General features: G+C 33.3%; 5 protein-coding genes across 9 annotated transcripts; 2 read left to right on the top strand and 3 right to left on the bottom strand.

The window, feature by feature from the left end:
- Positions 1-370: 370 nt before the first annotated feature.
- Positions 371-40,859, bottom strand: LOC106710332 (gamma-aminobutyric acid type B receptor subunit 1). 2 transcript variants are annotated; one of them, XM_045686381.1, is made up of 16 exons: positions 40,825-40,859; positions 12,220-12,852; positions 11,361-11,495; positions 10,666-10,836; positions 8,381-8,597; positions 7,058-7,226; positions 6,824-6,939; positions 6,623-6,750; positions 6,405-6,546; positions 6,109-6,259; positions 5,728-5,968; positions 4,783-4,990; positions 4,287-4,543; positions 3,810-3,947; positions 3,531-3,600; positions 371-422 (listed from the first exon to the last, which is right to left on the bottom strand). In XM_045686381.1, the coding sequence occupies exons 2-16, from the start codon at positions 12,835-12,837 to the stop codon at positions 400-402; spliced, it is 2,784 nt and encodes a 927-aa protein (XP_045542337.1). In that variant the 5' UTR covers positions 12,838-12,852; positions 40,825-40,859; the 3' UTR covers positions 371-399. The 2 variants fall into 2 exon arrangements, with proteins under 2 accessions (XP_045542337.1, XP_045542336.1); XM_045686380.1 differs by lacking the exon at positions 371-422 and having other exon boundaries at positions 3,331-3,600.
- On the bottom strand, positions 14,014-14,931 carry LOC106710316. Its single transcript, XM_014502333.2, has 2 exons — positions 14,688-14,931; positions 14,014-14,342 (listed from the first exon to the last, which is right to left on the bottom strand). Exons 1-2 carry the CDS (start codon positions 14,905-14,907, stop codon positions 14,014-14,016), a joined length of 549 nt encoding a protein of 182 aa, XP_014357819.2. The 5' UTR covers positions 14,908-14,931.
- A 25,814-nt stretch (positions 40,860-66,673) lies between the features above and the next one.
- On the top strand, positions 66,674-68,227 carry LOC106710342 (dentin sialophosphoprotein). Its single transcript, XM_014502363.2, has one exon. The coding sequence runs from the start codon at positions 66,825-66,827 to the stop codon at positions 68,187-68,189; it is 1,365 nt and encodes a 454-aa protein (XP_014357849.2). The 5' UTR covers positions 66,674-66,824; the 3' UTR covers positions 68,190-68,227.
- Positions 68,228-71,696: 3,469 nt separating this feature from the next.
- Positions 71,697-201,461, bottom strand: LOC106710314 (protein sickie). 4 transcript variants are annotated; one of them, XM_045686044.1, is made up of 34 exons: positions 201,351-201,461; positions 190,860-191,016; positions 185,403-185,585; positions 159,546-159,859; positions 137,308-137,414; positions 130,333-130,429; positions 128,426-130,186; positions 116,734-116,899; positions 116,362-116,496; positions 114,832-114,882; positions 114,093-114,261; positions 113,862-113,954; positions 113,510-113,654; positions 112,359-112,472; positions 111,739-111,927; positions 110,482-110,588; positions 109,424-109,552; positions 108,844-108,926; positions 108,639-108,713; positions 81,983-82,066; positions 81,005-81,133; positions 79,867-80,028; positions 78,934-79,168; positions 78,604-78,746; positions 78,210-78,347; positions 77,732-78,038; positions 75,167-75,818; positions 74,938-75,087; positions 74,530-74,723; positions 74,248-74,356; positions 73,802-73,994; positions 73,349-73,507; positions 72,957-73,040; positions 71,697-72,811 (listed from the first exon to the last, which is right to left on the bottom strand). In XM_045686044.1, exons 2-34 carry the CDS (start codon positions 190,953-190,955, stop codon positions 72,689-72,691), a joined length of 6,876 nt encoding a protein of 2,291 aa, XP_045542000.1. In that variant the 5' UTR covers positions 190,956-191,016; positions 201,351-201,461; the 3' UTR covers positions 71,697-72,688. The 4 variants fall into 4 exon arrangements, with proteins under 4 accessions (XP_045542000.1, XP_045542003.1, XP_045542007.1 ...); XM_045686047.1 differs by lacking the exon at positions 111,739-111,927 and having other exon boundaries at positions 201,351-201,460; XM_045686051.1 differs by lacking the exons at positions 159,546-159,859; positions 185,403-185,585; positions 190,860-191,016; positions 201,351-201,461 and adding exons at positions 139,934-140,179; positions 150,494-150,611.
- On the top strand, positions 195,168-195,560 carry LOC123723448. The gene has a single exon (XM_045686075.1). It carries the CDS (start codon positions 195,210-195,212, stop codon positions 195,534-195,536), a length of 327 nt encoding a protein of 108 aa, XP_045542031.1. The 5' UTR covers positions 195,168-195,209; the 3' UTR covers positions 195,537-195,560.
- Positions 201,462-240,397: the final 38,936 nt, after the last annotated feature.

Raw genomic sequence — 240,397 nt, 5'->3', positions numbered from 1 at the left:
GACATATATGTTTATTAATTTTCCTATTTAATTTTAATTATCGGTAAATCATTGAAATTGTAACACCACAAAACAAAATGTTTATGCATGCATTTTTTTATAAAACATCATTAATATATTATTGAACAAACGACGTAACATTAAAATAACGATTTTTAAAAATCAAAGTTACATAAATTCTAATTTCACTTAATCCCTAACTTCAATGTTTACATTTTCTGACATTCGTTGACAAATTAAAACATACTTTCATTTCATTAATTCGTTATTAAGGATTATCTAATTTTATAAGAACACTTCACACTTAATCTTAAAAAAGTTTTAGTAAATAAATCTACGTAAAATAACTATTAAGAAAAAAAATTAAAATCGTCAGTTATCGATGAGCCACGCAAGCGACTAGACGTGTTCGTCCTGTACATCTGTCGAGAGAGAAAAAGAACATTTTAGTTATACTTCAAAAAGTTTTAATAACATTAACGCTAAAACGTCTATGCTTCAAATACGGTTAAGTACAAAATAAAAAAGCATAACCTAAAATAATTTCGAATTTAAAAGAAAAATAAACTTTGATAAGCACGCAAATAAAAAATCTATGAAATATTAAAGTTACGTTTTAATTAATTTACATATTCTTGAACAAACATAAAATAAAATTAAAAAGCATTAATTTTATCATTAAATCGCGTGAATTTATGGAATTAATATCATTTTTCTAGTAAACCAAAAAAATATTGTAAATTAATCCAGTTTTATTATAATCAAGACATTTAAGTTGTATCTAAAAATATGCACAACTTTAATAACAATTGCATTTCATTCATGCAAGAAAATCTCGTTACCCAGCATATTGTAGAATTGTTAAAGTACTTTAATTGAATTTTAATGAATTAAAAAAAATTAGAAAATATAAACGATTGTAAAGGTAAAATTTTCAATGAAAATATTTGTATTGCAATTATGGCCATACGTAATTCTCTTAATGTCGGACTGACAACCCTGGCAACTTGTAAGATTGTAAGACAGACAAACATGTGTAGAAAAGTTCTACCTCCTTGTGAATGTATTTTGGCTATCATATTCTTTGAAATATAAAATTGATAACGCGCATATATTTAAGATTATTTTAATACTACGAGTTTCACATCTCACAGTAAGTCATTTAAAAAAAAGTTCCAGATAAAAGTGATACTACATAGCTGACAGTGACCGAGTGCAGTGGGGGGGGGGGGGAGGGAGACCATGCAATGCATCGGAGAGAGCACAACATTGTAAGTAAAGGGACTACAGACAATCGGAAAATATCTTCGAAATCACTACTTACGTCACAATCGTCAAACGTACCTATAAATTTAGCGATAGAAAAACACTATCGTAGCTCAATGATCTTTTTCTCTTCTCGAAAAAAAAAACAATTTAGTAAAACAAATTTTAAGCCAATTAATGAATAAAACAATTTTTATAATGTTTTTATTGAATAGATTACAATTATCTATCTTAAATACAAAACAATTGTAAACATAGTTTCAAGTATGTGTTAACGAGATTTGACTGCATGAATTAACATCACAAAAATAAAAGTGTTTATAAAATAGCATAAAATAATGCTTTCATGAAATATTAAAATTATTATGCTACGTGAACGAGCAAAAACCTTGTACAAGGAATTATCCGGCAATGATTTAATCTAAACTCTATCTAATGATTTATAAATTGTGCTAATAAATTATGAACGTGATAAATTTGAAGACATTTTGCAACAATTTTTTATTTTATTAAATATTAAAAAGCATAAATTTAAATCGTTGTAGCGCATCTTAATAATAACAGTTGTTTATAAGATTCAGATTTTATCAATAACAGGCTAAAGTACGAAAACTTGACAAGAAAATAGCTACAAATTCAGTAATCATGTGATGTTTACAATAGTTTAGCATGTTTTATGAATAGAACACATATTACTAGAAGTATCTCTAAGTCAGTCTAGTGGGAATTTATAGGTTAAAGATATTTACAGATGTCAGGCTGATCTTGTGCAATCATTACGAGTGAGGTAGAATGAAGACATTAGGTGTGGAACATCCAAATTCGATAGGGAGAGAAGAAATTTCACTTCGAGCTTAATAATTAAATATACACTATTTCTATTGAATAGATAACAATTAAATTCAATGAGACTAATGATTTATTTAGTATTAAGCAAATTTTCTGATAAATTTATTGTGGTACTGATTGCTTAAAGTTCAATTAATAATTGTGTTTAACTAATTTACCCTTACATTCAAACTCGTTCTGTATTCACCAATTTTAAAGGAACTATTGTTTTTTATTAAGGAGAATATATTATGTCATATTCATTTAATAATCGAATTACTTTTTTTGTAGAATACAAAATATTTTTACTGCTTTTTAGAGACAGTTATTATGATCACTTATTTGTATTTTCCGAAATCCTATTGGATTTTAACCACCTTTATTTAACAGTAAAATTATTTTTAAATTAATTTTCTTAATAGATTTTTTGTTTTCTTTTACTTACACAAAAACTTCACTTTAGTCATTTCAACATTATTTTTTTTTCATCAAATCATTTAACTTAAAGATAATTGTTTAAATAAGTTGTATAATGTAAAATATGTGACATTGAAGGTTAATTTTAATAGGAGATTGAATTGAAAGCTGCTATTCGCAGTGTATGGAAGTGAACATGGGCTGAGTTATCACATTAGACTTTAGAAAAACACAAAGTGCATTTACTTTTACGATAACGTGGAGTCTAATTCGGAAAGTATTCAATTGATTTATATATTCCTTAAATTTAATTTAATTTAATCACTGAATTTACATTTAATATAACGACAACGTTTATAAATATTTTAATTATTGCATAAAATTTAAAATCGTACAACCAATTTTACAATTTATAACAGGTTTAAAGAAGAATAGAGTAATGGGATGCGCGATTGCTCGAATGGTTCAGGATTAGGATTTAAAAAAAAAAAACAAATCCAAGATGAAAAATCATTCAAAAGACGAGATAAGATATAATTAAATATCATCATGGATTAAATCATGCCCGTTACTTTCGACTATTTAGCAGTAAGGACTAATTATTAAATTATTCAGGCCCTGGAAATTTTTTAAAGAATTGCAATGAGGATAATTTTGCTTGCGAAGTATTTTGATTCTATTTGTAGGCACAAGGTTGGAAGTATTAATAATTTGCTAAAATTTTAATTAAAAAAAATAACTGCTACTGAATTGCTTTGACGAGCATGACTTTATCCAACAAAAGAAAAACCAAAAAGGAAGATTAGTTAGTAGTGTGGACCATGGTTTTCGTAACTCCAAAATTTGGTCGTAATTTGCGAAAAAAGGAAGAAAAGGAGTTTATAGATAGCTCTCTGAGAAATCGAGATCGGAGACGGAAGCGCGCGAGGATCGCGTGTAGTTGGTGGAGGTGCCGTAGTCGGAGGTAGCGGTAGCGAGGTCGGCCAACACGCCTCCGCCTCCGCCTCCGCCGCCCGTACCTTGCGTCACGTCCGCTGCAGCCTCCCGCTCCGCCAGCTTCTGCTTCAGGACGCGAATACGCTCTTCCTTCTGCGAATTTTGAACACTTAATAATTCCAAGTCTCTCTCAACTGTGATATTTCAAAGGTAAATAATTATAATTACTATGATTTAAGATGTAATTTTTTTTTAATTATTTTTTCTTGGGTTTTGTTGTTAAAAATAACACAAATCAAAATTTACGATTTCGTACAAAGAAGCAATTTTGAGCTGTGCTAAAACACTAAGTACCACAGTACCTGTGCAATAAGCTTTTGCAGCTCTTCGTTTTCTTTGACAAGTTCCCGATACCGCTCCTCATCAGCAGGAGTGGAACCGGAACCCGATCCGCGTCCACTCTCGGCGCGCTCAGTTGGATGTCGTATGACTTCTATAACCTTTTTTACAAATAAATATTTAATTTTAACATGTGCATTCACACATTTTGCCATTTGGTCTACGAAACATCCCTGTCACATTTAAGAAATTTATCGCCCTCTACCAAAGTTGAATTTAAAAAGTAATAGGTTATATTCGATTTTTATTAGCCGATGATAGTATAGATGATCAGTGTTAGTGATATACGCGATGGAATATCAAAAATATTCTATTATTCAAGAAAAAATGTTTTTGGGCTACAAATAATAATTATTCCAATTATTAAATCGAATAACTTACGTGCTTAATTTGCACCTATCATTGTACGGATAGTACAGTGGAATACGCGGAATACGCACCTTTGGAATGAATATTAGAGCCATGCTAAGGAAACAACAAAAGACGATTGCGAGGGACACAAAAGCGAAGGCGGCATCCTGCTGACTCGCAATCACTAGTGTAACGGGAGCCGTGATGAGGCACAATACGACAACATTGTAAATGCTCATCCCGACGTATCTCGAATCATTTATTTGGCGGATCTTAACCGATCTCGTCTCGTAAGCTAGGAATAGACCGAATACCAAAACAAGGCCCTTGTAGCCGTACATCACACCTAAAACAAAAGGAATATTGTAGGATTTCTATTTGAACTAACGTGTGAAAACTACTTAGTGTTAAAAATTTAGTAAATACATGGAAAGTATTCTTTTACGATTCGGTATGTTAATTAATATTAAAAATCATTCTCTAATTTTGATAAAAATTATTTTAAAAATTACATTACAGAATGACTTTATAAAGAAACTAAGACCATAGCTTTTAACACTTCTTAATCGACTTTATTTGTCTCACCTAGCCATATAGTATTATGTTCACTCTCGCAGTGTTCAAGCTCAGGTCTGATGTGTACATCGTCATCATGATGTCTCGGGGCCTCCAATGGAAAAGTCTCTACGCGCCTCTGCAATGGGTCTCGCAGCTGCCATGCCGTAAGCAACACAAAGTCCACCACTAGCAAACCACCGACCATTGTGTATAACTTCCAGCCATGTACGCGTTTCTATATGAACAAAAGAACATTGGTCAAAACCTACTTTTAAATTAAGACAATATCAACCTATAGATAAATATAATTTTTCTTGACATGTATATCATAGTCCCTTAGGAATCAAAGTATAGAAAAGCAAATTTCGTTTGGTATTAAAAGAATTGTACTAGATAATGTAACACATAAAAGACTGTGTAAATCTGATTTTAAAGCACCAATTTTTTTTATTCAATGGTTTCTTGCACAGACTTTATTTGATTCTATTAAAGAAATATTTTTTTTCTCAAATAATAAAATCTATCTTATTCCCAATAAAGTAAGAAACCTTCAAACCAATATTGTGTATAAATCCGTTGGAAACTTATGAACTTAAGAACCTCCCGGGATATCGAATTTATTATTCCCCTTAAACTTTATCAAAGTAACTGAATTGCCGCTTGAGATTTTACACCACAAGGAAAAGATCAAAGCGCATTCGGATATATTATTTTAGTTAGTCTTACAATTTTACTAGTATCCAACGATTTTCAAGGGAAGTCTTATTTAAAGCGTTAATTGCAGAGATTGTACTCAAAGGCTAGTTAATTATTTTACCAAAGTCATTTAATGATAATGACTTAAATAGCCTCTTAATGCAGATTTCTAAATCCACACTAAGGAATTCCCTTATTAACCATTTAACGGCTCTTAAGTAGGGCAGTCGCATTGAATGTAATTGAATTAAATGAAATGAAATATTTGCTTAATACCTTGGTTTCTGTTTTGGGCTTTGTCGTATGTCTATGCACACGCCACACTTTTGTGAACATAGCTCCGTAAGCCATGGAGAAGCCAATGGCAAGGAGCCAAGCTCGAGCCGCACAGAGTCCCGTGTAGTGCTGCGGAGTCACCCAGCGGCCGTCTATGCCAAGCGCGATCGCGGCGCCCAAACACACGCAGCAACCGCACAACATCACAGTGTTACAAGCTGGATGAGACCACTGAATGACCCTGTAGTTGATAACATCGATATAATAAAAACAACCAAAACTTAAGCTTAAGCTTTTAATATTAGAGATTTTATGTCTGACTTATGATTCATTGAGGAATAAATTTTGATATAGATTTAAATATAATTATGATTGCGCTACCTTCTATGCATGTGCATCGTATTAAATACGATCAATCCGATAGCTGCCAAAATCCCAGCTATACAAAGCGCTGTCATACAAGCGAATAGTGGTAGAGAAACAGTACGCAGTTCATTTACCACTACTGTCCGATCTGGAGGTACTTTACCACCTAACAAAGCACAGAAAAAACTAATTAACATGATATATAACATTTATTAAGTAAAATCGAATAGAACTTTTATAAAGTCAAAAACTTTTTTTAAAATTGAGTGTATGCAAATTGATTCGGATATTTGTTAAATAAAAGTACTTACCAACCCACTGTTCTTTATCTAACCAAGTAAGGTTATCAGCTTGCGTATCGTAATATCCAAGCTTCACGTAATGATTGTTAGAAAGTTGTTCTATTTGAGTGAGTGCTATTCGGTCTCCTTGCGATGAAAAAGCAACCAATCCCTATTAAAAAATATGTCATCATAACTACTTCATGCTACCAATCGTTACCACAACAACAAACTTTCTAAAGACTTACAGAAACGCCCAAAAACGATGTTGAATTAATTGCTTCGTAGATATCATCAGCAATTTTTTTATTGGTGTAAGTAAAGTTTTTCAAGCTTAAACCGTTCTTCTCCAATTTCTCCATAGTCTTATTGAAAGCTAGAAGAATAAATTTTGATTATAGAATCCAGAATAATTTTATCATTAGTTAATGATATCGGCAGAATGTTACCGAGTGCGACAGCCCAAACAGCGTCGTATGCTAAAGGTGCTTCTTGATAGCCTTCTGGAAATCTTTCACCATCGATGTCGTAACCAGCTTCTCTAAGAGCTTCATTTAAACGAGACCTGGTTACAAAATTATTTGATATTGAAAATACTTTGTTTAAAGAAACAAAATTACCAAAGGAACTATTCCATATTTTACATATGTGAACGAAACTGCACAATAAACTGATTTGTTTACCTAAAATCTTCAGATGTCATTCCAGATATAGTAGTCTGATTAGCATTTTGGTTCCACATAAGAGCTTCTGTAGTCAAATGGCCCTCGGCCGCTTCCCGCATCTGTTCCACAGTACAGTCTATGCCTTCGCGTTCTAAATTTGTCTCGAACCAATTATCCTCATACCAACCTATGGTATTAAATAAAGTTATAAATTAATGGAACATCATTTCATATTCAATTAAAGCAACCACGAATATTTATGCCTTAATAATTTAGATACAGAGTTTATTTATATTTTGATAGTTCAGTTTTATCGTGCATTCAATAAATAAAGTTCAACACCACAAAGTGAACTAAATCACTATGAACTAGGTAGTTTGGGAGTGAGCCAGAGTGTATTAAGATATGAAAATTGGATCCCCGCTTTGTTTAAAGTGAGTTAACACAGAGTTAGTTCATTAATATGGATATGAACTTGATATATCAATTATTTCGTTTCACTGAATATAATATCTAAGAAAAATATTAAAAAAAATATCAGACATTGCAGGATCTTTCAGTACGAAACCTAAAATTAATTAAAACTTTTTCGACTAAAAAGAAATAAGAAATGTGGCTCAATTTAATTCTAGATTTGTCATATCTTATGCTGAAATTATTTCGTCTTGTTTGTTTAAAACTGTGAAACTAGACATGGATATGAGCGTAATGAAGTAACTTGTTAGGCTAACATCAGTTAGGTGTCTCATTGTAGCGAAATAGCGGCATAATTTAATTAAATCTCGCAAGGTGTGGCGCAGCGGTATTACCCACAGTTAAACATGAAGTTATATAAAACCGACGGTACGCAATTTATAAAGTAAAACAGCAATAAATAGATAGAATATTATACAGATTGGAATAATTTTAATATTGATTATTTATTTCATAGCAAGGATTCTGAAAGGTCTTATCAATTTTGATTACCATTTTCTTTTGTTAACTGTGACTTTAATTTGATTCTGAATTATATGTCAACTAGCTGTCACTGCGACTCCATCCGCGCCGAAAAAAAAAGAAACTTAATTAGTAGCCTTTGTGTTCTTCTAGACGATATTCTATATCCATGCCAAATTTCAGCCAGATCCGTTGAGTCGTTCTGAATTCCTTCAAACAACCGCCCATTCATCCATCCATCGATCTAAACATTCGCATTTATTATCTTGACAAGATTAAATTGACAAGATTTTTGTTTATTGGCAAGGCTTCTAGAAACTAGCGTATAGCATTATTTCTTTCAATGTTTCTTATTAATTATTTACCTTTGACACTATGGATGTTCTCGTTTTGATATTTACTTACCAATAAAAAACCAAACGTAAGATTTTCCGTAGAGACGGTGTTTATATACTTCGCATAGGACACGTCGCGCGGCCACCACATAGAACAATCCCACGATCACTCGAGCGTCCTGTCTTCGTAGATTGCGTACTGCATCGCTCGGGTCCGAAAGGAAAGACTGTCTGGTCACAATCTCTATACCCGACTTCTTACAATGTGCCTCTAAATCATCAACAGTCTAAAACAAAATTAAAAAATCTAAATCACCTTTTTATTCCTTCTACACTGTGTACACACTACATGTTTTTCCTTATTTTAAGTTACACAGAGAAGTGGCAAGAGCATCATATCATAACAATCAACACATATTTAGCGAGCCGTTTATCTATTTATATTTTCACGATAAGGCTAAGGTTTCACCTCAGCTGGGTAATGAACCCAAGACTAGCTAGTAATTTAAACTGCAATGCTAAGGGTCTTCTAAAATCTTAATAAATGTTTTGAGCTTTAATAAGATAAAGTTATTTAATTAATTGAAAATTTTGAACTTCGTTAAAAGTTTAAAATGTGTTAATGGGATTTGCAAAAAGAAAATTAATTCTTATCTTAATTGGTTCGTTAAAATTAATAATATTACATAAATTCTTTGAATTTATTCACTTATTAAACTTAGGTTCCCTGAAAAAATGTAAAGACTATTACGATACATACATTTGCGCGAAAAATATCAGCCTCCTGAGTTAGTCGGGTAACAGTAAGACCAATAAATATGTATGCAGTATAATATAAAATTCTTATATACCTATATTCTGAAAAAGGCTCATTTCCACCAACACATTAGTTGAAGGTATCACTGAGTCGTTAAATAAAGTATACGACAATGTAAAGTATAATAATAAGAAAACGGGATATAAAATAGATGTGTTTGTTACATTGTGCACTAGGGTGGCCCAAAAAAATAAAATTTTTGTTTTTTTCGATTCTCGTGTGAAAATATGTGAGTTTACTATGTTTTAAGAACCTCCACCAAAGGACAGGTTAAAAAAAAATCTTAAAAGGTCGCTCAGAATTTTTGAAAAATTCCAAAATTGCCGAAAATCAGATTTTTTTTGTTTTAATTTTTTTTTTCTCGTCATGTCATCTTTTTAAGTGTAAAATAATATAAAGATTCTGAAAATTTGACGTCAAAATTTTATTTTCTAAAGGTCGCTCCGAATTTTTATAAATTTCTCTTTTAAAAAGATATAAAGTATTTACCTTGGAAATTTATAAAAATTCGGAGCGACCTTTAGAAAATAAAATTTTGACGTAAAATTTTCAGAATCCTTATATTATTTTACACTTAAAAAGATGACATGACGAGAAAAAAAATTAAAACAAAAAAAAATCTGATTTTCGGCAATTTTGGAATTTTTCAAAAATTCTGAGCGACCTTTTAAGATTTTTTTTTAACCTGTCCTTTGGTGGAGGTTCTTAAAACATAGTAAACTCACATATTTTCACACGAGAATCGAAAAAAACAAAAATTTTATTTTTTTGGGCCACCCTATTGTGCACAAAGTACCCTCATTGTTGTGTCGCGTGCAAAGACATTTAAAAAATATAAAGACCGGACTTGAACAACACTAATCTTTTGCGCTGGTTCTATCTCTGCTGTCAAGTTTGACAGACATCATAGACATTTGCCAAAATTGTAAAGGGCCCCCTCTGTTAAATAGTGTTATAAAATACATATATCCATCCTTCGTGTTCTTTACAAACTAATAGAGATAACATAAACATAATAAAATATGTTTAAAAGTGTTTTGGTAGTGGAATATCACGGTTAGAAAGTTTTACGTTCAAAATGCGCAATTTACTTTAAGAAAATACTCCTAATGATAATACTGTTATTATTACAAAGTCGTCTTCAATAACAAAATAATAGGTTTTTTGATATGTATTGCAATGTTCGGTATATTGAGTTGGAGCAAATTATTTTCAGGCCTTCGGGATAATGAAACTTCTTACTTGGAACACATTTCTTAGAATTATATGTGGTTATCCAATATACTTCTATGTGTTTCTTATAACATTTAATTAGATCTTAAACATAACTGATAGAGATATATATAATTTGAAAATCTTAACTCAAAAATTCAATATTTTCAATTCAACAGTAATTAATGCTTAAATGTAACAGTTTCTGTGTGTATATCAACCAAGTTACAAAGCTCAAACCGAACAGCATAGCAGAACAGAATTCTATGTAATTAGTAATGGGTTGAGGTTGATTTTTTTTTTAAGAATACCTATAACTAACTCACCGATATAAAAACTTCTTCAGCCTGTTGTAGTATAGCTATTCGGGACCAGCCGAATTTTTGCATTAGTTTAATTCTAGTAGGGTTGTGCACCGTCGCTGACGGATGGGTTCGGAACAATGTCGGGAAACGTGCGCGGTCCGATAGCGCCGGTGATGATGCACCATAACAAAGCTAGATAGAAGAAAAAAGTATGACAAACTTATCTTTGCGGTGGAGAAAATTCGAAAACTGTATTGTAATTCTAGTTATTACTATAGTATTTGTCAATCGCAGGCTGTCAATGCTATGGAATTGCACTGTCGGAGCATGTGTACGCACCCTTTTATTTCACTTGGAAAAAAACATAGATAATGATAACTTTTGGATACATATTTCGCAGTTTCGGTAGCAAAAATTCACACTGTTAGTGGTTGTGTAGCACAAAAAATCGATGTAAAACTATGTCTATTCATAATATTAAAAATGTATGCCTTGGTGGTTTGATTATTTTAAAAGAGAATGTTTCATTTATAATTAACTATTTATACATTAATTTTTATTGTAGTTTCCTTTATTAATGTTACTAAAATAGTTTTTATTTTATTCAACAAAAAATTTCAAAACCATATAAATTACACTTAAGTCGAAAGCTTAAGTAGTTAATGTCTCTTTTGGCGAGAAAATTGTTACTATTATGTAATGTAAGTAATACGTACGACCATTAGGTTCCACATCTTTGCGGCTTCGGCGACCGTGGTGCAAACTGTAGAACAACCGGCCAACAGCAACAACTTTTGCGGTGGATTGTATAACAAGTTGTACATTACACTTGCACCAAGCCCTGGTTCACACTGACAACGGAAACATTTATGTAAGATCACATTTTATAATATTAGTAAGGTTTCAACTACTACAATTGTTACTATATTTGTCTTCTATTTCAATCCAAATTCGAAATATTTTCATGATAGACAAAGTTTACATTTTTTCCTCAAACTTGAAAATTCTGAAATATTTCCGGAAAGACATTTTTTCTCACTAAATTCATATTGTAAGCTAGCCTTATTATATATACCACTTAAACAAAATATAGAAAATGTAAAATAGAATAATGGTCGCCACGTTTGAAATTTATCGTTCGTTTGTTTATTTGTTTTCTATAACTTCTTAAAGTTACTTTAATGAATTTTATGTTATGTTATATTGTTCTGTACTTAACAATGTGGAACGTAACTTGAAACGTCACTCCAATGACGTCATAGCGACGTGTTCATATAGTGAGTAAAATAATTTATGTCGTGTAATAATCTGATAAGACAAATGAGCACATTATAGCGTCACCGTTTGTTGTACCTACGTAAGAAGATGTTACGTACTTAAGTGCATGGAGGCGTACCTTCTACTACCAGTATTGTTATTAAAAAGCATTTGAATTCTTAATATCTTACTTATTATTTATTGTTAATATGAAATCTCATTGTTTCATTTTCTCATCTACCTTTACCGCAAGGACGCCCTTAGCGATCTCTTAACGACTTTTATAATGGCCGCAAGTAATATTTCTTTTCAGCTTACCTTACTGTCATTGCTGTGTAGTAGTAATTTAAATCCGGACAATAAATCAGATCTTGCGTTGACGTCAGCCAGTGCCAGTTCAGCGGCCGGCATGCAAGCCTGGCCGCCCTGCCAGCCTCCTTCGCCTTCCATAGGAAATATTCCGCCGATATGTAAATCATTATCAAGCCGACCCTCACTATATCGGTTGAACCCGCCCATATACAAAAGCAGTAACATTCGAGATTTCTTCACCCCGCTCCCTCTCCTTGCACAAATCCATTTTCCTATCTTATAAATAAAACACTTGGCAACAACGAATAATTGCACTAAAGCATTAACTAACGATTTAAGATCGTAATGCAATTTACTAGTTCGTAAACTAAGGTATTTATTCACAGTTGTTTTTAATTTGACTAAAGGACGCTTTGTATAGTGAAAGTTTACGCGCACTCTGGTGGATGCGATTATTTTAGTGTACATGAGCGCGATCGCCCATACGAATGGTACAAATAGCCTAAGGAACGGTAAATTTCGTATGTAATGTGGCATCGAGTGAGTGGAGGGCGCGTGGCCCGAGCCGGGCCGGGTCATCGTTCGCGGCGAGGATATGCTGTCATTGTTGTACACCTCTCTCATTTTCCATTCTCCGTCCTGAAACAAGCAACAGGCTCCTATTATTGTCAGAAAATCTAGCCTGCTATAAATAAAAATATTGATCTTTAGCTGCCAATTTATGGTCTTATGATTACCATAAATATTCCACTTATTTAAAGGGGAATATTAACATTATGGATGGCTTTAATATGCTGTATTCTAGTATTTCTCAATAGTGAATAATTTTTTGGCACAATTTCATTAAAAATCCTTTTTTTTATCAAAAACGTTCGAAATAATTCTTCTAATTTTTATTCATAGAACTAAATTCGTAGACTAAAAAGTCTTAATTAGGTTCCTAAAACAAAAGAACTTTATCATCAAAATTCCCACTACAATTTTAACTCTGTACGTTGCTCATGGCAACATAGGTTGGTAGTATCTTTAGTTTCACGCAACAGACGCTAGTTACCAGACAGGCTGTAATGAGCAGTAGCTGCATCCTCCGTATACATGACAACCTCGCATTGTTCCCGACATGAATATCAAATGCTGTTTGCAGAGCCATCTGCCGTGTAACGTCTACATCACCTATCATACAACTTTGATTCCACAGGGTTATCCGACTTGCTTCGTTAAATATTCAAATGTCGAACGAATTCGAGATCAAAGGATGTATATTGCATTGCTTATCAGCAGAACGATCACAGAACATTGTATTTAGCATACATCAACCAGGTGTATTTTTTAGTTTTATTAACAGAAAATGTGCATATGATAAAGAAATATAGTCATAATGTGATAAATTTAGTAGTTATTGACCCGGCGACTGTAAAAGCCAGTTCTGTGTTGGTCACGTAATTTTGAAGTAAAATTAAATCACTAGTTAATCCGATTGGCGCGACTCCAACTTGATATCTTTAGATGAAGATCTGTGTATTCAAGCGTAATTGCAATATTTACTGGTTGCGAATTACTTTGTTTAACCAAAATATTTTAATCGTAATTTAATTATAATAAAATGCGTAATTCAACTTTCCGTTCTTCCGTTGCGTTGTCAAAATTTTTACATTATTGAACATTATGCATAAACTTTTATGTTTTTCAAAAACGTATATGTCTGCAGCCGTTATCAACTAGTTCTTTTCCAAGACTAACGCGAAATGAAAATAATAAAACAAGATAATCATATTGAAATGCTTTAAAAACTATTTATAATCATGGTTTCAAAATAACCGCTACAACTTTCGATCGTAACGTATTTTCTGTTTTAACTTTTTTCTTTTTCTTTAATTTCTTTTGCGTTTCTTCTTCCTTCACACTTATACCCTTTCCACCGAATTCACGATGCAAACTCCACGGCATAGCTAACGCTCCGATTCCGTGTCCTCGCATATCTCTTACGTTGAAACGATTCCAAGCGAAGCAACAGACCCTTATCTTATCTTTACAGCCGGGTACTTCGGTGAGGAAGCGAAATCCAGTGCAAAGTTTACTATCAATACAAATCCCTCCGAGGTTCCAACACGGTGTCGTCATCATCGACCCTGAAGAAAATCAATTGAGAATTTATAGAAGACATATATCTTGTTATATATCTGTTCTTTAGCGTATACTTGTATTAAAATGATCTACTTTTAACTCGACTGACAAAAGAGAGTAAAGCCCGCTACACACACACACACACACACGTGTGTTTTTCATATGTAAGTTTGTTGCTTTTTACTCGTATTTATGTCAGTTCTTTTGCAACTTGTTACCTGAACTGATTTTGACGAGTGAGACGTTACTCTCATATTTATATCTCCTGATTACTATATTAGTTTTAAATTAATAAACAATATTATTGATGAATTAAATTATTAACTACCAAAGAGTAAGAAAAGACGTACTTCGCGAGGAAGCAAGAGATGCCAGGGCGGTGTGGTACGCCAGTAATTCGGCTCGCAAATCCTCGTATTCCTCGTCCGCTGATAAATCCAAATTAGCATCTTCTCTTAAACCAGTTACCAGCTTCGTTCCAAACTCTTCACTACTTCTAACATCTTTAACATTTGGTGTTTGTTCTAATGAATTGTCGAACATCAACAGAACTAGAATAACTTCGAGCATTTCTGAAATTGTAACATTCTAACAAAAAATACAATCCAATATTAAAAATACTCAGTATGTGATTTTATTGACGCCGTATACATAAATTTCTCGATAACTTTTCTTATTTGGCTGCGAATAATTTTGATATAAACTCATGTTCATTGAAATATTGTATTTTAGATATTAACATAATGTTACATTTTATTTCTTTCTCCCGAAATCTAGTTCTAAATTCTGAAAGTGTTTTTGCAATTATATCGATTCAAATATAAGTTCAGAAATTTAACCTGAATTGTTTAAAAAAATCGTCCCTCTAGTTATTAACTAGCTATTTGAAAAAAATACCAATATATTTTTTCAAATGTTTCGGCAGTGAAAACTCATGTTATGATAAGATTATAACGGTATGGGTCGACATAATTTGAGAGATAAATCGTTCAGCAACGTTTAAACACTTTAATTATGTTGAATTGATCGCAAATGACACATATTTCACCGAAATGTAAATAATCAAAGTATCAGGTAATACGCATTGCACGTTTTAGTTAAGATTTTAATTAAATTCAATATAATTGTAGTGAAAATACCGTATTGGAAATTGAATCTGGTGATAATTGGAATAAGTTACATATCGTGAGACGTAAAACGTAATGTTTTTATGCAACGTAAAATAAATGAGATAAAGGCTCAAAGACATAGAGTATAATAGTTAAAGCGAATTATAATGTTATAAAATATTGTGTTTCATGTGAGGAAGAAGCAAGAAATAAAGGTATTCAAATAATAATACATGTCTAGCAAAAGTAATGAGATTGAATGTAGCTGGCTATATAGGTAGAGGAAGACCAAAGAAACTATGGATGGATTGTGTGAAAGAGGATATGCGTAAGAAGGGGGTAAATTCAGATATGACGGCTGATAGAGATGTATGGAGTAGTAGTACATACTGTGCCGACCCTCCATAGGGATAAGGGCAGGTTGATGATGAATACATGTCTAGCAAATAAAGTATTTACTTCAGGATTAATTTTCGTGGGACACATTACATTACACGTAAAAAATTCGCCTCATAATTTTTTTGTTGCACATTAATCACGGAGTTTCAGATAGACAGATAGTTCCAACATATTTACAGATGAAAAACAAATGAGGTTGTTTACAAAGGGAACTGGAAGTGTTTACATAAACTCCCGCCTGCCGGAGAAACTCGGTCGGAGTAAACAAGTAAAGTTTATACGTGGCCCAATCGATAAGAGATGCTACACCACTAAAGAATACCAATTCGTTACTAATTATATTCAAATTAAAATTAACATTAATTATTATACATTAAATATAATAGTACACTTTGTATTCAGTGACGTGTCCAAAATATTGTTACACATGTCATTAACGGCACGTGTTCAATTGCTTCGCCATCCCTGGTTAAGTGCTAAAATCTTCAGATAATTTAGTTACATCTATAAGAAAAATCTTTTTCTCTCCCTAAAAACTCAAAGGAGATGTCTGGAACCTGCGTTTTCTGACGTCATAAGAGTTATAGCGATGTATAAAAAAATAGTGAAAATGTATAAAACCTTTATAAAACCTATAATAACCGATAATGATGTATTGTTTTCAAAGACAATTTTATTTTGGAAGTTTGTTTAGGCAAATTATGTGTTTCTGATTTTCCTTAAAAAGGAAATTTCTTTAGAAAGAGGTACAAACTTTTTGCTTCATGTATTAATGTGATGTATACAACATTTTTGTTTAAAGCAATTTAAAACAAAACGGCAAAAAGATTAAAAACAAATACAACTCTTCGTATCCAATTTAAATAAACATTTTTATCCAACTAACGCGGAAAAATGTGTTTAATATAAAAATTTGGCGAGCACAGCCGGCCACCGCATTTTGAGAAAATTGTTTACTTAATACATATAGCCCATAGAGGGCGCTGGTTTAAAATAAGGGTGGAGGCACACGACACAGCTGGCACGCCGGCATTTGTTCACTTTGAAATAGGGCCAATAACTGTAAAAGTTTTCTCCCTCGCTGTATCATTTATTCAGTGGCCTCGTATTTTATTAGCTGCTATAATTGGCATATAAAACCGCTAATATTCTTTGAGAATAAATGACTTTATTCATTAAAGGCACGACTATTTGAATAGCTCGCTGAATTTGTTCCAATTCATACTTTGGAATAAAAATGCGATCTTTTTTTATTGCTTTTAGTTACTTGAAATTGAAAACGTTATTCGTTGGTTTCAGTGGAGATCTATTTTTTAAATGTTTAAACCATTAGTTCATTAAATTGTTTAAACTTTCGTGAGACATTATAATAAATTAATTAAGAACGGCTTAACTCATTTATGATCTTCCGGTGACGGCACCGACTATTTCGGACCCGTCGAGAGCCCATCTTCAGGACGAGTGTTTATTTTGAGATCTTCGCGAAATTTGATCTTGCATAAAGGTTGGAAGCTGCTATTTTTTCATTAAAGAAGATCGAGCAACTATGTATTTTCAATTTTAATTTGTCATTAAATCAATTACTTATCTCACATCACACATTTTTAACAAGGACAAAGTAAACTTCGATGGAAGATATCGATATTGTAAATATTAGCTTTCAATTAAAAAGAAATTGGCCTACCCGTTTCAGTGGCGTGTTTGTGCAGACCCAACGGTAAACAAACCAAAGGCTTCAAACTATTATTACTTTTCGTTCGGGAAAGAAGAAAGCAAAATAAAGTTCTAAACATAGAAATTGAATCGTACAATATTCTTTTTAAAAATAAATAGAACTAAAACAAGCACATACTTTTAAGGTTTTCATTGAAACAAGAAAAATTTTCTATATAATTTCTTCTTGAAATACAAGTTTGATCAAAACCATCTCATGTCACATTAAAGTTTTAACAAAATAAAATCTTCATTAGAAAATTTGGAGCTATGTACATTGTACACATACAAGGTATCATCACGATCAGCCATTACCTGCTTACTGCTGGGCAAAGGCCTTACCCAATGGATTCAATTACTATTTAATAAATATAGAGTTAAACAAATTGAGTAACTACTTATTCATAAATGTTTTCACAATCGTCTGAAACGTTGTGGAGCAAAAAGTTTGCACACTCTTCAATTTTATTGAAGGTCAAAGATGGCAGACTTCGCATCAAGTATCGACAGGCGCGACACAAATCGATGTAACACAAGTATGGCTTGTTCTTGGCCCAATTTCCATGCAATCACGTCAATGTTTTTTATGAGCGGTATAAAGTATGGCGCGGCAAGCGAGTCATTTTCTAAATAGCTTACCCTACCAAGGCCAATGCTGTTAGAAGTCTGAACTTGTGGTTGCTGTACAGACAAACAACTCGTTTTGAGCTAACGGTATTTGCTGGATAATGGCGATATTATTTATTAACACGTTAACTGCGGATTGAGGCAGAACAGGCCCAAAGCGTGACTTCTCGCTGGTGCGGCAGTCAAAATCGGGTTGTTTCGCTCTGTGCGGGAGGCTACTAGATCAGTATTTCTATGAGTACGACAGAGTCAAATATATAGAAATGTTTCTCTTGCGATATCTAGCCCAATGGCGTAATTAGATAAAAATGAGGTCCTACAGGCCCCAAACGCACTGAAAAGAAATTAATTACGCCTAGTGCGGATTGAGGTCAAATCTATCTCAAAATTTGTAGGCCTCATGGCCGCACTGCACGAAGCGCGGGCGGCGCGGGCGCTGCTCATCCTAGCTTAGTGTTGTGGAAAGTTTCGATAACGTTTCGAGTTTCGAGGACGTTTTGGCAGGATTTATTAAAAATTGAGCGTAGAACTTTATTTTAAAATCCTTAACGTTTTAAACCAATAATACCAAATAAGTCAGATGAAGTACTCATCTGACTTATTTGAAAATGTTTATTGGAGTTATGAGAAACTATGTTGACCTCGGTAAAAATTTTACTTATACCATACAAAACCTAAATTACTGCAACTTTGAATTTTAAGGGGGTGGCCTTTGTCTATGATGAACCAAAAGTGCATAAATCGGACACAGAATGTATTTACAAGCCAGAAACACAACACTAAAAGCCAAGCTACTATTAACTAATTCTACTTAAATAGCACGATTAGTACGTCTTATACTTAATATAATATTCGCACGCACGCACATTCACCACTAACAATACTCAATTATCATCATTATTTTGTTTTGCAAATGGGTGTTGCCTTAAAATGTGTGCTCAGTTGTGGATTATTCTTCACTGTTATTTTAAGCAAGTCACAGTTCCATTCGAAGTTTAGTCCATAGTGGCAATTTTTACCATTGTGTGCTGATCATCGTTTATGTACAGAGAACGTTGAATGTTTTTGCTGATGATCTAAAATATATATTTTATTCCAAGATTTCCTATCGGCAGATGTGCTGATCATTTGTTCCAAAGAGATGGTCAAAGAAAGCGCTGCGTAGGTTGCTACGAAAAATTAAGATTGACATTTAATGGCACGCAAGCTGCTAAGAAAACTAAAAAATTTGTGACTTTTTGTGTCCAGTGTGACAAATCTTTTTGTTTACCATGTTTTAATGAAAAACATTTTCTGTGATTAATACTCAATAAACATTTATCGTAACTACAACTCTCTTTTAATCCCATCACTAGTCGAGGCATTAATTGACCTTCCTTTCAGTGCGATTTGAGGCAGAACCGATGACAAATTTTTAATTTTACTTTATTCATTAACGAAACGTCCTAACTCCAGGCGAAGCTAGATTCATATTATGCACATATTTAAGTTCATAAGAGTGAAGTTTCAAGCAAATATCGTCTAATTTGGATTTTTTAAAAATGTTTTTCGAAAACATAATTTTGTGAGGCAGGAGAGGCCTCAATAGCACTGGAAAAAAGTTCAACTTTGCCACGAACAGGCCTCAAACGCACTGGCTGAAAGTTCCGCCAAAATGGCCTCGCAGTTAACGTGTTAAATAAAAAAAAAACTACTATTTCTGTGATTCAACAAAAGTTAGTATTGATAACATTAATGTATTTTTTCTTCAAGTTTCTTATTGGTCTTTTGTTTTTTTACGTAAATTATATGATACGACGATTTATACATGTATCGATGTTATTACTTATGCCATTGTTTTTCTTTCCATATTCATATAACATAAGAAAAATAATGATATCATTTCATAACATTAGAATTGTCAGAATATGATCTATGAATCTTGGGTCGCAATTCTATACAAGCGAATTACATTACTTTTCGATAGAAAATGTATTCAGGTCAAAATCGAAAGGCTTTTACCACGCAAATATCTGCGAGTATGACTCCCGCGATAAAAGCTGATGTAATACAATTATGACTTATTCTTGACCCAATTTCCTTGTCACGACAGTTTTTACGAGTTACAGTCGTGCTGACGAAAGTAAAAGTAAAACTACATTTTCCAAGTAACGATCACGAAGGTCAGTTACATTAAGCTTCAAGTTTTTCACATCACAGGTCAAATTAAGGCCGTTTTTTACTCAATAGAAAGTTAATGAGGTTACGTAGATCATTTTCTTTGTCATTACGTCGAATTTAACTGAATGTTTTGTTTATCATTTTAGTTACTATTACTACAGTATATAAAATATTAAAACAAAATTGCTAATTTGGTTTTATTACTCTTAGGAAAAGAACTGTTTAAGCAAATTGGTTCCTTGAACAAAAACACTGGCCAGTTTCCTCAATAACTGGCCAGCGAGAATTATGCTCCATTTTTGCTTTCTTTTTATTACATTTATTTTTTCATTATTACTCCGACGCCACAAAGGGCCAGCGTACAGATTTACGTTTTTATATGAACTAGAGTTCTTTGTAAATTACAACATTACACATTTTTTACTATTACAAACAGAATTGATTTACCAATCATATACCTGTTTATAAAAGAGTATCTAATAAAAATACTTCCACTACAATTTGTGAACTAAATCAATCATCAAATGTTCATTGCTCAAAATTGAGGAGATTTTTTTTCACACACTTTTTAACACTCTCCGGTACAAAAATGTAATTTGCCTTACATTAGTGAGTCGTTCTATTTAATCACTTTGAGTATTTATAGTTTTTATTGGCATTGGTCCAAGTTGAAACAAACAGTATCGAGATAGAAGATTGTCTAACAAACAGATCGATCATGTTGTGCAAACTTTTTCGTTCGCTACTTCGACACTCATGGGATTTCAAGGTGAAGTTTAATACCATAATTAGCGCGATATCAAGTAAATAATTTTACTATCATATCACTTAAAAATAACTTAAAAATTTGTTTATTTTAAATGCTGTTAGAAGGTATGTATAAATAATAATTAGATTTGTATAATTTATAAATATAACGTCTTGGTCTAATTCAACCATTCTATTTCATTCAACATTTAAAACAGTAATTAATAGATACAGTATTAAAAAGGACTAATATATTTTTTCATTGTACCTTAACAAGAACTGTCGTGATGTTAGCCTTTTTCCGATTTCACATTTAAGGCATGTTTCATTGAATTTATTTGTGTAAACGTGTGAAACGCCACTGGAATAGTCAATTGATCACTTATACTCCTATCTAAGAGTCGAGGCACTGAAAATAAATAAAGTAAAACTAGTTATCGCTCCCAGCTCTGTCCGCGCGGTTTTTAAAAAAAACCTAATTAGTAGCCTACGTGTTCTTCTATGTTCTACATCTATATCTAATTTCAGAGAGATCTATGCCACCGTTCTGGAGGTGCCTTCTAACAAACATCCGTCCATCCGTACATAAAAAATTCATGGAACAAATGCCTATAATTTACCACATATGGTCGAAAAGTATCTTATTATTTTCTTTCATTCGTTTTAAAATATTAAAAATATATACATATATGTTTTAAAATTTTAGAATACAGCGTACTTAATTTCTCAAACGTAACAAAGCATTCCTTCACTGTGGTGAACGTCAACGAGATTTAAATTTAATATTTTATAAGGTATTTTATTAACAAGATTTCTTCTCTTTGAGCATCGTTGGCTGCCGTAACAACCTTAGTTAACGGTTAACGAACCAAAATACGGAACTAGTCTTCCAAATGGCCTGAAATTTAATTAAAACTGAACCAGCATAATCTATTAGTAAATATTCTGGAGTATACAAGAAAGTAATTATCTCAGTGAATTTAAAAACAACATTTTTCGGTTAAATTTTTTCAATCAATTGACAATACAAACTGTATAAAAAAATAAAAACTACTTTATGAATGTATTATTAGTTATTCTGTCGTTGTTGTTTTTGAAAAATTATAAACAAAAGATGTAAAGTTAATTACATAAAATATTAACTGAATAATTATACCAAAAAGCCAGAACAATTTGTCTCCCATTTAAAATATCTATAAATATCTATAAGTATATATATTATTAATTTTGGTAAGATGTTTGGGATCAACTAATATCGATAACAATAAAGAAGGTAAACTTGATAACACAATTATTTATTCTCTTCCGTAATTCAATTGTCAAAGCCCGTATTTTTCAACTCAATAAAAAAAACCCTTTACCTCGCAAGAACATTATTTTATAATTATTTCTAAATTAAGTTGTGTTATTTCTATGGCATTGTATACTGTAAAATGTCCATAAGTGCAGTGTTATTAAAATAATATCACGCAGCGTGAAGTTTGTCTTGACCTAAATTTATGTTTTATAAAAAATTTAATTTTTTTCTCCATCCAAGAAGCACAAATAAAAGTAATTTATAAATGTTTTTTTAATATTTGGTCTATCGGTTTAACTTAATGTAAAAAACACATAAAAACAGATGGGCATCAAAGATCATTATCTCCTAGTCCTTTTCCACCTAATATGGGTGCACTAGTTTTTTATGCAGATCTACCATTCGAAATTGTAGTCTTCATTCATTTCTTAATCCTTCTAAAATCCATCCATTTCTTCCTAGGCCTAGCCCTATCGAAGATATCCATTCTATTTTACTTCATACAATTCATCTGAAAGCAGTGTAACTATCAAGTCTATCTTTGTTTTTCAGGCCTAAGGTATTTTAGCCCGTTAGCTGGTTTTAGCGTGTTCTATTTATATTGATTCTCTGTTGACCTACTTGTTCACACAATCCCTAAAACAGACTCCGAAAATACATGCGCCTATTTAGACTGAAACATATATGTAATCCAAGAGATATTAACAATATGAGTACCAAGCTCTGTACAAATGTTTACATGTAGTGCAATTAAACCTTAAATTTACTATTTTACTCTATATTTTAAAACCTTACTAAAAAAAAAAACATTGTGCGCAATGAACGATACAATTATTATGAATTGATTGCAATGAATCAATATTAATATTGTAAATGATGCTAAAGCTAGGATGGATGCTTGTTCACAGGTACCAAACTTCACGACGGCTAAATCGTCCAAAATTTTACGAATCATAGATTTCTGTCTGTGATGAAGTAAAGCCAAAGAAGTAAGGCTTCTTTTTATCTTTTGTGATATATGGCGTTGTGGATTTACGATATTTTTAATAAAACTTATTTAGTAACCTATGTATGTGTTCTTTTAGACTATGTTCTACAACTATGCAAAATTTTTTATGAGATCCGTTTAGCAGATCTGGAGATACCTTGTAACAAACATCCAGCTATCCATCCGAATATCTAAACATTTACATTTATAATATTAGTAAGATAAAATAGTACATTTACGAGAACAACAATTATCTTTCATTGTCATTTATGGCTTTAAATCTTCACAACATCTCCTATTATTACTCCACGTGGATAAAGTTACATTAAACTATCGTATTTACTTTCCCTTGTCTTATATAAAGCGCTCTGAAAGCTTTAGACAAGGGTTCGAATAAGCGACAGAGACATTTAACGATTAAATTAGATTCAAAACTTTTTGTCATTGACAAATATTTACGGATTAATATAATTAAAGTATGTTTATAATATTTAGAAATAAGATAGTAAAATACAAGTATATATTATGGAATTACAGCCATGATTAGACTAGACTTAAGATTACATTTTAGGACCTTTTTTGAAATATTTGTAGGAAACCTAATAAATTATATGAAGGAAGCAATTGCCTGTAAAATTTCTATTTACGAATTTCATCTTCACTATGATACAAATTTTACTATTGTCTTTTTGTGTTGCAATAATTTAGATCTAAACCAAGAAAAAGACAAAACCCTAAAAATATATGTAACTTTGTTCAAATTCGATATTTGAAATTTTCAGTCACTATTCTTGCATATTTGTAACTATCTGTTTTATCGTTCAGTCCTATTTTCCCATTCAATTAAAGCCGGCATATTTGTCTGCGTAAGTTAATCTGTATGGTCAACGGACATAATCCGGGAACGTTCACAACTCACGTTAATATTACACGAAGTCACTCCAACAGACAGTTATAATTTATATAAACATTTCAATAATTAAATTATGTATTGGCTACAAGGTATTTCTCGCCGGAGGTTTAAAATATCAATACATTTGAAGTTTTAAAATACAATACACAACAGAAATTTTTAAGCTTAAAGTGTTGTGATTGCCAGAGATTATTACAGAGATTTACTTAATTATGCTTAATAATATTAAACCAATGTGGTATACATGCATTTGTAAAGTAAAAAAAAAAACAAAATGTAATCTAAAGTAAAAAAATAAATTACATTAATTCTCGGTTCTTTAGAAACTAAAATTAAGTTTAGAACATCCAGTAAAGTTAATACATATTAATAACGTGCATGGCAATGCCTTGAAACTCGTAAATGTTCAATTTGACCGGACAAGGGTTTTACAGTTTCAGTGAAAGCGTCCATGTCGTTCAGCGTTGACCTTTAAGTTATTCACTGAGCTTAATTAAAGGCTTTAACTTGACAAAGCTTAATTCCATTGTAATTATTTAAGTCTATGCAATAGTACATAAGTTCGGGATAATGTATTAATGTAGAGTTGTGTTTTGTTGAGATAAAATTACTAAAGTTGTATTTTTAAGTTTCTATAGGTACTTCATAGGTAAGGCTTAACTTCCTATAAGGAAATAACCATTTAAACTTAAGTTTAATATTAGTTAATTAATCTCAAACTGTTATCAACTTTGTTGCTACTAAACGCAAACTGAATTATTGTATACGCTGTATTAAAATATTAAGTAAGTAGTTGATGCTCGAACATTTAGGATAGGCATTATGAATGTTTCATTATGACCAATTTACGATATGAAATGTTGCATATAATATATCCAGACATTTTGGTAACTTAACCCAAAAGGGATCAGTCATATATATAAAACAACTGAATATACAATAATACTGTATTCTTTTTAAGGCAAAGGTAAAGTAAAAATCGATCCTCTCTACCTCTTATCACTGGTCGATTGGCAATCAGCGTTCTTTTGTCAAAGTTCAAATAACCGACTGTGGATTGCTCTTGACCTAATTCTCATGCAATACAATGTATTTATTTGAATGTTGAAAGAACCAGCTACGCTTAAAAAAGGTGTATAAATCACTGTCATAACGAAGCCTTAAACATATTTGTATTGCATATATTAATTTTGTATGTCTTTTAGTATGCAATTGGATTGCTGTTTTCATTTGAGTTTATAAAGTTCACTTTCGTAGAGTCAAATGTAAATGAGTATGGTTTAAACTTGACACAATTTCACATGCCTACGGCTCTATTCTTGCATGCAATCTAAAAATCGAAAGTTATTTACTCAAAGGGAGGAACCACTGTAAAGTAACCGTGTTCACTGCTGTAATACTTATATCTTACTAATATTATAAATGCAAATGTTTGGATGGATGGATGTTTGTTAGAAGGTATCTGCAGAACGGCTTAACGGATCTCGATGAACTTTTACTTAAGTTGTTTTTAATGCCGCGCGGACAGTGTCGCAGGCGACAGCTAGTTCATTAATTTGCTACATCTTTAAAAAAAAGACGGAGAGGAATGACAGTATGTTTTATACAAGTTTCTTTCACAGTGGAAATTCGCAGTTAGACTATGCTACTTGAACTTGCATTACTATTGATACTAGTATTTATTTAGTGTCATTAGGTTGTAAAAGAAATTGTAATAAATAGTCATGAACGTAATATCACAAAAGACCTGCATTGGTTTAATCAACTGTTTTTTCCAGTGGTTAACCATTATAACGAGGCTACTTTTCATCGCACTCAGTGTAAAAGCGGCACTGAGACTGTTTGTAACAGGCTTTACTAACCGCTAACGAACCAGAAAATCTATCTTGAAAATTAATTAAATCTCTTTGTGATTTAATAAGTTACAGCAAAATTTTTAAAATTAACCTCATTTACTGCAATATAATTTTAATAATTTAAAATACATTTCTGAAGTGAAAAACAGGGCAGAAAATTATTTAGCACCGCACCGTGGAGTGGTACAACGCTTACAATAGTCACTGATAATATCTGATATAAAATAAATACACTGTCATTTGTCTGATTATCTTTGAAATTTTTCAAAATAATATTTTGAATTTAAAGAAAACATAACCGTGTTTAACTGCCGTATTGCACTGTAACGCTAGCAAAGATAATCGGAAATGAGAACCGATCGATATCATTCTTAGATTACATTGCCACTCAACATCTGTTAGGCTGTTGCAGTCAAATTTTTTAAGATTTTTCGATGTTTCACTCTAATATCATAGTTGTTTAGAAAGAAAAGCGTGGTGTTAAAACACTTTATTATGTAATACATTCAATTTGAATGAGTAAATGAAAATTAAGCACAAGTAAGCGTGGCAATGAGTTATTTAAACGACGCGATTGAAACAAGCGCTTGTTGATTTTGAGTCGAGATTGAATGGTGTCGCGAACGCACGCGAATTAGTTCGGTAAAAAACTAAGTATTTGAACTAGCAACATTTTGCTCCTGTCAACTGCAGAATATTTTAATTATGGAGGGTAATGTTTTACTCACTTTAGCTGAATAATATAAAAGGGCACACAGAGATTGAGATTCAGTTTTGATTCAGAGTTACAGTTGGTAAGCGATGAATTAGAGAACCAGTTGGTAAGCGATTAAACAATTACCATTAATATCAGACGTACTGTTTATATGCGATGTTATTGTGTCGTATCACTATCACTGCGGTGAGTTGTTTGTTCATATTTAACAGAGAAATTCAGACCGTGTGGACAGGGATGGCTGTAAGGGGTGGTGGAGGCCATTGGGGGGTTGTAAAACCCTTGCTCTAAGATGTTTATCTTAGATAGACATGTGCGGGGTTTAAAACCCTTGCTTTAGGATGTTCATTTTAGACAGAGATTGTCGGGTTGCAAAACCCTTGCTTGAGAATGTTCATCTTACATAGAGATCGACGAGATGCGTAGGTATCTCGATGAAGTGACGGGTGCAGCCCGATTTAGAGTTATTATCGACGGGATACGTAGGTATCTCGATTCAGTGATGGATGTATTCCGATTTAGTTATTATCGACGCGATACGTAGGTATCTCGATTAAGTGACGGGTGCAGCCCGATTTAGAGTAAATATCGACGTGGTACGTAGGTACCTCGATTCAGATACGTGTGCACATGCGTGTGTAGGTACGTATAATTATAGTAGACAATTCGTGACTACAGCATACAGAGAAGTAGTTCACGACATGGTGGAGGTGCGCCGGATATCTTTCAGATGGAACCCAGGAACAGATGTCAATTAAATCAGTTTGATATAATCATTTACAGAGTTAGCTATCTATTATATTGTTTTAATTTACAGATATCAATTCAATCAGTTTGAAATAATCATTAACAGAGTTGGTTATCCTTGATATTGTTTTAATTTAATGTCACAACAGCAACGTAAGTGTGCCGTTGTATAGACAGTTATCAGCCATGTAGATGTGCTGTTGGTCAGACAGTTAACAGCAATGTAGGTGTGCTGTTGTATAGACAGTTATCAGCCATGTAAGTGTACTGTTGGACGGACAGTTATCAGCCATGTAGATGTGTTGTTAGACAGACAGTTAACAGCCATGTAGATGTGCTACTAGGTAACAATTTTAGAATTAATTTAATAAGCCATGAAGATGTACTTTTGTGTAAAATTTTGTGAAGTTGTTAAAGATGTTCCGCTGTCAGATTGTATTTTTTGAATACTTCTGGAATTTCATTGTAAATCAGAAATGGGGAGGACCTTGTGGGTTCTATCTCAATCTAATATAGTTGTTTCCTTAAGATTGACATTGTTGTAATATTCAACTCAGTTGTACAGGTTTTAGTTACCCCTAAACATGAGAGACATGTTTAAAGATGTTGAGTGACTCCAAGGAAATACCTTTGGTTGAAGAATTGTGAGTAAATAGCAACTGAACTTGAAACGATGCTCCTGTCATGTAAGTCTCCTTAATAAGCAGGAAACCAGAAATCATGTTGATGACTATCAGACGATGACTATAACATAGGAAACATGGTGAGCTCAATCCATTTTTATACCTATAACTACTTATTAGGAAATCATAGCCTTAAAGTACAAATGAATATCTTTAACCAATTTGTAAAGATACAGGTCACAGTTTAATGTACATGTGTAATGAGTATAGTCACCTAATGGTGATGTTTTAGTTTGTGTTTAAAAGAAATATCTTTTGCTGGTATTTATTCCAGATTACACATTGATACCTCTGGCACTTTTTCATTCCACCAAAACTGTTGTATAATAGATATTATAGCTTTTACTTGTATGACATGTAATTTATATATTAACAATAAAATTGTAATTGTAATGTTTTCTAGTTTTTTCAGGATTACAAATAGCAAAATTTGACACTAAACTTCATTTTACTTGATGAGTTATTAGAGACAGTGTCTCCCACCACATATCCAAGAGTGTATTTTGTAAGACAGGGCCATTATACAATTTAATATTACCATTCAAAAGTATGGTAAAATATACATCAGCTCCTATAAGTGATGAAAGCTTTTCAGGTACATTGAAATTATCATCAGACAAAAATACATTCTTTGGTAATTTGTACTGTTTTATATCAATCTGTTGTTAAGTCAACTGTGTGGTTATAGAATGTAGTTTATATTACATTTAATGTGCATTTGCACACCTTGCACTGGAGAATAAATATCAAGATTTACATAATTATTTATGTTGTTACACTTGTTGCCAGTACCCTTAATATTGGTTGCTTGATAAAAGGGTTTCAGGGATAACCTTGCCATTATTATGACTATAGAGATGATTTCAAGAAGTATGTTTATTTCTAGAATTTTGTTTCTTTATCATTTGCTACTTTATGTTGATATTGAAAAGCATGTTTACCAGGCCAGTAGATTTAGCACATATGTAAAATCTAGTAAATCCATTAAGATGTCAGAACAATAATGTTGAATATTTGTATGTTCAAAAATGTTAGACAAGAATTCAAAGTTCAAAGGTCAAATCTTGACAAGTGTTGGTTAATTCAAGACATAGTGTGCTGTTGTATGGACATTTTTAGTGGAATTAATTTCACAACAGCCATGAGGGTGAGCTGTTGTGTAAGCATTTTAATAGAATTGGTTCTTGATGAACAAAGTTAGTAGTCAAATTAGAAAGTCAGTAAGAAACTCCTGTGATTGTAAACATTGTTTTATTACGCTTTAACATTAATTCATGTTGTTGTCCCTTGCCTAGGGGCGGGAGTGTCGCGAACGCACGCGAATTAGTTCGGTAAAAAACTAAGTATTTGAACTAGCAACATTTTGCTCCTGTCAACTGCAGAATATTTTAATTATGGAGGGTAATGTTTTACTCACTTTAGCTGAATAATATAAAAGGGCACACAGAGATTGAGATTCAGTTTTGATTCAGAGTTACAGTTGGTAAGCGATGAATTAGAGAACCAGTTGGTAAGCGATTAAACAATTACCATTAATATCAGACGTACTGTTTATATGCGATGTTATTGTGTCGTATCACTATCACTGCGGTGAGTTGTTTGTTCATATTTAACAGAGAAATTCAGACCGTGTGGACAGGGATGGCTGTAAGGGGTGGTGGAGGCCATTGGGGGGTTGTAAAACCCTTGCTCTAAGATGTTTATCTTAGATAGACATGTGCGGGGTTTAAAACCCTTGCTTTAGGATGTTCATTTTAGACAGAGATTGTCGGGTTGCAAAACCCTTGCTTGAGAATGTTCATCTTACATAGAGATCGACGAGATGCGTAGGTATCTCGATGAAGTGACGGGTGCAGCCCGATTTAGAGTTATTATCGACGGGATACGTAGGTATCTCGATTCAGTGATGGATGTATTCCGATTTAGTTATTATCGACGCGATACGTAGGTATCTCGATTAAGTGACGGGTGCAGCCCGATTTAGAGTAAATATCGACGTGGTACGTAGGTACCTCGATTCAGATACGTGTGCACATGCGTGTGTAGGTACGTATAATTATAGTAGACAATTCGTGACTACAGCATACAGAGAAGTAGTTCACGACAAATGGTAGGTAAATATGAAACAAGTAGGCAAGTCTGAATATTCATTTATCGAGACGAGTAGAGTCGGTTACTCGAGGCTATGCTAATATTGCTCTTTACATGTTAATGCACCAAGCACTATATGTTCTTAATTAAATGTACTCGAAGAAAATTAAAACGCTGATAGGTTTATTATTTCGGCAGTGCAGAAATTTATGAGATCAATATTGTTTTTAAGATTAACTCTTATGTTCTTGTATACTGGTAGAAGTAAGTTTTTATTGACTATAATGTATGGAAAATTAAAAACCAAGTTTTTTTAACTATTCATTAAGTTATCACTACGGGAGCCCAGTATTCAGTACGAGATATCAACGCTAAACTGCTTTTAAGGAATCATTTAACGAATATTGCTGTAGAAAATGTGATTTGTTTCACTTCAGCATCTCATCATCGTTAGTACAAAAATAATTCAGAATATTGAGTTATAAACATTGGATGTTGCTATTCCTAATTGATTATTAATAACAGTAATTAGATTGAGTCTGCAGAGTTTAAGTAACAACTCAGAGAAGTTAAAGTTTGTTGACTTTCACTTTAATATTGTTGCAATAAGGCTAATGGATGTTATTAATATCAGATCCGGCAACTTGAGCTGTCGTCGTAAATAGTTCCGCTATGAATTCCAGCTCCTCGTCTTCCCCCTTCACTTTGTTTCAAATAAACACCCAACTTCCATTATAATCTTCTTCAATTAAGTATACAAATAGCTTAAAAGCTTTCAAATGAGCACTGCATACTAAGCATTTAAGGAATATTTTATTTTATGGAAATTGTACATTTGAGAAATATATAATTTTTAAAAAGCATTTTAGTAACATCTTACTAATATGCGAATTTTAAGATGGATGGATGGATGGATGTTTGTTTGAAGTTATCTCCAGAACAGCTCAACGGATCTTGATGAAATTTGGCACGGTTGTAGAACATAGTCGGGAAGAACACATAAGCTATTTATAAAGTTTTTATTCAATGCCACGCGGACAGAGTCGCGGGCGACACCTAGTTTATAAATAAATGTAAGGCATTTGTATCTATTATACTCGTTCGGTGAGATTGCAATGATCTTTAAGAAATTACTGTTATATTTTGAATGTTCTAAATGATGTAGGTTTGATTTGATTCACTTATTTTCGTATAAGTAATAAATATTTATGAGTCGTAAAATTGTCAGTCAGATACTTTTAATTTTAAACACAAATTAACTAGTACGTGACAGGAGGAATGAGTATGAAATCTTGTATTTAGACCTAAATAAGATTGTAATGTGTAAAGTTTTTCGCGTGTTTCTTTTATAAAAGGTATCCTTTGTTATTCGCTTTTGTTGATACCACTGCCGTTAGGGGCTATTGTCACATCACTTCCGTCGCGTCGCCCGATGCGGAAAATTCTTTCGTGTGCCCGCCTTACCTTGCATTCATATGCGATACCAGAAATTCTTTAATATATCTTTATGTACTTATCACATTGTTCAGATTTAGGTTATATAGCATTGCATTAGAAAATTAAAATCGATTGATATAGCGTAAACAAGATAAACAAAACATGAGTGGATATAAAATTTTGACGCGTTCCACATTGAAGAGAGAAACGAGCGGCTCATAAGCACGCTGTGGGTAATCATAACTCACGTAGAGAAAAAGCGGAAGGGATTTATTTAATACCGCGTAAACTTTTGCTGGGACAAAAGATCCATTTGTTAGCAAGCGGATTTCCCTTCGCTAGCAATGTTTGTGAAGTCAAATAATAATAACGCGGAGAATTTTATTGTTGCGTTATATAAGACTTATTTATAGTGCAAGTTAAAATACAGGTGCGGATTTATACGATCACATTTTAATCAAATAAAAGTTACCATATTCGGAATAAAAGAAATCGAAATGTAATTACATTTTTAAAGGTTATATTTTTATATTACGTTTATTTTAAATAATTCTATTTATATAAATTTGCCAGCTCTTTATGGCGATGTTTAACTTGAGACGTAAATCCTTTTATCTTATACCAACCGAAACTTATTGATTATAAATTTTGCAAACATGATATACTAGTATATCAGCAGAGTTATAGTTTGTGATCCTTATACAATAATTCACGTGACTCCAATAACGAGAACCAATGGAGTCATAAAAGCAACCTTTGTGGCAGCTACGACCGAAATAGCTGGAAAGATATGGTTACACAATGGTTACTTGTCATTAATTTTATAGACATACGTTATTTGTTTACATGAATTCTCGTTGCATGTATTTACGTACATTTTTAATTAACTTTTAAATCTTATCTCATGACCATTATTCGAGCAAATACGAATTTCCGAGATCTATCTTTTAAGAACTCTATCTTAAAATAGTATATTGTTCCAAAAAATGATTGCAAAATTAATGAGATGGTTCCTCCTCAAAATTTAACTTAACTGATATTTAATTTAAACTTTAACGACTATCCGTAGAACAATTAGAAGACTCCGATATCATTTATGAATAAATAACGATAAAGACAACTTTAAGAATTCTAATCTATTATTGTTACTACATAAGATATGTTAGTTCGTAACATTGCGGAAACAGGTAGATTGTAACAGTCCCTATCAGCTTTATCTTATCGTGATTGCCTCGGGAACACGTACAGGGGAGAGACAACCTGATTACGTCATCAGTCTACACTCGGACTGAGTCGTGGGGGTTAACGGCGTCATAAGTTACCTTCTCCACATACTTGTGACGGGAAAAGGACGACATCTATGTTGTACTGATATGTTAGAAGGTTTATGTTGTTCATTGCTTGTATTGTTATTTAAACTTAGAACAATTAAATTGTCTTTGAGTCATTGGCTTTTTGGTTCAATAATTTTCCTAACATAAAATATGCATAATATTAAATTTTATATTAATATCGAGATATAATACGGTAATCAATATTTTGGTATGCGAATTATTTTACGAAATTATTTTGATTTAATAGAATCGGTTGGTTTATTGAAATGTTCTAGCTATTTAAACAAGCTGTCTTCCGCAACTCCACGACAGGCGCCTATTTTACATAAATGATACTAATTTGTAAATGTAATTTATAATAATGAATTATTATTAATAACGTTACGATGAATAGCGATACTTTCCCGCAGCGTCTTTTTATCGGTGTAAATCTTCATAAGCGGAACTGTCATTTGACATTTCTATTTTCGAAGCTTTTAGGTCAGCATTTTTAAACTTTCAACTTTACCGTATCTTATTGGTAGTCCATAGCAAGGTTAGTTGGTTAAGTGGCACGTCCGGTGTTATGACGTTAATGTGCTTTGTGTATTATTTAAAAAATTATAATTTATTATTTATTCTGAACCTTTTAATTGCGTTTAGTTTAATGATAATTTTCGTGTAAATAAGAAACTTAAGGCATTAGAATAGGCGACTACTTTTAGTTATGCAAAATTTTTAGATTTGTTTTGTAATATTTGTAATATAATTCATAAACCCGGTTATTTTTTAATTACCGGAAAAAGGAAACAGATAAAGTAGCATACATATACGATCTTGAATGTGTCGTCATTATTTTTTCCAACAATGATAAAGTTTTCAACAAAGTAAATTTAAAAAATAAATCTGTAACATTGACTCAATACTTTTGGTTTTATCAATTAAAATGTTTTTTTTTTTTATAAGAGAAGGGGGCAAACGAGCAGCGGGAACACCAAGGTGTTCATCGACGCCCAAATTGCATCTTTTTATGAGTAGAATGTGCGGAAACTACTACAACACGTAGTAACAGCTCGAGCCCTCGAGTCTAGTTACTTTTAATCGACGTTTAGGCTAAGCGCCATCTGCACCCGATCACCTCAAGCACGGTGAAGCTGTAAATGCCTTTTCAAAGCTATTCAGTCACAAAAAACTATTATTACAAGTGTTGTTTTTGTGTGTGCGCGCACGCACACTGCTATATTTATTGCAATTGACTAATTAGTTTTTTATGATAGTTGTTCCATATTGATTTGTGATTTTTTTTTATTTCTTAAATACAATCAGTATCGCCAACAGAGAACGCTATATTTTTATCTGGTAATTAAAAATAATCATGTAGATTTTTATTTGAATGCGCTTTTCTTCTAAATAGTTAATTATGAATAATGTGATTAATTAATTACTAATTAATTATATTTTTGTATGCAGAACAACATTTATCATTCCAATTAGACATAATTAATATTTTCAGTATATTCTTGCTAGAGCGAATCTTAAAATTGTGAATCCAAGTTTAATGATTATGTAATTTAACCACGACCTTTAGATTACGTGTAATAATCGGTTATCGATAATTATACATACCTCTCCATACAGGGAAACCGATAATAACTTCCATCTCCATGTTACGTGACCTGAATGATAAATAATGTCTTCATACTCTCTTCCGGGATATTACATTCGATAACGCTTTTACGTGAACGCAAGAAATGAGACATATTTGACAAGATAACTTAAAAAAAGCATGTAAAACAAAGTAAAATGCAGTATTGAAATATTATAGTTAATTACTTATTTACGCTTGTGTACGTAAACTTCACGTAAATATCTTTACAAAATGTATTAAACGCTGTCCGGCTTATCCAGGCTTATCAACATAGGCTTAGGCATATCATAGGCTTATCAACTTTAAGAAAAGTAAGTTGCCACCATAAAGGTATACTAAAACGTTACAAAAATACTTTTTTTATAATCTGTCCCTCAAATTAATTTTGTGAGCGAACAAAGTCATACAAAATCAGGGATTTGATTAATGATCACTATCACTCACTGCCGTTGTGATGACACAATATTTTTATTGTATTTTCATGACATTGTGAACGTTGCCATCGAATTCGACTTCTGGTGTGGCAATTGTATATTGTTGTCTCTTTTTTGTCAAAGTAAATGAAAGGGATGATAATATATCCATCGGTAACTAAAATTTGAATACATACTATTTATATGCAAATAATTATTTGTACAGAATAAAGGTTAACGCGCATTAAACTTCCCATCAACCTGGCATCGCCCCGCCTCGACCTCTTCGATTGAGAGGTTCAAAAAAATGGTTTAAAAAATTAAAATTAAATGAAAATAAAACAGTTATGTAAAAAATTCTACTAGTCTTCTAGTTATTTAAAAAAAAAAACAAAAAAAAATGGAACCCATCTGCAAGCACTTCCTTTCGATTAAAATAATTTTTATCAAAATCGGAGCACCAGGGGCGGAGCATTGCGGTAACATACATAAAAAATACAGTCAAATTGATAGCCTCCTTCTTTTTGATGTCGGCAAAAAAATAGGAATTTTCCTAGTATTTATTCTGCTTACAATAGTTTCTCATGAAATTAATATGGGTATAGTCATAATTCAAATTAAGAAAAGCGAAGAGGATTCGTATAACGCTTGTCAGAAAAGATGTTTCGTAATTTGTTACCGGATTTTTGTTAACATGTCTGGATTAACAAATCTTTTGATAAAATATACTACAATTTGTTACTACTACAGAGCCTCAGAAATTTTATAGGAATAATAAACAACACACTTTCAAATAAATCGTAGTTATTTGGAACGGTAAATCTGATATTTTATTCATGAAAATAGCTCAAAGCCAATAATTAAGAAATATAATAGACAATTTCATCTAGAGATGATAACATACAGAAATAAATAGACAATTTTGTCTAGTCAAGAAAAGCTATGATCGAAAAATATCTTTTAATATACAACATCTTATATTTATCCATTTTCTTGTCTCGTATCAGTACAATGTTTCCATTTAATGTTCAACATTTTCGTATCTTATTTTCTGTTATCTTTTACGTTTTTCCTCTTTTCAAGAATAATAAGCAGTTATTCACTGTTATCTACTACTGACATGAAATTTGTGCATATTATATAAAATTAAAAGCCATTAAAAGTTATTTATAATAAAAAAATACATATTACATTAAAATGATTTGAATAAGTTGTCGCCCGCGATTCCGTCCGCGCGGATTTGAAAAAAACGTATTATGTAGCCAATGTGTTTTTCCAGACTATGTCATACGCCTGTACCGAATTTCATCAAGATTCGTTGAGCCGTTCTGGAGATACCTTCAATCAAACACCCATCCATCCATCTAAACATTCGCATTTATAATATTAGTAAGACTATAAAAATCATTTGGATTTTTTTCGCAACATTCTCTGACTCATGGTAAATAATTGATGACTAGCACATCCTGTGTACAAGATAAAACGAACCCTTACAAGGAAGATGAGAATAACCGTAATTCACGCTAAGAGCGGAAAGGATCCGTGTTACTTTGGTCTGGAGGGTTTGTGTGTTTTCTACCGGGTTTTTGATTAAAAATACTTTTTTTCTTGTGAAAATTAAAACATCAATTTTCGTTACAAACAAAATATTTTTGAAAGTTTAATTATTTTTGATGGTTTTTTGGTGAAATTGAACTTTAACTTTATATTAAAAAATTTATTAATATAATAATAAACACAATTTGGATTCGACTACTTTCATAAGTCATAAGATTGCAATAAACAGTTTGAAGGATTACAAGTAGGTTGTTTAATTTTTTTAAACAAAATATTATCACAACTAGAATGTACGTAAATTTTCATTCCAATACTAAACGAGTACGAAATTTAATAGACATAGAAAAACCTTTCAATATTTCACTTCAAGGATCAAAAGACATTTAAATATCTCGACCTTACTGTGACTGAAATTTTGCTTATAGGTTTATGAAAGATAAAAGATAAATAATTTAACATTTATCTTTTATTAACTTCAACAGGGACAAGCTTACGGGGACTTGTTCGTATTTATGTTCGAGGTAATTCCAAAGTTCGCATTGAATTCAAATGAAGCGCCTCCAGCCATCTCAAATAACCTTTTACATGATTCTTCTATACACAGTAAAGCCTTTTATCTCCCCTTGGGTTAGTACATCTTTTAAAATCCAGTTTAATATGTTTATTGAATATTATTTCTAATATAATTTCGATGATTTAAATTCATTGAAATTAGAACATATTAACTTTTTTAATATTGCTCTTATTTGACTCCTAGAGTGCTATTTATAAAATGACTACCGCCCGCGCCTCCGTCCTCACGAAATTAAAAAAATAATAATAAGTTAGTCTATGTGTTTAATATACTTGCCAAACTTTTACGTGCCAAATTCCATCAAGATTCGGTGAGCCGTTACGGAGATAACTTCTAACAAACATCCATCCATCTAAACTTTCTCATTTATAATATTAGTAAGATATTATGTAATCTATATCTTCTATATATATAAAAGAAAGTTGTGTTAGTTACACCATTTATAACTCAAGAACGGCTGAATCGATTTGACTGAAAATTGATGGGCAGGTAGCTTAGAACCAGGAAACGGACATAGGATAATTTTTACCCCGTTTTCTATTTCTTATTCCGCGCGGACGGAGTCGCGGGTAAAAGCTAGTAACAAGATAAGATAAGAAAATCTGCCTATGTTTCAACTCAAAAATTTAATCCAGCGAACAACTACATCTTTGTACTTTAGAATAAGTGCTAATCCTATTCAATTTAGAAAAAAAACGTTATAAGGAAGCAACAGGTTAGCTAGTTCAATTAAAATGTCTAATCACAAGATCTGTTCCGCACTGGAACTCGAAGAGGAAATAGCTTCGACGTCCTGTCTAAACAGGAAGTCATGTCCAGTAGACTACGTATTTAATTGCTCAATAGCGTATATTAGCTCTGAAATATTTAAAAGTGACAATTCTAAAATTAAATTAACTCCGGGACTTGTTACAGAAATTATAACTGTTGTTTTGTTTGTCTGTTATTGGAATCAAGTTAAAAATTTACATAAGATCTTTAGTAATTTTCGGAATTATTATGGTTATAAAAACATCAATATATCATTAGGATCAAAATAGTTTAAATTAATACATTGTCTGTTTATATAGATTAACCATGGAAAAAAAATCTTGTTACAATATATCGGTTATGTGCATGAAAAACCACGATAACGTACTATAAAATCGCATATAAATATCCTAAACGGTTACCATTTTCCATATCAATGATTATTTATTGAAATGAAAATGTTCTATCAATTTTTTTCTTGATTTCTCCTCGTCGATTTTACTATATAATCATTTACATAAATTTACAGAAACATTTTCTTGGAGCGTATCCCCAATTCACTCAACTGAGTCAGCATAACCTTTCAAATATCTTAGTGTAAATAAAATATAAGTACACAATCCAAGAAATGGTATATTGGGGACTATGAAATATCCACTTTTACTATTATAAATAACAATTAAATAATAAAAACACAAAATTTATCACTAAATATATTAAGAATATACTAATCTTTTACATTCCATAAACTTAAAATCAATACATGTACTCATATAAAATCGGGCAAAATAAATGTATATCAAATCACGTGTGTATGGCAAATTTAATGCAACATCGCAAATTTTGCTACGTAAAAAAGCTGTATAGACCGCTAGGAACGTCGTGTAAAACAAGCACCCTCCCACACTTTGGCTTGCCTCTTGATGTTATTTTAACAACCTCTCCATTAATTAAAAGTTTTTCGCACGTCGTGTCAACCCAAAGTTTGTTTCAATTCTCTTACTTAAAAATTCATAACATAAATTTAACCTTAATTGAGTTTCAAGTTAGTTTTTTGTTTGCAAAAATTTAATGGAATAATTTGTGTATTAGCCAGATAACGATAAAAGAATACCAACATATTAATTACACTGAAGATTTCAAATAAACTGAATACATTTCGATCAAATGTTTATACATTAAACATTAAACATGTTATGTTTGCAATACCCAGTGAATGGAAAATCAAACTAGAACTGTTTTCATTTATACCTAAGCAAATTTGCATTAAAACTTTTTAAGTAATTTTTCATTTGATTCCATATTTCATATTCAGCTATTTTTAAATATCATCAATCGAATTAGACTGCACAAGACATTTACTCTTAATCGAGGTTTAAATATTAAAGTGATAAATATCAAAACCCTCAAATTTCGATCCAAAAAATCACAAAATTTGTTAAGGTTAGAAATCGAATCATGCACCTGAGACTACTTAGCTACGTTTCCCTTCGTACGTACGTACGTAGGGGAAATTCTATTGCTTGTTTATACAGATAATAAATTTCAGTGAATTAAAAACCATATAAATTTGAACAGCAGTTAACTTGTGAAAATTTAATGAAGCTTTAAGCTTCATTACGGTCAAAGTGAATTACGGCATTAAATGTGCGCCATTTCCAAGCTACGTAATTAGGTATATAAAATATTAAAGATTACAGAAAGTTAATCTTATTTATTTAATTTTTTATTAAATTAACATTATAATGATAACGCAATGCGTTTGAGAGTAAATTGATTAAGCTAATAATAATCGCAAATAATTTTTATGTATTTATTTAGAAAATTAAATGTGAAAAGAAAATTTTAAAATCAAACAAAAAACCTAGTGTTTCAATTACATTTTAGCTTAAACATAACACCCTTTTATCCCATGCTGATAGTACCGCCGTTAGGTCTAACGCCGGGCGCAATTTTTAACAAATTAGGATTATCCAAACATCATCAAAGCAGTATTAGTAATACATATTGAAGGGTAAAACCTACTCTTTTACTCGTATGGCCCAGTTGACGTCCATAATATCAATGAGTGGCGGTCAAAGGGTTACTATACGTGTTTAACTAAAATGTATCTAACTGTATTTTTAAGTAACACAGTTTTTAAAGAGTTAGTTCATGTGACACAATGGAATATTACACAACATATAGACTGACCGCTGACTTAAACGAAATCAATCGAAGCGTATAATTCAACACCCTGTGTGCACACGCTTGAGAGGATTTTGACAATGCCATCACATTTCATAATCTGTTATTGAACACTCAATTACTTCAATTTAATAGTTATCACTTAAATAAGAGAGCGTCGGTGGCTGAGGGCGTCGGTGGCTCAGGGGTTAAGCACTTCACTTGCAATCTGCAGGTCCAGGGTTCGAATCCCGCCATGCACCATTGGGATTTTCGATTTACATATGTACATTTAGCCGACGTTCTAACGGTGAAGGAAACATCGTGATGTAATCTGCAGATATCTAAAAAGAAATTCAGTGATATGTGTGAAGTCAACCAACCCACACTAGGCCAGCATGGTTGTAGTCCACCTGAGTGAGAGTGGGTGAAACCTAGAAAAACCTAACTTAGGGTAAGCTCAAAGTTCCTCAATGGAGACGCATAGTGAGCTGATGATTACTTAATAAATAAGATGAAACTACAATATTTACATACTAAAAAAGAATAATGTTTATAGTTATAAATAAATAAAATAAGCTTACATAAGTTTATTTGTGCATCCATCCACGATCGAACTGTAACAAAGTAAACATTAATTTTGATAAAACAAAGGGAAACTCCCAAAGTTTACGAACATAAAACGGAATTCTATGTGTATGCTTTCCTTAAATTGTTTCCTCTTTCTCTCAGGGTCTTCGTACACAAGGCAACGTAAATGTTCGAAACCTGGCGATATTAGTCGCTAAGTGTCTTCCAATACAATGTCAACTGATTGTCAAAAGTTGTGTGTACGAAGTGTATGCAACACGATACTCGTGACGTAAGGAAACGATAAGTAAACTAATAAGTTTCGAAGATTTACGTTGCCTTGTGTACGAAGTGATTAAAGCTTTATAAGAGTTTTACAGATGAAGTAAGTATATCATCATCAGCTCACTATACGTCCCCACTGAGGGACTCGGAGCCTACCCCAAGTTTGGGATGGCTAGGCCATAGTCAACAGTAAATCGAGAGTCGAAAAACACATTGGTCAACGAATCCCGCCATGTGGGATTCGAACCCAGGACCTGCAGATTACAAGTCAAGTGCTTAACCCCTGAGCCACCGACGCGCAAGTAAGTATATAACTTTTGGAAAATATTCAATACTATTATGAATATTTTCCACTACTTATTGTTTGGTTAGCTTTTATGTGGGATTGTTACAGTAGTCACTACCTTCTTAATCAGTTAGTAATGTAGGTTTTAATAGATAAAAAAGTATTTTCAAACCTGATTCTAAATATATTGTTCTGCCAAATATGAATTATGTCACATGACAAAATCAAACCTATAAATTGTAAGGTACAATAGTAGCTGTAATTTTCAAAGACATTAACAAATAAAATACTAGCATTAGGTAACAGTAAAAAACAAAACCACATAACGTTCATGCCATAGCACAATACATGGGAGGTTTGCATGCAACTCTCAAGGACATCAAATCGCATTACAATACAAATGACGTCATAATAAATTAGACCACATTGCATACGCCCAGTCTGTTTCTAATAAAACTACGCTCACCTTGTCACTGCTTTAAATATGCATACATGCCCGTATCGATTGTCTCTAACAATAACGCTCCGTTCCACGTAAGACCCTGGATACGAAAACCGCACACATTCAATTTTATACAAACGTTGAGTTTTATAGAAAATTTCATATCGACGGATACCATTTTAGAATAGAATAGATACGATTTTTGTGATTCCCGTGCTTTCTATTGATATATACATCAAATATGTCTCAAAAATTAAACAAGTTATGCCAGGACCGAGCAAGATATATCTTCAGACTATTCCACCAAGTGAAAGGCATACCCGTACATTTAGCTTTTAATTAATTGAATATTACTGATTTAAATCTAAGCAGTATTAGTAATTCTTCCGAGAGAAGTACGGACGTCGAGAGGTTTTATCGTAATTTAGGTAAATTGAATTCCGAGCTCGGAATAGCGTTGTGTCTGATCTAATTCACTGGAATTAAGACTGACTACAACAACAACAATACGTTTGATGGGATTAAACAAAAATTTATTTTAATTTAATTATCTTACTGATTTAGTAATTAAATAAAAACAGATTACAATATCTTTTTTTTAGATTTCGTATCATATTAGATTTTATTTCATCGACAAATTACAAGCATTTACTTTAACAAAAGCAATGAAACCTCATAGTCTTTTTTACTATTTTAACATAAAAATGAATAAATTTAAGAAAATAACAGAAGCAGCTGGCTGGACATGATTCAGCGATTGAAAATAAAATATATAGTAAGTTTCAACAACAATCAAGAATGAGAAAAAAGTATACGAAGAAAATACTTTAAAAAATTGATAATTTAATAACACATTTTCGGTAATAAAATGAGGATTTAATTGGTACATTTTAAGACATATAATTGTACACTTAAATACATAAAACTAGACCAAATATCATGTATAAATCAATAGTCGATAGTGAAGGGGAAGTTTTGCGATCTCGTTGATATTAGTATTCAATACTCCAAAGGAAAATAAGCCGGAAACATTTTTCAGTGGATACGTGACTTGAATTTGTGTATCTTCAGTTCGTACTTCAGAGACGTACCGAGTCGACGTTTCGTGACTTGGAACTAATAAGAGAGAGCAAGCCGACATTTTTATTCGACCGAGATGAGTCGACAGTATTCTGAGTTGTTTAAACATTTGATTTGCAAATGCCTACCGCCGCAGAATATGCGCAAAGAGTTTATGCAAAATTTTAGTGCCAAAAGTTTATGTTACTTGTACATATATATAAATGTTTGATTCCAACATTCCAACAAATTACGCCACTTTAAATATTCTTTGGATTCATACGTAAACAAAGGCTTACATAATTTGACATGTGACCTTTACAATACTTTTACCTAAGTTTAACCTCCATTATACTTGACATAAATTCAATTCTCAATCGTAATATGATAATAGTGGTTTCTATAAAGAATAGAATGAAACTCCACTTTTCCGTCTTTAACTTCAACCATTTTAAATTTTAAACAGTTCAAAACCGATTTAACACAAGAAACTAGGTCAAACATTTTAAGATGATGTGAAATGGTATATTTTTAAAGTAATTTCACCTGTAAAATATACTCCTTTAAACAATTATTTTATTATTTTATTCTCTTAATTAATTACGAATTAAAAAATAATACTTAAAGAATGTTCCTAACGTAACTTTCTCAATCCCCTTTACAATTTTACAAAATATACTTTTCGCTTAGTGTGCAGTTCCTAACAATGTCATTCTGGAACGACCGCGTTTCAGAAAAGGTTTTATTTGTAGAAGATTTGAAAGGTTTTAATACTTAGTCACAATCTAGTAGTTTTGTAACTATGCCAGAGCGAATCGTAAAGGTATACTTTATTATTTTATATTGTCTTATTGCCGTACTCACAGTTAGAGCACTTAGCAGTCATTTAGTGCTGATTTCTAATACAGAGTGGCAGTTAGTAACTATTAATAAAATGTACATATCTCGAACATTAAAACAAGAGTGCTTATAGAATTAACTTAGTTCTTGGTTATCTACAAATTGTTATCCAATTTCCTTAATTCTATGAAGCGTTCATAACAGTGGTTTTATTATTAATATGCATACATTATGTATCGATTGTATCCGATAATAACGTAACCACCGTACGAAGTGAAACACGAGGACAGTGACGTCACCGCAACAATGATATAATTTTGCCACAACAGTAGTTTATTTTGTAATTTCTTGAAGCCCGACAAAATAATTGAAATTAAACTAATATACCCTCAAAGTTCTTGTTATATTTTAGGCTTTTGAAAACAAAATCTTTTCTCTCAGGGTTTTGATATTAAAAGGAATCAATACTCTCAAAGGCTTGCGTGTGATTTTTTGTTTCGTAACATTGTTAAAATTAATTGAAATTTGTTAAGTTGATGTATTAAATGATGTTAACTATTTAATAGTTTTACGTTCAATTCATGCCAGAAACTTTACATCAAAACAAAGTACTATTATGGACTTTTCTTTTCTTTTGCTTCCTAATCATGATTCCTAATTATTATCCTAATTATTATTATTATATTACCTTAAAACATAAAATAGGTTTATTTCAAAGCTCTAAGTATAATAGTTTAAAAAGTATTGCAATTTTAAAACTGTACTACTTTGTTTTCATAAGTACAGGTTCCTCAGTGGTTTTTAGTACGCCGATAACGTAGTGTTCAATAAATTCTATATTAAAACTATTCCGCTGTGCTAAGAACTTGGTGCCCTAGTATCAATGTATCTTTTTAATAAAGAAAACGTCAGAGTTGCAAAACGCTAGATTCAATAACGACCCAAGTGTTCTTTACGAACTGCGATATTGGTTTCAAGTCTTTTGTGACAAGTTTATTGATTATTATAGATAGTATAAATATAAAGGAATATTACATTTTCATTCCATGAAGCATATATTTGAAATACCGCGAGATAGTATGAACTCAATTGTCGAACACAAATAAAAAAATGACGATCATTTTCTTTTATTCTTTTCAGCTTTATCGAATTTACAAACAATGGCCCCTACGTAAAAAAATAAGTCGCATAATAGCATTTTGTAATCAACCTTATAATTGTATTGACAATTCACTAGCAAAACAAAAATTTAAAATCATCAGAAAGTTTAAAAATAAACAACTTGAAAACAATTAAAAGTAAATTTCAACCTAAACAGTTTTCATTTTCATCCGACCGCATCATTATCCAACGAAAGTCTGTTCCCCAAAATTGCAAGCACGGCTCGTGTAATTTAATACACTTCGAGCCACTAGCTAACACTATTAAAATACAGTTTTCGGGGCGATTATTATGTTTTACATTACAATTATGTATAAAAATATCTATTCCATTATATATACATTGTTGGTTTTTAAAAAAGAAATAATCTGATAGATCCTGAAGGGGTGTAACAGGATCTTTCTTTTGTTATATTCTGTGGCCTGAACGGTTTTTGAGAGTATGAGGTCACATTATTATTCTTTAGAGTCGGTTGACTTTTTTTTTAATAACTACTAATACGTTTTCACGTATGCGGATTGATTGAATGTTCCCTGTAGGTACTTCTATTATTATTTTTTCAAACTCTTTACAACCATGAACTAGAGTCAGTTTTAGTAGAGTTTACTTGTATATAAAATCTTACTAATATTATAAATACGAATGTTTAGATAGATGGATTTTTGTTTGAAGGTATCTTCGGAACGGCTTAACGGATCTTGATGAAATTTGGCACAGATGTAGAACATAGTTTGGAAGAACACATAGGCTACTTCTTAAGTTTTATTCCGTGCGGATGAAGTCGCGGGCGACAGCTAGTAACTTATAATTCTAAAATCCAAGTTTCTGTAGAGCGGAAAATGCTGATTTACCCGCTGTTCAATTTGTCATCCCTCATCCTCGATTGTTTTAAATTGTAAGCCGGTATTTAAATAATTGTTACGCCTCTCAATGGGCTTTGTGAATAAATTACATTTCTCGTGTACTTCAATTATGTTAAGGTCGTAATCTTAAAAGTATAAAACATCAGGCTTTATGTTTACATTTAACATTTTTTTCTTTCTTCATTCTTTGAACACTATATATATTTATGTACCTTGTAACTTTTTTATTATCTTTTTTTTTATTTTTTAACTATGGAATGTAAAATTTGTAAGTTTATAATATATTATTTAGCACAGATTATAGGTAAAGGGTTAGGTAAAAAAAATACAACTTTGAAAATTAAAAAGTAAAAATGGGAAATTGTTACTTTGACCCATATTCATAGAATCCTACCTACTATGTTAATATCAACTTTCTTCGCATAAGAATTACTTTATAAAGCGTTATTTAATATCCTTTAGATGCGAGAAACCACCCGAATTTTCTAAGATGTTTCAATGAAATATCAAAATATAAATCCTTTACTGTAACACCCAGTAATATGTTTTGATATAGAAGCAGGAAAATCAGTCATTTTTGCGACCTCGCGTTTAATATAATTTAGTTAGAGGGAAAAGAAAATATCGAGGGTGAGCGTCTCAAGTGTTATTCTTAGCGCAAGGCCTCGCTCGCGAATCGCTTATTATTAACATCCATTACTGTTACCGATACGACAGCTTTCCTAAGCTTTTATAAATATTTTTGATCACATTTGAAATTTTCATTAGAGTAAATTGAGCGAGTCGTCGAATTGCGTTCCTGTTTATTAATTACTAGCTGTCGCCCGCAACTCCGTCTAATCAAATTACTTCTCTTACTAATATTATAATTGCGATTGTTTGGATACATGGATGTTTATTACTAGGCATCTCCAGAAAGGCTTAACAGATCTCGATTTAATTTGGTATCGATGTAGAACCCAGTCTTGTTGTCACGACACTTTTTGCTATAGTAACCATGGCAACGACGTGACAATATATAACGAAAATTCATAGAAATATTGTGAAGACTTAAGTTTTTTATTCATAGAATAAACATTCCATCCGGGTGTCCCTTGACACCTCTCAAGTTTTTTTTTTAATTTTGCGCAGATGAAGTAGCGGTCAAAACCTACCGTGAAATGTGTGCTAATGTATAAAAAAATCATATCTGTAAAAATGTAGACATAAAGCCACTCCAATTTTATTCAATAACGTGAGACGACACTTTTTGAGTTGGGTAAACATTATCTTTGCGCATTTCGTACAAAGTGGCGCAAGTTGTATGAGTCTAAAGCAGCGATACGTTATTGCTTTAGACGAAAAATATTTGTTGGAAATAATGCTAAAAACATAAACATTAATTTTGTGCAACAAATCCACAAAATTATTGGAAAAAAATATATAAATGGATTATTGATCTAACTCACCATTCTAATCAAACTTAAAATATATAATAGTTTTTTTCAGGCTAAATAAAATATCACCGTTAAAAACATTATACTCTCTTCTCATTCGGGTAAAAGAATAAATGGCAAGTTTTTGTAAAAGCTAAAAAAAAATAACAAACATTGAATAGCCTTGAAAGTTATAAAGTACACACGATTGCTTCACAACGCAAATATGACGTACATTAAGATTTCCAACAGTTTCAACATGTATGTTGAAAATTTAATGAAGCTTTCATTAGACTAAAAATAAATTTGAATATTAAATTTCAACGCTCAGAACTCCGACGTCGGCGTATAATTTCATAGAATACATCGTGTGCAGAACACTGTAAATGAGGTTTCAATTTATTAAACCATAAAGTGGAATTAGTGGTAACATAGTTAAATTATTAATATTCAAAATGAAATATAATAGATATTGGTGAATGAATAAATACATCGTGATGCATCCAGTACTTAGATTTTTGACAGTGGACATTGAGATCTGAATCTGAATGTGGAAAAAGTGCTTAGCAATATTTATTAGTTATATGATTAAATGAAATTTTATATGATTAAATGAAATTTTATATGATTAAATGAAATTTTATATGATTAAATGAAATTTTTAATTTTGTGGTCACACTTGTAATAGCATTTATTCTGGACAAGAATTTTGCAAGGTTTTTGTAAATGTATATTTTGCAGTATTGTAAATCCTAAATCGCCTAATAAGAGTTTTTAGTCCATAAATCAGCAATCTAAATAAAAAAGTACGGTTGATGTTATTCTTACCCTACCTACGTAGGGACAGCGCATCAGATTTTGCGTCCTCCAGGTCGATCTATCTTCCGTTACTTTCGTCGTCAAGGCCTAGCCCTACCAAGTTACCGCTCCCCATTCATATTTCCGGTGAAAGATTCAGTATACAAATTCAATTTTCTCTATATTTATTAGATGATTTGTCAGTGTAAATGCAGTAACGTACTTCATAGATGGTTTGCCAAGAGGAACCATTGTACTATGATATCTTTACCCGAGGGAATAATATTACAGTGGCGGATGTGCACCAACAGACAAATAACAATCTATTCAACCCCTTTATACCTTGTTATAGATAAAATCACATACGCAGTAACAAATGCTATGCAAATAAAATTGTATGTTCTTCGGTCAATTGTTTTATATTATATTTAAATATATGAGAACTTTTTGATAACATTTTTTAAAAAAAAACACCTGTTTTAACGCATTTTACCTTCATGATACAAATGTATATTTCATTTACATTAAAAAAGGGTGAAAGTCGTTTTCAAATTCGATATTTTTGTTTTTAAAATATGAAAAATTACAAATTAAAAGTATAAATTCACAGATAAAGTAACATATATAGGTTTTTTAAATTTTATTATGTTCATATTTTAGCTTAAAAGTTTGTAAGCAATCCGCTCTCTATCAATGACAAGATTTAGTAACTCGTAGTGGAGTTTTAAATCTTCTTTTAATCCCCATTCATATCTTTTATATAACTTATCCCTCAGTTCGATACTCATGCTCTGTTTGTTAACTTTAAATTTTGTTTTTGATAAAAAGTTGATTAAGATTCATACACAAGGTAATATAAAAACAATGATTGAGAACGTAATAATATTAGACTTCCTCTGAACGTTATAGGAATACAATTATTTGAGTTTTTTTTTTGGTTTTTCATACACCAAAGTTATCATAAATGAAATGTTGAATGAAGCTCAATCTTTATTCACAGTACATTTTTAACGAATTTCTTAGAAATCCATTCACTTAATAACTTCATACATATGTGTACAAAAGAATGATAGGAAGCCGCGTACATTTTTTTTTCTTATTATGAAAGGAACGTTCCTTTGAAAATAGAAATGTCAAAGACGGGATGCCTACACGTCACTTACTCTTTATAATGGACAGTACAACATGAACTCTTATTTCTCTTGGGATTAGATGCTAAAGATTAATAGTTTTTTCAATACATCTGGATCATGATTTTATGTCGCTAAAGAACACACACTTTCATTCTTACAAGAAAAATAAAATATTTTATAAGCTAGCTAGGATAGTTTAAATAATGTATGGACATCCTTATTTAAAATAGTGTACGGCCTACGCTTTTCTAAATAACGTGAACACAAATTTAACATTGGCGAGAAAACTTTTAAATTAATTTATTCGTACCACATACACGAATTTATACCCCGCTTTGATCCGGTAGTTACAAGGAATCTTAGATCCGCCTTTCCGCGGAGACTATTTCTAGTACTTCATTAAAGTTAGTTTTCACTAGCGAAACAGTTAAAGTGAAAGAGAGAGGTGGCAATATAGCCAAAGAGAGAAAATATATAGCCAAAGTTCATCTGCACTTGAAGGCAATATATTATACTAGCTTTTATCCGCGACTCCGTCCGCGCGGAATAAAAAATAGAAAACGGGGTAAAAATTATCCTATGTCCGTTTCCTGGATCTAAGATACCTGCCCACCAATTTTCAGTCAAATCGATTCAGCCGTTCTTGAGTTATAAATAGTGTAACTAACACGACTTTCTTTTATATATATAGATTACTGGTTTTTATTTCACTGAAAACACACGGTTAAGGTGTTCTCTTTAAATTAATTTTGATTTATACAATATTTACTAAAGAATTATATATACTAGTAATTCGAGTATATATCATACAATTTAAATAGTTAATTATTTTAAAGTAAAAGCAATAAAATATATAATAAATTTTTAAATTCTTACATGGATAATCATTTTCTATAGACAAATCTTGTTATTAGTAGCATATTATATTAAGGTCTTTATAGAAGTTATCACAAAAGAAAAAGAGTATGTTATCAAGTTGGCATTACCTTGGAAGTCGCAAAACTTACTTTAGTGAAGTGTTCCTTTTATTGAAAAACCCAATGTGCTAAACTGTACAAAAAAATGAAAATATCTTATGGTACTTATTGCTCAATCAAATTAACAAGTTTTCCAAATGTTTATCTTTATAATAACTTCTATATTTAATGTTGACTTTCCTCTTTCAATTTGTCGGCAACTGTCAGCATTAACATAATTTGACAGCGCTACGCAATATTCGGAAATGTCAGTTTAATTTTATTAAGATCAAAATTGTAACCAAATTGGAGTTTCATTTATTTACAAAATGTCAAAATTTGAACGGCAGGAGATTTTCTAGAAGTTACCTTTATCTTATTAAAGCATGTCTCTGTTTGGAATTTGATAATTAGTGTTTCTGGCATTGCATAAACGACCAAGCGGCCACCTGATTTCGCCAAAAAAGCGAAACGACCACTGCTCATAGACATATGCAATTTAAGATGCGTGGCTTACCTTTAATCAACAGATGAGGGGACGCACAGAAAGAGAATATTTCCCCTTCCTAAGCGACTCCTCCTCGATCAAAACCCCTTCCCCTTCCCATCATTTACTTATAAGAAAAGGGTAGGATGGAAAAGAGATTAGGCCTCCAACACACTCATCAGACGAAATGCGAAATTGCACCTATTTTCACGCCCGTCTTCTGTGTGATCGTGATTTTTCACCGGGAGAGCTGGCCAATTCGTGCAACAGATGTTGTTGCTGGCGTCCATCACTGTTGTGTAGATATATTTAAAATTGAAATTATTCCATTACATTACAGTTTTAGATAAATTAAAAAATAAAACACACAAATAGTATTTGACAGGTTAATCCTATTGCCCTTTTCTTTGTTTATGAGAATTATATTTAATTTAAAAAAAAAATCAGAAAAATATACTGCAAAAGTAACGAGCTTAAAATTTAAAGAAACAATTTAGAGACTCGAGAATTGTAGTGAAGTTGATGTCATTTCTTTACATCAAAGGTGTTATAAGAAATGTCCTGGTAAAGCGCTGAAAAGAAGACATTTTCGTGTTGGTTAAAAACTTTTTAAACACGTTTTTAAGTGTGGACGATATCTTTAGAATGTTTAACATCAAACAAATTACAGTTATAAATGCTTTTTTTAGATTTGTTTTAATTTACTTTCTTAAGATAACTAGTGTTTGTTTCAAACTTTGGTCACTGTATCACTTAAATTAACTAAACCCAAATAAAAAAAACGTCTGCTGAATAAATAAAGTAATTTTGTTTCGCTTCTTGTTTGCCAGGATTAACCTTTATTATACTTTCTTGGCCACTGTTAGAAAGATTTTAATAAAAAAGATGTTCAAGATAAACATGTTAGGTCGGAAAATGCCTACTCACTGCTCTTTTGATAATACCCAAATTGTATTTGCTTGGCAAGACTGATCCTGTCAAAATTTTCTATAGAAAGTATAATATTAAATTCTTGCTTCCCTTTAATATTAAATAGCAACAATATAAGATAGGAAAATTCTATTAAACCATCAACAAATAAACACAAACAAAAAGCACAAGAATTATATAATATTAAAAAATATATATTTTGTTCTAAATTCAAATTGAATGTAAAATTAGTTAAATTGTTTTTTAAAATACGCCTTTCGACTGCAAAATCGCGCATTCAACGTACGCTCCATAAAATCCAAACTGTAATTCGACTTTCAAGAAGTAAATTGTATACTTTTGTCGCTGAAATATTTGGAAACAAAAGTATTTACAGTGACGAAAGATAAAATCAAGACAGTTGGTTTCGGAGGAACTACTCGACTGCAGCCAGAATCTTTTATGTGAGCGATTTAATACAGTTTAAATTATAGCAGACACTATTTTAGATTCAAATAAAAGTAAACATTTTAACTTAAATGTTGTACATAAACTTATAAAAAAAAATTCAGTTCTATAGTATAGATATTTTAAATGACTTTTTGTGTTTACTATTGAAATTTACAAAGTTTTGTGATTATTTAATTTGGAGAAAAAAAAAATGTTACAGTATATAGTCATACCTTCGTAAGTCTTGCGCAAAATTCTCCTTTTTTCATATTTAACAGTAAAATACGTTACGTTGGTAAATATTTATCAGCCGAAGCTATTTGAGCGTTAATGTCGGCTTTTTTACACTCGACTTGATGGCAGCTGCGATCATTAGCATAATTTTGTGATGGTGCGTAAAACCGAGCCGTTTTCGTAGTTTAATTATTCTGCAATCTAACGATCGTCTTAATTGCTACGTCATTGGAACTAATGACACAAATTCTACGTCGTTTATACACAGACAATTAGTAACGACCTATTTCGTCACAGACGATTACACTCACCTATTGCTACCGTGTATACTACAGTTAGTAGTTTATTCTATGTTAAACTGGCAGTGGCCTGAGACTTCCTCCGCGCGGTATTAAAAAATAATAATAAATATAGCTTAATATATCACTTCAAAAGCTATATTTATATAGCTTGTGTAGCTTCATAAGCTATATTTATATAGCTTATGTAGCTTCATAACAGTGAAGGATTTTTTCAAATCGGTTCCGTAGTTTCGGAGCCTGTTCAACAAACAAACAATAAAATCTTTTCTCTTTATAATTTTAGCATACTTTACATAGTCAAATAATTTTAGTAAATAAGATAACTTTGCAGTAAGTAAAAGAGCAAATACAATTCATAGTAAGCATGTTAAAAAAATCTAGTGCCTAATATCATAAATCAAAGCAATTAATCTAAAAATAAAACGTACACGCCGCTTAGTAAGAATTTTATCAAGTTACAAATAATATTTTAATATTTTATGTTTATAAATAGTTTATTTGAAATATATATTGCATGAGAAACAGTCACAAACTCTACCTTTACTCGTATTATACACGAGTAAATTAAATTAAAAATAGTAACATAAGTTATAGTTAATTTTAAATCAGATAACATTTTATTAAAATTGATATCCTGCATAGCAATCTTTATTTTACTTAGTATGCTTAAAAATAACCTCAACGCTTGATTATGGTTATTTTCCCTTCATGTAAAGATCTAAAACTCAGAGAATGTGTATCCATTCTCTACTTCTATTCTCTTCTTGGTAATAAATACTTGTTTATAAAATGTAAACAGATAGAATGAAATACTCTTGCAATGAAACTTTTTTCGAATCACGAGAACTATTTCTTCATTATGTTAAACAGTGCAATCTGTAAGAAAGCTTCTAAAGTTTTATAAATTTGCTTTCGCTGTGCATTTTAATGCACACTATTTGAATTCTAGAGTAGTGCTTTTCTTGAGAAAAATGCTTAACAATTTCGAACATTTGTAAACAGATGTATTACTTTTTTCCTATTCAAGCTGAACCGGACATGCCTGTCAAAAGTTTCGGTAAACCAGATATATGTATACATTTTTTTTAATTCAAGTACTTATCTTGTGTCACCTCATTAAAATAATCTAATCAAATATTTACAATCTGCAAATTTTGGAACGAATGCAATGGAACGAATATGTAGGGACAAATATTAATTTTTATTCAAATAGATTTGACACCCATTGTATAATATAAATTCTTCGGCTTGCCTTAAATAAAAACACGTAAGTTTAAAAATAAAATTAGGTCACAATCGTATAAAATATTTACGAGTTAAATTTTAGATATTCAGAGAGCTTGTTGTAAAAATAAACGCTCGTTTCAACAGCGGACCTTAAATTTTTATTATCAAAGGTCACATCAACACTTCATGAGTTGTTAAACTTTCTTTAAACTTCCTTACGATGGTGGTGGACTACACGCACTGTGGTTAAGGAATTTATGACTGAAATTCAATTGAAACATAGAACATTTTTTCATTGAATTTTAGAAATAACTAACGCCAGTTTAGGAAGAAGTTTTAGTACTGTCTAGATTTTATCTGTCGTCTTTTGTTTTGTACATACCATGAAAAAAGTCTGTAACGCAGTAATTAGCAGCTATGACCCACATCTATTCAACTAATCGCAGCTAACACACATTTAACTGCCGACACTTTATTAAACCAGACTCATCTAAAAGCTCGAGCTTCAAATAGCTTTTAATAGCGTGCATATAGCGTTCCGTCATAAAGGAGCCAATTAATTGCCATGATATCAGTATATAAGCTTTAATCGGCACACTTGCCAACTGCGAGAGAGCTGAGAGCAGTAAAAAAGCACTCAGAATAATTTAACGTTATCCTTCCTGCTATTCTCCACGAGTTACGACAGCTTAATTGTGTAACATGAACTTTTAAACAGATGCTATTGTCTTTATTAATTTCAACCATCTTGTTACTTACTGTGTACATTAAATATGAAAATCTAATTACTTCTCCTCAGACAGAAACATCCATGGGGAGGACTTTGAAGATAGGTTTTTTTAGTCAATCTTGTTATTATACAAAAAGCAACTATGTTAGCTGATTCGAGTTGTAACTAAAGCAACCGCCAGCAACATCATCTGTTGCACGAATGGACCGGCTCGGCCAGCATACCACAACCATAAAGAAGCCAGGCGTGAAGTGGAAGCAATTCCGCGTACAGTTTGATGAATCTATGCGTGCTAGAGGTTTAATTTTGTCCCCTTTCCCATCCTTTTGTTAAACGGTAAGGATAGGAAGGTGAAATTGGATTTGACGGCGCCCCCTTCTCGGTCGATTGAATATGGTCAACGGTCGCTTCGCTATTTCGGCGAATTCAGGTGGCCGCTTGCTCGTTTGCCACCTAATGATATAAAAATTAACCGACGAACTCGTAAAACTTAAATTAAAAATACTAATAATATTAGATTAAATAAATAATATTAACAGACATTACATAGCATTGTTAAAACTTTAAAATTTGTAAAATGAACGGTATGCGGAGCATAAGAAAAATGCTGGAGTTTCATTTTAAATTATGTATGTATAGTTAGGCAAGGACTTTCAGTATTCAACCGAACCTTCGCTCTGACGCAAATCCCTAGAGAGTACTTGGAATTGTTTAAATTGTGACTGTGTTGTTTAAAAACTTTCAACTCCGGCATGGGAGGAATAATTTCGCTCTTTCAGAGCTAAAAATTTTTCATTTTATATACGATGATGTGAAAACATTATTTATGTTAAAAATATTGTTTCACCAAACTTTTCTACAAGAAAATTAAGTTAAGCTAAGGTTTTTGATATAGATATTAGCAAATATGACAACCTAAGGATTTAGATGTTTATGAAATCATACGTTCACATAGAAAGATTTTTAACAAATCTTACTAACATTTAAACTCGGTATGCAACTGGCTATCTGTGTTGTCATCACCATCTTGGGTTAAAATGTAGATGATGAAAAAGCTGTCAAAGTTACGTCAAAAGTAGTGGAAAATGCAACCTAAAATAAGAATTTTATTTATTCAATAACTAAATATTTGCCTGGTTCCGCAACATTTAACTTTGGCTAGTAAGTGCTTAGATATAAGTCTATTGACCATAAAAGTTGCAATCGCCAACTCGACGTTACGTAATATACATTTTAGCCCCATCTTGTCCTTGTTAGCTATCTTACTCCGTAAACTTTAATAGTTATTAAATGAAGATTGATAAATCTCATAGTTAATTATTTTAAAAAAGTAACATTTAATAGAACAATTTTGAATGTAATTGTTTCAAAGAACGCAAGACAATATAAACGCTATTTAACACACTATATTCGTTTCTTTCACTTAAATGCTTTACTTGTGTCGTTCCAGCGATGATTCTTGAAATCCGTCGTATATCGTCAAATAAAAACAGCTTTCAAATCGAAACAGATTGTTTAAGGTATAACGACTTTCTGATGGAAATGCGCGCCGTTGGCCACGTCTGTTTTCACAGGATTGAATTTGCAGAGTAGATTAATACGACCAAAAAAAAATGGAAAAAGATTTGTAATAAGAGAAAACACTGTGACAATGAAAATAAAAAAAATATGACGTCGTTCTCATGGAAGAGTACAACATAATGAACTGTTTTAAACTGTCATAAAATAGCGTATAATAATTATTATAGTATTAGTTAGTAACCTACTTCCATTAAATATTATGAAACTAATCTATCTGTACATACATCTTTTATTACAAATAATTATTGCAAGCGTAGTCTAACTACACAAATTCTTCGCTGATGAATTCGCGGGCGACCACTAGTCTTAAAATAAAAAAATACCCAATTACTCAGGAGAGAGTTTCACTTTTATAACAAAATATAAACACATGTACATATTTTCACAAAGTTTTACGAACCCTAAAAATATATGTAGAACAAAGCATTTGGTTACTTTCACTTTTGTTGATGACTGTACCGCAAGTCGTCAGTCGGCGCTTTTGTATCCATGAACATTCATCGCCAGCTGTCAAATGAAAAAGTTCTGAGAAAAAAGAAAAGCCTCTTTTTAAAGCGTACTTAAATAGTTCGTGTGTATACACACCACGCAGCTCAAACATGGAGCGATAAATAAATGTTCAAATAAAATATTTCATTGTTTTTGTTACGTATCAGAAGTTTCGTTATATATTAGCCGTAATCCTTCTTTATAAAACAAAGTGTACAAGGCAGAATTAACCGCACATCTAACCGAATCTTTGATCCCAACTGTTTATGACGTAAAGAAACTTTGTTATGAGATCGTTTACAAACCAACGGCGCGCATCTTATCTCCGGGTATAATTTGCTACCATAGGGTTGATGGAATTACGCCCGTTAAAGGGCATTGTTAAATATCTCACGATAAATCTTTAACAAACATAATGTGATACAGGAGTATACAAAGCGAATTTTCAAGTAAATGAACTTAGTACTACTCGTATATTTATTACATTTCGTAGCACATAACGTCTACGGCGTAGCAATGGTTTTCATATTCTACGCAAACGAAAACAACACAGCGATTACAAAAGATAAAAAATTTGATTATGTGGCCCACTTTACACCACACAATCAAACTAGCTCATTAAAACGTATTTGTAATTGTATTTAATTTTGTTACAAAAATAAAAGTTACATTAAATTCTAAGTAATAAGATTTATAATATGTAACGTATTTGTCATAAGTCTACATTACAAGAATAGCTTAACCTAGTTTTGAAATGTTTATTTTAAAACAATGACGTAATACTGCACTCTGACATTAGAGTCACTTCCACTCCAACTATTGCTAATTTATTCATTTTCACGTAACTTTAAGCTTATCAATTTTTAGCCGACTTCAAAAAGAAGGAGGTTATCAATTCGACTGTATTTTTTTTTTTTTATGTGTGTTACCGCGAAACTCCGCCCCTGGTGGTCCGATTTTGATGAAAAATATTTTAATCGAAAGGAAGTGCTTGCAGGTGGGTCCCATTTTTTTGTTTTTTTTTTTTAAATAACTAGAAGACTAGTAGATTTTGAATATAGCTTCAAAATTTGTTGCGAAAATTAGGGACATTTTTGCTTTCAGCGCTTACGTAGGCTAAACTATAGGACCTACATAAAAATGATGTATGGCGAATTGTAGCTCTTTAAATGTGCTAAATAAAAGTCAGCGATAGCATATATCTATCTTTTATAGTTTTCTCACAATAACCATTTTTTTCTTCAGAAACATCAATTAAATTCATGCCCTATTTCCGACGCTATTATTCGAGTTCAGTATTAACCCTTATGTAAATAAACATGTTCATTATCAAGATAATTTAATGTAGATTATATTTGCAATTGAAACTATATCATTCTGTCTAATAGTTTAGGAGATATCGTAAGAATAAAATTACGCGGAAACGAAAAATGCTACACGAAAAGCACAATTTTGCTTTCTGGGCTTACGTAGGTCAAACTATATGACTTACATAAAAATGATGTATGGAGTAATTATAGATCCTTAAATTTGCTAAATAACAGTCTTCGGTGGCATATATCTATCATCTATGGATGTCTCACAAAAACCATGTTATTGTGAACAAACTTCGATTAAAATGCACACGAAAAACAGCGTCGTAAGCTTACGGCGCTATTATATTATATTCGATATGAATCCTTATCCAAATAAATATGTTTGATGGCTAGAGTATTAAATGCAGATTACATTAGCCTTTAAACTATGTAATTCTGATCAATAGTTTGGGAGATATTAAATAATTAAAAACTACGCGCATTCGAAAAATGCTAGTGCGGCGCGCGGCTGGACAAAATTAAAGGCACGCTACGATGTATTAGTTCGTTAATTTTCAATTTGTATACCGATTTTGATAATTATTTCATTGTTTAAAGGATAAGTGGTTATTTGCTGCATTCTAAATTAGTTTTTGAATTGAAGTACACACATATCAAATAGGAAAGTCCATTTCTTTATTTGTCTTATTTATGTATTAAGGAAATTTGTAATTGAACTTCAAATTCACTAAAAATTGTGAAATAAAACAAAAATTTTAAGAAAAAAAAATAGCCGACTTCAAAAAAAAAAAACAATTTCAAACAAAATGCACTCAAAAGTAACCTAAAAAAACCAATTTCAAACAAAATGCACTCAAAAGTAACATAAAAAAACAATTTTAAACAAAATGCATTCAAAAGTACCATAAAAAACAATTTGAAACAAAATGCACTAAAAAGAAACAAAATAATGACATGAAAACTTCTTTCTTTCTTTCTTCTCTCTTTCAAAAACCCTCTAAACTCTAAAGAAAGTTCTCTTCTTTCTTGTAACATGTCTATATTGTATATTTATTGTTATTTTGGAGTCGGTATCGGCCTAAGTAGGGACATAAACGTAAGTATGTCTCATACATCTCAAATATAAAATGTATAATATTATATTTACTTCGGCCGACACCGACTGCGAAATAACAATAATTATACAATATAGACATGTTACAAGAAAGAAGAGAACTTTCTTTAGAGTTTAGAGGGTTTTTGAAAGAGAGAAGAAAGAAAGAAAGAAGTTTTCATGTCATTATTTTGTTTCTTTTTAGTGCATTTTGTTTGAGATTGTTTTTTATGGTACTTTTGAATGCATTTTGTTTAAAATTGTTTTTTTATGTTACTTTTGAGTGCATTTTGTTTGAAATTGGTTTTTTTAGGTTACTTTTGAGTGCATTTTGTTTGAAATTGTTTTTATATTTAACATTTGTAACATATAAAAACAAAATCAGAAGCTTGAAACATTTTATTGGAATCAACGTTAAGTGTTTTTTTAAACGTATTTCCTACTATTTTTGTGGTCTATATTTATTTTAATAAATAACGGTTTACATACTTTTAACTAATATAATAAGCTCCTACTTAGATGCCAATTACCTCAATACTGTTGAGACTTGCTAAAAAGGATAGCTTCATAAATGGTAGATTTATTTTTTTATAATGTTGATATACGTGATTAATCCATAAAGCAGATAAAAACAATTTAAAAAAGGAAATTTCTCTATTGAATCGTTCGTTGAGCGATGTTACTTTTGTGTCCGTTGATCAGTTCCCTGTCATCACTCAGCGCTATTGTGTCCCAGAGTAACCATTGCGTCGCGTCGCCGCACAAAAAAGTTCCGGTACAACTAAAGCATGTTCAGACGAGTATTTTCTAAAGAAAAGAATGACCCGATTTTTTGCAACCCTAAAAGCTATCAGACCTATCTCCGCTGGCTTACACGATTCAAGTACTTTAACGAGTCTTTATCTCACACTCGTTTTGGAGTGCCATTTACTATAGACCTCCGATGGGGACCGATTATTGATTTATATTTTTTGACGATACAAAGACGCCGTCTCTAAAAAGAACATTCGAATTCTTTATAAATATTATACACTTATGATTCATACATGTTTAATTGATTATTATGTTTTATATTAGCTTTAGCAAACTATAAAATTAAAATGAGATTAAAAATTTTGAAGTAACTCTACAGAAATAGATAATTCACTACATCGAATTTGTTACAACACAGTAAGCTGTACAAAAACTACAAAATGTGATAAAACCAGCTAAGGCAATATAAATTTATAAAACGTTCACGTCCACTCCAGACATTCTGCCTGGAGTCAATTTCGCGAGGGCACTTTCAAAAAACTCTACATCCACCTGACGTGCATCGTGGACAAGTACTAACATGAAGGCAATAAATAAAATATTGATTGAAATCATTTTAGTGTTCGTTTATTTTATTCGTTATATGTTTAGTCATATACATTTTGATTAGATTGACTTTGACAACCATAGACAACAGATCAGTATATTATAAGAAAGCAAGTAGCGACAAAAACCGATTACCTTCCCTTAAAAGCAGGATTAATTCCCGAACATGACTTTAAGTACTTGGATTTATAGGGGCTAAGCGAAAGTCCGTCCCATTTTTAAGCGTGTGACATACACAACTTATCTAGGATTAAAAAGAATTGTAAGTGACCTCAAAAAAAGTATCAAAAAGGTATAAAAACAACGGAAAATAAATCAGTAGAGCTATTTTTTTATTCTGTCCCATGTTTCCATTTCTAAATCAAATATATGAAAACAACCAAAATATGTTAAAGCCAGGAATTTTCTACCTCTTGAATAAGCTAGAAATTAACATGATTTAATACGACGAGGTTCCCTATCTCGTTGTAGTTTTCAGCCGTTCTGTTTGATATTAGAATGGTGGTCTTAAAATAGTTTGGTTATTGAATAGAATATAATAATAAATAACATTTAATAGTCCTACTATATAAAACCAATCTGTATTATATCTCATAAATATAGTACATAAGGAAAACAGACGGATTCTGTCGACTATCCACTATGTGAAAACCGATGGTTGAATCTGATTATAGGGTTTACTATTGTTTAACGACAGATTAATGTTCGTAGAACCCTTTTTTTTTTTTATAGTGGGGAAATGCGTTACGCATACCACCGCGCCCTAGAGGGGAAAGGCGCGGTGGTTATGTCGGACTCTCTCCCTAGACGGAAGCCTACCGACTAAAACCCACTGTTTCCCTCAGCTCACCGAGCACCAGGGCGCGGGCACACTGCGCGTATTCATCGCACGCCCCGATGGTGACTGGCCACAACGCCTCCTCAACATGTTTGCGTCCTCTCGTTGCACGGGAAACCTGTGCGTCCTCACTACTTTGTCTGAGTGACGGACTTCCCCCTAGTCCGCCACTCTAGTTCGGTTAAGGAGGGATAAGTCGGGCGAAAGCCCTTCTTCTCCCCCCTCTGCGGCGGCTTCGGATGGGGTCCTGGCTGGACGCCTCCCTCAGCCTCTCCGCTTCCTCTTTCTGCGAAATGACTACCTCGCAAAAGGTTTGGACGGCCCTCCAGGCTCTGTCCGACTCCGTCATCCTCTGTACTACAGCCGGCAGGGAAAGATCTGGGCCCACTACCGCCACGAGATCCTGCCTTTGCAGCGCCCAGGCAGGGCATTCCGCCAGCGTGTGCTCTGCCGTGTCCGCAGGACAATCGGCACAGTGATGGCATTGCGCGGACGGCTCCCTCCCAATCCGGCACAGATAGCTGCCGAAGCAACCATGCCCCGTCAGCACCTGCGCCAGACGGAAGGTTACCGCACCGTGCTCCCTCCTCAACCAAGCCACCAGAACTGGGCCGATTGCCCCGACCGTTCTGGCGCCAGCCCGCGGCTCGCGGAGGCGGCATTGCCAGCTGGCCACTGCCGCTTCGCGTCTGCTCTGGCGAAACCTTTCGACCTCGGCTCTAGGGGGCAGAGAACCGTCAATACGGGTTCGATTTTCACGCCAAGCGTGAACCGCCGCCAACACTTCTGCCTCCAGCACCCACGGCAGAGAACCGGCCAGGGCGCAGGCCGCCTCATAAGATATGGTGCGGTACCCTCTCACCACCCTTATCGCCATCGTCCTCTGCGGTCGATGTAGGATGTCGACCGTTCGCCTGTTTAGGGCGCCGCTCCAGACTGGTGCGCCGTATAGCGCCATTGAGCTAACGACACCCATAAACAGGCGACGGCTCGCCGCCTTGGGGCCACCGACGTTGGGCAGCAAGCTGCCGAGTGCAGCGGCTGTCCGGAGGAGTTTGGGACCCAGCTGACGGAAGTGGCCCTCAAAGGTCCACCGACCGTCCAGCAAGAGGCCCAAATACCTCATGTGAGGTTCGATTTTAATATCGACGCCGCCGACCGTAATGTGCAACCCTGGAGGAGGTCTCCTCCGAGGACCGTGAAAGAAGAGGGCCTCTGATTTCTGGAGGGCGACCTCCAGACCTAGGGCCCGAATCCTCCCCACGACCTGGGCTACTCCCGCCGTCGCGAGGATCGCGCACTCCCGGTGTGTGGCGCCACGCGCCGTCACTAACGTGTCGTCGGCGTAGCAAGTCACGTCAACACCACGTATGAGAGAGCCTCGCAGGACCCAATCATAACCCACGTTCCAAAGAAGGGGGCCAAGGACTGAGCCCTGCGGAACCCCACAAGTAACCTCGTGACTACACCACCCGTTACGACCCCTATACGACACCGTTCTCTCAGATAAATAGTCGGCCACGATGCGGATCAGGTATTCCGGTACTCGATGATAGCGGAGGGCCTCGACAATGCAACTCCAGGGCAAGGTGTTAAATGCGTTCGCGATGTCCAAGGACACCGCGAGAACGACATTGCCCTGGGCAACTGCTTGTTCCGCTATCATTTTAACCCTCGCGATCGCGTGGACCGTGGACCTGCCTGGTCTGAAACCAAATTGTTTGTCGTCCAGGTCCGGGCCGACTGTCGTCATGTGATGGACGAGGCGGTTAGCGATTATCCGCTCCAGCACCTTCGCCGCTTCGTCTAATAAAACAATGGGCCGGTATGCCGCAGGAGAGTCCATTGGTCGACCCTCTTTTTTAATTAGGACCAAGGCACCATTTTTCCACGTGTTTGGGAATCGCCCTTGAGCGAGACAGTCGCTAAAGAGTTCGACGATCCTCTCTTCAAAAATATCCGCCGCCAGTACCCAGGCACGACCCGGTATGCCATCAGGCCCCGGGGCCGTCCTTTTGGCGCGCAGCCTTTGGATCGCCGCCCCGAACTCAGCAGGGGAAACAGGAGTTATGACCTCTCCCGTTTCGGGGCTTTCGTCCCTCGGAACCCTGTATGGCGGCGAGTGTGCCTCTTTGCGGGGAAAAAGGGAGGTCACAACTTCCCGCACGAGTTGGGGCGGCAGGCTCTGCGTCAATGGTGCCGCTTGCGCCCGGAGTTTACCGCGTACCATGAGATAGGGGCGGCCCCACGGATTCAGGTTTATGGAATCAATTAACTCTTCGCGCGCCCTATCTTTCGCATCTCGAATAGCCCGGCTTAGGTCATGTCTGGCAGCTTTGTACGCGTTAAGAAGGCTAGTCTCAACGACTTCGTCCCTCCGCCTCTTCCGACGTTGCCGCTGGTATTGGCGTCTGGCAGCTACACACACTGTGCGCAGTGCTGCTATTTCTGGAGACCACCAATACACATGCCTCTTTTGCGGTATTGGGCCTTGCCGAGGCATCGACGCGTCGCAGACACGGGACATCGACTCACGGAGCGCGGCAACCCTCCCGTCAATATCAAGCGAGCTGTCCGCAGGCGACCAAGTTTCCACATGGGCAGCTTCGACAAGAATATCCTGATTGAGTCGCTTCACCACCCACCGAGGGGTGTCCCTGTGAAGCGACTGGGGCCCCTGGTGTACTGGGACCGTGGACGTCTCCGACAAGACGAAACGGATGTAGCGGTGGTCGGATAGGGTTTCCGCATCTTCCACCACTTCCCAACCGCACACCCGTCTCGCAGTAGCAGGGCAGGCAAACGACAAGTCGACAACGGACGTGCCCTGCGGCCGGACACAAGTGGGTGTCGACCCCCGATTCAGGATACAGAGTCCCGTGGTCAGGGCCCACTCCTCCAACAATGTTCGTAGAACCCTATGTTTAGACAATTTGACTTATAAACTACGACTAAAGCAATGAAATAACAATGGAGTAGTAATATTTTTTATTGTTGATTAATTTGTGCCAGAGTATTACTTCGAAAATTAAAAGTTTGTTAAAGCGGAAAAACACGTGATCTTTTTTTTTGGTAAAAATAACTTTATACGTAAAAGAAGCAACAAAAACTTATAAAATGTACTCGTACATCTGTAATTTCTGAGTCCCCGGGGTCGAGGCCGTACGTGGTTTTATAACATTGAAAAATCAATAAGAGAATACTGAGTTAACTTTATTGCACTTCGTAAAATTAGACGTCAGCGCTGATTGAATTACCTAATCATCACTACAAGAGCTAAGAGACCTTTTCGACAGTAAATAAATCAGTTCTATATATTCTCGTATACAAGTGACTAAAAAAACTGTTATGTTCACTTTTAATCAAAGTATTTTGTGTAAACAATTTCTTAGTTTATATTGAGATTTTGTTTCATAAGATAGATTTTATAACTTTTACTTTTATGACCTGTAAATTATATGTATATTACCAATAAAATTGTAATTGTATATATTGTACGAATTCGTCTTTTTCTTAATCCTACCTCAACAAACCGTATATATGTCGATACAAAACAAGTTTTTTCTTTTCGTTTTAATAATGGTTATTGAAATAAAATAAAAGCATAATGTTTATATAAAATTCGAGATTTCGGCAAAGTTAAAAGATGTGCACGACGCGACGTGTGTGGGCTTTCTAAGTGGTTTACGCTAAAGGTGAACCACTTGCCTACGCACCCTTAATTAATAAAAGGGCTTTTGAACTTTAAATTCACACCCAATTAAGGTTGAGGTAATGTAGGAAAAATTTAATTAATGTACAAAGTTATTTTAATTATTAGACATGTTTGTAAATCAAATATCGTTGAATTTTTTTAGCAGATTTTATAATACAAAATTAGTGCCAAAAATTAATATTTTAATTTTAAGACCTGAAAAGTAGTTTTGTTTAGTAATGGTTTTTTGAAAATACACAGAGTATTGCCATTGTATTCCTACAGTTTTATTTATTGATACTACTACGATTCTTCGAAAAATATTGTTAGTAATTTTTTTTCTTTTTGTTGAAAACGGTAAGACAATATCTCTAAACAAACATAACAATTCATAAAACCTCAAAAGAATTTTCTTTGCCGAAAAAACAGTTGAATTTCCAGGAAGGTTTTCTTTGAACGTGATAATGAGTGAAACTGTCCTTTTTTCCGATTCTTTTCAATACGACCGGAGTGAATCTATAGGTCAGTATTACGAATTCACCGTTTACCTGCCAAATACCAACCCTCATTAAAAACCTTTATGCAGCTCATGCTCACCGAATATTTTCGTTATTTTAATTAACAAGAAAATTACAATATATATTTAAAAAAAAATATTAATATAAATTTTATTTTTCCATAATACTAAACTAAACTATAATTTACTTCAAAAAAAAATAAAGATAAATAGCTTCAGTAGTAAAATAAAGTTCGATCTTCGTTTAAGCATCAAGTTTGTATGCTCAAGTGACGTAAATGTTGACGCTTGACGGCTGGTAGTATATAACTTTAGATAGCTATAGCTAGATATATCTAGACGAATATTAGATTATTAACACCTGGCGTACCTTAATTAAGTCTGAGACCTCATGGTGACTGCTCTACAGCGGTCCAAAAATATCGATTCACGACGAATCCAGCATGTCGGCCGCCCTCTAGGGCAGACGGCTCCTCTCGCTCTATGTACACATAGGACACAACACGTCAAGCGAGATATCAAAACGGTTTCCCGCCACTAGTATTTTAACACTCGTACTGGCACTTACTAAATATTATCCTCAGAACTATTGTAGGACTAATAAACACTGTTTTATTATGAAACTTTAACAAATATGTCTCAAGATATGGATGAAAAACAGACTAAAAGTTTCATTATAATATTAAATTTGCGCAGCGGATTACACATCCATCTCTCCCGCTTGCTCGACCCGACTGCCCGATTTTCCTACGTTTTCCCGGCGCAAGCCTTCACCCCTTGTAAACGAGCACGTTCGCAATGATATAATGTTAAATGTATATGTTGCTTTATCCCTGGGTCGCAAATGAAATTATTGAATATTTAATATTACGGAAAACCTCAAACAGAAGAAAAAATACTTTTTTATATTATTAGACATATACGTGAGTCCTGTATATTCGTGTAAATTAATTGTAAAATTGATTTTATCACTTTTATTGCCCAGGAAGGAAATTAATTTAATATTATAGTGATAGAGGTCGGAGCTCTCTTCAACGATATTTTTGTAAGCGGGTAAAGTCCCGAAAAGTAGAATCCCATATAAATATCCCACAAATCCCATAAAATTGAAGTCTGTGAGTTTTATGAATTTTATGATAGAGAGACTGATTGGTTAAGTGTAATACAGTTGGGCTCTGTACTCATTTATTTTATAAAATAATTTCGTAACTTAAATTATTCGGTTAAGATAACTTATTAGAATGTCTCATATTTGCTTAATAAACATTAAAATTCACTTTAAAATTACCAGAAATTCACCCTAAATAATGTTATTTTGAACGCATCTTTTATTGGCCATAGAGTTAACCACCACGCTTTGCCAACCATAGACAAAATTGGCACATTTGTTTGTGTTTATTGACATTGTGTACATATATGATTACAATTGTGTTAAAGTGTTGTATTATTGTTATTTTTGATTGTCAAATGTAAAGACGCTCTACAAACTATGTTTGAGGAAGCATTTAATTAAATTCAATAAAAAGTGTCATGAAATAACTGTATTAACTATGGCTCAATCTGAAGACACAGAACTACGTGACTTAGTGGTCGAAGCATTAGAGAAGAACGGATCACTTGCCAAAATTCGCGCTTTACTGAGAGCAAACATCTTCTTAGTTTTTGAAGATGAATGTGAAAACATTAAACAGAACGTTAGTTTAGACAGTATATTGAAATTACCCGAAGGTATCTTCTGTCTTTCCTTAATTCATGAATTTCTTGAGTATTGTAATCTCAAAAACACGTTGTTTGTTTATATGTCAGAATCACGTCAAGGAAAAGAGTATACTTACGAGGGAACTAAATTGTTGCTCGAAAAACTGAAGCTAAAACGTAACAATAATAAAGAACCAGTTTTAGTTACTCTCATAAAAAATGTTTTCCAACAGCAGACAAAAACTTTTGCACATAATGAGAGACATGTTAAAAGAAGCGAAAACACTTTAAAAGATGAGCAAAATAACACATATATTGTTCATGAAGATTCCACTACAAGTTTGAGCAATTCCAACTCAGATAATTCTTCCGATGAAAAAAATAAGCTGCATTTACGATTACAGCTCGATAATTCCGATACTGACACTTCGAGTGACTCCACGCGAGGAAAAACAAGTTCAGAATATATTCCAAGTGAGCATATACTAACAAATCAAAGTTCTCACAATGTTACATATTCAAATGTACATGATAATGGCTCTAATTTAAAAAATCCTACCATAAGTTTACAAGTTCCTGAAGCAAATAAAAATCTAAGCAATAGTGAATCAACATCATATGCGGAAATTAAACCTCCAAGTCCCTTAGACAAAATTGTTTTTAACGCAACCGGAGTACCTTGTGCTGAAGAGAAAACTGATGTGGAGACCACAAAACATTCTACACAACAACTCGATATCCAAACACCTTCGTCGAAAATTACGAATCTAAGCAGTTATAACAACAACAAAAATGAAACAACAAAATCAGAGAGTTCAAGCAAAGATTTAACCGAGTATAGCTTAGACTTCACATCACCAGCTTCTGTAAAAAAGGAATCCGTAAGTAATGATAATAAATCCTCTGAGTCAATACCTGATCAATCACTTGACTACAGTCCAAAGATACAAGAGAACTTTGATCAAAAGTCCATAACTACACCAGATTCTATTTCCACATCTGATGTGGCTGATATCTTTAGTGACAAAAGTAATTCTTCTCAGCACAAAAACATTGATAAAAATTCAACTTACAGTAATAAATCTAAATCAATATCAAATTATTCAAAGAAAAGTTATCATGATAGTATTAAATTCCTTGATGATGATTTTGGTGAATTTTCCGAGTCCCCAATTCCATCACTGTCTAATCTTAGTCTGGACATTCATAGTGATTAGCCAGAAAATAATATTTATGAGATTTTTTTTTTTTGGTATTTTGGTTTTATTTTGTATTACTTGATGTAATTTGTAATATTAGAATTTTTATTTGGCCATGAATCGTAAATTAAAAAAAAGTGGTTGCCTGTAAGAATAGCAGGGATTATAAAAGTGTTTTTTTCCAGTGTGAGTATGTGAGTTAAAAAAATAAATAAATGTACACTCATGTCTGTAATCCAGAGAGTGGGGTGTGATGATATAGGCCGGGTAGTAATTCCTAACCAGGTAGTATTTACTACCTAGGTAGTGATAATTTTAAAGTCTAAAACTTTTTTCCGGTCTTGTTTACAAAATATAGGCTAAAGCATTGCATTTAAAGCAAATTAAAAAAACTAAGATAAATTAGTGGGGTAGAGCTATGCATATACAACTGTCTTCTCAATATATGATTGAGAAAAAAAAAATACCCTACTATGAAAAGAAAAACATGTTTTAAAAATCCTTATAATTTTATATCAATTTCCAAAAAGGAGGAGGTTCTCAATTTACCTGTATTTTTTCACCTTATTCAACTCTTAGATATTTTTCTTATAAAATCCATCTAAACTCCATACTAATGCTTGTTTATTTATACAATTTAATTTGTTTAATTATGTATTCAGTCTTATTAGGTAAATAATTCAATGGATTTCTATCTTAAATTGATTAAAATATATTCATCTATAAAATGGTGTAGTATAATTAGTTAAAAAATTATAAATTAATCTAGAATATCTAGCTTTTATGAATTAGACTTGGGTAAAGAATTGATTGTATTACAGATAGGTGAAAATAATTGCATAGGACTAAAGCAATAACAATGGGTTTTTGGACGTGATTCATTATTAAATATTATAAGCAACAAAAAGAATAGGATATTGCAATAACATTATTTTTGTCTGTTAAAAGATTTACATACAAAAAGGCTTTTGTTTGAGTGATTAAATAAAAAACTCACTTTTTTTTAAATGTGTAAGCATTGTATTATATTGTAGGCACAAAAAAGGCCAAGAAAAAGTTTGACATTGATATTTACAAAACTATAATTTACTTCTTTTTCTAAGTGACATCTAAGAACTATTGAAACTCGTTAGACAGGTTTCTTACTTGTTTTAGTAACAGTCAGTGATATGTTTTTTTTTATTAACTGCCACATTTAGAGTCATTGTTTACTAAAGGTCACAATTTTCCTTTACACAACTCTTTGTGGCAGTAAGTGTAATAATTTAAGCAAGTAGTTTATAATAAAAAAAAAGTGTCTTTTTTAATTAATTTAAAAAAAGATCTTATTCATTTTCTTCCTATAAAAAATTTTAAAGATTTAAAATGCATGTCATATATAGGTTTTCAAATTAGGTTGTCATGATATTAAAAGTTCTGTTTTGAGGCCAATGTCTAGTCTTTTGCTAACCTTTTCGTAAAAGGAAATATAATGGGTAGGGGACGATTTGGCAGAGGGGAGATGTATAGTAAGGTAAAAATCTCAGCGTGTCCCCTCCGCTGTCAATTAAAGGTAGGCAGGCAAATCATCTACAAATGCGGATGGCTATGCACAGGAGTCACTTCGCTGTTTTGTCGTACTCAAATGACTGCTTACTATAAAAAACATATGAAAGCTCCTAAATTACTCTGTAACTATCCAACATAGATAGTACATATTTGTAATTGTTAAAATTATGTAATTGTGTGGGAATAAAGCATGAATGACTTTGTTATTAGTATGTAATAAAGAGCATTTACTATGTACTGTATATAGGGCATTTATGTATGTATATTTGCTAGCTGAGGTTTTTGTTTATGTCTATACAAGACATAATATTAAATTGTGGATGTGTATACTAGGACTATAATCAGATTTTTCTTAATAAGAGAAAGATAGAGATAGATATTGCTGTCTCTGTGTAGTCCGATAATTATGTTACGAATGTGCATGCTTTTATTGTGTTTTAATGGAAGGATAAATATTTAACTATAAACTAGAATGTACCTATAAATTGTAGTAAAATCAAAATATGCTGTCCAAATCAGTTTTGACATTTCCTATATTACTGCTACCTATAAAGGAGTTTCCTTTAAAAAAATTATATACATTATATTTATGTAAAAAAATATGTAACCAGTTTTATAATTTTTGCATGAATTTTATTATTGGCATTGTTAAATGATTAGAATTCATATATAGATAAGCCTTTTATGGTTCAGTTCCTTTAACTATTGTGATGTTTGGAATGAGTAAAAGGTTAACTAGTAATGATAACTATCTCCACAGATTGTGGTTAGTATATTTGCTTACGCAATATGGAATAATATACACTGCCTGATATTAGTCTCCATTTCCACATAGCAGTTAATCGCGCGACTCCGGACGCACGCAGCTTTCATTTTATTTAGCAGTCGCGATAGCGCCAGTGAAAATAAAAACAAATAACTACAAATTGAAAATATGCGCGACTAGCCTTTAAGTGGAAATTGAGTCTTACTGATTTTTATTTACGCAAATCAGTATGCAAATAACTGTTAGTCTGTAGTTTTATTTATAACTTTGTATTTATAAGCAATATGTTCCAAATTTTTAATAACAAAATATGGTTGTGCCTTATTTAGCAGATGCGTGACAGAATCAGATGTTCCTTTTAGAAATTTCAGTCAATATTGATTCTAGTCCTTTATAACAAATGACTTGTGCCGTCCAAATTTTTTCAATGTCATATGTAATTCTGATGTAAGTTTTAAATACTGATTAAGCAATAAATAAATGAATTCAACTAAAATGTGTGTTTTTTATTTCAATCTACAAGTGTCCGTAAATTATGACGTCAGACATCGAAACAGCATAAACTTTTTGGAACAGAGTACGCTTTGCCGTCATCTTTTATTCGTTCGATCTTTCGAATCGTAGTTCCGTTGACTAATTGAAAAGATTCTTAAAATTCGTGGAAACTAGTTTTATAGCAAGCGAACAAAAATGCGGCCATTTTGTTTACTTTTACTTCTGTATGTAACTAAAATATTATGTCAGACGGCTGATTGAAAAAACTGAGACAAAGGATGTTTCCAGTTGGGCCGATTTTTCTTCACTGGTCCGATTGATTCTATGGGACCTTATGTATCTCTTTGGGCCTATCGTCTTACCAATCAATCAGTCCAATGGGAAACACCTGAAGTAACGATATCGCTTTGTATGTTTAGACAGAGGAAACCCACAACAAGGAGACCTAATAAAAGACAGGTTAGTCGTAATCAATGTTTATTTTGACAATATTTGTAAAGCACAGATTGTAGATATCACGTTTCAGTTATGCACACAAGTCAATCCGTATCGAACACTGTTACAAGTCTATACAAAGTAACATTCTGTATATGCCATTAGCGGTTAGTGTAATCACATAGAAAAGAAATTAAATTAAACATTTTCTATTTACATCTTAATATTTTTTTATTAGGTACATGAGTTTTATATGAAAATTGTATAAAAATTACACTTTCATAATAATATTTTACATACATTGTCTTAGTAATACAAACGCGGTTTATTCTAATATTGAAAAAATATAACAATAGTAAAAGCGATGATCCATAAATATTAATAGCCATAAACTGTCGGCATTATAAAAATGGAAAATATCGCTCGAGGCACTGCAGTAGTGATTTCTATAATAACGCTCGTATTTATTTAATCGAATTAAAAAAATCACATCAAGATAAAGAAAGGTCTAACTCATGCTCTTAATATTTGCTTAAGAACACAAATATGCAGAGAAAAATCCTTTCGAGTGTTGTGCTGTAAAAAAGCATTAGTAAAGTAATACTTAGATAGACATTTACAAAATCTGTGTCCTATTTAGACATTTGTGCGCGACGCGAGGCTAAGATCTTTATTTGACGTCTTTATTTTCTCAAACTGACAGATTTTGAAGCCTTTAATAGTCACTAAGGGAAGTCTTTAGTGTAGCTTTAGTTTGATAATCCAACACTAAGGAGCTGACAGTCGCAGTAATATTACTAGGACCAGTAATGTTGATAAGTGCCCATCTATGCATTAACGGAGTGTGGCATATATAAAACACTATTAACTTAGATAATTCTTAAAGAAAATAAATATAAATATCGTACATATGGCAAATATTTGGCTTTATATAGTTTTTAGTGATAATACATTTATACAAAGTACCTTATTTAAATAATTTGAAAAAAAGGGGTTAATTTTTTTTTTTTAGGTGGCAATACTAAAACAGTTTACATTATCACTACGGACTTATTAGCAGTCATACATGTGTATAGTGCGACAAACTTTTCTGGCCCGGTGGGAAAAATAAAACTAGAGTAGCCCTAGTAGTAAAAAAGTCTCGTCTTGCTTCGCCTAAAGTGTATTCTTCTCTAATCGTGATATCAACGTCACTCACCGGGCCAAATAAATTTGTGGGTCTATGAATACAATAGAGTCATTTACCATTTGTTATGGTTCTATACAATAATAATTAAAGCTCGTTGCCCATAGAGCTGTCGTGTGTGAGATTCGAGTCCATGCTCGCGTTGTCTGAATCTTGGCTTTGGTTACCGCTATAGTTGGCTGCTTCTTGCAGTCGCATTAACATATTCAACTGGAAAAAAAACAATATTTTAGTAAAAAATCATGTGCCATCTGACTTTTTAATTGTTCAGAAATTGCGATTTTTATCTACACGCTTGAGGTATTTCAAAATTGAGTTGGTTAAAGTAATATTTCGATTTTACAATGAAACTTACTAATGGATCTTGATTATTATTTCTATTCGCCTCTTGATTTGCTTCTTCGATACTCATCTCCTCAACTGTAATAGCTCTCAGTGTCTGCAACAAAGAAAACTGTGTTAAGTATCATCAATACAAGTTTAGAAAAAAAGAGATATCTACAAAGAAAAAGAATCATCAAAATTCAGACGAATAGTTACTAATTAAAACACAGAAAAAATATGAGGATAAATCATCTATAACCTAATCCTACCTTCTCCGTCTAGAAGACATTTTAAAAGGAGTGGGGGGGAACCGAAAATTTAAAGAGACAAACTTTGAAAGTATCTCTACCACACTTCTACAAATCGGAAAGGAAAGGCCTGTTCCTGGTAATGTCTTACTGTGATAATCAGTTGTGTACTAACATGTGAGTGGTTGGGCTCCCGCCATGGGTATGTAGACTTGACGTGGTGCAGCGGGTCCACGGCGGCGTGTCGGCGGCGGCCGTACAGCGCCACGCCCTCGCGCGCCGCCTCCGACGCGTACGGCACGATACTGTAGTTCCACACGTCAGCGAACCACGCCTACATACAACAGTACAATTTAAATGTTATCACAGACATAGAGACAGACTAACATTGGTATCATTCATAAAGTTTCTTTTATTGGAAGGTAATAATAACTTATCTAAAATTCATGGGTCGATACTTGTTTTGTTTTTTAATGATTTTATAACAATATTAAATATAGTCTATATTACTTAGGGATAATGCATAGCATTCTAATGTCGCAAGTACTTTTGTAATCGGTCTGGTAGTATTTTAGCGTTCCAATATAATCTTAGTGTTTTACATCTACGAACTCATCGTTAAACTCACCTGACTGGCCTCCAAGTCCATGGGACAGGCGAGGAAGAGCCGCGGGCCTACTGTGACGTCACTGGAGGAGTGTGCCTCTAGGAAAGCGTTGAGCGCCGCCCACACGCCCGGCAACCACTCCAGCACGGCCGCCAGCGCGGGCTCGCGCCGTCCCAGGCGGAGCTCCAGAGAGAACAGTTTGCGACGGAGATACCTGGACCAAGATGCACTTGTTACGAACAATACTTAACAAATAGCAGATGTCTCAACTCAAAGACGCTTAATTGTTCTTAAAGCAGACCCCCAGAGTAGAATTAATATGAGAAATTAACACTTAGAGACTACTTAAATGTCAGTTGACGGAGGTGACGTTAGTAGTATTGAAACATTTATACTTCATTCGGACCATAGTTTAAGCTTCCTTATTCTATCCTTTCAAGAACACAATTTTTATATTTAAAAAGTACCGTGCTAGGAATCCTTTGACAGGCTCCATGTGGTTGGCGGTGAGCAGCCAGCGGAAGTTGTGATGTAGCTGCAGGTTGGTGGTGTTGCACGTCGCCTGCGACATTGTGCCTGTACACGATAATGATGTTAACATTATATGATTTTCTAACTGGAGATATCACAAGACCATATCACACCATTTCTGTCCTAACCGTTGTACAATATATTAGCCAGCTTGACTACGCTTAGGGACCTTTTCTAATCTTGCTTAGGATTTCATAGAGTTTTGTGTGCAGACGTACCTATGATGACAGGCATATTGCGATTATCCGGCGGCAGAAGGCCGGCGAAGGCGTCGCCTAACGCGGAGGCGTGCTGCAAGTTGTCGAGCAACACTACAGAGGGCAGCGCAGCTTCCTCCGCGCCCGCCGCGCTGCACTGCTCCGCGATGTTCGCCAGATACGCGCGCAACTCGTTGCACGACTTGCGGTCAACACTGTACACACATCATTTGATGATCTTTATACTGTCTTCCATTAGTTAATTAATTACCCTTCTCTATGAATAATCAAATGCTATTGTACCCACAATAGTTTAATAGTGTATTTAGATTGGATGAGGAACAAACTGTGAGATCTACGCGAATATTTATTATGGCTTTATGTTTTTTTACCACTGTATTTTGTGTCTATGATACTAAATGTACTTACTTAAATGTAGCCACAGCTTCGGCGGGATTCCCTCGTCTCTGTGTGCGCTGTACATAGAACTCTGCAAGCTTCGTCGCCAAGTATGACTTGCCAGTACCGCTTGGTCCGCAAAGTATCACTCTCCGATGCTCGGATAATAGAGAAACATATCTGTAAATAAATTTTAAAGAAGTTACAATACCGGCTACAACTTGTTATACTTTTAAATATAATAAACATAAGTACCTACCTATATACAATATTTTTTGGTATAAGACTATCGAAAGCCAAGCTTCCTACTCCTTGTAAGCAAATATATAAAGTATTAACAGTGCCAACAATATAACCGCACGGTAGTAATTCAGGGAATCCAATTTCTGGACCCCTAGTCGCCTCTCCTAGATGATAGGATGTGATAGAATCCGTATTCAGTCCAAGATTTGTACCAGGATCTATCCTGGACAAGTAATCCTTGAATGTCTTTCTAACTATATAATCTAAGTTCTGCCACGTCGTTTTTCCTGATATATAAGTGTAAGCAATCGTGAATTCGTTGCAGTTTACTGTTGAGTCGCTATTATATAGATTTTTGTAGGAATTACTGTGCGTGGATTTATTACTCTTGAGGCTGTTCGTATTGGATTTATTAATAGTTTGTGGATAGTCCTGGGTCTCTGTTTCCGGGCTGTGAGTTTGCGACATTCGAGGCGAGTCGTAACTCGATTGTTTCTCGAAATGATTGAACGCGGCCGCCGACTGTTTCGCGTAGAATCTGCATTCGGATTCTGTCAATGTGTCTTGGACCTCCTCGAAGTATCTTTGGAATGTCTCTGGCTGTCCCAAGTACACAGCTATTGCGATCTTCTTGCCGTCTGTGGTGTCACCTTGACTGTCAGCTACACCTGGAAATATGTTTTGATGTAATCCTTACTTGCATTACCTATATTTGTATATTTGTAACTCTTTTACGGATATTTGTGAATTAAATCTTTAATTTTTCTTTTTTATTATATTTGACTTAATAATATATTGTATAACAAAAGAAGTATGGACATAACGTTTTTCTTACAATTTCTTATATTTAGAGCCAAAATAAAACACCAATAAGTTAGTGCGTGCATTACGAAATAAAAACTTTTTGTCACGAAACTTTGTTGTCGAGGGGTGCTTTTTTATTGTTTGCTATTTATTAAAGGTCCCTTGGTTGAATTCCTGACAAACAATAGTTAATAATTTATCATAGGAATATATCACAAATTATATTTTTATGAAACAAAAACAGACTTTTTTCCCAAACCTTTTATTTAAAATTACAAAAGAGATTCTATTTATTTATTGGTCCCTAATCGCGTGACTAGAAATAATCAATCCTAATTTTTGTGTGTCGTACACAAATCAACATATGAAAATTAAAAATAAACTAAAAAAAAAACAGTTAAATAGCTTGTCTGTTTGTCGGCATTTAATATTAGATCCTTACATATGAAATTGGCGTTTTGTATGGGAGGAACAAAAAGTCGAATATTTTTTAATATAATATATTTAATTAATCAAAGTATGAACCATTATTTTCTATGCACTTTTGCCATCTCATAGGTAGTTCATTGATCCCTTTACTAAAAAAACCAGTCGGACGGGAATCAATAAAGTCTTTGAAGGCGATTTGGACTGCCCCATCGGAGTTGAATTTTTTCCCTTGCAAGAAGTTATCCAAATTTCGAAAAAAAATGGTAATCTGTTGGAGCAAGGTCCGGGGAGTACGGGGGATGTCTTAGACTTTCCAATTGAAGCTCTTCTAATTTAGTAGCCGTCTGTTGCGCAGTGTGTGGTCTAGCGTTGTCGTGAAGCAGCAGTGGCGTGGAGCGATTGACCAGCCTAGGTTGTTTAGCCGCTAGCTTTTCCATCATGGTTTGCAATTGCTGACAATAGACATCAGCTGTAATAGTCTGGCCAGATTTGAGAAAACTGTAATTAACAATACCGGCACTAGTCCACCAAACGCTTACAAGTAACTTTTTTGGGGTTAATTTTCGCTTGGGGCAGGATTTGGCTGGCTGGCCAGGATCCAACCATTGCGCTGAGCGTTTCCGATTATCGTAAAGAACCCATTTTTCATCACAGGTAATGATTCGGTTTAAAATACCTTCATTATTGTGCCGGTTTAGTAATGTAACGCAACAGTCGACGCGCGTTTGCCGGTTTGCTTCAGTCAATTCGTGAGGTACCCACCTTTCAAGCTTTTTAATCTTCCCAATTTGCTTCAAGTGAATTAAAACAGTTTTATCACTAACATCGCAGCCTGCAGCTAACTCGGACGTGGTTTGCGATGGATCCGCTTCCACAATAGCCTTCAACTCTTCATTATCAACTTGAGTCTCAGGCCGTCCACGGGGCTTGTTCTGCAGATCGAAATTTCCAGAACGAAAACGTTGGAACCAAAAACAAACTGTGTTTTCTTTTGCAACACGACCGCCATACACATCATTCACCCTTCGAGTCGTTTCCGCAGCACTAGTGCCACGGCGGAACTCGTACTCGTAAATAATGCGATATTTTAAGTTTTCCATTTTGTAAAATGAGTGACGCAAACAGAAAAAAACAGAAGAAAAAAAACAAATGAATGACGGTCATCGAACCACAAATACATGAGTCTATAGCTGTACAAATTTGAATTTGGAATTCCTTACCAAAGAGGAGAAATTCGTGATTAAAGTGGCCAGTACGAAAAACGCCAATTTCATATGTAAGGACCTAATATAAATACGAATTCTCTGATGCGTATAAATAAAATATACTTATTACTCGTATAACTCACCGATATCAGAATAGCTTTCTCCAATCGCCAATTCCCTCGTCTTCGGTGGCGGTAACACCGTATTTATATCGTAATCGCCACTCAACCTATCGCCGGCGCTCAACCCGTTCGTAAATATATCGCCGGAACCGTTCAAAGCACCTAAGATGGCTTCGCTGTTCTCGTTCAATTCGCACACGGCTTTGTTACCGTATATCGGTTCCACCATACCCGACTTCGGCGAGCCTTTCTTCGAGAAATCCATGGTAGGGGTCGAGGTGAGTGTAAAATCTAAATCTAGCGGTTGTGAGTGCATGTCCATTGATGTCTGTGTGAATAAATAAAAATTATTATTTCACTATTTAAAAAAAAAAACATTTTTTTAAAATTTAAAACCCAATAAAATAAAAATCGAAGGGCACGTTCGATCGTAATAAAAATTGTCACCTTAATTTAATTCTTATTTCATATGCATAAGAGTTGAAATTGAAATGTTTACCTGATGAGGCTGGTCTGCGAGGCTGAAGCGTCGCGGGTCATCAGCAGCGGGCAGCGAACTCTGACTGCCGGCCAGTGAGCGTGACGTCACCAGCCGCTGCAGGCGCTCGTTGTTCTGCTTCAAGTTCAGCATCTCATTCTGTCGCAAAGTAATCTTATTATAGTGGACATCATTTAGGTGTCTTCAAGGATTTTATCTTTTAAATTTCTTCCAAGGACTTTATTGAATCATTCGAATAAACATAGAAACACTTCTCAATATTTGGTGTTTTTCTTTTTAGACCTAAAAGGAATTTAAATTGTAACAGCGTGGTTCTAAAATTTCAGTGTAAAAATTGCCCAAAACTAGTTAAGCATACGCTTTTATTTGCATAATATTATATTCAGACATTTACCCTCATTTTAATAACTGTATCCTTGAGACTTTCAAGTTGGTGAGCAGAACTCAGAGCTTCAAGTCTAATATCAGTTAGAACTAAATCCTTCTCTCTTAGTTGTCTCTTCAATTCATCGACTAATCCAGCATCATCTGGTTTATCTGAAAACAATAAAGAAAAATACTGCAAAAAATGTTTTAGAAAAATTGTTCTCTATGATATTGGGATCACCTATGTAATTTCAGATCTTGCTTTCAACCAACTGTGTGTATCGTAGCTAAGTCTTATATTTAATAGAAATGCATTTATTTAAATATGTTTAGAGTGTAACTTTTAAGTTATAAATACCTTTGGCTTGTTCATCAGTCTTAGCTGGGCATGGCTTATCTTTAGCTTCATCCAAAGCTTCGTGGGAATGTTCCAGACTGTTCTCGTTACTTCCTTCTCTAATAGTGTGAGGGTCATCGTAGTGATGGGAGCCGGAGGAACTATCCTGAGATGACAACTGGCCTAAGGAAGAATGCTTTGCAGTCTTCGATATCTTTGCATTCCTCGAAAATGCCTTCGTGAATGATGAGCGGAGCTGCAATGAAAGATCACAATTAAAACTATTAATTGACTTATAACTTTTACTAATGTTGTGTATTTTTAAAAATATTTTTAAAACAAATTTTTTATTAATTACGACCATTCCATTTCATTCCATATTTATTTTGGTCGTGTTTTAAATAATGAGGTCTTTCACAACAAATATTCTTTACGACAAACATTATATATTAAAAATTATATGGTCGTTTATTTTGTAAAATAAATGATTAAATATAATTTGAATAATATCCACGTACATGTAATTGTGACGCCTCATAATATCCATAAATAACGCACTTAAAATTAAAATTTCAAATGTATTATATCCACTTTGTTCTGACAGCGATAAAAATTTATCAAAGATATGCGATTATATTGCGATTCTTCGAATTAATATTTGAAAACTTTATTATTTAAATAAATAAGCATGGTCTTAACCTTGAAAAAAAAACTAAAAAGGACAAGTTTACAATTTTTTTTACACAATTATAGCATCATCCTTTTTCAAAATTTGTACATCGTCGGTTTAAATACTCACAAAATCTCTTTTAAAAAATAAATCTTTATTTATATTTCAATTTAGAATATACTAATTAAAATATACAGTCGACGGCACAGTTTGCAAATTGCAATGTTACAAGACGCTAATTAAGACATAAAAAAAACGATTAGTTTTTAATGAAGATTAATTACCCATCCTTTTTTCTTGTGCTTCTTGTCGTGAGGCATGGAAGAACCGCTACTCAGACTGTTTATACTGGACACGCTATCGGTCGACAGATGGCGTGTGATTGCTCCGTTACCGGTCTGCAGGCGCTGCGGCGACGACTGAGGCGCTTGTGTACTCGATGGCTCCTGTTTATAAAAATACGTTAGTTCATAGTAATTTTTGAGCTCCAAATCATCCTTATGGGCTAAGATAAGGTAGGAAAATAAGTGTTCTATGTCCAAAAAAGTCATGATTCGGATATTTTTATTGTCTCTGAGACGATTTATTTTGTTGGGGGCCTCAGTTCATTATATGGATATGTTTGACTATTTAAACAACGTTTTTTATGTATCCCTTAAATATATTAATGTATAGCTAAGAGCAAGCTCCCAGTGTCCAATAAAATATAAACAAAGAAGTCTATCATAAACAATGTAAATGTTAAGTCATTTTAATAAGGACGTCTTGAAGTAGGGTACGTTAATTTGACACAAATATAGTGAATTAATAACGTGATCAAATGTCACTAGCCTTTCGAATGTGGAACGAGAACAGATCTATTGATGGCCAATTTAATACAAACGCGACTCGTGTGTTATCTGTGCAGTGGAGCCAATAAACCCGCGAAAGTTATCGGACACATCATTAATAATAGTCTAGCACAGATTAAATATAATTTATGTGTGCATAATTGAAAATCTACTAACGTTTATGATAATATGCGATTCAAACTTATTATATCATGATTAGAAATCAAATTATTTATGAATACATCGCATTTATACTATGTAGTCCAGGAATGCGAGTATCCAAAAATAAATTAACAGGAAATTTTAGACAATAAAAGGACATAGGCCATTATTTGATAATCATAAATAACAAGTATTAACATCAACATACTTATCACCAATCACCACAACCCACAACCATAGTCGTTATAAAATGACAGGTTTGTTTTGACAGCTGTCAGTGCGTAATTATGGTCGGAAACCAGTAATCAGGAAACCAAATATCCAGTTTCTTAGACTGCAATTGTTCGCATTATTTGCAAAATTCCAATAGTAGAAATTAGAAGTAAATTATATTTGTAAGTAAATTTATTATTTATTACGTATAGGTTACCTGTCCCGTGACATTAACGCCATCTGCACGTATCCCCATAGACTGCATATGGGCAGTAGTTAGGCCAGCCTGGATGGACTGCTTGCGAAGCAACTCGATTGTCTGGCGCAACTCCGTTAGCTCCGAGTCCTAGGAAAACAGTTACAACTTGGAATCAACTGCATATTATCTAGTTTTATGGTGTCTTTGCATTTTGATAAGGTATTAATATGTTAATTCTATAAATAAGATGACATTGTTATATTAGATGAGATGAGAAGTGAGTAATTAAATATTCGTAGTTATTATTAGTTTAACTTCTAATCTACTCATATTGTAAAGAGGAAATATTTGACTGTTTGCATTGAATAGGCTTCGAAATTATTATACCGATTTGCAAAACAAAATCACTATTTTTGAGTTTTTTATTTTTATTTAGAGTACAGATTACTAAATATTAGGAGTATTCGTACTCTGCAAGTAAATTACATACCTTTTTATCAGTAAGTATAAATAGTTAAACTAGATTTAAGAAAGTTGCAACTTCCGTATAAAAAAGATAAAATAAAAAGTAAATAAATTGAATATACATCATGTGAAACTAAATGAATCCGGATTAGTTTCTCACCGGTCCCTACAAGAGCTTGAAACGAGCATTACGTTTCCAGTCAAGGTTTTAATCAAGGCTATAAAAAATAGATTTCGCTAGGAAATGAATTCAAGATTTTCTAAATCATGCCACTGGATCGATGGACTGATATCTAGTTATTTATTTATAGAACTGTAATGTTTTATAACATTTCTAATTCCTATTCCGATTGCTGGTTACTCTGTGAATTAGTGTCCGAGCATAATATTAAAAAAGAAAGCAATTTTTTTTGTTTTATCTGTACTTTTCAAAGCAATTATTGAAAAATCAAGGTCTTCGATCCTCACATTTATATTAGAAAATAAACGCATACGAATACGTATTATTCGTATTGTAAGCCGATAGTATACCTTTCTCTCGGCTGTGGCCGTGAGCTGCTGCAGTCGCTGTGTCATATTCGATAGACTTTGCTCGAAGGCAGACACCACGTGAGCCTGTAACAAGGAAAAACATGTTAAAACTCATGCATTATAAATGAGATATAATTATAAGAATTACGAACTATAATTGTTTTCGCAACAAAAGGAAAGAAAACTATCAAATTGACAATATTTGCGGGAAATATGACGCAGAAGTGCTCAGTTTATTAAGTGCTTTTTAACTTTTTTTTAATTAGTCACACACATATTACAAATATTCCATTGAGATAGCATAAACAAGACGTAAATGGTTCGTCTGATCCTGACGAATGAAATGTCATTCGTATCTTATTTTGCCCAGAAATGTAAAGATAAAATCCGTTGGGCTTATAAATGTTAACTACACTCTACCCAGTAGTTTTAACATTGTTAAATTGTTTATTTTTTAAATAGATTGTTGTTTTTGTTAATAACAAAGAAGAATTAATTTATTAGCATGTATATATTAAAGATAATATTGGATTAGAAAGTGGAGTTGTAAAAAGTTCTTTCTCTGTACTCCTCTTTTGTGTTGCGCTACGTGTAATGGCTACAAATTGACAACGTTTCTGCAAAAATAAAATACTTAAGATTCACACAAAGACACATTAAGTTTATAACTAACGCACTCAGTGACGTTTAATAGTAACATGGCCTTAGAATAAATAACTAAAATTGTAGTACGATTAATGTAGAAATCAATTTTAAACGATACCTTTTGTGATCACTTAAAGACTGAGTACGTCAGTAAGTCTTTCGTGTTCAATAAATTAAGGTCTATATAACTAACAAGTGATTTAATTTCTTTATATTAATTTTTAAGTACCTACTCTTTGATGTTCATCGTCCCAATATATTTAACATTTTTATGCATCGCATTACAATTTTAAACAAAGTATTTATATGGTTATAACTGAGTTACGACTAAATGATAACCTTTCGGAACTGCGAATAAAACCTTGGATAACGTCGTTATAACAATTTTGTTTATCAAACCGTTTGCTTTCAATTTCCTTACAGCGTCATTTAAAACTAACGCGTAATTAAATGAGACAGTTAAATCTTTATATCTCTTAATGTTTCTTTAAACCGTACCGGCCTTTGAGGCTTAATTAGATAAGTTTTACTTTCGAATTGCGTAAAACAATTAAGTTACGTTATAGTCTGTACATCATTGAAATAATTAAAAGACAAATAATTATATTAGTTAGAAAGCTAACTGAATTAAAATATTGGCAGATTACTAACAAGATAAAAGAGTAACATGGATTACACATACTAAAGGTTCAGGCTACTAAAATCTTTTAATCAGTCTAACGTTTTCTACATTTAGAAACTGGGAACATCTCTATTGCCGATACACCTGAACTTACACATATTACTATCGTTGTTTTTAGAAATAAAATGAGCCAGATGGCGATATGTTTTCAAAAGGTGCGTACTTATAGTAATGAAGTGCTGAATGAATAGATTCATTCGAATCTTTCAAATGTGTACTTCCTTTAATAGTTATAGTGCCGTTATTTTGTGCACAACTTCCGAAAGTCATCAATACACGCTGTCAGGGATTCAATCTGACATCACCATATTTGGAGTCGGTCCATCTCTCTTTCATGATAACATCGACGAAAATGTCAGATACATTGTATTGGGGACTGTGTCTGACAGACGGAAATACCTTTAGTTCTATGTATGGAATAGAATATTTTGATAAAGTCTCTATTGACAGAAACGAATGAGAAATAAATAATGCACACATATAAATAAAGGTAAAATCTAATCCATAGACAACGGATTGATACGCTTAGATGCATAAAAGAAACCAATACTAACTACGAAATTAATTAACATCTGGAAATATTTTCATAAAATTTTCTGCATCTAATTTAGGAATGTTTTACATTTATCCCTGGTTTTGTAAACGGAACTTGTATTACGCTTTATTTATTGTCTATTTTAATTTTTTTTTGGTTTGAAAGTTTTTAATAAAAACAATTGCTTGCAAAATTAATTATCTGTAGGACCTATTATTGAAAATGGATATGTTTAATCTTTGCCACTAGTCAAAATGTCTTCTGTATCATTGTTAGAAGTATTATCTTTTCTAAGAATGATCTCTGGCTTATAAATGTTTGGAGTGGCCGGAAGCTCTTATTATATGCATAACAAACATAAGGTATATTTGCAGCGTCGGCTATGATAATGTTTGAAGTGGCTTAATAAAAACTGTTTATGTTCTTGCTATCCCTGTGTAATGTTTGGCTTAGGATATTAAACAAAATGTCAAGCATTGGAACTAAGAAACACAAGAACATAGACAGCGTAGTAATTCCGAAACATATTTATGAGCTTTCGTAATAAAATTACCAAAACTCTTTATATATCACATTTTATTTTAATTAAAATATTTCATGAAATAGGCAAAAAATATCACTTTAGTTGTACAAATCATGGGTTATCAAACTAGGAAATAACTCGTGAATTACACGTTGTTCTGAAATATTGTCAAAATATAAATAAAGTAATAACAGATAACATGAATGTGTTTAAATTAATTGCGTAACTGTTATTTTTTTCAATATGTATTCGTTAGTATATCATTGGTATGAATTACTCAGGTGAAATAACGTTCCCACCATCTGGCGTGTTGGTTCAAATAGGGCCAGGTCTAGGGTCAATGTTTTATTTTTAACTATATTTTGTATAACATCAATGCGTTATGCCGATATAATCGAATTATTTTCGTTGTAAAATCCAAATATTTTGCGATTTTTTATACTAGCGTGCAAGTTTTTTAGACTCTGTACCCAATACAATAGTTAGTTTTATTTTTGTTTGTTTTTTTTTTATTATACATGATTCTACCAAAAATTTAGTAAAAACTTATAGTGGATAGATTTGAAATATGTTAGCTTTTAAATTTTGTTTACAATATTCATCATACCGATGACTTGGCCGGTATGTGATGTTAAGAAATTTACAAATAATAAAAGAGAAAATAAACAATTCAGGGAAGTATATGAACCGGTCATTAAACGTAACATATCAACTTGTTGTAATGCGAGATGACCGCAAGCCTTTGTCCGCTTACTTCGTGGCCCCATTCCAGCTCTACTTCACCTCGATAATGATTCGAATTGCTCTCCCGTGTACACGACAAACGGACCGGTTACTATGATGACAGAATAATTACTGACGTCAAATTGTATCGTAGCGTAAGTTATGCTGGACGTTAAGTGATGGCGAGATTTGCTTTTATACGCATGTTACAAGCCGACGACGACTGTGAGATGACTTAATAACGTTATTTGTATTATACTATGTTTTGTTAGCTGATTCCTTGATGATGTAACGATACAATGTAACTGGAACAGCACCTATCACCGGTAAGTTGTGTATATTATGTGAATGAATTCTTTACGATTTTTGTTTGGCGAGGCAAATAACAAACAGGCGGCATACACGATTTTCTTGTGACATATCCATGAACATAATCGTGACTGGTGTTTTAAAAGGAACCATGCTAATAGTTCATTTAAAAACGAATTTATTTAGAGACATACCATCAAAAGTTGACATTAAAACCACCGATTGAATATATCTAGTTGCCATCTCTACATTACGAGCGTGAGTTCAAATTCATAATAATAAAACTGACTAAAAGAACGTTAAAAATCATTCAGCAATCGCATCACACGCACTATTCAATTTCATTGTTTTTGTAATGCGATGAATAAATAAATATTTATTGAATGTTACGTGAGTCATCAGAATAAATTGATTGCGCGGTGTTATTGGCCGGCGCTGGACACGGGACCCTTTGTTTGCGACGTCCCAGAAACGCACTCAGCGAAATTAAAGAGGGTATCCTCTGTTACTATCGTATTTTTATTAAACTTCAAACGTACCGACTAGGCTTCGGCACATTCACTGGTGGACTAGACTTATTATTCTGTGAACGCGTCCTGCGGCTTAGTTAAAACTATTTTTAATAAAAATAGTTATTTGAAAAATTTACAGCTAAAGCTTATTTACAGCTAAAAATACTAAAATTAAGTACATAAAAACATGCATTTTGTTAAAATATTTAAAATTGAAGACATACATATAACCATTGCTAACATACATAAAAGACTCTAGAGCACTTTTTTATCTTCTTATAATATCAATAGTTAAAAAAAACAGAAATTATAAGAAGTCACTTTTGTACTTGTTCTGTTATTCATATCAATATGAGACAGGTGTTTAGATGGGATTCCAACGTTTATAGTTCACTTACAAAATGGATGTTTTCTTACAAACATATAAGAATTCAAACAATGGAAGAAAAAACTATCGTACTTTTTAGTACTATTTTAATAGACGATAAAGGGTTAAGTATCGAATGATCTTCGTAAAACAATCACCTGTTCACGACGCGTCTCTACCATTGTTTAACCAATTAAGGTAAATGCATGCGGTCATTGATAAATTACTACGAACATCCTGCACATAGGTAACAAGAATAAACAGTAAATAGTCTCATGTGCACATAGAATCAATGAGCATTTCCCCATTCAAGATGTCTAGTATATAAAATGTAAGTAAAAACTTGAATTTTGTGTAATAGCCGAGCAACTATACATAGAGTAGACAGGTGTAAGTTAATTATACTAAATTAATCAGCAGATGTAAGCAGCCTGTTCTTTTTAAATAGTCCTCTATTACTAATCCTGTTTTAGTATTTAATAAAAAAATAATTCCAAAACCGACAAAGTTATAGTTGGTCAAGACGCGGTAGAAACAAATATGAAAAAGACATTTTCATCTATACATTTAATTATGAATTGAATGCAGGTGATAGACGACCATGAGGTTCACCTTTAGAATCCAAAGCGTCAGAATCACCTTTGCCAACTTATTAATCTTACTAATATTATAAATGTTTAGATGGATGGATGGATAGATGTTTGTTTGAAGGTATCTCCAGAACGGCTCAACGGATCATGATGAAATTTGGCATAGATGTAGATCATAGTCTGAAAGAACACATAGGCTACTTATTATGTCTTTATTAATTCCTAGCGATAGCTAGTTTAGGATATAAGTAAAAGAATGAACAAAACAAAACATTTAAGTATCCTTCACTAATTTCATGTCTGTGGGTTTTTGAAATCGAATGCTTGAATTTTCATTTGAAAATGAAGATAAAATAATTAAGCATAATCATCCGCAAAAAGGTACTATAGTAACCAACCTTACATACTCTTTAAATTATTGTTTGAAAATAATCTTCTAGGATAGAAAGTAAACTGAATAGCAATGACAGTTGTATAGGTCATTACATTTATAATTTTTCCTTCATTTGCATATACGTTCGCGTGTCGGAGGTTAGTTTGTGTGAGTGATTGTAGTAAGCCGAACCGAAGGTACACATGTATCCGTAGTACGGGTACAATGCCCCCGCTAGTTATTATGGGGGGCACGCAATGTTGTACCTTAATAGATAGCATTTCAATTTTGTACTATGAACAGCGCCTTTAATGAATTAGGTAATCTCATTTGCTATGTACTTGCTATTAAATATTTATCGCTGTCTCCAGATTCGCAAAACTGATTCATATTGTAACATTATGTTGAATATTATATTTCGGCTTCAAGCTTGTTATATAGATGTTGTTTTGATGTTAAATACTATAGATTTTAATTAATGGGTTTCAAACATTCTCTTATTTCAGCTGTCAGATTATGTAATGGGATACGCTAAATAGAAGAAAATAGTTTATGAAACTATAATCATGCCGTATTAAATTTTTAAAAATACATGTCTAGAATTTCCAGTCAAAATGGTCACCCTAAGATCGTTAATTTATGTTTGCACTAATAAGTAACCTATCAAAGCGGAAAGCGAGAGCAAATAATTATAGTGCAATATAAATTGTAACAGTAGCTGTAAAGGTAATATGAAAAATGATAAGCGTGGAACTAGCCCTGCGAGAAGTAAAGCGGATGCTGGAAGGAAAGTGTGCCGATTCGAACGGCTCACCGGCCACCGGACAATATTAGATATGGCACTTTGCGGAGCTCTGGTCCGATTACGGCACATTCAGGTCTACTTAAGTCAATCGATGTGATTATCACTTTTATTTTAAACTAATCAAAAGCCTTTAGCATTATAAAATTATCAAAAAACAATAAGCAGCTCATATAATAAAATTGCAAGTCCTTATACCCCATCTTTTTATCGTGAAAAGCAAAATTAAATCACATAGTGATAATACTTATAGAACACACAAACACGTTTTTAAAATAACGTCAGGATTTATGAAAAGATTTACGGTTATTAATAAATTTACTTGAGTTTAACCTTTTCTCAAATGGTAACACTGCATATTGTTGTGAAACAAACACCTATTAGTAATAAGTTGTGTTCATTTTAATAAACATTTGAAATAATCCTTTGTGAATGTAAATAACAGAGGCATATTTGTACAAACAATGACAGAGAATGCTCGGGGCTGTTTGCGCAAGATCTGATGTCCCTTTTGGTATATGAATGTACGTTTTAAAGGTCTAGTCACCCACGCAAATGACAGTTTAACGCTTACGTCATCAATGGTCATAATATTTACTGTCAAAGTAAAGGAATTAATATTTGAGTTCTTCGGTAATTAAAAACTAAACTTCACAGTAGGGTGTCCACTTTGTTATACGTTTTTGACAACAAATTAGGCTATAACAAGATACTTATTACCTTCAACGTTCATAACTGTTAGTTAGATGTATGAACAAATATTATCGTTTGGGATGCACAAAATAGAGATATTTTAAAGCAGAAACAGATTAAGTGAAACGAAATTTATTAACGTAAAAAAATATTTCATCGTATCGTGGGAAATTAATATAAAAAATATGAGTGAAATCATTAAACGATCTCGAAACTCGATTAAGTTCACATCTGACCGATGATAATACAGGACCTTTTTCGGTAGTCAGGTAGGAGTTTTTATCACAAGGCGAGAAACCTTTTTTTTACGCTGTGAAATGAAAGAGATTTGAGTTACATAAGGCACCTGTTAGTGAATAAATGAGACACATACATATGAATTAGAAAGCAAAAGTAAGGGTGCGTTCTCAATGTCTCAAAACGGATAGTATCTACGAACTGATAGAAATAAGATAAATTACACAAAATAAAGAACTAAAGAAACTCAACCGAAATTTGTATTATTATTTTAAATAGAATAAATACACAAAATCTAGGATTTTTAAACTGTTAAGATATGAAACAACTTGCTATAGGTATACTATATGCCATTACAAAATCGAAAACTATAATCCCATAGCTATGTCATTGGTTTAATTTTGTTTAATATTATTAAATAAACTTAAATAGATTGATTAGTTTAATATCCCTAGTACGATTTGTCTACGCTAAAACGCACCTTTATACATTCTTATCATGTCATTTTCGATCAATCTGCTGGCCGCAGTGCATTTGCTTTGTTATTACTTTCTAATGATATTTGTGGCCCTCTCAAGTACCGTATGTATGTGATTGTGTAACTTTTTTATTATTCTTACGATTGTATCTACAATGGCTTAACTAATTTATAAAATTGTATCAAAGAATATACGACGTTAGAAGAACAAGAAATATGAAATATTTTTTTCATTGTTCATCGTCAAATTGTCCTTTTCCGTACACAGAGTAGGCACACTACTACTCTTACATACATTTCTTTCAGCCATCACATCTAAATTCTTACACTCCCTTCTTACACATATTTAACACAATCCATCCATACTTTCTTTTGTCTTCCTATACCTTTGTAGCTGTTTATGTTTGTAATATAGAGTTGATATTAACAGCAACTAAATTGAATTAAATGACGGCAACTATATATTATATAAAGTGGATGCTCATATAACTCGTAATAATTATTATTAATTGATGTTAACAAAATGAACTTGTTTATTTATTACGCACCTGTACATCAGGTGTACATTGTTTCTCCCCCAACTAGTATTTAATTTACGCCTATGTACGTATATATAACTTGTATAGTTTAATTGCGAAGTTCACCCTCACTGTAATTACAGGAAGGAACAAACCACACCTAAATAAATTGAAACGGAACTAACACCTTAGGGAACGTATTTTGTTTGCAATCGTATTTAAACGTTTTTAATGTATTAAGTGTAATCCAAAAAATAGTTAATATAACTTTGAGTAAATTGGATTTGCGTACACTATGATATATAAATGAATCTGGAAACAATATTATTTCGATATCATTTAGTATGAAAATTGGTACTAAAAAAATTATATCAATTCATTGAATAAATGACAAGATAGCGATTTAAATGGAAATTTCAAGTAAACTGTAGTTTTTGTTCTTTATTCACCTGACGTCATTGTGCCGAGATCCACGATTATGCTTTTTGCGGAAGTCTTTATTGAAACTTAATGATGACTACATACAATTTAATCGTACTTGCAAAAGAATTTATAAAAATGTACTATTTAAATAAATATAACAATAGTGATTGACTTTGTAAATGTTATACTAACACTCACCTCTTCTAGTATTGGGCAGCTTTTGTATCGAGACTTTTTGATTGCCAACTCCCACCAGGGTATCGGCGGTTTTGATCTGAGGATTGTTTGACAACCAACTTTAGGATCTTGTGTTTCATATAATGTACCTAACGTTCTCGTTGCTTGAGTTTCTTCTTCCTCCGCAGGTATTCCTGTGACACACTCGCAGCATTTATGAGGTTTCTTTACAACAGACGACTTATAGTCGGCGCTGAAGGAATGCCTATAGCTCAATCTTTTAGAAAAGCCATTGGTCTCACTAACTGACCTTCGGAATCCATTCCTATTATTTTGCAAAGGCATTCGTGGTATCTGTTGAACTTGATCTAATAGACTAGATTCGTCACTCAAGTCAACCCGATCCCCAGTCAGTGGTGTATTTGGTTCGGAATGGTAACCCATTTTATTCCTGTGGAGGCTTCCATAAAATTGGTTCTCTTTCGAACTGGGTTGTTTAAGGTCAATAAACTTCGGCCTTCGTAAGTTTAACGTTGCAAATTTCTGAGGAGATTTGTGGAATCTTGATTTATTAGGCAATTCTTTTAAAACGTCTTCCGTGTCCGTTGACGGTATGGTGGAATTGTCGCTATAACTGGATATAGGTCTATCGTTATCGGTGAAGCATGACGACGATTCTGAACAATTATCTCGATCGGTGTGTCTCTTTCTATAGTCGACGGACGAGCCTGTGGTGTCTGTACGCACGGAATGCTGCTCGGAGCTGTCCTGATTTGCGGAATAAACCTCGGACGGCGGTCGATCCCCGTTACTTATGATTGCAATTCCATTTTTTTCATCAATTTTCAGATCCGTTCCCGACGAGTATTCCAAACTTTTTAGCCGCCGTCTTGGCTTCGTGTCTATAGAATCGTAATGAACATCGAGTTTGCCATTACGCTTTACGGGGGAAGTGCATTTGGAATGCGGCGGAGTAACTTTGGCATAGATTGGTTCCGTAAAGCTAAGTCGCAAAGGCTTGTCCGCGTCATTGCTATTATTCACCGGCTCATTGTTCGCGTATTGCACCACCACGCTGCTGTCTAAGAAGTTATTCGTGGAATTCCTTTGCAGGGTAAAATACTCCGAATGCCGTTGAGGTAGATTGGCAGGATTATTTGGTTCGACGAGATTTCTTATTTTGATACGGCTCCTTGGCGCTCGGATTGTTGCAAATCCATCATGAATCGGTGATCCATGATAAGACGGTGAGGTCGTGACGGCCATTTTTATTATAACATTAACATTTTAAAATAGTACATGACGAACACTTGACATTTTTGTTAAGCCTTTAATTTCACTTTGCCGTAGCTATTGTCCTTTGTTGTGTCATCTGCATAGAGCGTTAAATTATGAAACACACATTTTGTTACACCTTGGGTTTTACGACATAGCGGCACTTACTAGTTACGCTTCTCACAACATTAAATAGAAAACGCAGCAGATGTTACAGCCGTCTTTGTTATTAATTTAAATGCATATTCATAACTTTTAGGCAATAAAATTCGGATGAAAATGATAAATATCTATGTAAATCAAACGGTTACATGATTGAGATTAGTCAATACTTCGAGCTATCTGTTTCATACTGCTCTGGTTTCATCTGCGTTTTAATTTTCTACCTCTACACTGCCTAAAGAATTTCGAGATTAAAGAAAATATGACTATTTATTACTAATAAATCATGTAAAATGTGTCAAATGTTTCGTAGATATTTTTATAAAAGAAGAAACTTTTTCATTTGCCGACTATTTTCTTTTCTGTGTTTAGACTGGCAATGTATTGAAAATCAAACCATGCGTTCGGAGTCGCATCGAGCACTTGACCCGTTTAAAATAGTAGAAGCCGGTAATATCTGTAGGCTTAGCAATTAAACCCGTATGACTCACATAGAATCCACTTGACGAACACGTTGCCGTATTAAATATAATTTTAGACACCGTATCTAAATACACGGCAGCTGCCGCTATTGCTGCATTTCTATCATTGATGTATCGGAAACATAACGGATGTTAAGGCGGTAACATATCAACTTTCTAATTTTAAACAAGACACGCAGAGTCTATAGACAATATAGACAAGTGTGCGAAATAAATGCAATTATCTTTGCATCTATGAATCACCTGTTACTGTGTAGTTTTAAAAAATGTGTTAAATCGCTTTGCATCTGTCTAACTAGTTTATGTACATTAGCGTAACGACGGTCAATTAGTTGGGATGATAGAAAATTAGTCAAACATCAACATCAAACGAAGACGATTGTCAGTATACGTTGATTCAGTGATATTACTTTTAATAATTACACAATTAATCTGTTATTTCAGTGTTTATAATTTAGACCCAATATCTAATTAGGGTACGATCTATCTAGAAACATTGTGTACAAACGACCCATCAACATGTGGAAAAGGCACGAATGAAAATAAGCACATATTTGTATCGATATTCACACAGAATGTGGCACAAATAAATAATATCCTGCAACTGAGCTGACCTCAGTGACACAGAAATCAGTGCACAACAACGACATTTTAGATTACAGTTATAAGAATGAGTAAGGAAAGTTCACAGATAACACTCGGACTTGGTCTGTGCGTGCTGCGTGCGCTTACTTCGTGTGACTCAGAGCAAACTCTCACGTTACTACACTTACGTTTATTAGCACCGAAGCTGTTTGAACATTTACAGTCGAGGAAGTTTATTTCCTACCCAGTACCTAGACAGAAATGTCCCTCACAATTCAATTAGGTCGAAAACATGTCAGCGTCACATATATGTGTGCTTAATTATAGCTCCTATCGTTAGTTTTATACGATATTCGATCCTAAGTGGGAAGTGAATTTAATTCTGTGAATGTAGAAATCGGTTCCACTACACTAGGTCTTCCCAAGGCTCGTAATTCAATGCAGAGAATGTGGTATTGCTAATGTGTCTTTTATTAGCGTTAATATACAGATTTTAATTATTACTAGTCCTATTTTACTGCTCTTTAGATTACATGTTACAAAAGTATGTTTGGTTCTTTGTTAGTATGCGTTTGCACTGCGGAAACACATGTATGAAACGTAATCATAATAGTATATTCTGTGTTTATTTTTTAAACCCGCGATAAAAAACTAAAATTAAAATAAGTTCCAGTAGATTGTACCTATATACGGTACATATACTAGTTAAACAGTGTATGTAGTTACATTGAGCTACTGTAATGTAATAACTTTTTCTTTGCTTCTGTAATTAATACTCGTGGAAGCTTTTCTAGTTCATTACCATCATTTGTTTCGTATTGATACTTAGGTGGGATAGTATGATTGTAAACTTACCTTATGATCTTTGTACTAAGACATTTATGGAGAAAGGAAATTTCTCTGACTTGCAAATAATTGTATTTTTTATGAATAAATCTATTCCTATCTATTATTTCAACTTTCGCAGTAGTGTACCTATTGATATGTTTTTTTTACATAAGTATAAATATGCTCTGTCCTCCTATAGTTTTCGTGACTGGTATGATAGCGGTAACCCATTGTATATGTATGCAGATATTAGTCTTTTTTACTTTATCCTTTCCACATAATCTTTTACTTTTTATTGACCCTACAATACTGACAGTTTAAAGTTATACTTAAATAAAGGCGTCAAAATGTCAATGTTAAAATACTATGCCCACAATAAAATATAATTTATGAGTATTACGATTTATGTCAAGTTTCAATTCAGAGAACAATTTCGTTGGAAATGGTATACGGTGTGGTGGTTAAACAAAAGTAAGCCATGTCATAATACTCACTGAGTCATAAATTAAATGTTCGTTGGCGAACAAACAAATGACGAAGGGGAGATCGGGAGCAGACCTTAGTCGACCGAACGCCACACCTTCTCAAACTATACCCAAATCTTTGACCTCATACGTCACAAATAAAAAAAAAACATCTATAAACCAAGAGCATAATCATGCATCGATATTTAACGCATCGTAAAAAAATAATCGCAACTATAATCGAGTATTTTTTTACTTTAAGATTTACAACCAACGACACAGTTTGGGAACGTTCGATTTCTTTAGAGTGAGACAAGTAGAATGTTTATATTGGTATCTTTTTTCCGCTAATGCATCGACCATGCGCTCGACGCCGTAGCAACGACCTGTGCGTAGCCTTATTTATTGAGGGCGTAATAACAGTGCCCAGTTCGATATTTCCATTTCACGGTCATTTCGTAATATGTATAACAAGTTACACCAACATCATTAAAGCTTGTGTAAATAGTTAAAAATACCCGCGAACACCATCGGATCTGATTTATGAATCAAAATACAAAACGAGATAAAAATGTTTTCAAGTGATGGCAAAAAGTGTTAAGTGGACGACGCACGAACTAACGGAACTTGATTTGGATCTTGTACCTTTGCATACATTTTCCTTTATTACTTAAAAAAAACTTAGATGTGATATGTAAGACATAACAAATACGTTTTCTGACATCATTAATTCAAATGCGATCATCGTTTGAATTTAATTATACCATATATTTACGCGATTTACACATTTAAATCAAATTCCTTCACGTAAATATTTAAATTCTTTATTTTGTATTCTTAGCGAAGTAATAATTGAGTCGGACACGATGTTCAATTGAATTAACACGCAAAATACATTGCGATGATCTCAAAGGCGGATAAATGTGGTTTTTTACGACCTTTACACGTGTTCTAAGAACATGATTGATTTTATTATGTAGCTTCCTACTAAGGAAAATAATCGTTACGTTTTTATTAGTATACTATTGATAAATATTACTTTTGTGGGTCTTGCAAAGAACATGTGTTACACAAGTTTATAAATTAGGTCTTATTTATTTTTCTTCAATAATGGACATTATTATATGGACAGTATAAATACAAATATTTTATTGTACAAAATATTTTAAGTATACGTCTTTACCTTGTATACTTATCTAAATAAAATTAGAATATTAAGCTACGATACTGCGCAATAGAACAATGTCATGGAATAAAAGGACAAAGTTAGTGATTCTACTCTTGTAGATTTACGTTCAACTTTCAATGCTACCGGTTAGCCTTAACACCTTAACATATAGACCTTTAAAGCCTTGACAGTCTTTTGTTAATTTGTATTGAAAATAATTACCTAGAAATTAAAAATTGATTTCATTACATGAATGGAAATTAAATTGTAGAGTAATAAATGACAAAATCACATTGAGTTATGTTGAAAATAATATTTCATAGTTTAGGAAGTATTTCCGACTAACAAATTTATATTCCAAATCATGAGAACTTTTTGCTACTAGCATATTAAATTTGTTAATCATATCTTACGTAAAGTCATATCCTATTCTCATTACAATTTAAAGTATACAAATTCATTTACTAATAAGATTTCTTTACGCAACCCCGACAACTATAAATTGACCTCTAATATTTCAATATAAATATTATTATGTTAGGCAGTTTAAAAATTTCATTATTAAGTCAACTGTAATTCTTTAGGCGTGTGTTGCAAAAGTAAAAAGAGTATAGTGAAATCATCTACGTAAAAGGCGAGACACATCTGTCGCGCACATGGTTCGAAATGCACTCTTTAGGAAATGCTGGGCTGAGAGGTGTTGGCTTCCTTTACCTACTGCCTCGTATGAAACTATAATTTTTAGTTATATTTATAGACGTTTTATGAACGGGTATAAGAATACCGTTAATCATATACGTAATACAAATAATTTCAAGAATATTTCTAACAAAATGTTGATCAATGACGTAATATAGTTTCTTTGTGCTGTAAGTAATTTCGTTACAACCTTAGTAGAAGACCAGAACCTGCTCCGACCCCACATAGAGTGGGCAAGGCAGGAAGACCATAATGATGATGATACATAATCGTAGAAATTAGATAATATTAATTTCAATTAGGTACGAAACTATCAACAATTTCAAAAATTTATTTTTCAAAATAAATCTGAAAAAAATATTTCTTATCTACTGTACAAGAAAAAAATTTAAAACCGGGAAATTAGAAGGTTAATGAATTCCGATAGTATGTTAGAGCCATGTGCCGGCATTTAAAATGTTTATTTTAACAAATTTAATCTATAACCATACCGACAGTCGTAAATCATTTGTGTTAATTGTACAAGCCTATCACACACCCAATTTATCGTACAAGAGTTTGCAATACCAAAAATAAATATGATCCGATTAGACGACATGACAAACAGAATCGTATTTCACATTACCATAAACATAGATTTTACGAGGCGCCAACCGAACTCTGGCCTGTAGACCGGAACGATTTCAATAAAATAAGCGATCGTACAAGCCTATTGCAAATTACCTCAGTAAATGTATGACATGAGGACAAATTTAGCCGGCGACATCGTAAAGTGACGAATGAGCCATGTGGGCTGGGCGCATTGTTTGCTTGTTAAATGAATATCGTGTAACTACTGAACTGTATATTGTTGATGGTATTTATAAGGGTATAGGAACGAAATTTAACCTATTATGTATAGTTATAAATTGTAATAATAAGTTTTAATTTAATTTAGTTAATACATTTTGATAGTCTTATAATAATAAATTATTTAATGCCATGAGCACGAATAAAATCTAGTTAAAACACAAGCTAACAAATATTCATCCTTCCATCTATCTAAACTTTCGCATTTTTATCTTACTAATATTATAAATGCGAATGTTTAGCTGAATCGATGGATGTTTGTTTGAAGGTATCTCCGGACCTGCTGAACAGATCTTGATGTAATTTGGCACAGATGTAAAACACAGTCTGGAAAAACACATAGCCTACTTAATAATTTTTTTTAATGCCGCGCGGACGGAGTCGCGAGCGATAGCTAGTAGTATAATAAGTAGCAAAACAATCAACTCTAGTAAAGATAAAGAACAATATATATGACTCAACAAATAAGCGATTCATTGAATTAAAAACATAGATGGATTAATCGATAAAAACTAGCAGTCATTCATTCATTATCGTTTCACAGTAAGAGACATGCTAGACCACCGTAGACTGTAACATAAGCGTAACTCAACGATAAATGCTTAGTACGACTTGTTTTTAATCCCCGCTTAGCGTTATTTAAGTGGAATTGCCACTGGCACTTCCTGACTAGATATGACGTGAACCCGCTTTGTAGAGCTTCCTTCCTTGCCGGCAGTGCGCGGGATAATGGATAAACCACTTAAGGATGTTGCTACCTACAAGCACAGTACCAAAACCAGTTAAGTGAGGGGAAGTATATGTACTCAGATACAATAGCTTTATACAAACGCTATTAGTAACCAAACGTTTACTTCCTTTAAAATTACCTAATACTGTTACATTCTGACACTTTTATTTTTTAATGCGTTGTAATCTTGTACGGTCACTAATAACAGACGTTATTGTGGCAATTAATTTATCTTATCTTTACATATATGTTAAAATAACGAGTTTTAAGTAAACCACGATTTTTTTTACTTCGCGACTTTTAAACCGGTTGGCGGTTACAGATAAAAAAGGGTAGAGATGTTTAATTCTTAAGAGTTTTGAGAACTCTTGTACTTAAACGACTTGAAATTTATTCGTATTTACAGTGATTTGTATTATTACGTGTTTTAAAGTACATTTTGTATTTTGAAAGGAGAAAGAAAGATCTTTTCATCTTACTCTCATAAAGTTTTATAAGCGATCTGTTGTGAATCTATTTTCATGAATAAATAAACAAATATCTGTAGTAAGGTCAAATTTGGGGAAAGATTGAAAACTAAAAACCTTAAAAAATATAACATAAAAACTAAAATATGTCATTAAAAGGTGTCCCATTAGGCAAGGTTCCGCAGATACCGAATTGGATACTTAATCAGACTGTTACTAAAACACACATAGATAACCATACATATATAGGTACCATATAACTTTTAAACTTAATCAAAAGGGTCGAGATCTGTAAACAAAATGTATACTACGTCTTACGTCTGAAGGTCAACGTAAGCTGGTGACGCAACATCTGTCGAGCTGGTTCTGTAGTATAATATATTCATTGATCGATTCGCCCGACCGTTTATATAGTTAAATTTATTTTAATTCCGTACTAAGCAGATCCTTATAAAGTTTTGCACGTTTGTACTATGATTTTCACGTATTAAAATACGCGGGCGAGTCGATGGTATATGTTAAACCATTATTTTGAAGTAGTCTGTGTGCATTTCAATTAAGTTCTTTAAATCGATATTAAAGTGATTTTATTACAACGATTCGTTCTTTTTATGAATCGTTGTATATTTAAACACAAAAGGATCAATGTAGTGATCGATATAAATCATTATGTCACTAGAAAGCGTCGATTTCTATTCCATTCATCCGTTAATTTCGCAAGGATGAATTAATTAAGTTTATTCAATATCCTTTCCTGATTCCTTCCCGTTTTGTTTTTCGCTACCGACGATTAATCGATTTAATTCGTATTAAATCGATTATTTTAAAATCATACTTCACAAGTTCGGTAAAGGTTAGTGTTCACGCCAGTGAAAATTTAATTATGGTTTCGTATATTTTTATAAGCGTTTTACGAGTTCATTGTCTCAGTTCTAAAAACAAATGCGCTCCTATTTTGAATGAACGTTGCGAGAAAAAGGACGAGAGTTAACTTTTGTGTTGACGTGTTGAGCTATAAAAGGGGTATTTTTGGTCTAGAGATCTTTAACCAGTTCACCCCTTGAACTCCGAAATGGGAACACAAAATGCTCGGACAATTTGTCTAGAATTGAACAAAGCACAAGGACAATAATAGTGGCTTAGGGTGTCTGGAAAATATAGGTTCCCTTCCAAGATTCTACCCCATTTTTAATACCTTTAGGACCATATTCTTATGATGTAGGTATTATTAAAATGAATAAAATGCTAAATGTTTGTCGGTTTTAAATAAATATCTTACTTACTCTTCCTTCTATATCTGTAGTTAACATTTTACTAAGGATCTTAGGGTGTTACTGGGCCTTATCATATAATATTTTATTGATATGTTCTTATCCATAACGAAAGTCTGTTGTGTTTAAATTGCAATATTTATTCATAAATACAGGCTAAATTTGCTAGACCATTTAGCTTATTGAACGTATAATGCAGGGGCGCTAGAGATCCGTGGCCCGTCTCCATACGAATTAACCTCAATTGAACGTGCCGAGGAGGCGCTTCGTCGATTGAAAACGACGTTGTCCAACCGCCAGTAAATGCACGACTCTCTTCCTGTGCTTTGAGAATTTTAATACTAAAGAATTGCTTTTGTTTCCTTAAATGTTGATTGTTTGACCTTGTGAGTTTTATGTAAGACATTATTTCCTTAACATTATAAATAAGAAAATGCATCATAAGTAATAAGACACTGAAGATTCTTTACAATATAACCTATGATATTTATTTGAAATTATTCCCATATAATTTCATTTCAGTAGCGAAGTTTTCAGCTTTACTATTAACCATACCATTTTCGTACTTAGAGGAGTGTTTTTAAAATGTTGATAAACGATAAAATGCTTAGTTCAATAGATTCCAAGGCTCTTTATCTACATTGATAACACATATCAAAGTTAAAACTAGAGTATGCATACTTCAGATACATGTTAAATGATGGTGATCAATTAAAAGTTAAAAATGTCCTACTTATGGTTAAAAATATAAAACAAACGACGATAAAGTCTTAACTATATTGAGAAGTTTCATCTGGAAAGTCTTTTAAAACCTGATAAGCGTGCTATCTCTAACAAAAATGACGTTTAAATAGGACAAGAATTACACGTGTTTGTTTATTATGTTTGACGAGGATTAGAAAGATTTCACTGAGATGCTATATTCAGAGTTGCGTATTTAGGACAGTGGAAACCTTGTTGTTCGTTTGGTGACGATTTCGTCACATGATGGGGCTATTAACGGAGTAATAATAGCACTAATGTATTACTTCTCCATGCTACGATGCTCGAAGCGTAATCTTATAAATGGTAACCTTGGATTGTAATGTCAAAGATTAAGTGGCCGGTCAAGTTTTTATTTGACGTAAAACGTTTCCCGCGTTTGAGAACGATATGAAATTATTACATTAAAAATGTCACGCCTTGTATACTAAGATAATAATCGATGTCAATAATCGATAATTATTTCTATAGATAGCGATGGTACATCTGAAATAAAGTATTACTGAATGCGACAGAAGATGACTCTATTTTCTAGCCCAGAACCTATAAAGATAAGAATACCTAAAGATAAATATTTTGATCATAAATAATTATAACTGCGATCTGATCTCAGATCTCATGGCGAAACATGAAAGTCACTCCAATTTTAAACAGGGTGTTGTATCTTTACTATAAATAAAGTTTAGCATCCTGTAATTTACGAAAAATCAGCATAACTATGTCACGTCACAACTATCCTAAAACACTATCAAGCGACGCTAAAAAGGAAACAGTTCCTTAAAGTAATAACATAAAACACATCAAACGAGATGGAGCATATCAAAAACATTTGACCCCAAATAAAACCAGATGCTCATAAACACCGTTCCACCGCTTTGATGTTTGTTTTAAGACAGATCGTCGCTACAATTTCTGTAAATTAGCAAGTTACTGTCGCTCTAATCATTCCTATAATATTTCTAAGCAACAGGTTGTTTATGCATTTTTGGACAAAAGCAGATCTAACAATAAAGTGTGACACACATAATCCGGGTCTAAAGAACGGAACCGTGGGTTCTTCCACCATTGAAAAAGGGAATGCGGCTACCTGCCATTGAATTGTTATAAATAGAGCTAATACTACCCTTACTCAAATCTTAGAATATCTTCAATGTGGTATTTTTTATTTTTAATACAAAAATATTATAGTTGTAAGATATAAATTTTATTAAGTGATTACTATAAAATAATATGACTGTTAAAAACAATCAAAGGGACTCAAAGTTGTATGTACTCTCTTGTATTATTTAGTCGAAAATCCAGGATGCACCCGGATGTCCTAGCAACAAAACAATATAATCAAACAAGTTTCGCTCACAAGGAGCTCGAAAAGCGTGAATAAAAGCCGTATAGTAAGTACCGCATGTCGTATAAACTTAATAGTTGCACTGTATCACTAAATATTACCGATCACAATCACTTAATTGGCACTAATAGTTCATTAGTTTGTTTTGAAAAATTAAACGCGCACGGTGTTAAGATCGGACGCGCACACGTCCATCCTCTATCAACGTTCAAGTTACACTAGTTTGTGTTTATTGTTTGTGAACGTTGTGTGCTTGGTACAGTCGTGGGCATAATTTATAAAGCAATTGGATTTTTATTCCAAAGTCGTAAGGTCTACATTTCCATGTGGACAACAGATGTGAATTTTGCGGTGCACTGTACCAGTTGAACTAAGTCATGGAACCTATGCAATGGTCGTAGGAAAGTAAAGCGTAACATTTACTCGATAGTTACTACTCACGGATGGGGTCGGCATTGTGAAGGGTGTGTGTTTGAATCACGCACCACCATCATAAAATGACTTTCATATGATCGTACTTAATACTCCTAAACTATTGTGCAGCTTCTAATGGAATTTAATATGTCACTCTAAAAATTCAAAGGAAAAGTAATTCAGTTTTTTAATATGTAGGAAATTAGTTTTCCTTTTTTGTGATCTTAGACACCATGTCAGGCTAAATCTATAAAATGTTGTATTTTAATCTAACCCTACATCATCTATCAGCCCTTCCTAGGCCCTGCGCAGTTCTGCTCTTCCATAAAAATAACAAACATTGACTTCTAACTCACATCCTTCACACAATCCATCTATACTTTCTACTATCACATTTTTTCATTGACCGTTGACATGTGAATGAATTTTCAATGTCATCGGACGTTTTATACACAGTTTTAAAGGAACCTTAGAAAAAGATTTAGAAATTATAACTGCGTCCTTTAGTCAATTTAGTTAGTATCTAGTTGCGAAAGTGTACACATTAGAAGATTTAAACACGCGGCGCGGTGTCACGTTACAAATGATAACGTCTCACGAGGCGCAAACACAAGTCCGCGTACCTTTTGTTTAGGCCAGACAAACAAATGCAAGCATTTGTTTGAACAACAACATAAACGTAATTGGGTCGCGAGATGTTTTGCGCGTGAACCAAAATGAACTGGTACACGTTTTAACAACAAAGTCGTCTTTCTTTTATTTCGTACCTATGTTATTATAGATGTCATATCGATAACAATGATTAGAAAATTAATTTCCACTCATAATGGAAATATAATATATAGTACATAAAATACCTCTTAACTAATAGCAAATTATCCTGCCCCTGTTTTTTGCAAGAATCCTTGGGGCATTCTGACCTTGAATTTCAGTTAAAACATCGTAAAACAATCACCACTTGTCCTTGTTAAAATTGGAACCAAGCCAACGGACCCGCGGTTAGTTGTTGGCAAACATTAAAAGTTGCATTATTAGTACAAATGTTAAAGTGCTAGTATTTTTTTCGTTCACTTAAATTTTCATACAATTTTCTTGTATTAAACAAATTTACAGTTTCATAATTTTTGATTTCATTAAATTAACCATAGTAATAATTTGAGTTAGTATTACATCTTTAACTACAACTACGTGTTTGTGAACAATTTGTTTTTTCTGATATTTTTAAGCAGTTACATAAATAAACTTTCTCCCGTCAATTATATTACGAAAGTTTGCAACTTATTGCGCCTGAGATGGTCAACGGAAGCAGCTTTCGACTATAAAATATAAATCTAGTGCTTATTTCTCTCAAAAATACGATATAGATCACAAAGCAGATGCGTCAGCTTAATAAAATCGGCAACACACCTTCAATTTAAACCGGTAAAGTTTGTTGCAAATATCAGTTAAACTGTACAGTTCCCAGTTTTTTCAACACATGTACATTTTAAGAGGCCGACTGTTCATTTAGAACTGAAGGTGTATAGCTGGCTTAAAATGGTATGTCTTAACCAACAATTGACTAAGTAATTGGACATCCGGTCCTTTTTTGTGCGCAAAACAATATTCAAGGGTTATTTAACGCTAGAATTATAAGAGCGTAAAGTGAACAACCCTAGTCTATTTACGTGACAGACTGCTAATTTTACGTTTGCAAACTAGACCATATGAGCTAAATATTGTTAAATTGTTCAAGAAGGTCTTATTACCTTCGCCTTGAAAAATCTCGAAGATCTTGTATTCTATACTCTCTCGTTTTGCCATTTAATAACATGTATTTATACATTTATGTATTTATATAATACTTCTTTTTTAAATGCCAGTATTATTCTTTTATTCTTGGTACGAAAACAATATAGAAATAAAAAAATACGTCCTTCATCGTTTCACCAATGCCTCACATAATTATAAAAAGAAAAACGAATTGATTTTGATACAAGCGAGTAAACAATATTATGTGTTCCTCATTCGTACAAAGCTCAAACGATATTCAATATCAATCAAAAATTGATGGCTCCCCTAATAAAAAGCACCGGCATGAGACGATGAGACAAGAACGGGCGACGCATTGAATTTAATAATCATTGAGACCAATTGATACGATACGAATGCTGTTTAAAATTGTAGAATCTACTATTATACTCGTTTGTTGTAAACCATTGTATTTAACAATAGCTATGAATGTCAATACTCGTAATACTGACATATGTTTTTTTTGCGTATGTAAACTATTTCATTGAAAAACCTTTCATGCTGTCATTGATGAGATAGGCATTTGTTTAAAAAAATGCGTGTAAATTTTGCTGACATCCTTATAGTTCACTAGCTGTCCCCGAGGCTCCGTCCACGCGGTATTAAAAAAAAATAAGTAGCCGTATGTGTTCTTCCAGACTATGATTACGATCCGTTGAGCGGTTCCGGAGATAAAAACAACATCCATACATCCATCCATCTATACTTTCGCATTTATAATACTCTTTTTTAAGTGTTAGGAGTAAGAAGACTCTATTGTGATTAAATTACGATTTTACAATAGTATGTTTCTAACTTTTACGACAATTTCTTTGTCAAGTCAGTCTTCCTATAATATTTTCATGAATGCTTTATATTGCGGCAGATATTACATAGTAGTATTAATAAGGGGAAAAAAATTAAGACCACACTTTGCCTCCTAAATGTGTGTGATTAATACCTAAATGTTTCATACAAGTAAAACAAATACAAGTTGAATTTCACAACTGCAAGCTTTATATTTACGTTATACGTCTATCTCATAATGTATAGAAGCTTGATATTGTGAGTAACAAAACCTCACCACACTGACCTATACAGTCAAACGAAACGACCGAAAAGACAATAGCGTCGCAAGAACGATGGATATCCATGGTGTTGAATTATTTATGGCGGTACTGTTTTACTGTGCAGTAAATTAGTACGGCGCTATTCAAACGTTTTGATTTCACTAATCAATATAAAATATTCGTAATACGCCAGAAGAAATCTTCAAAAAATCTTTGGAGGTGTAAATTTTGGCGATAGAAGCATGTATCATATGCATGCGGTTTATCGGTTATTTTATAATTTACTATCATACTATCCACTAATATTATAAATGTGAAAGTTTAGATGGTTGGATGGATAGATGTTTTTTAGATGGTATCTTCAAAACGGCTCAACGGACCTCGATAACATGGTATGTATGTAGAACATAGTCTGAAACAACACATTGGCTAATAATTTAGTTTTTATTTAATCTCGTGCGAACGGAGTCGCACGTGACAGCTAGTAATATTTTAAATGTGAAAGTTTGAATGTTTAGAGGGATGTTTGAGAAGGTCTCTTGAACGGCTCAACGGTTTTCGCTGAAATTTTGCATAGATGTAGAATATAGCCTGGAAGAATAGTCGTCATGTCGTTTATAGCGTCACAAACTTATAAAAAGTACCTGCTTCGCTTATAGCTGACCGTGTTAATATTAGCTAGCGTACTGAATTATTGACACTGGCCAAAGTTTGACTACACCTGATTTAGAAACAAAACCGCAATTCGACTGAATAATCGAAGATCCCGCTTTTTCTTCGTCTCGCATAATTGGACCCGACGAGAAGACGATTATGTCTTGTTAGCAACCGTTATTTTGTGAACGACCGTAGAGTTCATTAATAACTTAGTTTCTTTTGGTTCGTGAAATTAACAGTAGGAAGTTTTTAGTATTTGTTTCAAACAATAGACTTGTATTTCATTTTTATGGGCAATTTATAAAATCGATGACGTAGAGTAGGCTACTTGATTACCTTTATTATATAAAGTCTATGTACTTTAAGAACATAAGTATTTGGAACATAAAGTGTAATGATTTATCTCTTTTATTATATTAGTTAGGTAAGCAACAAAATAAAAAACTTTTCCGCTAGTTACATTGGTGAATCGGTCTTATATTTATTTACCATCTATTTACAATAGTATATAAATATATTTCGTATTCGATTTGCGTCACGAATGGAACACGGAAAAAATAATCTACCGTTGTAACTATTTATCATGTCCAAATATGGAAACATTCCAACGTATTCTATCGTCATTAAATATGTTAACGCAGGTCTCTTATAACCTGCAGACCGTTAACCTATTTATTATTTTCATTCCATTTTAGGTTTTACATGCGTTACTTTAAGCTTATTATGGTATACTGTATTAAATAGTTGTTTAAAATGATGTATTAATTACGTGTTATAAAACTTGTCCATTTAACACGAGCTTCACTTTTGTGTGCACCAAAATAAAAGTGGCAGTATTTGTTATATTTTATTTCTTTTTTATTTTCAACATGCAGTAGCCCGCGACTTCATCAATACGAAATTAAAATTAACACCAGCTACGTTCCAATAAAAGTCCGTCAAAATTGGTCTAGGCGTTTCAAAGAATAATGGAAACAAGTGCGGCTTGCGGATAGACAGTCAAACAGACAAATAGATAAAATTAACAAAAAATATTTTTCATTATCTCTCAATGGTCAAAATAGTGAGTTACATCATTTTACTTTCTGTTGAACTAAGTAAAGATGTATTTTAAACCAACTTATGTCTTCTAAGACATCCGTAACTTGACTTTATCAAGGACAGCAAAAAAGCAACAACCGCTACGCTTTACTGTTGTATAATGCGTTAGATAGTTTCTAGTACTTGGTTGTTGGCATACATTCCTAGTGCCCGATATGGGCGGGAAACGGGCAACCGTAAGTCTCTCGTGCGACAGGCTCGACCCTTGTTTATCTGATGTTTTACCGGCGACATTGTCTCGACTGTTTAGCATGCGATTTTAGCCACGTCAGTTTCTATTCTAGTGCTCACTGACGCATGTCTGTACGCTTGACATAGCTCTTCCTGCAGTTTACTTGTTTTCTAATGTATGTAAGAGTAGTGAGAGTGAGTATGTCATTAATGTTTTGTATTATGAACCTACTGACTCAGATGACAGGTAGTGAGTCACTGGTCCCGAATTCGGAATGATTACTAGGAACCTTTTTGGTGATATATAAGACATGTACGTAAACTGGTTCTTTCGAGATTTTTTGTTTTTTATTATGTATGTATATAGTTATTCAGAAGTAAACCTTGTTATGTTCTATCTTCTTTAAGAAGAGAAGTTCCTTTTGGTATAAAAGAAAAATACAGCTCCTTACATTTCTTTAATTGTACATCGTATACGAAAATTTTGAAAAGTTCCGTAATGTGGGCAATTTACTTTATCGGTAATCGGTAAACCATAGTATAGGTTATCTTACTACCCATCAAAATCAATTTATAGTTGAAAAAGTAAACTGCAACTAATTATTCGAGATATCGTAGTGCATCAATGACAGCTGAGGAATGAACCCGCGACCCCGAGCACGGCGGTTGTCAGGTCGTCAGGTTATCTCAACTGCATTAGTACGGTAAATAGAGAATTTGTACACGTTACTTTCTGTTAACGTAAACCAATAAATGTTAACTTCCTTACTGTTCAAATAAAATAGGTACTAATTAAGAAAAAAAAAGAATGGGTAAATCTAATATTAAATCAAATAGTTTTTTTTTTTTTTGCTAGAATATAGATCCAGTAACTTACAAACATAATGTTCTCCGTGATGTGGGTTAAATTAATTTTTAAGAAACTTAAATACCTACCAATTTTAGTGTATCACTACTAGCTGTCGCCTACCAACCCGTCCGCGCGGAATTAAAAAGAAACTTAATAAATAGCTTATGTGTTCTTCCATACTATGTTCTACATCTGTGCCAAATTTCATCAAGATCCGTTGAGCCGTTCGGAAGATACCTTCAAACAAACATCCTACCATCCAAACTTTCGCATTTATAATGCTAGTAAGATAGTAAGATATTAGTATTAGTTATCCATTATTTCTTTGTTATGTAATTTGTAAGCCCCACACGAACAGACATAGGGGTCGCCGATTTAATTATAATCTATGAAAATTGGAAAACATGACTTGACTTCGTAATCAATTAAAAAATGTTGTATTTTCAATTAAGTTTCGATTTCAAAAACATTAAATATAATAATTAAAAAATAACATTTGCTAGTTGCATTTCTACTTTCGGAATTTCATATTCGTGCAAAATAATTATGAATTGCTCGTAAAATCCAATGCAATTAATAATTAATTATAGACGACCCGGATTGGATACGACCCAATTAAACCTAATATTATCTTGATTAGAAAAAAAAAAACGATCTATCTCAACATACCAACACCTTAATTGATAGCAATTTTGCTTTCCCGGCTTCCATTTTAATTTCACTTTCAAAACCGATTATTAATTAGTGTGTGTATTGAATAGCTTGTTTGTTGGGCACCAAATAAAAGTACCAACAGTCACGACTCTTATTTAAATAGAATAATTAATATTTAGTTTTTTTTGTTTAATGTAAGAAATTGCATTTAAAACTTAGATTTCCATGTCTAAATTTTCTTAATTTTGTTTTTAAACTTAATCATCTAGTGATATTTTTTAAATCTAGTACTTACATTGGTTGTTAGCTGCGTAGTCAGAGTGTGAACCTTTTCTTTGGCGTCAGCCAGTTCTCTTCGTAACTTGCGGACCTAGGACAAAATTAAACGATTTGAATAAACTGTAAATTTAAAAAAGGGACCATTAATTTTAAGTTGAATTACGTCATAAAGCAAAAATAATTGATTATTTTTATTTATTCATAGAAGTGAAAAAACACACCTCATGAGCTTGTCTTTCTTCGGAACCAGCACCAGCTGCAAGGGAAGAAGCCGTCGATACCAGAGACGCAGTTGATCCGTGCACTGCATATAAAATAATTTTTGTAATAACATTTTTATGTTAATATTACAAAGGATAATTATTACAATAACGAATTTCTAGAAGTTTTTGTTTCTATTGCAGCATCTGTAAGATCGCTTGCCGAACTTCTTTCAGCTTGGTTCGAAAGGGAGATAGATGGAACAGACCATGACTAGGCCATAGTCAACCACGCTGGCCCAGTGCGGGTTGGTTGACTTCACACATATCATTGAATTTCTTATCAGATATGTGCAGGTTGCATCACGATGTTTTCCTTCACCGTAAGAACGTCGGATAAATGTACATATGTAAATCGAAAATCAAAAAACACATTGGTACATGGCGGGATTCGAACCCAGGACCTGCAGATTGCAAGTCAAGTGCTTAACCCCTGAGCCACATAAGTAGACAGATTTAGTATTTTCCCGGAAACTTTTTTACATTTAAAGTAGCGAATTGGTGTCTAAATATGGTGTTTCCTCTATTTTAAGAATATTACCTTCATCATTTTTCTTAGGATAGTGATGCGAGTGCCTGGGCGTGTGCATTACATTGGCCGGCTGGTGCGTGGGGCTCAACGCTGACCGCGGTGACGGCGACGGCGGCTCTGACACACCATAGTTTAGACCTATACCAAACGACATGTAAAAATAATTCAATTACAATGGCAAAGAAGAGCTACAGTCGAGAACATTTATTTATAAGTGTTAGTGAATATAATTTAATTCTTTGACAGTACATTAAACATCACTTATGTGTAGTTATGACTGTTATATCAACGAATTTAAGCATTTTTTTATTTTATTTAACAGTTAGATTTATCTGGTGATTAATGTTTCGTGTAAGGAAATGATTTTGTGTATGTACAATATACTTTCTAAGTGTAACATTATTAAAATAGAAAGTAGGCGAATGTTGAACTGCAATTGACTTCCTACATAATTTTGAATGTTGATATCGACACTTAATGTATTCCAGTCAGGCGATTTTTGATTGACTATAAGAACATGCACAAGATTAAGCACACGAATAAATTGTGATTTTTTTTTGTAATTGACTGATGAAACAATTCTGTGCAATATTCGGATTATTCGGGACAACATTTTTTACATGTATCAAACGACTTTTGCAATATGTTAAGAGTTGCAGATACGTTGCCTACCTTTAATGGAGAAGAGAGGATATTTCTGTTTACTTTGGGTGTTGATTTTTTTATTTATTTATATTGAGGTGAGAAGGGACGAAAATCAGAACTTGACCTCCAGTATATGCATCAGTTCATCACTACACGTCCTATTAAGGGGCTTGGAGCCTACCTTAAGTTAAGGGTGACTAGGCCATAGTCAACCACGCTGGCCCAACCAGTTCTTCCCAGATATGTGCAGGATGTCAGATAAATGAACATATGTATAAATTCGATAGAACACATTTGTGCATAGCGGGAATCGAACTCAAGACCTGATTACAAGTCAAGTGCTTAACCTCTGATCAACCGACGCACCTTAAATACCTCCAGTACTACACCTAATATAAAAACAGGTCGTAAGAGAAACAAACCTTGTCCTCCTGGTCCATACTGCACGGGCAAACAGTAATATGGTTCATAGTCGCTTTCCGAAGATCGCTGCAGCATTGATGGATACAATTTCTCCGACTTTGTAGATCTGCAATAACATAACTCTTTAATAAAAGAAACAAAATATAAAAGGGTTAAAAGCTGTAGCAAACTTTGTCATCAATTTTTTTTTTGAAGATCAACTGGTACAAGCTGCTTTTAAGAAATGTTGAAATAGGCATTTAATGTTACAGATTACAAAAGTATATAATGTGTGCAACGTAGGTTATACACGTAGTCAGAATAGCACTGGCCAATTTTTTTAACATAAAAAAAAGTTTGTGGTAAGAACTTTATAAGTTTTCGTTAATGCGTCGATTTAATTAAAAGCCGTGCCATGTTTTGAGTTATACATGCATAATTTAACCGTCAATTCGCACTGCTGCGAACCTACACAAAACATAAATGTTGTCTCTATTTCGCTATCTGACAAAAGAAACAGGACATCAATATGTTTTATGTGTCCGTTTTGACAGTACGAACTCTCGGAAATAGCTTCGTATTAAGCGTGCCCCATCTCGAAGCCAAAACATGAATAAGCTTCCAAACTTGTGTTTTCGTACCTTGGAAATGTCCTATCTCTGAGATAGCTAAAATGTAACCAATAATCCATACTTAGATATTAGAATATTTGAAGAGAAGATTTATAAAGTTTGAAGTATAAATTACGAATTAATGATGTTTGTGTTAGATATACCAAATGAGTAATACATATATGTATAATATAATAAATACATAAATTATATGATGATTTAAATTATATGTTATATTGAATATAGAAAGACCCTTTAAAAATATTTAAAAATAAACTAATTGAACCAGTTGTAATAAATGGAATTTTATTGTATTGTAAGTGCGCTTATAAATCTTAAGAAATTGAGTGAAAGGAGTTTGGTAGATTAATTAGTCTTATATAAGGGTCTATCTATATGTTGCAATATAGGTACAAATATAACAAAATTAGCAGAAAAGCGGTTTGAATGGATGAAAGAATGAATATTGTTACTTAAACATTTGGTACAAAAAATTCCACAGTCACACAATGAAATCGAACACTTGGGTAAACAATCACATAGTTCAATCCATGCGACGGAAATAGTTACATTTCTAAAATCAGAGAGAGATGGAACTATTTTCATTATATGGATCGAAATGTGGATTGCTCGTGATAATAGGAATGAGAGTAGTGTGTAACCCACCTAATGCTGTTGCTCCGGTTGAGCCGGGAGCCCTGAGCGTCGCGGTGCAGGATGAGCTTATTGTGTGTGAGTGAGCTGCGGTGGTGGGAGTTAGGGGATGAGGTGTGGTTGTGCTGCGCCGAGTGCAGCGAACTTAGGGACTCCATAGATTCGCCCTCGGATAGGCGGCCGCTTGCCGAGTATGTGTTGCTGAAAGGGGGAAAGATATGAGGGGTCACATGCTGGCCAGTTGTATTCCTAACTTTTTAACTTGTATTTAAAACTGGCCATCGTGCAGCGTTAATTTTTTTTTTATTTTTTTATAACTGGCCGCATGGCACAGTTGCTTTTTGATTTTTTACTTTACAACTGGCCACATCTAAGGGATCCGCAAAAGCATGTTGTAACGATACATATACAGTATGTTACATTTTGTGTTAATACAAAATTACGTCTTACACAAAATGCATACACACATATTTATCAAGCATATTATAGGATACAGTCAAGGTATGACAGATGATTTGATTCTATGAAAAAAATATATGTCTATATTTTTACATGATGTTATTTTTACACAGCACGCACATACAGGGGTATACATATGAAGATGTAACAATGTACGTAATATATGTGCTCACCTATGTCGAAGCCATGGTGCGTATGGTATTCCATAATCGGATTTTACTTCGGAGTACGTCTGTGTGTCGGAGAGGCTTCCATCGCTAATCTTCATGCCTCCTCTTGGAGTTATTCTGCAAAAATGAAAATAAAATGTTTACTCATTTACTCAATAGATGTCGCTGTTCTTGTAACATTTGACTATCAGATCACTAATAAAAAGTTATTAATAAAAAAGGCAACGAATAATTAATACGAATCTGTTGCTTACAAAACCAAGCTAAAATTAACAAAGCTTTTATTCACTAAAATTTTCACTTTCGTACTTTCTTAAAATTTTACAGATTTTTCACTTAATATTATTTAATTTTTTAATGTTTTTTATATAGTGGTGTAAAACGGTCAGCAAAACAAACCGCTCCTTGCCGAACTTAACGTATAACTGGATAAAATAATTCCCACGCCTTTAACGTAAGGACTTTATACAAATAAATCGATCACTGATAAAGATTATTTGCCTTCATGTCACAAATAAAATAAGGAGACATCAAAACCAATCATAGCGTGATAAATGATTCCGTTATAAAATAAGGTAAAAAAACAACATGGTAAAATAAGATTACGTTAAAACATGGATCGCAATGAAAATTTACTGATGAATTAGCATCCAAGATCTTCTTATTTGCAGTCCGTACTCCAAACTACTATGCTATTGGCTGGTTCAATTTGTGAGTAGAGTAATTCCAGTGGCCACAACATGTTTATTAGTTAATGGTACTGTTACGCAATAAACGGAAGGACATTAGAAGTAATGATGTCATTTAATGACTGACTAAATCAACTGGTATGTCGTAGCGTAGCTTGTTTTGTTTATTGAATTGCTAACACTTAACCTTGTTTCGTGAAGATTTAAGAATCACAAGACAGGCTATTATAAATTATTTTTATTTGACGGACAGTCCGACAGTTGAGTGAGACTGTCCAAGTACTAATAACTCCGATAATTATGACTGTTTATGGACCCATAAATATCTATGAAGTATAGAAGTGGAATCTACACTTTTATGTAAACATATTTTCATTCTAATCGTTCTTTATCAAAAGACAGAGAAAACAAAATATCGTATTAAAGTTTCAAGGCAGTGGAATTCCACGGCAGACAAAATATTACCTGTGGTGATGAAATAACGCGGCGAATTCGTGAGTACCCGGCTTGGGTAGAGACTGTGAGCCGAGAAGCCTCTCTCGCACCGACGCAGAGAGCTGCGCAGCCGCTGTGCCGCCCAATGAATATGACTTAGGTCCAATGCCGTTCTCTGTGAAAGAGTCAAATATTAATTAAATTGGGATGTGACTACAAAATACACCTTTATGCGATACTAGGCGTATCGCTGAAGGTCAATTTTTATACGAGTACTAGACCTCTGTAAAATATGCTATAGAATGTTTTGTACAGTTTGTTACAAAAAGGCGAGAGAGAAATTTAAGGGCAGTATCGTATATCTATTAAATGTTAAACTTACTATGTATTTGTAGATCTTGAGTACAAGTCTGAGTCCCACCGGATACTTTGACTTTTGTTCTCGGAACAGCAGATACTTGAGCAGTTCTCCCACCTAGAAATAAACACGATACATGTTATTGAGAGAAAAATAGTGTAGTAGGTGCCTAGGAATTAGTCGATTTTAATTGTTAACCTGACAATGTTACAACATTTATTCATTATACTGTTAATAAAGTAAACATAGTATTACCATGTCCATGCTGAGGAGGTCCATTGGCAGGCGGCGGTGGAGGCGGAGGCTGTCCGCCATTTTGCCGCTTTACGTAGCCAAAGCTCTGCGGCACCTTCGCCTTGCCGGAGCAGCTGCCGTTTCCGCTTGACACGCTCGATGGTCGCGACGCACCGCTCGGGGATTGTAACTGAAATATGTCATCATTATTATCAGCCTGTGTCAGTCAACTGTTAAAAGTAAGCAATTATGAAACATGTTTAATCTTACTTAAAAAGAAACTCCTCGAGTTAGCTCAGTAGGTAAATATTTGAATCAACAGTAATATAAAAAAAACTGTTCATCAATCGAGTCATGGAGGACAAAACCTACAAATAATCTGTAATAATTTATAATATTTTGCTTCTTTAATTGATAAATCGTATTCAACTTTAGCATCGGCAATGCCTCACAAATTTACGGCTAGCTGAGATCATCTTAACAATATTCCGCAATAATAATTTTCAATTAAAAGTTATTTCTATCAATTAAAAATTAATGTAGGTCGCACATTGTTCACGTGTTAGGTCATGTTCGTCGTTTGCTAAACTATTTTAAACACGAAAACTGGATTTGGCTCTATACTTTTTTTTTACTTATACATAGGATCTAAACTTTGAGTCTCGCTTTAAATCATCAACGATTTCTTTTTAAACGTTCAGTAAAAATTATCATTTAAATTTACTTTGAGTTGTTTAAAATAAAATAATTTATTAATTACCTGAGGTCCGCCTCTCGACGAATGTTGACTAGATGAATTCGATGCCGCATACTGCAAAATAAAGACTAGGTTAATTAAAGCTGCAATGCGAAAATAGTTCCGCATGCAAAATGCAGAGTGGCCGATGAGTATCATCTCGTTAGTGGACGTTGGCATTGCAGTGTTTCTCTCAGGTTGCCGACAACCGCCCGCACCAGGTCAGTAGGTTACGACTCTAACTTCAGTACAAGGAATTTTACCTCTTGTAATAGACAAACGTGTTAATTGTCTGACACTTTGACCTCTTTTACGAAAGAAAAACTATGCTTGACCCACCTTATAGAGGTGACTGTGATTATTCTGGAACCATATTTATATTGTTCCCGAATACGATGTCCTTTGGATTTCATAAGTCCAAATAAAGTAATAGGTACTCGGAGAAAAAATTGAAGTTAACCGTTTTTTATTTAAAAAATTGTTAGGTAAATACACAGTAAGTGCCATCTTTGTTCTATAGTCAAAATAAACTTTTATAACATCTGATGTGATGACTAGAAAACTTTATTAATCATTAGCTAAAGATCAAATAGTATATCAAAAACTGGAGAAGTTGGTTGACCTTCTAAGATGACGTCTATCTTCCAACATAATAACTGCTTATAAAGAACTTTAACAAGTAACAAACTACGTTAAGACGTTGTTATTTTGTGAAGAGCACTCATTCCTACTTGTTACAGGGGAAACGAAAGCCGTTGCATACATCTAAGTACTTGAACATAGGACTTAAGTAACTGAGTAAATGTACTTAATCCTTAAGATGTTTGTAACTTGGTGCTTGAAGCCGTAAAATTTACACTTGCTCCTACATCACGACTCAGTACTAGATTGTGATAGTTTCAATACAAACTGACAAGAATATTATGGAAAAATATATTTAGCGCCTGAAGAATAATTTTTGCAGTAAAGTAATATTTTATGGATATAATTTGGTTGTTGATGTTCAACAAAATCCTAAATATACACTCATTCGTACACGATGTAAAAATATAAATATGTAGACATAAAGACAAATGGCATAGTAGGCAGCAATAAATTAGTTGAGGAAATTGCACTGCAATTTTTCATCGTCAAGTGTCTCTAACGAAGCTCAGTAATTAAGCAAATTAACTCTGTGGAGTAATACAACATGCAAACATGACGCTTCTGAGTTTTTTTTTTATATATTTATTCTGTGTTCTGTAGTATTAAATCCCGCTGCTGTAGATTTTTATGGGCAATAGTCATCACCAAACTTTACATTACCTTTCTGCAGCTATTTAAGTGTTATTATCTTGAGCTGCACTTTGATTCTTCTTTAATATATATTTTCGGCTGTCCGATTAGAATTCCATTCCTAAGGATTTTGAAAAATTGGCAAGAGTAATATTTCCATCCGTCAATGCCTCCAAGTGGAGATTGAATTGGTATTCTAAATCTATTGCCAACTATTGCCTCCAACCACATTCCTCACTTAAAAATAGTTTTCTTATATCTAAGAAAACTGAAAGTTACCTGAGGATGAGGCGCGATGCCAAGCTGCTGTGCAGCAGTGAGTTTCTCTCGCTTGTGCTGCGGTGAGTGATGTCCCGCGCGCCGGTCGCTCTTCCGCCCATGCGATGGACTCGGCGGTGCTGGTGCTGGCTGGTTCTGAAATATAACATGAATTTAAAACAAACACGAAATATTACAATAAATGATTGAGAAAAAGTTCAAGATAATCTTTAACACCGAGCAACCAGGATAGGTGGCGTCTATTACTTGGTTTACTATCAATGTTGTTTGTATCTTGGTGGACAAATATTTCAGACAACAGACACCAATGTTGTTTGTAATTTGGTGGACAAATATTTCAGACTACAGGTACCAAAACTAAAAGTTAATTACCATAGGTGGTGTGCCGACTCCTGGCGAGTCGGTGTACTTCTTCCACGTGGTATCCTGTCTCGGCGGACGTTCGGTCTGCTGGCCGCAGTCGGCCTTACTACGTGCACGTCCCACCACCCGGTACACCACGCCACTGCCCTCCATGCCTCGGTTACGACCGTTGCGTCTAGAAACATGGAAGGTGAACTTTGAAATTTCTTAGTCTCGGTAAATGAACCAAAGGTAAATTAACCAACTTTAGATGTTTAGTTTTCAGTATACCGCATTTCCGCAACCTATAATTTTTTTCCTGAGAATTTTATGCCAGTCTTTGTAAAATTATTTTCTTCTCAGTAATAAAAATTATGGCCTTTTTGTGTATTAAGTACGATGTTTCAAAATATAGCAAGCAGCAGAAGCACGAATGTTCCTAGGGAACTTGTTGCGATTTCACATATTATGCTATGTGTTTTAGTTTAGTTAACGCTTACTGAACACCATTTGTGACGATTTTGATAGTTATCAATTATTCATGATAGAAAACGTTATCTCAATCGATCCTTAGAGAGAATTACTCTGCGCCTTTTCAACAATCGTGAATTATGCATCTCACTCGGAAGTGTCGACAAAGCTGATGAAGGCTATGCTGTATTAATTTATCTTGCGCTTTATCCGAAATTACCAACTGATGAATTACTGGACTGGTTAATATAGTATGCATCTATTCACTTCCATTCTATGCAAAAATAATACGAATAACATTTTAACTGTCAATATAAATTGGTCTGGCGGGCGAAAACCTGGTGCACTGACTCTTTGAGATTGGGACAAAGATGACGATAAGGAAAATGGTAATCAAAGTCATGTATATAAAGTGTTAAAAGCTTTGCTATAAGCAATTTTAAAGTGTAATATAAATCGACTTGAATGCTGTTAATACTTCAACTGTAAAAACGAAAAATAATAGATAATGTCTACGTTGCGTTCATATTGGTAACGTTAATTTTAAACATCGATTCTTTACTCATTTTATGCTATGAATCATGTATGAAAATATTTATTGTCTACCTATTGTGCTTTATATTACTATACAACTAGCCTATTTAGGTCCTGCAAATTGAATTGTTAAGTAAAAGAGTGTTAATCATAGACTTTGTGATGTATATACAAGATAATGAATTAAAAACCTATATAAAAATTACGATACTTTTTAAATCAATATTCTCTGACGTATTTAATGTCGATTCTTATAAATTATTTAACTGTTAACGATATAAATACAAACGATACCTAAAATTACTCGTTAAAAACATGGCGACAATGAAATCGTGAATTAAATGATTTATACATCAAACCCCTTATTCGAATACAAAACTTTATTTACGAACGTTGAAGTAGAAACGAGAGGAATAAAATTTATTGAAGTGAGTTTAGAAATATTTAAAGTATTCGTATAACCCCGGGAACTAAGAGGGGCCGGGACCCTACTGCATGACTCATTGTTTACTATTGTGGATTTAAGACTATAGTGCTTTGTGTGGTTTGCCGAGTGCAGTCTTTTCACTGAAGAATATAATAAGCTTATAACTTATCTCCCGTTTACACAGTTCATTTTAGTTTTTACTCTATTTTTTTTAAATGTGACAAAGATATAAAATAGCCGATTTCAAAACTAATGAAGATATTTTGAGAGTTTATGAATTGAGTTTTCAATCACCATTAAAATAAACACAAAATATTACAACGTTTAACGATGAACTAAAGTATTATATCGATCCGATCGGTATTTATAGACGCAATGTAGATGCTAGCGCAGTCAAGTGGTTAATCGACTTGAAAAAGAAGGAGGTTCTCAATTCGATTGCTATTTTTTTTACAAACTCAATGCATGTAAGATGTGAGAGTAAACTCAAAATAGCAAGAAACGTCTTGAGATGTTTTTCACATATTGTTATAATAATTCATTTTTTTATTTTGTAAAACTCTAAACACGTTCGTTGACTTCTAGAATAAAAACAAAAAAAAAAGCAGTAGACACAGTTCACATAGTCCCGAGTCACTTTTTCAGTCATGCACAGACGGACGAACTTCTTTCGCTTCTCCTTATATACCAGACAATACTAGACTCGGAGTACTGACTATATAGGACGTGTAAATAATGTCGCAAACATAAAAGATGTTAGTGCATTAGGAAGTGTAGTTTTTTTTCCTAACTTCTAAAGGCTGCTGTGGTTGTTCTCATAATCAAATTAAAAACATGCTGTAATTTTTTCTGTGTAGAATTTGTACGACGTGACGGTACGATAATAGAGCAAAATTTTAAATTATTTACAGTCGCTATTTATTTTGTAAAGTTTATTTTATTATTTTAAAGTTATAAAATCTAAATGTTGAGATATTATTTAGCATTATAACAATATTAAACTACATGTTATCATATGTAAAAATAACATCTAGTACATAGAGTGAAAGGGAATAATGGATGCATTGAGTTCTTTCATTAATCAATCCTCATCTCGTTTATTCAAGATCAATGGACTCTTTGTAAGGAATAATAGGTACTTTATTATTACTCTGGTAAAGAGGTTACTTTGGTTCGGAGGTATAAACACACTCTTATCTCAATTCCGCAATCATTTTGATTTGATTGATCGTTGAAATTTATAAACAATTATACAACTTTGTTTTTTAATATAATTAGACGTAGAGTCAAAGAATTAAATTCCCCACCCATTTAGGATTGAATTTCGTATAAACTGATACCATAGAATTTATAATTTAACAAATATGTTTCTATAACATGGACTCTATGACTCATACGATGTAGCGTAGAATGAGAACGATTAAAAAGTTTATTGTAAAAATAACAGAAACATTTTCATGATTTATTATATCTCATTCCCTTTTCTCGCCGGGGAAAGCGAGAAAAACAAGCGCTGAATGGCTGCCGTGCTGCCTATCTCTAACAACAAACAATATTAATTGTCACATTTATCACATTTTCAATTCTCAACGTTCTTTATTCTTGGCGTATCTATTTAAAATATTACATTTTGTAAAATGAAAGAAAGATATTAAATTTTTATAGTTTAAAAACTGTATTTTTTATTCATATTTATGGTCAATTTTTAACTTCGACACCCAGAATTAGTCTAAAAATGGATCGAGAATCAAACATTGTAATTATTTTTACGATTTAAATCTTATTTTCCACTTCAAGATAACTTCACTACCTCGATCGTTATTCTGTTCAACAATTCTCAAATAAAATATTTTCGGTATAACAAGCTGGAGTGGAAATGCAACAAAAAGATACGCAATCAGGAAAGTAGTTATTTACTGTTTGTAAAAGAGGTTAGGTAAAGCCAATGGAACCTTTGAAAACGTTAGCGCTCGTGCCCCACTTTTTTCAAAAGAAATGAACCAGCTGAATTCGGACTTTTTCATTCATAGATAAAATTGGCTCTATCTCGCATATGCACACGTACTTTACGTTTAAAATAATTTTGAAATTAAAATTCATTCGCCTTTCGCTCTTTACTATCATTATCAATGGAAAATTCTCTTGTAAAATGTTTTCTGACTCTATCTAGACCAGGGATCCCCAAACTATTTTGGACAAGTGACCCCCTTTTCAATTAACAATTATAATCAAATATAATCAACTATTGTTATTATTATTATTTTTCATTCTGACTTAGGTCAATAGAAGATGACAGTGTGAGAATTAGCAATGCTTTAAGTTCAATATCGACCCCTTTGGGAACCCTTGATCTAGACCAACAAATTTTTTTCTGTGTTAATCTGCTGTAAAAGGATGCATCGTCAGAGAGCGTCGATGTTATCAGAATAAAACTATGGTTAAGCCTGCGACATGATTTACTTATCAAACGAGACGCAAAAGTAACCGTAACCAATTCTGATACATTACTAATATTTTAAACTACTATAGGAAATGGCTGTAACACTCGCGTACATTATTCCAGGGTCGGTACCGACTAGTTTCGAGCCCATCGGGTCCATACTAGTCCCGAGTCTCGATGGGCTCGAAACCAGTCGGCGCCGACACCGGACAAATATACGTGAGTGTTTTAGCTGTTTCCTATATTAGTTATTGATAATGTCTCACGTAAGTTTGAATAATTGAATATTTTAAATGCGAATGTTTGGATGTATGTATGAATGGATGGGTGTTTGTTAGAAGGTATCTCCAGAAAGACTAAATGAATTTCGCTGAAATTTAGCATAGGTGTAGAACAGTCTAGAAGAACACTTTATTCTTGGCACTTAGGCTACTAATAATTTTTTTTAATCCCGCGATGACGGAGTAGCGGGCGACAGTTAGCACTACTATATATTATAAAATCCCCACGCGAAGTGGTTTATTCTACCATTAGTGAATTGAATGATCTCAGTTTTATTTCCAAATATAAAATGCTATAGAATTAAGTATCGTTCTTTACAAAGTTTCCATCATCTACAGATGGTAGACATTGTTTTAGTTTACTCGTAGTATAAATGTTTGCACGAACAGTCAATGTAATCAGCACATAAACAAGCACTACCATGTAATGAAGACATGACTATGTACGTGATAGTCATAAGGTGCGTGAATTACGAACATCTCGTCCTTACAAGACCACTTTGTCATTTGAAACATTGGCGTCTTAATGAAAACTGCGCGCCTGAAGCTGCGCGCTAATGATGACGGATGCTGTGAAAGGCTCCGACTGCGCCTCATTATCTGCGAACTGAGCAGCCATCTCATTATTCTCTTCCTACCTTTCCATTATTTTTGTCGAAACACTGAATGGCTGGGTGTGAGTAGGTGATATAAGTTCACATTATTCACGCTTGTATATTACTTTATACGTATTTTCAACGGTCTAATTTTCCTTCTAATACATGACTATAATATAAACAATTGAAAATCAATTTATTCTAAAATGACAGCAATTGTTTTACATTACATTCATTTGGCGGTAAAAAGAACAGTTTCTTTGAAAATACTTTTCAACAAAAAGGCCATTCTTACACAAGGCAACTTAAATCGTCGAAACTAGTATTGTATGGTTGCGTCGCTAGAATCGCGCGCCGTATAGAAAACGTTGAATTGTCGACGCGAGTCGTCCATTCGGTGAGTACAGGCAAAGCGACTACATGTCAACTGTATACATTTGCTCTACCATCTTGAAAATCGCAGCAACTTTTCTGACTACGATCATGACAAACAGGTTGCAAACTACCGTCTAGCGATGACAGATAAAAATGTCGGCAACGCGAGCTGTATCCGAACCTCGAATACATTGTATTGCTTAAGTCACTTTGTGACTAAAATCACCGAGTTTCGACTATTTACATTGTCTTGTTACGAAGGGCCTTAAACATCGATCAAAGAATATTGAATACACAATTTTCTTTCTTTTTTCTATTTTTATTATATATTTACCTATTGCAGATTGTTTCAAATAGTAAGTTAACCGAGATTTAATTAAATATCAGTTATCAAAGCATTGTTCAACAAATACATAGTAATAGATCAATCTCCGAACCATCGCTTTGTGGGAGCAGGCCTTTGTCCTCGTAGAGTAACTAGGCCGTGTAATATTAAAAATTCCACTGATATTACTACGAGCGTATTTTCATTTAGCAAGAATATTTCGCACGCATTATGTTGACAACGTATATCGTTATACAAACTTTTACTACATTCGAAATTAAAAAAATATTTCAGTTAAAAGTACTTTTATTGAGTGATGGCTTATGTTTTTGAAAGCGAAAATGCAATGGAACATCAAAATGAAAACATAAAAATGAAACAACTAAGATCAATTCAATAAATTTAGCATTGAAACGTATTTGATTTGTTCATTTTATTTGAAATTTATGTTACCCGTTAAAATATAAATTCCTTTGACGCTCAGACATACGAGTATATTGATGTGTCTGAGCTTTATCGCATATCGACAAGGATGTTGAAAGGAAGGGAAGCTGTCGCTTGTCTATATTATGTGGTATAAGGTGATTTATACATAGAAATATCGTATAACTGTGATGTGTACGAACTTTAAATAAATATACGTTTTGGATATATATGATGTACTAGCGGTCGCCCTCGATGTCGTCAGAGCAAAATTAATAAAATAACCTATATAATGCTTGCGTGCAACACTGCTTTCCCGTCAAAAGCCGTTCCGGAAATTACCCAGAACAAACGCGGCCTAGCTGACAGACAGACAGACAAAATGTAAAAATTAGATTTTTCGTTTTCAGTCTTGCAAATGCATCATGTGTACGAAATATAACATATATCTCCACATAACATCAAATGTCATTGTGGTCACACGGTAGTTTGTGCTTTGTAATAAATATTAAAGTGTTTATGTTATTTACTCTCGAGTTATAGATTTGTATACTTCATAGCATTCTATGGCAAAATCTAAAACATTTTTTCATTAGTGCTCTGATAATGAGATATTTTATTTAAAATAAATATTTGATTTTACTTTCTTATTACAAGTATTAGTTTATCTTATTCATTTATTCTCTTATTATTTTATTTTCTTATTACAAGTATTAGTTTTATTATTGTTAGAATTAATAGTGATTGGAGCAGACAAAAACGCTTAACGTCTAAAGCGTTAGCTAACGAGAAAGGGGAAATATATAAAAGTATTAAAATTCCTTTCCTCCCTCGGTCTACCTGAAACGTTCACATCACACAATCTGTATATATACTTGTATATATGATTTTCTACATCCACTCCAATAAGGTACGAGTCGAGTTGATAGTTCGACTTTAATCTTACTGGTAAAGAAACATTTTAATATATTTCTTAACCTTATAAAAGCTTTAAACATTTTTTTATAACTATTTCGTTTGAGTCATAGGTATGGCATGCGCAAACAAACATTGGGCAAAGCGCGATAATACTTTAGTTTCGTTAATGAATTTACATTTGACGCACCAAGAGAACAGTCGAGTGGAATTTTTTAATGAGATCCCTTACCACGTTTATTACTCGGTGGCTTTTAATTAAGTTTTTTATTATGTTCAAAAGACACATAGATTGCCCCCAGTTAGTGCCGTTTGAGTCTACATTTGCCTCGGAGTCCAATGGACTTCACGAGCCATTCAAAAATGTTGATTCGTTTAAATTAGTTCTGAAAATATAAACTACAACTGTGAGACTGGTATATCATTAAACTAGCCATAATGTGTAGCATAATGTGTAGCTGTAACATGTCCGTTTATGTGAGTTAATAATTTTCATGGTACATTAAAATGTTATAAATATTACTATTTTTGATGTTCACACTAAATTGCTAAAGTCAAATTGGGCCACTGTCAAAATGCATGTACAATAACAGTTTAGTGTACGGGTTTAATGGTAAGGGGATATAGTAAATTTTCTCTTTTCTTGGCTTCCAAAATGATTGTTACTTCGCTTGATTTTTTTTATTTCGAACATCTTCCCTTACCAGTCATGATAGAACTTTATCAGTATCCGTATTACGTACATGAATTTTTCAAAGCAAAGCTTTTAATGAGAAACAGTCTCGGCGTATTTCTTTTTACTTTTTTTAATGATTTCCACAATCGGATGTTTTTAAATGGCTTTAACAACGCTTGGTTCACCGAGTCCCTCGAGGACCGACGCCCTTTACCGACAGTTACCGCCGCGCCGGCTTGTGCAATGTAAATTTTAACTTTCAATGGAAATTAATTTTTATACGCGTCAAATTGTTATTTGCTTACTGGTTACAATTTTATTCCATACGAAATATAAAAACGAACGTGAAAAATATATGAATTCGGATATCTGTTTTTCAGGTTTGTTAAATTTAATTTAATGCAATTAATAAATAAACAAAACAGTCTTGTAAATGGCCCAGCGTTTTATTCTTTGTCCAAATTTTGATTTGTTTTTATTACGAAGTTTTAAGTTTAAAGAAAATAAGTGATTTATTTATGTAAATGTCAAACAAAATCTTTCAATAGTCTTAAACTACAACTGGAAGTTTGCATAAGAGTACATTTTAGAAAAACATCAAAACATTTACAATGTTTGGTATTTGCTACTTAAAATGAATGCATTTGTTACAGAAAAATATTTGAAAAGGTACTTTACTTTCTACTGCAAAAGGTACATTATCGTATGATAAGTTTTTCGAGGGGAATGAACTAACACGCTTCGAGGCAGCAGCTGTGCTGATCATGACTTAGAAGCGAAAACAAAACACAATACGTTATGAAATTTAATTTTAAATCAAATGTTAATATTTTCTTTTTAAATTTGGCTAAAGGTTTATCTCTTCGCCAGTTACCCGTGCTTAATACTTTGGCAAATGGATTGATACCTTTTTTCTATTTCTTTCCTTTCGAATTTCCTTTTTCAAACCCAAAAATGTAACCGAATCTTATTTTTTGTGATCTAGTTATAAAAAGAAATGTAGTCACTTATGTTTTTTTTTTTTTTTAAGGTGAAACAAAACAGTTATGAGTCATAGGTATTCCTGCGTATGGGCAAATTGCTAAAGCTCCCTCTTTGTTGTTTCAGTTGTAACCTCTCATTATATTACTAGAATAAACTATAAGTTTCATAATAAAAATAAATCATCGTTAACTTAATTTAAAATAATCTTTACGCACCAAAACAAAAGAAATCTTTTTATCTTAATGTTTTATTTAACATTTGATATTGACTTAACATTGACATTTCGATAAAATGACCAGAAAACAATGTCATTGTAAATATGTCAATTAATTTTGATATCAGTTATACTTTTGCTCAATAATGACCTCATTATCTTTAGTTATATTGATTACTTAATGGTATTTATACTAAACACTTGTCTCTGTAAACAGAGTAAATCGTAATTAAAGCATACCTAATAATATTTTTTCAATGGGAATAAATCTCAATATTACTGTGTACTATTTCGTTTATTTACCGCTACTAAGAGGTTAATTTAGGTCAAATAAATATTTGGTTAGCTTGTTATACATAAATTTCTTCATCCTTACTATAAATAACATTGTAGAGTCAATCACGAAAAGATTTCGTTGTTTAAATCGGAACGAATTGATTTAAGAACGTTTTTTGGGTTGTATTACTTAAATAATTTCAACAAAATATTAAGAAAGAATTTATATTAAGATAATATTATTCAATAGTTATTATTAGTTGAAAATTCAAGATTCAATACAACAGAATATATTAGAACAATTTAAAATCAGATTGTCTATTAATCTAATGGTTTGAACGAATGAATAATAAAACACCTTTTATACAATTGACTGAAGCAAAACATCGCTACATTTTCGTTCTAGATTACTCAGTATCATTAAAAATACATCGGGCATTGATTGTGAGTGCGAAAGGCGAGAGACATTTCGTACGTATGATTCACTTGGCCCGAACCCCCACAAGTTTACGACTAAAGCTCGTTGTGCTGGAATACCCGCTTTTGTTATAGGGCACTTAATACAGTTTTCGTTGAAATCGATTTCGAATTTTTCGTTTAAATTGATTTCTGTGCTTTATTAAAATATCATTGTAATTTTTTTTACAAATTTAATTATTCTTAGTGCGTTTAAGAAAATGTTTTATTCTCTTCAAGTCTTACATAAAAGTACAATTAAATTGCGATACTAAATTTAGAAACAAATGGTCCAAGTTCGATATTGGGAAAATCCGCCTTTATTAATAAAGTTTACTGAGTTCAATTGTTTTGTGTAATAATTTTTGTTTTTGTTTTATTTTTGTCGTTTTAAAATATCATATAATATGTGTGCTAAAGGATATAGCATTGTTTTGTTTTACTCATACAAATATGTTTAATATATTATTACAAACATTATTTAGATCATAAAAACTAGGTATGCGCTAATGTAGCAGGAGTGGCGACCACATGTCGCGAATGGTCCATACATTGGCTTTCGCAACATGCCAGATGTTCGCAACATTTATCACTCTTAACTAATTAAAATATAATTTATAAAATTTAATATAAAATGTATTTGTGAAAAGGAAACCAAATGCTTAACGAATTTCTTACCATAACCACAATCATCCTTGCAATAAAAAATAGCTTCATTTATAACTTCATGTATATAAAAATTCTACAAAGCACCGTTTCTTTATAAAGTCTACCGCGAAAAGCAAAGACACATAGCAAAGGCAACACTGATTACAATAACTCGGCACTACTATCGGAACTATTAAAATTTTAGCAAATAAAGTCCGTATAGACTCTTCCCGCTCACCCCTCAATCGGTATACAGAAGGCACAACGCATATGGTCCACTACATCGGTTAGGGTTCTAAGTAACACCAACAATGGATAGCCCATAGATCCGCCGGACCTTTGTTAGCCGGTGTCCAGACCGCGCCAGCTGTGAACGCGAGCGCGCGTCGACCGAACGAACTAACGATCGATGCCGGTAACGGATTTACATTTTCCGTTCAGGATATCGGTAAAGTTTGCGTACGTAAAAAACATCCGGGGCGGTAATACGGCGCGCCCGGCCGCCGGTAGTGCACGGCGCCGAATGCCGCCCGCCCGTCGCCGTAGCCTCCTGCTACGAACCGAGCGCCGTTCCGCGAGCCAGAGTACTCACCACACACTATCATTTACATAATCACTTAAAACATCCCGATTAAAATCGACATATGTAACCAATCTGTACATTCTCTAATTAATCTATTCTGTTCGTCGTCAATCAATTAAAATGTTTCGAGTAAGTGTTTTACAGAGGTTGACTTCGTCCTCATATCGAGATGGATTTTATTATAGAAATAAATTCTATATATCTATTGCCAAACATGGGAAAACATTATAGCGATAGCTGCAAATAACGTAGAGCGCACATTACTCGTCAGTTTTCAGAAGAGCGATTTTATTTCGTGATTGTTAAGGTCTCGATTGGGTCGAAGTTGTTAGGGGTGGTTAGGGTTAAGGCGTGGTGAGTGCGGGGCTCGCAGGCCCGCGGGGTCCGGGGCGAGGTGGGACGGAGGACGTATCGATTTTAAGTCACCCCGCCCTCTCCCCAAGCGATGCGACAGTGTGAGTGCGCCATACGAGTCCTCACTCGGAGAACGTCAGCAGCACACATTCGAGATCGAATGTTAACAAAGCCGTTATTTATAATAAGACAAATCCTATTTGGCATATGCAATTTATAGATTTTTAGCCCACACTAGATGTACTTTTTTATTTTACTTTTTAACCTATCATAGTGTAAGGAAGAATGGTCGTGAGGAACAATAACATTTATCGCATTGCGAATTTCTTTTCTTCTATACATATCCTCTAGGGAGAGCACAATATATTTCTTTATTTCCGTCGACTGCGTATTTCATCTACGTATGTTTGCTAATCCTATTTTAATATTAATAGTTAAAGTATCACCAAACTTATTCAATGTTTGATGTTGTTACATAGTTTAAAAAAAAATAGGTTTTAAGGTGTACAATATTAAATATTCTTTCAGTAAACAAAATGCGTGCACATGTTTAAAAGTATCAGGAGCGAGCGACCACTTGTGGAATGCAACACGGCGAATGCTATTGGAAAATGAACAACAGAATATCTTTTCGTGCAAGTGATGAATATGCATGTTGAATTCTATAAAATGACGAAAAAATTAATTTTAAAATTTCGATTTTAAAATTAGTAATAGGTGCTTTTAAAAAAAATGTGGTCTTACCTGTCATCAAGTTGTTGAAACTGCGGAGCTTGCTGATAATTGATTCTGCGACCGTACAGCGATGCGCCGCCTTCAGACATGTATCCATCCATAATGTCATTGTTCCTCCCACAATCCATTTCGTTCACGTTTATTCTTCTCAAACAATCGCCATCTGACATATACCCAGAGGCGATATCAAGATCACAATAATCAGGATTAGAAAATGCAGGACCGTAGTTCATACGTTCACGCAAGCCCATATTGTCTCGTCCAAAATTTGCTTTTACTGTATTCGCGTGATGGGGGTACCCAGGTATGTTCTTCTGTGCTAAACCAGAAGTACGCATTGGAAGCGTTAAGTGACTATTATATCCTCGGAGTAACGGCCTCATAGGCAATACGTTCATCAAAGGATTTTCGTCTTCGCCCAGTGAATTGTCACGGCAATGTGATGGAGTACTTGATCTACTGTCAGTCTCTTGTTTTTTGCTAAATTCAGTCAATGCTTTACTATGATCAAAAAATTGTTTGTGACCTGAATTATCATGACGTTTTTGTGCAGCTTCTTTTTCCGAGATCTCAGCTTCATTTATCACATTGTTAATGTAAGTAGCATTCATGTCCATTCTCTTATTAGGTGTTATATTATTTGTTCTCGACATTTCAGATCCAGATTCACTGGATGGACGATAGATTACACTGCCATCGCTTGAATTGGACTGTTGGCCAGTAGTGCTATGTGTAGAATTTGAATGTGAGCTTTCGGACATTTGTGACGAAGAATTTTGCGTTCCCACATTTACCACTGGCATCGGAGAAACGGCTAAAGTTTGCTTTTGCGTTATTTCCTTACTTAAATTAGATTGTTCTCTTGAAAATGGATGAATGCTAACATTATTAGTAGAATTTAAACTAGAATTACTCTGGATCGGACTTAACTGACTATTAGTGCTTTTATGAATGATATGTCTATCTTCTTTTGATATTTTAGTAGTTCCTTTAACAGCAGCCGTTGGTTTAGGAATACCTGTATGATTTGGGCCTGAAGGATTCTGACCAGTCGGTGAGTGAGACTGATTAGCCAAATTTTTAGATTGAACATTTATATTATCATGGGATTTACCTTCTGCAGTATTATCTGACCGTGATTCAGCAAGTTTCATTTGACTTCCTGACAGTTTAACCATTTTCGAATCTATTTTAGATTTGGGACTTCTGCTTTGATCCTCGATCACGTTTAATTTTGTATTACTGACAGATTTTGGTGCCGCTATTTTTGATTCTTTGTCTCGTGCTGGCAACTTCGGACTATTGCTAGTTTTGTCATTACTGCTACTTCTAACACTACTTTTATTTATACTAGAGGAAGCTTCTTTTGTGCTTTTAGAATTAACAAGTTTTGATTTCACATTCTTGCCTGATTTGTCTTTTGATAATGTATCGTTTTGTTGTCTTATAGTCTTAGGTCCTATTAAATTAGATGATTTGATATGTGTATTGGCAGTATTAGAAGACTCGTTGAGACTTAAACTAGAATCTGATCTTTCACTTTTAGCGGAAGAAAATCCGCTCGAGGAACTTGTGCGTTTTGACACTGCGGTACTTTTACTACTTTGTTTCTCACTCGCTACTTTATCTTTATTAAATAACTTTAATTTATCTAACATGGACTGTTTTGTTGGCGTTCCATTGTGAGCTGTCTGGGTATTATGTTGCGTCTGAGAAAATTGTGATGGAATTTTACTACCAGGAGCTAATAACGACGAATTAGGCCGTGATCTGGAAAGTAAAATGTTTTGCTATTTAAATCAATCTCTTCAACAAATTCATAACAGTTTAGTTTTTATAAATGAGAAATGAAGTACCTAGTCCTTCCTTAAGCTGATTACATTTTAGAAAAATACGTATTTGAATGAAATACATACCCCGATGATGAACCAGGCGCACGTGGTATAAAGCTGACAGCTCCTTGCCCAAGCGGGCTGGTGGAGCGACTGGAACTTGCTGATAGACCACTTTTACCTGAAAAAAAAAACTTATATTATTACAACAAACTAACAGGCTGATAAACACAAAATAATATCTTTCTTATCGTGATGTTTTATCAACAAAAAATGAGAAAGATAAAAGAAGGGTGTTTAATTCCTTTGTCCTTTTATTATACCATGAAGCGTCCCCGTGGGCTTACGAAGGAGTACGGGGCATAGACTGCTGCTCTACTTCGAGTTGATACACAAAAGAGCTTTTGAAAATTACACTGCACCTACGTAAGTTTCTACGCAATATTTTTCTCAATGGAGTACACGTGATATTACATAGTATATAGTAGTATATATACAAAGTTTTGAAAGAATAAATATTTATTTACACATATTTAATATTAAATAACAGTGTATTACTAATATAGAAACTTCTCTGACTTCTCAAATAAAAGATAAAATAACTCGATACAGAGACTAGAAATTTTACGTGGTCCATTTGTATGTAAGGGGCATTAAAAAAATAATTTTCAGTTATTCCACAGTACATGCAGTAAATTGGGGTGCGAACTGACTCATGGCTAAATAAATCAATGAAAAAAAAATGTACATAATGAAGCTAATATTAAAGAGTCTCCATTTAAATCCCGTGACAGCTAAGCAGAGCACGTCAACTTAAGTAAATATATTTACAAAGATAAAGTCCAAGTATTTTTATCGCAACACGACACGGGTGGCGAGTCCGCGACCTACTGCTCGGCTTATTGAACCCCAAGTTATATTTACATTAGTGTTTGTACAAAACTTACACTATAGTTACCAATTTTTATAAGACCCCTGTACCCCACATGACCCTTAAAACCTTGAAATAACGAGGGGAATGTCAGCTGATTGCAAAAGCTCAAACAATATTGGTTTGCTTTATCGATCCTTGTCGACCAAGTAATAATAATTGTGACGTCATACTATGGTCACAAATGTATGCATGTGCGTGAATCGACCCCTTATAGGGATAGTAAGTAGTGTATGTATCGATTTCTTTGTAAGTAACGAAATATATTTAAATTAGGTTAAGAGGAAAATTACATTCAGATATTATTTATAATAATATTTAGAATAAATTCTTCTGCCACTCATATAAAATTCTTTTTTGTATTTTTTATTGATATTATCACGTACATGATTTCATTAAAATCATAATAGTAGGAAAGAAAATCTTACACGTAGTTTTCCTTCTTATTTATGACAAAACAGTTGTATTTTAATGCAAGCCGAAAGTTTTATTTGGAAAAAAAATCTTAATTGAATAAATTATTATTATTCTACCTCTTTAACTTGACTAAGCAATTAGGGATGGAACATATTATGTATATCTTGTACGCATTAGATAAAATAAACAATAGTATCTCAAAGTTTACATAAGATTCTTTAAGTTTACATTGTTACATTTGAAAATATATGTAGTTCATTTAAATACTTTGTCTTAAGTATAAATATAAGTTTTATGATTATCAAAACGTAGACGTCATCCGGGGCGGAATTTAGCAGTCTCAATCGGCAATGGGCGGCATCCGTCCGTTATTCAGGTCAATCCATCACATTTGTTGAGTGGATGATTCTTACATCCTTGTACATCTAGTTTATATTATTTCGTCTATGGGTGTCATAGAAAGAAGAAGAGTTTCTTTTTTTTTATTGGGTAAAATATATATTTTTTAAATTTTATAATAGAAGGTCATTTGACAAGATCTAATAAAGTTTAATCATAAATTGATTATTCTATTTTATTTCGTAATATTTCTTTTTTTTTATTAATTAAATTTATATTTCATAGATATTTATAACATACATAACGTACATAATGCATTTTTGTCATAGTTTTATTTAAAAATGTTCCAAAAAAATGACATAATTATATCTAAATTAGGTTTACTTTACAATAGTTAAATATTTCGTATGTAAAGTAATTAAATTCCACTTACGTTCGTCTGAGGTTCACTAATAAATCACACAATAATCAAAGTGCACATTTTCTACGATATTGTTACAATTCACATTATTAAGACGTTATACTGTTTTTTAATCATAAATTGATTAAATAATAATATTTAATTGATTAAGTAAAGTTTAACACTCGTAAATAAAGTTTTATAACGCTAATATTGAAAAGAGCGCGCGCCCCGAGCATTGGTCTTCAACTGATGCATTTGAGTCAACGTCAATGCGTGCACACTATATAACAGACTGTAAATAAGTCTAATGATATCAAGACTCGAGACTTATGACTGTTGCGTTTGTGGGTACAAAGAGTTTCAATTGTTTATGTTGAGTTCAATTATTTTTTCTGTAGAGTATGTCAATATAGTTTTGCACAAGTTTTTACGTATACCTGACCTTATAATGTTGGCATACAAGTAAGTGCTCCTTCACATTAAAATTCAATTTTTCATGTCAGTATTGCGAATAAATCATAAGCAGATTTAACTGTCGATGCTTTTTTGATAATAGAAGCCAATGACATCGGTAAAAAAGTATTGAAGCTTAACTAATAGAACAAGTAATCAAGTATTCCTTTCTTCTTATGAGCATAAACATAAGCTCTCATATTACAACCATGTAAGACGTAGGCAAGTTGCTATTATGAAGCAGTCTACTTAAATATGTAAATCTAGGAAAAGTTAATGAATGCACGTGAGTGTAGGGCGGTTTAATAGGACTCGAGAGGAAGATTTTCAACACGTTGCTTAAAACTAGATGAGACTCAGGATCTTTTTATTATCTATATAAAAATTACGATATTGAAATGTATCATTTCTTCCCATCAGATACTTCTGTTTGTTTATTTATAAGAAGCAATTATGTAGCATCACAGCATAAATTAATGTAATATCTCAATTACTGTCATACACAAATATCGGTGGCTCCAACGTAAACTATCGTAAGTTCAAAATGCAAAACTTAACAGGAGTGCGCTTTAAACATTGTTATGTTATTAAGCGACGCTTAATTACTAACTGATACACTCAAAATAATTTAGTAGTCACTATTAATAATTATAAGTGCGGCAGTTAATGTACAATAGCCTTTTTTTATGTTCTACGACAAAATTGCATCGAAGTAGTAACGTACATAAGTCGATTCGTCTAGACAGTCGCCAGATGTTACCCAGAGAGCCTCGATATATCTCAATTCACTATTTATTAATAATTTTATAATACAAAATACTTTAATATGCTTTTTCCATTTAGATGTCAACCAGCGTAAATTGATACCGCATTTGAAACGCTTATTTCACTAACCGTTGGTTTCTGAGATCAAAATTTCTGTATTAAACATATTGTCATCCCTGTCATTATCTTTAACAAATCAGAGATAACAAACAATATGCTTTAAACTATCCCTATTTAAAGCTGGTCTCAAGAACCCACGATAATTCAATCACTTAATTTTTTATTATTAATAATTTCTGTAAGAATTACGCAAGTGCGGAGTTTCGTGGCCATCAAACAAACTGGACGTTCTCTCACTTATCAGGATAAGCGAGAAAGTGAATAAACCTTTAGGTATGTCGGTTTTATTTCGAGCCGAAGCAGACGTGATATTTTATCGCCCATTAATGGATTCCTTTATTATGTTAAGTCTCCAAACAAAGCACTAAAATAAACATTATTATATCATTGTCTTTTTTTAATATTATCTTCAAAATATTCGTATACCAAAGAACTGTTTAAATCAGTTGGTAACTTTTTTGTGAACATTATGAAAATTTCTAAGTATGCATTTTAGTGCTTAATTATTTTGTTCTTGTCTGTTTTAAATTGTAAATATAGACTTATACAAAAGACATAAAATGGCAATTTTTTTACAGGCAATTGTTCTGTTGATTTATGATGTACAAAGTTTTTTACATCACACCAGCTGCTCTTGACCGCTAATTCTTTTGGCCAGTTAGGTTTTATTAAACGTAATTGAAGACGTCTAGTATAATGTAATGAATAGTCAAAATAAAAAACAAAATGAACACATTCTTAAATAAATTTTAATTGAAATTTATTGGAAATCTAACGAATCTAATTAAAGTCTAAGTAATAAAGTTAGAAAAATCAATTTACTGAAGCCAAAAAATGTTTGTCGAACTTTTACTTTACAAAAGACCGTTTAGTTTATTGTTATACTTCAATTTACTGTGGAACTAAGCTTCCAGAAGTTTCGAAATGAGATTTGTTTTTTCGTACCGATAACTTCTTCGTAACAAAGATTTACATTAGAAATTCAATTAGAAAAACATTTATACTTTCGACTTTGACTTTCTTCAACTTCTCAACAAATATAAAAGAGACTAATTGATTGACATATCAACACTTTCTATTATCACGTAGAATTTCTATTTTTATTTTTATTCCATTTATTTACTGTCATATTCCCCATATAATATATTTTATTGAAAAAAGAAACAATCCTTACTAATATTATAAATGCGAAAGTAACTCTGTCTGTTTGTCTGTCTCGCTTTTACGCCAAAACTACTTAACCGATTTAATGAAATTTGATACACAGATAGTCTAGAGCCTCTAAATATATTAAAAACAATACCTAGAGCTGAAACCTACTTCTTACTAATATTATAAACTAGCTGTCGCCAGCGACTCCGTCCGCACGATATAAAAAAAACTTAATTAGTAGCCTATGTGTTCGTCTAGACTATGTTCTATATCCATGCCAAATTTCATTCAGATCTGTTGATCCGTTCTGGAGATACCTTCAAATAAACATCCTTCAATCCCTGGAACCAAACATTGCGTTTATAATATAAGTAAGAAGTAAGATATGGATGGGTGAATGGATGGATGGATGGTCGGAAGGACGGACGGAAGTACGGACAGACGGACGGATGGATGGATGGAATTTTGTAAAAATTTTGCCCTCAAGTGTGCTAAATAACAATAGGAGATGAAATCAAGTGTGGGAATATTTTAGACATTGGTTAATGTTTTGTTTAATATATTTTGCTGTTACCCTTACTGATATTTAGTTTAGAGCCTGAGAAAGGCAAAGACTACTTTTCAACGCGAAAAAAAGGTTGTAAGGGGTTGAAAGTGGGGGTGGTAATTTGTATGGAAGTATCGTCTTTTTTACAGTTAGAAGCTTATAACTTATTTTTTAGGATGCTAATTTGATATTAATAAATAGGACATTTAAAGTTCGTAAAAGTTTTACCCTCAATGTTGCAATATAACAAAAGGGAATAGGGGATGAAAATGTGTAAAGGAGTATATGATGTTTATGTGAATATTTTGTAAGTTTAATATGTTTTGTTGTAATTTTTTATAATTTTAAGTAAAATACCTCGACAACAACAACTAAATTCACGAGGGGGGGAGAGATTACGAGAGGGGTAGGCAGAGACCAAGCACCTACATTTGGCGAGGTCCTGGCACATCTCTCTCTATGTCTACATCCATACATCAACACATAGGACGTCGGTGAAGTAAAATAATAAGCCTTAAAAAATGCTATCCGAAAACAGTATTCCACGAGGACGAAGTCGCGGGCACAGCTAGTAAAATAAATAAAACATAGTATATAAAAAGTGAACCAACGGCTGCAGAACCCCACGAATCAAGCAACCAGTGGTTAGATATGTAGAGAAAGAAATCTCCTCACAATGCGCAGTTTCTAAAATAACTGCTTTTTGTATCAGGCCCTTAATTCGATTGTTTAGCAAGAGTTTCTATTATTTGAGAGAGTTATTATTATTATCACATAGGAAAACACTTTTGAGTATTTGTTAAATTAACGTTTGAAATATTTTAACTACATGTAGACAAAGTCGTGGGTAATAACTCAACTAAAGCATTATTCAATAGAACACGAAAGAACGTATAAATTGTTATTGAGTGTTGCACTCGGGACGTCTCGAGTGCAGGCGAATGTATCCTGTTTGACTTCAGACCGGCCATTGTCTAAGACCTAATTGCATATGCAATTATTAATAAGTGAACGATGTGTATCGTAATTGCATTTTGATTAAATTTAAAAGTCCATTGGAATCAAGCGTTGCTCTCTACTATTCGTTCTATCCTTATAAAACTCAACATGCATTCAAAAGCTCGCAATTTTTTTTTAAATCAGTCAATATTTGCTGTGGTAAAATACAATACTTTGGTTTTATATTCATGATAGCCTTAAATTTACGATAGTACCATCTTTAAATATTAATTAATAGTACGATATCTTTATTACAACAAAGTAAAGCCTTATGTACAATATTTTATAACAACTGTTTAACTTCTTCGTACAAAGAAACAAAATATTATGATTTAGCAAAGTCGTAACGGATGCAGGTGGCTGAGACTATTCATGTCGCTGTTGGAAATACTTGTAATCAGCTATAAGTACATTATCATTTAAGAACATATTAACACATGTATTAGTATAAGAAAGCAACCTACCTATAGTTAGGTAAATTCTATTCTATTATGTTATTATTTGCTAGGAGATTTTAATGGGAGCGATGCACTACTTTTTCATCTTTTTACATTACTCTAAATGAAGGTAATTACGAAACTTTTCTCAGTTTGAACTCGACTGTACCACTTTGATGAGTTTTAAATCTTTACGAAGTATCATGCGTTTTCAATTGTTTTTACTATTTTTGCGGGAAACGTGCTAAGAAATAGTAAACAAAAGTATTTGAATATCAAATGAAAGACGATTTTGGTAGTTAAAGTATGTAGTTACTCAAATCCTTAATGTTAAGAATCGCATTAAGGTAACTAATGAAACATAAATACATACAGTTATGTAACATACGTCAGGGTTTGTCTGTAGATAAGGACAGGTCAAAAGTGTCATGCAAAATCTAACGAGTATGGTCGCTATAAGACGGGTCTATTTAACCACTTTATTAAAATGACTTACCCGCATATCCCGGTGTGGCCGGCAGAGGCCGCTTGTCTGGCGGAGCACGGCGCGCAGCCGCTGCAGACGCGGGCAGCGGGATCGACGTCTGTAGCACCGACACCTGCCTGTTAACATAATTCACGTCAGTTATTTGGTCAAAATAGAAGTAGGGGCCTGGGAGAAAATAAGAGGTGTGTACCCTTTAGGAGTGAATACGGGTACACTACAACTAACACCTTCTATAGCACGTACAGAAGTTACTAATTTTACAAAATCTTATGCTATACAAAAAACTACAATCTTTTTTTACATAACTACCAACTAATAAGTTGAAAATAAGAGCTAACTTGTAAAATCCTCCAATACTGCACTTGCAATGCAGTGGTAGTCAATTGTTTGCTGCTGAAAAATTGCTATTTACCAAACGTCGTGTTGACTAAAACTCAGGAAGGACCACATTTTTATGCAGCCAGTATCCGGGCATTGTGGAAAGTGAGTGGAATTTTATACATCCAATACGCAGGTAAGTATTATTTATTATATTCCGACATATTGTCTATAAAAATCAGATCATTAAAAAAATATTGTTATATATGAAAAAGCCCAAGGTTCGATATATTCTTTGAAAATTTATAGGTAGTTTAAATTTTGAATTCTCACTAATTAGTAAAACTAAATGTTACGATTAATTTTAATGTTACAATGATGGAAAAAAACTAACATTAAAAAGCTCTATCGGAGATTGTTTGAGCTTTTGTCGTTTCAAAGTATTGGATAGGTTTAAAGGTTACGCTATTTGCCACAAGATGGCGTTATTTTACGTTAAGTCTTCAGTCAAGGTAGAGTACAATAATAGAATACTGGTTTTCCGATATTAATAGAACTTGCCTTGTATCTTGAAGTTATAGTTGCATACCCATAAGAATATTACCAGGACTTTTAAATTTTGCCTATTTCTACAAATAATAGTGGTGTTCTGAACTTATTAAGTATAAAAATACATTATGTCGTCTTGAACTTAAATATATTTTTACAATAAACGGCTTTGTATAAATATTTATGTAAACGTATATATTATGTAAAGCTTCGATAATTTAATAAAATAGGTCATAGTTGAAATTCACAATAATGCCATATGCAATTAAACAAAAAATCTTAAACCCGTGTTAACTTCTCTCGCGTCACAGTTCAACATTCGGTAACAGTTCGTTCGCTTCCGAAGCTTCGGAAATGGAAGCTGTCGATCCTGACGCGTGACTTCACGACACATAACATATTCCACGAACGACCGCCGCAATTGAAAATAGATTGAAATCTGCGATCATGTTATGTTTATAAAAATAACATGGACGTTTTACAATTGATATTCCAACATAGAAATGCTTATTAACTTACGCCTATGACTGGAATATGAAATTCTGAGGATAGAAGCAAGTGGTCTAAGAATTGTGTAACCAATGACTTTCAACATTTGTTACGTTCAAAGCAGCAAAAGAATTAAAAGCATCCCTTTTTATTTTATTAACACATAAAAAATATCTGTCTAGTAACAAAAAAATGAGCAAGTAATGAGATTGAATGTGTTTGGCGACAAAGGTTGAGGAAGGTCGAAAAAATATGGATTGTGTGTAAGAGGATATGCGTAAGAAAGGATTGAATTCAGATATGACAGCTGATAGAGATGCATGGAAGAGTTGTACATACTGTGTCGACCATCAGGCGACAGGCAGATTGATGTAGGTTCCACAAAACTACTGTAAAGGCAGATTAAAGACTATAGATTAAGTCGTATGGCTTCGTTCCCACAATTACTAAATCAAATCACTCACATGTACCATGTTCTAAAGTCAGCCGTAGAAGGCGATACTAATATTATTTATGGACTTGCACGATGTAAAGAGATCAAAGATTGCATGAGCATTATACTCGCTTTTACGATAACAATCGATATAAAACTTTACTAAGGCAGTTTATAGCCCGTGTAAGTGGAGTTGTATGTACGTACCAGATACTATTAACATGTACAAAGAACGCTCTTGTTACCGTCAAATTAAGTGTGAAATTTGTACAGAAGAAAATAGGTCTTGTTACAAAGTACCATCTAGCTTCTTAAGTACCATATTCGGTATTGCAACACGACTAGAAATGTTTGCCATTTAAGATTTTTTAATAGAATCACACACGCATCTTTTCCAGAAGGCGCTTACTAAAGCTATTTTAGGATATACAAAAGTCCATCATGGAAAAGCATTTCGCCAAGTTTGGAAATTAAAAAGTGGTGGAGTATTGAAAAAGAACAAGACATTTGTCTACCCCAAAGGTAAGCAGTTTGATTGTAGAAATATTTTTAAGAAACACATAATAATTATGCTCAAACAAAAAATTGGTAGATTACTCCTACACGAAACGTGTATTTAAAATTAATGCCAAGTACATACATCCTTCGTGTCTCTAAGTGGGAGTAAACGACAAATGTCACCGAGGTGATCACCGACGCCCATGGACATCCGCAACACCAGAGTCACTGCAAATGCGTTACCGGCCTTGACGGCAGAGATAGGCTCTTGAAGGAACCTCTGTAGTAGTCTGCCCTCGGCGGGATTTTTTTTAAAGTCTCAGAACAAAAGCGATTATAATAGTTTACCTTCCGTACCTTCTAACTTCAGGCGAGGTAGGCAGGCTCCTTGATTTCCTGCTCTTCCCATGGCGGGAGTGCCCTTGCCCTGAGTTTGCGTTGCCCATGCCTGAATGCTCTTAACTGCTCGTATCACAACAATGGAGTCTTAACGTAAACATTTCTCTTTTGTATCACAACACTTTTATTGTTCGGCTTGTAGTATTTTTCGCACATTTCGCTATAAAATATTTTGATATAGGTACACTATACTGACTAGGCACAAAGAAAATAGTAAAATTATTTTATTGAATTGTGAGATGAAAGGGTTTTTACTTTAATTGAGGTACAATCAGGAAATTAAATTCGCTTCCCATGTAGGATGGAATATCGTTCAGCAAACTTTCACTGTATGATATAATTTTGCCATTTTGTATATGTTGTCTATGACATGTTTTCAACTAAATTGCATGTTGTGCGTCAAATTATGACATTTCATCATTTATGAAATCGAACATGGTGATAAATAAAATAAAAGTATATGAAGTAGTAATCAAGTTATCTAGCTAGCTATATGTATAACGTGGGTAGGATTAGATTCCGCCGATTGTGTCCATACTCGGCATTAAAGGACTGAACCCGCAAATGCCAACGCTGGCTGCATCGCTCGAATATCAAGGGGTCGCACGATTGTATCCATTGCATAGCTCTAACGAGTTGCCTTTACATTGGATTTATTATTTATTGTAAACTGCAAAGTTTATTACATTATTATTTTAAAGTCGCCTAAGTAATTATATTAGACATCGCATGTTCGTGACGTCATTTTCGTTATTCCATAGTAGATAGCGCCCTGTCTCTATTATCAATTTGATTGTTCAAATGTTACCAACAATTGAATGTAATAGCTCAACTTAGAAAGAGGGGGGACTCGAACGATTAGTTATTATTGTATCGTCATTCAACAAAGGACAATGGAGAGAAAAAAACGTAATTACCGACACACACACGACGTAGAGGTCATTAACCTTTGTTCACGTATTGTTTTATCAATTGACAAAATAAAACCAGTTGCACTAACACATACAAAAGTTTGTAGAAAGGATAAGTAATAGTGTTATCGGATGAATCCAGTGTACATACGGCTTTATTGGTCGTGCTCGCATCGAGCAAACTGCGGTTTAAATTCATTATCTGAATTATCACATTGTTGCAGTCCCGCCCTGTTTAACAGAGAGTCGACTGTTTGTGTGTACATATTATATTATGTATAATGACGAAATAGTCTAATGATTACTTATTCGGCATATATAAAAAGAGTACAACAAGTGCAATTAAAAGAATTGTGCAAAATAACTAAAATTGAATAATAATTGTAATTCCTAGTCAGATGTTTTGCTAAAATATATTATAGTCAAATAAATCGCTTTTCGGACTAGGAATATAACAAAAATGTGAGTCTACTTTGAAAATTCATTAAAAATTCTGAGTAATAATTATTTCAGGTCGTTTTAAGAACAGATTTTCTTTGTAACAATTATAACAGTACCTTAATGACGTACTAAACAAGTATTACTCCATTCGGATGCTCGTATATTTATTGTTTTAACTTTCAACACGTTGAATAATAACCGATAAATTAAAGACACATCATTCGTAGACTATAAATAATAATCCTAAGTGAAGTTACACGCAGCTTTATTGGAACTTATAAATAGTATTAAATAAAAACGCGTTTATATATATATGTATTTATATTTCAGTGTTCGACTAAAATTGAAACGTCAACAAGAATCTTGATTTGGTTCCTCGTTGAAAGTTAAAAAAACCCTTTGGTAACAAAATCATATGACTTTCTGTTTTGGAAGTATTTGGAGACTGTCAATTAAATTCGTATTAACATCCTTATTTCAAAAATAATAGTTAAGCAATGGACATTAAATTATATTTATACTAGCTGTCGCCCGCGACTCCGTCCGCGCGCAGTTAAAAAAAAAAAAAAGAATGGGGGGGGGTTATGAAAAATAGATGTTGGCCGATTCTCAGACCTACTGAATATGCTCACAAAATTTCATGAGAATCGGTCAAGCCGTTTCGGAGGAGTACGGTGACGAAAACTGTGACACGAGAATTTTATATATTAGATAAATCTGGAAATCACGAAATATAAATTACTATAGAACCTACAAGTAAAATCAATAATAGTAATAATTGAAATTCAGGCAATTATACCTATAAAATACATTTCAATGATTACTAATTAAAGTTTTCGCACTAAAGGTACGTGTAATTTTATTTTAAAAATAACAAAACACTGGAAAGGCATCGTTAAAATAAAAATAAAAATTTACAAGTCGCTTCGGCCGGGTAACAACACTCCGAGGTACTGCGTGATAACTAAAGGCATAAATGCATCTAAATAATTCATGAGAGCTTCACCTAAGGACCGACACCTACGCAAGTATCTACAACATGACAATGGATAAATCGTTTAAAACGATCTAAGACCACTCGTGAGATGTCAAATGTCACGGCGTGAGGGTTAAATCTAGATTCCTTTGTGATTCATTGCGTTTCTACCGGATTTAAATTTCGAACAGTTTGCGGTTTTGTTTTGGTGCTGCTATGACGTCACTGAACGGTAAAAAATTAGCTAATGATTATACCGGAAAGCAAAGAATTCCTTATTTTTTGTCAGACGCTACCTTTTGTTAAAATGAATGCAATGAAAATGTACTTCATAATTTAATGTATTATTTTTGAAAAACAAATCAACCGAATAACCATTTACACTTATGCGTACACAACTATTACTTCACTATATAATTTGAAATAATTCGATAGTGTAAAAAAAATGAACTTACGTTCCCTCAAACGTTTGTTAAAATCTATAAATTCCTTTTACCCATAAAGTTAAATGTATAGATAACGATCAACGCTTTAAACAAAGAGTGATGTTCCGTTGAAAATTGGCTTTATACAGGGCTCTCTTCGAAACAAAATGGACGTAAGCTCCTTTGAACAGCGTATAGTCAAACAGAAACACCAGTTTCGTGGAATCCGTCGATGTCAGCACGCGGCCATGTTTATGTTAATTCATTCACGTAGCTGTCGATTGTTGTTTGATATTTTTGTACGCATCATTTACATTGCAACACACCATGTTTACAGATACTGCTATTATTTTATTTAAGATAGAGTAGTGACTAACATTTGTCACTAGTTCTAAAGATGTCATAATAGAATTTGACATCAAGCTACATCTTTTATCTTTATATCACTAAGAAGTTACAGTTATACGCCTATCGAAAATAAAATATTCTTAGAAAGCGCTAAAAACTGAAATTAATACATTTGAAAAAGAGTGTATTATAATTTATTAGACAAAAACCCGTATGTAATAAAGTGAAGCGGAAAAAGGGACAGTTAAATTATGTTAAATAGATAAATTATAGAATTGAGAAAAATTACCAGTCGTATATAATCAGTGAACATTAAACGACAACTTGTTTATAATGACCAATAAGCTTTGGAAATGACGCTCGTTGTGCTTTGTAGGAAGTCTGAGAATTTCTAGCAATAAACAAGTCAAGTCCAAGGTAACCGCAGCGCGTTCAGCGACAGATTTATGTCTCGTTTTCAATGCCTCCCGTTAAGACTCGAGATATTAACATAAGGAACGTTTTGATCCATTTAATGAACGATTGATATGAACAAAGAAACATTGTTTAGTTACTCTGTATATTGTAGAGTTAAACGTTGTAGTATTATTCATTTCTGTAGACGATTGCACTAAATCAGTAATTCTCAAAATGGTCCAGGTGGTCTCCCAGGGCTCCGGTGTTGAAGACGGGGAATTAAAGTTGAGGGTTTACAAGTTGAATAAAAAATTTAGCAGAAGAAGATTCATTGGAATCAATAAAACTTTTAAAGAGGCTTTTGAGTAAAAGATGTGTATCTTTACTAAACTGTTAAAATGACGTAAGCAGCCAAGCGAGTTGCATGATAACGTGTACATCTTCAGGAGATGATAAAATGCCTCGTATTATATTTCGATAACCTCTTAGCATAATTAATTATTCAGTTACCGTAACCTTTTTTTAATACGTTACATGGTAAGATCGGAACGCGATAGGAAAGCAATGACAGCGACATGGATTATACATTTTTAAAAGAAGATCCTTAACTGGTTTGTTCACGTTCCTTCATCACTGAGTCACGATGAAAACGATGCATCAGATATAATATACATAGTTTTTTTTTTTGGTATTTACGTGTATGCTCTTGACTATATAATCTCCACTGATAAGAATGCAAACAATGAGTAACACTAAGCGTTGGTTTCTGAGACCAAAATCTATATATAAAACGAAAGAAGCATTACAATATGTTTTAAACGGGGATTTTGGTCGAACAAAACCCACCCACATGTCATTCGTTGAAAGAAGAAACACCCCTTATATTTTAAAATTTTAACACAACCCCTTATGTTTTACTTATCGTCGCAACTTTCAGTGTACATTTTGGTTTATTTGTTACTTTTAGATGAACTGTAGATTTTATTTTTTTTAATCCATAAAAACAAAATTAAAAAAAAAACGCAACAAACACACTTTTTAAAATTATTTTCCTCACATATCAACTAAATTGCAAAGCTTGCTCACATAAAAGCAAATTAATTAAGCCCATACAATAGTAGGATATAAATGGGGTGTTTGTGTAACAGCGAGGCGCGAGGAGAATGGACGCTGGGAATTATCGGCACAAGTTAGAGGAAATTAGCGGCTATTGAGAGATGTTTATGATGTTTGTACAAGTTTATTGCGATAACATGAACACCACAACACAGTCCTGTTGTAAAATTCAAACAAATGTAGCGCATATTAACGCTTTTAATTTATTACAAGAGAGTACAGAAAGCTAAGATCACTAGCGGCTTATGTAATTTTTTATGGTGTAAAAACAAACAATTGATATTGAGTCACTACATACTATCTATATACAAAAAAATAATATAACAATCAAAGGAATTGAAAGTATATTTAGAAAATTACATGCGGTCCACGATTTTTCTAAAAAATTGGTTACGACTAACCAACGCTTGGCGAAGAGGAAAAAAACGTTTTCTATAAATTCGCGTTGTTTTTCTTTTATTTTTAATTTAGAATTCCACAGTTAAAAAAGAATTTAAATTCCGCTTTAAATTCCGCTTCTTACTTGCGCCAGAGATTACGCAGCGCATTGTCCCTGTCCCGTAAATAACAATAATAAAAGCTTTTGTATGAAAGTTCACCTGCGAAAAATCTTAGAGCTTCCTTGAAAAATGAAATCCTGATACAATTCATTTAGTAAAAATAAACTAGTATGTTTTTGTTTTTTTTTCTCATTAATTAATAGCTTAATATTATGAATAGTTCGCGTAAAAACAAATTTCAATTTCAAGCGTTTGCTCAAAATGTAATACATACATATAATAAATGCACGCAAATATCAGTGAAATTATTAGAAATAATCTAAATAATAATATTTAAGTAAAAAATAAGTTAGTTTTATACATAGTTCTGGAAACGATATATTAACTGAAACACCTCTAATGTCCGTGTAATCCCACAAAGCTCAAATGTTTTAGAATGTGCAGAAAAAGCTCTGTAACTGTCGATATATTTTCATTAGCGTCAGCATACGATACCTGCGGCTAGGAAAGTGCGGACTCATGACGTTAAGTCAGATTTATCACTAACTCCCCCTTTCGTGCCCTTTGCACATCATTCAAGACAAACTCTGCAAAGTCTTAAAATATTATCTGTCAAAAGTGAGGGATTCTACTGCAGTTTTCTGAATGCGGGGGTAAGACTCGAATATTATGGTGTCTACGAATTTATTGAGTACTTTTTTTATTAGAACAAAACAAATGAATAATTATTTATTTAATACAGCGAGTGCGTTTATTAAAGATACATAAATAAGATTTTTTACGACATTAAATAAGTACAGGTATAATTATATTTGAACGAAGATAGTGTGTATGTGTCAAGTGAACACTCAACAGCAAGCTCTCTTAAGACAAGAGTAGAAAATAACTCTGGGATTAATTACGCGTGAATGGTGTCTCTCACCGTCATATCTCAGATCTAATGAAACGCATCAATAAGGATTCTAATTTAAAATAGTTTTTTTTGGAAGCGTAATCCTTTCCAAGAGCTCGTAACCGAATAATTAAATTATTTAACTGCCGTAGTTAAAAGTCGCTGTTTTGTTCATTTACAGACGAAAGAAATGTATGTTTTTTTATTTTTTATTTTGATGATTTGATTAATATAAATTAATAATACTACTACTCGATATATCAGGAAAGAGAAATTATAGGTTAATTATATATTAGTTTTGTTCATATAACTATTAATCATTTTATCCAATAACATGCTAATAAACCTGGTACTTATTTCAAATTTTTTATATAAAATTACCAAATATAACATATCAATAAGACATCATTTGCAGTGTTAAAACGGCTCGTAACAAAAGAAATCAATTACATAAATTCAATATTATCAATTCTTATCAATAAAGTCAGTTTATTCTTGTCCAAAACATTGACGCAATGCAATCGTACTTGAGCAATAGCAATGTATTCAGTAATAATTACGTCACTATTTGAAGCCACTATTCCAATGAACTTAAATTTAACACTGTGGTTAATTGATCACATAGGGAGATGTTATTTTAGTGTACATTCACAGGTTTTAAAGATAAATTAAATATATCAATTGCGTGCAATCATTTCATTAAGACAAAAGGGCTCGGATACACGAACACCAAAAAATAAAAGGGCTCGGAACAATTCAAAATATACTAAACGGCTCTCGATCTTTCACTGTTATGGGAGATATCGATTATTTCTGTGAACTATTGTTGTGCACAACAAACGGGGGTGCACAATCTTTTGGGGTAACCACCCCAAACCTCCCCCTTAACGTCCACAAACAATACTGACGAATTAAAGCGACGTTACGACTGGGTAACTTTTTTGTTATGTTTTAAATGTTACAAAATTGTTACTCTAATTGTTACAATAAGACAAACTTATCTGACTCGGGGAGTAAGGCGTTGTTTTTTTTTCAAAAAAGATGTAAAACACACTTAGGCATAGAAAAAAACAGCCAAGACATAACCAAACAGCTACAGTCAGACAGGAGACACCTCTCCTTTTATGACTCTCTCTCTCCATCTCCGCAGAGGAGACCTCTTATGACACTTTTTTTGAAATTAACAGGAGGGCGCTAGTCATTTATCGTAATTTATTTTGACTTATGCACATCGGGTCAGATAACTTTGTCAGTCTACACTTCGATGCCGAAAGGTTGGCTCAGTAAGACTTGTTTACGTATCACTAAAGTGGCACGCGAGTCGAATTAAACCCGCTACACACGTTAAGTTTTACTTCAAATCGTAAGGCCTCGTTTAACCATAACGACCAACAGCAGCCGAGCGTTGTTTGTACTATTCCGAAATTTGTCTAAATGAACCTTACGTGTGTAGGCAAAATTGAAACAGTCAGTTAAAATGAACAATTCTCAATTTTTCATACACATATAAGTTTTAACTGTACAGAGAAAACTGTGCAGTTAAAACAAAATGTGTGTTGCTGGCTTTAAAATATTCCGAATGTGTACCGTTCGCGTTTAATGATTCGTTTACCAAAAGTCCTGTTACTTTTAGAATTTTATAACTGAAGCTTGTACTTATTTTACCTGATTGTGCGTATTTATGGATATGTTTATTTTTAAATTAACAATCTTTACAGCAGATTTTATCATTATATTACTGGCATGCTAAAAGCAGTAGCATACATCAGTAAATAAGAGAAAGAAATTTTATAGCATGTTATTGAGCTTTAATTAAACTAAGAATACTTTTTATAACACATTTCACGTAAATGAATTTAAAACTTTTACAGTATAATTTTGGTTTCTTTACTGGAGAAGTCTTTATAATTGAATTCCGATGAAGCTTCTAGATTTTTTATTAAGCGTACAGCTTAAAGTTAAGTCGTGAAAAAAAACAAAAAAAAACAATACCTGGTTGCGATAAAAGCGTCGATATACTTTGTAAGTTACATCGACGCTTTTATAACATTTAAATAACCTTACATTCCTTTTTAACAGTTATTGAAATGAAAATAATAAAAATACACATTGAAAGAAAAGGTACAATCGGGGACGTTTATTTTCTACCCATCAGCAAAATGTATTTACACTCAAAAGCAATTTGGTTGAAAACTTGTAACATAACTTGGAACAAAGTACAACGTGCCATTATGATGCTCTTATGATGACAGTTTACTGGATATTCGAACCTGAGTGGAAAGGGAATTTAATTCTTTGACTATATTGTTTCGCGAGTCTTATTTGAGATTTTACAGTGGGTCTGCGTTGCGGGGAACTACAATGTACACCCACATGCACGTTGGTCTCTGCAAACTGGTTTACTTAAGATAAATGTATATATACTCTTCACATACTAACAAAGTCTTGAAATCGCAAATTCCAATCTTATTTGTTAGCTTTTTTTTAATAACACATGAAAGTTTTTTCTATACTAGTTAAAAAGTCTCCAAAACTACTGAACCGATTTGAAAAATTCATTCATTGTTGGGAAGCTACACTATTCACGGATTACATAGGCTACATTTATTACTAGATTTTTTTTGTATCAAGTCATCGGAATCAAATTGTGAACAAGGCTTTTAAAACTTTACATATTCTTCTTAATTTAGTACATATAATTTAATGTAAATAGATTTAATGAAGATTAATTTTGGAGATTGTGATATTAGAGAATTAATCTTATTTATTTTCGCTTATAAAATTTGTAGCTTTAAGTCAACGTTTAAGAACATGATTAGCATATTACTAAAACAGTTTATGCAAAGAGAGCAATGAATTAAGTTGTTTATCAGTTATTATAATATTGTAATTTCGATATTATTGCTTCACGAACATTGGTGTAGCGTTGAATTAGAATTATTCATATAAAATACTTGCTTTCGCTCCCGACTCCGTCCGCGCGGAATTAAAAATTTTAATAAGTAGCCTATGTGTTCTACCAGACAATGTTCTACGTCTGTGCCAAATTTCACCAAGATCCATTGAGTCATTCCGAAGAGATACATTCAAACAAACATTCATCCATCCATCCATCAAAACATTCGCATTTATAATATTAGTATGATGAATAGTACAAGTTTCATTTTTGTTTTCAAGTTTCGTTTGTTTCAAGATTTTTTTTCTTCTTAAACTTGCTCCCAAGTAATACTTCTGATAGTGTCAAAAGTAATAATATCTTTTACACCTGCATTAAATCAATTCAATTATAATAATAAAAGATAAAAGAAACAATATAAATATATCGTCCTTAGTATGGCATCGTTCCAAATTTTTACATCCCAGCGATAAATAATCACTAAAACAAGAGAAAAAAGAAACGGTTATCTTTCAAACACATGGTCATTGTTGTTGTTGACTGTGAATGTAGCTAAAATTGTTATTAATTTAAGTTACAAAAAGTTTATGAGCTGTATTTAGTTAGCTCAGCTAAAAATAGCTTATGTTTGTTAGCGCCACGGACAAAATAACGTAAGGATACCAAATAGGCATTTTCTATTGAATATATATAAATAAATTAAATAAAACAAAATTCGTAATAAAAAAGAATAAAAGCAAAAGAAAATGCTTCAATGAAAAAAATAAGCCATTTCAAAAACTTAGAACTTTATTACCGCAATCTATACTCCACAATCAAGCTTGTATATTAAATGTGTTTTTCTATTAAACCATTTAATTATAATTGAAAACGATTTATCCCTGTTGCAAGACTAGTCTAGGTGTAACGTGGGCAGGACGAGAGAGTCAAGTCCAGTCGACGCCAATAAGTAAAACGAAACGCTTGTCGTAAGTCACTTTGCTTTAGGTACGGCGATTGCGAATGGACAGGAGAGCAAAACAATTGCCTCACCGACTCACCGGCTTCGGCACAAGCGCAACTAGTCAGGAGTACTGAACTTTTGGTACAACTCTTACTTGAATTTCTAAAGAGCATTATGCATAGTTGGTGTTGGAAAATTTAATACCATAAATAACAATAGTCTTTATGAACTTCTATCATGAATTTATATTAAAATTTGTAGTATGTTTGAGATTAAACGTATTAAGAATCTTCTATATCTTTAAGTATAAAACCATAAATTATATTCGCCTGTATCTGAAAAGGCCAACCTTCAGAATTGCAGAGGAACTAGAAAAAGAATCGGTAAAGTTAGAAAGTATATAAATAGTAAAATTAAAAGGAACTGGAAGATCACAGGTACATTCTAAGAAGTAATTAAAGTATAAACTCTTAGGTTTATATTACGAGTGAGAGTAAACCGAACGTGAATCACACGAACAAACGCGTAAACAAAACGAATAGAGACTCGGAATTAACTCCAAACACGGCATTAAAATAAACATCAAAAACGGTTCTTTCGTTGCGTCCACTTAGACAACTGATAGAGCACGATCCGCGGCTATAAATACATAGAGCTTTGCACACCATAAACAATAATCCTTAGCACGATTTGTCACAGAGCGCGCAACTTTCAGAGACGATGTGTTCGTGCACGACGCGAGGCGCACAGAGCACGTGCGCGCGCGAGCATCGCGGCCGCACGATAGACAGCGCAGTCGACGAAAGAGGGCCTTCGCCCCTTCCGAAACCGTGATCGCGCCGGGATGCAGCGAATGTTAATGCTATAGTGGGTGAGTATGAAAAACTTGCGGCACGGGTGCCATCTGCGACGGGGAGGAGCCCTTGCATTAGCGGGATGACATTATGCACTCACAGAAGGGTTCGCGGCTTATCTCGTTAAATCACCTCGACCCTCGACCCGTCTGTGGCAAAAAAATTCACACAGAGCATCGCAAACTTTCCACAGGTATCTACTCATTCGGATTTTTCACAAGTATCATTTTACAGCCGTGTTTGGGTTGAGGGAAAAGGTTATCAGAATTTAGGTGGTTATAATTATTATTGAAAGAAAATGTCACACTAAAAGCAAAGTGCTTAAAGCTCTCGTTACATTTAAGATCGATGCGACTCTTGAACTATCAATTTAAATTACATCTGTGTGAATCATTCATGTTTCAAGACTTTAAAGTTAAATGAAAATCTTATAACTGAATTAGTACACAATTCTGTGAAGGATTTATCAGAATTCAGATCCATTTATGCAAAGCTAACAATAAAACAAAAAAAATATGTTTTATAAATAAATATAAATATTACACAAAATAATAAAGTAACTAATAGGTTAGAGGTTGATTGTTACATGTTGCATAGTAATATTAACGCAGTATAATGTGAGGGTGCGCGTGGGTCGCAGTCCTTGCCTCACTATGAATTCATAGTTATCGATAATGACAGCAACATCTATCGTGAACGAACAACTGTTTATTATCCGAATAACAATCGATATTTCAAGGAAATTATAGTCGAGTAAAATAGTTTAAGCCCAATTTAATATCCATAGTTAACAATCATTTAGAGCAAATGTTGATTTGAAATCGTGAGTTGTTATTTCGAAACAATTGTAGGTAAATATATCATACTAATATTATAAATGCGAATATTTAGATGGATGGATGTGGAAATTTGACACAGATGTAAAACATAGTCAGGAAGAACACATAGTCTACTTATTACGTTTTATTTTTAATTTCGCGCGAACGGAATCGGGGGCGACAGCTAGTTTTAAAAAAAAAACAGAGTATTTATTTACGAGCATTTGGCGTCCAATAGGTAAAATTTGGTTTCAGTATTCGATCCAACTTTTTTTCTCAACTCACATTTATTGATATCCCTAAAAAACAAGATATGCATCGTTGTATTTAGGACCACATTTCGTACTTAATAGTTGTTTTATTTTAATTCTCTACCAACAAAAAGATACCAACGTAGGCGTACTTAAAAGACTAAAGCTCTTTACGCTGAACGTACCTAAGCAAGGCTGAAAATTTTAAAAACTTGTGTGTTTAAAAAAGTGTTTTAAAGCTTCACTGTAATCGTTTACGTATTGTAAAACTTTCTTATATATGATCAAATTATTCGAAAAGTTTATAATAGTTATGTAATAACATAACATAGGGAGGATTCGTTGTCACAGTGTAAGCGCTTGACCGGACAGGACCGAAAGCTACACGTCCAGGTTCGATCCCCATCTGACATTCTTACGGTGGAGTAGAAAACATCTTGATGCAACCAGCACATATCAGGGAAGTAATTCAAAGATATGTGTGAAGCAAATTAACCCGCATTGGGCTAGCGTGGTTTACTATAGCCTAGTCATTCCTAATTTGGGTAGGCTCTGAGCCCCTCGGTGAGGACATAAATGAGCTGACAACTAACGAACATACTATCGTTAACTAAGGTAGTAACTTAATTTCGTTTGAGGCATTTGGTTATTCGCTACTATTTAATAGATCTTATCTATTAAAAGAACAAAAAAGCTTGTAATATGTTAATTTCTAATTCAACCGAAAATTCGAATGTAGACAATGCGGAAATACGTTATCAAAACGAACTAATTTCCCTACAGCTTAAAACTAACTATTCGGAGAACGTCTAAAAGTATCCGGAGATTTATTACCGCACATTCGAATATAAGTTCTATACATAAAGGTGTGTAAATGTGTTCGAACGAAGCACTTTACATAAATAATAGGTACGTACACGGTAAATAATGTAATAAGTACTTTAGCATAAATAACTACGAAGCTTTCGTACTAAGCTGTCATACAATATAAGCGACGCATCAATTTGCAAAGCACTTCTAATCTACTATACGCTTTTGATACATTGTGGTTGAAATTTACGACACTTAAAATATACATCATGTTTACATACATATCTTAGTAAATAAATAAAGAGCCTCGATCGATGACTTATCAAAACTTAATAAGAAATATCAGTAATCTTTTCTTATTTTGGAAAATCTCGTTTTTCAAATTACTGGTTATCCGACTTTGTTTGAAGCTTTTATCCGTTTTATTTAAAAAAAAAAAACATTTATCGTAGACTGAAGTGCTATTTAGTATATACCATTCTTATTGGTGTTTTGTTTTTGTGAATAATTTCCTGTTCTTTTAGTACATACTAAAAGCTTATTAAGTGTCATAAGTTTATCCAGGATATTGTTGACAGTCTTATGTTTAAATTGTGTAATAATAATTTAGTTATAGTTACAACTTTTCAGTAAGCGCCCAGGATTAAACGAAGCATTGGACTCATAATATGTAATTTACGAGGACATAAAGAGGTGCAGTTTAATAAGTGGAATTTGAACGGGGGCCCGTCATCCGCTGTATGCCCACAGACAGACGATCGTAAAACGTTCGTGTTATACTGAAATTTCCTTTACAAAAAGTCGAGTACTAGTAAAGTACCGTGCATGGAATTTTGATCTTTATTGTATTGTTGTAAGGTCTAACAAATTAGTGGTACAAATATAATTTTTAATAATGGTTGAAATGCTTATTAAAACTTCATATTTTACCTTACGATTCTAGATGTTTCTATATTCTGTAGTTTAACATTTTCCCAAGTTACTTCCGAAAGTTGTTAACCCATTTTCCTTATGGACGTTTTGTTTAGGAAATTAATATTCCAGGTTAGGTCTTGGAATTGGGTCGAGGTAATAGATTTAAACGATAAGCCGATAATACTACTTTTTAGTACGTAATTATTTTTTATTTCTTAATTCTCTGAGCTTTACTGCGGTTTGGGGTGAATTTTAATGTTTTACAATTTACATACATAGCTCGAGTAAAGTAAGTTTTTTTTTAATTTCTGATTTATAAAGCAAAGTGCACCTGCTCAAGCCTTATTATTAAAATTAAAAAAAAAGTCTTGATAGGTCATTTAAAAAAATACATAAAAAAACAATTCTTGTATCTGGTACAGCTGTGTGTGTGGTCGTAAAGTGGCACAATCATGTTGTTTCCTTCCGCGTCGGCCATTTCATTCATCCATTCACTTTGACCGCCCGTCGTTTTAGTTGTACACAAAACATGCCTTCATATTTTTGAAGTGACCAAATAACATACGATAATATCACTGAATACGTTTATCGAATTTTAACAATTACCCTAGGCAAATTACAAACAAACGGGAGGCACGATCGGTCGATTATATATAAGTTATTTATATGCTATGTTTACAAATATGTCTCCAAACTACGTTTCATATAAGTGTTCAATTCCCTGATTCCTTTGTTTAAAATTATCATAACTGTTTTATCTTCAAGTGGTCGTAAAGTGATCTATACTAAATTCGATATTTATTACAAGTTATTATTAGAGTAGACTCGCAAACATATTGTTGATGAAACATAATAGATAGATTATAGCGTGCGGGACCCAAAGCAAACAATTGACACGCTACACCCGCCGCACTGCCGCCGCCGCCGGCTGAGTTTGCTCTTTGCTCTTAAAACAAAATTGTTGCATTCGGTTTCCGACAACGATATTAATATATCATAATTTCTGAAATTAAACCTGTTACACACCTTCAATTTTAACTGACAGTTACAACGCGTGTAACGATCAGTTGAACTGTTCAGGTAAAATATTGCCTACACACTCAGGTTTTACATGAATGCGTTAACACGATTTGTTAAATGATTAAGAACAAAAACCACAAAACGCTTATTATACGCCTACATATTTTTCATTAATTAGACTGGTCACGAATAAACTAAGTGAAAGATTTATAATCTATTCTTTTTTCATCTGCACCATCATATTTTCACTCATTTTTTATTGATTTTAATTAAATTTCGTGTTTTTTATCTGTGAAGTGATAAAGGATACCTTTGATCTATTAAATATTTTACTAGAGTTAAGGGACAAGAATAAACTATATTTAGTCCAATGAAATCAATAATCTTAAGATCAAAATGGTGACCTAAATGCTGTAGTTAGCATTGTGTTCCGTGCCGAGATTCAAAAGATTATTGATTTGGTTGCTAGCCCATTGCGACCCTTAATTGGAAATTAGGTTAATTATATTCTAAGTGCTCACATATAATGGCAAACTACAGTGAACTATTTTTGTAGTAGTAAAAGTACAAGCACTTTTGAAGGATTAAAAGTCGTTATAATATTACACATGAAATAACTAGTTCGTGTATATGAAAAATTGCATAATTTAATTGAGCTGTGAAAGCCTAATAAACTGGATTTCTTGTAAAGTTATAATATGCTTTGATAACAATACTATCCCCTAATATTTTTAATTGACTCCCCTAAGAACTTGAGAGTTATCTAGCTTGTTTATCGGTTACGGAGACGACAGGCGGAAACGAGCTATACAAGGGTACGAGGCTGTCAACAAAGATATGTTATTATTTACAACTAGAGACCCGACTCGAGTTCGCAGACACTTGATCCGATCACTATAACTACACAAAATTGTCACTCTCAGTTATTCAATGGTTACTCTAACCATAACATAACTTATTTATGAATTTTATATGTATTTTTATATTAGGCTGTTTAGTATAATTAAGGTTAATTGAACATAATAATGCATAATAGGTTAAAAAAAACAAACTAAGATCATTCGCATGTTATAAGGAAAACTCTGGTTCATTACACTTTATAATTGACGTCGATATTCGTAGAGATCGTACGCACCTAAACACCTTGAGTCAAACTTTCTAGCAGTCACTAATTATCACAGTTAATTGTAGAAACACTTCCTGTGTTAGTTCCTGTTTTAGTACGTATCAATGTACTGCAAACAATTATTAACTTTTAATTTGATACGTTAATTTTTATTATTCGATAACTGAATTTTCAAATGTTTTGTTATATAATCTTACTAATACTACATAATTATAAATGAGAATGTTCGGATGGATGGATGGATGTTTGAAGGTATCTCCAGAACAGCTCAACAGATCTCGATGAAATTTGGCATAGATGTAGATCATAGAATGGAAGAACACATAGGCTACTTAGTATGTTTTTTTTTTAATTCCGCGCGGACGGAGTCTCGAGTGACAGCTAGTAGTGTTATACAGCTCTTTATTATTATATGTATGTGTATGTATATTTAGTTACTTAATTCAATTCGACTTTACTTCGAAGTACTTCATCCTTACAGAATTGTCTATCATTTGGGCACAGGATAAAAAAAATTGAGAACTAAAGAATTGATCGTTTTTTGTCAACGTAGTGACGTAAGAGCATATTGTTCCCTTACATGCCATTGCCATACGGTGATGTACCGAATACATAATAATGTGATACAGTTCGTTATCATTACGGTCATCGTCGTGTTATAACGACGTTTAAATTAATGATAATTTATCAAGCTCAATGTACCGGCAGGGCCGCGGCGCGTCGGCCACACAAGGCTTGCCCCGCAAAGGAAAGTAGACCCATTGTGTGAACGTGCTTCACCGGTTGCGAGTAAGAAAAACTCTCGGAATTTTAAAACCTACGACGATTTCGAGGGACCTTGACATTGCTCGAATTGTCCTTGAAGGGCTACAGCCGCGTGTCACCTTGATTTCAAATCATTTATTATTATTAAACTATGTATCATTAAACACAACATAACTATAAATTATCAATAGAAGTTAAACTAATTATATCAATTCAATTAGGTTATTAACTTCCGATATATAAGTAATTAAAAATGAATTATTGTATTTTTTAGTTAAACGCGGAAGTTTTTAACAACACGCTCATTTTGATAAAGGTAGAAACAGACGCACCACTATCATATTCAACGTGGCGTGACAACAAATGACAGACAATAGCTTGTTAGCCTTTTGTCGTGAGTTTGGGAGTCCTGTCTCGGCGTGACATCCTCGTATTGTATGAGTAATCAGGGAAGCATTGACCGTCAGCCAAGGGTTGGGAGCCTCATACACTGTACACCACTTCTACATTTATACATGAGTGTGAATTACACTTATATAAAGGCCATAATGAGCTAAATTAGAAATAAGAAAGAAATTCAATATATGATTATAGCTTTCCCAGCGTTAAGTTTGCTGTTTAGAATCACGTAACTTAATTATCAGAAAACTAATTGCCTTGACTATTTATGTTTAACATGATTACAAAGCTCTTTCATTGGAATTTTTGTTCAGTTAACGACACTCTTGGGACTTGAATGAGCATAAACCGGCTGTTGATGTTATATTAACGTTATGTCCAAACAGAATCTTTAGGAGATTTTATTTCAGAGTTTGTAAAGCTCAAAAAGTATTTCTGTTCAAAAAATTAGTTACGACCTTATACTTGTAGGATCCGTCGCCATTGTTATCAGTATTTAGGTCATAAAAAATGTAAACTGATAATGTGAAACAGGCTTGTATTGTAAGTTGTTTTTAATTTAAGCGCAGTCATAAAAAGGAACAACGCTTTCATTAAGCTTCAAAGGACACAACGTTTACGTAAATTTGAATATCATCCATGGTAATAATACAGGATCTAAATATAAATTTATATAGTAAAATAAAAAAAACACGTCTTTTTGGTTGTAAAGGTGCCGAGAAGACCTATTGACTGTTAACGGTCCACTTAACATAATATTTAATTTAAAATATTTGTAGTTTTAAATTATGCTTTGTTTATGTTACGAATTAATTTGTGTAATCAATAAAGTCATCGTTTTGAAACCCAAAAATGTCATAATATTAAACACAAAGTACAGCATTTCAGAGAAGCTTTTAACAGATGTTTTTCTTGTTCGCGTTCAGATTATAAGAGAAATATGATTTGGCACTGATCGCATAATATATTATCTCCGTCCCCTGTAATATTAAGTTGCACATGAAATTGCATCTTTCTCGGAACTTGTGCTCTTTGTTTACTAACATAGATCGTGAGTAAACCCATAATGATGAGCATCATCTCGGCAGCTCGCCAATAGAGGGCGCTAACATAAATAGAATGTCGCCGGGCAACAGTCGAAGTGCAGTAACTGCAGTAAACGAGAATTATGGCCATCGCGGTGGGCATTTCCGATCTTCCGTTTCGATTTCACTCGCCGCGTTTACGATTGCACTACAATTTGTTAGACAGTGTTCAGTCGATTTTGTAGATTTAATTTAGTCGGGGTATAAATCCCTACGAGAGAGGAATAAACTCGGAACGCCTGGCTATTTATAGATAAGTTACTTCAGGGCTTTTACTTTTAGCTTGTTTGAAACAGCAAAAAATATTAAATAGGGTCGAGCCATCGGAACATTGCAATTTTTTAATGATTCTATATTTTTGAATATCTGTACTTATTAATTGGTCATTTAATGCTCGCGAAGAGCATAGATACTTCTTTAAAGCCTTTTTAATTTTATATTTCGTCCAGCTCGAATGTGTCAATTCTATAAGACGATAAAAAGCGTTGAAATAATAAATATTAAATAATTATCTCTGTTGCTTATTCCTGATTACTGAAGTGTCAGCCCTTCGTATGACTAATTTGTGTGTTCGCGAATGCGCACGCGCAGCTTCTCTCGTTACGATTCGTTGAGAAATCACGGCAGAGAGAAGAACTTATTCGCTTATTATTAATGCGCTAATATTAGTTTAGTTGCGCTTCAAAGTAACTCTCTAACTTGTCAAGATTCCTTTGAGTCGTTTTGGTCGCGACTTCGATTTATCTGAGGTGTTCAGAATTTACGCTATTTGTTTGCAGCTAAGATTGTAGTTTTAAGTGCAAAGTTATGAGATGAGGCAGTTATGGTATTTGTTCATTAAGCATGACAAATTTATTTAAATTTAGACATTTATTAAAGCAAAGATAATTGGGTTCTATTTATATTGAGATGAAGGCCATAGACTTATGGAAGTGTAACTTGTTAATTCGGGCAAGAAAGGATATTGTAAATTTATGGATGTCCTTTATTCACCGTGACATAGCGTAGTGTAACACCTATAAAATTGTTTTCATTTAACATATTATACCTATCAATTTTTTTTAATTTGTCTTTGTAAATTAGAATTCGAAGACAAAAAATTTTGCAATATTAGTAAGGCCATTAATTAGAAGAAAGTAAAAGAACTTTTACGCGGTTAAAAATAAACTGTTCCAATTTACCCGCAGACTAAACAGATCACGTCGAAAAGCAAACAATGGTTTGTTGTTCCTGCAACCCTAGTGAACAAGTCTGCCGACCTTATTAGCGTGCCGAAAGAATGATTAAATAAACATCGTTTCAACTAAAATAAGCATAAACTTTAGAAATCGTTAAAATGATTCAATTTTTATGATAAAGTAAACGAGTACACGTAATTATGCGAGTGCTATATTTCGGAACCAATAGTCGAAACAAAATTCAACTTTAATTATGTTTCAATTTTGTTTCTATATGCGGCAATTAATTTTTAAACTTTTGGATTGCTTTTAAAAAAGGCGACATCTAGCAATATGTATGTGAACTATTTAAAATATTTGTCTTTGTTAGTGTCAATGACAACTAATAGATGGCGCTTTACTATGCAAAGACAAAAAATTATGTTGTTTTGTAAATCAAGATCTTTGAAGCAATAAATCGTTAAAAATAAGAATATAAAATTACTGGAAATCTTACCTGTTAGCTGTTAATGTCGTCATCTCGACGTTATTTCCGCAGGCGGTTAAAATTTCATCGCAGCTGCTGCCACCTGTTATCCTCTGTACAGAACTTATCGGAACATCGTCGCCTGTATTCTTTCCAATCGCCGTTGCATTGCCACTAGATGGCGTTATTCGTTGTTTCGATGCTTGTTTGTGGCGGCTCAATGCAAAAAATAGGGCAAGTACAGCTTTTAATTTCGCGTCCCGAATATCAACAGCTGTTACTTGTTCTAACCCCTGGACTTTTTGCGCGTGGAGGAAATCCAAACAGCACTGCACGTTTTCCAACTGAAAGGATAAACAAAGTATGTTTATTATTATTTCAATGATATACCAACTATACATGTTATGTTTGAATATTCAAATTATTTTAGAAAAATAACAAATAAATGATCCTTTCAATAACATTTTTAGGACATTCGCAAAATGTAAACAAATACTGTGGCAAACAACGATTCCAACTTTGCTAAACAATTTTTTTTTCTAGAATCCTAAGGTTTGTTACTAGGATTGTGATTTGCAACCTTAAAATAAATCAATTTATGATTAAAATTTAATTTTTAGTGAGATATAAATTCATATCCAATTAATTTCAGTAGTACAAGTCATCAGATTAAATCAGTGTCAAGGACGAATGAGAAATCTCTTAAAAAAATCCTTTGCTCAGCGAATTTCAGTCATATCTTAACCCCCGCTCCATAGAGCATTGGACATGTAAAATAATTTGCGAAACGATAAAACGGAAAGTGATTTGAAGCTACTAATGTTTGTTGTGCGAAACGCATCGCGATTATCACTAGCCGCGGGTTGGCGCGCTATTGTTATTCGACTGCATTTCTGACAACACGCGGCCCGCTTTGCTAATGATATAAACTTCAAATGCTTTGCAAAATTGCAATTGCAATGCTTGACCAAATCGTTAAAAAGCCAACAAAATGTAAAAGTACCTTGAAATCGGCACTTTTAACTCAATAATTTTATATTTATCATACAATTGTCAATCAAACGGTTTTTATGATCTGAAAATAGTTTAATCTTTCTCAATTAAATTATTGAAATTAAGTAAAGGACGTCTGTAATATTGTTAATTTGTTGATTGTATAAACTAAGCGACCAGTGAGTACACTTAAACCCTGTGGGTTTTTGTACTGCTGACTATTATAAATTGTATTGTTTCTAAATTGTTTTTATACAATAAATTAAAAAAAAAAAAAAAAAAAACTTCGGGGACAATAAAATATTATTCAGATCTGTGATACGCAATCTAATAATAACAGTATCAATTCAAACATAAGCAGGAAAAGGTGATATAATCACAACGTCAATTAATATACATAATTTGTAATATTTGATAAGTTTTTCTTAAATTATGAATTAGATTAGGTTAATAACAAGCTAAGATGCAATTTAAATAAAAATAATGAGATAATTCGCAATATTAATGTAACTGAATTAAGACGGCTCTGCTTTCATTAAATCCTAGGAATTATGTAAATAGGTTGTACAGTTTGAGAATGACTGGCGCAGACATTCTGTACAATGTATCGTTTCACGCGTCTCAGATCTTAGTTACGCAAGAACTCAACCATGTGACAGATTTAGGTGACAATACGTCCCTTGTTACTATTGTTTTATACTTTGTTGCGGACAATTGATTGGAATGTAAATAAATTTTCGATTGTACATGCGTAATAAAAACTTTTTATAGGGTAAGATACAGGAAAGTACGTAATTATATCTTCAAAGTCTAACTTAGATATTTTCACCATTTTTTTTATACTAGCTCTCGCACGCGACGCCGTCCGCGTGGATTAAAGAAAACTTAATAAGTAGCCTACATGTTCTTCCAGACTATGTTCTACATCTGTGCCAAATTTCATCAAGATACGTTGAGTTGTTCTAGAAATACCTTATAAATAAGTAGATACTTTATAATATTACTATTAAGTAATAGTAAAATTGCTAAAAGGGAATGTTTTTCCTTAAATCTAATATATAAAATTCTCGTGTCACAGTTTTCGTCACTGTACTCCTCCGAAACGGCTTGACCGATTCTCATGAAATTTTGTGAGCATATTTAGTAGGTCTGAGAATCGGCCAACATCTATTTTTCATACCCCCCCCCCCTTTTTTAACTGCGCGCGGGCGGAGTCGCGGGCGACAGCTAGTAAAATATAAGATTGTAAAAGAAAGTCGTGTTAGTTACACTATTTATAACTCAAGATCGGTCGAACTGATTTAGCTGAAAATTGATGGGGAGGTAGCTTAGAACTAGGAGACGGACATAGGATAATTTTTACCCCGTTTTCTATTTTTTATTCCGCGCGGACGGAGTCGCGGGTAAAAGCTAGTTTTAAATAAAATACTACACTTCAAAGCTAAAGTCTTCCGAACAGTTTAATGATTATAGTACCATAATAACCTAATTTCGATCCTCAGTGTAAAACTGTTGATTGGAGTGTTTATTTATTTATTTATTTTTATTTATTTATTTTTATCTACATACACAACAGCTTAAAATTATCTTAAAATAGTAATAACAGCGGAAAGAATACATACAAGTGATAACTTAGCTAATAGTGTGTATAACGACATTATAAGTAGCCAAAATGATAGTGTAAGAACAGACATTATACATTACTTTATACCTGTGACTTATGTTATATTAATATTACAAATAATTTTGTTTTTAAAGTTCTTTTTTGATAAGTGAAAAATATCTATATTATTAAAGTTTTCATTATAAAGGTGAGGTAATCTGGTTAATATAGAATTTTTTCCATAGTTTGTTCGGTGATATGTTGTATAAAATAATACGGTATTTCTAGTACGTTTTTTAGGAGTGCAAAATGTTATACGGCTTAGTAATGTTGGATGATCTAATTTATGTAAGATGTCGTAAAGTAAACCCATATCTAATAGGAGCCTTCTATCAGATAACGGTAGTAATTTAAAGTGCTTGCAATCCTCCCGGTAAGTGGAACGTTGCCTATGACATTTAAAGTTGAGATTTTTCACAAATTTCTTTTGAACATGTTCAATGGTATCAATATAGATTATATACTGCGGAGACCAAACTGAACAACAATATTCGAGGAGGCTTCGGACGTAGGCGTAGTAGACGACTTTAAGGGCAAAGGGGTCACTGAAAGGTTTGCAAGTACGAACGATAAAACCGAGGTTACGATAAGCATTATTTCGGATATATTCTACGTGCTTTTGCATTACCATTTTAGAATCGAATATAACACCAAGATCGCGAATTTCGTCAACTCGTTCTACAGCCACGTTTTCGAATTTGTAAGGGTATACAATAGGGTCCTTCTTCTTCGTAAAGCTTATACAGTGACACTTCTTAATATTGACGGATATTCTGTTTTTTATATAATAATCGTATAGTGAATCTAAGTCCATTTGTAGCAATTTGCAATCGTTAAGATTACTTATTGTCATGTATATCTTAGTGTCGTCAGCATACATCAAGTGTTTCGCATTCTGTAAACATTTGTCTATATCATATAAGTAAGCACAATAAAATAAAGGTCCAAGATGTGAACCCTGGGGCACACCGGAAGGGATTTCGATGTAGTTGGATCGATGACCGCCAATGGTAACAGCCTGGGAACGATTTTTCAGGTAAGACTGTATCCACCTGAGAAGATCTCCATGGATTCCTAGCTTGTTAAGCTTGTATAGTAGGATGGCGTGATCTACACGATCAAATGCCTTTTCAAAGTCTGTGTAGATCACGTCGACCTGACCAGAGTGCTCCATACCGTTAAAAACATCATCAGAAAATATAGCAAGATTAGAAGTAGTAGAACGTGATTTCAAGAAACCATGCTGGTTTTCTGAAATACCTTGTTTTATAATGGGATAAATCCTTCTGTAAACAAGTAGTTCCATTAGTTTACTTAGTGTTTTAAGGATGGAAATAGGACGATAGTTGATAATTAAATTTTTAAGGCCCTTTTTATAAACTGGTACAATATTAGCCTGTTTCCAGATATTTGGGAAAGTACACTCCTGTAACGACTTATTAAATAGGATACAAATGGGGTATGATACACTTTTAGCACAGTTAGATAAAAATATAGCCGGCACGCCATCACCACCCGCTCCTTTAGTTTTGTCCAACTCTTTAAGCACAGTGAAGACTTCCCTTTCTTGAAAGTGAACCTTGCTCAAAGTGTTGTTAAACATGCAATCATCAACATTATTATCTTCAGAACCAGAACTATGCGAAGATATAAAAACACTATGAAAGAATGAACTAAATGCAGCACAAATACTTTCGCTGTCCGTTAAGGTTTGGTTGTTATAAATGAAACTGCTAGGGTATTGACTGCCACCGCGCTTAGATTTTATATATGACCAGAACGCTTTCGGATTACGTTTAATATTCTCTTGGGTATATAATATATATTTTTTATAACATTTCTTTTGTATTTGTCTTTGTCTAGTCCGAAGTAAAGAAAATTCATAATAATCACGCGGGTTTCTATACTTTTTCCACCTTTTATGTAATTTTCTTTTTTCTTTAATTACTTTTATCAGCCCCGCACTGAACCAAACTGGGAAGTTATTATTCCTCTTCTTAGACGTGGGAACAAAGAGATCAAAACTTTCATATATGACGTCATAAAAATATTGAAGACTAGTATTAATATCGTGATTCAGTATTAAATCCCAGTCAAAGCTTAGAAAATGTTTATTTATTGTGTCGTAGTCACATTTATGAAAATTACGTTTAATCCTAGCTTTTTCTTTCATGGATTTGAAACGCATTTTTGAGTGTTAATTGGTTACTTACCATATGGTCGGCGGTCAAATGAAACAGTTTAAGACTACGTAATAGATAAATAAGTCAACGCACTGTCCTTCAATACGGTGTGATAAAAATAATTACACGTTTCAAACCAATTAGCGTATAAAAAGATTTTTCGCATACGAGATTGCTAATTACGTCTCAAATATGACTTGTATATGACAGTTGCGATACTTTATCACTTCACTAACAGTTTTTTAAATGCTATGTAAATGCAGATTTTTTTAATGAATCCTTCATTCTTTACTTTTGGGTACAGGACTTTCTGTGGGATAATTATATGTTTTTGTCCAGGTGTTACAACAATTGAAGCTCATGGTAAATTTTCACCTTCTATAGTACTTCCTATAATATGAGACCTTTATCTAATCATAGATCGTATTAATAGTGGTGGAGGAACAAAATATGGTTATAGTATTTCCTATTGTCGGAAAGCGGCAGCCGATAGTTAGGACGTCATGTGGCGAACTTCGCATAAAGTAGAATAGTCGTTATGTGCTTTTTCATAAAGTGCATTTTACTTAAACATGCTATTTTAGCTTTTATTCGCTAGAGATAATGGCAGTTTTTAAGTAGAGCTGCAAATCAACGCCGCGGGCTACCACTGAAAACGTACAGCGATATTTAGTCAGGCTTTTCTCTTTTTGGTTTTCCGATGCGGTTTATAAAATAAATGCTTTAAAACGTATTTCAGATTATGCATTTTATTATAATTTACAAATTATACTTTCCATTTCATATAATTACTTCGTGATATTCGCACGATAGGAATAAAGTACATTAATATAAAGTGACTTATTTTATTTATAGTTTAAGTGCAACTGACTCCACCTATATGTTCATTTTTATACGTAAAAATCGTTGTGGCAGTGAACATGTTAACTTACCTAAATGAATTTTACCTAAAAGCAAAATTGAAAATAATGATTGATACCTATAGAAAATTTTATAAAACTGCAACAAGCTTTCATGGCGAAAAAGTAACAGATAATTTAAAACAACGATGAACAATTTTTGCTGTAAGACTACTTGCGTTGGAATTAATTTAACCATGTAACAAACAGAATTGTATTTTGAAATTATGCATTATTTGCATAATAGAACGCAATCTATTTAATTCAGTGGTTTAAAGCTTGTTATAATAACTCATGAAGGTGCATTCGATTGTACTTTTATGTTACACGAAGAGTATCGGCGTCGTTGCAGTAAATAATCGTGCGTACAACGTGTCAAACCGGTTACACACGAAATTTTTTAACGTAAAATTATTGATTAAATGTCGTTCTTGAAAGGTGACTTAAGGCACATTGCATTTAAAAAATAAGGAATTCTCAAGTTGGTATTATCTTACAAATATATAATAATATTATAAATGCGAATGTTTGAAAGGATGGATGGATGGATGTTTGTCTGAAGGTATCAACGGATCCGCCTCAACGGATCTCGATAAAATTTGATGTAGATCATAGTTTGGAAGAACACGTAGACTACTTATTATTATTTTTATTAATTTAGCGTGGACGGCGTCGCGGGCGACAGGTAGTATTTTCATACAATCAGGTCAAATGTAAACATAAATTGTTATTTATTTTCACATATTTATAACGACTATTTGTGTGTTTATTTTAATAAGAGAAACAGTACGCTTTCTTTCATTACCTAAATAAGGAAAATGGAGAATAAAATTATATCAGTTCCAGATCCACTCTCTTTGAAATGGTAATTAGTTTACGCACGTTAACCCTAACACTGCGGCCTAGTATCGGCATTGGCAGTGCATACAGCTTGCGACACGGCAGACACGGCGCCGGTCCTTAAATGGTTCGTCTCCTGAGCTCATAGGTCACGCAGCGAGCTCCCGAGATGCCTTTTGAAACCCCGGCGACGAGAATTACGGGTTTTGTGTACGCTCGTGTTGTATCACTCTTACGACAGACAATTTATTTGTTTATTTCTTTTTAATATTTATACGGTGACCTGATGTTGCACTGGCACAAAATAATAACACTGGATTTATTAAATTTTTAACTTTTTTTTTATTTATTCAATGCTCCGAATTCTTTTGTTTATCTTTTAAATTAATGTTTCTTTTAAATTAATGTTTCTTTGTTATTATGTTTTTAAACTATATTTCAAATCATTGATTAGATTGTGATTTAAATTAGTGAATGTGTCTTTGCACAAAATGAATTCTTACTCAGAGAGTTATATCGCACGGAGGCGCATATAAAGGTAATGGCACGGATGAATTCAATTGGGCCATCCGCTTGGAAGTGGCTCTTACGCCTCTATGTCCTACGATGTGTTAACATTCTTAGGTAACGTCGTAATCTTTAATAACATCCTCTATTGATTGCAATTTTATGCATCTTACTAATATTTAAATTGCAAATTTTTAAATGGATGGATGGATGGATGTTTGTTTGGAGGTATCTCCAGACGGGCTCAACGGATCTCGATGAAATTTGGCATAAATATAGAACATAGACTAGAAGAACACAGAGGCTACTTAATATATTTTTTTTGATTCCGCGCGAACGGAGTCACGCGCGACAGCTAGTAGAGATATAAATAGAAGTAAGTTCAAGAAATGTCAAAATCAAACCACGTCACAAATTGAATGGTTCGAAATATGTTTTAAACGTTTTTCAAAATACTGCGCCTTTTATCGTGTCCACTTATGTACACTTCTTGTTATCTTTCAATCGAGACAAAAAACCGTAATAGCTATATTTTGATATAAATCACATTTAATATTATACCTTATACTATTATAATGATTGTTAATGATTATTTAACCGTACCGTGTTTTTTTTTATTCTGAATTTCTAAAACACGGTGTAAGAATGTTTTCATTCCATTTATAATTTTCAATATAATTTGCTTAACAATAAACGATCACAGCTTGTTTGTAATAACTTCACTAACCAACTGTATTACAAATTACAACAATCATAATGCATTAATAATCTTGACATAAATAACATTATGAGGCGTTACTCATTTGTTTTGATTCATCTCCGAGAATTAAAAGCTTCAAGGAAAACAAAATTTGAATAACAAACAGAAAACATTATGGTTTGTTAATTATTAACATAACTAGCTGTTGCCTCTGTCCGCGTGGGTTAAAAAAACCAATTAGTAGCTTATGTGTTCTTCCAGACTATTCCTACATCTGTACTAAATTTCATCAAGATCCGTTGAGCCGTTCTGGAGATACCTTCAAACAAACATCCATCCGTCCATCCATCCAAACATTCGCATTTATAATATTAGTAAGATTAAACTATTTTAGATTATCCACGACTATCAACTCTTATGTATATATCAATAAAAATAATATTTTTAATTAAGCAATAATATTAACCTGTATTACTTTAAACATTAGCTAGAACTTTACAGTGCTAAACACGTCAATCCCTCTGGAAGACGGTGGACACTTCTTGATCCTCATTCCAATACTTTCCCCACTCTTGCATATCGTTAAACGCGACAAGACAATTTTTATACAAAACAAAAATTGTGATAATTAAACATATTTTCAAAAGTTATTCAATAAAGTAATTAAAAATACTAAAAGGTAAACTAGAAACCCATAACAAACTATAGAAACCATAGATAATACAAATTCATCTTATTAAAAACTACGCAATAGATCACGTTTAAAGTTAAACAAATTAACTTTCTCAAGCGCTGACAAATTGCCCATTAAAACTCTGTACCGTACAGTATCTAATTCACTCCGGTGAGTAGTAGTCTATGATAAAGTATCCGATTGACCTCATAAAAAATTTCTGTAATAAATTGTAGCACAAAGAGCAGCGTAACCAGAGTGCATTGTATGAGGAAAGCATTGAAATACGGCGTATCGCTTGTCGGGCACGCGCGCTGCAAGGTGAAACTTTTCGCCCATTACGTCTTCGCTTCACCTTAATGTATCAGGAATATTAATTTTACCTGTTTATCAAATACAAATTGTTTCCTTAATTTAAATAACTGACCACTATAACTTTCAAACGAAGATAACAATGATAAATAGAATAGTGGAAAGACTTGCAAGTATTTAAAGGAATGCATTCTTTTCTTGATGGATTATTCATACGAGACCTTTTAATCTTTAAAATTGTTCTTTAAATGTTGATAATTCAACATATAAATCCAGCACCTATCGAACCTACACCTTTACGAATTACAGACTTTTACGTGAATCAGAAAGTGACTCCAGCTTTTGGTTCATGGTTCGTATAAGACGTGATATGTTAAAGCTTGTAATAAATTTTGCAGAAGCTATGCTAAATATTCTTGGTCTAGTGGAATTGTCGTAATATATAAGAATGTATGGAAGGTTGTGGTAAAAATAGGACTAACATTTATTTCCTCATAAGTAGTATAGCAGTTAAAAGGCTTTGTTAGAAAACGTTAAAGTAAATTAAATTATTTTATTGTAAACAAATTATAAAGATAGCAGACAACTATAAATCAATTAATTATTATGCAACAATATTACCTATATATTTTCTCTCAAATTACAACTGAAGTACAACATGTTATTCCCTCGAATAAGCCGTAAATCTTGAGACATGGAAAGTTACTTTTTAATTTTAACTTTACATCACACTTGAATTCAAGGTGAAAAATAATTGACCAAAGGTGGTATAAAATTTGTCTTGGACTTCAGCAGTATATATTTATACAATCTTTATAACCTTTTGAGACTTAATAAAGTAATCATTATGTTTTCGTTGGCGTAGCGAATGCGCGGCAAAATTTCAAGTGCATCCCGTTATTCAGGCTTAGGTCAGGGCACACAAGGTGGCCAAGTGTGCCGAGGTCTGGTCTCAGCTTAACTGGAACAAGCTATATATCTGTTTATGAGCAATATTTCACATGTACGAAAACAAGTTCGTAATAAACAAAAGCACAAATCGCGTGATTTAAAAATATCTGTGTAAATTGGTGCATTGGATTTATTTTCTGACATTTTCGGGTCTACTGCGTGGGTAATATGTTGACGGAATATCGATATGGATAGTAACAAATGTTTAATTTGACCTAATAAATTGGTAGTGATAGAAAAAAACCGGGTCGATGTTCGCGAATATTCTAGAATTCACTAAAAACATTTTTAATAGAAAAAAAATAAAGCTAATGTAACTATTATGTTCTAGGTTACCTATATAATAACTAACTGCTTAAGTTACCCTCTCGTTTAGGTAAGTATAAATTATAAACAATACTACATTCTACACAATAAGAGACCATTTCCCCTTTCCATGCGTCCCCTCCTCCACCAATCCTACTATCCCCTCCCATTATTTTCTTATAAGAAAAGAGTGAAGGGAACGTGGACTAAAATTAGGCCGCCGACACGCACACTCATCAGATGCAACGCGAAATAGCTTCCACTTCACGTATACCTTCTGTGTGGTCGTGGTATGTCAATGGGCGAGTCGGCCCATTCGTGTACCAAACAAGTATTGTTGCGGGATGTACTACTGTTGAAACTGGATTCAAAACATCAGCAAGAAAATTTAATTTACCGCATCCGAAAATAATTATTCATATCAATCTGTTCAGTCATAAAAATACATTTGGCGATCGATACAGGAAACATAAATTGTTTAGTCGATTAATACAAAAATATCAAATTTCTTGTATCCTTTGCTCGGGTATCTTAAATCTGTTTCTTTTTACTTTGTCAAGATATGATATTGTTCATCTTAATTTAGAATCCAGTTCTTAAAAATGTACGTTACCAATCATGACATAAAAACTAAGAAATATGTTAATACGAATAGAACAATCTATGGGGTTTGAGTATAGCTACCAAAATTTTATCACAAAGCGTTTATTGGAAAATATTATTAAATACCTGAACCTGAACGAACCTGGTTAAGCGAGAGTTACTGTCCGGTCCTGACGGAAGTCCTTCATAAGCGCGAAACTCGGGTAACAGAGAAACCTTTTAAGTGAGAAAAATATGTTGGTCACTTAGAATCTCTCTTATCCAGGTTCGATTGTAGGTTATTATTAATATTTCATCAGATATTTTATTTAGTCATTGTTCATTTCATACACCATCAAATACAAACGGCTTGTATTGGCTATTACTAAGAGGTCCTAAGAGGTTCCAATTGACCATGTTGTAATTAACTGACTAGTAAATAAGTTAAAGTACGTAACATCGCATGTAACACTGATTGATGAGAGCTAACGCCTACAACGGCCGCATTAGGAACTTTTTGTGACAATATAAAGTGGTTACGTCAAGCTGCTAATGATTAAAGAGAATGCTCAACTGGCAATTAAAACGGTAGCCTGAGTACCCAACATTAGAAGAAACGATCGAATTTCTACTTTAACAGCTATGAAAATAAGAGTTACATTCGATTGCATTACAGACAAGTCATGTAAATAAGCAGGTGTACTTCAATAACCCAGTGACACTGACACCGAGCAGTTAATATTCATAAAAGTTCAAGTTACGACATATTTCATTATCGGCGATGTAAACTCTCGACTATTAGCGGCTTTCCCTGCGGTGTATTCTTACTTTCGATGTGTATACATCTACGGGGTCATAAATCTGTCGTATGTAACAAATTAGCCCACTTACTACGAATGGGCGAGGTGTGACGTGCACGGAACAAATCTTGCTGTGTTTTGTTTTGTTTTGTGTATGCCCAGTGCCCACTCGACAATGTATGCTTCGATTGAAGTGCCCGTGAGAAATGTGAACATATTTTTCGTTCGAGAAGGTACATAATTCATTTACAATTGAAAGTTACTAAGTATACAAAACCTTAGGTCAAAGGGCTATTTTGTATACTTGATAAGTTGAAGCGGAAATTTAAATCAAGTCGTTATGACATGTATAACATTTTAAACGTCGTTTCCTAAGTTATCCTTTAGCAAAATTTTATGTTCATATTAAAGGACAAATGTTCTTTCAAACTACGAAAATGTTAGTTTCAGGTAACTTTAATAACTGGAATGGCAATTAAAAATTATGTTGTGCAACAGTTATAGTATAAGAGCGAAGTTAGAACAAAAGAAAGTTTCTGCGTCTACTGACTACGGAACCACGACACACTGTGCGGCATGCTTTTGATCGCGGTGTAGGATTTCACTGCCATATTTGTCAACGCATGCAACGTACCTATTTGTCAAAGTAGCGCTATCACAGTTCTTTAATTTGTTGGAAGTCACAGTAACCATGAATTGGTACTTTTCTTACCCTACATAGGGATAGCTCATCAGGTTTTAGTTCATTTCAGTCGTCACTTAAATTAGTTAAGCAATTATCAGTTGTAAGCTTGTATCATAATTATTTTGCTATGACGAAATGTGAACCGTTAATGTCCGTTATGTTTCAAACGTATAGAGAGTGAATACGAAGACTCGCTACTCGCTACTATGATACGTACGCCGACCTTTGTATTGACAAGTTCATGGGCACGCACAACACTATAGCAATACGAACGAATTGAATCAAAGATATTTGATGGGTGCGTGAATTTTATTGATCAAATAAAATATCTTTAATTGGCCGAACAATGGCTTCTGGATGTAACGTTTCTGCTTTATAATGTTGCTTTATAACGCTGTAGATTCGAAATATTGTTTAAAAAGCTGCTAAAAAACGTTCATTTCATACATTATTTTTCTTGTGTAAGGCCTTAAGGTATTGATGTTAAAATTATTTTAAAGTTTCTTCTAAATATGCGGCAAAAATAACAAATTGCGAAATATAACATTATAAATTGATAAGTGTTGCATTATCAGATATACTTAAAAAAAAATTATAAACTAAATTGCACATTCCTGATAAATCACATTGATAATATTAATCAATATCTGTAGATAAATATAACACGAACGCACCTAATTAGATAACATTTGATGTAAATATGGCACGTATGTAGGTCAGCTGTTATACAAATATGCTTTTAGTCTTCATAAGTGATTACGTGACTTTTACATGCTAATATAATATTTATGGTGGCCTACATAAAAATGTAATATGTAGGAGTAGATAGCATTATAAGGAATCAAGTAAAATTATGATACTAAAGTTGTGATAAATATTATTTTGCACACATTTATGTCTATACATTTAATAAAATTGAATTGACTAGAAGTCATCAGCATCATCAGCTCACTATATGTCCAAATCGAGGTGCTAATCTGGCCCAGTGCGGATTGGTTGACTTCACACATATCTTTGAAATTCTTCTCAGATATGTGCAGGTTGCATCACGATGTTTTTCTTCACCGCAGGAACGGCGGACAAATGTACATATGTAAATAGAAAATCGAAAAACATATTGATACATGACAGGATTCGAACCCAGGACCTGCAGATTGCAAGTCGAGTGCTTAACCCCTAAGCCACCGACGCTCTGACTGTATGTAATATAAAAAAAATGTCGTGAGTCTGTCCGCAAATCCGCGATTGTCTCTTTTATTATTAATTCCGCGCTGACGAAGTCGCGAGCAACCATTAGTATGAATTTTGTAAGGATTTGATTGGATTTGTAAGTATTAATCATCATAGATTCAGATACAACATCAATAATATTGAAAGGTATAATAAAATTGATTAGAGTTTTGTAAAGTTATTAAAAAGTTAATAACTTGAACTGACATTTTCAAAGAAATGAAATAAATATTAATTACAATAACGAAGTATCGTATATCAAACGTATTAGATTTATCTTTTATTAGAGTTATCTTTTTAAAATGTTCATTGACTTTTGCTATTATAATCCACAAAAGGAGGTAAATCGTGTTCTATATACGCTATGATTGGTGTGGGCGGGATAAGATTTCTCCCAGACGTGACAATTGTGCCGGCGACGTGACACCGACGAATTGTGATCTCACCATTACTACAATCATAACGGCCGACTGGCTCATCTTATGATGGCCATGACCGACTTAATATGAAATTAACAGACTTTTATTAAATTTATATTATGTATATGAATTGTGATATTAAGCTTTATTATAAATTGCATGTCGTTTTATTCATCAATATTGTGCCACTCCCATTAAATACAATATAGGAACTTTAGACTACACTTCAGAGAACACGTTTACATTTTCTCACAGTTCATTTTCTTCATGAAAGCATATCGTCTAATTTAGCCTACGGAACATCCCTAGCTGGACGTAGTTCTGTCATTAATCCACAAAATAAGCAACCTATATATATTTAACTGAATAATTACTTGTGTCATTCATTACTTTATTATTTTACAGAATTTCTTCTATCAATCTAAGTCATAAACAGATTTATGATGTTCCAATCAGGCGGTACACTAAATAGATACAAAATAAACGTGTGAAACAAGCTTCATAACTGTATCATTATAATATATCATTCTTAACCTAGTTCACTCATACAATTTATCGTGTGGTCATCTCTTAATTTACCTAGCCCCGACTCTAATAGATAAAGTTGTGCCACACACTACGCGCACGCTATATTAGCGAATCGGTACAGCTCGTTTTGCTGTTCTATAAATTACTAGACACAATTTTGTTCAATAGCGTATCTACACTATTGCTGGTTACGCTCCTTTTCGTGGAATCGTTTCTCATAGGGGACCTCTAATTGTGTTCTGTACAAACATGTTATTGACAATGAGATCGCTATGAGCAATCCATTGAGTAAGATCAGCATTTTAAGGCCTGAGTCACGTTTAATGTAATTGCTAGTGCCCATGCCTGGACGAAGATTTAAGGAAAATTATTTAAACGCCCCAATTACGTGGTCTAAGTACTGAGAATTACGACAATTATGTCTTAAAATAATTAAACTAACATATTAAATGATGTTAACATTTTACAGCTTTGAATTATATGTAATTTTATAGCAACATTAATATTAATAACTAAGCTCGTAACATCTGAGATCTAACCCATTTAGGTCTTAGGATCCTCGACCTAAAATTTAGGAATTTCTGATATTTTACTTCTTTTAACTTTGAAAATGATTTCTGATAACTTGGAAAATGTAAAGATGTATACCTACTATAACTTCAAAAACAATTGATAATTAACTGTATTTAAACCAATATATTTTTTTAATATTTTAACGAACTTGTCAATGATATAAACTTTTTACGGCAAGGATAATTAAATAATTATTAGTTGCTATAAATTACAAAAAATATATACAATAATAAACAATAAATCTGCCAGCTGTATAATCAAGGCAGAAAAGGCACATATGTATTCTCTAATTTACATAATTAATGACAGCTGGTTGTCAACAGAACATAATGACCCAACAACAAGCGACTAGACTTAAAAAAAATCTATCGTAAAACTTTGAGTTGTATCTTCACATCACATGCCTTTACCAATTGTAATAAAAAAAAAATGGTCAGGTGTTTAAATCGAGGGAAATTTAGATACCAATATTTATTTAAGCACTTGTAATTTATGTTTAAAAGTGCCGCATAATATGATTATGATAACCTATTGTTGTTAGCACAGATAACGGCTCGAATCTTCGATGACGAAGTTCACTCGATTTGACTCAATGAAATTAAATTCCATATAATTATAGTACATTAGTCCATTAATTTTCCCTAAATAATTTTACCATTTTGGTTCTTTTGAATTTCTTCAAGATCAGTTTTTTGAACGCCATTACAATTATCCTGTCATAAATGTTCTTATAACAACAACAAAAAATCAAGTGAAATTCTAGAAGTATAATATACTGTATTGTAAGATATTTGATGCAAAAGTATTTTAAAAGAATTAAACTAACAGCGAAATAATGAATTTAACTCTACTTCATAATAATCCTCGCTGTAGTATAAACTCAAACCGAACGTAAATAAACAAAAATGTCAGACGTTCCGCAATGACGGATGGAAAGAGACTGTCTCGAGCAGCAGTGCACGCTTCTTTATAAAACCTTTTTTTTTGTGAGACTACCCTCAACAGTCCTAACACGGCCTCTCCTGACTGGAGGACGTCCTCGTCCTCCTGTACTTCTTTGCAACTTTGCGAACCATAGGCACGACGTTTGCATAGTTCGTTTACAACAACATAGTGAACCATAGGCACGACGTTTGCATAGTTCGTTTACAACAACATAGTGAACCATAGGCACGACGTTTGCATAGTTCGTTTACAACAACATACTGAACCATAGGCACGACGTTTGCATAGTTCGTTTACAACAACATAGTGAACCGTAGGCACGACGTTTGCATAGTTCGTTTACAACAACATACTGAACCATAGGCACGACGTTTGCATAGTTCATCTACACAAATGATTTCAGCACATGACATAGGCACGACGTTCGCATATCATGTGTCATCTACATGTGCATAACATAGGCACGACGTTCGCTTATTACACACATGTCAGATACATAACTACTCGTATAACATAGGCACGACGTTCGCTTATTATACGCAAGTAGTATCACACAATCGTTCGTATAACATAGGCACGACGTTTGCGTGTCATACGAACATAAGATGTCTCACCGTTAAAAAAAAGCAGAGCATGTCTCGGGAGTCCACTCCCCTCACCGTGGCACCATGTAGGGCAAGCGTCCCGCAGTCCGTCCTCTACATGATATTAATGGCAACCCGCAGTTTGTCAGTCCTGAAAATACCCTAGAAGCATCTCCTGATACAGAACGTTTTACATTCCGTTCACAATCTCACTTCTGCAGTTGGGTATCCCGCAGTCTACGCAACGCTGAGCATCTCGACAATACATGGACAAAACAAACTGAACTAATAAAGGGCATCAATGACTATTACGACATAATGACATACGCCTGACTCAGGTAATGGCTTAACACACTCAGCGCAACCGACTAGCCTTACAAGTTTACTTTAAAATGAAAAAATCATATTGGCATGTAACGTGTTAAATCTTGCCACGACTCGGCCTTACCTGACCCTCACTAATAAACTGATCGAGGTATTCAATTTCAGTCTTTAGTAAAGAACACATGTTTAAATTAAATGAAAAGTCTGATGTTGACTTATTTGGCATCAAAACTTGAAATATAAAAATATTGGTTCAATCTTACCGCAATACAAATTGAATAGATCGCGTCCACAATCCTTTCTGCTGTGAAATACACAGACAGCGCGTGAGCCTCACTACTCACATACTCCCATGCAGAATACACGGCTTGGTCCACGCTACCCATGTTTCGCGAACACTGGTACGACTTTGATATCGACTCAACTTACTGCGACTACAACGATTATCACGGTAACGATCTGACATTTTTCTCTTTGCATTTATTTTCACGAAAATGCAAACACAAACACAGAGTGAGCAAAGTGGATAGAATCACGCGGATCCTATCCCACTTCTGATGTAAGATATTTGATGCAAAAGTATTTTAAAAGAATTAAACTAACAGCGAAATAATGAATTTAACTCTACTTCATAATAATCCTCGCTGTAGTATAAACTCAAACCGAACGTAAATAAACAAAAATGTCAGACGTTCCGCAATGACGGATGGAAAGAGACTGTCTCGAGCAGCAGTGCACGCTTCTTTATAAAACCTTTTTTTTTGTGAGACTACCCTCAACAGTCCTAACAGTATATATAAAATTCTCGTGTCACAATGTTCGTTCCCGTTCACCTCCGAAACGGCTTGTCCGATTCTCATGAAATTTTGTGAGCATATTGAGTAGGTCTGAGAATCGGCCAACGTCTATTTTTCATACCCCTATTTAGTTTTTTTTAACTGCGCGCGGACGAGTCGCGGGCGACAGCTAGTATACTGTTAATATAGTACCAACAAATTGTTAACTAAATATTGAACAAAAAAAAAAAAAACAATTGCTAGACATCATAATGAGTATGTCCCAATTGTTCGTCTGGTTTTGGTAATTATGAATATGTACGCTTGATAGAATTAAATCTGTTACTCCTTACCGTGACATTCGACTGACGTGACACTTGTATTAATATTGTTGTCACTTCTTTTTCAAAGAGAATATACGGAATGACTATATGTTTTTATACAAGTGCGTCGACAGTGAAAATCCACCCTTAAACACTGGTTGACAGTTCAAGGAGACGCCTGGCGCCTGCTCACTAACAACCGAGTGGGACATGACTTTTATCGTATCATTTTTACAGCTGCACTTAGTCTTCAAGATTTATCACTGATGTATGCCAACTTGTTAGTATTAATTTCTTTTTTATATTTTGTACAAGTATGTACATGTACTGGCTACTTAGTGTCGCGACACTACTTTTCTTTGCCACTGTTTAGAAATCGAGATTTCTTTTAATAATGGAATTGCATGTTAAATAACTTTGCTTACCAAACGATCTGCTTGTTTTTAAAGTAGTTGTCGCCCGCGACAACGTACGCGCAAAATTAAAAAATAATTACTTCTGGAGAAACCTTCAAACAAACATTCACACATCCATCTAAACATTCGCATTTATAATTTTAGCAAGATGAAAAGTTTTGAGAACTGAGAAAAGTTTCCTAAATGAAAATTTTTAATCTCTACCATCTCTCTACTCATGTTACACAGTGGACACTATTAAAGCTTATAAATTTGTGGTTTGAATTTTTTATTGATCGTCTTGAGTATGATTTAACTTTCATTTTAATGCGTTTATTTCAGTAATGTTATAAAATTCACTACACTTGAAATCATTAACAAAATCATGCATAGTGTTATTTACTACAATATCATCACACATCGATCGGTATATAACACATTGATCGGTATAATAAAATCTAAATTAAGTTTTAAATTTAATAAATCACATACACGCGCTAAGTGTTAAATTAACGGTATCGAAATTTCCGATGACAGCCAATAAAGCGCTATCCAAATAAAACCCGGTAAAAGCTACTCTCTTCAAAAATAAACAATTAGACTGACCTGTTTTTAACTGTTTAAATTTATAAAACCACTCAACACAACACAAAAAAACCATTTAAAATACACAAATCCAATATTTAAAGTACAATAAACAACTTCGGTCACAAGCACAACTCGTCGATCGATTTAAAAGATCGATATGATCGATCGAGTATCGATACGCGGATTCGATTCAAGTCAGTCGACGCAACCTTCTTGCTGCGAGGCAAGCGCGCGAATGAACTAGCAAGTGTAACCAGTGCTTTATCCGTGCTGTGCCGACATCGATTAACGAATGAAATCTTAAAATCCCCTGAAAGCTAAAATCATATCGATAAATAATTATTTTAAAGTCAATCGTAACTTTAATTAAAGATTATAAATTATTTTAATTCTTTTTTGCAATGAAATATCGATATCACTCCATTTATAACATTTTAATGGACTGTAATCTCATCGAATAGAAATAAAAATCGATATAAAATTTATCTATTCAAAAGTTAAGACGCGTAAAACAAAATCGATAACATTGATAGACGTAACATTTACTTGTTGTCGTGTCAATTTATATAACTAGTCTTCTTATAGTTAGACAAAGTACATAAAACCTAATATCTGAGTCACTTCGTCTGCTGGTGAAAAGCGTATGAAAATCGATTTAGTATTTTTTGTGTCATAAAAATTCAGACAGGTGGACGGACGAAGGAGACTTTTTTGCATGAAGATAGCTTTTTAAATTTAATCTTGCTATTATTAAAATAAGTCTCAAGAGTTTTTTTATATCTACTACTTTAATACAAAGCTAACGTACTTTAAAGATACGATATTATTACTGCTGTCAAGTAGTAATTGATACAAAAAATAAATATCGCATTTGTCTGGTGTTACGCTAAATTATGAAGTTAAATATAATTTTCAGTAACAGAAGATTTACTTCGCTAAAAGATACAGACATAATAAATGTAAATCGAAAATGAATATTTAGTTATCATTTATTCAATCAAGAATAAATAAACACTACATCTCTAGTATACTACCGGTATTTATGACAAATCATAGTTTTTTTTTTGTTTTTTGTGAAAAACGCTTACCTGAATTTAAACTGAAAAAAATGTTTTTTACATTAAACACCCCAATTATTAAGGAACGTTTTAGATAAGAGATGTTGAAACTTTACATATCAATTCTCCATTTTTCTAAAATAAATGTTGAATGAGGTTATAGACTTGCCAGCAAAATGTTTTTACGTCGATATTTGGAACATTCCGTAGCGTAGGGATCACTTGCATTCGTTCGAAATAAAATACCTACATCACACTTCATTTCGTAGTGCATGTACTCGTATAGTTCATTTATTTTGTTATCAGTGACGTGCCCAAAATATTGTGTCGCCATCCCTGTTTGGACTATTTAACAACATCCTCGTACAGAAGGCAAGTGACACTGTTAGTATTTTAATTACGTCACTTGTGATATCTGTATTAAACACAATACTTTTCTGTGGCCTTGATTCATTGCGTTCGGTGTCAAGTTTTCTTGTAAAGCTATTTATAATGGAAATATTAAGACCGTCTAGCTTGTCGCGACAAGGCTACTGAGATTTCTGACTGACAGATGAATCGATTTTCAGCTGTCAAGTTTAAACGAAAGAATAATAAATGACAAGTGTAGCTCATGAAATATTTACTCCTACTTTTTGTGCATTTTTTGTTTATACTCATACTAGATTTGAAAGGAGCAGGATCTTCTTTGAATTACTACTGTTTTACAATGATTTTCCAGTAAGGAAAAACCTGTCTAAAAAGATAATGTTAGCTCTATTTCCCCACACGGAATGAGTGAAATAGAATAGTGAATTCTGAAATTGTATAATTTTGTTTCAGCAGCGAAAAGAAAACAGTTTGTCGCCTGTCATTTGTTACCCAAATTAATTAGAATATTAAACTCTCTAGTTTATGTCGGCATTCTTCAATAGCTATAATGTTTTTTTTTGTACATATGTTGTATATTATTAACGGGTACGTGAACAACGATACAAAGACAGTCTTACAGTTTCCCCTTGCAAATCTGATGAGATGATTATCTTAAAACTATGTCCGGTCGACTCATGCATTGTGAACGGTCATAGATTTATTATTTAGAACAGTATAGTAGTATACACTCGAACATTATTTTAATGGAACGTTGCTTTCACTCAATAATTATAGGTGTACTGATTTCTAATATTTGTTTAAATGAAATCGATTTCATGTTTCATTTGTGGACCATAAGTTGTCACTTTACATACACTATTTTGTTATTTTTTACCCGTGACAGTAATTTTTTTCAGGAACCATACTCTTGCCTGTGCCTTCTCGTCCATTTTTCCTTCTATTGCATATCAGACTTGACTGATTTTGATAAGTAAAATGTCATTCGGATCATCAACCGTAGTGGTAACTAGGTGGATACAATGGCAGAGGTACACTGTAGTAATTGCCTTATTTGATAATTTCAATGTGGCAACATTGGTCTATGTATTTATTTTTCCTTTTTCCTTATCCATCATCGTTAAATTTCAGGTTATATATAATCATAATTATGAAATATATAAGTATAATATAATAATTTAAAGAAATAATTTCCTCCTAAAAGAGGATTATGTTAAATCCTTGAAAACTTGTTCGTTGCCTCGACCTTAATAAGTTAAATAACAACTTGGTATTAATATTTAAATTGTTTAAGTTTAAATTAACTACTAAATTAGCTTTTACTTTCATAGACTAAACTAAATAGGACAATATGAATTTAAAATATTTATAATTCTTATAGTTGATGTATAATTTGATAACGTTCTAAAACTATTTTACTACAAAACTACAATATTATTTAAACTAGTATTTTTTATTAACTTTTAGTTTTTATTCACTAAAATAACTACAATTGATAGTTTACACATTTAATTATTAATCTATTATAAATATCGTTTAATTCAATTAAATTAAAAAAGTAATATATTTTTTCATTATAAAATTTTATTATTGAAAAACTTGAATTATTTTGTGTCGATATCGATATTAAATCACCTTCTAAAGCATCTTAAAAAAATATGTTCATAATAAATTACATTAACTTACATAATACAAACACAATTCATTTGTTTGTCAGTTACAAGTCATCTTAACCGTCAATCAATCACGAAAGCATCGCAAAAAAACCTTTTCCGAACGAAGTATTTTTAACCGCAACGGTTTAGCGACGAAATGTCTTTAGAGATATTCTTTGAGTCATTAACTTCTGAACGGGTTTTTTAATTAATGAACTTAATAACCCAGTTAAATGTTAAGTTTTTTAATCTCTTTTTAAATGCTATAATATTGTATAGAATTCCAATCCTCTACTTACTACAGACTTGGCATTAAATCATTAAGAAATACAATAGTGTGGGATAGATGGAATGGAAGCGTGAGATTCAATAATATTTAAATTCGAATCTATTAACTCTATCTTTAGAAAAATGGATAAAAACATTTCTACGTCATCTTTTAGTTTACATATCATCCAAAGATTATTATAATCTACAGGGTGTTATGACGGAAACTATTGTTCTCAAGTATTGGAATTCAAACATAACTAGACTAAAGGAGTGAGAAAATTAAAATTATATAAGACCTTGATTGTTTTTTGGCTGGTTAATATCTCTCCATTTCATATGGGATTTTTACAATGTTCTCAAATGCTAGTTGCAGTATTTAGTAAAAGGACAACTAATGTAATAATTAAATCATACTGTTGTTTCTTCTTTCATTTGTATTACCAGTCATCTAGTACTATCACACAGATATGCAGTACGGTAGCTAAAACACATAAATAAACGCAATTGATAGTTAGTAACGTTTAAATCTAATAGTCGGTTTCGGATTGGGACAACGCCAGCGAAACAAGATTTATACATCGCAACATATCCATGCTGGATAATTGCCAAGGCCGGCTAAGCCTGAATGTTGGTTTTGTTCCATCTAAGCTCCATTTTCAAATGAGGCTTACTACTTACGCTTCATTAGGAAGCTACATTGCTTATTAGTATCACTTAACCTATAAATTAATTAAATATTGAGGAAATAACATGTCATTGATTTGTTTCTAACATATTTCCTTTGAATATGCAACATAACATGAGACTATCGAGGAATGCTCTTAGCTCACTCACCTCATACCTTCATGCGTGCATGTTAATATACACAAAGCGACGAATCTATTAAATAGCTCTAATACTTCTCACTATGACTTCGGAACCAAATATAAGTTTAAGATTGAAATAGTCTAGCCAATGAAGTAGGAAGTTTTCAAGAACAATAAATAGTTAAATTGAATGAGTATAACGAACTCAAAAACTTATAGATTTACAAACTTCGTGTGGACCATTTCCCTCAACACTCGCTCAAACAATGCTTCCGATAAATGCGAGAACGGCCGGGAATATGGTAACTACTCATAAATTAATATGTACTGCGATTATTGTACACTGGTTGCATTTAAATTGGGTGTTGACTGGTTAAATCGTTGTTTAACCTAACGTGTTATTCCAGGAAATGTAAACGGAACCATGTGCATGTGGCGTTTTAATTCTCCCTTTCTTATAGTCACAGGAGGAAACATTTGCTACAGAAATATTGATTTAAACTAATAATTCTCTTTTTAATAATTTGAGATTTTCATCTGACTAATGGTTGACTATAAGGTAGAATAGGTTTAGTAGTTTTTGAGTTTATTTGGAACGAAAAACAATTAAATGATTGCTCGCTTTAGTAACATTGGCAATGTACAAACATAAGTTGTGTACGAAATGGAGTCGTCAAGATTAAACGACACACATTCAAAGCAGCCATCGCTTCGCTTTGTGTGGCTCCGGAGCGATGTTATGGTCCTAACTGCCGTCATTCTATGCTGTCGTAATCCAAATCAAACGTCGTAATTTCCCAATGTTAGAACTGTCACGTAAAAGCGCTCTTACACAATACAGCCATTTAGAGCATAAATAGATTTTCCCACAATTTTTCTAATGTGATGGATGGTGGGTGCATGCATGGAACAGAAAGAGATTAAAGTCTGATGTAGTGCATAGTCTAGTAAGTTAGTTTTTTTTAAATACCACGAAGTCACGTGGCCGCTACTTATCTACGATTTACTGAATGTATGAAGCGAAAAAATTATTAAGCAAGTGTGATAGTCAAATCTTTATGTAGCAACCTACCAGGGAAAATAAAATTGTTTAATAATTTAATATTGCCAATTGAATTGTAGACACATTTCCATTGATTCGATTTTTAAAGGATAAGCATTTTCGGAAAAAATGTGTGTACTTACCAAAATGCAATTGGTGACACGTTTCTTTTGCTTTTACCACGAAAAAAAATTAAGACACAACGGTAACTTATTGTGTAAAAGCAATTCTCCAGATTTAATTTAAAGATTTTGCGACATAATACCGAGACAGAGTTAAAAAGGCTACCTTAATAAATCATCGCTGCAACGAACAAGACTGTTAAAGAAGAAACAACTTTTGACGCAACATTTGAAAGTTTTTTTTTTTCTTATTAAAGGCATGCATCGCCACATTGTAAACATTAAAAATAATTTCCACGATTTTTTTTTGGACAAAAAAGTTTGCATTAAAACCAATGGAAGGGAAGGAAAACGCGGCGTCGTTTAAAAAATACAATTTAAACCTTTTAAATGCATTTAAAAACTAGTAGACCAGTGATAATGTACTAGATAATAAAGCTTCCCTGCATATTGCGTATCCCTAAAGCCGGATGTGGTTTATACGTGCGCTTGGCCTCTCCACCGCAATACTATCATTTTACAAAATGTTAGTTAGCTACAAATTCTTTGCTGAACTTTATTTAACTAATCCTACTGAATTAGAAGTAGTTATTTGCGGCAAACTAAGCATATTACTTTGAAATTATTAAAAATTTTTTTAAAGATCAAGAAGTAATACTAATGTTATTTTATGTTGAACAACAGCTTAGCATTTCTACAAATCGGAACAGTCAGTTAAAGATGGTTTACCCAATAGCATGTTTCGAATTGAAAATGATATTTACTTACAATAATGTCTTAATGTTACAAATAAGCTAGCTAAGCTAAACAAGATAACGGCGTCAGCGTCAGATAAGTAATAAATATATTAAGGCGGTATTTTTTTCGCTATTTATATAGGCGACATTGCAGGTGGTCGTAAAGTTTTTTTTATAGCGATTACTCGATTTTAAGCGAAACGGAAGCGAAACCGCCGGCGAAAGTTATCGCTACAAAAATGATTGTTTACGTGCTGCGATAGGTGCGGATTAATCAAGTTAAGGCATCGCAATATGATATTAAACCGCCGGAAACAGACCGCAGTGTGCAACATAGGATCCGGGTTTGTGGGCTACCTATCCCATAAACGTCTCTACGACATAGATCGCGAACATGTTGCCATTATGTACACTGCAATTTAAACTTTGTAGTCATATTTCATAAAGACGATAGTTACTTGTATTTTTTGAAAGGGGTATAAATAACTTTCCTGGCTAACCGTACAGCCGAATACGGTGCAGCCACCACGTATGCTTCATATGTACCTGGCCGAATGATTTGTGATTCGATAGTCTATTTTGAGCTAAAGAAATATTCCCGAGCCGCTTTCATTTTTGGCCGGGTTTAATAATAAACAATACGCTCCGGATATTTAGGGGCGAAATGTTTTGACGCATAGAAGATTGATTTTATTGCTTTAGGTAATTCAATGAGGATTAATGTAATGTAATGCGCGATACTTGGATATTTAATGAGTAATATCCTTTTATCTTTACCTGTTTTATGGACTACACCAACAAATTTCAGTTTTTAAACTTCAGCCATAAAAACCATGTCAGCTTAATGTAAGCGAGCCGAAAAATTTAAATTTTATAATGCGTAAACAAACTATATATCGATCTTTGATGTGATATAAAGTGATGGTTATTGTAATAATGAAATTGGACCTACCTAATTACTATTTTTGATATTGATTAACCTTTACTTGTCTTACGCAATCTTCTATTAAAAATGCCCTCACAATACCTATATAAAGTTGTTAACCTACCATTTGCTGTGGGTTGCGCGGCTTGCGATGCGCGCGCGGCACTTTCTGTCCGGTGACGCCTTCCAGCACGTCTGCCAGTAACAGACCGTCAGCACAGTCCCGCGCCAGCCCACCACCAGAGGTCCCCGCGCGACGCCGCGAACGTGCTCGCTCCAAGTAATGGTTCGCCCAGTCGGTGTAGATCTGTTGGATGAAATGGATATTGAGTACATGATAATTTAAATGTAATGTTATGACTGTTGAGGGTAGCCACACAAAAGGTTTTATAAGGAAGCGTGCGCTGCTGCTCGAGGCAGTCTCTTTCCATCTGTCATTGCGGAACGTCTGACATTTTTATTTATTTACGCTCGGTTTGAGTTTATACTACAGCGAGGATTATTATGAAGTAGAGTTAAATTCATTATTTCGCTGTTAGTTTAATTCTTTTAAAAATACTTTTGCATCAAATATCTTATAGTAAGTATATAACATCTCTGTCTTGATTAGACAGCATACGTCTATTACCAAAACCCTGACTTGTGAAATGTTCACTTAATCTGTCTTTTTCCGTTCTCATACAGTATACTCCTTTGATTAAGAGACAATTTCATTTCATTTTCTCAGCGAAAATTTGGCGTACTTAACTATCCAGTTGGTATAGTCGTAGTCTACGGCTATACCAACGACGACTCGTCTACAACTCGTAGATAGATAGAAAACTAAAATGGTTGATGTTTCATTAATAAATATTCAAATATAGTTTACATTATTTAACATATTATATTTAGCTTCTTGTATGTTTATCAAGGAAGGCAAGTTATAAAACTGTAGGGGATATGTAATGACAAGCTCGTACATCACGCAATAAAAATTTAATAGCATGATTTTACTAGTCATATATTTTGTACCATTTAAGCTTACATTATAATACTTTGAGAGGATCTTTCAAAAATAAATTTAATAAAATTGTAATAGGGTGAAAATAAATAATTCCTTTATTTAGAGAACAATCTCATTGTATAACTTCAAAATTTCGTGGTTTTTACTAATATACTGTTCGTAAGAAACGGGATTCTTACCACGATTAATATCGGGAGCTCGAACAGCCTAATCGTGGTAAGAATCCCGTTTCTTACGAACAGTATAACAATCTCATTGGTCTAATATATACAAGAATTTAGATGAAGATCGTTATCCTGCTTATAAGAGTGAGAAATTATGTTACTCATCAAATTTATCTTGTCACATTTAGAGTAAAATAAACCTTAAATAAAGAGATTGCTATATCTATACGTAATTAGATTAAATGACGCGACAATATAATGAAAACGAAGAGGTCAAGATGTAATTACGACGAAGGTTTTATTACGTGTTATAGACATCAAAGTTCGCGAATCAGTTGTGAGAAAATCGTTCGTCGCTTGTTGACTCACAAAGAGATGTAGATAAGGTTTTGATGGAGCTGTGAGATGCGAAACGACCACTAAAATTTTTACGACAAGAAGCATGTTTATATTGAAACGGTAAAGCATGTGAATTGTTTTATGCTGACGTTATCACCTATTAAATTATTGTTACGGTAAGTTCGAAAAAGTATATTCAATTAAATGCTATCAGCTGTGGTTCATCTACTGAATTTTAAACATACTTCTAAAACTGGCCTTCAAGACTCAGAATTCTTAATTGGTCACTATTGAAGACCCTGAGTGATCTTGATGTATACTGAGCAATATATTTTACATGAATGCATGTGCATGGTGTAGGACCATGGACTTCAAAACAGGATCAATCGGATACGCTAACATGTAAAGCATATTTGTCAGATGACTGTACCCCATCCTGTTCTTTGGTAATTCTGAATCACTGAAAAACGAAAGAAGATTTAATACTACAGGCATTGTTATCGCTACTAAAGCACCGGCGGGATTATTCATGGCACATTTTAAGTTATCGTCGGTGTTCCTGCTAACAATGAGGTCATCATAAAGTCCATAATCGTTCGAGCGAGGCTACTCCTGCCTAATGGAAGATAACTGACAAACTTACGTGTAATGATACGCGGAAATGGTCACTATGGTTTTCAGACCGCTTCCTATAGATTATTCATGCCATTTCTGGTATACATTTTATTGCACTTAGTACGCGATAATAATATATTATAAAATGATTTTGTATCAAAATACAAGAGATGCGATGAAGTGGTGTACATCATACTTATATTTTTCGGTTTGCGGTTAATTTCTGAGCTGGTAGAAGATATTTTCTACTTAAATATTTACGAAGAAACATAGTAGGTATAAAATTCGAAATTTCAAAATTTCCAAATTTGAAATTATGATCAAACTAGCTGTCGCCCGCGACCCCGTCCGCGTGGAATAGAAAAATAACTTAATAGAGTAGTCTACGTTTCTTCCAGACTATATTCTACATCTGTGCCAATTTTAATCTGAAAGGTTGTGGAGTTTCGGTGATACCTTCTAACAAACATCCATCCATCCATGTAAACTTTCACAGTTATTATATTAGTAAGATTAGTTTAATTTTATAATACTTTGAATATTCAATATTTTTTTAACTAATAAATTCGTTAAATGAAAGATTTAATAAAAGAATTAAGCCATGTTTGAACTAATTCTCCGAAGAATGGGGACAAGTGTTTGTCGCGCGACATTCCGTCGCCTGAGGCACTCAGACTATAGGCACCAGCCTCCTTATTCGCAAATGGATTTTTAATCCTACATCTCCTGCTAATTGGAGAACCTAAAGGGAATCTAATCGTGATTCGAGCACTGCGTAAAGCAACGAACGCTGTGTGCTAATGGAATTTTTAATTTAGTTCCATTACGAAAGATTAATGGAGGGATTTTGATACTAGATTAGAATAATTTACATATTAGGTATTTACCTGAAATAGAAATGGTTATTGATTTACTAAGGCTTACAAGGAAATAGAATACAGACTGGATAGTTTTTGGATTTACAACATTAGTTTACATTTTCGTCTCTACATTCCTTAATCTTTGCCGCATCTGTGATTAAATCGTGTATATCATTGTAGCCGTAGATAGACAAATTATACATCGTAAAAGGTTTATTATCATAATACATGTAGATGTTATCTAGTGATCGAACACGTTAATAGAATAATCGAAACATGCATTGAATGGGACTTTGGTTCGAGTCATCTCAATCCCAACCTTTATCTGTTACTATCGTGCTGTTTATTCAAATCAACTTCGAATGGGTTTCGTTTGTTATAAATCTTTTGGAACCGGACATTTTTATCGCTCTAGACTACATTCGACTACGACAGGAATATAGATCCCTTCCTGTGAAAAAAATCAGTGAAGTTTTTTTAATTTTTTTTTGTCTTTGATTATAATCTGTATTTATGACATTACATTTTAAATACTTTTTTGAATACCTCACTTTTGTAAAAAGGGAAATTTTGTAAAATTGTTGCATATGTTTGTTTTATAGTGCTTGATATCAATGAATATATTTTGTTATAATTTTGGTAAAATTATTTTGTCCCAGTAAGAAAAAAACTATTTTCTAACATTTTTATTAAATGATTTCCGTTATTCTAATAAAATTATAAAGATTAAAAAAATTTAAAAATTGAGATCCCAGTTTGTAAACTTTACAAAAATATGATTAAAATCTTAAATATTTCTATAAAATAATCTCAGTAGAGAACTGGACACTGGGCGCTTGTGACCTTAATCTTTATCAGTACCGATCTGAAACGTCTCTAGGCTGGAACGTCGGTATGCTTTAATGACCATGACAATGGCTTTAGAATAAGAGCACTTGCGTGTAATATTCAGAACGGCATTACAACCATAAGCTCGCCTTGATAAAGAGCCCCGAGCGCTGCATTTGAGTGTAATTTATTGTTTTTCAAAGATCAGAGCTATAAAACTGGCCAGAAATATACGGTTATTTGTATATTAATATAATATTGCGAATTTGTAAATTAAATTAATTAAGTCTGTAGAATAGATACTTAAAGTTGACGATTAACAATGCAATACATAGAGATTAAATAGAAATCCTTTTTTTAGAAGTAAGAGTTAAAATTATCTGTAAAAGAGACGCAAATAAAAATTCTAATTAGACATGTCTTTATCTAAATCGTAACGTAATTACAAAGATAACTATTTGGTGTAGAAGCAATTGTCCCAATCTAGACTAATAGCGTTCGCGATGACGGGCAATGGAGTCATTTGCATGTCTTTGACCCCGGGTCGAACTTGGGTGAGATTCATTTGCGACTCACTCGTGTATGGCAAATGTTGATTAAACGGTACAATAAATCTGAATGTCCGAGAGGTAATTATTGGAATAAATACAAAATGCTTCTGACTAATTTTGTTAATTGACTAAATTAATATTTATTTTTACTGTGAACTGCGCTAAATTACAAATTTTAAGTGTAATAGTCTTTTTTTAAGCATTAACAAAAATAAAATCACATATAAAAGCTGAAAAAATATACGAAGGAAATATGATTATCCTTAGAAGTGTCTCCACTGTTTTTAGAAATCCATAGATAAATTCTGTCGCTTCAACATCCGGTCGTGTGTCTTTCAACATTCTCTGGTCCTCCTGTTACATTCCTATGTTTGCCACGGAACATATTCTCTCTTAATTACTTTGAAATGTCGTTGGATGTCTTTAGTAAATTAACAACTATTACCTTTGTCCCCTAACTTTCATCTGGTTTAATATTTATTGTTGCATATGTCTTATTAGTAAAGTTAGGAAAATGTTTGGTTTGTAGGATACAAACTTTAACTTCAATCGCACTTTATCTAGATAACATATATTGTCAACTTTGATAAATAAACATTGTAACGTAGAAAGCATTTTAAGAAACTTCTGGTTTTAAGCACATCAAATCCATAGACCAGTTTTATGTCGTATATGCTGGTAAAATACAGCATAGAGAAAATTCTCCTAACAAAAAAGATTTACTGTGTGCAACGTGTGATAATCCACGTATTGAAAGAAACATGACGTGAATAAATACAAATAATTAGTAACAAATGATATTTTCTTTTGTTTGTTTACATTACGCAGCAGTTCCAGTATAGGTGGAAGTTTAAAGCACAGCGCGGATGCTAATTGAGGTCGAGCTTTTAATAGAGACGAGCGGGCGGACGGCGGTAACGTCTTTGCTACCAGGCTTGACCCCATTGACTCAGTGGTTGTAAGATAGAAAATAGAACAAAGTTCGTTGATATAATGACAACAATAAATTATAGTGGTAAACTAAAAATTTAAAACTTTAAGTAAAACTTTTTTTAGAACATATAAATGATTTTTTAATGTCATTTACACTAATTATTAATAAACAGCACCATTTAAATCTATTTATGAATTATTTTACTATATTATATTACCTTAATTTATTAACAGATTGCGTCAAGTTATATTAAAATTATAAAATAAGATGTAATAAAAACTAAATACCTGCACAATAGACCTGGTCTGACGCGTGACATCATCGGTAGAGCCCTGGATGGACCTCGGGGCTCTTATACAGGTTGGTATCATGGCGTCACTCATACAAACACATAAAATTAGTCATTGTCAATTTCTCTAACAATAACATTTTTTATAATTCCATCTAAAAGTTATAAAAGATAAAAGATCTCTGAGCAACTATTAAAGTCGGTACTTCAAACACATCGCAAATAAAGAGTCCATGCTGTTGTTTACAACTATCACGGAGCCCTCTTAATATTCCCTCCGTGGTTAGAAAACGCTGACACAAAGCATGATGAGAACCAGCCTATCTTGACCTACGGCGAACTTATCTTTGTAAGAGAACATAATAAAAACAGGTAGACTACGGTCGTGCGTCAAGGGTCGCGTGTGAATGGGCGTGTGTAGACATCTGGGAATATTTACTGGTGCGCTTGGCGCCACTGCCCACGCTTGCATCTCGACGCGACGCACTGGGTCACAGGCGAATACGTCACAAAACAATATCAAAGGATTGCCGACCAAGTTATTCAGTAAGACATACCCCCGATATAGCAGTAAAGATGTTGCATTACCCTGCCATTGTTTACGTATTAATGATCCGAATTAATGAAAAACTTAGTATACTTTTCCCAGTTGAGGAAGTAAGAGGATAAATTTAGTATACTAATGACTACTCAATCACTAGCAAAAGGAACATCCGCAACCATAAATCATATACGAAATTTAACAACAGATTTTCTTAGCTACTAACATAACGTAAAAAAGCTACTCCTTTAATTTTATTATTAAGAAATTAGTTTATTATTCCAAATTAAATTATCTTATCAAAATGCAATGTACAAATATCGAATTAAACCCACTTATACTGACTAAATAATTACAGAATCAATACTGATAGAGTTTATTTTATCAGTGTAATTGCAGTGTGGTGTAGGTGCCGACGAAACGAATACATTAAAATGGAACAGTAATACGTAGGCACTGTTTGAACTTAGACAATGACTGGCAAACGATAAGTGGGACGTCATTCATATTTATGAAGATTCTAACTGTAAAAGTGTAGGATTGTCAACCATAGGGATAAATGCATTTCCCAATAATTTTAAACGCAAAGGAATTTTATCTAGCTTAATTTAAAATGCTGATAGACATAAAATAGAACCTATATTTTTTACTACAAATGTTTTGAAATACTTGGCCTTAGGCTCGGGCAGAATACGAGTCCATTAACCCGGCTTCAGGGGGATTAGAGACATCTTCTGCTATTCTCCACTGAAGTAATTCCTGTCTGTCGCGTCCTCGTCGCGGGGGTGGGCACCATCCATTCTAGTAGGCCGGAATGGGCTGGTGGCGAAGTATAGATAGGGACCCAGTGCCACGGGGTATAGCGTGGAACCCTTGCCCAGGGTTACGGGTGAAGTCCTCAACGGCTGCGAAGGCGGGGATGGCATCCATCGGTACGGCGGAGCAGGCGGAAGAGGCATACCTAACACTGAGCCAACCTCACATTTTTGGGGTGTCGGGTCGTGTTGGAGTTACACTGTTAGGTACGACGGTGTAATACGAGCCGGTGGCGGAAGAGGTCCCAGTGACCCAACGGCAGCGCTCATAGTCCTAGTGAGATGGACAAGTATCTTGGCGTCAGGTGGCAACCGGCCGTAAAACAACATAGCCGCTAAATTTTTCCCCGTTTTTGAAATCATGAAAGCACAACACAAGAGAATGAGCACAAATGCTAGGGCGTACCCCTCAAGCGACGGTCGTGGCAAGTCAAATACTAGGGCGTACCCCGTAAGCGACGGTCAAAACAACACAAGCACATCATTGCGATTGGCAACCTGGAATATTGGATCCATGACGGGCCGTAGTGCCGAACTTGGTGACGTCCTTAAAAGAAGAAAAATAGATGTTTGCTGTGTTCAAGAGACCAGGTGGAAGGGTGCGAAATCAAGACAGATAGGCAATGGGTTCAAGCTTATTTACAACGGAACGACCGCCAACAAAAATGGCGTTGGAATTATACTATCGCAAAATTTAACACAGAGACTTATAAAAACAGAACGTGTAAGTGACAGACTTATTTTAGTAAAACTAGCCTTCGAGAAACAACCGTGTTTCAATATTATATCAGCGTATGCACCACAAGCGGGTACATCGACTTATGAAAAAGAAAACTTCTGGGAGGATCTACAAAATCTTCTGCAAAGCATCCCGATAGAAGAAACAATTCACCTAGGTGGAGATTTGAATGGTCACATTGGAAAGAACAACCCAAATGAGATAAGATGGCATGGTGGATTCAGCTATGGCGGACGAAATAGCGAAGGAGAAACCATTATGGACTTTGCTTCTACGTTTGACCTAGCCATCATAAATACCTTCTTTAAAAAGAGGGACACCCACCTCATCACCTACAAAAGCGGAGGAAATGCAACTCAGATTGATTTTATCCTAGCAAGACGAAAACATTTGGGACTCTACAGAGACTGTAAGGTTATACCTGGGGAATCACTCACTACTCAACACAGGATTTTGATCGCTGTATATAAACTTCCGAAACCCATTAGAACTAATCGAAATTTAGTACCAAAAATTAAATGGACATCATTAAAAGAACAAATAGGGATACAGTTCACGAAGGAACTAGCTGAAAACCTAAGTTCCATGGACACTACAAACATGACGACAAATGAAATGTGGCTAAACTTTGAAAAAATCTGCATAGGCAAAGCCGAAAAACTCTTTGGACGAACAAGAAGCAAACGGGGATCCAGCAAAGAAACAGAGTGGTGGAACCAAACTGTAAAAACGGCTGTTACCGCAAAAAAAGAGGCATTTAAAGTGTGGCAGTCGAGTGGTGATGCGGGTGATCTCGACAAGTACAAAACCGCTAAAAAGCACACGAAGAAACTTGTTGCAGTGGCAATGGCCGAAACAAATTCTGACTTTTACAGCAGATTAGAGTCGGCCAAAACAGAGTCAGAAATACATAAAATAGCTAAAACACGCCACAACAGTACAAAAGACATAACAAGCGTAAAATACATAAATGACACACATAGTAAATTATTGACGGATGACGAAGCCATAAAAAACAGGTGGACAGAATATTACAAACATCTTCTTAATGTCTCCCATCCTCGAAACACCGAGTACTGCAGGCCAAAACCGGTGTTAGGGCCACCTTCGAATGTCACCCCAGAAGAGATCAAAAGAGCTGTACATCAAATGAAAAACAATAAAGCACCAGGGCCAGATGAAATACCAGCAGAAGTCTGGAAGTCCTTGGGAAATCAGGGAGTAGTTTGGTTGTACATCTTGTTTAATAAAATAATACAAGGAGAGCCTATACCAGATTCCTGGCGTAACAGTTACCTCATACCGTTTTATAAGGGGAAGGGCGATGTTAGAGAATGCGGAAATTATAGGGCCATAAAACTAATGTCACATACACTAAAAATCTGGGAACGAATCCTAAACAACAGGTTGAAACAAATCATATCACTAACTCCAAATCAATGCGGATTCGTAGCGAAAAAGTGCACTTCAGATGCGATACAGACGGTTCGGATCTTGCTAGAAAAAGCTAAAACCAACAAGAGTAACTTACACATGGTTTTCATAGACCTAGAAAAAGCATTCGATCATGTCCCTCGTAACTTAGTCTGGGAAGCACTCAGACATCAATTGGTTCCGGAGCACTACATAAATCTCATACAGGACATGTACAAAGCGGTCACAACACAAGTCGTAAGCCCGGCAGGTAGAGGCGGACTGTTTGAAATTGGAGTAGGCGTACACCAAGGCTCCACACTCAGTCCGCTACTATTCAATACGACAATGGATCACCTGACTAAATCATGCCAAAAGCCACTGCCTTGGAACATCCTGTATGCAGATGACGTTGTTTTGATCTCGGACAGCGAACATGAAGTCCAGAGAGATTTTAACAACTGGATAGAGGCGCTAGAGACTAATGGGCTCAGAATCAGTAGAAACAAGACAGAACATATGTCCTGCATTTTCGACAATGTCACAGACCCAGATAATATTAAGATCTCAATAGGAAGTGCACATATACCTAAAGTGACACAATTCAAATACCTCGGCTCAATAATTAGCAATGACGGTAAAATCGAAAAAGATGTTACTCATAGAACAACAACGGGATGGATGAAGTGGAGACAGCTCACAGGCGTAATGTGCGATAGAAAAATGCCTCTCAAGGTTAAAGGACATCTGTATAAAACAGCAATTAGACCCGCTATTATGTATGGATCAGAATGTTGGGCTACAAATAAACATCATCTAAATAAGCTGCACTCCACAGAAATGCGCATGCTACGCTGGTCAGCGGATGTCACACTGCTAGACAAAATCCGAAATGAGTACATAAGAGGAAGTTTTAAAGTGGCGCCCATAACTGAAAAATTGAAAGAAAAACGTCTGCGGTGGTTCGGCCACATCCAACGCCGCCCAGACGATCATATGATTAAGCTTGCCCTAAATATGCCTACGACGAAACGTACACGTGGACGACCACCCGCCACATGGTTGACGACGGTTCAAAAAGACCTGAAAAGTGCTCTTTTATCACCAGACGAAGCGCAAGATCGTGCTAATTGGAGAACGAAAACGAGGAAGGCCGACCCCAAGTAAATGGGATAAGGTCAAGGACTGAAGAAGAAGTTTTGAAATACTTGCTCTTATTTAATTACATTTTCACTAGACAGATACCTATTATATTACCAATTTAAGATAATCGATTTACATTTGACATAGATATGAAATTAAAACAATCTGATATTATAACCTAAATAATATATTTTAGATGCTAAGATCGAAAAGAACATTGAATGAAATTTACTATATCTACTATGTAATCTTTCCATAACACAATGGTCACAATTGTCGTCAAATACGGAGCATATTTTTATAGCGTCTGTTGTTGTTACGGTCATGTTTCATTTAAACAATAGCAGCCTTACAATGAACTAAAAGCACGCCCATCGATTGCTAGCTAAGGTGAAAATGGAAACAGCCTACACAAAATTAAATCACCAATATACTTTCCTCCTTACGAATATTTTTCTTTCACACATTCCATCTTTATTTTCTACAGCCTTCCTCTTACTTTGTTTTGCTAATTTAAATATTGATAAAATATTTGAGCACACAAGTAGCGAACTTGTGTGTGTTAAGTTCGCTTAAATACTTGTGCATACGAGGGTACATTTAGGACAGACTAAAGGGAAGAGGAAAATAGAACACATCCTGTTCCTAGCGCCTCTTTGAACTCCATCGTTTGAAATATAATAAAACAAACATCGTTGTGACAGAAACAGATACGTATGATAATTGAGTTATGACTAAATATGAAAAGGAACAACTCCCGATAGTTTTGGATTACAAAAGAAAGACTAATATATGACCATCAAATAATATTAGTAGGATCGACACTGATTAGGAAACATATATTTTTTTATATAATAAAATGGCAAACGAGCAAGCGTCCACCTGATTCGCCGAAATAGCGAAGCGACCGCTGCACATAGACATCCGTAATTGCAGATGCGTTGCCTACTTTTAATCGACGGCGGAGGGGACGCTCAGCAAGAGAATATTTCCCTTTCCTATGCGTCCCATCCTCCGTCAAATCTACTGCCCCTTCCTATCCTTTCCTTATAAGAAAATGGTGGGAAGGGAAAGAGGTCTAAAATTTGGCATCAGGTATCACACTCATAAGACGAAATGTGGAATTGCTTCCACTTCACGCCTGTCTTCTGTATGGTCGTGGTTTTTAACCGGTCGACCCGGCCCGCTCGTGCACCCAACATTGTTGTTGCGAGATCTACGACTATTAATATTTAAAACATATTACTATTACTAACAACTAAGATTAGATAAATATTACGTAGAACGTACGATGAAGTAGTGATAATAGTGGTAGTTGTGTTAATGGTAAGGGTAAAATGTATAAGATGCTTGTGTACAATGATAAATCTGAAATAGAAGGTGAGCTTAATTTCTATCCCAGGCTAGAACTAATAATACTCGTCCACTGTAACACTAGAGCGGTAAACTATTACGAGCTGTGGAGTCCGCATCCGATCTGCACTGTTTATTTACCCGCCTGTCAAAAGTTCGACACACTGTGTGTATTTATAACATAGGAAGGTGCGCCGGTCAATGACCTTATGTGACACAATCATAAAGCAGAACATTAACAACATGGAACAAAGCGCCTCTTAAAACATTTGTAGATTAACGTATAGATAATGTTAACCGCCGTAAAAGGTTTTATGTGGTAGCTATTACCTCCATGGCGGATGTAGAGAAATACTTTTTAATCACGACTCAAACATCGATATGAGTGGCCGCTTTCTGCTTTTTTACTTACTGCCGCCATAAATTTATAACGGACCTATTACACTTGTTCTCACCAGAACTTTGTAACACCGAATTGAATTGTCTGGGTACGTATTTGCCAATACTAACAGTCAAACCACAAGAGCGGTAATTAAATTATAAGAATTGGCTACTTAAAAATTCTTCCAGATAATCAGTAAACTTTTTAATGAAACTAGCCTCAATTTTTCAATAGTCAGTTACGATTCCGGTCAACAATTATAAATTTATATGGTTTTTTGTTATCTACATCTGAACCTAAAGGCCTGAGGCCTTTGTTTGGTTCGATAGTCTAAACATGGTGTCAGTCATCACCGAACTGGGATCGTTTATTATCGGTGCTTGATAAAAGGATGCATCGGCCTTGGGTGTAAGTGGGGCGCAGATGTTCGCTGCATTGTTACGTGGGCGCGGACTCGGTAGCTTACCTACATCTTGCCAGCTAACTGTCGTACACACTAACAGCAACACTCAATGACATTTAATAATTAATCAATCGGTCCCTAAGGGTAGATTTTTGATACTAAGTGATCCCTGTTATAACAATTATACAATTCTGAGATTTTCAATTTGAGATGAATATTGTAGAATAATAAAATGGCAACAATTATAAAGCTATGAGATCAAGAATTGAGCTAAGATTTTTCTTCTCCTCTCGTATAAGCGAAATTATTATAGAAATAAACAAGAGTAAATTAATATGCAAACTTGTTGCAATATCCTTAATAAGTCTCATTGAAGTTTTGTTTTAATTTTCGAAATCCACACAAAATATTATCTGTTATTAAATTTGTATTTACACAACACTAGAAATACAGAGTACAGTGTATTTCCGTTGTTATTTGCAACGTTACAGTAACAACGATGGATGGTTGACAAATAATGTCGCTCGAATGCCTCCCGTGTTGGCGTCGAGCCTTTGAAATATTACCGAGCGCCACGTTATTTGACGGTTTGCTATTCTCTCGTAAAACAAGGACTGCTTAATTAGCAAACAGTGGCATTTAAATATTTATTTGACGATGTTTTTGATTACAACATGACACAAACTCTAGATTATCTGCGAAGAAATTTAAAGGTGTGGGAAGGCATCCAATCCACACTGGGCTGGACATGGTGGACTAAGGCCTAGTCATCCTTGAGGGTAGGTTTGAGCTATTCTGTTGCGGAGCTGACGGGAATGTTTTCGAAATGCCTGCTGTTCAAAATAAAAATCTCAAATACGTCTAATGACAAATTCTAGTATTAAAACAGCTGTAAACTCAGTTCGAATTAATATAAAAATATTTCTTAACTGTTTTATTTATTTTAAATAAAGGTGCAACTTTGTCCGTCGGATACTATGTTATGTTTAACATTTTGCTTTGATTACGTAAGTCAAGCCATAAAAGCTATTCCTGCGTCCAGTTACATCGTAAGGAACTTCGTCCCAAGTCACGTGCTGGAGTCGTATGATTCTATTAATAAATCGATAACGTTATACCTGATTTTGTATCTTTTGTTACAAAATATCAGTAAATTTTATATTATTATTAAATTACAACATCTTCAAATAACTGAAATCGTCTCATTATAACCATTTTTTTAAAATTACGTTAAATAAAAGTGAAATAACATTAATAGTTAAGAGTCCTTTCTTTCAAGGTTTGTTCTTTTCTTTAAAATAATCTCATAAAAGGCAAAAATATTGTAAATAGTAGGAAATATAAATTAGTTCATTGCTAAATTTTAACATAATATCTACGAATTCCAAAATATTTTTATCAATATTATGATAAAATATCATCCGTTGTACTCCCAGGGTTCCTTTCAATGTAAACAAGATTATGTTACACCGCAAATAGCCGCAACACCATTGAGCAAAGTAATTAAGATAAGTTTGTTCGCTCGTATACAATCTGCAACGACAATTTACAAGTCGGTTTTACGCTGTTTGCTTGCTGTATCTTCTTTGCAATGTATATAAATTTTCAATTAGCATTTTTATTGTAAGCATAACTAATAGACTAGATTACAGATTGCTTATTAAATACTGGTATTAGAAATATCATAATTGGTCCGGAATGTGCGAGTCTATTTTGAAACTAAGGTTATTTAAATTTTTGTACACATTTTTTTAAATTGATTAGATGCCTTAAGCTATTCAATACCACAACATTTCTCCATATGTTGTGCAACTTCAGAATGTCAATCTTTTAGAACTTCTACAATATAAGTTTTACATTGATTTCTCTAAAAGCGTGGATTATTATAGATCCGGGTCGTATTCCTAAGCATCACATTGTACTTGTACAACTCACATATAAAGCAGCATGTCTTACTTCCGAAATAAAATCATTTATTTAAGTCCAATATTTTAGCAACAAGTCTGTCGATCACATTGAGTATACGTTTCGGAGAATTTTATAAATAGTATTTGATGTAGATAAATGAATGAATCGTGCTTCTGCACTCACTGACACATTTCCTCACTTCATGTATGATGATTGTTCATACGCTAGCTGTCGCCCGCGACTCCGTCCGCGCGGAATTAAAGTAAATAATTTGCAGCCTATGTGTTCTTCCAGGCTATGTTCTACATCTATGTCAAATTTCATCTAGTTCTGTTAAGCAGTTATAGAGATACCTTCTAACTAACATCCATACATCTATCGTCCATCTAAACATTTAAACATTCGCATTTATAATATTAGTAAGATTGTACTTTCACTTAAATCTCAAGTTCGTATCTTCACTCTATATCTATAGTGTAAACGTGAGTAATTACACCATCTTCCACATAATACTATTGAAAAAGACGACTGAGTAAGAACCCCTAAGCACTATAAATGGAAACAAAGAGAATTTTTATAAAAAACATACATACAAAGATTCTTTCGCATTCAAATCTCAGTCCAGATTACAAACTCTTTAAGCGGAATGCATTATAATGTCTTATCTTTAAAACGTAAAGCTTGCACGACTTCAAACAAACGGGAGTTCTATAAATATTAAGTGCAGTAAAGATGTCCAAAGTTTAATATATCATTTTTATGATAGACGGACTCTAATTCATCAAATCATATCAAAATAAAGCAGATGGAATAACAGTTTATTTAAGTGAAACATTACTAGCTATCGCCTGCGATGTCGTCCGCGTAGTATAAAAGAAACTAAGTCTAGTCTTTATCTATTTTTGTTTCGAATTTCATCCAAATCCACTTGGCCGTTCTAGAGAGAAGAATCATGTTATTATATTAAATTATAATTTAAAGAGTTGTAAATATTTACATACTAGCTGTCGCTCGCGATTCCGTCCGCGCAGAATTAAAAAAAACGTAATAAGTAACCTATGTGTTTTCCCAGAGTATGTTCTACATTTATGCCAAATTTCGTCAAGTGCCGTTGGGCCGTTCTGGAGATACCTTGAAACAAACATTCATCCAAACATTCGCAATTAACTATATTAGTAAGATTTGACAAACATACAGAAACGCAAACAATGTGGTTATCAATCTATCCTGGTATGTTTACACGGTTACAGCCGTAATTGAGACTTGATACATTGTAGTCACTCGTAATGCAATATATTATGTACATATAATGAAATAATCGATCACTGCTTGTGCAATAATTTATACAAAGTAACTTACGATAAGAATAGACTATTTTCATGGTTATTTTATTTTAATGTTAAACGAAAATAACCTAAAGTTGAAACAACATTTCTGACTTCGTCTGGGAATTGAATCTAATTTTTTTTTATTAAAAAATTTAAACCTGTATAAACGTATAAAAGGCGGGAATGCAGTATGTAATTGTAAAGTAATATTATTAAATAAAACGGGTTCGTATAAAAAAAAACTGCGACTGAATCCAAAACAAATTATCGAATCAGTATTACGGTGTTACCAATAAATCGTTTCGAAATGCTCTTACGACTGCATTAAATTTATTCACGAAGACGTTCGAGACATCCGTGGAAAAACGATAATTGCCTTTCCTTTTTAGTTTATTTAATTATATAACACTGTTATAAAACTCTTAAATGCGATTATTATGCATCATTTAATTTGGTTTACCGACTGTTAAACAGTTGCTCAGAAAACTTAGTGACATGTCGGATGAAACTGAAATCACTGTAACCATTTCGCAAGATGTATCCGACCGAATTAGACGACGCGACGCGGCGGCAAAACGCACGTTTGTCGGGACGCCCTAATGACACGCGTGGACCGTGCGCCCGCGCTCCTCTTACTAACCGACGTCCCAGCTTAGCCCAAAGCGGTGCCATTTACTAAAGCTCTCTCCCGTTAGAGAAGGACGGCGGACTGACATTAAAAAGGAACATGTCGCAAATTGGGAAATTCAAAATATTGCCTTAACTTAATATTTCCTGCGACTTCCATCAGTAGATAATGCGATTATTGCATAGAAAAACATTTCAACCTTCTAGGTTCTGATCTAACTTTTTTTTAAGTTAACTACAGTTTAAATATACATTTTAAAAAGGTTAACATCAATTTGTTAAGGACAAATACTTTTTCTATTTCCTATTTTATCGCTAAATTTTATTATAGACTAGAATTTTAACGGACTGAATTTAAATTCGAAATGTGTAGCCGTGTGGACGTGTCCGCACTAAACTTCTAGCAGAAATCCACTTACAGCGCTGTCTAGAATTAAATTCCGATCGGTTCGATCCAGTAAGCAATGTTCCACGACAGTTGAAATGAAAATAAAATTTCTAACAACGTTGTTTTTTTAAAGCTTACGAACAGTATCGCGTACAGACATCGTCCCACCCCATGCACCTCTCAACCTGTCATGAAACTTTCCATACCTATAAAAATCTTAGTCTTTTGTTACCGGGATAGTTGGTCCCCACGTCCGGGAAACCGACACTTGACCTGGCGATGTATCTAGTTCTTTTGTGTACGGGATAAAGAGAAGCGTGACATAACGAATTTGGTCACACTTAAAAAAAACTGAATAGGTTCTTTTTTGATTATAAATTTTGTTTCATTGTATCTTGTATTCATTTCGAGATGTTGTCACATGTTTTTATAAACACACCACTTATAAGAGATTTTATCAATGGGCCAGGAATAAGATTAACGGACAAATAAATTTAAATATCTTAACTAAATATTGTTGTTAGTTTATAAAACATTTTTCTACTTTTAGGTCATCCTTAGCTTATTTTTTATACCTTAGACTCTTATTATTAATTTTAAATATGAGTTTTGCAAACATGTGCCAAAAGAATGAATCATAACAAATTGAAGCGACAGCTACTAAAATCTAAATTGATTCACTTTTTGCTACTGTCTTTTCTTAGGAAATGTTATGTAAATACAATTTTTCCTTATAGTTTTTTATGTACGTAAAATATCGTCATTACCAATTATTACTTTTTAAATGATAAATAAATCTTTATGATTTTATATTTTTCGGCCAGTATCGTATTTTACATCAGTATGGATGTCCGTGTCAATAATTTAGTGCTTAACCGTATTGAACGTCTTTTTTTACAACTTCAAGTATAAATGACGATTGGATTTTGAAAATAACAAAATGTTTTGCAAAACATTTCTTTGTCAATTATAAGTGAGATTAAATAAAATTGTACGTCGAGTAAATTTAAATTTCGTATTTTATGGTTCTTTGATTTTCAAAATTTAAATAAATATAAATTGTCGTTTATATTTTTTTGTTAATAACTCTTCCTGGTTTATAAAGGGTGCAAATTATTTGTTTTCATTTATAATGATAATTCATTACCCACAGCTAGTTATAAAAAAGCTTCTCATCATAACTAAACGCATAATTGACGTGAGTTAAACATACAGTTTCAGAAGTTCATAAATCTTGATATTTGCCTAGTTTATGTTGTGTACAGGTGAGGTGCGGAAATACCGTCGCAGACCGCCTCTATTTTCAGTGTCCGTTTCGCCACGAGCGCCTCCCCACATCAATGAGCGACGCTATCCTACGCCCTACCGCGATGTAAATTTAAGTCGCTTAAACATTATTGATACTTGTTAAATTTAATACACTTGTGTGGGGATCGCACTATAAACGATAAAGCTTTTTGCCAGACCAGTATATCAAAATAAATTATATATTTCATAGTATGAAAAAATTAGGTTTTATCTGATATTTTTGTGCATATCTGTTATTCATCATCATCATCATATTCATCATCATTATGTTTGATGAATAGTTCAATCTCGATCCTTATTAAATCAATTTATCAAACATGTTTCATAACTTAGTGGTTTATTAAATATGTATGTCAAATCCATGAAATTATAATTTATATATTGTGCTTTTAAAAAATACATTCTTGAACCAAAATAAGTTTAACAAATAAGGTATTTTTAAAGCTGCATAAAACAGATGTCCTGACTTAAAACTATTTTTTATTTTATCATGTTCAAATACCAAGATTAATTGGTCGCAGTACAGACAAAAATATAAATAGGTGTTCTTATTTTCTTATTTATGACTGTTTTGGTCTTAATGTGCAACTTTTTATGATATATTTGGTTTTTATTGCTCCAGTCGACAGTCGTGTTGCGATTGAAGCTGGTCACGATATACTAACTGGGTTTATAACTACGATATGTTTGTACATTGAGCTTGTACTTTTTTAATGATCGTACGCAGACTTTTCTAATTACATTGTTCTATAAAATTTTATTGCCGATTAATATGTAGAGTGTTGTGTAAGTGGCTTCATCGATTTATAATGTACATATGTTAAACATTAAAGTAAAAGTTGTAAGTGATGTGTTTGTAGTTAATGTGCAATTTAAAAATGATTTCTCCTTGTCTTTTGTTGCATGTATATAGAGCTGTCAAAGCGATTTCAGCAATCGTAGATATGGACCGTTTAATTTGAATGTGGTGTAAGTCCATATTTTCTTGTTTCGAGAAAAAATTGAGGTTATGAAGTCTGGCAATGTTTCTATTGTTTTGTAAATATTTAATTCAATTATTATATTTAAAATCATGAAGTAAAAATGGATCTCTGTATTCATGAATGTAATTTTGTATAATTTTCCTTTTATAGAAATACTTAATTACTTATTTTGCGATACAAAATGTTTGAAAATATCAAAGTTAGCGCAATAGCTCTAACTTAAACAAAACTAATATTTATTATTAATCACTTTACTACTCGATGAATAAGTCAATAACATCCGAATAAGGACACAGTACAGCTAAATCCCATAATTCGAACGTAAATTGAAAATACATTTTTACGAATAAACAATTTTTTTTGCTTATATCTACTTAAAATGGAATGAGAAGAATGTAGATAAGGTAAGTATTTTAATCTATCAAAATATGTACATATTTCCAATATTTGCTTTCTATTTACATAGATTTCTATCTAAAACTTGTCTTAGAAAAATAGAAAAGTCGTCAACAAACGTTCATTCATGCTAAAACAATAAAAAACATAAAAATTTACTACACATTAAAAACTCTTGTAATAAAAAGTAATAACCGTACAGACGCGAAAAAAACAACTGAGTCACACATCGTCTGGAATTCTGATCCTCTCTTTGAAGAGATTATTCATGTTGTCTGCGAGAAACCTGTATCGTACGATCGATCTTCCCTGTGAATATACTAGACGTACTCTGTGGGAAGTTTGGGAGCGATGACTCACAAACTGACTCACTAACCTCTCCTAGCGGCTAAATTAAACGCAAAGTAAATTTAGCAAAACGTACTCTCGCCTATTACTACAACGTTGTGCAACTAACGTTTGCAATTATTCCGAAATAGTGTTTAGGGCGTTATTTGCGTAGTCGTAAAATTAAAATCTTCGTTAATGTTAGAATGATTAATAGTATAGCAATCGGATACTTGAAATACCAATCCAGGTTATACCACAATGTAGCAGATGATACGAGAAAATGAAATTGGACAGGAAAGTGATACTAAAACTATGCCTTTACTAGAGTCTAGAGGTCTCTAGTAGAATCTCACTCTATATCTAAGACGTGATAATCGATTAGTCATTTTCCTTCTACTACTATAAAAAAGCTGCAAGTCACATGTTTCTTATTGAATTACCAGACCAAGTTATTTAACAAGTTCATCGTCAATAGAGTGACAAGCGCTCAAGTTCGATCGCTCCACTTTACAAACGTTGTTCTTAATTTATTTTTCATTTCATTCAATTTAAGGTCCACGCAGGAGCGAAGATAATCGAGTTGCAGCAATCACAAAGCAATAAATCAAAATAATTCGGTGCTGGCAACAATTATTCGGGCAAATGGAGAGGCGGGAACACGCGCGCTTGAAGGAAACGCGTTTAATTAAAATAGAATACGAAAATTTATGACACGAGGGTGTTTATTTTGATGAGTCTGTTATATTTTGTGACACAAATATTTTGGAAAACTGTTTAATATTTACGGTTTAGTCTTATAGTTTATTTGTTTATGTCATGGATATTTATTTTTCCGGATTAACGAAAAATTTAAGGCCCATAGTGACATTTTAAATATCAATCGACTTCCATCTACATCTTTCTATCCTTCCTTGAGACTATACCAGAGATAAACTTATATTTATTTTTTGTTACCTTGTTTCCGGTTGAATAATGCAATTTTATTGGAATTTAAACTAATAAGCGAAATTATAAGCGCTTGAATATGTAAGAAAAATATCTGTATTGTTATTAAAAGTTACGGGTTCGTGTTAATCGCTTAATTGTTAGATGTCTGACTTTACTTATAAATTAATTCTGTCTAGACGTCGTCAATTGGCTATAAAATAACAATCAATTATGTAAATGACGAACTCACACAAGATGAAACAATTAATATTATAAGAAACCTTGGGCTATATTAAAGATTAACCCATAGCTTATGTTACTTCTACATAATGTAGATTTCCAATGACAAATGACCTCATAAAAACAATTCCTTCCGAGTTTAGCCTTCATAAATAAACAAATATTTTTTTTTAATATGGATACAACATATCCATAATAATCACTTCAGTGTATTGTATTCACTAATATTAAATTCATATATAGGATTAGTTTTAAATACAATAAAAATGGACGTGCCGAAAATTGCAACAGCGAATTCGTTTGAAGATAAAAATTGACGGCGCTTCAGATTCAAAGCACGGAATGGAACGGTAAGCCAATTAAACGAACGCAAAATTTAATGAACCGTTAATAAGTCTCGTGACGAATACAAACATACTGCCTGGCATACGTGTGCCATCGCTCCAAAACGAATTAACTAATGAGTTGCTGAAAATGCCTTTGTGCATTGACAAGCTCATTTTTGAGTATCTTACAGTTTTATATTTACGTATATTGTCTACATAGCAAATTTTATAATGAATTCCATTTGAAATAGCGTTTTAATATTCAGAACTCGTTAAAATCCAATGAAAGTAATATGAAAGTATCACTTAGATCTATTATTTTTATCAGCAGTACCTACGAAAAAAAATAATTAGCTTCAAAGAGATTGTTTATGTTGACTTTTACATTAAATAACGCCTTTTCATTGTTACTAAAAACGATAACAATAAAATACGATCACACAAAGGTAACACACAAACTGTTTTTCTGTTACCTTGAGATTCTAATAAAAAAAGGTAACGCTTTTCGTAGAGCGTTCATCTTAATAGCAAACGCCTCCATCCGGAACTTGAATAGATTGTTTTCATTAGTACCTACGTATAATAACGTCCAACAACGAATGTAGTTGATAACTTAGTCTTTCGAACAAAGCCTGACGACGTTACAAAGCCGTGGTTATGAAAAAAGTTGAGGCTAGAGAGGTACATAAAAGTATATTTGTATTAGGAATAGGACAAAGGGCTAAAACTTCCTCGCCGTTGGTTTTTTCTCTCGCTTCGATTAATTCGCTCTAGCAACAATATGCCGTTTGACGCTCAACTCATTTTAATATTGCAGGCAACTTAAGTCTGAAGCATAAGCAAAAAAACAATGCGGATACTTTAAAAATTATAAAATGTAAATGAAACATAGGAAGCAAGAATCTTTGGGCTCATGTTTTATAAAACTATAGAACAACTTTTAACATCAGTTTCTTTCGCCTTTTCTTATCTTTTTTCTTTCCCTTACAAAAAAAGATAGGATGATTGTGAATTTGTTTAAAATCAAATCTAAAAATCTAACTGCAAATAAATACACCACGAATACTAAATGAAACGGCTTCTATTGAAAGCATGTTTTTGATTCGATAGTTTACCGATCAATTAATTTAAGTTAAACTTACACGGTACGCGTTACTATACAAAAAAATCTTCTGTTTGAACGGTAAATACTCATCGCGAGCGTAGCCCCGTGCTACGTACACAACATGTGTACGTACATAATAGCATCGTTCATATGTTGGATACTTCGATCCGCTTAGCATAGGAACAACATCTTGTTTCTTTAAAGACTTACATTTAGAAACACAGTCAGATAGTTTTATTTACATCTAATGTTCTACCAACTCTAAATTCACATCAGTAAAGAGTTGAAAAAGCTTTATTTCGAGTAGTAGATAAGAAGCAACAACTATTATATAAAGTGAACTGCGTTTTTATAAACCCTAGTGTTTACAAATAGGGAAGACATCCAGAAATCACAAACTACTCGTATATAGTGACATAACTTAGTCATATTAGACTAGAAAGAATTCAAATAAATACTGCGATTGGAATCATGGACTATCGTTAAGGACATTCTTGTTGTCTTAAACCAATAGCTGACAATGCGCTAGGCTGCGGTTGTTAACAATAATTGTGTTACCAGTTGGAATAAATCTAAATGAACGCGTACGAAGCGACGCTTCTTAATTGACACGTCGGGTTAGTGGACCAAATGTCGCGAAACACGATATCCGCCATATGTTCTATACTAATCAACTAAACAATCTGTATCACATCTCAATGATTGTACGTTTTATGTTTAACTACCAATAAAATATTATTAACACTAATTCGATATGTCCAATACCTAGAATATTTTGTATTGTCAAAGTGAATGCAATTTAGCACACAATAAGCTCAAGGACTATTTAGCTAGTGAATAATTCTGCGAATTCAAGAAAGGAAAATTCTAAAAATTACAAAAAAAATTGTCTAGCATTTTAGAGGTGTAAAGAAGTTATTCAACTAGTTGAAACTTTCAATACACTAAACTAAATTAACCTTTTAACCATAAAAAGGGGTTTCGAAACCATATGTATTAAGAAAAGGCGATTTGAAAAAAAAAAATCATTGTCCATTTTGTTCATTCTATTCACGGTTCGCACAAAGGAGAAAAAAAATACACAAAAAATATACGTGTGCGTTCATTTTGCTAGCGGTAATGCAAGAATAACAGCGGGATTTTCGCTGGAACCCTTCATAAATGGTTTGGGGAAAGACAACGTTTTTCATATCGCATCGGCCTCATGCATTAAGCACTCACGATCCGTTAGAGCGAAAAAGCCAGTGAAACCTATTTCCAGTGAGCTCCGGCGATAGTCGAGCAAAGAGGCTTTATTTGTTTCAGCAACTGTGCTGAATATCGTATCCAGTTAACGATGAATTCGACAGAATTTAATTGGTCTGTTGTTTGCCTTGCACTGCGCTTATAGCAAAGTTCAAATTTAATCCGAAGTAACTAATGGTATGTAAAAAGGACTTTTATTAATGTTATTTAAATTAATCTTTGTTATTAATTCTTATTGTGGTGTTTCTTTTAAGGAAATGTTTCTGTAAGACCATAACATGTCATCCATAAACTAGTCAGCACACTGAACCCTTTCGATCCAGAATGATAAACATCATAAATTTAAAAAGTACTAAAAATCTTTGTCAAATGAAATCAAGACAAAAAACAAAAAAAAAAAAATAAGCGGGTATCATAAACCTTACGAAAGCAATCACAGTCTAAAGAACCCAAATTAAACACGTCAATGCACCGCATATTAAAATGTCCGTTCCGACATACCGATGCATTTTAGTCCCGCACAAGACCACCTGTCCGCAACGAACATGTCGTATGCAATTTATTCAGTCTCGTATGACAGGTCCCGTGACGTCACACGATTTTTGCACTCATCAAACAGGCTCTCGTTGCATACTAAATGGATGTTTGATCAGAGTGCATAGATCGAGATTTGTTTTGTTTGTTTATTTGCATTGATTTGAATACGAATGATACTAATGTATGTTTAATAAAATCGATTGGAGTTCTTCGTTTGGTATGATTTTTTACATGACATATTTTAAATATAATATAGCAGATCTTATACTGCTGTAAATTACGGTTATGCAAAAAAAAAAGATTTTTTTCTTAATAAATCGTATATTTCAAACAGATTGAATGATTTTCAAGCTTTAGATTACTTTTATATTGTCAATATCAATGTGCATATACAAATAACCACAGGTTAAAAAGAAACAAATTGACAGTCAAGTGAGAACATGGGAAATAGTCAATGGACGAACGCATTTAAATTCCAAAACGTGATCGCAGGCGAACACGATCAAAACAATAGAGTTCACACTTCTAGCCAGATGTTGTAAATCTTATAAATTGGCCAGCAGTAAGCCAAATACTGTGAAAGGAACTGAAAAATTTAATGTATGATTTTTTTTTGTAATTAACACGTACATATAAAATTAATAATTAACAAATAGGATTTCGGTTTTGCCAAAGATAGAGAAAATTATGATAAAGTGATCACCAACCTTCAATAATCAGAGAGGTACTTCAAGAAGAAGATGAAATAGTCTTAGCGTATAAAAATACGAAAAATCTTTAATCTCAGACTGGCTTTAACAAAACTGTTCAAAGAAATCATAAACACAGAATGTTCCGCACCCCTGACCTCAAAGAATGAATGGTTGTGATCTTTAATCAGAAAATTTCCAAGCCTTTGGTGGCTTTGATGGTTTGCGTCTATTTTAAATATGTTTTACTGAACCGTGTTAGTATTTCAATCATGATGGTATTAACACTTCTCCAGACCTGAATACTAAGATCCATGAGACAACAATGCAAGGCTAAATTACAGATAAGGAATAGGTTTGCGATCTATTTCCTTTAAGTCAATGTTTTTGAATAATACCTAGTCTCCGTCTATAAAATGAGATTGTATAGAGGTAAATGTGTAATAGTGTCTTATTTCTCAAGGGTTCTGAAAATACTGTGTGCCGTCTTGACGACGCTAATGTTAATTCTCAAGGTCAAATTGATTTTTAAATCTCGGGTAATCTTACACCTAACAATACATAGGTGTAAATCAAGGGGAGATGGACTATTGTAACTTTCGTATCGTTACAGAGTAGTTATATTAATTATATAAATTACTATTTATTACTTGTACACGATTAATCTAGTTTAGTTCTTTACGTTTCTATAAGGGATCAAATAAAGTTGAGAACTGCGGAATAAAACACATCTTTATATAAGCCACATTAAAAGCCACAACTTCAATTTTCAATTTATTCGCATCTTTAACCACACCCACATCAAACCAGCACCTCTTACGTTGTCTTACACCCCAATACTGTCACTAACAGATTGTTCTAGGGTGAACGCCGTCTTGCACCCCCTAACTACTTCCTTTGTATAATTAGGCGGCTAATAAGTCCCTCTGAAATATTCAGCCGGGAGGGACGGCCGCCATTTTTGGACGACCCAGTCAATACTGATTACACGACCCTCACAAGATATCCATTGAAAATGGTTCACTAGAATTGACAGTATCCATGACTTCCGAGTTACTGCAATTATTTTTTCTCTCGCAAAGGCAATATTGCTCGTTATCATTATAGCCCAAAAAAATATTTTAATGATGTTACAAGAGGCTTCTCTGAAATTCAGCTCAGCGGAACAAATTCAAATTTCACAAGATCAATGGAAATCAATTTGTAATTAAAAAAAAGTATAAAAATGGATCAGAAACTAAATCTTATCTAGACCTACATTTTACGAAATAATTTAAAGAATATGATAGAAAATGAGCTTCCAATTTTCACACAAAATTATATTTTCATATATATTATAATACATATATTTTAATAAATTAACGACCAGAAATCACAAATGTTCTCTCAACTTATTCAACTTGTCCTATGTATTTCCATAATACTTATAAGTTATTACTTAGTAGTAGTAGTAGTAATTTTTCACAAGTAATAAAAGCATACAGTATTCTATTCTTCTGGGAATACTTGATAGGTAGTAAATCTCAATTCACATATATAATTTGTTTATTGCACTTTGTGTAAATGATTTCGTGCATTATAAAACAAAGACGAACGTCCTTATACACAAGGGTGCATCACTAATGCACTTTCTGCAAATGTAAACAATAACGGAATGTAAATAGAGAATAGAGATAAAGGCAACGATAAATATTATTTCTTTTTGCACTCCTCTGTGTTTAAAAGGAAAGGGTAAATTCAAACATTTGTTTATTCTCAAATGTAATTACTACAGTTGGATACACGGAGAGGTTGTTGAAGCGCCAACAGCCGAATGTTTAAGGTACGAACATCCGATTACGTGGTCGTGGGTTAAAATCCCGCAATTCGACTATTGTCGTGTACTATATCATAGTACAAGGGTAATGCTTAATTGGAATGGTTACAATAAACATTTGTAAATTTCAAATAATGCGTTAATGTATTTTAATAAAAAATTAAAAAATTGTAGTCGACCAAAATTAGTAGAATAGATGAAAACATCATATCACGGTTCGAATAAACTTAATTTTCCCCAAGGCTATGAGACCAATTAACTCGAAAATAACCCTCTAATTTACATAAAACACCCTATTAACCTACAGGCTGAACAGATATGGCAATATTTACCTGAGCTGGCTCATGGCAGACGTCACATACACGGTATTGCTCATGCATATTCAAAGATACCCGGGGCGATGCCGTTGCGCCGGTGTGGAAAGGCCCTAATGAAGCTTTTGCCGACCTATGGGGGTATGTTTAGTGAACAGATTGAAATTACCCGCGTGGAAAGTAAATAAATATAAGCGTTAATTTCAAATAAATTTCATGAAAAATAACACGAAGAGACAAAATTTTAAATTTCTTTTTTTTTGCCTTTCGTTAACACAGATTATTCATGGGATAAATGTAATAAAAACACGTCAAGTTTCAAATGGGAATGTGTATAAACCCGCACCATATGACGATGATATCTTCAATCCTTTCTATAGAAAATACAATCATCGAAATTCAAGTAGCAATGACAGAAATTAGATACACCATTACGCTTATATAAAAGCCTATCAGCATCCATAATCTCGACTCGTTTTTCCGTTTCACGCGGCACAAATGTAGGGTTGTCACCTCTACACGTTTGACCTGATTACTGCGGGATTATATAGTGCATGTTCAATCAGAGTGATCGCTGCAAAGTAAATTACGAAATCCCTTTTTATTCTTCGTCGTATGAATCTAGGATAGACGTGAAGATTTCAAGTGTGGGCTTGTTGACTCAGACTAGTCACTTGTTGTCGTTTTTTTGTCCAGTGTTCGGATCTAAGTTTCGAAGTTGGCAACCCTAAGCAAGAAGCGAGGGCGCCGATGCGGGTAATGCTTGCTAAATTATTGTGACCGAAATGTCGGAAAGAATATTGTAACGTCTACTGTGGGGATGGATATTATTACTTATCGACCGATTTGTTACTTGCTTTTGTATTTACTATTTATTCGTGTCATGATATTTCTAGAGAGTGTACCTATTTACAAAACCAGAAATAATTTATGAACTTCAGCAATAAATTTTGTCGGTGTCCGGCGTTTAATCGGAAAATCCAAAACTTTTGTTATCATAACAAACAATAATACAAGTATACATATCTTATACTGTATAATATTCTAGTAGACTAAAGATCGACTTAAGTAAGATTGACTTCCGTTCCGTTCTTCCGTTAATTTAGACTAAAAATTCCCACTGGTCTTCATTACTTAAACGAAAGCCTTTAAAATATTGACTGTCGACATTAAACATAAGGAACATAAATAGCTATATTTAGCTAAATTTGATTCGCGAAGCTTTTCCGCTCGATTATAAATCTCAGTAGATACCTCAAGGCGCGTCTAAATTGAAATTTTCATTTTCTCTTTTTAAAAACACCCACCTTTCACCCTACTTGCCCTCCTTGGATTTGCATGTACAATTTTTAACTTTCGACGTTGTTTCGTTCACAGTTGTTGTGAAGTTCTGTGCGGTGAGCGAAAGTACAAGTTAAACTTTTAACTCCACAGCGATAACTTAACGTGGAGTTTTTACAATTGTAATACATACATATGAACGAAACAAACAAGAATAACGAATATCGCGATCAAGAAAATATATTTTAAGTAAACATAATTAAAAATTAATAAGATTACAGAGTTTTTCATCTACATTTACTCAATTCTTCTACAATTACTTGTGTAAGATAGTTATCATTTTTTAGCAGTTTATTAATATTTTTTGCTCAACATGTCTTAGAGTATAAATGACAAGATAAAGACAGAATTAGGCAGTAACATGTTATTCTTATTTCATAACTTTTTTACTACGTAGGTACATATATATAAACAATGAATGTAAAAAAAGAAAAAATCGTTACATCACCTCTAGAGTAGTTTTTCCCGAAGCCTGCCATTTCATAAGGTGTTCACCCTTGAGGGACCAACCGGGCGCGTAGCTGATTAGCCCTCCGTTCCCCGCGGGCGCTCCGGGCCCAGTCGCCCGTGCCACGGCATCCCCCGTTGCCTCGGCTTTCGACTTCTTGGGGCTCGTCTGAAGCCTAAAAAAGCTTCGGCCATGAATCTTGCAACTTTTCGACGGGGAAAAGAAAAATGAACTTTTCTTCGGCGATTTTTCTTGTTCGTCGCTCGATTTCGAAATGCCAGTTTCCTCTGGTACAGTGTCCGGAATATCAATCGAGTTTTCAATTGCGCCACTGCCGCTCGCCTTCGGTCCAGAGTTTTCGTCAGCAACAAAAAGTAAAGTACGTTGTACGAATGGGGTTGCTTTGTTATAAAATTCATACGGCTCCGGCACCTTGAAACTGGACGGTATTGTAGTGCGATGCGGTTTTGAAAATCTTCGCTCCATGTATTTTCTTGCCATGACATTACGTTGAACACAATCAAACAAGTCCACTTTGCACGTCCATTATTACTTCACTGTTTTACTACAATTCGTGCCATCTATATTGTAAAAAGATAAGATATTTGTGTTTTAAAATTGTATAAATCTACAGCTGCACAATTCTAATGACGATTTAAAAACAAAATACAAACGAAATTCGTCGAATAGATTATGCAAGAACAAATAGAGGAAACAGCATCTCAAAAGAAAGCAAAGTAAGGTTAAGGAAAGTAGAGTGAAATTCTATAGGGGAGATTTAAATTGCCAGGAAAGCGCGCGCCGTGAGTTATATCGCACCTCACTGAAAATATCTGAAACACGTTTCCTGGAATTGTAGTATTTTTCCACTTTTAGATTCATATTCCTTTTTACTTTTTAATTAAAGTTCCATTAGGAAATGATACATAAATAAATAATCTAGCGAATAAATATAATATAGCAACTAATTTTACCAACCTATAGCTAACTTAAAAAAAAATATTGGAATAAAGTATTCATGGCCCATAAGACAATAATTTAATATTTTACATTAGCCATTTTGAATTTATATAACAAATAGATGTCTTGAAAATTTGAATAACAAAAGTACAAGCGTTTCGCGAGCGGTTGCAATTTTCACGCGGAGGCTTTACTCGATCGATCGTGGTGCGTGAGTAAACATCGCCGCCCCAACCTTATGCGTGCAAAATTATATTAAAATCAACGTAAATCTTATCCTATACCAATAAGGTCGATAATAGAGTGTATACGTGGTTAAATAATTTTGTCAAACTTAACTGACGGTTAGGTTCCTCGTTCCATAGCATTTTGTTTTTAATTAAAATAAAATACCAGGTTTTTCGTTCAAACTAATTACCAAGATACCATCACCGTTTACTTTTAATTTTTTTTGGTACAAAAAATAAATAAAAGGGGTGAGCCAAAAAAACAGTTTATTTTTATACTTGAACATATTGGTATATATACATTAAATAGGAAAAATTAAATCAGAAATCGTTCAGCTTACGCGTAAATATTGAAACTTTTACAAAAACAACAAATAAAATTTAATTAATGCCTCTGAGGACCACGTGGCTCTTAATTAAATTAAACCTGCATTAAATCTCCAGGCTAAATCTTATTTAAGCATCAAAAATAGTAAAGACAAATAAAAATGGAATAAGGAAAAACTAGAAAAAACATGCCCTATTGCACGTATACACATTTGTATTGTTCCAATAAATGTATTGGCTTTGTAACGTTAGGGCTACCCTTCGGGTCCGAATTCGTAACTCACATTATCTATATCGGCGCAGGCGGTCAATCGGCTATTAGCTAGCTTAGCTAGACCTGTCGACTGCGCGTTATTGTATCGTAAATGTTGATAACAAAACGCATTGTATGTCTACCCGTGTATCGTTTTAATTTTTGTATCAATTTTCTAATCATATCTAAGTATCAAGACCGATTAATATTACCCTTTCATGCGTCTCGACTTAGTTAAGTGAAGAGTCATACCAAACTTACACCCTGATTGTGTGAAATTAAATTAAAAAGCATATAATAGAGATCTGTTACATGACTAACCGTGAATTTCTGAGTCGATAATCTCCGTTTAAAACATATTTGTATTTCTGTGTTGTCAAAGATAATGATAGGGACGAGATATGTTTTATACAGAGATTTTGGACTCAGAATTCCACGAACATGATTTACATCTGTACTAAATAAAAAATAATAATAATTCCTTAAGATCCATTTAGCCGTTCCTGTGATACCTTCAAACATCCATCCATCTAAACATTCCCATTTATAATATTAGTAAGTTAAAAATGTTGTAATAACACTAGTGTATTCATAAAATAATAAATATAAAAACAAACTCTATACAGTTATAAACATTTCAAATAATAAAATTAATAACGAAGTAGATAATTTCTATGGCGTATAGTAAATCTTTATTCACTTCTAAAAATAAGTCCAAGCTTAATTTATAAGCAAGGAGTCACTTGAATGTCCCCAGTCGATATTTTTCCTTCATCTGAAAGACGTCCCCTCACGTGTCCCTGTTCCTTTGTAAATAGCTTTCCGATTCCACTGCGAAGGGGGAATTATAACATTTCGATGACATGACGAATTGGAGATGACGTACACAAGGGAACTGATACACTTGACCTGACACATAAATAAGATAAATAAAGTCATAAGTAATAAGTGATAACTTTGAAGAAGAATGTTAAATATTGTTTCGCAACAGTGCAGTGGAAATAAATAATTATCTAAAAAATAAACTGTAAAAACTATAATAACTGCAAAGGTATTTTTCCTAAAAATACAATTAGGATCGTTATATCGATTATACATTATTTTAGACTTAATCAAATTTTAAAAACGTCAATTATACACAAAAAGTGTTTACATCCTACACTACAAAAACTCAAAAAATTTTTTTTTTGTGAAGAACGACACATAGTTAATTTTTTCATTTAGTGTATATACTTGTTTTGAGACTAAACAAAATCGCTAAATCGAATTTCTCAGCTTGGCCATGACTTTCGAAGATATAAATATACAACAATGTGACATCTCCACCATTTGTATCCGTCCTGCGTGAGAAAAACAATTTTAAAACTTTCAGCCGCCCCGCAACTTCATATAATTACACTTGGAAAGATTTAATGGTTTGTCTCTAAATCTAAATATAGCTTGTATACCTCCATTTTATAATTTTCATGGTTATTAAATAAAACTAGGCCTTGAGAGGATATAATTTTGAACGTGTAGAATAATAGCAAGGAACCATAGAGACAGATTGAATTATACATATATTCCAGCATTGCAATTATAAAGGAATTGGTAGTGGAAGTAAGAATGATTTCAGAATGAAGCGGCAATGTTCATTAATAAAGACTTTAAAACTATTTAATGACTTTTTATACCATTTCATGACTTATCACACGGTTTTAGTACGTCATTTAGTTTACGATTTTACTTTACTAAGAGAGTTACAACGAAACTTGGTTTTCTAAAGAAATTCAACCGTGTATTGAGCAGACAATCAGGTGAAGTTTATGGTTAGTTAAATAGAGAAAATAACTACTCCAAAATATGCTATATATATTATTTTTACTTTTGCTGCACTCGTTGCCTATTTTCATTTCAAGGGTTATTAAATAAATTAAGAAATTACATTAAAATCAAGTAAACAACTGTCTAAAGTGAAACCGACCTCTTATTGCAAAGCCCTTCTAATAATGAGAGGTCTGTTACGTAAGACGGCTTTATCAAAGGATTAAGCTGTGGAGACCGAGAACAGCGGCAGCCTTGATATTTAGGTATAAGAGAGCTTTTATATGAGAGGTCGACAGTTTAATAATAATAATTGTTTGTTATTTGGAACTAGCTTTTGCCCACGTTGAATTAAAAAAAACTGACTGGTGTTATCAAGTAAATGTTAAATGATAAAAAACAAGATTTCGAACATTTCGAAGTCATGACATTTATGTATAAGAAGGTAAATGTCCTAGTTATTGTCAGCTAAAATACAGATGCAGTCACTTGCGTTATTTATCACACTTCTTACTCTAATATCCAATTAACTATAGTCAAGTTAAAGTTAAAAAGTCTACTAAGTTTAAAATAAGTCCAGACGTTACACTATTTGCCTTATTTCTTGCTTAATGGGCCACGCACCGTCTACAAGTTGTAATCCTTCTCAGTCAATGTAGTTCAACGAACCTGCTTACACGCTTGGTGGATGTCAACAAAATGAATAGGAATAATGGTGCCGGTACACTACCGTCACAGAAATAGACCGCCTCCCCATCCGTACTGCGAACTTGACAATCTACCCGTCAGATTATTTTTACCACTATCTAATTGTATTTCAGTATACAGGAAACGTTTGAAATCTCTTTGATGCATCAATGTAGGTAAACATTTACTTTACACGCTCAACTTGTTGTATTAATGTTATATTCGTTATGCATGAAATACGAGCTTCTAAAACAATCTAATGAAACACAGTAAGCAGAGGCAAATGTGATAAAGAAATATATTTTAATAGTTTGATTACCAAAGAGGTGAAGTTTTTAGGAAAAGGGGATTAGAATTGTCAGTGGACATTCAACTTCTAAAATCACCGTAAAATTTTCTTTTATTTTCTTCGTATTCTGTGACGTTGCACCTTTTCTACTACTGGTTTTCCTATACAAAGGTTATAAAGAAGCTTTAGTGGCCGTAAGAAGTTCATTGCAAAAATTATGTCTATCGCCTTATCTACTCGGCCGTAATAATAATGATCATGGGAATTCATCGTGTATTAAGTTGCGTTGCTACGTCTCCGTGGTTCCCCTGGGACTGGGACTTAGTGATGACACTTATTTCGGATTTATTTGACGTGACAATTTTATTAAGTTGATACATATTCAAAATATAATAATAAGTTATGCATTTCTTAATAATCTAATACGTTTCGAAAACAACAAAAAAAGCTTTTACATAAAAAGCTAAAAGTAAAAATTTTAAGTATAATGGTGGACTAACAATTTAATTCTCTACTAATGGTTCCGAAGTACTATTCCAAATTCGATTAAAAGTTGCAAATAGGCGACAAAAAGTAGCGGAATTAGTGGATTAAAGCTTTGCAATTGCACTGCCATATATCTGCGCTAAAAGTTGTTAAAGCATTTAACTCTACGGACGTAAATGGGGCTTAGCATGTTATTTCCGACCCAGCGCGATTTATTGTAACTCGACTAAACTAAAAGTACTGTTTCGATACCTTTTTAAACATATTGTATTTTATTTATAAAAATAAAATAAATTAATGCTACTTATAAATACTGCTCAGTGAGCGATTAAATGCCTCTCAACAATAAAGGAATTAAAGTCTTTTTGTTATTTGTATTATTTTGTTGTATGCATTTGTATGTATGTATCTCATTCAATTTTGATTAACACCGAACAAACTTATTTTGCTAATTTTTGTATCTATCTATATATATAAAAGAAAGTCGTGTTAGTTACACTATTTATAACTCAAGAACGGCTGAATCGATTTGACTGAAAATTGGTGGGCAGGTAGCTTAGAACCAGGAAAAGGACATAGGATAAGTTTTACCTCGTTTTCTATTTTTTTTTATTCCGCGCGGACGGAGTCGCGGGTAAAAGCTAGTTATAATTAAAAAAGTTGTTCATTTCAATGCGAAGTTTTGAAAGAAGCATGTTGTGAACGCTCTATGAATTTAAAGTAATCTATGCTCACTCCTATATTAGCCTAAGAACTATAATAACATAAATAGTATTGCATGCTCGTCATTATCATGCAATACAGACCAAACATATATAATTTATTTCCATTTTCAGTACGGGACGCAGCTGAGGTACATTTATAATTATTCAGGATGACCGTCCACATGTGCAAGTGTAATTTATGTGCGCACGTTGGGGCATTACTTCAAATCAACACGTGATTAAAATGCAAATGCCCACCCTTTGGTAACGAACGAGAAGCCAGAAGCAATTAGGTGACCATTAGGTGTGTACATGATATATTTCAAAATGATCTTTATCAGATTATACCGGGATTATTGTTTTAATATTTACTTAATACATCGTACCCAAGAATAAACTAAATACTAGATGATTGGGTGCAATATTTTGATCACATCGTTTGAGAAATTAATGCCTTTTGGGTTCCTTTCTATTTTATTTACTCAATAAAAAAGGGTACTGGTTACCACTTCATAAAGTAATTATGATTGTTGTAGTTTGCAACTGCTATTGTAATGTGAAAATAATAATTTAACTGACAAGTAAATAACATGGCCTTGGATGGATGATTAGACATTCTTGTCAACCGTTTCCGTCATGAGGAGGCTCATTAAGATGACTATCAGTTCCGTAACTAAATGATCATTTTATGCGATTTAAAAGTAAATAATTTGTTTTAATTATATTTATTTATTAAAATAAAAATATAATATCCTATGACTCAATGAAAGAAGTTTAGGAAATTCTATATTACATTACAAAAAACATACTTCCCTTGTGTTGGTTCAATTTCCAATTACAAGTTTTTTTTTTATTTGGACAATATTGTTGTTAGTAAAGAAAAGTTCATAAAAGCGTATAACTTTAAAATGTCAAGGTCACAAGCTGCAAGTTCCAACACAAGTGGTACTTAGAATAAGATAGTATTTCTTTATCCAATTATTTTTATATGCTGATCTCTTATGTTGTAAATTATTTTTATTGCAAGTGCTCTATCTTTAAATAGTCTTTATTTAGTCAGTTATATAACTTTGGGATAAAATTAATAGGGGCCGGTACAAAAGGTCATTGGAACGATATCGGTTCAATTTGAAATATCTGTGGGTTTAACGAGTGAGCCCTTTTATACAGGATCGAAACACAGAATACCCAATTCCGGGTTACTTCAATAGCAATTAAATATATCAATTAATTACTTTTTTATCTAGTAAAGTTGAATTTTTTAATCATCCTATTATCCTATTATTTAACAACTCCCTAACGTCATTATATTTAGATTTAAAAAAAATTGCCCATTTTTAAGTTACATTTTGTTTGTATATTATTAAGATAGAAATCGTTTTGATAGTCAAGTGTGATATTTACCACGAAGATTCCACGTAAAAGGGTCATGGAAATATTTTTACCCGAAAAACACATGTTTATCTATACATACTCGCATATCGGTATTTGTAAGATTAGAGGGGAAGGTACCAATAGTATGAAAGATGAAAGTACCCACGTAATCCCTTCTATAGCCCCCTTTCACAGTGTAAAGTATAACGTGTTTAATATAGAACGATATCTGTTAGGATATATAATATATAAAGTACAACCACGTTTTTGAATCAAATGTTTTATTTTCTTTGACAAGATATTTGGGACTCTCCTAGTAATTTCCTAATGACATTTAGAAATACTGAACAAAGCGTGTTTTTATAGTTTAATAATTTAATGAAAAGTTTAATAGATTTTTGAAGCTATTAAAACTTTCAATTAAACAATACAATTAGTAAAGTTAAACGCAATTGTGTGCGGGTTGCGTGCGGCAGGATTAAGGCAGTCTACAGACGTCATGTCCCCGCGGGGGACGAAGGGCGGGAGTGAATTAATCGCCTCTGATATGTTCCTGATGAGCCATCGGCCTCCGCGTGTGCCTCACCATTAATATTTAGTTTACATAACAGATACTTATGTACTTGTTTCCTTCGTACTGTAGCTAATATCTAGAGACTGACTTTAAAACTGGTCATTATTTTGAAGGCATATCTTACGTTGTAAATGAATTGCTTTTAAAGACTTGTTCAAATATTATTATATCACAATATCTACTTAAGCTCACAGAATCAGTTCAAGTAAACTATACGATATAACGATAGAATGTTTAAAGTCAGTAGACTAAAAGTTCAATCGTGAAGTATGCTTCTCGTTTATTCGAACCAATGGGAAACAAAATTCCCATTGGGCCGATCAGTCCTACGGGAAACATACGTCATAGACACTTGCAGACATACTCGTAGAAGCTTACAGTTATCGGGATTTGTGAACGAAAAGTTTCGTCCGCAAACTAACAAAGTTTAATGCGTATTTTTAAGTCGTAGACATAGAATTCGATTACAGTTATTAATTTAATTATGTAAACATTTTTAAGTTCAAAAATAAAACAAATTTTATAGCACGAATTAAAACGGTAACAGAACCTAAAACTAAATAAGCTTCTATTAACTTTAAAGTAAGTTCACACAATTGTGGTAGACAGGTTAACCCGCTTCAGTTATTTTCAAATAAACTTTTGCAATTTATTCCAAACGAGAGTTCGTAACTTACCTTTAACGAAACAAGGGACGGAAATTGACTTTAATTCTTAAGTATAGGGTTAAAATGAAAGTAATATAAAGTTTGCTAAGATAAACCGTCATTAGAATTGTAGCATTTAGACGTACACAAATCAAGATTAACCTAATTTATGCTTTTATATTTACATTGAAACTCACCTATAATAATAAAAAAAAACAATAACCAAAACCCAACTACAGATACTATCCGTAGTATCAAAAACAATAGAGTAAACACAAACTCAAAAAATCTTGTTACGAATTCAATTGTCTATAATTCTTCACTCAAATTGGTATCCGCAAAAACCACTTGAATATATTTCAATTGAAGTGTCAATTAAGCGTGGCATAAATTTAATAGCGCGTTAATAATATTTACGTTGTCGGACGCGTTCCCGCCTAAACGCGGAGGCTGTACGTAGGCTTCGGGCGGTACGCACGGGATGGCGGGCGGCTCGCGACTGGGGCGGATCGATCCCGCCCTGCCACCGCCGCGCCGGCACAACCACGATCCCGCGGGGATGCACTATGCACGCTGCATACACCTACTGGAAGTGTCTTACTACGTAGGCGAAAATATTAAATAATTTGATTCTCCGGCTCCTATATCCAAAAAATTTTTTTTCTTTGATAAATTTTTACTATTTTGCTTGTTACGTTTTATTAAACTTGACGGCGTATCCGCCAAAGTCAAATGACTGGTTGACTTTTTCAGCCAAGCGAAGCGTCACTGTCGATGGTTGTGAGGGCGGCCATTGAACAGTGTTGTTCGAGACGGCGCCCGCGCACCACGCTTGCGACGAATCGCTTAGCATCTAATTAACAATTAAAATCTAGCGCTTAATTAAGTTGGTGTGGCATTGGTTAGACACTACAGTGTTCATTCCACTGTGTATTTTTGGTTACCTAACCCTTATTAAACAACTGCGATTGCAACAAGGACTCGTGATCTGTTCACACCCACCTGCCGACATACCCGCTTTTATACTCGCACAATATGATTTCTGATGAAGGCCCTCCTGCCCCTTCAAACTTATTGCGGAAGTAAATAAAAAAAACATATGAGTGTAAATTGAATGACCACAGTTAATTTAAAAATGATACCAATAATAATAGAATTAAGATAAGATTTAGAATAACTAAAAAGAAGTTATTATACCAGTACATCAAAAAACACTTAGATCCTGCTTGTGTAATAATAGAACATTACTATTAAATAAGTAATTTAGAATAATACAATCGTCAATTATGCCACAAAAAATATGAAAATCATAACAATTCTACACGTATGAACTATGTTATTTTTATTTATTGCAGTTGCTACAATTCAAACTACGCGAGCCACATTCAGTCAATAAGCATCCTTGTTTTATAAATTGAATAACTCACGAAAGATCCACGCATTCGTATCTGAAGTAAGACGGCCCATCTATTTGAGGCGACCTGTCCCTTTGTAAATACAATTGAGTTACTCAAAGTGAAGTTATTGGCAAACCATTTTTTCCTGTTAACGTGAAAGTGTGCTATTTTGCATGAAAACAACAGTATTAGCTTTTCATATTTTATCGCTTGTGATACGAGTAATGTGTTCCCCGAAAGCCACGGGAACATTTTCCCTCGTCTGTTGAAACTTTACACGTAAGCCTCGAAGGGTTTTATGAAGATGTATGTTATGTACTTAATTTTTTAAATATATTATAAATTTTCTAAGTATGATTTGTATCATTATGGTTATTTTATTTTGTTACTTTCAACATTTCTTTTAACAGTTTTAGAAAAATATACTTTAAAGCTTTATTTTGAATCAGGTAATTCCAAATCGGTATTTCGTTTTTTGAACAATGAATCAATTAAATATATATTTAATTAGTGGTCAGATATGACGATTAGATTTCTTGTCCTCGTGTCTTAAGCAACAATCAAGGACGTTTGACGAACATTGGAATTGGTGAACGAATAATGATATCTTAGGACAAGCTATTCTGAATTTAATGATTTACCAAACAATGACCGGACGTGTTAATGTCTCAATAAGTTTTAAGAGTTGAATTGTGAATGGCAAAAAGACAATGTTGTGTGTTTATACGATTTGTTTGACATTTTAGAATTTTGACAATGAAAAATGTTTTGAATTTTAATTATTTTTATCCAAACATTATGTTTTACATGTCTATTATTAAATAAAAGTCTTCGCAGTTCAGCATAAGAGTAAAGTAATAAATCTTACTAATTATATAAATACGAATGTTTAGGTGGATGGATGGATGTTTGTTTGAAGGTATCTCTGGAACGGCTCAACGGATCTTGATGATATTTGGAACAGATCTAGAATATAGTCTGGAAGAACACATAAGCTAATTATTAAGTTTTTTTCTGCGCGGACGGCGTCGCAGGCGACAGCTAGTTATTGAATAAAAGTATCTCGCAGTTTAACATAAGAGATGAAGAAATAATAATAAGTATACACAAAGATTTTCCATAGAAAATTCCTATGCTAACAAAAAAAACAGTATTAATTTTACATTATAAAATAAACACAAAATATTTCGAAATTTCTAAAAGTAAAAACAAATTGTAGCAGTTTGATTTATGTTTATTCCAAAAGCTATAAGGCAATTTTCTTAAAACATTTTCACTTTTAAAAATCATTTCCAGCGACATCCGACTCAACAAAACACAGTGGTATTAAAAGACAGAGTTTGACTGATTGAGCCATTTTAAGACTGTCGCAGAGGAAGGGCGGGCGACGGCCGATCTCGGAATAGCACGATCATACTAATTATCACTCCTGTCGTCCGTCAGGCGCGAGGGGGATCCAGCTTAATTGGACGGTGATTTATAAAATACTAGCTGCAAGCGACTTTGTCAACGCCGAAGAAAAAAATTGCCTACAATGTACCCTTATACTTTAACTACCTTCCTGTAAAATCCCATCATGTTCGCGAAATTAATTTATACATACAGAAACTCTAATTTTATTAAGCGTATGTGTAAATTTAGATAAAAACTAGAACTAATTTTCAAAATTGTCATTTAAAACAGTCTTCTGTTAATTTTTGTTATTGAAAATTAAACCATGTTACTAATGAGTTACTAGTGAGTTAGTTAGAATATCTTGTCCGACCATATTATTATATTACCACGGTAAATGAAAATTGTTATTTGTGAATGAATTTAGAAACATAAAGTGCATCATAATTAATGGTTGATGCAGTAAAAAGAAAACAGCAGCGTACAAGTTGAAATTGTTTTAAAGATAATAAAGTAATCAGATTGGATGCAGATGGATTTAAAGGTAAAGGAATAAAGAATACGGAAGAAGAAAGTGAGTTCTTAAGATAGTAGTATCACGGCTGATAGAACTGATAGAAGCTGATAGAAGATTAGGAATGATGGAACATACCACGTTAACTCTCTGGGAATAGGTCAGGAAGACAATGATAACGATGATCTGACTGGTTTTCTGAGACCAAAATCTTTGTGTAAAAAATATCGTCATTCCTTTCATTATCTTTGAAAAACAGAGATAACAATATGTTTTAAACGTAGACTTTAGTTTCATAAAGCCACGATAAGAAATGTATTTTGAATAAAGCCTAGTAATTCTTCTTTTGTCGTTCTCAAAAGTTACATTGTGAATAGTTTCTCTCTAACTTGAGTTTCTCTCTTTTGGAGGTAGTTCGTCGGGGCCAGAAAATGACTCTCGCTTAGAGATTAGCTTATCCAGCTCTCGCTTATAGGGCCGGCTGTATTTCCATTCATAAAAAGACAGGCACACATGCGTATTATATTGTCACCCCATTAAACCATAAAACAACTGTACGTCGCGCGGTAAGCTATAATTCAAACTGAAAGAAAATAATTTACTACTAATCTTGAACAACCAAAATAAACTGAGACAGGATATGAACAGTTTACTGTCCTTTATATGAGCCGTAAAGTTTAAGTAAACTGAGATAATTGTGGAAGATTAATGACGTTAGGTTCAGTTACGAGTTTTATGGTAGCTTAGAAAAATATCTACTATTTTTTATCATCGTCAAGATACGTCACGTCACGACACGACACGGCACGATGCCTCAATACACAATAGTGCATCCAATAATATATCAAATATGCATTACCGTCACAATACTTGTATCAGATATACTCGTGTACGCTCCACTACACCTCCGTTTGAATCAGATACGTAATCGATACATCAATCAATAAATAAATCTTTCGTATCAAAAAATCCGAGTTTCAAGTTTTTATTTATTTTTATTTTCGTTGCTTATTTTAAAGTATCTCCAATAAATATTGAGGAATTGATAAAGATCAGTTGCCTAATGGTAACTGTATTCCCGCAACAATTACAACATGAGTTGATCTAAACTACAGATGATTTTTTAGCCTTAGGAGAGAGACTCTAGTCTTGAAAGAACCTAAGTCATTTTAATTCATAAATAATGATAAAATTTGTTTTAAATCTAGTGAAATCCCAAGATAAATAAGCTTGCTTTAAGCTAGAATAAGAATATGTAAAGTGAGAAAACTAATAATAAAACAGCATTGAAAGTGTTTCACGAAAGCGGGTGACGTTCAAGGGTGGTATTCAATAATGCATTCAGTTTGCTTTGCGTATTTGCGGAGCTAGAGGGAGCCACCGGTTCATACTTTATTAAACCTAGGAGGAAGATATTCACGACGTGAGATCGGCCACGAGACCGGAAGATTTACGTGTCACTCGACTGATATACGAACCAAAACTTCCGGCGTACATCTGAGATGTAGAAGACGAGTTTTTAAGCCGATTTGAAAACGTCGTTTCCATCTTCATTACATCTCAACATGTTTATGTTTAAACGACACAAAGTAACATAAGGACTGATAATAACATATCAAAATGATTTATAACAACATTTTTATATATTAGAATCTATATATCTATATATATAAAAGAAAGTCGTGTTAGTTACACTATTTATAACTCAAGAACGGCTGAATCGATTTGACTGAAAATTGGTGGGCAGGTAGCTTAGAACCAGGAAACGGGCATAGGATAATTTTTACCCCGTTTTCTATTTTTTATTCCGCGCGGACGGAATCGCGGGTAAAAGCTAGTTAGATTATAAAAGTCTCACAATCATGACTTAAAAACGCTCGTAAATATACAGTTAGACTGGTTAAAAATATACAATCTTCTCGTATCTTCAAACTTTTGTGGTTTTTAAGCTTTTTGAGCTACCACGATTAAGCTGTTTGAGTTTCCGATATTTCGGCACAGTTGCAAGCGCTATGATCACGGATTGACTGGTGTTGCGCGGTAATGTGAAAAATGTTAACGATAGCCTTTTTATAAATATACCTATTTTCTTCAGCGACCACTACTACTGTCCGCGTTCTCACAGCACGTTAAATCCATAATATTGGGAGCTTAATCGTGGTAAGAATCCCGTCTCTTACGAAAATTATGCACAGTCTAAGTTGTAAAGAAAGTAAATCATTGAATATCTTCGATTGTATGTTACTCGTTAGTATTATATATACATTAGTATAGATAGCATCACGTAGAGATTGCACCCTCGTTCATTTACGAAACATTTTCTTGAGGGTACAAAATTTGCCGGAAAGAGACGTCAATGGTGACACAGACAATAAAATATGCATTTTAATTTAAACTTTTTTATGTCACCTTGTTGAATGTACAACTCTAAAGTGATTTTAGTATCACCTTCTGTGTTTGAGGAAAGAATTTTTTTGATTTTAAGAAATTGAGAAGAAGAAGAAGAAGATGCAAACAACTTAGAATTTGAAGTATATTTAGAGAAAATGGAAAATTAAATTAAATTTAATAAAATAAATTAAATTATTATTGAAAAAAGATTTTTTTTTTAAATGTTCACTTGAAAAATAACTTTATTCTTTGTCACGTGTGTTAAAGTCAGTGGGGGCTGCAGTAATTGGGTTAGAGCTCGACGCTAGAGCGTCGCCGACACTAGACAGCCGCGGGCGAGGGATATTGCTCCACCAAATATATCCTATACTCGCATCTGAATCTTAAAAACAACGTTAACACGATAAATAGTATATTTAACAAAATTTATTATGGATTTAAAATATTTAAATTGTAATGTAAAACTACGGTAATTTTCATGTCTCTATCAGACATAGACGTGGTATATTTTAAAAAGAAAAAATACACAATATGTAGAAAAAACCCTAAATAAAATACAAGAAATAATATAGGAGTATTTTTAACTTATTTAATAGTGTTAACCTTTGCACTTCAAATTAATAATTTGGCATAACAATTACCGTTGGTTTCTGAGATCAAAATCTCTGTCTAAACATGTTGCCGTCCCTGTCATTATTTTTGAAAAAAAGAGATAACAATATATTTTAAACGGAGATTTTGATTCTCAGCAACACACGCATAGTCATACATCCAAATATTATTGTTGTTTGTGGTTTTAAATTTTACGTTATCATGGTAATTTCAATATTCAATTTAATTTCAATTTTAATTAAAATGCTTACAATCAATTTCTCGTTAGTGGCACAAATGTATATTATATATATAAACGTTACCCGTTTACTTTGAGGGTCCTCAAGAGTACCGAGTCCTCAGGCGAGCGTTCGAAAAGTGTTTGAGCACTCAGCCTTCCCTTCTCACTCATTAGCGTAAATTTTCTCGAAAAACACCTATTTTTCCACTTAAGTTACGAAATTGCAACATTATTATATGTGTAATAAGTATAACTATACGTCTTAACACGTTAATAGCAGGAGTTATTAAAATAATTAGAAACATTAAGTTAATCAACGCTTAGGAATGGTTGGGAATTGTAACTCATGCAAAAAAAATGTTAAGATAAAAAGCACTCTCTAGCCGCAAAATATTTTGCTTGATGGTCTATTGTAAACAGAAAATATATATCACCTGAATCCGCGTAAATAGCGAAACGAGCGCTGTCCATAGACATCCGCAATTGCAGATGCGTTGCCAACCTTTAATCAACAGAGGTGTGGATGCACAGAAAGAGAATATATCCTCTTCCTATGCGTCCCCTCCTCCGTCACATGAACGTCCCCTGCCCATTCTTTCCTTATAAGAGAAGGGTGGGAAGGGAAAATGGACTAAAAGTAGGCCTCTGTCACCGCACTCATCAGACGAAACACGGAATTGCTTCCTCCTTCCTTCACACCTGTCTTCTGTGTGGTCGTGGTATTTCACCAGTTGACCCGGCCCATTCGTGCACCCAATAAATATTGGTGTTGAGGGATCTGCCACTGTGAATTGTCGTAAGTTCAACTTATAAAAATTCTCCTTATTCTGGAATATTTCCAGTTAAAATTCTAACTACCTATGGTTTATTTTAGTAAATGTAAATTTTATTGTATTGTATTGATGTAAAATTGAATTATTTTATCGAAAATAAGAGCCAACAGCATATGGACAGTAATCCAAAACATTGCTATAAACAATTGTTCTTCAATATAAAAAAGATCCATTCTTAAATATTAATATCTCAAATATTATTCAATTATCAATCATATAATAATGGTATCATTATTAAAATAAATTTACTTGTATGATTTGGCAGTTTGTTTTTCAAGTATTAAATATATTAGCGTATTCCGATCATGCAATGTACTCGTATGTAATCAGGGAGTAGATTCTCACCGGTCGCCCGCATCGGATGTGATCCGTTTGCTGATGGCGAATTAAAATTACAAATCTAGACATCACTGCATTCTGACACTCAATGGAACCCTAATGCTTTTCACACCAGGGTAGAGCAGTACAGTGCAGTACTGTCATAGTTTGAACACACTTATCTCAAAACAACACTGATTCTATAGACGTAACATTCACAAAATGAATGAGTAGAAACACGTTACAAGCACGTGACATAGTTCCATATTGGAAAGTTAACTACATCGTCATCAACCTGCCCTTTTCCTTACGTAGGGTCGACACAGTATGTACTACTCTTCCATGCATATCTTTCAGTTGTCATGGATATGAAGACTCATTAGAGATGCAATTCAAATAAATTCATTCCTTTCTTACGCATATCCTATTTCACACTATCCGTCCATACTTTCTTCGGTCTTCCTCTAACTTTTATCTCTTTTCAATTGAAAGCTAGATCGCCAATTGAATGTTTTTTGGGGGATAATGTTGTCGATGTTGTGCATTCTAACTATAGCAGTACTGCATTGTCTAGCTGTTCTGCCTTGCCGCTCTGCCCTCGTGTGAAACTAGCATTAAATATTGTTTATGGCATTGGATGCATTAACACGAACCTAATGCGCTTTCGGCAGCGCCCTACATTATAATTGCACACCTGCTTGCAAATTTGACTATAGTAACTGTTATTTTATATGATAGATAGGTCATGCGATTTTTTATTCCTAATTGATTGTATAAAGTTTTACTGTTTGATTCGTTAAGAAATTTCCATTTTTATTATTTGTAAAAATAAATTGATCAGTTTATTTTATAAACTTTAATACACTAGAATCACAAATATTGCGCTATGAAAATTTCAAGCCTAATAACGTATCAAAATATTTCAGCTGTTTACAAATTTCATTTGGCTTAATTCGTGCAATACAGCTGCCAATACACGCCGGCGATGCGAGCCCGTAGCTAAACGAGATACCGCATTGTTGAACCCTATCAGAGCTTCGCATAATTAACTTGTCACACCAAATAACGCGTACATACAATTTAACCACAACCATTCCAAATTTTAATACCTACCTTCCTCAATAACCTTTCAATATCTACATACTGTCATACCTTCCCTAAGTAAAGTTTTAATTGACTGTTAGAACTCTGAGTGTGGTGTGATAAACTGAGAGCTACGCAAATATAACAAAAGACATGTCGCAAATATAAAAAAATATGGAGTTTAAGTTGAAATTGCATTGCATATGTACTAAGTAAGTGATAATCATATTATACATTATATACATGACTCGCGCAGCGAAGGTAATAAAATCATACAGTCGTGATATCAAGAATGTTGTTTTTATCAATATACAAATACTATTTAAGACCAAGGTATTTGTGTATTATTTTTTCAATAGTAGCACTATACCAGTAACTATTGTCAACATAAAAATTATGTATTCACAAATAAAAATTCGATCAACGAAGAATTAGTAAATCACTCCTCTACTAAATTATACATGTAAAAAGTCATTAGCGCAACAGCGTAATGATAGCATCTATGGACCCACATCATCAAACACAAACAATAGCGCCCTTCAACATCAACGATTGTCAGAGCCCACAATAATTGCCCAACTACCGTCAATTCAAAACCGATCCGGAGCTCACACCCGTTTCAACGTTCGTTATTTTTGCTAAATGGACCCATTTGAAAATTAACTGCACGATTGCACGCGAATAATGTGCCTGCGTGAGTGGTTCATATATCACGATAGGCGTTATACAAATGAAAGGGGAATATGTGGAGGTCTAGTTCCAGCGACGTTACAGTAAATACTTTATAGCGCCATCTAGTAGCGGATAGCATTACTTGATTAAACTTGCCGAAAACTTTTTTATCAAAAATTATATCATTAGTCCATTAATGTTTGCAATTTATAACAAATTGAATTGAAAAGAATGTTTCAGAAAAATTATCACTTTCAATAGTTGATATTTTATGTAAAACTTATATATTCCTATTAGACAACAGATGGCGCTGTCAGTCTGTTTCACGAGATTAAGTTTTGCTTTCTAAAAGAACCAATATCTTGTCTTAACAAAAACGGCATTTTAAAAAATTACTATTAACCGTGGGTTTCCGAGAACAAAATCCCCGTTTAAAAATACAGTTATCTCTGTTTTGTCAAAGATAATAACAGGAATGAGGATATGTTTTATTTTTTAGATTTTGGTCTCAGATACCAACGAATAGTCAAAGTTTATCAGTAAATAAGTTACAATTTCATAAAGAAAAATTCACAGGTGAGAAAATTACATAAAAAATGCCCGAGTACAAGTCATAGGCATATTTTTCCAAATTCCATTCCAAAGTAAACAAAAAGAAATCGTGCTCACAGTACTTGGCTGCGCAATTTTAACTGTTGTTAGTGATAAATGAACCCGTACGTTGAAAAATAAAATACATGAATTAAGTTTTACGAAACTTAAAACATAAGTACATGTACATATATGAATATGTTATAAAGGATTTAAAAATAATATCTGTTATTGGTCATTTTGATATTCTGAATATTTTGTATTGGTGATAGCAAACAGTTTGTCAAATTTAATATATGAAAAATATAGAAAATATTTACTAACCTTAACTTGCTCGGTAGCCTTCTTCGCGACATCAGGATGTAGAATCTTTATGTCAAGATCGAGCGCACACTTTCTCGCTGTTTCACAAAATGCTGCTGCGTTGACGTAGTACGCAGGTGTTTTGTCACTCGTCTCTAAAGGTGAATTAGGAGACAGAATCCCACTATCTGTATCACTGACACTCACTGATTTTCTAGTCACAGAAGAATTTTCACCAACCGGAGATTTTAGAGGTATTTTTGATTTTTCATTAACTATTTGTGATCTAGATGGTATTTTGGATTGTCTCGTCTCTCCAGGATTAAATCCAGTGTTTGGATCAAATATAACATAGTTGTCTTTATCGCATCTGACTTTATTATTAACGGTCACTGTATACTTCTTGTTAGGGCTTAAATTTAGAAAGGGATCTTCACTATCTATTGGACTTTCTGGTATTATTGATTGAATTTTCGGAGTAATTTTTGGCACTGACCTTCCATCTATTGTACGCCTGACAACTGTGTCGTTAGCAAATTTAAGTCTCACATATTCATTTGATATTGTTCTTCGTACGGGAGATGATAATAAAGGCGACGATTTACCGTCTTGTTGTTTGGTTTGAAATAAATTTATTTTAGGTTTCTCCATTGCCTTTGCTGGAGAAAATGGTAGCTTTAATTTCGAACCTACTTTCTTCCTTTGTGCGTTTGTATTCAGATCTACAGCGACATTTTGTACAGTGCTTTTATAAACAGGCAATACGCTAGACTTAGAATCTACTTTAATCGTTTCTTTGGTTACTTTTTTAGTATTTTTAACAGTATCTAAAGGTTTACTAAGCTTAGACAGAGATGAAGGTGCTTTAAGTCTTTTATCTTTAGTCTTCTTTGTTGCGGATGCGTTATCAGTATTTTGTTCAATTTTCTTAGAGGATGACTCCTCCGGCAGTCTGATAAAAGTCTTACTTCGATCACATAGGAACACATTATTTTGAGCATCATCGTCAGAATTATCTAAAACACTTTCTATAACTATATCTATGTCGCTCGATTCGGAGGTACTTTTAGATGATCTGTTTTCATTTATAATAACTGATATTCTTTGTTCTACATCTACAAGGGAATCAGTCTTATCGCTCTCGCCAATACTTCTTGATGAGGTACCACTGCCCGAGTCTGATGGGGTGTCGACTTCGAATATAGCTTCATGTAATTGTAGAGTTTGTTTTGAGGAGCTCTCCGGACATGAGGATCTTCTTTTCACAGTCCCAGTCTCAGCAGAAGGGGAATCCCAGTCCAAACTCTGAATTGTACACTGACCACTCTTTTTTGATCGTCTTGGGCTTGTCATTATTACATTATTACATTGTTATAACACAACTGTATCTAATTAATATTGAATTGTTATGAAACATAGTTGGCTACTGTTGGAAAATCGTTGAACGGTTGGCAAATTTGATGGTAGAATAGATAAATGTACTATGGCTATGTAAGTTGGTCATTAGTGTAATCAGACATGAACGTGTAGCCGCTCTCGATTGTTATCTAATTACGAACTCGAAGCGAACCCGCTTGGGATCATATGGTATGTGAATTATCTAATTTGTAACTTGCTGATAATACGTAAATGTAATTATGTAAAGCTTATTGTTTTTAGATATACGAAACATAATCTGATTTATTGAGAAAAAACATATAAGATTTCTTAATAAATTATTTTGCAATTATTATTTATATATTAAAAAATATTTGTTAGATAAATATCGAATAGTTTGTACTGAACATTAATATTTTTTATGGGTCACAGTATTCTTTACAAAGGTGCTAACTCTACCATAGTAAGAATTAAAATAAGCAAGTAACATACTTTAAAGTGGAGTATTAACACTAGAGAATATTTTAAAAGAAACTATTCCACAAATATCCTTTAACATTCCCCTAGGGCCGGTAGACGAAGCGTTGTTAACACCGGAAAAAGGCTCTTACGTAATTCCGCTCGCTGCTGTCTAATGTTCTTAGTTCAACTAAAAGTGTATATTTACATTATATAAACATCTACACATAAAAGTTCTTAAAGAAGTTTAAATATTGTATTTTACTAATATTATAAGTGCGAAAGTTTAGATGGATGGATGGATGTCAAAATGTAGGTTTGAAGGTATATCCAGAACGACTTAACGGATCTTGATGAAAATTGGCACAGATGTAGAACATAGTCTGTAAGAATACATATGTTACTTATTACTTTTTTTTAATTCCGTGCGGCCGGAATCGCGGGCGACAACTAGTTGTAAATAAAATAAAGTTTAGGTATTGTTAATTTCGTTTTCACTAAAGATCTTCCGAGTATGATTTAATAACAGGTTGCCGTCGGTAAGTAGGGAAGGGCTTTTGACAAATTGCTTCCCAACTGTCCCCGCGGAAGGCAACCTAATTACCCAAGTGTAAGAGCAATAAATATCTTGCGAGGTTACAGAGGCGGTGAATTGTTACGAGTACTTACTTAAGATATATGAAGTAAGAGTTTCGAACTAGTTTGTTGCTTTATAAATTACTAGCTATCGCCCTCGACTCCGTCCGCGCGTAATAAAAAAACAAATAAGTAGCTTATGTGTTCTTGCAGACTATGCTCTACACCTATGCCAAATTTTATCGAGATCCGTTGAGCCGTTATGGAGATATCTTCAAACAAACATCCATCCATCCAAACATTCGCATTTATAATATTAGTAAGATAACACTGTTCAGTATTAACAAGGTTTTTATAACGTTAAAAGATTTTACAAACCAAAGTTCTATAAAAGGTTTACAAAGGTTTTAAATGTCTCCGACAGTCGTGTTTATCTTGTCATTGATTCTTCTCGTTGTTTAAAATGTAATATAAATTATGTTATTCAAAATAAACAAAAAAAAGTATTTTCGTCAGTCCTACTATAAACACATATTATGTAGAAATATTAAAGTTACCTTTGAAGCTTTTCTTATTTTATGATATATATTAGCGGATTGTTTCCTCAAACGGTAAAAATATAATCTTTTTCCTTCTTGATATTTGTTATCGTCACGTCGCAGTCCCGAAGGAGTCAAAACAGAAACTTTAACTGCTCGGGACCCCCGTACCTACGTCTTAAGTGATTTACTGGCGCACTGTGACCCATTCGCGAATATAACCGAAAAGGGAGAAACGCCTAAAACGGGGTTACTCAGTTTCCCGGCTACAGTGCTATCATAATTCACCTATCTTTATCACACCGTACGTAGAAGAAAGGGACGGATTATTTTGTAGCTTAAAATCTAAATTTGAAACTGGCAGCCGGCAATATCCTCACTAAATAGGTCAGGAAGGCGAAGTTTACGTCGCAATACTGCGTTAAGGAAACCGAAACGCAATAAAATCCATGGAATAAGGGCGGAATAAGAAAATTATTCAGGAGTTACTCCCTTGAAAGTCGCTCCGATGGTCGTTGAATTTTATTACCTAATTATAGTAAGCGCAAATTAAAAAAATAAACTCCGATGACTACTTTTGTCGCAGGTAGAATAGATTTTTTAAATATATAATAGTATCTTATTTTATTATCCATGTATGGATGTTAATGAAAGCTGTATTAATATTCAATCAGTAATGGAGTTTTTCGATTATTTGTCCCACAATCATCGTTGTTTAACACAATATTATCCTTTATAAATATCTAAAATGTCAACAGAAACTAATAAATCTTAACCAGACTAATAAGGGTGAGACAAAACAAACATAATGCCCTTTCGCAACCAATAAAGATGACTAATAAAACTCAATATGCAATGTACACAATAGCGGGGCGTCGCTGCGGCATTTTAGAGCAATATTAACACCGCTACCTTTGATTTTTAAGGGACAGGACCTGTAAAACAGACGCCAAATAAAATCGAAAAAAAAATCTATACTTGTTTGCTAGTGTGCTCGTTTTATGTTGGTGTACGTCCTTAAGTCAGTATGTCTTTATACACAGGTCACAGTATGTTTTACGTATGTAGGATTATCATCTTGACTTGAACCTCCGTGAAAAGTGGCAGAATTTATTTAGTACAATGGCGGTTTAATGCCTAGTCCGTTTATATACAGTCAAAGATCACTTCGTTTTGTTTGAAAGAAATATTATTTGCATTTGGCTAGGCTAGGGGCGTCCCCTTCGAAGGTTGGCGACGGGGAGTGCATTCCGTTGCTTATGCACTTGTCTTCACTTACACACACATTCGCAATAACACTTTAAGATGAGAAACCTTTAGTATAAAATTTAATCTTTTGGTTTAAGCTTGTTTTAAAATAATACTATATATATTTTTATTATGATCGTTCTATATTGTCTTAAATTAATAGTTTAGTAAAATTGTCAGAGTCTGAAATGGATCGGTAGATTTTATACAAGTATTGCCATCTTTGTATTCTTCACTTTGGAATAAAACTTTTATACAGTCAATTATTGCACACAGTCACACTAACCTCACGTTCTTTTAAAAGAATATAACAATACGCTTAGAGGTACTACGACAGTGGAAACTAAAGGTAAATAAAAAGTACACATTATATGCACTTTTTCAACACACACACGCACAAACACAGATGCAACGTCATGAGCGCTGCACTGCAACGTTGTAGGGGAATTTTCCATTAAATATTTAGATTAGATTTTTCGTGAACCATTAATCACAGTCTAATTGTGAAGGGTTGGCGCGCTGATGAAAATAGTGCTCAAGACTTCGAAGATTTGGTAATCCTTTGATATGGTAATGTAATAAGAAAACGAGCATGCCTCATTCTATCTGTCTATATGTGAGTTTCCACCGTCCTCAACTTGTATAAATATATATTGACATCTCTTTTTATTCTCTACAACAAACAACGATGACACTTAAGTCGGATTCAACAGTTAGAATTGCAGCCGTGTAAAGAATTTATACATTAACATTGAATAAAGTAAATATTTTAGTTTGAAATAACACACATAAGGGAAGGTATTTACAACGTATTTCAAGAAGATAAATTTTGTTGTGCGCTTAAAAAGTTTAATTTTCTCCACCTTTGTAAAAATCCTCTCCTTATTTAATTTTCTAAGCCGTCGTAAATTTTGTTGATGTGCATTGTGAATGCAAAAAAAGGAAAACTTTTTTATTTTATCCCGCAAACTTTTTCATTACACTAATTTAAAATTCGAATATTAAACTTATTTATCGAGGGTTTCTAATACTCCCCGTTCAAAATAAATTGTTATCTCTGATTTGTTAAAGATACAGAAATTTTAGTCTCAGAAACCAACGGTTAATGAAGTTACGTCAACACAAATACATTTTACATTAGGTGCATTACAAAATATTATACGCTTAAAAATAGCAAAGTACAGCAGAGTACTGCAAAGTTTGAAATTAAAAACAATAAAAGACTAAGCAAAAGTCATGGCGCGTTAAAATCTGATTTGTATTAGACCGCCCTATAATTATTTTTTCTCCCGCTCGCCCCATGTTCCATTACGAAAGGGATCGCGGCAAACGAATTTGGCTCATAAAAGTGAACACGCCTTATGTGTAATGTTTTCGCTTGTTTGTAGAAACACGATGTTAACATGTTTTATACTATGCTCAGTTTTTTTATTGGTGCTTGGAAGTAACCGGTCGTAGAACTAGAAAATATGTATGTTATTTCTATTTTTTTTTTCCTATCTTATATTGTTTTATATCCAAAATCTATTGTACAAATACTGTGGTCTAGAATAGGATATAGTGCTTTTGGTTATTTAACAAGACTATGTTTTGAAGGTCTACAAACAGTAAGACTTACTACAACTTACCTAGAGCGGTTTTATTTTGTATATTTTATGAAATTTTTAATTTAATTAAAACAGTCCTTTACTTATAAATGATAATTTTTTGCATTGAAATTTACAACAAAAAAACTTTTAAAATCCAATTTCGAATTGTATAAAAAGAAAACGCGGTTATTCTCTTTAACAGGGAGTTTGTAACGCGTCCGTAGTAGGGACCCTACGCAGCGCCTCCGTAATCCCTCTGATATGAGCCTCGTTCCTATTTATATGCAGATTCCACGACCGACCATAAGTTATCCGTTCAAGCTACCGGATCATTCCCTTAATGACGCCGCATGAACGGGAAAAAGTACTTCGGAAGGGTGCATTTAGCCTCTATTGGAACTGTGTCGTAATAAGCTATCAACTTGAGTGCAATCGGTGGCGTGGAATTAATTAACGTGTGGCAACATGTTGTTTCATTAATAAAATTGACAAACAGATTGCAATGTTTTTTTTGTATATCTGTATTGTTTGTTTTCTTAAAATTTACTAACATTTTATTTTATATATAAGCAGATTTTAGTGCGTTGTATAAAATTCGATGTTGCTGAAATTATTAAAGAAAATGCAGTCTTATAGAAGTAATTTATAATTTAACTTCATAAAATTGAATGTAGGCTCAAATTTTCATATAAAAAGGATTAAATAATAATTGAATAACGTTTAATTTTCTAATAAATTACTAACAAGCTAAATGAATTTAACGAAACAATTTCGCTCAGATTTCCCCACTTTAACGGAGATAATTACAAATTCCTGTACAGAAAGTACACTCGACAATTGTTCCAAGTCTCGGCGAAATCTGATTAAATTAAGCGATATTAAAACAGAAGCCAAAACTTTGCTAGAAATAATTAAAATATTGCTTCGCGAAATACCAAGATGTTGAAATTAATAATACTTTTAATAAGTTATTAAGTAGGGCGGTATTTATGCCTCATTTTCAATATGGATTCTTCTAATATGATAACGTTAAAGCGTTTATATCACTTCTAGATTAAAAAGGTCAGGTACTATTAAAATTTGATTTCCAGCTCGATTTATAACTTCAAACTTTCGTGGTTTTTAATAATATTGTGTGCGTCACACAGCTTATTCGTTGTAAGAATCCCGTTTTCTACGAACAGTATATCCAGCTCGATTTACTAAACGTCACCGAAATTTAAATACATCCCAGCTGTGATTATTACGTTTATAACAAACAATGTCCCTTCGTGAATACGATAAGTTAATAGACTAATTGAAAAACTAACATGAACAAAATTTTTGCCTCGTAGTTTTTTTTTTGTTTTTGTAAATTTTTTCGTAATTTCTTAATCCTTTTATTTTAGAGATCGAATTACGTTTTTTTTTAATTTATATGCATTAAAAACTTTTTACAATGATTAATAGAGATAACTTGTAAATAAAAGATATTGCAGATGATAAAAGCCGCTAACAGAGTGGTCGCGTGACAGCCGGACAATGCAAGCTGTATATCATCCATCAGGTGGATACCGGCACTGGTCGTGCAATGAAATTTAAAATAGATAGATACGCACATCATACTCACAAAGTTGTAATAAAGATAACTTTGTACTTGTATCTACAAATTAAAAAAAAAAAAAAACAACGAAAAAGATTGATTAAATTATTCCCCTTCTTAACAAAATTGGCACATCCAAACTTTACTCTGCTCGTAAAGTTGCAAAGTAAACTAATTAAAAATTCATTAATATTTAAAGCAAAGAGTAAAAAGAAGAACTTTGATAAACAATGTAAACCAAGTATCTAAAATTGGTATTTAAGTGAAATAAACTTATATATCAAAGAAATAGCCTTTTTAATTATTACTGTTAACATTTGTAACTTTAAACTTAAAATCCAATATTAAAACATACTTTGAAGTTATTTATCATATTTTCCATTGAACAAATCACACTGCAAATTACTCAAAAAAATAAAAAAATAATGTACCTACTACAATTTTCAAACTCACATTTTACATTA

The sequence above is a fragment of the Papilio machaon genome, chromosome 3 (genome assembly GCF_912999745.1).
Source record: "Papilio machaon chromosome 3, ilPapMach1.1, whole genome shotgun sequence".
Classification (NCBI taxonomy): domain Eukaryota; kingdom Metazoa; phylum Arthropoda; class Insecta; order Lepidoptera; family Papilionidae; genus Papilio; species Papilio machaon.
The sequence above is the reverse complement of the archived record's forward strand: the minus strand, read 5'-3'. Positions and strand labels throughout refer to the sequence as shown.

What these genes read in the sequence shown, in the direction of transcription:
- LOC106710332 (XM_045686380.1), bottom strand. Translation starts at nt 12,837, where the DNA reads ATGAGAGAGGTGTACAACAATGACAGCATATCCTCGCCGCGAACGATG. An exon ending in TACACAGCAATGACAGTAAG is followed by an intron (nt 11,496 to 12,219) that starts GTAAGCTGAAAA and finishes TTCCGTTGTCAG; the next exon opens with TGTGAACCAGGGCTTGGTGC. An exon ending in TGTTTGGGCTGTCGCACTCG is followed by an intron (nt 6,751 to 6,823) that starts GTAACATTCTGC and finishes TTATTCTTCTAG; the next exon opens with CTTTCAATAAGACTATGGAG.
- LOC106710316 (XM_014502333.2), bottom strand. Translation starts at nt 14,907, where the DNA reads ATGCTCGAAGTTATTCTAGTTCTGTTGATGTTCGACAATTCATTAGAA. An exon ending in ATCTCTTGCTTCCTCGCGAA is followed by an intron (nt 14,343 to 14,687) that starts GTACGTCTTTTC and finishes GATTTTCTTCAG; the next exon opens with GGTCGATGATGACGACACCG.
- LOC106710342 (XM_014502363.2), top strand. Translation starts at nt 66,825, where the DNA reads ATGGCTCAATCTGAAGACACAGAACTACGTGACTTAGTGGTCGAAGCA.
- LOC106710314 (XM_045686044.1), bottom strand. Translation starts at nt 190,955, where the DNA reads ATGAGTGACGCCATGATACCAACCTGTATAAGAGCCCCGAGGTCCATC. An exon ending in ACCTCCTCAGCATGGACATG is followed by an intron (nt 113,955 to 114,092) that starts GTAATACTATGT and finishes GTTTATTTCTAG; the next exon opens with GTGGGAGAACTGCTCAAGTA. An exon ending in AAGAAAGACAAGCTCATGAG is followed by an intron (nt 108,714 to 108,843) that starts GTGTGTTTTTTC and finishes ATTTTGTCCTAG; the next exon opens with GTCCGCAAGTTACGAAGAGA.
- LOC123723448 (XM_045686075.1), top strand. Translation starts at nt 195,210, where the DNA reads ATGCGCATGCTACGCTGGTCAGCGGATGTCACACTGCTAGACAAAATC.